This window comes from Ambystoma mexicanum, chromosome 14 (assembly GCF_040938575.1).
Source record: "Ambystoma mexicanum isolate Mex_15411 chromosome 14, UKY_AmexF1_1, whole genome shotgun sequence".
Taxonomy (NCBI): domain Eukaryota; kingdom Metazoa; phylum Chordata; class Amphibia; order Caudata; family Ambystomatidae; genus Ambystoma; species Ambystoma mexicanum.
This window is the reverse complement of record NC_090940.1, coordinates 186,358,613-186,646,970: the sequence shown is the minus strand read 5'-3', so window position 1 is coordinate 186,646,970 and position 288,358 is coordinate 186,358,613. Positions and strand designations below refer to the sequence as shown.

Here is a 288,358-nt window from a genome sequence, read left to right as displayed (position 1 = left end):
AATGAATTGACTGCCCCGGTCAGAGACCAAGACGGACGGAAATCCATGTATGCGAACAATGTTTTCGAGGAATTCTTTGGCCAGGATTGCGGCTGAAGGTAGTCCTTTTAAAGGAATGAAGTGGGCCATATTGGAAAAAAGATCCACAATAACTAGAATGGTGTTAAACCCATTACAAGGAGGTAGATCGGTAATAAAGTCTAACGATAAGGTGTGCCATGGTGTAGGCGGAATGTCTAAAGGTTGTAAGAGTCCAGCTGGTTTTTTCTTTTAACTTTTGTTTTGGGCGCAAATGCCACAAGACATCACAAATGATTTAATATCCTTTCGCCAGGTGGGCCACCAGAATTGTCTTTTAATTTTAGCTTCAGTTTTTGCAATACCTAGGTGCCCCTCCATTAGGGTATCATGATAACGGGAAATGACTAGCTCTTGTAGTTCCTTGTGTGGCAGAAATAGCCGCCCTTGGTAATAAGGCAGATCATTGGTGACACAGTAGTCCGGGCCTTTCTTTACCCGGTCCTGCAGGGCTGTAGGATCAAAGAGTTGCTGGATCTTTACCTGAATGTCCTCTAATGTCTGTAGAGTAGTCATGCCAAGAACCCTTTGTTTGGAAATTATAGGTACTGGTTCTGAGTTCACTTCTGCCTCTCCCATCCCTATTCGGGATAAGGCGTCTGCTTTACCATTCTTACAACCTGGTCGATAGGTTATCACGAAATCGAACTCGGCAAAGAACAATGCCCATCGGAGTTGACGTGACGATTGGGCCTTAGCTGTTTTTAAATACTGTAAGTTTCGGTGATCACAGTAATGGTATGCCTGGCACCGAGAAGATAGTGCCGCCAAGCCTTGAAGGTGGATTTAATGGCTAATAACTCCTTGTCGGTAACCGGATAGTTTAACTCGGGTGCCAAGAACTTTCTGGACCAAAATGCTACTGGGTGAAGCTGGCCAGTTTCATGGGCCTTTTGAAACAGGACAGCTCCCATGGCTAGGCTGGATGCATCAGTTTCCACTATGTATGGAAGTTCAGGGCGCGAGTGCTTTAACACAGGTGCAGACGTGAATTTTGCTTTCAGCTCTTGGAAGGCATTTTCAGCTTCTTCAGTCCACATAAAGCGTTTATTTTTTCGCAAGAGTGCTGTGATGGGATGTACGACATGTGAAAAATCTGGGATGAATCTGCGGTAGAAATTGGCAAAGCCAAGCATGCTCTGTACTACTTTAACTGAACTTGGTGATGGCCACTTAAGGATTGCGTCCACCTTTCGTGAGTCCATTCGCATTCCCTTTGAGGTCCGGATAAACCCAAGGAATTCAACTTCTGTGGCATGAAAAACGCATTTTTCTAGTTTTGCATATAGTTTGTGCTGGCACAATTTCTCAAGGAGTGCTCGGACGTGCTTCACATGGTCAGATTCTGAATAGAAGTATACTAGAATATCATCGATATACACGACAACACAAACGTCAATGAGTTCACGAAGGACATCGTTCATGAAGTATTGTAAGGCTGCTGGTGCATTGCACAACCCGAAAGGCATCACCTGGTATTCGAATAACCCATACTTAGTGCGGAAAGCAGTCTTCCATTCGTCGCCCTCTTTTACACGTACCAGATGGTATGCCCCCCGCAGATCTAATTTAGTGTATACACAAGCGTCCTTCACTTGGTCTAGTAGTTCAGGGATTAGAGGCAACGGGTATCGGTTCTTAACAGTTATCTGGTTCAATGCGCGGTAGTCTATTCACGTTCTGAGGTCACCTTCCTTTTTGGGCACGAAGAACAAAGCTGAAGATGCAGGGGACTTGGATGGGCTAATAAAGCCACTGGCAAGGTACTGGTCTAAGTATTGTCGTAGGTGAAGGTTCTCAGGTTCCGTAAGGGCATAGATCCTGCTACAAGGGGGTTGTGCACCGGGTATGAGATCGATTTGACAATCGTACGATCTGTGAGGAGGTAAGGTGTTTGCCTGTTCCTTTTGGAAGACATCCTGGAATTCTTGGTATTCTGGAGGTAGTTGCATGACTGCTGTGGTTACTTTTGCCAGGCCTGCATTCTGATTTTTCTTTGGGTAACAGGTTTGTGCACAATCCGGGAAGGTTATTCCCTTCTCACGCCAATCAATACAAGGATTATGTGTTTCCAACCAAGGTATCCCCAGTATTATTTGGAACTGTGGGGCTTTGATTAGATCAAACACAATAGTCTCTCGATGCCCATCCTGACCCAATAGTGTCATCTCTGCGGTGGAATGGGTTACAGGCCCAGAGGCAATTTCAGTTCCATCGACTGTGGTGATAACATCTGAGGTGGTTTTTCGGCAGAGAGGGAGATTCATCCTGGAAGCCAATTCATAGTCCACAGAGTTTCCTATGGCCCTGCTATCAATGTATGCCCTTACTGCGTGCATACGCGATGGCTGCCCTGGATCTACGAGGACCATTGGTATGATGAAATGCAAGGTCTGAGTATCCTTCTTCAAGCTCGACAAGCAGACCTCTACGCTTGTCGGGGGTGGTCGTTTCCCCGAGTCTGACTCCATATGGCTTTTATCAGCAGCTCCTACCACCTTCTTGGGTGGTTTTACAGGGCGATCCTGTAGAAAATGTCCAGAAGTTCCACAATATAGACACAATTGCATTTGTCGTTTCCTTTCTCTTTCCTTCTGGGTTAAGGGTCCTTTAACCCCTCCGATTTGCATGGGTTCTGAAGCATCTGCTCCTTTGGGGTTAGCGTGGGTTTTGACCAACACCCGATTCTCAAACTTGGCTTGATCAGCCTTTCTGTTCTGAAGTATGTGATCTAACTGGACCACTAATTATATATATTCAGCGCAGTCTTGAGGTGGGTTCACGACTTGAGCCAAGACATCCTTGAGTTCTCCTCAAAGCCCTCGATGAAATAACGTGATTCGTTTTACCTCAGGCCATCCAGTTTCCCCTATTAACCTATTAAAGGTCGCGATGTAGGATAGAAGGTCCTGGTTACCTTGTTGTAGGGACAAAAGTTCGTTATCCAGGGCCTGTCCTTGGGAGTGCCGGGCAAATAGTCTTTCCATGCTAGTTTGAAAGCCCTGAAAATCCCGAAGAATTGGGTCATCCTGAGTAACTAGTGGAATTGACCAATCAGCTGCACTGCCGCTGAGATATGACAATACAAAGGCTACCTTGGCTTGATCGTTTGGGAAGGCTCCAGGTCTGCATAAAAAGTGCAAGCAGCATTGGTTCATAAACACGGCAAACCTTTTGGGATCTCCGGCAATGCGTTCGGGTGGGGCTAATGGAATATTTCCTGGTAGGTTTATTTGCACAGGGTTACTCGATAACACAGGAGCTGGATTTCCCCCGGAACCAGGTAGGGGTGCTTGTCCAGCCTGGCTTTGCAATAGTTGCCTAGCAAGGTCATCAGTTCGCTCCTTTGACAAAATCATTTCTCTCCTAAGAGCATTGATTTCTTGACGGGTGGAATGCACTTCAGCCCTCAGTTCCCCTAGTGTTTGGGCCATTTGGTCAGTCTCTGCGGTATCTATAACGCCCGGGTGAGAATTTGTGGGTAGGCTTTGCGTTCTGTTACGCTCACCTGGCTCCCACAGAGGCGTCGATCTGAACTGGACAGCTGCGGTCTCCACCAATGTGACGCGTAGGGCCGAGATGACGGACTGGACTGGCCCACCTAGCTTCGTTTGCTTGGCCCGTAGGAATATTCTTCTGTAAATGGAGAAAGGGAATTAACCACCCGTGGGGTTGAGCGTAAATCCCCACAGCCCCGCTGTTCTCCCCACAGATCACCTTTGATGTCCCCTCTTATAGTCTCACCTGATGGTTTGAAAAGATGAGCTCTCCATCCTGCATTGAGCGCAGGGGCGCGTTGATAACCAGTTGCTTCACTGGCTCGAAGGAATTGGTGAGTTCCAGAACAATATTGACTGCGAAAAGTATGTAGTTCGTAAGAGTTCACATGTCTGATTTTCACTCTTGTCCGATTCCTTGCCGTTTGCAGCTTGACCGCAGCGAAGAGTTCCTCGTGGTAGCTGACGAAGTTCAGGTAAGGATTTGGCTTATCCTACACAGTTCAATAAAATAAGGCCAGAATGTAACCTGTGACTTGCTCGCTTATTCAGGTGTGGAGAGAAAATATGAAGTTCGGGGGAATAATGCTTCCAGCGGTAAAATTAGGTAAGTCTATTGTGGTGAGAAGAGTTCCCCTTGTTTGTCCCTTCGTCTCACCTTGTTGTCCTTTTGTTCCCCTTAGGGGCCGGGGTACGGCGAGGATGCAATGGAGACTGCGCCTACCCGTGAAGAGGAATAGTACCTCCGGCGGTAATCAGGTAAGTCTATGGGTGTAGTTACTATTGCCTCTGTTTATTCCCTTGGCTCACCTTTGCTGTTCTTGTGTTCCCCTTAGGTGCCAGAGTGCGGGGGGAACGTGCAGAAGGATACGGTGGATCGTGAGGATGCTGCGAAGGCCAGTGAATTCAGCGCAGCGCTGCAGCAGGCGAGGCGGCGCGCATAAAAAGCTTCTTTCTTCCTGCTTGAAGGCGCAGTAAATCCGGAATTCAGGTAAGGATCGAAGGTTTAGCTCTTATTCTAACTTCTTCTCCTTCTGTTCTTCCCTTTTTCTGGGAGCTGCAGACTTGAGGCGGGCGTGGCAGAAGACTGGATGCAGGCTTGCAGACACGGTGAGCGTTACGCTGCTGGATACAGAATAACGCGAAGCGTGTGCTGCTCTTCGGGCGTGGTTTAAATAGCATACCTAAGTGGTCCCAGGTAAGTATTCCTCCCCAGCCCCACCTGAGTAAAAAATAGTCCCTAGGTAAAATAGTCCCTTCCAAGCCTCATTTGGCTTGGAGCTTGCAGCATGGTCTGCATCAGGTAAGTTCTACTGTATGAGCCTGGTGCCTATGGCGCCAGGACTGACTCTCCATATGAGACTGGCGCCATAGGCGCCAGGACCGCACCCAAACAGCCCCTAGACGGGATTGTTGGGCTTGCTCAAAATAACTTGATGCCTGCTTCCGGGGTTGCTGGACCTGGTCTGGTCCCCGGGGGTAGGCATCATGACAATGGCTGAGAAGTGAATCACGAATCATTCAGATTGAAGTTGAGTTTGTGTAGGCACAGATGGACTCAGTGTCTTGGAAGCATACATAATGCCAAAATTTCATGCGGCAGAACCTGCAATAATGGACATTATTTAGGGTCCAAGTTGATCAACCATGTCCATAAGGGTAGCATATAAATATAAACAATTATGTGGCATACTGGGTCTGTGTGGTTAAAAGTCATGGGGCCTCATTACGAGTCCGGCGTTAACCGAGGCGGTAAAACCGCCTGGTTAACGCCGGACTCGTATTACCATTCCGCCTCCGTGATTCCCGGAATTACCGGGGCATCACAACCCCGGTTTACCGGGAATCACGGAGGCGGAATGGTGTAAATCCCCATTCCCATTGAGTCCTATGGGACTCAATGGGAATCAGGATCATGGAAACACCGGCAGCATCTTGTAATGCTGCCGGTGTTTCCTCGTCCGCCTGCAGGCTGGCGGTGTTAAACCCGCCAGGTCAGACCTGGCGGGAACATCACCTCCCGCCTGCAGGGGTCGGGATCAGGCGGTCCGGAAACAACGGTGGCGGCGGGTTTACCGCCACCGTTATTTCCGGACCGCCACGGTCGTAATGAGGCCCATGGTATTAGGTCACACTGTTAGTGTCGTTGTCATGGTGACCGAACGGACAAGCCGGCACGTCTTATGACGGTTTAAAATGTATGAAACCCTTAACTGGGATACTCGATCTCTACAGATCGTATATACCACTCTTATACATATCCTAAGGACAATATACGGAATGGAAGGTTTGCATTGGGCGTGGCCCCATGTCTATGCACACTTTCACAGTTCTCATATGTTGGACGTGGACTGTTTATATTGCAGTAACAACACATCTTGGCAGAGTTAGTCCACCTTATAGAGTGGATGCCACGTTGGCAGTCCCAAAATGGCCACCGCTATTTAAAGAGTGGTGGCCATAGAAACTGCATCTTTTTTTCCGAGATGCTTGGGTGCAGATTCATATCCAGGTAAGGTTGCGGATCGTATTAATATGTGCCGTCTCTTATCCAATTCACCCGTCCCCGACATGGTTTCTAATCACGCGTCATTTTATACATTCTATAGCACGGATCACCGTCCGGGGATTCACTGTTTTCATTCAAGCCCGATCCACTGAACACCTAGACGTCACAGTCTTTTTGTCCTGACGAAGGCCCACATAAGAACAGAGCTATATTCCAGCCCCAGAAGGGCCAAAACACTGTGGTGTAGACATTGATATTGACCTTTTGGTCACAGTGTTATAATATATTCACTGTTGTTTTGCAATTTTGTTCATTCTGTGAAACCACTGTATTTAGTTATGTGTTATGACCCCTGTTGTGCTTGATTTCGACAGTAGGATTTGTATTCTGTTAACTCTATGTACTCCACTGCAAGTAATTTAACTTGTCGATATATGTGCTGCAATCTCTTTTGCCTTATGTGTTGAAAATTGGTGTTCCGTGTTGTATCGCTCAGCAAACATGTATATGTTTTTTAATCAAAATGAAATTTGTTGAAATAACTAAAGGGGCGAGACCAGATTTTATTCATTTGATCTGTTGTCTTATACGTGTTACATGCTACAGGGGGCCGTTTTTGTTTCATTGACCCTTTTAATTGTATGTGATGATAATATGATTACAGACAGATTTTTATGTTGAACTTACTGACATTGACGTTCCTTCATTTCTTTATGTAGGGAAATCCCACCTTAGCATAGGGAAAGTTAGGCCTTACTCCATCCTGACATTTTCTTTGATAAAAGATTGTTCAACTTTGAATCTGTTGTCTGTTTCTCCTCTACTCTCGGGGTCTGGGGTGGCCTTGCTAAGCCGGAATGGAAGGGACTTACACACTAGTGTAACTAGATTCCTAGCATAAATTAAAAATGAGGCAAAGTATCCATTAGCTCCTCAGAGCTTACCAATGAACATCTGGACCTTGTTAGTTATGTGGGTTTCCTGTAGGCAGAGGATATTTGCCCCATAGCGATGTGCAAATGCTAAAATATTGCATGCCTGCTTATAGGAATTTAACTCTCTCAAATTCCATGTCATAAGCTTAATTAGCTCCAACATTTTGTCAAATAACTAACCTAAGTACCGACCAGAGATGTTGCAATCTGCTCTAAAATAGCCAGGCTGAGACATATTATAATAATAATAATTTAGCATTTATATAGCGCTACAAACCTTTATCGACCTCGGAAGGATGAAAGGCTGAGCGTTAGCACAGATGTCAAATCGAGCGAGCGCTCTACTCGCTGTGCCACTTGACCGGCATATTTCCTCAAGGATCCATTAATTTTGCTGTAGATGTCATCTTCTGCTGATGCAGCAAAGGAGTCCCTTGCTGCTGTACTGTGCACCTTTAGCTGTTGCAAAAGGCCTCCCTTGCTGCTGTATTGTGCTCCTCTTGCTGTTGTAAAAGCTCCCCCCCCTTGCTGCTGTACTGTGTTCCGCTAGCTGCTGTAGAAGGCATCCCTTGCTGCTGTACTATGCTCCTTTTTCTGTTGTAGAAGGCTTCATTTGCTGCAGTACCGTGCTCATCTTACTGCTGTAGAAGGCATATTGTGCTGCTGTAGGAGGCATCCTTTTATGCTGTACTATGCTCCTCCTGCTGTTGTAGAAGGCACCCCTTACTGCTGTACTGTGATCCTTTTCCTGCTCTAGAAGGCTTCATTTGCTGCAGTACCGTGCTCCTCTTACTGCTGTAGAAGGCATATTGTGCTGCTGAAGGAGGCATCATTTTATGCTGTGCTATGCTCCTCCTGCTGTTGTAGAAGGCACCCCTTGCTTCTGTACTGTCATCATTGTCCTGCTCTAGAAGGCATTCCCTTGCTGCTGTACTGTGCTCCATTTACCACTGTTGAAGGCATCCCTTTATGCAGTACTGTTCTCATTTTACAGCTGTAGGAGGCACCCCTTGTTGTTGTACTGTGCTCACCTTGCTGCTGTAGCAGGCACCCCTTGCTGCTGTACTGTGCTCCTCTTACTGCTGTAAAAGGCATCACTTGCTACTGCACTATACTCCTTTTGCTGCTGCAGAAGGCATATTTCCGTGCTTTTAGGGGCATTCTTTTTATGCTGTACTATGCTCTTCCTGCTTTTGTAGACTGTCTTCCTTGTTACTGTACTTGCTACTGTATAAGGCATCACTTGCTGCTGTAGAAGGCATCCTTTTCTGTTGTACTGTGCTCCTCTTGCTGCTCCACAGTGCACCGCGTGCTTATGTAGAAGGCATCCCTTGCTGTTGAAGAAGGCATTCCTTCCTGCTGTAGAAGGTATCCAATTTCTGCTGCAAAAGGCATCATTTTCTTGTAATGTGCTCCAACTGCTCCTGTAGAAGGCATCACTTGCTGATGTACTGTGCTCCTCTTAATGCTGTACTGTGTTCTTTTGCTTCTGTGACAGGCATATTTTGCTACTGTAGAAGGCATCACTTGCTGCCGTACTGTGCTCCACTTGCTGCAGTAGAGGGCATCACTTGCTGCTCTAGAAGGCATCCGTTGCTGCTGTATAAGGCATCATTTTCCGATGTGGCATCCCTGGCTGTTGGAGAAGGCATCCCTTGTTGCTGTACTGTGCTCCTTTTTCTGCATAGAAGACATCCCTTGCTTCAGTACTGAGCCACTCTTACTGCTGTAGAATGCATCACTTGCTGCTGCACTATGCTCCTTTTACTGCTGTAAAAGGCATATTGTACTGCTGTAGGAGGCATCCTTTTATGCTGTACTATGTTCCTCCTGCTGTTGTAGAAGGCACCCCTTGCTGCTGTACTGTGCTCCTTTTACTGCTGTACTGTGCTCTTATTACTGCTGTAGGAGGCATCCATTGTTGCTGTACTGTGCTCACCATGCTGTTGTAGCAGGCATCCCATGCTGCTGTAGTGTAATCCTCTTGCTGCTGTAGAAGGCATCACTTGCTGCTGCACTATGCTCCTTTCGTTGAGGTAGAAGGCATAGTGTACTGCTGCAGGAGTTATCCTTTTATGCTGTACTATGCTCCTTCTGCAGTTGTAGAAGGCACCCCTTGCTGCTGTACTGTGCTCTTCTTACTGCTGTAGGAGGCATCTCTTGTTGCTGTACTGTGCCCACCTTGCTGTTGTAGCAGGCATCCCATGATGCTGTACTGTAATCCTCTTGCTGCTGTAGAAGGCATCACTTGCTGCTGCAATATGCTCCTTTTATTGCGGTAGAAGGCATATTGTACTGTTGGAGGAGGCATCCTTTTATGATGTACTTTGCTCTTCCTGCTATAGTAGGCGGTTTTCCTTGTTACTGTAGAAGGCATTCCTTGTGGCTGGAGAAAGCATCCCTTACTGCTGTAGAAGGTGTCCCTTGCTGTTGTACTATCCATCTCTTTCTGCTGTTGAAGGCATTCATTCCTGCTGTAGAAGACATTCCTTGCTGCTTTAATGTCCTCTTACTGCTGTGGCAGGTGCTCCTTGCTGCTTTAGGAGGCATCCCTTGCTGCTGTACTGTGCACCCCTTGCTACCATAAAAGATATGATATGATATGATATGATAATGTATTTATATAGCACCTATACACAATGGGCCTCATTATGAGTTTGGCGGTAGTCGTGCCGGTAAATACCGGCACCGCTGCCACCGGAGTCATTTCGTTTCTGGCACCCGGCAATGAGGACCTACCGGGGCATTACAGCCCCAGTGGTCCCGGTAATTCCCTATTGCTGGGCGCCAGAAATAATTACTCTCATTCACATTCGAGTCCCATTGGACTCAATGGAAATGGGGAGGACGGATCCACCGGCACCATTTATAAATGGCCCCGGGAGGATAGCTCAGTGGCAACGTGCTCGCTTTGGAAGCAAGATGACACGAAGCTACACAGGTTCGATCCCTGGGTCCGCGCTTAGAAACCTCTGGGTATTTAAGCGCGTTATAAATACGCAACTAAGACAAGAAAAACAATTATGCAACTAAACAATTCCTGTAACAGCGCCTCGATGCCCGCGGGCTGTGTGGGCGCTTTAAACATGCAACAATAAAATTAAAATAAGGTCTACGAGCGGGTGCTGTTACGCCCGGCAGGTCAGACCTGGTGGGCGGATAGGCACCCAGACCTCGTAGTTTGCCAGCCGGTAACAGCAGTGCCAGTAGCTTACCGGAACCACTGTTATCGGACCAGCAAACTTGTAATGGCCCAATGTGTTTCAAAGCGCTTCAAGGCAAGGGAGGGAACAAGGGAAAATACAATCACATTCTTAAAGGCCATGAACAACAAGAATGTGAAATGAACTATCGTACTCGGCCTGGCGACATTTCAGATAGTGCAAGAGCTAAAACACAGATAAGGAGGGGAGGGGGTGAAAGGGAAATGGAAACAGACAGGCGACTACCGTACTAGGCCTGACGACATTTCTGGTAGAGCGGAGATTTATAAGAGATGAATGAGAGTGGGAGGAGAAAGGAGGGAGAGGAAAAAAACAAGCGACTATCGTACTAAGCCTGATGACATTTCAGATGTGCTGGTGCGGTCTGGGGGACACGTAAGGGAAGGGGGAGGAGACAAACATGTGTTGCTATCATACTAGGTCCAGGGACAATTCTGATAGAGTAAGTGCACAGAGAAAAGTAGGGTAGGGCGTGAGGAGAAAGGGAGAAGGGACAGGAGGGGAATAAGACAATGGCCCTCATTACGACCCTGGCGGATTTCGCGGTGCTAAATGCACCGCGGAGCACGGCGGAAAGCCGTCGATAGCGCCATGGGGGTTGGCGGATTTACCACCCCATGCCTTGGCGGAGCGGTAAATCCCCAATCCCCATTCTGCCCTTCCCCATTCCCATTCTTGCCCCATAGGGTATAATGGGAGTGGGGAAGGAGTTAATTACGCCACCGTAAAATACGGTGGCGTAATTAACAACGAGGTCCCGTAGCGCCATGGTTTTCTCCGCCTGGTAAAACCAGGCGGAAAACGGCGCCATGGCGCTACGGGAACTCGTAGTAGGGCGGACGGGTCCGCCGCGAATACCGCTGGCGTAGACCCACTCCGCCAGGGTCGTAATGAGGCCCAATGAAAGGAGTGGAGAAGCGGAGGGGAAAGGCAATGCAATTGCAGAGGTCAGTAAAAACACATAGGCCCTCATTACGACCCTGGCGGAAATCGAAAAACGATGGCGGAAATGCAATACCGCCATCGAATACCGCTCGGTGCGATTATGACCCGTCACCGTAAAGTACGAGGCCATTAGCGACACCGTAGTGAACGCCAACGCTAACTGCACCAAGTACGCGCACGCGCGCACTGCGAAACCGCAATTACCACCATGGCGCAACGGTACGGGAATTCTGACCCTAGCGGACATGTACCTAACGCCATCAAGCATGGCGGAAAGTACCATTCCGCCATGGTGAGAAGTACGGCATCGCAAACCAACCGTAAAAGGCCCTACTGAGTGCCTGTACACCACTCCCTGCCAAATTGCACAACTCCTCGTAGGTGCAATGAAGTCACACAATGCAACCAGTGAAATGTACAAGTCACCCATGCATGCCAACGAACAAATGAATGTAGGGGCTCCAAGTGCCTTGTGAGTGGCCAACCATATTAGCCATGGCACCATTGCCGTACTGATGCAGCACAGGCATGTGAAGCTTCAAGTACAGCAACATGAACTGAAAACTGAGACAAACAAAAACAGGCCCCCCATCGCTTGACACCAGTGTAAGGCAACATACAAAGCAGTATCCTGAGTGAGACTGCACCAGCCCTGTACTCCTGCCAGTAAACAAACCAACCATCAGCATAAGCATGTACCACACAAGTTGGCAGAGTGACTGAGCAGCCAGGCACATCTCAAGAGGGGCCAATGGGAGCAGCAGGGCACAGATGGCACGAATACAGAAGCTATTCCAATGGACATGACCTCAGTCTCCCTCCAAGAAACGCACGCAAACACAGGCACCATTGACCAGCCATATTTTGAAAATCACATCATTCCACCAATCCACCTGGCTGACCGGCATCTGTTACACAAAAGCTAATCCCCCTCCCATGAGCATGACATCATCAAAACAGACATAATTGCATCCCCTATCCCTGACCTTACTGGCCTTCGTAGGCAAACGCGCCCAGTACAGTACCACGCAACTATACTCAGAAAGCCGAACCCAAAGCAGATCTCCTCACAATACATCCCTCCACAAATAGGAATATGCTACATTACTTGCAAAGAATAACGCTACACGGTCAATAGCATAATCAAAATTTAATGCACAACAAAATCACCCGGGCCATACAGCTATTAGGTCATGAACTCCAAATCACATCTCATAATTGTGGGCTGCATCCGCAATAAATGACGAGCTTCTTCTTGTGTGACGCCCTGTTCCTCCATGGTACACAGGGGCTACATTCACGTTCAAAAAGGCAACATGGAAGCGCCTAGAACCGCAGGGCCGTCCCATTAGGTAGGCACTAGTCCAGCTGAAAGCTCGAAATGTTGCTCCTAGCCACTAGTACTGCGTCAGGGCATGTGGCCCATTGGCGATCGTCCCATAAAATCGTAATGGTGCTCCACTGATTAACACGAAGCAGCAGGTGTTGGGAGTAAAAGCCATCTGCAGGAGTGGCATACAGATGGCAGCGGCAAAAGGGGAGAAGATACCTGTCACCCAAATGAAATGAAAAAGAATAGTATGGGCATCTGAACTCCATTTGAATTACTCACTTCAAAGATCACACTAAATCCACAGCCATATGCATGCTAGCCCACTCAAAAGGATTATTCGCACCCAAAAATCACTTGCGAATCATAACTATATAAATCGAGGTGAAAACACTATTACTAACGAGTGTTTGTGTGCATGCGTCTGTTAAAACAGAATCCATTAGATGGGATTAGTAACGTGCATAGACACAAGTGTTTGAAGGCGCGTCGAGACAGGGAGGGTTCAACAAGGGCAGATAGACGATGGTCCCACTATGGCAGCCCTGCATCACATGGCGCAGAGGAAGTTGATAGATTCCAAAAAGCCATGTACATGGCAGACTCTCTATTAAATCATCTGTCCATGCATCCATACATCATTCCCTCATCCCGGTATAAAAACGCCTGATTATTTACTCACATAACATTTGAAATTTCCATTGAGTCTGTGCTTAATGCAGTCTGCAAAATCCACTGTGCTCCAGGCCGGAATTCTAGTGTTGTGAAGTAACATGTATTTGGGAACGTCCTGCCTAATCCTCCACTACGCTATTGCGCATCCCATACTATTCATATCAATCATTGCATTCTCGGCATGGCCCCTGTCCCAAGGACATTAAACAATAGAACTTTCTATCTGCAGTCAGACCTGTGGGCGTCTCCTCGCCGCTAGCTGGAAACCGAAAGCGCTGTCCTTCGAATTCCTCATTTGCAACATCACGTCGAAAAGGCATCTGTGACCGCTTGAAATCACAAATCCATCCATTTAGTGCGGCAGTGTGTGAAAATGGCAACTGGCTTCACTCACAAATGGGACGCCCCGCCCGTCGGTGAACCGCGGTACAGCGCTGCATGAGGGTCCACCGTTAATCGAGTACTACATTCCACTGACCCTTCACAAGTTTGTTCCCGACTGCAAAGATAGTATGTGAAACAATGGGACCATAGCAGAATCAACATATGAAGCAATATCTCACTGCCATCGGGATGAAATACATGATTGCAATAGCAAGATGCCATGCGTCGATTTGCAGCGTTGTGTGCGGGACGTGCTCGCCCAAAGGGGATTGCAGCTTGCACAGGTGGAATGAATCACCACAGGTGGAGGCTATACAGCTTGAAAACACATAAATTGCACACCCAACCCCCTCCCACAACCACACCCACTCCAAAATGCTACCGGCAGGACTAGCGATGTTGGCCCTGGGGGACCTGATAGCACTGCAAGTACTCCAACTTCAAGAAGAAGACGAACACCAACTACTACAACAACCGGCCGCACAGAGGAGATGCAGGAGGAGGAGGAGGGCAAGGCAGGGCCAGCAAGGCCCACCAGCACAGCCACTGCCACCACGCAGGCAGCCCGCAATCCCACGCCTCCGAGCACATCCGTTCAACCTCACTGATGAGCAGATCCACACCCTCTACCGTTTGGACCGGGACACCATAACCGCCATTGTGGACATGACACACGCTGACCTTGTGAGCATGATAGATAGCCCAACCGCCATCCCATCCCTACTGAAGGTGGTGTCTGTACTCCACTTCCTGGCCACAGGCACCTACCAGCAAACAGTCGGACAGTTGCATGGCATTTTACAGCCACTGTTGTCACGGACACTATTGCAAGTGCTCGATGCCCTCCTGAAGCACGCAGACGACTACATCTCTCTACGACGCTCGGAGCAGGAAATTACGAACACAAAAGTGGGATTCCATGCACTTGCCGGCATACCGGGTTGCATTGGTGCCATCGACTGCACCCATGTGGAAATGGTAGTCCGACATGCCATGGAGGCCCAGTACCGCAACCGAAAACAATATCATTCTCTTAATGTACAAATGGTGTGTGATCATTACACATTGTTGTGCCCGATTTCCTGGATCAACCCATGATTCCATGGTCTTATGGAACTCTACAATACCACGCTACATGGAGCGACATGCAGGGAACAGATCCTGGCTACTCGGTGAGTCTCATTTCATGCATGATAATGTGGGGTATGTGATGCGGCAATGACCTGGCAGGAAGGGGGGGGGTGCTTAAGTAGCAATGTCATCCCTCAAACATCCTTTATTGTCCACATACAGGTGATGCCGGGTATCCACTGAAGAGGTGGCTCCTTACACCACTCCGGAACCCACAGAACCAGCATGAGGAGGACTACAACCATGCCCACTCACGTACCCGTGTAGTCATAGAACAGGCATTCGGCCTACTGAAGGGTCGTTTCCGCTGCCTCAGCAGGTCTGGCGGGGCACTCCTGTACCGCCATGAGAAGGTTGCAAAGATGGTCATGGCATGTATCATGCTACACAACATGTGCATACGTAGAAATGTGCCCATGCCCCCTGACGCAGAACTGCAAGCACCTGAATATGGTCATGATGTGGGTGGGGATGTGGCAGCACCTCAAGGAGTCCGCGAGGCACAGGAGGGCCGTTAAATTCATCAGATTATCATAGATTCATGCTTCTAGCACTCACGCCTGGTGGCTGATACATGGACACGGGACTTGTGGCACTGTGTGTGTCTGGAACATGCACAATATGGACTGTACGCCTATAATGGCCTCGTACACAAAGATCAATGTCCACACATCTCATTGGATGATTGTGAAATGTTTATAGCATATGTGAATTTGTGTTACACACCCCATCGACCCGCCACCCAAGTAAGCCCAACACACCCCCTCCACCCTCCTACCTCCCCCCCGAACACCAGTGTCCAAGGATGCTCATTGTCAGTGGGCAGACGCTATTGCAAGCCCCCTCTCCGGGTATCAGGGGCACCCCTGCCTGTGGAGCGCAGGTTCCTCCCAGATCTACGTTGGGGGCTGCCCTGGACGGAACTTGCAACGGATGATGTCTCTGCCTGCTCACGTCCATGCATGTCCCTAAGGGTTTGTGAGAGCTCAGTGAGCACACGGCGCACAGCGGCAAGTTCAGCACATACGTCTTTGGACGTCGCATGCAGTTCCCCCCTCAGGCTCTCGGTGCTTCTCTCCATTTGTACTCTCAGGCTCTCGGTGCTTCTCTCCATTTGTACTCTCAGGCTCTCGGTGTTTCTCTCCATTTGTACTCTCAGGCTCTCGGTGCTTCTCTCCATTTCTGCCCTTAGTGTCTTTGTACATGTTTCTATGGCTGCCTTGGTACCCCCACATTCATCAGCATGGTCCTTGAGGAGCGTGGCCAGTTGCTGCTGTTGCACGATCACCTGGTCGAGGGACTGTTGCCTCTGCTGGGCCATGGCCATTTGCGGTGGTGTCACAGAGGGGCTGATCACCTCATGTTGCCTTGACACAGGGCTTGTGGGGGATGGCCAGTCGTCGTCTTGTGAGTGCCCCTGCGTGGTATCCTCATGGTGTACGGGATGAAACAAACAGGGGGATTGAGACAGGTCATGGATGGATCGTACATCGACATCACTGTTTTCTGTGTCGGAGCATGCTGCCATTAATGCAGTGTCACCTATGGTGCTGCTGCCACCAGAAGCAGTGCCTTCTGTGGCATCCATTGGGGGGGCCTGTGGTGGTGGTGGTGTTGTGGCCATGCTGGCTGCTGGGGTGCCTGTTGAAGTCCCCTCCTGTGTGCTGCCACTTGATTTGTGCTGCTGCCGTGTCTTGATCCGTGCAGCTGAGGTGGAGGGTCTTTGGCCGTTGGTCTTGGCCCTCTTTGCAGGTGTGCTGGTAGGGGTGTCCTGGAGCTCGTCGTTGGAATCGGACCCTGTGGTGGAGTAAAGGAGGGCGAGCGTTATTTATGGGTCTGTGGAAATTGGAATGGCAATGTATCACATGCATTGGGGTGGTACCTGAGGGTGATTTGGGTCAGGGCCTTGGAGGTGGTTTCATTTTTGTGTGGATTGAGGGTGCAGTTGTATTGCAGCCTGCAGTTAGGGGGTGCCTGCTGCACGTGTAGAGGGTGTTTTTAGGAATTTTAATTATTTATTTATTTAATTTGACTTTTAATGTGCGCTATCAGGCCAATGTAAGTGGACGTTCTCCTGGACATGTGTTTCTGTTGCACTATGTGGACACATGGTACTTCACATGATTGGACATTGTGGTTTTAGCATAGTTTTATTTGGGACACCTACCTGATTCTTCGGATGTCTGCACTCCTTTCTCCATCCCTCCGACTCTGTTACACTCACGAAGCGCTGGTCCCTTTGGTCTAGAAGCCGGCTCTGCGGTTCCGTTCGGAATGGTACCTCCAAGATGGTGGATCGCAGTACGAACGGTTCCGCTATTGCCGTTCCAGTCCTCTCACGTTCGCCAGAGGTACGGCGTACCGCTCACGTGACTCTTCATAGGCCATGGAGACTTCCAGCTCTTCGCGTCGCTACTGTGCTAGCGGATGCTCCGTGAGTTCGCAACTAGGCAATCTCAATCCTTCGTAAAGCCTCTACCTCTACCATTACTAACCCCTCTTCTCTTGACCTTCCAGATCCTCTATCCAGCATTCTTGGCAGATACATATTCCCCGGATTCATCTAGCGTCTCATTCTGAAACGCTGCCTCAGAGTTCTCGAGTTACTGCATTCTGGGTATTAACAAAAACTCTCGTCCAAGTCCCTTCCTTCTTCGAGTATTTTAGGATCTGATTCTACTTACCTTTACTTTCTTATTACAGACTAGTGTTCCAGTTACCACTCTCTGTGTCCCGTATTCTCGGCTTCTCTCCTGGTATTTCTAATCCGGCTGGTTAAGAGGTCAGGGAAATCAGTCTCCTGCCTGTTTTTACCCATTTCCCTTCCTGTACTGCTACTATTCATCTCTTCGCTTCTCATCTCTCCCCTCTCCAGAAGCAGTCTTCCGATACTCAACGCCATGATCGAATAGGAGTCATCAGCCTGCGAACCACACTCAAACCACACTCCAATCTTCGGATCCTGCGCTCGACCAGGGTTTTCTTCCCCAGAGGGTTTCCCTGACTGGTGCGTACCTCTCACGCTGAGTTTCCCTACCGGTTGAGAGGTTGACGCATTGGTCGGGGAGATTCTTGAGCTCAGCATTTGCTTTCCCGTTGAACATATCAGTCTGCTCAGGTAAGACCTCCAAACCTATTCAATCGGGAGTTATTGTAACTAGCCTAAGGTTCTAGTATTGCATAACAGACTCCCTCTATGGTCTCCATTCCAATGGTGGAGGCACAGATTTCTTCCCAGGGGGTCAACTTGATGGGTGATTCCGATCCTCCCCCGGTAGCTGTGGCAATGTTACGGTTGGCGGATAGTATGCTCCGTACGCGGATCCGCAAGTCGTCCCATCGCTTTCTGCATTGCTGTGGGTTGCGTGGTGCGGTCCCCACCGCACTTACCCGCTGTGCCACCAGGGCCCATATGGCCTTCTTGTTCGCAAGTGCCGTCCTGGTCATTTGCGTCGAGAAGACGACGGCAGCATTCTCCTGGAGGGTCTCTGTGAGCACCGTGAGTTCCTCACGTGAGAAGTGGACCTGCCGCTTGCGGTCGCACGCTTTTTTCGCTACTTTTCCCATTGTTTTGGTTTCACTAGGGTGGATGACGGGTTGGGATGTCTCTCAGGGTAGTATTTTTAATGGTTGTGTGAAAATTCTGCTTTTATAGGTGTACGGCGTGCTGTTTCCCGTTCCGGGACCATGTTTGTGCTTCCGTTTCCGTATATTTACGGTCACCGTATTTTCCAATTGTCGCTCATTACAGTGACCGCTATGTCCGGTGGCGGAATTGCACCTAGGTCGCCATACGACGGCGGTGAGGGGCGTTTTGGGGACATTTCCGCCATTGCGGACTTTGCACTTCCGCCAAGGCGTAGTGCTCGTGCCCGATGGGTCAGAATTAGCCGCACTTTACTCCGTCGTGCAATGGCGGAAACGCTATTTACGCTATGGCGGTTAGGTCAGTTGCTTTCCGCCAGGGTCGTAATGAGGGCCATAATGTTGCAGAGAACAGAGAATGTAAGCAAGGTTTCAAGATGACGATTGGGCACAGCATGGTACAGGGCCATCATGAATACGAGATGCAGGGGAGGTCCAGCAAGAAGGTTGAGAAGATGAAGCACCAAGAGTCAGTCTCCATAAAGTCAAATCCAAGCATTGGCAACAGGTCGGTGATGGTGAGGCCAAGGTGAATCAAGACAACTCCTGCAGTTATTAGGTGTAAGGAGGGGGGTGGAAGAAGGGAAAAGGGAAGGGGAGAGCAGGAAGAAGAGAACAGGCAAGCAGGGAGGGGGGCACAACGGACATCACAGGGGACCAGGGAGGTAAGGGGGGCACAACAGACATCACAGGGGACCAGGGAGGGGAAGGGGGGCACAACGGACATCAAAGGGGACAAGGGAGGGGAAGGGGGCACAACGGAATCAAAGAGGACAAGGGAGGGGAAGGGGGGCAGAACGGACATCATAGGGGACCAGGGAGGGGAAGGGGGGCACAACGGACATCACAAGGGACTAGGGAGGGCAGGGGTGCACAACGGACATCAAGGGGACAAGGATGGGGAAGGGGCCACAACGAACACCATGGGGGACCAGGCAGGGGGAAGGGGTGCCCAAGGACATCAAAGGGGATCAGGGAGGGGAAGGGGGCACAACAGACATCACAGGGGACAAGGGAGGGGAGGTGGGGGTACAACGGACAGCACAGGTGACCAGGGAGGGGGCGGGGGGCACAAAGGACATCATGGAGGACCAGGGAGGGGGTGAGGGCACAACAGACGGATTGCGAGCAGCCATCATGGAAGGTGTCATACAGCAAAGGCAAAGGTATGTCCAAGCATGCAAGGTCGTGCGTGTGGCGCGCACTCGCCATGCAGGGTGATCTCGTGCAGGCGGAAGATTGGCCAGTGTGCGCGCTGCATTATGGCTTGGGGAGTCATCAGCGGGCATCGTGCTCCAAGTGGAGTCTACCTTTGTCCCAGGTGTAGGCTGCAATCCCCACTGATCGTTGGCATCCTCGTGCTGTCGTTGGAGGTCCCACAGAGAAAAAGGAAGACAAGCAAGGTCCGGAGAAGAGTGAAGCAGGAAGGAAGTCCAAAAGGCATTCCTTCCAAAAGGCCAAAATGCCTCTCATGCTGCTGTAGAAGGCTTTCCTTGCTGCTGTACTGTGCTTCTCTTGCTGCTGTAGAAGACATCTGTTTCTGGCGAGAATGTCTCCCTTGCTGTGTAGAAGGCATCACTTTCTGGTGTACTGTGCTCCTCTCTGTTGCTTTAACATGCATCCCTTGTTGCTGTTCTGTTTTTCTCTAGCTGCTGTAGAAAGGATCCGTTGCTTCTACACTCTGCTTTTTTACTGCTGTAGAATTTAAATTGTGCTGTTGTAGAAGGTATACTTTTCTGCTGTAGTGTGCTCCTCCTGCCATTGTAGAAGGCAGTCCTTGTCGCTGTACTGTGCTCCTCTTGCTGCTGTTGAAGATATCCCTTGCTGCTGTACTGTGCTCCTCTTGCTGCTGTACTGTGGTCCTCCTGCTGCTTTAAAAGGCATCTCTCTTGCTGCTGTAGAAGACATTGTTTGTTTCTATACTGTTATCCTTTTACTGCTGTAGAAGGTATCTCTTGCTGCTGTAGGAGACATTGTTTGCTGTTGTACTGTGCTCCTTTTGCTTTAGTAGGAGGCGCCACTTGCTGCTGTAGAAGGCATCCCTTGCTCCTGTACTGTGCTCTTCTTGCTATTGTAAAATGTCTCTCTTGCTTCTGTAGAACGCTTCCCTTGCTGCTGTAGAAGACATCCATTGCTGAATAGAAGACATTCCTTGCTGCTGCTTTTCTAGGCACATCTTGGTGTTGTACAGGGCATCCGTTGCTGATGGACTGGCCACTGCTTGCTGCTGCTGGAGGGCATCCTTTGCTGCTGTACTGTGCTCTACTTGCTGCTGTCAAAGGCATCCCTTGCTGCTGAACTGTGCTCCACTTGCTGATATAGAAGACACTCCTTGGTGCTGTTGTTCTTGGCACATCTTGCTGTTGTACAGGGCATCCCTTGCTGATGTACTTGACACTGCTTGCTGCTGTCGAGGGCATCCCTTGCTGCTGTACTCTGCTCTACTTGCTGCTGTACTCTGCTCTACTTGCTGCTGTACTGTGCTCTACATACTGACATAGGGCAAAACTTGCTGTTGCACGAACCATTGTGCCCTTCTTTACCATACATGCAGCCCTACAGAAAAGGGGTGTATCGGCCACTTTTACTCTGTAAAATGAGGCAAATATTGATATTGATATTTTATTTCTATTGTGCTCGTACACAAGTGCTTCAGAGCACCACAAGGCAAGGGAGGGGAACAGGGGAGAACAAAACAGCGATCTTACTAGGCCCAGTGACATTTCGAACACGCAAGTGCATGGGAAAGGGGGAGGGGAAAAGTGCATGGAAGGGGGAGAAGTGGAAAGTGTGAAGCAGAGGAGAAACAGATAAATAACAATAAATAAATAATAACGGCAACAAACAGTTTTAGTGCAGCCAGCAATTTGCAAGTGCTAGGTTTAAGGCAGCAGACAGGGTAGGTCTGATAAGTGCAGGAAGAAAAAGGGGGAGGGCTATATGGGTACAGATACAGAACCCAGTGCAAGGGGTGGCCCGGAGGCAGTGCGGGAGGGTGGCAGGGTGAGCAGGTATTTGGGCCCAGAGGACAGAGGGTGGCCAGGTGCACGGTGCCAAGAGAGAACAGATCAGCAGGGGAGAGGGGGAGCTAAGGCAGAAGAAAGGAGGAAGGTCTTGAGGTGCTTCCGGAACCGGGGATGGTTCTCCTCAAGTTTTAGAGTGGCAGGGATGCTGGTCCAGAGGGATGCCCCAGCCGAAGACAGATCTACCCCCAGCTCGTTTCTTTGAAAAACGACTGACCCTGAGGGAGTTGGAGGTAGAGGAGTGAAGAGCCCGCGAGGGGAGGTATTTGCGGAGGGATAGCTGAAGGTATTTTGGACCCAGGCCCCAGAAAGCCTTGTGGACAATGCAAGGGTTTTGAATTTAATCTTTGCATCCACTGGGAGCCAATGGAGAGATTGCAGAGCTGGAGAGATATGATCCCAGGGCTTGAGGCCAAGGACAAGTCTCGCAGTCCTGTTCTGGATTAGTTGCCAAGGGCGTAGAGGCAGATAGATTTAGAAAGAGGCTGTTACAATAGTCCAAGCTAGAGAGAACCAGAGCTTGGGATAACATGAGCTTCTGGGGGAAGGAGAGGAAAGGCAGAGTACCTCTGAGGAGGTGCAGTCGGAAATTTGACTTTTTAGAGACCTCAGAGATGTGGGCGGAGAAGGAAAGGGTGGAGTCAAAGATGACCCAGAGGTTCTTAGCCTTGCAGATGGGGGTAGGAGGAGGGCCAACGGAGGCCAGCCAGTGAGTGGGGGGAAATGATGGTGAAGGTGTGCCGATTAGGAGGATCTCCATCTTGCTGGCATTCAGACAAAGATCATTGGCGGCACACCAATCTTGAATGGCAGTTAGGCAATCAGAGATGAGAGAGGGAGAGGAGGTTGCAGAGGGCAGCCTGAAAATGAGTTGTGTCGTCGGCTTAGCACAGGATATTTGAGCCGAAAGTGGCAATACAGTGGGCGAGAGTTGCCAGGTATTGGTTGAAAAGCCAGGAAGAGAGGTTAGACCCCTGGGGAACACCACAGGTAGAGAGGAAGATAGATGAAAGGAAGCAACCAAGTTGGACCTGGGAGGGTCGATCTGAGAGGAAAGAGGTCAGTCAGGCCAGAGCCTGATCAGTGATACCCAGGTTTTCACGGAGACGTTTGAGCAGGATGGTATGGTTGACCGTGTCGAAGGCAGAAGAGAGATCGAGGAGGATGAGGACAGAGGGAATGTTAGAGTCAAGGTTGGAGAGCAGATCTTCACGGATGTTCAGGAGAGCAGTTTCCGTGCTTCTGGCAGCTCTGAAGCCAGACTGGTGGTCATGGAGACAGCCAACAGTATTGGAATGAAGGTTAAGCTGAGAGATGGCCAACTTTTCCCGGTGTATGCCAAGAAAGGGAGTAATGGAAATTGGGCGATAGTTCGCTGGACAAGAAGGATCAGCTGTGGGTTTCTTGAGAAGAGGATATGATATGATATGGTATTTGTAACTCGCCTATACACAGGTGTTTCAAGGCGCAACGAGGCAGGGAGGGGAGGAACAAGGGGAGACAAAACAACGATCCTACTAGGCCAGTTGTCATTCAGATCGCGCAAGTGCAGGGGTGGGGGAGGGGGAAAAGTGCAAGGGGAAGGGGAGGGGGGAAGTGCAGTAAAGGTAAGTGGCGTAAAGTAATAAATAAAAAAGGGCCAGCTAGTGGCAAGTGCAAGGTAAGTGCAGAACAAGTGCTGGGGAAGGGGGGGGCTGTAGGGATACAGAGACAGTCCCGTAGTGCAGAGGGGCTCCAGGGGATCAGTGACTGGGACCAGGACCGAAGGCAGTTTAGAGTGGTCCAGTTGCAGGATCAGTGCAGTTTAGTGAAGAATTAATTAGCTGTTGCACAAAGGAGTGCTTCAGAGGGGAGGGGAAGGATCCAGAGGCAAAGGAGTTGTTGCAAAAATCAGCAAGGGTCGGAGCGAGGATGTCAATGTGGTCCTTGATGGTTTTAGAGGTACAGGGATGAACCTGTTTTGACGATGCTTTCATAGATCGGATTTGTCTAGCGACCTCGTCAGGGGAGAAAAGAGGAAAGGATGAGAAGGATGGTGGGGGGGTGGCTAAAGGAGGGTCAGCAAGCACAGATGGGGAGGGGAGAGGAGGGGTGTGGGTGGAGAGGGTGGACAGGATGTCCTTTTTTTTAAATGAAGTGAGAGGCAAGGGCATTGCAAAGAGCGTGGGAGGCAACAGGAGGGGTAGAGAGTGCAGTAGGGTTGGCCAGCTCCTTGCAGATTTTAAAGAGTTCGGCCGAGTTGTTAGATGCCGCAGGGATACAAGCTTGAATGTGGACTCTCGTCTTGGTGAGGACAGAGAGTCGGTATTGCTTTTGTAGCAGGCGACAGGCCAGTTTGTCAGAGGATGAACAGGACGTCCTCCATTTCCTCTCAGCCGCCCTACACTTACGTTTAAGTGTAGCTAGGTCAGAGTCATACCAGGAATTGCACTTGGCTTTGGACGTCAAACGGATCCCCATGACAGGGGCAAGAGTATCAAGCGTATCAGAAATTGAAGAGTAGAGCAGAGACAGGGCTGTGTCAGGATGTGAGACAGCCAAAGGTGGAGGGGGGGAGAGAAAGTGGCAGTAAAAGCCTCAACTAACACGCTTCATGGGTCAGATGTCTGAGAAGGTTGGTGGCAGTGTTGGGGTAGGCTTGGCTTGGCTTGGGGGGAAGGAGGGAGTGATTGCTCCAGGAGAGAGGAGTGGTCAGAGGGATGGAGAGGGGGAGGTCAGAGGAGATCAAGACATCGAGTGTGTGCCCTGGAGAGTGAGTCGGGCCAGAGGGGAGGATGGACAGGGAGAGGGAGTCGCAGAGGTCACAAAAGAGTACAGAGGAGGAGCAAGGAGAGTCTAAATGTATATTGAGGTCACCGAGGAGGAGGAGTTGAGTGGTAGAGGCCAGGAGGGAGGAGGAGAGGTCTGCCCACTCAGAGAGAAATTAGGTGATCTGACCAGGAGGCCGGTAGATGGTAACCACAGTAAGAGAATGGGTAGGCAAGAGAGAAAGACTACAGACAAGGCATGCAAAAGAGGAGTAGGTCTGAGTGGGAATGATAGAGGAAGGAATCCACTCAGGAAAGATCAGGGCTACCCCCCCACCGGACCGGGAGGATCTGGGTGCTGAGAGGATCTTGTAGCCATCAGGGAGGAGAGTGTCAAAGCTCGTGACAGAGCTGGCCGTGAACCATGTCTCAGTAAGACCAATGACATCAAGGCCTTGTTCTTCAAGGAGGTGGCAGATGCCAGAGGAGTGTTTGACAGCAGAATGACATTATGTCGAAAGTCATAATGTCGAAAAAAAAAAAAGTCGAAAAAAAAGTCAAAAATAAAATGTAGAATGTCTATTTTTGTTTGTTTTTTGTTTGAAATGGGGGGGTTCCCCCCAACCCCCCTTTTTTGTAATTTTTTTTGTTTTACCCCTTTTTTTTACTTACAAAACCCAAAATAAACATGTAAATAAAAAAGAAAACATTCCAAAAAAATGTTTAGACATTTTTTCATTGACATTATGACTTTCGACATAATGTTTTTGACTTTTTCACTGCACACCGCGAGAGTTGAGAGTGGCAATATGAAGAAGGTTGCCAGCCTTAAAGACCTTCCGGGGCGGGGTAGAGATCAGAGGTACACCCTGCGGAGGAGAAAGAGACCTAGGAGGGGCAGAGGAGGAGGAGGAGGGAGAGGGCAAGGTAGCCAAGGGACTCACAAAATCCAAATTGGGAGTAAAAATACTTTTTTTAAAAAATAGGACATAGGACAATAGCCTGCAGCCCTGCTTTCATACACACAACCAGTGCTTTAAGTGGGCCGGGGCCTGCCAGGTCTCCAAAAAAAGAGGCTGAGCCAGGGTCCTGCCGAGGCCCTCCGGTCCCACCACTTGACGGCGGGTCATTGTCCCGCCATGGCCGCAGCTGTGACAGGAGATGAGCCCGCCATCATCAAGGCAGGCAGCTGTGACTGACAGAAGTGCAGGGCAGTCACGGCTTCGCTCAAACGAGTTTGTGCGAAGCTGGGGCTGGCTGGCGCTTGTGTTAGTCACAGCTCAGCGTCCCCACCCACCGTTAACACCCCTTTGTCTTCACTTCCTCTTGTGCCATTTACAGCATAAGGCTGAGAGTAACAGGCACAACATGAGTGGAGACAAAAGGGTGTTAATGTTGGACCTATTAACCCCATGACGGGTCTCACAAGGTTTGGACAGACGCCAGGGGAACCGGGACAACCAGGGGGCGGCAGCGCTCGGCAGGAGAGTGACACAACGCGGGGGGGCGGCAGTGACAGAGACAAATGTCAGAATAAGTACAGACGGGAGGGACAGGTGAGGGAATGTGAGGAGATGGGAGGCCTTATGAGGGGACAGAGGAGGAGTTCACAGGAAGGAAGGAAGGAAGGAAGGAAGGAAGGAAGGAAGGAAGGAAGGAAGGAAGGAAGGAAGGAAGGAAGGAAGGAAGGAAGGAAGGAAGGAAGGAAGGAAGGAAGGAAGGAAGGCTGGGAAATTATTATAGGGGCCATTATAGCATTTGCATAAACAGAACAGAGGTGAGAACGTAGAGAACAACTTTGGCCTATCAGTGAAATCCAAACACACACACACCGCCTCTGCCCCACTTCTCCCCTGCTCCCACTCTCTCTTCATAACCGTCTCTTATTTCTTACACAACAATCCCTGCGGCATCGCGGCCTTCATGCCAGAGGACACCCCAGTGCATTTAAAGAGAGAACCATTTGTAAACTTTTCTGTTTGCTTGTTGGGGTGGCGTATAAGAGAGTCCCCGGTAGTGCGCTTTGGTAGCCAACATCTTCCACCTGTCACCTTACCCTGTCGTCAACACACCCACGTTCAGGCGCTGGGCTCTGCACCCATGCCATGGCTGCATTGGGCAATGGCATTGGTATACAAACTTTTTTATGTCGAGCCCCCTGAGAAAAAAGTTGTTGGTAGGCCCCCCTCCCCGAAGGCAAGGACTGCTTGTATTTTATATTAAAAGCAGTCCACTTTCTCTCTTTTTAAAAAGCCTTACCCTCAACAGTGCAATTAAATGATTTGCCCAGGAACACATGTTTGGTTGTACCAGCATTGTTTCAGTGTGAAAACAAGGAAATAATATGAGGCAGGGTAACCAAAAAGGAAACACACCAAACACAGGTTACAAAGGAACATACAAAGCACTTTATTTTATACTGAATCCAGTTACAAAAGAACAGAACAAAATTCAGATAGCTATCGACCCTCAGTACAACACAGCGAACTCCGGCGTGGTTCGGTGTGCTCAGTGAGTGCAAATATTCATTGAAACAGTCAGGCTTTTATACATTTCTCCAGCCTGTTGTCCACCCTTTCTTCAGGTTAACCATTCCATAAATAAGTTACTGCTCTTTGGTCCCTTGCCAGGTCAAATCTAGTTCATCTTAGGTGTATACATTAACAAGAAGAAATGGTAATAATGTATGCTCTAGGCCTAACATTACAATGCAGGACTTAGTTTATACAATGTAGTTAAGCAGGTGTTCTCATTCAATTATAGATCAGTTTCGGTGATACAGGTAATCCATTGCACACAGGTCAGCAGAAGGACAAGGTCTCTGCTCATGACCCTAACAAGTGGCCTGCAGGCAAGTTATACATTAGCTGTACAGAGGTCATGACAATCGAGTTCTGTTCTGCATAACATAGGCTACCATTTTAGCTCACATGGTGACTTTATAGAGCAAGAAAACCTAAAATGGCGGCTTGACCCAAAATGACAATTTACATGGTGTCTAAGGTCAGGACCTTGCAATACGAGTTTATTCACATGTAGTTTATAAGCAGCTTGTTAGCAGCTTGGCATAGGCCAATATACATATATTCATAGCAACAGGAGGCACGATATAATTTCTAGTTTGACAAACCCTCCTTTTGGCCTATGCCAAGTGCTAAGCTACTTCTGATCTCCCTGCAAATAACTCCATGTGTCATCGTCCATACACCCTGAATAGCTGTCAGAAATATCGATCGCTATTAGATCTTTTACTAAGATCTCTTTCAGTACATACTCCTTAGAGGTTTTATCCGGGGCATACACTTTATGTCCTATTGTACCTATCGCCTGAGCGCAACATCCCCCTAGCATTGAACATATACTTGGTAGACATTGGATACAACAACAAAGAAATAGCAGAATTCCCAAAATAATCAGCAAGACTGAAAGCACTTTCCAACCCCAAGACCGCAAGAAGTCCCAGAACCAAGCGCTAAGATCCCAATTTCCCTCGGGAAAATGCACTTCTGAACTAAGAATGTGCAGATTCTGTATTGCCTTAAAAATAGTTGGGGAGGAATCCGGTACGAAAACACAGCAAGCGGACCCCACTAGTTTACATACTCCACCACGTTCAGCCAGAATGACATCTAATGCCATCCGGTTCTGAAGTGCTACCAATCTGATCGCTTTCTGCTCTAAAGTCATATCATAGAGTATATCTGTGGTCCGGTTGATGGTTCTCTCCAGTACTCTCGCTAGTTTCCTGATATCCTCGGAATTCGCTATCTGCCCAAAGAATGGAAGGAATGATACCGCTACATCTCCTAAAACCTGTGCTGGAGTGTCGCCATTCTCGTCTCGCCGTGGACGAGCCTTCGAAACCTCTACAGTACTTGCTATAAACACCCCAGGTAACAGGATTCCTAGATAACAAGTTTCCTGCCAATCCCTGGGCAACCATGGAAATGCTACATTACCGCAAACAAAATAGATAGGTTTGCCTACATACAAAGGTCTGTCTTCCCCAGTCAAAATTGCAACGTTGGCACAACCTTTAAAATCTCCCATTGACTGGGTGACATTCCTCTGAATGCAGAAAGAAACTGAATCGGGGCTATGATTAACAGTATAAGAAGGAGGCACGGCATCCTTATTGCCTATCGGAGCCATTTTAAAGGAAATCAAAGATTGGAAAGGACGAGACAGTCTATCAGAAGGCCTAATAGAAGCAATATTGAGCTTACTCCTATTTGCGAAAAGCGAGCATCCCAGGGAAGTCGGAACACGTTTCTCAAAACTATTCAAATTAGTGCCATCAAAGTTCCCCGAGATGCTATCGTTCCATCGGCTAAAGAACAGTGCTCTAAGTGAAGCATAACAAGCAGTTGTCAAAGGTAAAGGGTGAATATACCAACCTAGCCCCTTATCCCCATGTTGCGGTAAATGTGAGCAGATCCAACAATTGGTTCTGTTAAAGATTGCATGGGGGGCATTCATAATTAGAAGTAAAGTGTTATTTTGATAATTCTGTCTATGAAAAAGATCTCTAGGTGACAAGGTATGTAGTTGCACAGAAGGAGTGGGAACAACAGTTATATTTTCAACAGGTAGGAAATCATTCAAAGGGTACATTCTCTCCAAATACCAAAACCCACAACCAACAGTTACTAAAAGTTCCGTGATTATCACCAGTAGACAACAAAACATTTTCGGGGCCCCCATACATATCTGCTCATTGTCTCTCCTAGTCACATTTTTGTCCAAAAGTTCAGTACGAACGGTAGCGGATGCGGGCATTGTCGTCTTCAATCGAGAAACACCAATTGTTCGTTTGCTGGCGACTCCGGTTGCGCGTCTTCTTAATGTCTTTTCCCACAACCCTTAGCCAGCAGAACCCTTTATGCAATTGGGCCAAAAAAAGGCAAGTCCTCAAATTCTTTCAATTGTACAGCAAGAGCCGTATTGCAAACCTATCTCCTTGGGCGGAGATTATACTTCACAGTTTCCGGTGAAAAAGAATCAGCAGACAGGATGTCATCACTTCCCACAGGAGGTGGCGAGTGAACGGAAGTTGGATCAGAAGATGGATGATCCACAAATGATGCACTGGCAGAGCAAGGAGGCAAGATGGCCGTTTTGTCAGGCCTTACAACTTCCGGAACGGCCTCCGATACTCTCTCTCCACAGTCTGCCGTTTTGGGTACGTTGGTTTCAATGTCGGAAAGGGGTTCTGCGTCTTCTGTATCGTATGGCACTGGGTGTGGGATCCATTTGGTGTGGCTGCCGTGGATCCAGTGGCGACGTCCTCCTACCCGCACCGCAGTCTGAGTGACCAGGAGCACCTGGTAGGGGCCCCTCCAACGTGGTGCGAGTGTCATGATCTCTGCTTCCAAAAGGTCAGGGTTTTCCCAACTCCCTTGGAAGCAGATCCATAACCCAGGTTCCGAGTGCCAACCAGTCCCAATTGGGACCTTTTGGACCCACTCCTGGCGCCAGTGGCACCAGGCTCATAAATATGCCCAGTCCCAGCGCTGGAAGCGCCGGGCTCATAATGCTTGGGTGGACTTACCTGCAGCAGACCATGCTGCTTACTTGCCTGCCAGTTGAGTCTCTGATCCTCTTCTGTTTGGAACTACTTTTCCTGTTGGGTGGGGCAGGAGCCACTCCCTAGATTCAGAACACTGGAACTCTTCTGGAAAGCAGGAACTCTTTTCTTACCTAGCCGTGGCTGTGGAAGGAGACACCTAAGCACTACAGGAGGCTATTTAAACCACACCCGATGGATGAATCTTGCTTTGCGTTATTCTGCATCCTCAGCAGCAGAACCCTCATCGTGTCTTCTGCATCTGATCCTGGGCCTAAGGAAAAAGGCTTACCATTCTGAATCCAGTCTTCAGCAACACCTATAAAGACAAGAAAGAACAGGTTAGCATTACGGTCTTCAGTGACAGCTCTTCACTAACCTGGTCCATCGGCTGTCACCAACGCCTCGCGCTGCATTCCGGCATCTGAAAGACAAAACAAGGTGCATTTAAAGACATTGGGGAACTTTAATACTCACGTGCCATTACTCCTTTCCACATCTAACCCAGTGGGTATTCCGGCACCCTGCAGCCGCCCCGAACTTGTACCTGCAAAATAAAAAGACAGTTAGAGCGCATCGTGAAGCAGGCAACAAGCGCTTACTTACGTGCTTCCAGGCGCTTCTATTCATCACACGGGCTCCATCTTCAACTCACTTCAGCCCGCCATCCGCCATCGCCGGAACCCTGCAAAACAAGAGACATCATTACTAAAGACTTTAAAGACATTAGAATTACTCGAAACTTACCGTTCGTGCAGTAAACGACGGACAGCAGTCCTCTGAAGTCAAGAGGCCTGCTCCCCTTATCCAGTGAAGAAACTGGTTACAGCACCCTGCCTCGAGGCAGATGGAGAGCACGGCGTTCACTTACCTAAGGTGAGAGCGTTAACCTTTGGGGTTCTACAGGAGAAGAGAAAGGGAAGAAGAGAGAGACATTCAATAACCCAGTTCATTAATCCCACATTTTCTATCTGCAGACATCTTACCCTTCGAGCCAGACATACAGTGCACAGAGGTCCAGCCCAAAGAGCCAGCCGTGTGTTACACATCACCTTTGAAGATACGGTATACGCCCAGTCAAGACCGGCGCCTCTACGGGAATCAGGTGAGCGTTACAGAACGCAAAGCCTACCACAAAACTCCCGTCCAGGCGCTATGGAAACCTCGGATACCGACCAGCTAGCCCAGTTACTTGGGGAACTAAGGGCAGAAGTGCATGCAGCCCGTCAGGAAACAAACGCTCTAAGAAGGGAACTGATTATTTCCAAGGAGCGAAGAGATGATCTCGCTAGACAATTGCTACAGTCACAAGCTGGACAGACCCCGTTACCCGCATCTGGGGGAAATCTTCCTTCTACATCCTCTATGAATCCAGTGCAGATCAACCTACCTGGGAATGTACCTCTGGCTCCGCCCGAACGATTTTCTGGTGACCCAAAGAGGTTTGCAGTATTTATCAATCAGTGCCGGTTGCATTTCTTATGCCGGCCAGCAGCCTTTCCAACTGATCAAGCTAAAGTAGCTTTTGTGCTTTCGTACCTTAGTGTCAATGCGGCAGACTGGTCGATCCCTCTAGTAAATCAAGATGATCCGGGCCTCCATGATTTTCAAGCTTTTCAGCTCAGTATGGAAAAACTATTCGCAAGACATTCACAGGGGCAGGCCTTGGACAATGTGCTTCTTTCGTTGCGACAAGGTAATCAAGACCTTTTGGCTTATATTGCGTCTTTCAACAGACTGATAGTGGAAACTCACTGGCCTGAGGACAAAAGGATTACGCTGTTTTATAGAGGTCTACGCGGAGAGCTCAAAGATGTGTTAGCCCAAGTAGTGAATCCCCCACAAGATTGTTCGGACTATATAGACTTAGTCGTTCAAATAGATCACAGACTGCAGAACAGGAAGGCCGATCGTTCCAAGTTTGATGCTCGAGTATTTTCCAAACCGCCAACTCCTTCCAAAGTAGTAGACTCCGGGGAACCCATGCAAATAGGGGGTCTGAAAGGTCCTCTAACACAAAAGGAGCGGGAAAGGAGAAAACAGTTGCAATTATGCCTCTATTGCGGAAACTCAGGGCACTTTCTTCGGACTGTCTGGTGAAACCTGCCAAGAAGGCAGTAGGAGCTGCAGTTACCAAAGTTACAAACTCTGAGCAGGGAAACGACCTCGCCCGACAAGAATAGAGGTCCTCTTGCCGAGCGTGAAAACCAGTTCCGTGACCTCGCATTTCGTGATACCTATGGTCCTCATTAGCCCTGATAATCCGGATCGATTACATGCAATTGAAGCTTACGTCGACAGCGGTGCCATCGGCAATTATGTGGATCATGAAATGGTTTTGAGGATGAATCTAACTCTTTGTCCCAAGGCTGTAAAGGACGTCATTACTACGGTGGATGGTACGGAGATAGCCTCCGGGCCAGTAACGCATACCACTCAAGAAGTGACGCTAGTAAGTCAAGATGGACACCATGAGAAGATCGTGTTCGATGTGATCAAGGCCCCTCAGTTTCAGATTATTCTAGGAATACCTTGGTTAGAGAAACACAATCCTCTGATCGATTGGCGAGCAAGAACGGTCCAGTTTCCAGAATGTGTCTCTACTTGTCGCCCTCCACCTGGTGTTGCACTGGCAGCAATTTCTTCAGAGACTCCCCAGTTACCTCCCGAATACCTAGAATACCAAGATGTTTTCCGGAAGGATCAGGCTAACTCTCTACCTCCTCATAGGTCTTATGACTGCCAGATCGACCTGATACCTGGATCTACTCCTCCTTGTAGTAGAATTTATGCCCTCACCGAGCCTGAGAACCTTCACCTTCGACAATACCTGGATCAATACCTGGCAAATGGGTTTATTCGTCCTTCCAAGTCCCCTGCTTCTTCAGCTTTGTTCTTCGTTCCAAAAAAGGAAGGAGACCTTAGAACTTGTATAGATTATCGCTCCCTGAACCAGATCACCGTTAAGAATAAATATCCGTTACCTTTGATCCCTGAACTCCTGGACCAAGTCAGAAAAGCATGCATATATACAAAGCTGGATCTTAGAGGAGCTTACCACTTGGTACGAGTAAAAGAGGGCGATGAATGGAAGACGGCCTTCCGCACCAAGTATGGGCTATTTGAATATCAGGTCATGCCCTTCGGACTTTGTAATGCCCCGGCCGCCTTTCAATATTTTATGAACGATGTCCTCAGAGAGCTCATAGATGTGTGTGTTGTTGTTTACATTGACGACATCCTCGTTTATTCTTCATCGGAATCTGAACATCGGAAACACGTGAAAATGGTCCTCGAAAGATTGCGTCAACACAAACTTTTCGCTAAGTTGGAAAAATGTGTTTTCAACGTGACTGAAGTTGAATTCTTGGGATTCATATTATCACCTGGAGGAGTGCGTATGGATTCAAAGAAGGTTGATGCAGTTCTCAAATGGCCATCACCATCCTCCGTAAAAGGTGTGCAAAGCATGTTAGGCTTTGCTAACTTTTACCGCAGGTTTATCCCCGAATTCTCTCGAATAGTCCAGCCCATCACTGCCTTGTTAAAGAAAAACAAACGTTTTGAATGGTCTACCGAGGCGGAACAAGCTTTCCAGGATTTGAAGACTAAATTTATCTCTGCACCAATCTTAAAACACCCTCGCCCCGAACTCCCCTACATCGTGGAAACTGATGCTTCAAGCCTTGCCATGGGGGCAGTTCTATCACAAAAGGACCCGGTAATCAATCAGTTGCATCCCGTGGCATTTTGGTCTCGCAAATTCTCGCCTCCTGAAATCAATTACATGATTACTGACAAGGAACTTCTGGCTATCAAGTCTGCCTTTAAGGCTTGGCGGCATTATCTGCTGGGGGCCCGACACACCGTTACTGTGATTACGGATCACCGAAACCTGCAATATTTGAAAACCGCAAAAGCCCAATCCTCTAGACAACTCCGTTGGGCATTATTCTTTGCCGAGTTTGACTTCATAATTACCTATCGACCTGGTACAAAAAACGGTAAAGCTGATGCCCTTTCTCGGATGGGAGTGGAAGAACACTTGATCAACCCTAAACCTGTACCAATCATTCCCGAACAAAGAATTCTGGGTGTAATCGCCACAGAATCCATAGAGGAAGTTAAGGATAAAGCCAGGCAACTTGTAACTCCAGCAGACATACAGAATTGGCATCTGCAGGGAAAGGACTTTGCAGTAAAGGACAACTTATTGTATTTCCAAGAACGATTATACCTACCCAGCACAGATTTACAGAAAAAAGTAATCTCTTGTTATCACGATTCTTTAATGGAAGGACATCCCGGTATGGCCAAGACCTCAGAAAAGATCAAGCGCTACTTCTGGTGGCCGTCTTGGAAAAAAGATATCAGAGACTTTATAATGTCCTGTGGAGTATGCGCCCAAAACAAGAGTCAAAAGGAAAGACCTGCAGGCCTCTTACGCCCTATTGACATCCCACCTCGCCCTTGGCATACGCTTTCTATGGACTTTATCACCGATCTACCTCCATGCTCCGGATACAATACGATTCTAGTAATCGTGGACTTATTCTCCAAGATGGCGCATTTCATTCCGCTCAAAGGCTTGCCAACAGCAGCAACTCTGGCCCGAGAATTTCTCGAAAACATCGTCCGACTGCACGGCTTTCCTTCGGTTCTAATTTCGGATCGAGGTAGTCAATTTATTTCTCATTTTTGGCGAAGTTGCTGTCGGGCGGCTCAAATTGATGTGAGACTATCGACCAGTCACCACCCTCAGACCGACGGACAAACCGAGAGGACCAATCAAACTCTGGAACAGTATTTACGCTGCATGCTGCAACAAACTGAAAAAACTTGGAAAGACATCCTTTGGATAGCGGAATATGCCTACAATAACTCTGTCCATTCAGGAACTGGGAAAACCCCGTTTTTTCTTTTGTACGGCAGTCACCCTCGAACCTCGGAGTTGGATCCCCTCCAAGATCTTGAAACACCAGCAGTAGACTACCTGCATTCTACAATCACCCAAGCCTTTAAGGAAGCTGTTTCTCACCTTCAAAGGGCTAAAGAACAATACAAGAAAGGAGCAGATCAACATCGGAAGGAAGCCCCTCCAGCTCCTCAATATCAAGTAGGGGATCAAGTCTGGTTATCCACCAAATATCTACCTCTAAAAGGGCCACACACATTCAACCCAAGATACCTTGGTCCCTATTCCATCACTACCATAGTAAACCCAGTAGCGTTCAAGTTGGACTTGCCCCCGCACATGAAGATACATCCGGTCTTCCACGTCTCTCTATTAAAACCCGTGCAACCTCAAACCCGACTAACCAAATCTCCAAAACCTATCCTAGTTGATGGAGAACTCGAGTTTGAAGTCAAAAGCATTCTGGACGCCAAGATCTCCAAATCTAAACTATTCTACCTAATTGACTGGAAAGGCTACGGCCCCCAAGAGAGATCCTGGGAACCTGCTGAATATGTCCACGCTCCTCGCCTAATCAAAAGATTTCACCGAACATTTCCTGACAAGCCAAAACCCCCAGAGAAGCCCGGTTTGGGAGGGGCCTTGAGGGGGGGGTACTGTCATGATCTCTGCTTCCAAAAGGTCAGGGTTTTCCCAACTCCCTTGGAAGCAGATCCATAACCCAGGTTCCGAGTGCCAACCAGTCCCAATTGGGACCTTTTGGACCCAGTCCTGGCGCCAGTGGCACCAGGCTCATAAATATGCCCAGTCCCAGCGCTGGAAGCGCCGGGCTCATAATGCTTGGGTGGACTTACCTGCAGCAGACCATGCTGCTTACTTGCCTGCCAGTTGAGTCTCTGATCCTCTTCTGTTTGGAACTACTTTTCCTGTTGGGTGGGGCAGGAGCCACTCCCTAGATTCAGAACACTGGAACTCTTCTGGAAAGCAGGAACTCTTTTCTTACCTAGGCGTGGCTGTGGAAGGAGACACCTAAGCACTACAGGAGGCTATTTAAACCACACCCGATGGATGAATCTTGCTTTGCGTTATTCTGCATCCTCAGCAGCAGAACGCTCATCGTGTCTTCTGCATCTGATCCTGGGCCTAAGGAAAAAGGCTTACCATTCTGAATCCAGTCTTCAGCAACACCTATAAAGACAAGAAAGAACAGGTTAGAATTATGGTCTTCAGTGACAGCTCTTCACTTACCTGGTCCATCGGCTGTCACCAACGCCTCGCGCTGCATTCCGGCATCTGAAAGACAAAACAAGGTGCGTTTAAAGACATTGGGGAACTTTAATACTCACGTGCCATTACTCCTTTCCACATCTAACCCAGTGGGTATTCCGGCACCCTGCAGCCGCCCCGAACTTGTACCTGCAAAATAAAAAGACAGAGCGCATCGTGAAGCAGGCAACAAGCGCTTACTTACGTGCTTCCAGGCGCTTCTATTCATCACACGGGCTCCATCTTCAACTCACTTCAGCCCGCCATACGCCATCGCCGGAACCCTGCAAAACAAGAGACATCATTACTAAAGACTTTAAAGACATTAGAATTACTGGAAACTTACCGTTCGTGCAGTAAACGACGGACAGCAGTCCTCTGAAGTCAAGAGGCCTGCTCCCCTTATCCAGTGAAGAAACTGGTTACAGCACCCTGCCTCGAGGCAGATGGAGAGCACGGCGTTCACTTACCTAAGGTGAGAGTGTTAACCTTTGGGGTTCTACAGGAGAAGAGAAAGGGAAGAAGAGAGAGACATTCAATAACCCAGTTCATTAATCCCACATTTTCTATCTGCAGACATCTTACCCTTCGAGCCAGACATACAGTGCACAGAGGTCCAGCCCAAAGAGCCAGCCGTGTGTTACACATTACCTTTGAAGATACGGTATACGCCCAGTCAAGACCGGCGCCTCTATGGGAATCAGGTGAGCGTTACAGCGAGGCAAGACGCTCTATCGAAGGATTTAACGAGGATCCAATCCCCTGGTCGTAGACTGTGAGCGGGGCCCTCGTACCTCACCGGCAATGCCTCTCGCACCTGGTGATAAATTGAAAACAGGTTTTTAGTCAATTGGTTACAATAGTCGGAGAGAAGTACATTTTCTACATCGCGCAATGTGCAGCTTTTAGGCAAACCTCAAATATTAGCAGGTCTCCCCATTACCACCTCAAAGGGAGAGAGCCCAGTCTTAGTTTGAGGGGTTGTCCGCATTGAAAGTAACACGATTGGTAAGGCGTCCAGCCATTTTAGGTTGGTGCTGGCGCACGTCTTAGCGAGCTTGTTTTTTATGATACCATTGTGTCTTTCCACTAATCCGGCGCTCTGAGCATGTCTGGCCGAATGGAATCGTTTGTCAATTTGCAATGCCGTACATATCTGTAGAATTACAGCAGCGATAAAATGCGGACCATTATCCGACCAGATAACTCTCGGCAAACCGAACCGTGGGAAGAATTCCTTTAACATGGTCTTTGCAGTGGTCATGGCTGTAGCGTCTTTAACAGGGAAAGCCTTGACCCACTTACTAAAGGCGCAAATGACCACAAGGACATATTTTAGATTGTTACATCGCTCCATTTCAATAAAGTCAAAGTGAATCACTTCAAACGGGACAGAAGGAGGCCCAAAGCTACCTCTTGGAGTTGCTGTCCCCTTTCCCACATTGTGTTGTAGGCAAATCATGCAATTTTGGACATAATGCTGGGCAATTTTTGAAATCTTATCATTTACCCAGACTTTCTCTAACATTCTCGTGATCTGTTGAGCGCACACATGTGTGGGACCGTGTGCCATGGTAACCATCATTACTATATAGGCATTATGAAGCAACCATTTCCCTTCAACCATGTCCACCCAACACCCATCATCATCAAGTTTCCCCAAGCCCTCAGCCCACCTCTTGGATTCTTCTAATGTGGCATCGGCTTGGATATCCCGTACAGACCCAACACCCTCACCCATTGCATAGGCATCTACAGTCTCCCTTGAAACATACATCTCCGTGAAGAGATCAGAGGCAGTTTGTCTAGCTATTTGAACAGCGAAAGCATTCCCTTTCCCTACATCATCTATAATCTTGCGATGTGCTGCGCACTTAATGATTGCTAACTGACTAGGGAGCGCAAGCGCTGAAAGCAATTGTACTATCAGGGAGCCATGTTGGATCTTGGTGCCATGCGAAGTTAAAAACCCTCTCTCTGACCAAAGTCTCCGAAAGTTGTGAGCCACCCCAAAGGCATACTGGCTATCAGTATATATGTTTACTGTTAGCCCTTCGGAAAGCTCACAAGCTCGAGTCAATGCTATAATCTCTGCGGCCTGCGCAGAGTTATGCGTAATTCTCTTGGTCTCCACAACCGTACTTAATGTAGTGACTGCATAAGCAGCTGTGGATGTACCATCCAGTAGTTTGAAGCAGGAGCCATCACAAAACAGCTCCCCTTGTGGGTTATCCAAAGGATGGTCCCTCAAATCAACTCTGCCTTTTGTATCTTGTTCAGTAGTATACAGGCAGTCATGTGACTCTTCGTCTTCGTCACCGCAAACAGTATTTTGCGGGAAAGGTAGGAGTTCAGCCGGATTAAGAATGCAGCACCTCCTAATTTGAATGTGGGGAGCAAACAAGATTAATTCATATCTTGTCAGTCGTGCGGAAGTGAGGTGTTGCGTTTGGGTTTTGTTCAATAGAATATCTACAGAGTGAGGCACCATCAGGGTTAAATCATGGCCTAGGACCATTCCCTCACTCTGTTTTACAGACGCAGCAGCAGCAGCGACAGCGCGCAAACATCTTGGCAAAGCGCATGCAACAGGATCAAGGGCGGAAGAGTAGTAACCGCACGGCCTATTCTTCCCTCCATGTTCCTGCGTTAATACTGCCAAAGCACATCCATCACATTCATGCACAAACAACACAAAGGCCTTCTCATAGTTCGGTGTGCCCAAAACTGGCGCCGAACATAATGCAGTCTTGAGCAACTCGAATGAATGTTGATGCTCCGTATTCCATGGCAATGGCGAAGAAATACCCTTCTTCGTCAAGGCCAACATCGGTTTTATCACTAGTGAGAAGTTTGGGATCCATAACCTATAGTAAGAAGCCATACCTATCAAGGCTCTAACTTTCTTTTGTGTATTTGGGACAGACATGCCAGAAATGTGTTTTATTCTTTCAGGTGTCAATCTTCTTCCCTCCTTTGACAGGAGATAGCCTAAATAGGCGACCTCCTGGCAACAATATTGAAACTTTTTGAGCGAAGCTTTGTTACCATGCTTAGTTAGATGGATGAGCAACAACACAGTGCCCTCTTTACAAGAGCTCTCAGAGTCAGCGGCTAAAAGCAAATCATCAACATATTGAAGCAACGTACAAGTAGGGGGCAATCCAAGGGTATCAAGCTGCTCTTTCAAAGCCCTACTATAAATACTAGGACTCTCAGTATAACCTTGAGGTGCACGAGTAAATGTGAATGAGCGTCCCCCTAAGGTGAACGCGAACAAGTAACTACTATCCTCATGTATAGGAATACTGAAGAAAGCATTCTTTAGGTCCACAACACTGAAGTGAGTAGCCGTAGCTGAAATCATGGTTAATATTGTCGTCACATCAGGCACAATTGGAAATTGCGGAGCGACGACTTTATTAATGGCACGTAAATCAATTATAAAATGAAATGGAATTGCATTATCACTTTTTTGTACACGGGTAAAATCGGACTATTGCACAAACTTCCTGCAATCTCCTCAATCACCCAACGATGCACAAAATCGGAAACAATGCTCTTCAAAGCTCGCTCGCCTTCAACTGAGATCTTATACTGTGGAATACGGGGCAGCTTAATTCTATGTTTCAAAACTATTTTAACAGGCTCAATCTGCAAAACACCGACATCATTGTCATCAACTGCCCACAAACACTCTGGTACATTACTGAATTCTGGCGGCAAAGGTCTAGTCAAAAATTGCGAAAAAGAACATTGCTGTGGTGAAATCGTCAAACACACTCCATCAGAAGAACAATGAATTACTGCATTTAATTCCTTCAACAGATTCAACCCCAGCAAATTCTCTCCACAATTCGAAGTCAAGAGAAATGGACAGTGGTCCGTAAAGGGACCCAAAGAAATAGGTACCGGTGAAGAAACCGGACAAACAACTGGTGTGCCAGAAAACCCTACAGAAACATTGGTTTGCCCTGACAGTGGAATGTTTAGAACCCGAGAATGATCAATGGAGCACTTCTGTGCTCCAGTGTCTATCAAAAATTGATGTTTCCTATTTCCCACTACCATTTCAACATAGGGACCTTTCTGATTAACGGGAATAGGTGTAGGTTCCAAACCCTGCTTCGGGCAATCCTAACGAAACAAAATATCATCAAAAGGAAGCTCTTCAGATAGATATGCAGCAGAAGGATGATCAAATATGTTTCTAGTATCCACACTCGAAGTCTGATTATCCTGTGAAAAAGGTTGTTGGGATCCTGCAAAAACTGGCCTCTACCAGGGCCCCCTACACCCGGGCGACCTCTGGATCGTCTACCCATATTTCCAAATGTGTTATTCGACCTCTGTCGAAGGACGGGGCATTGTGCACGCCAATGACCCTCCTGGCGACAATAGGCACACTGGTTAATATTCACAGGACCCAAAGGCACATTCCCTTGTGGAACATACTGACCTCCAATCTGCGAACTACCCCCTCTGGGGCCTCTAACAATTTGCTGTAACAATACTTTAGTCTTCAAATCACCTTTTCTGTTCTCGACTCTATCTTTTTCATTATTGACACGGTTCTCGTAGTACTGAGCCATGTGCAGTACTTCTGATTGGGATTTCGCCTGCCAAGCGCTCTCAGAAGACATAATTTGTGACTGGATGTCAGGCAGCAATCCACGTACAAATTTGTCCACAAATAATCTTTTCCCAGACTCTGTGCCTAAGTCTTGTCCACTGAAATCCGAGAATACCTGTTCGAACCGATTAAAGAACTCGGTAGCACCCTCAGATTTTCCTTGGACACAGGCGTACGCTTGTCCCAAATAATTCTCTTTTCGGGGATTATAGTTTTCAGTTTTGCAATGATTCTGTCAGGCAAAGTTAGTATCACCTGAGGTGGTCTCTCACCAGCTGGCCTTTCCCCATCAAGCCTAACTATGTTAGCCCATTTATCTCCCAACCCTGGTACATTGTCTATAGTTCTAACTTGTTTCCACAAATCTAAAGGCAGGAGTACAGGGAATAGCAAATCAATGTCGCCTAGGGTAAACACTGAGGACTGCAAAACAGACTCTATCTCTTTATAGAACCCTGTCGGATTTTTCCTAATGTCAGGAATAGTTTGTCTAATAGTATTCACTTCCTGTCGTGAAAACGGGACGTGAACAAACTGCGATACATAATGTGCAGGAATGTCCACAGCAGGTGTACCTGCTGCAGCATTAGCAGGAATCTCAACCTTTGGGACAAATGTCGGAGGAACCTCTCTCATAGGCAACTGAGATGTAGGCAACTCTGAACGCTTACTAAGCAACAGAGCTAAGTCGAGCGCTAAAGCAGTTGAAGAAGTGTCAAGTGAAAAAGCTCTCTTATAAATGCTCAATAACTCTGTGGGACAACTAACCTTTCTCTTTAAACATTCATCCTGCAGGTACTCTACCATTACCTGTATCACTTTCCTCTGCATTTCTAGCGTATATTGACTGCATGTGTCATATACCTCAACTGGAGTTATCGATATGTCTGAAATCCAACTAATCGCATCTTTTGTACAAATCCGCGCCTCCTCAGATGTTGATTTACGACACGGAAGAAATCGTTTCTGTACATACATACTTTCTTCTTCGTCATCCTCATTCCGTAACCTTTCCAACTCCTTTCTATACTCCAATATCCTCATGTACTTTCTCCACAGTGTCTCTTGAAAACGCTAAAGTATTCAGGTCCCTCAACCCGTGTGGGAGGTCTGCATTATTTAATTTACCCCACATTACACATAAATGAATCCCTAAACCTTCAATGAAAACATTTTTCTCAGGAAAATCATCCATATTAGAAAGTGTGGCAAGAACATTAGCTCGATCATCTCTCTCCATACAATGCTTAGCCCATGCAAACAAATCCTGTTTCTTTTCTGTAGGAACAGTATTACGAGTAACAATCCTCGACCCCGCACCCTGATCATCTACAAGCGGTACAGAACTACTTGGGAGTGAGGGTGCAGGCAAATTCAATGGAGGTACTATTACTGGTGCAATGGGAAGAGGCAGAGGAGCAGGTGGAGGAACAACAACCGGAGGAATAGGAACAACAGGTTGAGCAGGAATAACAGCAGGAAGAGGTACAGCAGGAGGAAGAGGAACATACGGAGGTGGTGCAGAGGCACCAGGCCTTCAATCATTTAACAATTTGTCGATAAACTCATCAAAAACATGAAGATCTTTAGAAGGATAGATTTTCTGAATACCGAGTGAGAAAGCCCTGTCCATATTCCTAACCGACTCAGACTGTTTGTCCTGATCATATAACAACGCCTTTTCCCCATTTGTTTTATGACGGCGCACATGTTTTTCCTTACTTTTAAGCTGCTGCAACGCTTCTCTTTTCCAATTTTGCAAAACATCAAATGCTGCAGGTCTGGCCTTCTTTTTTAACAAGACTGACTCTAAATATTCAATACCAGGGATCTCAAAACTACCATTGACTGGCCACTGAAGTTCGGAGGCATGTCTGGTTTGTCTGTGCCAAATTTTATTAAATACTACACTTCCAATGCCATGCTTACAGTACATAGTACATGCCGGCGACCCCTCCTGTGGTGCCGGACGGCTAAATTCCAAAGATTGTCTATCGCTGCGGAATAATGCCCTAAAGCAGCTAGACAATTTCCCAGGCATTTCTCAAATACTCTGTGTTACCTGGTCAATAATTGTGTATGCAGATACAATGCGCCAAATTCAAATTGTCAGGGTTGAATTAAGAGTCGGGTAACGACTCACCTGACCAAACCTAAGGAGGACCGATCGGTTTACAAAGGACTTACCTAACGAATTTTACCTTGTGTATGGTTATTTCTGTAAATCTGCCCGCCTCAAAAAATCGACCCTCGTCAAGATGCCGTCTCAGACCACACGGCTCTCGTCCAGGGAACGGATCGTGCAGCGCTGTGAGGTGTCGCTTCTCGTTCAGTCGGGCCCGTTATGTCACACCGTCCGATCCCGGTCTGATAGCGTGCATCAACCTTCAATAATCCGGCATCAATCTTGAGGGTCCCTATTCCGGGCGCCAACTGTGAAAATAAGGAAATAATATGAGGCAGGGTAACCAAAAAGGAAACACACCAAACACAAGTTACAAAGGAACATACAAAGTACTTTATTTTATACTGAATCCAGTTACAAAAGAACAGAACAAAATTCAGATGGCTATCGAACCTCAGTACAACACAGCGAACTACGGCGTGGTTCGGTGTGCTCAGTGAGTGCAAATATTCATTGAAACAGTCAGGCTTTTATACATTTCTCCAGCCTGTTGTCCAGCCTTTCTTCAAGTTAACCATTCCATAAATAAGTTACTGCTCTAGGGTCCCTTGCCAGGTCAAATCTAGTTCATCTTAGGTTTATACATTAACAAGAAGAAATAGTAATAATGTATGCTCTAGGCCTAACATTACCATGCAGGACTTAGTTTATACAATGTAGTTAAGCAGGTGTTCTCATTCAATTATAGATCAGTTTCGGTGATACAGGTAATTGTAACGCTCACCTGGTTCCCTCGGAGGCGCTGGTCTTGGGCTGGGCGCTGCAAACGTCTTCAAGGTTAGGCGTAGGGTTCGTTTGGCTCCCGGATTTGGCCCCTTACTCACCGAAAGCTTGACCTGCAGAGTGAGGTGTCTGCAAGTGGAAAATCAAGGTATTAGTGGCTGGAAGGATGGGAGAAGTTCCTAGCCCCTCTCTCCCTTTCTCCCCGTGGTACTCAGATGATTGTTGTGCTCACCTTAAATAAGTGAATGTTGAGCTCTCCATCCTGCGTCTTGTGCAGGGGCGCTGGGTCCAGTTACTTCACTGGATGTGAGTTCCGCCTCTTGATTGCAGAGGGAAGGTGAGAGCGATGCCGCCGTTTTGCTGCACGAGCGTGACTTGTAAGTATTAAAGTTCTCTTTGGATTGCTCTCTTTAAATGTCTTTTTCCTTATGTCTATGTCCTTTGCTTTTAGGATGCTGTCGATGCCAAAGAAGATGCTCTCCCAGATTCGTGGCAGAGAGCGTAACAAGAAGATGGTGAATTCGAAGGCACGTAAGTAGGAAGACTGCTTTAGGGCCGTAGAATGCACCTTAATGTCCCCTTTTGTTTTTACAGGTGCCGGAATGCAGCGCGAACAAAGTTGGAGCAAGCGCAACACAGGTAAGCAGTATTGTAACTGAACGTTACTAACCAATGTTCTTTGTCTTTGCAGGCCCGATGCCGGACGCGGAATGCAGAAAAGAAAACGACTTGGATGCTGCCGATGGCTCGGGTGAGTTGAAGCGCTAACTTTGCCTTTATCTAACCTGTGCCTTTTGTTTTGCAGGAGCTGCTGAAGATTGAAGATTGGTTCCCAGCAGGTAATTTTCGTAACTACAGGATCCGGAGCTGAAGATTCGCTGGAGCTGACACGGTGAGCGTCCTGCTGCAGATGCAGAATAACGCGAAGCATGTGGTACCAATCGGGTGTGGTTTAAATAGCCCATAGGAGTACTTAGGTGTCTTCTTCCACCGCAGCCGCGCCCAGGTAAAAGAGTTCCTGCTTCCAGAAGAGTTCCAGCATCAGTGATCCAGGGAGTGGTGCCTGCCCCACCCAGAAAGAAAAGTAGTCCCTGTTAGAAGAGAGTAAAGCATCATCTGGCTGGTAAGTAAGCAGCATGGTCTGCTTCAGGTAGGTTCACCCAAGCATTTTTACACTTGATATGAGCCCGGCGCTTCCTGTGCCGGGACGGGTCCTTACTATGAGCCTGGCACCACCGGTGCCAGGACAAGGTCCAAAAGGTCCCTATTGGGACTTGCTGGTGCCGATAAGGCATGTTATGAGCCTGTTTCCAAGGGTGTTGGGTAGGTCCTGACTCCTTGAAAGCAGTGGTCATGACAGCACCCCCCCTCAAGGCCCCTCCCAAATTTGTTCCTTCCGGGGGTCTTGGTTTATCAGGAAAAGTTCGATGAAATTTCTTAACCAGACGGGGTGCATGAACATGTTCCGACGGTTCCCAAGATCGTTCCTGGGGGCCATAACCTTTCCAGTCAATCAAATAGTATAATTTAGATTTGGAAATCTTGGAGTCTAATATGTCTTGTATTTCGAATTCTAGTTCTCCGTCCACGAGAATAGGGTCTGGAGATTTTGTCAAACGGGTTCCAGGTTGGATGGGTTTCAGTAGTGAAACGTGGAAAACTGGATGTATTTTCATATGAGCAGGTAGGCCCAATTTTACCGCCACTGGATTGATTATAGCAGTGATTGGGTAAGGCCCCAGGTATCGTGGATTGAAAGTACGCGGTCCTTTTAGGGGTAAATGTTTGGTGGACAGCCAGACCTGATCTCCCACAAGATATTGAGGAGCTTCCTTTCGATGTAGATCCGCACTCTTTTTATATTGTTCCTTGGCCTGCTTAAGGTGAGATGTGGCCTCCTTAAAGGCTTGAGTGATTGTCGAATGCAGATGATCTACAGCGGGTGTTCCAAGAGTCTGAGGTGGGTCAAGATTTGAGGTGCGAGGGTGGATTCCATATGAAAGAAAAAACGGAGTTTTTCCTGTTCCGGCGTGGACTGAGTTATTATAAGCGTACTCCGCAATCCAGAGAATGTCTTTCCAAGTGCCCTCTGATTGTTGTAACATGCAGCGTAGATACTGTTCCAAGGTTTGATTGGTCCTCTCGGTCTGCCCGTCGGTCTGGGGGTGGTGGCTGGTCGAAAGCCTTATGTCAATTTGGGCTAGACGACAACAACTCCGCCAGAAGTGAGAAATAAATTGACTCCCTCTATCTGAGATTAAAATTGAAGGAAAGCCGTGCAACCGAACAATGTTTTCGAGGAATTCTCGGGCCAAAATTGGAGCTGTAGGTAACCCTTTCAATGGGATGAAATGAGCCATTTTCGAGAATAGGTCCACAATCACTAAGATTGTATTAAATCCGGAGCATGGTGGTAAATCCGTGATGAAGTCCATGGAGAGAGTATGCCATGGATGTGGAGGAATGTCTATTGGATGTAGGAGACCTGCTGGTTTCTCCTTCTGGCTTTTGCTTTGAGCGCACACGCCACAAGAATTAATGAAGTCCTTAATGTCCTTTCTCCAAGATGGCCACCAAAAATGTCTCTTTATCTTTTCCAACGTTTTGGTAATGCCGGGATGTCCTTCCATTAAGGAGTCATGGTAACAAGAGATCACCTGTCTTTGTAAATCGGTACATGGTAGATATAATCTTCCTCGAAAGTATAATAGGTTCTTATCCATTGTGAAATCATTTCCCTTGAGCTGCCAGTCTTGCACTTCTGCTGGAGTCAGAAGATCTTTAACTTTAGTTTCAATGTCTTCAATGGATTGTGCATCTATTAAACCCAGGATTCTCTGTTCCGGAATTATAGGTACGGGTTCAAGATTGGTCGTGAGTTCATTTACTCCAATTCGGGAGAGAGCGTCTGCTTTACCATTCTTGTTGCCTGGTCGGTAAGTTATTACAAAGTCGAATTCGGCGAAAAACAATGCCCAGCGAAGTTGTCTAGAGGATTGAGCTTTGGCTGATTTAAGGTACTGTAAATTACGATGATCCGTGATGACGGTGACTGTGTGTCGGGCTCCCAAGAGATAATGCCGCCAAGCTTTAAAGGCGGACTTAATCGCCAAAAGTTCCTTATCTGTAATGGTATAGTTGATTTCAGGGGCTGAAAATTTGCGGGACCAAAATGCCACTGGGTGTAACTGATTTGTTTCCGGGTCTCTTTGCGAAAGCACTGCTCCCATTGCGAGACTGGAAGCATCAGTCTCTACGATATAGGGAAGTTCCGGGCGAGGATGTTTTAGAACTGGAGCCGAGGTGAATTTTGTTTTTAGTTCCAGAAAGGCTTGTTCAGCCTCTGTAGACCACTCGAAACGTTTATTCTTTCTGAGGAGGGCTGTAATGGGTTGGACAACTCGAGAAAAATCTGGGATAAATCTTCGATAAAAGTTAGCAAAGCCCAACATGCTTTGAACTCCTTTCACTGACGTTGGTGAGGGCCACTTAATGATAGCGTCCACTTTTCTTGAGTCCATGTGGACTCCATTTGGTGACAAAATGAATCCCAAAAATTCGACCTCCGTGACGTGAAAAACGCATTTTTCCAATTTTGCAAAGAGTCTGTGTTTTCGGAGCCGCTCCAGTACTGCGGTGACATGTTTTCGATGTTCCGCCTCAGAGGACGAGTAGACCAGAATGTCATCAATATAGACAACTACACATACATCAATGAGCTCTCTGAGGACGTCATTCATAAAATACTGAAAGGCTGCCGGAGCGTTGCAAAGCCCAAAGGGCATTACTTGATACTCGAACAGTCCATATTTAGTACGAAAGGCCGTCTTCCATTCATCGCCCTCCTTTATTCGTACTAAATGGTAAGCTCCTCTGAGGTCCAGCTTTGTGTAGATACAGGCACTTTTAACTTGGTCAAGAAGTTCAGGGATCAATGGTAACGGATATCTGTTCTTAATCGTAATCTGGTTCAAGGCACGGTAATCTATGCATGTTCTTAGGTCTCCCTCTTTTTTTGGCACGAAGAACAAAGCTGAAGAGGCTGGGGACTTCGAGGGACGGATAAATCCATTAGCCAGGTACTGATCCAAATACTGCCTTAGGTGAAGATTTTCAGGTTCTGTGAGGGCATAAATTCGACTGCATGGAGGAGTGGATCCTGGAACCAAGTCTATTTGGCAGTCGTATGATCTGTGAGGAGGCAGTGAATTAGCTTGATCTTTTCGAAAGACATCCTGAAATTCCCGGTATTCAGGAGGCAGGTGAGGACTCTCAGAAGCAGTTGCAGCTAGTTTCGTGAGGGGCTGCGGATAGCAGGTAGGTGCGCATTCTGGAAACCGGATTGTCTTTGCTCGCCAATCAATTTGAGGATTGTGTTTTTCCAGCCAAGGGATTCCCAGGATGACTTGAAACTGTGGAGCCTTGATCACGTCAAACACGATTTTCTCTTGATGTCCATCTTGGCTTACCAACGTCACTTCCATGGTGGTGTGAGTAACTGGTCCGGAAGCTATTTCCGTACCATCCACGGTGGTGATGACGTCTTTCACCGACTTAGGACAAAGAGACAGATTCATCCTGGCGGCCAATTCACAGTCCACGTAATTGCCGATTGCGCCACTATCAATGTATGCTTTAATGGCATGCATGCGATTGGGTTGTTCCGGACTCACGAGGACCATGGGCATGGTAAAATGCAAGGTCAAAGAACTGGTTTTTACGCTCGGCAAGCGGACCTCTACACTTGTCGGGCGAGGTCGTTTTCCGACTCTGAACCTTTGGCACCCTTATCGGAAGCTCCTACTGTCTTCTTCTTTGGTTTCACTGGGCAATCTTGGAGGAAGTGCCCTGAGTTCCCGCAATAGAGGCACAATTGTAGTTGTCTTCTCCTTTCTCTTTCCTTTTGGGTTAGAGGTCCTTTCACCACCCCAATCTGCATGGGTTCCACGGTATCATTTCCTTTAACGGAGCTCTGTGGTCTTGAAAAAACTCGATTTTCAAACCTGGAACGATCGGCTTTTCGATTTTGTATCCTATGATCTAATTGCACCACCAGATCAATGTATTCGGAACAGTCTTGTGGTGGATTCACCACCTGGGCCAGAACGTCTTTAAGTTCTCCACGAAGGCCTCTATAGAAAAGGGTGATTCTCTAATCCTCAGGCCATCCGGTTTCAACCACTAGTCTGTTAAATGATGCAATGTAGGCCAGAAGATCTTGATTGCCCTGTCGTAGTGAAGGAAGTTCATTGTCCAGAGCCTGTCCCTGAGAATGCCTTGCGAACAATCTTTCCATACTAGCTTGGAAGTCCTGGAAATTATAAAGGATAGGGTTATCCTGAGTCACTAAAGGAATAGACCAATCTGCGGCGCTGCCACTAAGATATGAGAGCACAAAGGCTACCTTAGCCTGGTCTGTTGGAAAAGCGGCAGGTCTACACAGAAAGTGCAAACGACACTGATTGATGAACACAGCAAACCTTTTCGGATCACCTGAAAAGCGTTCGGGCGGAGCCAAAGGTACATTTCCTGGTAGATTAATTTGCACCGGATTAGAGGAAGCCGTTGGGGCATGGCTTCCACCAGGGGTAGGCAGAGGAGTCTGTCCCGCTTGGGCTTGTAACAATTGTCTAGCCAAGTCGTCTGTTCGCTCCTTAGAAATCACTAGCTCTCTCCTTAGGGCATTTGTTTCCTGGCGTGCTGCGTGTACTTCTGCTCTCAACTCCCCGAGCAACTGGGCCAATTGGTCTGTGTCTGAAGTCTCCATTGCGCCTGGGCGGGAAATGTTTGGGAGGCTTCGCGTTCTGTAACGCTCACCTGGTTCCCTCGGAGGCGCTGGTCTTGGGCTGGGCGCTGCAAACGTCTTCAAGGTTAGGCGTAGGGTTCGTTTGGCTCCCGGATTTGGCCCCTTACTCACCGAAAGCTTGACCTGCAGAGTGAGGTGTCTGCAAGTGGAAAATCAAGGTATTAGTGGCTGGAAGGATGGGAGAAGTTCCTAGCCCCTCTCTCCCTTTCTCCCCGTGGTACACAGATGATTGTTGTGCTCACCTTAAATAAGTGAATGTTGAGCTCTCTATCCTGCGTCTTGTGCAGGGGCGCTGGGTCCAGTTACTTCACTGGATGTGAGTTCCGCCTCTTGATTGCAGAGGGAAGGTGAGAGCGATGCCGCCGTTTTGCTGCACGAGCGTGACTTGTAAGTATTAAAGTTCTCTTTGGATTGCTCTCTTTAAATGTCTTTTTCCTTATGTCTATGTCCTTTGCTTTTAGGATGCTGTCGATGCCAAAGAAGATGCTCTCCCAGATTCGTGGCAGAGAGCGTAACAAGAAGATGGTGAATTCGAAGGCACGTAAGTAGGAAGACTGCTTTAGGGCCGTAGAATGCACCTTAATGTCCCCTTTTGTTTTTACAGGTGCCGGAATGCAGCGCGAACAAAGTTGGAGCAAGCGCAACACAGGTAAGCAGTATTGTAACTGAACGTTACTAACCAATGTTCTTTGTCTTTGCAGGCCCGATGCCGGACGCGGAATGCAGAAAAGAAAACGACTTGGATGCTGCCGATGGCTCGGGTGAGTTGAAGCGCTAACTTTGCCTTTGTCTAACCTGTGCCTTTTGTTTTGCAGGAGCTGCTGAAGATTGAAGATTGGTTCCCAGCAGGTAATTTTCGTAACTACAGGATCCGGAGCTGAAGATTCGCTGGAGCTGACACGGTGAGCGTCCTGCTGCAGATGCAGAATAACGCGAAGCATGTGGTACCAATCGGGTGTGGTTTAAATAGCCCATAGGAGTACTTAGGTGTCTTCTTCCACCGCAGCCGCGCCCAGGTAAAAGAGTTCCTGCTTCCAGAAGAGTTCCAGCATCAGTGATCCAGGGAGTGGTGCCTGCCCCACCCAGAAAGAAAAGTAGTCCCTGTTAGAAGAGAGTAAAGCATCATCTGGCTGGTAAGTAAGCAGCATGGTCTGCTTCAGGTAGGTTCACCCAAGCATTTTTACACTTGATATGAGCCCGGCGCTTCCTGTGCCGGGACGGGTCCTTACTATGAGCCTGGCACCACCGGTGCCAGGACAAGGTCCAAAAGGTCCCTATTGGGACTTGCTGGTGCCGATAAGGCATGTTATGAGCCTGTTTCCAAGGGTGTTGGGTAGGTCCTGACTCCTTGAAAGCAGTGGTCATGACAGTAATCCATTGCACACAGGTCAGCAGAAGGACAAGGCCTCAGCTCATGACCCTAACAAGTGGCCTGCAGGCAAGTTATACATTAACTGTACAGAGGTCATGACAATCGAGTTCTGTTCTGAATAACATAGGCTACCATTTTAGCTCACATGGTGACTTTATAGAGCAAGAAAACCTAAAATGGCGGCTTGACCCAAAATGACAGTTTACATGGTTTCTAAGGTCAGGACCTTGCAATGCGAGTTTATTCACATGTAGTTTATAAGCAGCTTGTTAGCAGCTTGGCGTAGGCCAATATACATATATTCATAGCAATAGGAGGCACAATATAATTTCTAGTTTGACATTAGTATGCGCTTAGTTGTCTAGACAAGACCACCCCTGTTCATTTTTACATGCTCTTCTTTAGGCCAAACCCCCAAATTTCTTACCCGACTTAAAGCACTGCACACAACTCTTTGGATATGCGCGGACTGGAAGTACACATAGTGGCACAACAAGAACCTCTACTATTATTACTCCCTTATCTGAAGAGGTGCACATTACACAACCACGGTATGGCTGTGTAGTTATGGTTAAATTGCTAATCCCATAGGAAGAGCACTTTTTGGGTGGCTTATAACTTCACTCCCCCTGGACGAATCTTCAACAAACTTTGCAAAATAAGTATATGGCCCACTCTGAAAGTTTGGTGAGGTTTGGTCAAGGGGGGGCAAAGTTATGGTGGGGTCCCAAAATTTTGTTTTTTCCCATAGACATAATGGGAAAAAACTTTGCTCACGCCTACAACCCAAACCGCTGGATGGATTTTCACCAAATGTGCGGCAGGAGCGGCGGCTTGGTCCCGAAAGCGTGCTTTTGTTAATTTGGTGTAAATCCGTCCAGTAGTTTTTTAAAAAATGACAAAAATGTAAGTCAAAAAAATTTGTGATATCTATGTCCGCTCCGCGGACTCACTTCCCTGTTTGGTCCGCGCACTGGCCTCTGATTGGCTGTGCTGTCCGCAGACAGGCCTCTGATTGGCCGAGAAATTCACGGACTTTTGCGTGGTCTGCGGACATTGGGACATGGCTGCTGATTGGCCAGTGGGTAAACGTGAAATGTGTCGGTTTTCCTGAAACACCCGCCATCTTGGATTCGCTGACTTTTTTGGGGTCCGCGGACAGCGCAGTGATAAAAAAAAATTTAAAAGCAGCATTTCACTTGTCAAACTTAACAAACAATCTCTGGGGAGGTGGGGGGGATGAGGATGGAATGGAATATTACCATAAGAAGCCAAAAAATGGTTTGTTTCACCCCCCGAAAGTCCGCGAACACTCCAGATGTCATGGGGCAGTCCTGTGGTGTTCACGGACACTTCAGATGTCCTAGGACATCTGTACCTATTTTTGCTTTACAGGGTTGCGGAAAAGCAGTTTTTGGATGGCTTATAACTTTTGTGCCACTCAGTGAAGCTGCATGTAATTTTGGAATTTTATTCTAGGACCAATCCTGAATGGTTTTGCAAAGTTTTGTGGGATTCTGTCAAGAGGGGGCAAAATTAGAGGGGGGGGTCCCAAAATATTGTAAAGGCATATAAATGTGGTGTCATTTGACGAATCTGCACAACATTTGGCAAAATGATTTTGGATCTAGATACAAATGGTTTTCTAAAGTTTGGTGGTATTTTCTCAAGAGGGGGCTAAATTAGAGGGGGGTCTCAACATTTTTAGATGGCTTATAACTTTGTTGCTATTGACGAATGTGGACAAAAGTTTTGAGAGATTATAGACCCATCCTTCAATGTTTGTGTAAAGACTGGATGGATTTTGTCAAGTGGGGGCTAAGTTATATGACCATTGTATGTACATATATTTTGACACTTTTAAAAAAATAAAACATGGGCGGGTTTCGAGCAAACTCGTGAGGAGCATTGGCAAGGACATTAAAGCATGGTTTTGCAAATGTGACCGTGTTTTATTTTTTGACAAGTGTAATAATGTAGGTACAAAAAATAGTCATATACCTTTGGTGACTGAGGTATAGCCTGTGGCCGTGGGCAGTTGCCAGATTGTCTGGGTCATGGCATAAGGTCACGACGCGGACAATCTGGCTACTGGCCATGAGCGCTAGGGACGAAAAATGCTGTTAAAGTGGCTATGTCTACCTGGGACCGGCTATGTGGTAAAGTTATTCGAAGTTAGGATAGGTTTGAAAGAGAAAAAAAGTGCTTGTGGTAATATGTTCATAGGGTTTTGCAGGCTGCTATGGCAAGGGAAGAGGGACTGTGTACGGAGCCCTGCCTTTCCTTTCCATGTTGGCTGTCTTGGAAAAGGATTTTCCTTCCTACCAGCTATAGGAAGAAAAACCTATGTTTTAGCACCCTGGGTTCCTTCTTTGGGAACCAGGGGTGCTAATGGCCTTTATCCCCCATTTCAGGGGGTGCAATGGACGATAATGGTCTGTAGACCTCCCTATTTATTTATTTATTTATAACGCACCAATGCCCGCAGACATCAGGCTGTCTGGTTACAGTATTTGTTAAAGAAGATGAGGTGGAGGAAGACAACTTACTACTTGCTGAGAAAGGAACAACCTTTCTGAGAGCATTGCGGTCATTGGATTTGGTGTGGCGGCGCATGCAGGTGGTCCCGTAGGAGTACTGTCCAGGTAGTCTGCGACTTTGCACTCAGTGCATTTCACTTTGGTAGCTTTAAACATCAATGATATTTGTGATGTCATCTTTGATGTCCTGGGTGTTTGTCTTAGCAGTGCACGGTGGTGGCGTGGGTTATGGTTGCTTAGCTTACCATAACTGACGAATTTCAGTTTTTTTTTTTCGATTTTACTTGTAACCATAACGTCCTTTTAACAACATTTTTTTATGGAATTTCATAGGTTTTTATTAGTGCAACTTAACCATAACGTCCCCCTTAACAACGTTTTTCATTTCATATATGTATATTTGTATGTGCATAAATACAAAACATCCCTTGCTTTACAGTGTCAACATTTTTACTAGCTCATTACATAGCTCTCAACCATTTGTGTTGCAAAGGGGGGTGAAATCACCCGATTTTGTTTTTGGCGGGTGAGACGCCCATTAGAATGAATGGGCGTGCAGGAGGCTTGGCGGGTGAGTCAGCCCTTTACAGGGCGGGTGACACCTGCCAAAAGCGGGTGAGTTGAGAGCTATGTCATTAAATATATTGGGAATGGGACTTACTTTTTTTACTCCCCACACAATCATTTTATTCCCAACTTTAAAAATGAGGTCGTAAAATACTCTCACTTCAAATTCTTATCTGCCTACCCAGAGCCTGTGTTCTTAATTTTCTGTGGGGTTGTCTTGGTAAAACTTCTACAATTTTTAAAGACATTAAAAAGAATGTCTCACACCGTTTTGCAGCCCCAGCCTGCTTCATCTGCAAATAGTGTAAACTCTTTCGTCGCAGGTTTGTGGTCCTCGCAAAGTTCCGCGTTAGCCTCACTGACTCAACGACCATGGGCAACTTGGCCGACCTCTGGCCAGCCTTATCTCAGCAGGGACATCTGGAGGGAGAGCCGCGGGCTGGGCCCTGTCACTCCGGGTTCCCGCCCTCCCCTCGGCGCGCTCCACTTTCACCCAGCCTGCCCCTCTGGGAGCAGCCGCGGTCGGCAGCTCGCCGCTCGTGGCCTTTCCCAGGGCTGCGCGCGCTCTGGGTCCCAGGCTGCTGCGCTGTTCCCACGCGCAAGTGGCGCGCGGCTTTTCCTGCGCGTCGCCATCAGCTGAGGTGCCGCTCTGCTGCCGTGTGGTACGCACGCAGAGCCCGCTCTCGGGTTCCTCACACACAAAAACGCCATGGCCGTGTGCGGCGCCAAGCTGCGCACCTCCGTCCTGCTGGCCGTCAGCTACCTGGGCTACCTGCTGGCGGGGGCGGCCGTGTTCCAGGCTCTGGAAGAGGGCGCAGAGCAGGAGGCCAAGGACAAGGCTATCCGCCACAAGCTGGGCTTCCTGCGCAACTTCACCTGCCTGGCCCGGGAGGACCTTGAGCTCTTGGTGGAGGTAAGCCATTCTGCGAGGGGCAGTGCCAGGAGACAGATATGCGGTGACCCAGCTCAAACTGATGTTTGGAGGAGGGGCTTTACTGCAGCTGGCATAGGTTAATAACACAAATGCATTGAGGTGGTATGGTGTCAGGTTTTAAAATACAAAAGGGCAGTGGAGAAATTGTAACTATGTTTTTGGGGGGCTTGCAGTTTCAGTTGTAGTTTTCTTTTTTTAATCTCAGGGTCGCAATCATAATGGAGATAGTGAATTTACTGCAACATATGTAAAAACTTTGGTCGACTGGGAAGCTGTGTGGCAAAGGCATTTAATCAGTGGTAGAAGTGTACCGAAAAAAAGTAGTGGAATTGTGCTCTCGGCAGGGGAGAGGGTAGGTGGAAGCATATTGTGACAAGGTTTTGAGGCCGGGGCATTGTAATAGCTAAGTGACTGGTAACCAAGGCTCACTATTACAACTTTACACTTGCACAAGGACATGAATGGACAAATCCTCTGTATAGAATGGTGGTAAAAGGTTGAGGAATGGTAAACAGAATTGGAACAGTGCTCCCCATAACTTGAACCCTGTATTTAACTTCAGTAACCCCCAACGATATTCACTGCTGCACACCAAAGAGCTGGAAGCAGGGCAAAACATGTCTGTGATTAGTGAGCACCTTTAGAGATGGTCTTTCTTAGGCCAGCAAATGCTCGTTTAAAGTGATACAGCCTTTGTTTTGCAAACACTTAGACATCCTTTGAGAATGTGTGCATGCCATCAGAACAACAACATGGAGGCTTATTCTGTGGCAAAAGCATTGGAGGGAGGGAGAGGGCCACATGCTGACAAAGGGCAGGTTTAATGACCTGCCCACAGCAGAACATAGAAAGCCATCAAGCGAGGAAGCCGGGAAGCAGAACACCTAAATGAATACTTAAAAGCTAAGAAGCTTCCTTTGTCCGAGTCACAAGCCCTCCTCGAGAGTGTGGGGGTTCAATTCCACTGACGCCGGGCCTGGTGAGGGCAGTTGCAGCGTGTCACATGAAATGGCAAATTACAGAAAGCGCTGCCCTGATGCTTTCTCCATCTGTGTAAAGGCGCCCACTGCAAACAGAATCTCTCCCTGGCCCTTCTCCAGGACTTTTAACCAGGTGGACCCTGCATGGTCCAGTGGTGAAATGCAGAGGGGGCCATTTCCATTTAGTGTGGGGCCTGGGTAGCTTGAACCCCAGGGAGATACAGCAAATAGGATCCCAAGTATTTGCCACAATACACAGGATGGATTCTGTTTGCATAAAGACACTGTGCATAGTTAAACAGTATGTGTGATGGGGGTTACTAGTTACCAGGTCAAACCTCGACAACTTCTGGCAGGGCCGGCTTACACACAAAGCTACATGCTGTTTAGGCGGGAAACCCACAGGTAGGTACCCACACCAGGAAGATCTGAAAGCGGTCCAGCATGGCCACCAGAAACTTGACATTTTCAGGCACAATCTTGGTGAACTTATTCATTGGGGAGCAACTTGGTTCCATAAGCGTTTGAAGCAAGGCACCTTTGCCTCTGCATATCCTTCATCACTGAAGGACAAACTCAAAAGGGATGGATGGAAGGCTTGGAATCAATCATAACCACTGGCATTGCTCGCAGAAGACTTAAGCTCCATGGCATGCAAATCATTCTTGGTCTGGTACCTAATGTGAGCAGCCTGCCCCGAACTGCTAGGTCACAGGGCCAACATATTTGCGATTGCTTGTGTATCCATGCAGAGGAGTAGCCTTGCAGTTCAGACTGGACCTCTAAATTTGGGTACATGAACAAGCACGTGGCTGGTCACCTTCTGTAATGGCACAGGCAGACTAAAATATGATGGCATGGAAGTCTACCCAAAGCAGTGACACTGGTAATTTTAAGTCACACACTTGCACACAACACTTTTTTTCATTTGTTTTGCTCTCCCCTAAAGAATTGCATTTCTCTTATTTTTCACACATTCATTCAGCAGCTCAGCTAAGGCCAGAAAGGGTACCTCAGTTGGTTGATGCGCCTGCTTCAGCGATCTTCATGTAAACCGAAGTTGTATCTTGTATGAGATGGTAGAGCGTTTCATTCTTCTGAGACAAATAATAGGAGGACCAGTGAGATGGGTCATGCCTTCCTGGCTGGACATGGAAGTGGCAAACAACAAGCAAGCTTGGCATCTTATGAAGATTTGCCCAGGCACCAGTAAGCAAAACTGGAAGCAGCAGGGGCACCCACATGTCCTGGATGGTGGAAGGAAGATGAGAACCATGTGTGACAGGTGGCAAGCATCCCCGGTGGCCAGTGCACCCCAATCACCCCACTCCACTCACAAGTTGGAAAACTGGTGGAGACCCCATGAGAACAGACCCCAGGGAAGAGAGAGGAAAAGACTTTGTGCTGGTGAACTTTCATCACAGCCAGGGATTATGCCCCTGGGGAGCCCCTCACCCAACATAGTATCATTCATGTCAGGTCTCTGTTAGGCGAGAGCATGTTACATCACACACACAAGTGTCAGGTAATTTATGAATCACAATTTATATTTTTTATCGTTACCAAATATGTAACCCCTGCCTAACCCGCCCTCCAACCAAACTAAGCTAAACCCTCATGTAATTTCTACCCCTGGGTTGCGCTGATGGTCCGCTTATCTAGGGTGAGGGGCTAGTTTAAGAATACTTGCCCTATCACTGGTCTTCTTCAAACATGCATTGTAATTACTTCAGTTATATTAAAAGGGACATGTCAGGAGCATACAAACATGTGCCATCTGCTTCACAAACGAAATCACTACAAATGTATTCATTTTCTTTGTTTGGCAGGTATTAAAAATAACCTAACATCGCTATCAATCTGTGTATGGTCTTTTATAAGGACACAGAAACAAGAGCAGAAACAAAAATCCGAGAACTCGGTATTTTACTCCTCACACTACAACTGACTCTTCATTCTTTTAGAAGACTGTATAAAGTACCCGAAACAGTCCAATACGTGTGTGTTTTTTCACAAGTGATGGTGCCATGAGCAAGCAAAGGGGGAATTCAGTAGGTGGTCTGAGCTATATGCATTATCGATAACTATCGATAACATTAAAACAAGGGGCCAACGTTTATTAAACCATGCATGAGCGAGGCATTTTTTGTAGTACCCCCTTAATAGAATCACTTCTTTGTGACCTCGATGTTGGCAGCCAAAGAAAATGCAACCTCTTTAGGCAGAGTCCCGGGAGGATAGCTCAGCGGCAACGTGCTAGCCTTGGAAACAAGATGACACGAAGCAACAGAAGTTCGATCCCCAGTCCGCGCTTAGAAACCTCTGGGTATTAAGTGCGTTATGTTTATATTTATTGAATTTATATAGCGCGTTAAGCCAAAGCGCTTTACGATATAACAGGTACAAAAGTGAGAGAAGCATATTTACAAACATGAACGGGTCATTAGAACAATAAGTAGAATTATTCACAAGAGAGGGTGCGGGGAGGGTAGAGAAGGGGGTAGGTAAAGGGAGTTACGGTGTAGGAAAATACGCAACTAAGAGACTTATTCCTGTAACAGCGCCTCGATGCACCCGGGCTCTGTGAGCGCTTTAAAAATGAAAATAAATAAATAGTGACTTTTCCAGTGGTCAAGTTGGGGTACCCGGCTACGGGCCCAGGTCTTTTGGTTGCACAGATTTCCGTTAGCTCTTTAGGTTTGCATCCACGTCCGAGTTCTGGAAAGAGTTAAACTTGCAGTCTGTGCATGGATGCCAACTTCTAGACTTTCCATGTTGGGTGGGGAGGAAGGGGTTAATCCTGAAGCACAATCTTTCACTGAGCCGTGGAGACACACAGGAGTAAGCATAGTAGTAAATGCGGGCGGTGGGAAACAACTATGGGGGGGTGCCCTAAGTTCCAAATGAGGTCTCTTTTAGACTTGTGCATCTCCACTCTGCCAGTTCCAGACATCCCAATTCCCAGGAACAGAAACTAAGGCATAACCCACTGTAAGTGCTTCACAATGAAGCCAAATTAACAAATATATGTAGAAACAAAGCCATCAAGGTGTTCTGGGTAAGGTTTAAGACGTTTTGAAAACACCGACTTTTTATCCCAGGTCATTCTATATGCTTGTACACTATTTGTAGTTTTATTTTTCCCAATATAAATTCAGTACTACAAGTACCAGAATGCAATTTGACTGGAGAGTAAAAGACTGAAGTCCCTGTGCATGAACTGAAGTGTGCAAACTCTCGGTGTCTTTAATTGCTCGCATGGTGTTTGCATATGTGAAAATATCACATGCTCTTAGTCATTGTTTGACACTGTTGTGCATCCTGCTGTAATGCTTGCTGTGAATACAAGTGCCATGCCCCAAAAAACGAAAAATACATTTGGTTATGCAATCTAACTGGTGGTGTTCATTTTCAGAAAGTTGGTTTACTTTGTAATTCAGTTCCGAGAAGTTGAAATGGTTATCAAGGTAGTGCAGCAATAGTTAAAAACAATATTTAAAAAATAAATAAAAGCAATGAACACTTGTAAGAAGACTGTTGGAGCAGCAGAGTGCTAGCCCAAATGGGAATTTTACTTTGAGGTGTCAGTCTATTTCTAATGGTATGCTTTGTCTGCTGTGGGGCATAATTCACTGTCAAGAATAACACAAGCATTGGCCAAGCTAATAGTTCTGGCGTTTGAAGTTGTTCATTGCATTTTACATTTAGAATTAAGAATGCACGATAACGCCTGCAGGAGACGGGGCTCCCTCGGCTAAGCCAAACATGCCATTCCATCCATGCGACTCTGCTGCAGGCGGCGTGCCTACAGGCAGAGTGTTGGTCCCGTTTCCAGCCTTGAAGGGATTCAGGCAGCTCGCCCAGAGCAGCCTGCACACTGGCATTGACCTAGAACAGGCACATCTGTTCAACGGACCGCGCTCCTGGCACTCGCGACTGCCATGCTCAAGCAGCAGCTCTGCCATTGGGGAGGGGGCAGACACTGTGTATAAATGTTACCCGCGAGCACCCAGCACCTAAAAGGGAAGACAAGTCTGCTCTCTCTTTCAGTCTGATGGGCTGAGTTGTGAGATATAGAAAAGGGACTACAAAACGACAATGCTCATACTAGTGACAGCCCCCACTTAAACCTTCCGTGGCCCCAATGTCACTGGTAATTGTGCCAGCACTGGAGCACAAGAATATACCCGCACCCTGTTTATTCCCCGGCTCTCCAACCGGCTGCAGGGACATCAAAGGCCCCTCATGTATCGTAGTGGGTAGGCTGCAGCTGCTTTATTAAGCAGGAGTTCTCTTACATGCGATCCCTGCACAATAACGTCACAGCTTCAGGTTTTCTATGCTAAGCTGCAGTACTAGCTACACCTAGAGTAACGACTAAGTTTATATTACTCACACGGGGTCTCCCCGATCTAAATCTCCATGGGCAACCCTCTCTATGCATCACTTTATTTACGTCACTTAACATCCCTTTTCCATTTCAACTTTCAAGGGACTTGTGTCCCTTCTTTACTTGGACACTTCTGCTTAAATGTCCCATCCAGGCATCCGGGGCTGGAAGTAGTCCCAGGCTCCCCTGGCCCCACCCTCAACATTCCACTGCCGCTCCCGGTCTTGTAGCCTTGAGTGCTGTTGACTAACCCTTGTGGATCTCTCCAGCACTTCCTTATACGATGGACCCTGCAACACTGCCAAGACTCCCTGGGGCCCCTCTCCTGGTCTTTGTCTCATGCAGTCCGTAATTTCCGGTTCCATGTGATAATGTCCCTGCAAAAATGTCGTCTGACAAAAATGTCACCAAAAAATGGCCATGGTTTGCAGGGATATTTTCCCCTTAACATGCGGGGGACACCCCTGCAAACCCCAAACTTTTTTTTTTTCAAGGGGAGCGTGGGACCGCTCCACTCCCCTTGACCTCATATGTATGGTCACCATATATAAAGTTGCCACAGCCTGTTCCCGGCAACCTTATCTATGGCGTCCATATATATGGGGATAACGTTACCGAACACCTCATTTCTCTGGTGCTTGGTGCCTGGTGCTTGGCATAGGACGTGTGGCAAGCTCTGCCAGCTGCTAGGCGATGGTGTAGGCCCAGCTCCATTGTGCCATACACCTGTGTAAGACTAAGTGGTGCTACAGGTGGAGTGTCTTTGAGGAGTCAGTGGCTGTCAGGAGGGAGGTCCCTGGAAACCCATTAGAACCTGTGGGCCCTGCATTGTTGCCATGGTAGCATAGCATCACATAATATGGTAAAGGAGGGAATAAAAGCTTGATAAATAATGCTTCGCATTGATAAACGCAAAAACGTGTGAACTACTGTGATGCTTCTAAAGGGCAAAGGGATGGGCCCAGTTAATGTAGGCGGTCCTTTGAGCAAGAAATGATATAGTAACCACCTGAAAATCATTGTCTGGCCCATCCTAACCGATACACCCCTAAACACAAATCCCTCACTGAAACAACACTGGCTACACAATGGAACTTACACCACCTCAACACAAATGCGTACATTACATTTGCCTAAAATGCACACTAACCCATCACAACTCTCCACACTGCTTAAACACTACTCTGACAAACACCACAATCATGCAAACAATGTATGCTATAGACCCGAAGTGCGCATTAACAGGGCATAGCAAGGAGTTTCACACATTCTCATGTGGGGTAGTACTCGGGACGGCCCACACGACATTGGAGACTGGAAGCAATAGGGGAGGAAATTAATATTGGCCGGGCTCAGATATATATCCCCTGTACTTGCCCAGGATCACACACTTTGGTTAAACAGTTAGGCTGCTATTTTAACCCAGGTTACGGTTTTACCACTTTAACACAAACCTTCCAAACCCCACTTGGTACATGTGCTAACATTTTGGATTTTAAGGCCTACAATAATGTCGTATAGAGCAGTGAATGGACGGTGATTCTCCTGTCATGTGTGTATTCACTTTGTGAATTAAGCAGGGCCGACTGGGAACGTTCATTCTGTTTAACAGCAATAAAGCCCAACCTACTCTACAAGTCCTGTCGCAAACATTGAAGCCCTGAATAGGCTCCTGGTTTTTGCTTTAGAAACGTTCTTCTTTGATGCTGCGGCTTTCAGTACAATTGTTTTCCACCGACCACGTGCTTCGACTTTATGCTCTAACTGTTCCCTTTAAACCACGTTCACACGAGGCTGAAATGCTTCAAGGGTCACGCGGCAGGTGGAGGGAGAGCCGGCCCCAGGTCTGCCGCCAGCGCACTGTTTGAGATTTTTCGGTGAGTCCCCCCTTCACCCGCCCCACCCTCCCCAACATTCTGACAGGAGTGGTGGGGACAGGTGTCCCCATGCATGACTTGTCACACACACATGGGGAGCCGAGGGGTGGGGGTGCGACGAAGCACGGGCTCCTTGGCAGAGCCGGCATTAGGACATGGCAGGCTGGGCGACCGCCTAGGCGCCAAAGTCCCCCAGATCCTCTCCGTGCCCAGGCCCAACCGTGTTGGGGGTGTGTGGCCCTTATCTTCCCTGAGTGGATTCCTACCACTGTTACTCCAACGCAGACCTACTCCTCTTTTGAATGCCTTGTCTGCCGTCTCTCTCTCTCTCTCTCTCTCTCCTAGCCATTCCCTTACCGTGGCTACTATCTATCGGCCACCTGGTCAAATTTCCTCCTTCCTCTCCGAGTGGGCCGACCTCTCCTCCTCACTCCTGTCCTCTACCACTCAACTCCTCTTTCTTGTAGACTTCAACATCCACCTGGATGCCTCCTGTCCTCCCTCTGGACTCTTTCGCGATCTCTGCGACTCTCTCTCACTCTCTACTCTCCCGTCTGGGCCAACTCATTCTGCAGGGCACACTCTTGATGCCCTGATCTCCTCTGTCCTTCCCCTCTCTGTCCCTCTCTCCACTCTCTCCTGGAGTGATCACTTTCTCGTATCCTCCCACCTCACCTTCCCTACCCCACAGGCAAAGCCACCCTTATCACTGCCACCCTCCTTCTCGGTCATCCGACCCATGAAGCGCGTGTCAGTTGAGGCTTTCGCTGCCACCTTCTCGCCCCACCCTCCCCCTTTGGCTGACTCCCACCCTGCCACAGCCCTCTTGACTTTACACTCTGCTATAACTGATACTCTTGATATCCTTGCCCCTATTATGAGAATCCGCCTGAAGCCCAAAGCCAAATGTAACTCCTGGTATGACTCGGATCTCGTCAGCCTTAAACGCAAGTGCAGGGTGGCAGAGAGGAAATGGCGTGCTTCACGTTCATCCTCTGACAAACTGGCCTGCCGCCTGCTCCAAAGGCAATACCGGCTCTCCATTCTCACCAAGAAGAGAGCCCTTGTCCAAGCCCGCATCTCTGCGGCATCTAACAATTCGGCCAAACTCTTTAAAATCTGCAAGGAGCTGGCCAACCCTGCTGCAGTCTCTACCTCTCCTGTCCCCTCCCAGGCCCTCTGCACAGCACTGGCCTCTCACTTCATCTCAAAAACTCAGGACATCCTGTCCTCACTCTCCTCCTATCACCTCCCCCGCTCTGTTCCCTGCTCTTCCTCTGGCCCTTCTGCAGCCACCCCTCCTCCCTCCTTCTCTGCCTTTCCCCTTTTTTCTGCTGACAAGATTTCGAGACAAGTCCGATCTATGAAAGTCTCGTCAAAACAGGTCCACCCCTGTTCCTCTAAAACTATCAAGGACCACATCGACTCTGTGGATCCTGCCCTGGCTGACTCCTGCAATCACTCCTTCGCCTCGCGAGTCTTCCCCTCCCCCCCCTCAAGCACTCCCTTGTGCACCCCCTTCTTAAGAAACCCTCTTCCGACCCCTCCTGCTCGGCTAACTATTGCTCAATTTCTATCACTCCCTTCCTGGGCAAGCTCCTGGAGAAACTGGCCATCTCCCAGCTTAATCTACATGCTGAATCTGTTGGTAGTCTTCATGACCATCAGTCTGGCTTCAGAGCTGCCAGAAGCACAGAAACTGCTCTCCTGAACATCCGTGAGGACCTGCTCTCGAACCTTGACTCTAACACCCCACGTGTTCTCATTCTGCTTGATCTCTCCTCTGCCTTTGATACTGTCAACCATACCATCCTGCTCAACCATCTCCATGATAACCTGGGTATCACTGGTCAGGCTCTGGCGTGGCTGACCTCTTTCCTCTCCAATCGACCCTCCCAGGTCCAATTGGGGTCCTTCCTCTCTGACATCTTTTTCATGGTGTCCCACCAGGGATCTAACCTCTCCCCCTGGCTTTTCAACCAGTATCTGGCACTTCTTGCCCACCGCATCGCCGCTCTCTGCCCCAACTTTCAGTGCTATGCAGATGATACCCAGCTCACCTTCAGGCTACCCCCGGCCTCCTCTTCCCCTTCCCTCATCTCTGACTGTCTTTCTGCTATCCACGAATGGTGTGCTGCCAACGACCTCTGCCTTAATGCCAGTAAGACTTAGATTCTACTCATCGGCACACCCACTCCCTCCTTCCCTGCAGCTCTCTGGCCGGCCTCTCTTGGCCCTCTTCCTGCTCCTACCTGCAAGGCAAAAAACCTTCGGGTTATCTTCGGCTCCACACTCTTTCTCTCCTCACATATCTGACATCTCTAAGAAGGCACCCTACCAGCTTCACCTCCTCAGAGGTATCCTTCCTTTCCTCTCCTTCTCCCAGAAGCTCACCGTCTCTAGAGTCCTGGTTCTCTCGAAGCTGGACTACTGCAACACCCTCTATCTAAATCTGCCTGTTTCTACTCTCCGCCCTCTGCAACTCATCCAGAACAGGACTGCGAGACTTGTCCTTTGCCTCAAGCCCATGGACGTATCTCTCCAGGACTGAAATCGCTACACTGGCTCTCAGTGGCTGCGAGGGTTAAGTTAAAAACCCTCTGCATTGTCCACAAGGCCTTCTAGGGACATGGGCCAAAATACCTTCAACTCTATCTTCCTAAATATCTTCCTTCTCGAGCTCTTCGCTCATCTGCCTCCAACTCCCTCAGGGTCAGCCGCTTCTCCAAGCAACAAGTTGGGGGTAGATCTCTCGCTGCAGCAGGGGCCTCCCTCTGAAACAGCCTTCCTGCCTCCCTGAAACTTGAGGAGAACCATCTCTGGTTCCGGAAGCACCTCAAAACCTTCCTTTTGCCGATCTCCCCCGCTAAAATCCACTGAAACTGCACTGAATCTGCAACTGGGCCACTCACCGATCTACGTCCTTGGCCCAGCCACTCTCCCCTGCAATGCGGGACTGTTCTCTGTATCTCTACAGCCCCTCCTCCCAGCACTTGTCTGCACTTACCTTGCACTTGCCACCAGCTGGCCCATATTATTTATCTTGTATTCTACTAACACTGTTCTGAACTTTCCCCTCTCCCCCTGCACTTTTCCCTTCCCCTCTACCCTTGCACTTGCGCGATCTGAATAACACCTGGCCTAGTAGGATCCTTGTCTGTCTCCCCCTGTTCCCCAGCCCTGCCTCGTCGCGCCTTGAAACACTTGTGTATAGGCGCGTTACAAATGCCATATCATATCTCATATCATAAATGTGCCGGCTCATGCAAGCGCCTTTAATTTTAAAATGACACTTCTCCCACTAAAAAAGAAACATTTTGCGCCTCCAATCCCCCCCTCCCTCCCCCAAATTGACCAAGGGGAAGGCGGCAGGGGTGCCAAATTGTTATTGTTCTGCCTGGGATGCTGCTGCCACTAAGGCCGGCAGTGCTCCTTGGTTATAATCATGCCGCATGCCCGGGGTGATTATAAAACGAGCAGTGCTAGCTGGGTGCTGCATGTTAACCTTCCTCCTCCTGCATGGCCAACTTGCTTGGGTTTTAGGTGATGGCAAACCCTGCCTGAGATTCCTCTCTGACTCAAAGCGCCCACCTCTGTCATTGCTAATGCTTTTCACTGTTTTTTTTTTGAGCGATTAGTGACGCATCAGGAACTCCTAGGAGTCCTGGGTCTGCCAACACACCACAAATGCAGCACAGCAGGGGACTTGGTGCTGAACAACAGAACTGAGCCCCCAGCTATTTTTGTAAAGTGTGTTTAAGGGTCACGCCCAGCGCGCCGTGCTTTTTTAATAGGCACTGAAGCAGATCGATACTTAAGTTTACAATGACACTGAGCTGGAGCCTTCAGCTCAGTGTCATGTGAACTGGAAACAAAGTGCCATTTATTTGCTGCGCCAGTGTGGGCGGCTGCAATGAGCACACCTTGTGCCAGCGCGGGGTCGCACATCCAGGGCTGCAACTGAGGTGAGTGAAGTGTAACGAAAAGGAAAATTGCTCACACTCACCAGCTTAACAGGTGACCCGAAAACCGTTCCGAATCGGCTTCCAGTTTCTAATGTTACCCAGCTCCCTCCGTGACATCCCTCTCTACACCCCCACACCTTCCACAATATACAGCAATTGAACTGGCTGTGAAAGACCCCGTGAATGCCGTGATGGAGTCTGGGGGGTTTGGCAGAGCAGAGGGGCGGGTTGACCAGCCAGCAGAGGAAGGATCACTACACTGCTTGAATAGGGTAGAAACTCAGGATTTTGAATGGGGCACCCGATTGGCACACTTACTGTAAAATGTTTACTCACTGGTTGAAATGGCCCCATGGTCCCAGGAATTAACACTCTGTGATTTGGTGAATTCATTCCTTGTTACCATGGCAACCAAATACACTCAGATCCCGCTTTTTTCTGTTTTGTGTTAGCATTGCTTTGGCCACATAGGTGGCCACCAAATGTGCCAAAACCACAAATACACGCAGACTGTGCCACCCGGAGTGCAGCTCCCCTCGTGGTGTTCATGGTTCTATCATTGCAGTGTGGACACCCTTAATCCACATGGAGTGGTCGCCACTAGGTCGGGGCCTCCTTTTAATGGGGGGTCAGAGGGGTCTCCTCTTGGCATGCTTGGCTGGCCAGCCTGCCCACTATCCCTGAATCTGATCTAGGAAAATCCGAACAGGAAACATCTGGGCAACAACACAAAAATACCCCCACCCAAAAAAAATGGCCCTAGATTTGTGCCTTTTCACAACACACCAGTGTAAAAATGGAGGGCTGCAACGTACATTCATTTTGTTCTCTGTAACAGTGACAAAGACATCGTCACAACCCTATATTTGTTATTTCAATAACACACATCAGCCAAGTCTTGTTTCATGTTATTGACACAGATGTACCCATTTACAAACTGTGACACTGGAAAATTAACTGACCGGAATTTCAACTCAAACATTACTTAAGCTCATAAAATAGAAGAGTGCATGGAAAGTAAACTTCGGAAGGTGAGGCACAGTAAGATTAATTGAGACACACATGATCACACTTTGTTTGAGAGTTGAAGATTGGATTTCAGCCAAGTCTGCAATTTAGGCATTTGACCACGTTGTTTCACAGCTGGATTTGCACAGCAACGTACAACTAGGAGCCTCAATACAAGTGTGCCGGTCCGAAAAAATGCTGGTAATTCCGGCCTTTTTTCCAGACCAGTACACTTCAAGTTTTCAGTGTGTGGTCCTGACTTGCCAGTAGGCCCCGACTGGCAACGAAATGCCTGAATCACTGGCACCAGTAGTTCCAGTGCCGGTGATTCAGGAAATGCCATCCCATAGGACTCCATGGGAATGTGACCTTACCGGCTCTCTGCCGCATGTAATACCAGGATATCAGGTGGCCGAGACGGTAAGGGCAGTTTGCTAGTATTTCTCGGGTATTACTGGCGGGATACCGGCAAACTCTTAATCAGATTGTATGGCTTAATATTTTGGTTTCAAGAACTAAAATAGAGCTCTGTTTATAGAGTTGACTTGCAAAATAGACAAATCATGATAATCAAGCCTGATAATATATTTTTTCAGATGCCTTTTATGGAAACAAGTTATCAAAAAGGAGTATGCTTGTAGCTTTGTTTTCCCATTGTAAGAGGAAGATTGCAATAATGTTATGTTATCATGATTTATACAGGGTCGGACTGGGACAAGAAATAGGCCTGGCCACCCAAAAAGAAGTGGCCCACCCCTCGCCTCAAAAAAGTGGCCCACCCCTCGCCTCACGACCCTTGACCCCTGATGACATCACCGGAAGTGATGCCATTTGGCCCCACCCCAAAGTGACATCCCGGGAAGCGATGAAACGCAACCTTTCACCCCTTGACAAAACAGGAAGTGACATCAAATGGCATTGTTCTAAAGTACACTACGAAAAATATGGTTATGATTTCACTAATGTGATCTACATTTCATACAATAATTGATCACCATATGCATCATTAATATCTGTGTGTATAGATCCATATTGTCAAATGAATGAGAATCCAAGCAGACCTCCAAGGCCAAATAATAACATTTTATTGTATAGCAGTTACGCTTAAACTCTTTTTTAGAACAAATATGCATATAATATCACCCAACCTGCGTTGGTACTCATTTATCAACCTAAGAAGGATGAAAGGCTTTTTGAAAAAAAAAGAAAAACAAATAAAAAAAAAAAAGAAACAGCCCGACATCTCAGGGACGATTTCGGCCCGGCCACGGGCCAAAAGGCCGAGGGGCCAATTCGACCCTGGATTTATACCATGCACTGCTGCCATTTTCATGGTCTCCAGGCGCACTGGCAGATCTGAAAAGGGATGAGGGTTTGTAACGGTTAGTGGAATCGAGAGGGAGAACGCAGGAGGGCTTTGATGTGCTGTTAATAGCTTCAGTTCTGAAAAACCGGTCACGGTGTGCTGTTTTTATTTTGGTAGGTGTTGGTTTGGCGATGTTTTGTGTATGAGAGTGTAAGGGGTGGGTTGCGTGTTTGTAGTTTGTTTTTTTGTAGTGCTACAGGTTTAGAGGGGGATTGCAGATTGTATGCAGTTTGTGGCAGCTTCAGGTCCCTGCTCCTGTGGAGGTATGTGTGTTTTATTTTGATGAATAAGGATGAGTATTTAGGATATTGGAAAGTTCTTAGTGATGAGGGTGGTCTGTGCCCTTCTCTTCAAGGGCTAATTTAAACCAAACGGTGAGAGCCTAAAACATCTCTGAAGTTTGCCACTCTCATGTTAACATTCAATAGGCATGTAACAAAAGGAACAGTGGTAATGCCGCTTGCTTTTGTTTTTTCAATGTCATGCAAACAAGGGGGCGCCTTACGGCGACTGTGACTTGAATCACGCAGCTGTGCATGCTCTGCCGCACAGGGCGAGTATAGTTTTCGTGTGAGTGGTTTGGTTTTCAAAATGTACTAAACAGAGCTTTTGCTCTGTGAGAATTAATAACACCTGACTGATTTGTGTTTCCTTTACCATGCCAGTGTTTCATCTCTTATTACTGTAGGGTATTTTATGGAGATTTGGGGCCTGACAGTATTTTCTTACCGCCGAAAAATAACTTAGCAACAATCACTCCTTGTATTCAGATTGGGCCATGTACAATAACAATACAGTGGACATGCATTATTTCAGCACACAGACATGCGTATTTGGTATGCACGGTTGGTATGCGTGGTTGGTGGTATTTTGGTGAGCATAATTCCCTTGTTTTATTTGTGGCCCCAATATCCAGAACCCCTTATTTTTGTTTAGATTTTGCGTGTAATCACTAGAGAGACCTCAGGCTTGCATTTCAGGAACACCACATTTTCATTTTTAGTGTGCCACCATGGGCAATTTCTCTCTGTCTTATCTACGGCAGCGAGCTATCATGTGGTATTTTCGCTATCTTATATACGGTAGTGAACTATGTCCCGGGCCTCCCTTTTTGCCGACTCATAGACCTGAGACAAACTACAACACACACAGTTAGTTATAATTGCTCATACTGAATTACATTGTGCACACGGCTGCAGCCAAATTTGATGTTTAGCTACCTTGAAAATGACAATTGCACTCTCTAAACATCTCCCCACATCATCAGCGCTGTATTGGTAAATATAAAACACACCACCCGTCTGCTTTCAAATATTTTTGTGTATTATAAAAGTTGCATTTAAACACGATCTCACTCTTTACAGAAATAAATAAAATAGCACAGTAACAGCATTGTCTGTGATACACTGAAAAGAGAGTGGCGGAGACAAGAACTCAATTTGCAACATTAAACATGTGAGTAAAGCACAGGAATCTCCTTTCCTACACTGACTGAATATTCTCGTACACACTCAGCCCCCACACTTCTGTAATTACCTTATCTGTTCAGCACAAGTTTTCTCCAGCTGTTCTCTTTCTGAATTTGGCTCCCTTGAAGATTAACCCCAGTGAAAACAAGTGTCATTCGTTCTCAAACCGGGGTTATTGCCTGGAATTCTCAGCATTTGCAGCAGGAATGCTTCAGCCAGGAAACATGTCCTTCTCCCAGCTCTGCCAAATCTCGAATGTCCTCCCCCTCTCCTCAAGCTCCCCCAGCAAAACTCTAATCACTGCCTCTATCATGGTACTTGCTATGACGCTGATCCAATCAGAATCAATCATGCCATCTTCTCCCTCACTACACAATGGCTCATTTCTACAGTAACCATTTGTAACCAACTGATTTCCTGTTCCTTCGAGCCCTTTGCTTCCTGTAGTTATGTGGACAGAGCAGCAGAGAAAAAGAAAAAAAATGAATGTGCGTTTAAAAGTTCACTTTCAGAGTAGGCCTAATTCTGCAGTGGAGACACATTTTTATTAGTGGGTTATGTTAAATGCAGTTTTATTAGTCAGGTTAGTTATTAATAAGGTTAGTTATTAATTTTCAAATGTGTCTCTTGCACCATAGGCATTTCAGGTGAAAAATAGTGTGCATTTTTGAATGTGCACGTGTGCTTTTAACTGTAAAAATAGATTTGCATGTTATATGTTAAAATCGTTTTTGACTGAATAGCCTGTCTTTACTTATATGTCCATGTTAATCTGGCAACATATATAGCAATGCACCACACCCATGTGGTGGTGCTGCATCAAAAAAATTGCTACCTGTGCAGTAGTGCTGTACTCTGTGCTGTAACACGCCAAATATCCTTACATACCCTCCTTTTGTTTTTAGAACTTGGCTACGATCCAAGCCAATTCCTAAAAACAACTTGTTCTTTTTTTTTTTTTTTAAATGCATGTGTATTGGGATATCTTTCTCTTCCTGACGTAGCTAGTAAAATCAGTAAAATTTTCATTTTTACCTATAGCACAATCAACCATCCACCCATGATTAGCACCAGGACAGCCAAGCCCACTATTGAGCGTTCCCCAATTAAATCTTTCCACTTCTATTATCCCCAGATTACTAATTGTAATATTATTTTTTCTCAAATTCATTTTTATAACATGTCTTTCTTTGTGATTCAATAAATATTCCACATCTATTGGAAAAGTATCCCTTTGAAAAAAATCGATATTTTCCACTTGGCTTTCCCAAACATCATTTGTTACATGAAACAATGTTAACCCCCCAATTGACACAATTGCATCCTTTGGAACCTGTAAATAAAAAACATTATATTTCACCTATTTAACCACGTATGTTCCATGGTTTAAATGTACTACCGTCATGTTCTTTAAACAGGTGCTGACCAACCATTTACCTCTGACCATCTTAGCCTGTGCCATTTCTTCACTCCCCATATTGCTAATAATCACTTCACATCCTTCTGATATACTTGGGTCAGATTTCAAACCACAAATAGCATCTGTGGCATCAGGAACAAACGGTTTACCTGGACACACATACTTTTGTTCTTTAAATTTTACACATGTTTCCAGGTTTGGTATTAAATAAACTTCAGGTTCCCATGACTGAAATGCCACCACTTCTGGAGTCTTAATCTTAATAAATTTGTCCTCTTGCCAAAATCCCACGTTGTGTACCCACTTCGTTTGATAAATAAGTTCAGGGGCTACATGTGGGATGCATAGCAAAAATCCGATCTCTAGTCTTTCCAAGTCCACATATAACGGCATTGCATTACCCATTTCGAATGCAATTTTTACCTGTATTATATCAATTTCCCTCCTGGTAAATCTTTCTATCATTTGACGAATAATATCCTGCGAAATAAAATACAAGGGGATATGTCCTTGAATCAATTGTGAAACTGCAGTTTGAACTTCTCTCATATAATTCGTTAATAGTCTATCAACAGGACTCATTATGTTCAATATTTCATTTAAAGTTCTGTCATGCTTAAGTATTATTTTAGTCGCCCGTTGCATTACATCCGCTTGTTCATTTAGAATGATTGCAGTTTCATTTATGAATCTTACTTGTTCATCCAGTCCCCCTCTAATTCCATCTAATGTTTTTTGTATTATTTCTAGGTCAATACTCAGTTGTTACGCTTTAGTACTCAGTGTTCCTACCGAAATAGAATTGTCTGTTGATATTGTGGTACCTATTATGGCTCCAACTATAGACATTACCAATGATATCGCGAGCATCACCGCACCTCTCTTTCCTCTCCTCTTCTTAATGTCTGCTGAATTCACGAATGTTTTTTCCAATTGCATATCTCTTATTGACTGCTTAGTGTCCTCTTTTCTTATTTCCAGCCACTCTTTAGTCTGTTCAATCTTAATTCCGGTATTGTTCAAGTGTTTTTCAACCAAAATCTCAGGATTCAATGGTATGTATATATTTTGGAAAATCATCCTTCTATCACTCATGATGAATCCTGGTGCCTCTTCCACCGCGATACCAGATGCTGGTCCAGGTTCAATGACAACCTGTGCTTCTGAATTCTTGAAGATCCCTCCAAATATCATCATCATTAACCATATCATCGGTATCATCTTCAATGCTGATCGCTTTGCAGCCTTGGTCTTCACCCCTCTTTGGGGCTTTCCCGGAATCCGTCCACGTGGGCTCTGATCCCGGAACCTCCGACCAAATAATGTTAATTTTCTAAATCAAATAGAAAATAAACAAATTAAGTACATAGCACAATACTAACTTCACCCTTTTGCCAAAAATAAAACATGCTTGGTAAAAATATTTCGTTTTTTTCTCTTTTTTTTCCTGAAATTAAACACAAGTTAAAAAGAAAACAAGCACATAGAAAACAGCATTCAATATTTAATACATTTTCTCTCTGCACACCAACCATGAGCTTCCATTATATATATTTATTTATTTATTTTATATTATATATTTTTACATATATTACAGTGTTTATGTGCCATTATAACAATCAACTTTTTAACTTCTTTGTCACTGCCTCCTGATTGTACCCATTTATTTTCTCTTTTTGTGTTCAAGGGACTTTATCTGTTTCTAAATGCTCAAGCTGCCTGATCTCATGTCTGGGATGGCATGGTTTGATTTGATTTACATGGACAAACTGCGCTATTGCCATTTCACCTTCATTTTTCAAAATTTTATAAACTACAGGAGAGACCTTATCTATAATTCGAAATGACCCCTGCCAGGCTGCTAGAAATTTAGAATTTTTCTGTTTACTTTTTCCAAAATGAAACTTGTACACCTGATCCCCTACACTGTATTCCTTTACTGATGTCTTTTTGTCATAATAAGACTTTGCACTGTCAGCAGCTCTTTCCAGATTTCTCTGCACAAAAGCAAATGCATGTTGCAAATGCCTCCTCAGTTCATCAATATATTCATGAACTGTGGATGCACTCACAAGTGTCTGCTCATGTGTTCTGTATAGTAGGTGTTGTGGTAACACCATTTTCCTACCTGTCAAGACCTCATGGGGGCTAACACCTGTTGCTTTGGCAGGAGTTGATCTGATTGCCATCAAAACCAACGGTAAACGTAAATCCCAGCTGGAACCTGCTTCTGCCACGAATTTCTTTAAATTATCCACAACAGACCTATTGCTTCTTTCAACTGTACCTGAAGACGCTGCCCGATATGCGATATGTAGTTTCCTTTTCACACCTAGTATTTGCCATACCTTACTCATTAGAGTACTTGTGAAATGACTTCCTCTGTCTGACTCAATTCTTTGTGGCAACCCAAACCTTGAGAACACATGGTTCACCAGCAATGTGGCTGCTGTTTGCGCACTACAATCTGGTGCAGGAATGCATTCAATCCACTTCGACATCAAACATACCACACTCAAAATATAACGTTTTCCCCTGCTCGACCTTTTTAAAGGACCTACATAGTCTATTTGCAAATCTGACCATGGGAGAGTTAGGCCTCTTTTCATCAATGGTGCTCTATGCATTGGTGAAGCAGGCTTAAATTGGGCGCATACTAGACATCCTCTAGTACATAATTCCACATCTTGGGACATATGTGGCCAGTAAGCATAATCTTTTAGTATTTCTAATGTTTTTTGTGAACCTCTATGGCCTGCAGTTATGGCATCATGTGCATGGTGTAGCATTAGCCCTCTGAATGAAAGGGGTACTACCCACTGTATTTGTCCTGTTATGGACTCTCTAATCATGAGTCCATCCTGTAATCTAATTCGTGTTTTGTTCTTTAATAGCACCCTCAACTCTTGTTTTCCCATACAATCATTTTCTGTTAAAGAATTTTGTTCGGGATCTATCAAATGATTATAATAGATTCCCAAAATTCGATCATTCTTTTGTGCCTCAATCAAATCTTGGTCTGGCGTGTCATGACTCCACTGCACCACCGGTTGATCTACCTCCTTTGGTGCTTTAGAACGTGTGACTGCATCAATTTGTATTTCACCCATTAAATAATCAATAGGTAGCAATTCTCCCATCACAGCCCCAATCTTAGCCAGGTGGTCTGCCTTATCATTTCCCTCCTTATCCTCTCCTGGTGTTTTTAAATGCCCACGAATTTTTCTCCAGCATATTGTTAAATTATTCTCTGACACCAATTTGTCTATGACTTGTATAATTTTTCCATGTTTAAGTGGCTTTTTGTTGTATGTAACCATGCCTCTTGCTTTCCAACCAGGCAAATACTCCACAAAGCTATTCCGTGCATAGTCAGAATCAGTCACCAGGACAATTTCACTGAACTTTTTATCAACTGCAGTAGCAATTGCTTTATAAATGGCTGTCAATTCCGCCACCTGACTGCTCCTATCTCCAATCCTCATCCCTATACTGGGGACGCCTTCACATTTCAACCAGACATTTCCTATTCCTGCCACTAACTGTTTATTACTGTCATTTTCAATGTGAAAAGCACAACCATCCACATATACAGTTGGCAAATCCTTGCATGTTTTTTCATCAAAAGCTTTGTGTGGTGATTGTTCAAATTCCTGCAAACTAGTTTCCACTTCCATTTCATTTGGTATTTGTTCAGCTGCACAGTCATGTAAGTCAGCTAACCCTTGAGCAATTGGGTTCTTTTTATTTTGTCCATATCTCACTTCTACGGGAAAACCTTGTAATGCCAGAGTCCATGAAGTGATTCTGGATTGCGCTAGATTACCTGATCTAATTCTTTTACTCTCTAAAAATTGCAAAGGTTGATGATTTGTTTCAATAATCACCTTTTCTCCCTGAACAATGGGGCGGAAATGTTGTAGCGCCCACACAGTGGTTAATAGGGCCGTTTCATATTCATTAAATTTCATTTCAACTTGGGAAAATGCCTTACTGCATAGGCAATGGTTTTGTGATTCAAATCGTGTTTTTGTGATAACACTGCTCACATACAATGTTCAGAAAAACCTATTTCTATAAAGAAATCCCTGTCCTTTATGGGGTATGCTAAACATGGTGCCTTTACAAGACATTCCTTTAATTTAGCCACTGCATCAGACTGCTCTTTTTCCCATTTCCAGGGAGTATTCAGTTTAAGCAGTTTAGTCAATGGTTGAGTGATTTCTGCAAAATTTTCAATGAACTTTCTGTTATAGCCTGTCATCCCTAATAAACTTTTTACTCCTTTCACATTTTTAGGATCTTTTAATCTTTGTATGGCCTCTATTTTCTTCTTTTGTGGATTTAGCCCATGTTCAGTCACTTCATGCCCTAGAAAGTTCACTTTTTTCTTGCACCATTGTGCTTTTTGCAAAGATACTTTGGCGCCTTCTTTCTGCAATTGGCCAAGTACATGTCTTATTTCATCAAAATGGCTTTTCAGGCTTTCATTTTTTATCAGGACATCGTCCACATAAACTATTGTTCCTCTTTCCGCTGCATCCGGCATGGCCTTTCTCAAAAATATGCCAAATTCACTCCCACTATTGATGTACCCAAACGGAGCTCTAAGCCAGGCATATTGAGTCCTGTCAAATGTAAAGGAAAATAAATGTTGTATCTCCTCTGCCAATGGCACGCACCAATATCCAGAGGTGATATCTAATGTGGTAAATACATTTGAAACATGTACCTGAGCTAGGCCCTGATCAATGAATGGCAGTGGCCATCTAGATACTGGTACTCTTTTATTTAACTCTCTCAAGTCTGCACATAGCCGCCATTGACCATTTGGCTTTAACACACCTAAAATAGGTGTATTGGATGTGCTATGAATGGGCCTGATGATTCCCTGCGATTTCAAATTTTTAATAATCTCTGCCAATGATTCTAAACATGCCAGCGGTAGTCTATACTGGCGTACAAACACTCGATTTCTGCTACACCCTTCTGGTAGTGTGGCCACATGTAAATCAGTTAAACCACAATCATAAGCATCTTTTGAAAATACATCCTTAAACTCCATAAATATCTCCCTCAGATTGTCCCTATCCTCATTGCTTTCACACGCATCCGCTAAGGAGATCTGCTCTTCTACCATTTTGGAAAATCTTCTGGTAAGGGAATCTCGGCGATTTCCTCTAACTGTGTGGCTGTGTCTTTTTGTAAAGCTGCCACTTTTAAATATTTTGGCATATCAGCTTCCACTTCAATGGGCTGATTTTCTGTTTCATTTTCATTTAAATTAAATATTATGCAATCCTCTTGATGGCAGCACACTGTCTCATTTGAATCATAAGGGTACACAGAATGAATTTTAAATATTCCTTTGGGCTGAGAGTCCAGGTGTTCTGGCAACTCACCCTTGGCATCTACATACTTTTCAGGAATATTTCCAATCACCATGTTATTTAAATCTGCCGTATAATGTGATTTTTGTATGGCCATTCCTAATGGGGAGTTTTCCTCTAAATGAATATCCTGACAACCTTTATTATTTACCATAATTTTTGCAGATCCTTCACCAATATCTACCAATGGAATGCATTCATAATCCAGGCCTTGCTGTTTTATGGATTCATTCAGGCATACAAATGCATCAGAAACTTTCATCTGCTGTCCATTTTTGCATTTCAGTGTTATTGCAAACTGTTTTGTAAATGCAGGAATAATAGTATCTTTCCTCATTTGTAATTCAGTTGCATAAGGAACCAGTTGTGCACAATGATAAGCCCTTCTTTTGTCTTCAAATTCAGGTGCCGGACCACCTAGGCGTGACCATATTTTTTGATTAAGGAAATCTAACACCATACACATTCTGTGCATGATGTCATTGCCCATGTAAAATTCATTTTGTGCTCTACTCACTATCCATACATTATGGTAAATTGTTTTCTGCCCAATGCTAATTTTAAGCATGCATCTGCCTGCAATTCGGTTTTCAAAGTCTGGACTGTCCAACCCAGAAACATATTGGTTTTTAATCCTAAATCTCGGGATTTCTTCCCTCTCCATTATTTTTTGCAACAATTTCTCATTAATGAAACTCCTTTCATGTCCAAGCGCTTATTGTTTTAAAATAGTCAATTATACCAACATGAACCCATGGTTGCTCATCTTCCATGTGTATTTCTGCCAGAGTGGTGATGTGTTTTTCTGAATCTGTTTTAGGAGCAATATTCTGTTTGCATGTTTTCTCTTTTAAATAAAAACGTATTGTGTGCTCATCTATGGCAGTCTGCCAATTTTTCCTTGGGTCCAAGTATATTTGTACAGGTAGTTTTTCATTGTCGCTCTGCATTTTGTCTTGACACATTAATATAACAGTGACACTAGGTATGCAGCTATTCTGGAGATATACCTCCACAGCATCATTTGTTTTGGCAACGGCGTGACATTCATTTATATTGCTGTTTTGTGATTTTAGTTTCTTAGGCCTCAATGGTTTTTTGGTTAAGGACCACAGCACTCCATTCACCCCATCTATGAGAGGAGACAATCTTTTCAGGCAATCTGTCCCCATTAGAAATGGAATTTCACAAATAGATGTGATCAATACCTCTTGTTTCATTCTGTGCTTTCCTATTTTTATGTCAACCTCAGTTACACCTATGATGGGCACCTCCTCCCCATTAAAGTTATGCACTGGGCCTTGATTTTCCTTCACTGTGATCTGACTCTGTGGGGGTCTCCCTTCATTGATACTCTTTACCAGCTCCTTGGACATAATTGTGGCCTGTGCGCCAGTGTCAATCATAGCAAAGGTGTGGCATTTTTCTTCTACAGTGATGGGTGCATAATATCTGTCCTCAACTTCCTCTAATACACATAAGAAATGTGAATTCTTACTGATTTCAGGGCTCACCTTTCTCAGGTCTTTTTCACTTTTGGCTAAACACATTGGTAAATGGAAAGACATTTTCCCCTCCTTTTTACCCATTTCTGCGCGAGAGACTTTATTCATTTCTCCATGATCAGAGGTTTTTTGGAGTGTGGCCACTGTTCGCCCATCCATCTGGGTAACATCAGAGACCACATTACAACCTTCCAACTGAACATGTGTAACAACATCATTCAGCAATTTGTCATTTTTTAATTCTGTGCATTTGTGATCATTTAGTGTGATATCAGCCCTTTCAGCCTCTTCAAAAATATGTGGCTCAAAGAATTCTTCAGGTGATTGACTTGTACCCTCCTTTTGAGTATTTCCTTTTTCTGTCTGTGTTTGGTCATTGTTTTGCTTGCCCAGGGAAGGAGCTATAGCATCCCCACTTACTCCCTGTTCACTGGTATTCCCCATGCATGAGTCATTTTTCTTAAATCTGTCCCTTTGTTCTTTTGGAATTCCTAATGTTTCTTTTTCATTTGTACAAATCTTTACTGTTTTATTTAGCTCTAGGTTAAACCGTACCTCTTTTTTAGAAGTATTTGCACTTTCTGTCACAAGTTCATTTACTGGCACTTTCACATTTAATCTATTAGGCATCTCAGAGTCGTTATGCAAAATTATATCAGAGCAATCTGTAATTTTGGCACTGCAGTTATCATGAGTACTTAGTCACTTTTCGGAAGCCCCCCGGTCATTGCTATGGCCATCAGCCCCCTCTTTGGAAGGTTGTTTTTGCGCTGTACAGAGCTTTCCTATTTGCTCAGCTAACATTTTCACTTGGGCCTCAAGGCACTGTAACCTTTCCATCTTTCTAGGATCCTCTTTCTGTGGCCTAGGTCGATATTGGTTGTTTTCCCCCTGATTGGATCTATTCTGATACTTTTCAGGTGATTGATGTCGGTTGGGATGGTTTCTGAACTCTTGATTCATTTGTGGAGGGGAGCGGGTTGCACCCATCCTTTTGATTATAGTCCCCTGGTGGGGAATCATTGTACTGACGTGGATTGTAGTTCACGTTTTGCCTCATGTCCTGTCTCTCAGATTGTGGGTACTGGCCCCTAGGTTGATTTCCATTATCACTAAATCGATCCACATATCGGGGCCTATCCTGATTACCATATATCATGGTGTTGGGATCAAATCTGCTCTGTGTCCACAATGACTGGTAGGGACCATCATTTCTTTGATCTTGATTTTGTCTCTGGTTATTGTTCATACCTGCCATATCAGGCCGATATCCTACCAGAGGTCTGTCCCCTAAATACTAGGGCTGATGTAGCTCTCTCTATTACTAGGATCATGTGATTGGAACATTGGTACAGGAAATGGCGATCTTTGTTGATTACCCCTTTGTTCAGGTGTCACATTATTTTTACCTTGGCTTTGAGCAGACTCAAGGGACATTTTGGCTGACCTGATTTCCATTACTGTGGCTGAGGGTTCTTTAGATTTAGGTCTAGTATCTTTCATTTTATCACTTTCTCTACCCTGACAATAGAGTACCTCATATAGTTTTGTGCTTTGATGTACAATCCATTCAAGGGACTTGTCACGGTCAAATTCACGGACCAATTGGGATATGATGTCTTTCTGTAGCCCATAGAAGTATGCAGTTTTAAACTCATTGGAATTTGAGTCAAAAGATACATCAAAGCGAGAAAATGCTCTTTTTAAGTCTTGTAAAAATTGGCGAGGGGATGTATTAGGTCCAGCAGTAATTGTGTAAGCGACTTTCTTTGCCTCCTGCAATGACTGAAAAGGAGAAAAATGACGCCTAATTTCTTTTTCAAACTCCAACCCGGTCATATTATGCTGTTCATTTAATCCCCTTATGATGCTGGCCGTCGGGGCATCTAAAGTTAAATGAAAATATTGTCTGTACTGTTCCTTAGGTATCTGGAGTGCTTTAAAAATGTCATGCACCGCTTCTAAGTGATCCTCAATGCAGCATTCACCTCCCTTTTTAAATGGTTTGATCAGGGCTTTAATGGATTTCATTAATTGTATGGGGCTACTTGTTGCAATGCATGGAATTGCACTATTTTGTGATTCAATCCTGTTTTCAGGTGTATGAGATTGGTGGCTGCCCCCAATGGGAGTATCAAATCCCCCAAGGGCGCTGCAACCAAGTTCAGTCACCGGCCCAGTCACTGGAGCACTAGCTCTTTGGGCAGAGCTAGAATTCACCTCCACTCCATTGAATGTGTTACCCTGCCGTGGGACCTGGGAATGCACATTTGCTGTTCTAAGTCCTTACACTTTTTAAGGAGTCTGTTTGCTTCATTTTGCAAATAGTTGTTTTCATCACTCATCTTCTTAATCACCTCCTGCATGTCACACATTTGCATTTGGCATTCATTGAACTCTTTATTTCTCTTGTCTCTTTCTTGAATCATTTTAATCATTTCTTGTTCTGCACTCTGGAGATCATTCTTTTTCACAATGTTCTTTTTGTAAAATCTGCATTTCTGAAACAACCTCATCTTTATCTTGTCTAATGTGGTCCACTAAGGCTTTTAAGTGTACCAATTCTTGCTCACTATCCTCAAATCGTTTCTTGCTTTTGGTTAACTGAGCATCAAAGTCTCTGCATTTTAATTGCATGTCTTTATGGCATACATCCAATTCTGCTCTTAACATTTCCTGATTTTTACTTGCCCCATCTAATTCAGTCTTTAACCTGTTAATTAGCTGAGTATCATTCTCCTGCATTCGCAGGGACTTATTCAAAATAAACCATATTTTGCCGCATAGCCGTATTAAACAGTCTTTCTCTGCACTTTTATCGGCTGCATTCAATAATCTTGTAAGGCAGACCTGAATTATGCTGCCTTCTGCAAAAATATTGTCTAGTTTTTCTTTCTGCACCTCGTCCTGAATGTGTTCACGCCATTCTAACGTGCTGTTCGAAGACCAAGTCCCATGTGCAAACAACTTTGCCTCTAAATATTGCACTAGGTCTGAGAATGTGGTTTCCCTTTGTGACATTCTGAAATTCGTTTTTAGTGGCACACTGCTATTATAAAATGGGTTCCCTTTACTGTGCAAATGGCAGTGTGAGACACGCTTGCCACGCCCAGTAGGTACTCTATGATCACTTTCCCGGCCTGCAACGCACCATAAATATGTAGGGTATTTTGTGGAGATTTGGGGCCTGACGGTATTTTCTTACCGCCGAAAAATAACTTAGCAACAATCACTCCTTGTATTCAGATTGGGCCATGTACAATAACAATACAGTGGACATGCATTATTTCAGCACACAGACATGCGTATTTGGTATGCGTGGTTGGTATGCGTGGTTGGTATGCGTGGTTGGTGGTATTTTGGTGAGCATAATTCCCTTGTTTTATTTGTGGCCCCAATATCCAGAACCCCTTATTTTTGTTTAGAGTTTTCGTGTAATCACTAGAGAGACCTCAGGCTTGCATTTCAGGAACACCACATTTTCATTTTTAGTGTGCCACCATGGGCAATTTCTCTCTGTCTTATCTACGGCAGCGAGCTATCATGTGGTATTTTCACTATCTTATATACGGTAGTGAACTATGTCCCGGGCCTCCCTTTTTGCCGACTCATAGACCTCCGACAAACTACAACACACACAGTTAGTTATAATTGTTCATACTGAATTATATTGTGCACACGGCTGCAGCCAAATTTGATGTTTAGCTACCTTGAAAATGACAATTGCACTGTCTAAACATCTCCCCACATCATCAGCGCTGTATTGGTAAATATAAAACACACCACCCGTCTGCTTTCAAATATTTTTGTGTATTATAAAAGTTGCATTTAAACACGATCTCACTCTTTACAGAAATATATAAAATAGCACAGTAACAGCATTGTCTGTGATACACTGAAAAGAGAGTGGCGGAGACAAGAACTCAATTTGCAACATTAAACATGTGAGTAAAGCACAGAAATCTCCTTTCCTACACTGACTGAATATTCTCGTACACACTCAGCCCCCACACTTCTGTAATTACCTTATCTGTTCAGCATGAGTTTTCTCCAGCTGTTCTCTTTCTGAATTTGGCTCCCTTGAAGATTAACCCCAGTGAAAACAAGCGTCTTTCGTTCTCAAACCGGGGTTATTGCCTGGAATTCTCAGCTTTTGCAGCAGGAATGCTTCAGCCAGGAAACATGTCCTTCTCCCAGCTCTGCCAAATCTCGAATGTCCTCCCCCTCTCCTCAAGCTCCCCCAGCAAAACTCTAATCACTGCCTCTAGCATGGTACTTGCTATGACGCTGCTCCAATCAGAATCAATCATGCCATCTCCTCCCTCACTACACAATGGCTCATTTCTACAGTAACCATTTGTAACCAACTGATTTCCTGTTCCTTCGAGCCCTTTGCTTCCTGTAGTTATGTGGACAGAGCAGCAGAGAAAAAGAAAAAAAATGAATGTGCGTTTAAAAGTTCACTTTCAGAGTAGGCCTAATTCTGCAGTGGAGACACATTTTTATTAGTGGGTTATGTTAAATGCAGTTTTATTAGTCAGGTTAGTTATTAATAAGGTTATTTAATTTTCAAATGTGTCTCTTGCACCATAGGCATTTCAGGTGAAAAATAGTATGCATTTTTGAATGTGCACGTGTGCTTTTAACTGTAAAAATAGATTTACATCTTATATGTTAAAATCGTTTTTGACTGAATAGCCGGTCTTTACTTATATGTCCATGTTAATCTGGCAACACATATAGCAATGCACCACACCCATGTGGTGGTGCTGCATCAAAAAAAAATTGCTATCTGTGCAGTAGTGCTGTACTCTGTGCTGTAACACGCCAAATATCCTTACGGCGACTGTGACTTGAATCACGCAGCTGTGCATGCTCTGCCGCACAGGGCGAGTATAGTTTTCGTGTGAGTGGTTTGGTTTTCAAAATTTACTAAACAGAGCTTTTGCTCTGTGAGAATTAATAACACCTGACTGATTTGTGTTTCCTTTACCATGCCAGTGTTTCATCTCTTATTACACAGGAGGGAGAATAGGGGTAATTCAACCTATCACTTCCTAGGAAAATGAAAGGCATTGCCATAGCCAAGCGTAATAAATAAAACCATTATTTAGCCTGACAAGCCCCATGACACGCTCTGTGAGACTGCCCTTCTGCCGCCTTTACGTAATTTCTCCACTTGTAACGTGCTAAGTTATTGTTGTGCTGTAACACGTCAAAATATATGTGTCACAAGAGTGCCCACGGCATATGTGTACATGGGTGCTACCTTTTTGGGCACTTCTCTCTCAGCTGCACCTTTGCACTCACCCAGCACAGAACACAGCCATAATGACACAGAGGCTCAGGGGCTACCAATCGCGGCTTGAGGGTGAAGTGCCACAGACCACGGAAGGAGGGGGCAGGCAGTATTACCAGACAAAATTGTAAAGTGCATATCATCGCCAAGTGCAAGCATGTACCACAGCAAAGGATGAAGATCACATCTCTTTCCTCATTGAATTCCATGCTGTAGAAAGCACTCCCAGCCCACACGTGCCCCAACAAAAATGATGATGTAGGAGCACTCCGAGCTGTGCTTGTGCATATCAATGAGCCGGGCTTGCTCCTGACAATATGTTCACCAAAGTGCTTGGATGTCTCATCATCCAGACATTGAATTAAAGCAAGCCCTATTGCTCTACAATTATGATTAGCAGAACCAAAAAGGCTTGCACATTTGCTTCGCATTTTTGTAATCTTTTATTCGGAATTGGGCCGAATGCCCAACAGGCTAGTCCAAACCTTGATCTCAAGTGGTCCCATCAGAAAAGTCATACACACTGAGGGCCAGATCTGTCCAACCTCTCTGTTTCTGCCAGATGCTCAGGGATTTCATGCATTTCTCCAGTGTATTTAGGATGATGCCTGCACTACCCTTATTTTTGGAGGGAGGTTGTGCAGCTCAAATGAGATGCTGCGAGAATGCTCCTTTCATCAGAGCTGATCAATTCTGCTCCTTTTGTAAACAGAGGTCCCTCAGCTGAGAGAGTGGGTGGTAGGCTCACATGTGTACCACCCAAGAGATATCCATACTTCTAAAAGTTTAACCTAGGGCCCAATCTCAAAATACAAAGATTTGCAAGTAAAGAATAGACAAGAAAATACATATGAGCATCCGACACGTTTATGAAAACCGAAAAAGCAGGCAAAGATGCCCAAGGAGGGCTGGAAAGGGTTGAAGCCATGCAAAGTAGCAGAATCATATGCTCAAGCAGAGCCGTCATGCAATTAGCTCATAAATATGAGAAACACTCACCTGGCTGTACAAGGCCGGAAAAAAAGAATACTCACTATAAATGAGCAAATATGTTTCCAGAAGAATGCTAGTCAGAATTTGCGCCAGCATGGAAATGGAGCAGGTATCCCTGAAACGTAAGCAAGCAATATGCCCAGAATCTAACCTGAAACAAAACAAATTATTAAAGGCAAGCCAGGCACACCCTACACGTACATGCTTCAACAAAGGTGGATTCGGCCAGCGCCATTATGCCCTATCAACTCATGAAGAGGAGGGTCAGGGAAGTAATTACAGATGGAACTCCTTCTATGAGCTTGGGGATGTCAATTTCCTCCTGAGGAAGCACTCCCCTTCTATGGAATACTTGAAATGCTGGCACACTAGGAGAGGGGCCTGACAGCACCTATCATGTTCAAATGCCGTAGCTCTGCAAGGAAGCTTATAGCAGGCCTGAATTTCTTCCACTGGCAACTTCTAGAGAAACCTTTGTAATCACAGTGAGCATATTACAGGCCTCAGAGTCACCAAAGGCATTGCTCCATTTCCTTATTGTGATTGTGACATCTGCCAGCCAACACATCACCACGCCCCATGGTGACCCTGTAATGGCAAGAATTGTGAAGGCATTCAAACATTATGGGTTTGTTTGTACAGATGTTCATTGTTAGCCAGCTCAATGGTACTTCTTTTATTAACCTCACACGGATGAAAGGCTGAGTCTACCTGCTGGGGTCCAAACCTGTGAAGTGACCATGAAGTCAAACACAGTTCCATGTAGTGGATGCATTAGTCAGCTCTGCCACGGGCTTGGTATTGGCATTGCTCGGTATCCTGGTGTCTTTCGCTATTGCTTGTACCCATGTGCTTCTACGTCAACCCAAGGGTATCGGCAGCTTTCAGGAATTCCTTTAAACATCCAGATGGTGTGTGATGCTGTGAACATTATCTTGATGTCCATGCCAACTACCTTGCATGCACCAACGACAGTTATATGCACTGCCACTCCAACAGCAAGCACTAACCTGGCTGTCAGTGGGCTGATGAAATTGGGATTGGGCATCAGGAAGGTACTTCACCATAGCTGCCTTAACACGTTGCACAGTTTTTATAAATGATGGGACTAGCAAACGCCAAAAGAGTTGGTGCCAAACCTTGACATACGATTACTGTGCCACACTGGTGCCCACATTTGACACCAAGATATTGTCCACACTCAAATGTTAAGTTGAAGAGCAAACACTACACATGGAAGATGCAAACGTAGTGATGTTGAATTTGCGTTTTGTTCAACTACAAATATGCTCAGAGTGCATATAACTACCTACACCCCAAAAAGCTAATAATAATACCTTGACAAACCTATCAATGAACCTCACTGCATTGCCCACAGACACATGTCAAGTGTCTGATATCAGTTCCTAGCATTAAGCCTCTCCCTGTGTATTAGGCCAGGCATCCTCATTGAGGCACACTTTTATGCCATTTGGGAATTAGCAGGTTTTGTTAGTGAGTGTATTCCACCATCAATGTTCGGTGGGCCTGCTCCGTGGACAGGGATCAGGCTGGATGGGGAGCACCGGCTTTAAGGAGCAATTGGGGAAGCCAAATATATCTCCAGGCTGGAGGCGATACAACTGGTGTCCCTGATCTCCTGGGTTTATCTTTGAACCTCTTTGTAGGCAGTCAGGGCCAACCTATCTATCTTATCTATCTTATCTATCTTATCTATCTTATCTATCTTATCTATCTTATCTATCTTATCTATCTATCTATCTATCTATCTATCTATCTATCTATCTACCGTTTTCTCTATCCCACAGGATGCACTACCCTCCTCTCTATCTTCCCCCTTTCCCTCGAATGGTGGCACCTCTCCATTAAGGTCAACAGCCATATCTCACTGGGGTTCAGCATCGTGAAAATATTGAGGAATATGTCATTGTTCCACAGATGTGAAGGTGTTTCCACACATTTTACATGCCAACACCCCTTATGCACGTTATGCCATTTTGTGTCAGCTGTCCATTTTAACAGAAAACTCACTTTTTCTATCACCACCCGTCCACCCCGCCCCAGACCTACACACGCGGCACTAGACACAAGGCCAAGCACACGGTCCTGCTCATGGTGACCTGGCTGAGGTCCGCACCAGCTGCCATGCACTCCTTTTCGGCATCCTCTGCATCGTTGCCTCTTTCCCGGGCATTGCTGTTGCCACAGAAGTCTTCTCTGGCCCACTTCCTCAGTTTGGTGCCCATTCAGAGGGCAATTTCATAGCGTGCTGCGTCACTTATCTCGACATGCCTGTTTTGTGCGTGCTTGCGCAGATAAATCCGTTTTTCACGCATCGAGTGGGTTCGGACGTAGTTTGTGCGGTTTATTAGCTCACATTTTCAATTTGCATTCATGAACAGATGCAAGCCGCAATGTTACAGTGGTCTTCATTGTGAATTTGCACATCATAATGGGATTCTTGATCAGACAAGCATATCCTTGCATTCTTGAGCATCTAATGAGATTTTTAGAACCAGGCAGTCATTTTCTAGAGATATGTTTGTGTTCAAAACACTGGGGGGTTCTGGGAGTCCCTCTACCTGCACAAACACAGCCCATTGGCCTGTTCTTGGGTGGACGGCCCCCAGGAGAGTCTCAACCAAGTCTTTAGCTCACTGTCCCTTTCACAGAGGATAACTATCGCTGCATATCAGACTTTATCCTGGCGAAGCGAAGTCCAGCACTGAAATGCTAGGCATTTCTCCTCTGAACAAGATTACCAACAACAACCCCAGACACGTGTTTCGGCCTAGTCGGGCCTCATCAGTCAGGTGGAGGTGTGCCTCTCTAAAAACAGTGAACAAGGGGACCACATCTGGATTCCCCTGGTAGCTTATGATGAAACCCAAAGTTACTTACTGTGGCCCCTGGGAGAGTCTGAACCAAGTCTTTAGCTCACTGTCCCTTCACAGAGGAGAAATATTGCTGCATATCAGTCTTTGCCCTGCCCAAGCGAAGTCCACCACCGAAATGCTAGGCATTTCTCCTCTGAACAAGATTACCATCAGCAACACCAGACACGTGTTTCAGCCTAGTTGGGCCTCATCAGTGAGGTGGAGCTATGCCTCTCTAAGAACAGTGAGCAAGGGGTCCACGTATGGATTCCCCATGTAATTTAGGGTGAAACCCAAAGTTACTTAATATGCAAAACAAGGGTGGTTCTGGTAGTGTTTGTATTCAAGACATGGAAAAGCAGAAATGTCATATCTGGAATTACATGCTTTATCATTAGGCTCCCTAGAATTGGATGTTTTCGTTAATCCACTCACCTAAAGATTATTAAAGCACAATTACATTATATCGAGCCTAATGATGGACACCAGCCTCAAAGCGCTGGACTGGCTTTCAAAACAAACGTATTGCTGCTGAGCTATCATCCTGGCACAATCACAATGTAGAAAAGCTTTTTACTGTCTGAGGTCAGGCCACAAGCATAAAGAAGACAAACATGTTACGAGCGCAACAATTATATAATTTATGGAAATATCGGTATCCCCTTTACTTCACCAAATACACTTACTTTACCATACATTCACTTTGCCAAGCCCTTACGTTACCATGCCTTTACGTTACCATGCCTTTACGTTACCATGCCTTTACGTTACCATGCCTTTACGTTACCATGCCTTTACGTTACCATGCCTTTACTTTGTCATGCCTTTACTTTGCCTGCATCTTCACATTGTGAAGATGGTAATAGATGTGATTAGGGATAGCGTAAGGTTAGGTTTGGGGTCAAGAGGGAGGAGGGGGAAGAATATGGAGTAGACAAGTAGGGGGGTGCAGAGGGACTCCCCCTGCAATGATAAAGTAAATGTCTGACAAAGAGAGTGCAGACAAAGAAAATGTCTGGCGAAGTAAATTGATGGCAAAGTGAATGCTAGCAAAGTAAACACATACATCCGGTAACATCATCATAACACTATCAAAGTTAATTATATTATTTTCTCTATGGAAGGTTAATATGGGTATTTTAGGTGCTTGAAACTGTCCTTCAATGTACATATAATGACACTAGGCCACAGAATGTGCACTTGCCATTAGCGATTGGTAATGCACTCTTGGTGTGTTTGAAATGGTGTGCTGAGTGCATATGGAGAACTGCCATTGATGCCTGAGCATAAGTGTTGTGACAAAATCCCCAGCTTTATTCTGGGGACATCTAGTGGGGGGGATCAAGGGGTCCAGGGCCCCCTGCAAGTTAATGAATGATAGACCCGGGGGTGGTATGAGGAGGATCCACTGGCCAATCTCACTCCGCTCCTGCCACTGGGCAGGAGGCAGTCACATGCTAGATACAAATACTACTGGATCTTTGAAGGTCTTACAAAATGACCCTATGCCTCACCTAAAAGATGCACTTCTCCCCAAGATGAGCTACTGAGATAGGGCCCGATCTTCCTGCAAAATAGGGTAACAACTCTGCAACACTTACTACACTGTCTCTGGGTCCACCGGCAACCTCTGCCCTGCTATGGTGAATGGGACCTCTGGCAGGCATGTGTAGGCTCCCACAAACAAGGACTCGAAGATGAAGGATCAGCTTTTAAAAGCCCTGGTTCAGCAGGTCCACTTTCTGGTGCGCACGTGGGATCTTCTTTTCTCATTCTTTGCTGACGCACCAGTCCTTGATCTCCTATTTTTATATCACACTCTTTTGCTCTTCGCCGGGAGTCTGCTTGGTCTTTCATCTTTCTTTTCGTCTTTTGATCTCAGGTCCTGGCTTGTTGTTCTGATGGCCCTGTGGGACACTGTGTGGTGCCTTCTTGTAATTGTGTTCACACGGTTCTTTGGAACTTGTGGTCATATGGGCAAACTCCTATGGTGCTGTGAGGAGTGTGTCAGTATTCACTCAGGAGTTGATATAGGGATTGCTTGAATGGCTTTGTGAGGACGTTGGCTACTTGTAGTGCTCTTTTGACCATAAACCTTTCGACAATGCAATGGGCTTGAGGACATTGTGGTGTTATTTTCCTGTGCTGGTAGCCCATATATCGTGCAAAGTTTGCAAAGTCCGGGCTGGTAAAGGGTGTGCCGTTGTCTTACTTAATGACCTTTAGTATCCCATATGTTGACCGCATGTGGTCTAGAACAAGTATGACGCAGGTGGCTGATGTGGCTTCTATTAATTGAGCATCTGGGAAGCGTGAGTCCTCATCCATCAGTACAAGCACATACGCTCCATTTTGTGATGGGCCCAAGAAGTCCACCGCCAGTTCTTCCCATACCACTTTCGACAGAGGTGACATTTGCAGTGGGCTGGGGTGAGGGTTTGGGCCACTTGGGAGCAAACGGTGCATCGACGTATGACGTCTTCTACAATGGCGTCCAGTTTGGGAAACCATACTTTCTGCCTCAGGAGACATTTTGTGGAAACTATCCCTGTTGGCCTTCATGCGCGAGCATGGCAGTCCTCTTTCTGAGCGCTCTTGGCAGCACCACTTTGCATCCATTCATGATGAGGTGGTCGTCAACAAGCGTTAACTAGTCCTTGACTAGCTCTAGGCACCTTATTTTGTCTTTCACCTGCTCTGTCTCCCCATTAGCTTGATTCTTTCGGCTTCATCTTCCCGGCTTTGATGCAGCGGGCCACGATGCAGAGGGTGTGGTCTCATTCTGGTTCTTTCACAGGGGGGGTCCAGTCTAAGGGTAGGGGCTGCAGGTGATGGCTCACGTAGCTAATGTGCGCATCTGCGATGGAAGGGCCCACCTGCGCTGGCCCCGTGGGGTGTTTCGACAGGTAGTCGGCTTGGTTCTCTTCCTTGCCCGCGCGATGTATATGATGTCATATTTGTAGTCCTGCAGTCCTAGACATCAATCATGCTATTCTCGGTGGCATTCGTGTTTTGGGTCGCCGAAGATCGTCAAGAGGGCCTGGTGGTCCGGGATGACCGTGAAGGCCTTGCCGTATAGAAAAAGATGGAAATATTCACAGGCCCAGATGATGGCCAGGCTTTCCATTTCTGCCTGCGAGTAGGCCTGTTCCATATGTGTAAGACTCCTACTTGTGTATGCAATGATGAACATGTTGCTTGAGTCCGTGGTGTCCTGTTGTGTCAGTATGGCCCCTAGACCCACTGGGCTGGTGTCGACTATCCCTTCTGTTTTCCTCCCCGCATTGAAATATGCCATGTGTTCGGCCTTATTGCGAGGGTCTCGAAGGGGTGCTGACTGTCGCGTAATCTTGGAGGTACCTTGAGCAGTAACTCGCGACCCCTAAGAACGAGCGGAGTTCAGACATGGTCTGCGGTGGCTGAGCGGTATTAAGTGCTGCCAGGGACTGGTTGCATCCCCTTCTCTGAGAATATATGCCCGAATAATCTGAGTGAACCTTTCTGGAACCCGCATTTGCTTTTGTTAAGCGTCAAGCCAGCTACTTCGGGTGCCACACATACTCGGTGGAGTGCAGAGTCATGTTTTTCTTTGGACTTGACGAATACTAGAACATCGTCCGAATAGTTGAGGCAGTTGGGGACGTGCCATATGACTTTGTGGATCTCATCTTGGAAGATTTCTGCGGCGGTCGAGATGCCGAAGCTGGACTGCTTGTTTTGGAAAAGACCCATGTGGGTCATGAATGTCGTGATGTAACGTAGGTGGCGATCTCGAGCTGATGGTACCCTTTTGTGAGGTCTAGCTTGGAGAAAGATTTTGTGCCATGCAATAGGTGGATCATATTGGTTATTCTGGGTGCTTGGTGTCTTTCACTCCCAATTGCTTCATTCGCCCTCCTCATGTCCACGCATAGCCTGATCCGCGATGGGGATGGGGACTATTGGCAATACCCAGGGAGTGGGTCCACTCGCTGTTTCGATGACTGGTTGCTTCAGCAGCTTTTCGATCTTCTCTTCAACCTCTTATTGTATATTGACTAGCATGCCCCTGTAGTGTTGGGCGATGGGCTTGACGTCCAGGTTGATGTGTAATTTTTTGGTTTTTTAGTTGTCCCAGTCCTCGAAATAATTTTGGGAATGCTGTCTCAATATCTTGCACCCTCACGAAGTATTTGTGGGCTATCACTTGATATCAAATGTGCACAAGGCAAAATCTCTACATCACTCTTAAAACTGAGGATGCAGCCACTGTCTACTTCAGTCTTGAGCATGTGCAGTTGGATTTTCGCTATATGAGATTTGTGAGTGCACGTGGCAGTGATGACTCTGTTACATGGTAATGGCGATGTTGAACCGTACTGGGATACGTCGATGGTGGAGCACCTGAGTTTCGGGTGCTGAGGGAGCTACTTGTACGCTTCTTTGCTTATGATGTTAACCATCACCCCTGTGTCTATGAGAAATACCAGGGGGGTGTCATTGATGCGGAGCATGAGGATCGGGCTGTGTTGTTTAGCCCTGTTGTTGTTCAGTGCACAGACGTATCCTTTTTTGCTTTGGTCATCCCCTGACGATGGTGAGTCACTACTGGAGGATGACCACATCTCCATGTAACAGACATAACGTCTGCAGACCCCATGTCTGGATCCTTTGGACTGCCTATGGTCCTCCCGTGCGTGGGATCGGCTGTATTCTCACTCATCCCGCCTGTGTATTCTTGACTCGCTATCAGGCCTGGCGTTGTGTGGGCTCGCCTGTGTCGTCTTCCGCTGCTGCCTGTGTGATCCCCTGCCGACTGGGGGCAGGGGTGCATTTTTACTGACAGTGCGAAAATGGTCATCGCCTCCACATGCGGCTCATTTCAGTCCCAGTGCCGGGCATTCCCCAGTATGAGGTACTCTTAACCGCATTTGAAACACGTGGTGTCGGAGCGCCTGGATGAGGAGTTCGAGGTGGTGTGTAGTTTGTTGACGGTATTGGTCTCGGTTGCTTTCGGCTGTATCGAGACTTTGCTTAGGTTATCCAGCTGTGAGTCTACCGCTGCTTCCATGCATGTCAGCGCCAGGAACTCCTCCAGTGACCTCTGCTTTTGTCGCAGCTTCTTCCTCAACACTTGGGAGTCGCATCCAGCGATGACTTGTGATCGCCTAGCCTCCTCGCTGGAGTACCAATGGTATTCACAGTGTTTCAGCTTTATCCGTAGTCTCATGATGAAGTTGTCCAGGGATTCTCCTTTGTCTTGGCGAGGCGTATGAAAGATGTGTCTTTTGTAGTAGACGTTGATATGAAGCGCAAAGTATTCTGACAGTTTCGTGTGTAGGTCCTGGAAGGATGCTGTCTCGAGGTTGAGTAAATCACCCGCGATGTCCCTGACTGCGGGTCTGATAGCCATGGATAAGATGTTCTTCAGCCTCTCGTCGTCAGTGAGCTCTATGGCTCCCACATAGAAGTTGAGGTCTTTCAGCCATATTGCCCACTGTGGTCCTCAGTTGTTTGTGTCACACAGGTGAAATGTATGCGGTAGATGCAGTATCTGCGTTCCGCCACCTGAGGGGAGGATGGTCCAGAGGCACCACGACCTGATATGGAGGCAACTCCTGACATGATGTGAGTGCTTGCTCACATTCTCTGCTAGAGGGGGGATCTTCTTGTACAGGGGTGTGCTTATCCCTCTGAGGGTGCTGATCCTCCTGTGCTCACCTTCACTTTTCTTTGTTGAAGGTTGAGTGCGTCCCATTATGCCCTCATGCTCCGCAGTGCTCTGTGGGTTTGCGGGCTCTTCGTGAGAGCATCTTCTTCGAGGGCTCACAAAGTGCCCATCGTATCTTATGTCTGTGGGCTCGGGCCGTGTTCTCCAGGCAGTGACTGTTGCGGCAGGTGCACCACTGCACGTATGCCGTGTCCGACGGCCCCCTCACCTTCAGCACCTCCTAGGCGTCCTCTGGCGCACATTAGTTCCGGGTTCGCCTCCCCAGCTTGGGTGCAGTGACTGTTGGGGCATGAGTCCTGGATGGAACCCGTTCGTCGCCAGTAGGAGCAGTGTTGAGCATGTGGTGGGGCATCAAGGGGGATCAGGACCAGAGGAGGGGTAGAAAGGTTGTGCCCAAGGAAAGGGAAATTATTAGGCCCTCTCATGCTCCTTTGTGGAAACTGGGGCTGTCAAACTCAGTTGGCTGTGTCTTAAAGTGGGAGAAGAACTCCAGCTGCATCTGCAGCTCATGGTGGAGACCAAGCAATACCATAGGATTTTGTGGACCTATCAGAGTTGGCCAAATACCACCATCTGCCGGCAACAAACTGGCTGAATTTTGGAGAGAGAACCATAGAAACATTAAGTGCTGAGGATGTGCCCCAAGATCCTGGAAACATTATAAGGACATTCTTGATCTGGTGGAAATGTTGACCAGTGACTGCCCTACCCTTTATTTAGTTGGACCCAGACGAGGTGCCTGTTGTGTTAAATACAATATCTTTTTATCTGAGATTGTGTTTGACTCTTTGTGGACCTCTCTCGGCTATATAGTAGAGTATTGTGTGCCTGGCTAGTAGTTTGCAACTGAAGTATTTCCCTTTGATACTGACACACCATGTGAATTCAGGCTAGTCACTTTATGCGTCTGTGCTTAAAGGCATGGTCTAGTAAAATTTCTATTGTCCCTATGGGTCGGCCATGTTTTTTTAAGCCTAAGTGGCTCGATTTTAGAAAACTTTCCTATGGACCTTACCCGAGTTTTCGTCCATTAAACGCACGCGAAAACAAGCACCAGGGAGCCGCCATTTTCTGATAATCCTATCATTTCCCCCATCGCCCTGGCTGACCTGCTTTTGCGGCACTAAATCAAATCCCCCGCCCCTGAGCCTGTCATCAGCAGACTTGTACCGCCCATTTCCCAACGCCAAAGCACGTCTTGTGTCAACATTCGCTGCGCTTCAGCTAATGACATGTCGCCATGGAAATGGCAGGATGCCTCTTTCCTCAATAAGTATAAACAGACCGTTTCACAACACACAGCAGCAGATTTTCGATTCCATTCCTCTCTCTGTGTTACTTTGAGTATTCTGTGACTCGTTTCAGTGCTCTGGTCAGCTACCTTCGCCGCTTGTAACCCGTGTGAACAGATACCAGTACCACCGCTATAAATTATTTTAGTTTGTTTAACACACAATGGCTACAATAATGCCCTACATGTACGAGCCCGAGTATACCGAGGAGGAACTACTGGAAAGGGAAGCACGCGAAAACGATGGGGATTCGGACGGCAGTTGGCAGGACGAATCAACAGATGAAGAGCCTGGGCCTAGACGCATGGACGGCGTCTCCACCTGGTGCACATGCAATCGGTGCAAGCTAATGCCAACTGAGGACGAGAACTGCTGCTGCCGAGAAAACTCGGGATGCCTGGCCTACATTTCGGAAGGCGAGCCACGACCGCAATGCATCACCGAGCTGCCAGACTTCAGGGCAGCCTGCCTCACACGGGCCGTGTTGAGAATAATGATGGCGCTTATGCACGAACTTCGCAACTGTTCGTCCTCGTAATCTGAGTAACGAGTAAGTATACTCTGCTTGTCATGCCACTCCTATTTCATGTTCTTCTACTATATCCAAAATTACATCTACATATCATTGTAACGCATGTAAGTCATTCAATAGTGTGCATTGTCTAGATAGCATTTGTCCGTGCAGAATGCCATTAGTTACAAGAATTGTCATTGACAACAAACGTTTATTAAACTTATCTTGGTCATTTAAAAACAGTTTGTTTCATTCCTTTTCACAGGTGGTACAGGCTGGTGGCCTATCGTTCCTTTACATGGTGGCTCCACGGGAGGCTTGGACACCGCGTTCGAAGAGAGATACCCGCCTGTTCCGTTCGTGCAATTAGAGAAACGTTCCCGAGTGACAGCGGTCAGTACAGGGGATTTTCTCTCGCTGTGCTGCAACCTGACCTGTATAATCTTTAAAGTCTTGTATTTTTGTGTCATGAAAATAAGATACAAAATAAAACACCACATATATTTTAACAACGGTTGTTTCGATTTTTTTAAATGAATCAAGTGTGTCTCCATTCAAGGATGAACGTCAGACATCTGTGCTCCAAATGGGTGAAGGTCTGGTCGCTGTGAAGCAGGGTGGTCACTATCTATCTAAGCTAACATAACATATTCTCGATAATGCATGCACTAAATAACACTTGTTCAAAGTCTTTCAGTGGGTTATGTCTCTATAAAAGTCACAAATATATCTATGCTAACAATTACCATTGGATTATACAGGCCTTAGGGTCTTGACCACTATAATACACCGGTTGAAGTGTGGGTCTGTGCTCACAAGAATCCCCGGTATGTGGCATTTGTTATTGATAAGCAACGATATACTATCATTGATATAAAGACGATATACTATATATTGATATAAAGGCGGTTCGCGCCAGTGGATGAGCGCTGGCATGGGGGGCTGTCAGGGGCGCGAAAGGCCAAGGTGCCAAACTACATGTACACTTCAAAAGGTATCCCACGCTAAGGGGCCATCGGTCACATGGCCTCCTCAGACCCCGTGTCTCCAGCCAGGCTTCCCCTTGAAGCAGGCCGCCCCCCTAAGACCACGACATACATACGTCATTCATTCACAAACACACCCCTGTTACTTATCCTTTATAAACCACTTGATATGTCTCATGAGAACATCTTTGTGCTTTGCAAGTCAACTCCTGAACGTGTTACCTGGCAACCACTGAGATCTACGCTAATCTGCTCGTCGTCGTGCTATCCGTGAACTTCTGTGACCGCTTAGAGCAAACCCATCAGTGTGCTACCTGTAGCCACCCACCTATTCTCCTGCAACATACTGCTCTGCTTGCTGAATCCAACTGTTTGTTGGTCAAGGTAAGGCCATGTATCCTAGTCATATTTCGCAGATTTTAAAATTTCTATCTATTTGCGAGTTGAGTACACAATAGTGCTAGGTTCATTGGTCTCATTGCTATTTACTTGAGTTTCCATTGCTATGCTATCAATAGATCTATTTATTTTCATTTGTGTCTATTGTCATCGAATTGCATCGTTCGGGGGTCCAGTCTATAATGTAAGCATGTTTCCTTCTCGTGCAATACAGAACATCCAAGGGATGAGTCACATGTTCAGATTTTAGTCACATCATTTATACATTTCTGCAACTTATGCAAATACTAAGCCGCACATAATGAACTGGTATAGTTCCTGCGTCCAAAACAAAACTTGCATTGATCATTGTATGATTCATTTACTTTTGTATCAAATCTTTATTCTTGAAGATTGTATAATAATGTCGATATTTACTTTTCAGATTTATCAACAATGCCTGCCTGTTCGATTAGCGGTTGCCCTTCGAAGACCCATGCGAAATCTGAAGGCACTGAAATGCATGTATTCCCGAAAACTGTTGATCGAATAAGAGAATGGGTCAGACATTGCAGATATCCACTTGATGAGCTGGAAAGTAGAGTCCAACAAGTCTTACAGGACAAGAGGGGTGATCGATACCGCATCTGCAGCCGGCACTTTTCCTTGGACATGTACACAACATCTTGGTTAACAAAGAAGAATGAACGGCGAACGACACGGAAATTGCTCAAACGCTATTCCCACTCTATTCGTCCACATTCCGCCACCGGTGAGTCAAGTGTCCGGATTTAGCTTTAGGCCTTGCGGTAGTGTGTAGGTATCCGAACGGATTAATTGATATTGTAGGTGTTCTATCCCTTGTAATAATTTCGATATTGATATGAGTGTATAGTTTTTTGAATAATGACATTTATCAATATATTCTTTTTCGATTTCATAACCCACAAACGCAATGTATATATATGAGAACAGGGAACTGTGCTGTATTGAGCATTTTTCAAGTATTCTGTCGCCTTACATGGCTATTTTTAATATTGGCATTTCATTATCAATCATTAATTTACCTTTACAACTTCTTGACTATCCCTTGAATCTGAAGCAAGAACATTCTACATCCTTGACGTGGACGCAGTTATCAACCACTTCTAGCGCGTATCAGGTAATCTTACTAGGCTAATCCGCTACAGACTTGTTTTATGCATGTCAAGTAATAGTTTTATTTTATCGTGTAATTATTTTACCCAATGTTTGGTTAGTGCTTTCCAATTGATATACACCTTAGTTATCGTCCACTGGTGTTTGTTTTCAGTTATAATTAGTGTTATCCATACTAATGCAAGTACTGTCTTTCAGGGAGATGCTGAAGCGTCCGCCACATCTACAACATTTCTAGATGTTCTTCACCAGCAGGAGGTATGGATACTGACCGCTCCATCGAGCGTCCTCATCAGAGCTGGAATTCTTGTCGTTTGATTGTTCTACACAATGTTTCATTCGTGGTTAGCCGTTGATATGCACCTGTGCTGTCGACCCCAGGTGTGTGTTATGTTTTCACTATTGTAATCCTCACTAATGCAAGTATTATGTTTCAGGCAGTTGATGGAGCGTCAACCCCTGCACTTGATGCAGAGCCTGACATTCAAGTAATTCCAGGGGAAGTGGAAGCGGGACCATGCGTATACGAATCGGCGCAACAGCTTTCGGAAGTGCGCACTACATTTGCAACATCCATAGATATTCTTCAGCAGCACGAGGTATGGATAATGACAGCTCCATCATGCGTGATCATATAACGTGATTCCATTTGCTATACTTTCTTTCCTATTAACGCAAGTGCTGTGTTTCAGGGAGACGATGAAGCTTCCACTACAATCACAACATCCAATTTAGATGATGCAGATGTAAATAAATCGGAGAAATAAGTCGATGAAATGTGATCATATTTAGATTTTCCTTGATTCTTTTGGACAATGCATCATTTGCGGTTATCTCTTTATATGTACCTGTGCGTTCGACCCCAAGTGTGTGTTATGTTTCCAATATTGAAAACCATACTAATCCAAGTACTGTGTTTCAGGGAGACGACAGAGCTTTCACCACAATCACAACATCTCATTTAGATGATGCAGATGTAAAGGAATCGGAGAAATAAGTCGATGAAATGTGATCATATTTAGATTTTCCTTGATTCTTTTGGACAATGCATCATTTGTGGTTATCTCTTTATATGTACCTGTGCCGTCGACCCCAAGTGTGTGTTGTGTTTCCAATATTGAAAAGCATTCTAATGCAAGTACTGTGTTTCAGGGAGATGCGGATGCCTCCTCTCCAATACAACCATTCATGGCAGTCCATGTAGAGCCAGAGGTATGGATACTGACAGCTCCATCGAAATAGATCATCACTGGTCGAATACTTGTCGTTTGATTGTTGCACACAATGTTTAAATCGTGTTTGGCTATTGAGATGTACCCGTGTGTTCGTCCTCACGTGTGTTTTATGCTAACAATATTTTGATACATAGTAATGAAAGTACTATGTTTCAGGGAGACGATGGAGCCTCATTCCGTGCTGTCTATGCGGATACAGAAAATATAGTCGTTGCAGTGCAAGAGGAAGGGAGGACATGCGGAAACGAATCGGAGCTACAGCGTGCAGATGTTGAAGGTTGAGTCAAAAAAGTTGCAAAGAAAAAAACAAAAAAAGGTTAGTTACAAACAGTTCATAACTTTAAAAAAATGTTTGTGCTGGGGACTATTTTATGTTTTCTTCCAGTCAATTCTACTACACTTCATCTTGTGTTTAAACTGAACATCCCTTTTCCAATCTCTCCTCCAGTTACCCGTGGGTGTCAGAACTATACATACACAGGCAGTGAAGCGAATGAGAGATGTGGCTTGCCAGACCGTGTACACTATGGAGGAACTATTAATTGAGGCGAGGCGTGTTCAGGCTCGAGATGCTCATGTCCAATGGCCAGAAAATGAATTAACTGTGTTTGGAGACTACAGAAAAGTTGCATTGGACCATAGCTACAGTGCGACCGCACCACCACAAGAAGATGTTATTGAATGTATTGAAGATAGCTCTGAAGTAGTTGCAGATCAATTCACACAATCTACACCCGCCAAAAATTTGCCACCAAAAAACCTGTCGACATTGTTGTGTTCTCCCATCAATGTTGAAGTAATAGATGTCGAAATGACAGAGAATGAACCAGCCGCAGCATCCATAGACGCATCAGAACTTGATATCAGCGATAATACTTTCCAATGTGCTGAAATCTCCACAACGTCACAGGCCGAAACAACGTTGACGCAGGATGACAGTCTAATGAAAGAGAGCAAATACATTGTATTCGACAGTTGTTTGATGGAAATTATAAGCATGCTGAAATGTGTGCATTCCATTAGAGGGAAAGTATGTGGGAAGCCATTGATTAATGTGACTCGTCAAATAAAAGGCAGTAACGTCAAAATAAATGCCCCCTGTAGATTAAATCATAGGTTCTCATGGTCTGCACAACCGATGCTGGGGAAACTGCCAGCAGGCAATCTACTGTGTGCAGCTGCATCACTTTTTAGTGGCTCCAGTTTTAGAAAGTTAGAGGCTTTCTTTCAGTTTGTAGGACTCCATTTTATTTCTAAAGCGCTGTACTACATATACCAGCGTGATTATCTGTTTCCGGCCATTAGTGATGCTTGGAAAATTGAACAATTGTCTCTAGCAAGTACATGCGAAGGCAAATGATTCAGGCTAGCCGGCGATGGACAGTGCGGCAGCCCTGGATTTTCTGTCAAGTACTGCACCTACCACTTTCAGGACATGGATAGTAAGAAAATTGTGAGTTCGGTGGTCGTGCAGGTAACACAATGTACATCGTCAGTGGCCATGGAGAAACTAGGATTCATAAAATCTGTGGAATATCTACAATCAAGGGGATTCACATCGACCTCATAGCCACGGATAGACACGTTTCAATTGCCAAGACAATGAGAGAGCAGTTCTCAAATATTAAACATCAATTTGACGCATGGCATCTTGCTAAATCAATCAATAAGAAAATCTCGGCTGCAGGGAAAAAAAAAGGTTTTGAAAGTATTTTGCAGTGAACCCATTCTATCACCAACCGTCTTTGGTGGAGCTCAAAAACTTGTGAAGGGTCAGTGGAAATACTACTTGAAAAATGGCGGTCACTGATACCATCGTTCACCACTGGACAGCAAATCAACATTTCCACTAATGTGAACATGGCCCTTTGTTACCAGAGGAGGCACGGAAGAAGAAGTGGTTGATTCCATCTTCACCGACACACAAAGCCATTGAGAAGATTGTTTTCGACAAAACTCTATCAAGAGATTTGAGAGGACTGACAGAATTCTGTCACACAGGAGATTTGGAGGTGTTCCACAATATGTGCCTAAAGTACAGGCCAAAGCGCTTGCATTTTAGCTTTCGGGGCATGAAACATCGCACTCTACTAGCGGTCTTGGCCCATAACAGCCATGTCGGACGTGAACAATCTAGGACTAGGGGTAAAGTAAGGATGCCTCACTACACTAAGGTGTTTTCAAAACGAAGTAAGCAATGGGTGATCAAACCAGTCTATGATGAAATGCAGTTCGACTTTATGAAAGGCCTTATTGTTGCTGTGTTAGAGAAGCACAGATATGGAATTTTGGAAGTTTCTGTGCAGAGCAGTGATCCATTGCCACCGAACATTGCGACTGTGCCATGCCCACCCGAAGCACAGCTGATTGTGAAGTACAAATCCCGGTTTAAATAATTGCAATACGATTGTCTTTTTGTAAATAAATGTTATTGTATAGTGTACCTGTAACCCTAACCCCTACCTTCACCATCATGGGTGGCGAACAAGCTGGGTGTCATCTTTGAATTCTCTCTATTCACCTCATATATGTGTATGTATATATTTTTCTCATGTCTCATCTCATGTAAATGTAAATGCTGCGCACTGTTAACGGAGGGGAGGCTTGCGTATTGCAAATAATAAAACAAACAAACAAACAATAAATCTCACTTTTAACTCAACTCCTGTGGTACTTTATACTTTCCCTGACCTTCCGCCAAAAATTAAATGTCTCAATTTGGGCTGCAAAGCTCGCAGACAACGGGGACAAAATTGGGGCACTTAGAACGCGCCAGCCAAGCGGCCCGTGGCATTTGGGAGAGAAGCCAGTTTGCATTTGCACATTGAGGCGCATTACATAGACGGATTCTAAACTTCAAGTTCTCACAGATGCCTATACTACGTGATGTTGCAAATAAAGAATGTGAAGGACAGCGGCTTTGATTTTTAGCTCGCACCCAGATGAGTCCCACAAGTCGCACTGGAAGTATAAGGGTCTATTGTTTTCTGACCTTGAGACAGGGACCATGCCAAAAGAACTACATTTGAAGGGGGTGCGCAATAACGTAAGAGACGATAAGGCAGAAAATTCAGAAACTAGACCGAGTTTCATTTTAGTTCAGTATACGAAAAATCATTGTCAAGAGCACGGTCCGTTTTACAGACTGCATTACGAAGAGACACAATGGAAATTTCAAATATAATGTAAGTAAATCTTTACACGCTTTTATACCGGAATGAAGATTTAATGAATGGATGCATTAATAAATTGTAAGAGATATTCAATCAACACTACAGCTAAGTCAATGCCTAGTCTGGGATGCTGAGGAAAACCCTTATTGATGTATTTTTATGTCCAGTTCAGTACTCTGGATGACAACCCTTGTATAACACCCCTCTCTTAGAATCCCCCTGACCCCACTGAGCCAAGAAGTAGGTTTGTTTTGTAAATTAAAAGGTTTCTTTGAAAATTTAAACAATATATATATATATATATCACACTTTATAAATAAATTGATAACTGATATCACACTTCAGAATATGACCGTGATCAACAATGGAGAATGTTACAGGGGTACACTGATTTGGTTACTTAGGAGTAGTGTAGAGGATGAGGTAGCTGAAAATGCTTGATGGTTTCAAGGAAATGCAAGGTGGAATAAAATGCAGTACAGAAAATAACTTGATATGGCTTCAACAAACGACAATGTAATCACTTTTCCTTGACAATTCACTCCCCCCCCCCCCCATGCAATGTAAGAAATGGAAGGAGAGTACACAGTCTTCAAGAATCCCAACAAATCGCACTTTATAATGCAATACACAGTTCCAGTTCCCCCAGCAAGCTTAGAGAAAACAGGTATGAGTTTTAAACACAGGCGAATTACTTTGAAATGTGGTGGCAATGAAGTGAAAATGCTAAAATTTATTTTAATTCCGTGCAGGAGGTTCAGGGTGAGGGAGAGATACTTTATATTAGTTCTGGCTCACTTTAGCAATGCTCTATGCGTAACTACCAGGTTGCAAACTGATTTTAACAAAGGAAAGAATGGAGCTGCTATTAAGTGGAGAAATTGAGCCAAAATCGCAAATCGCGGTAAATTTCGCGAGTGCGTAAATCGCGATTGCGGAAACAGTATAGGGAGTAGGAAGTCGGTTCTAGGTTCGTTGGAAAGCCTAGAATCACAGCTTTAAAATGAAAGTACCAATAATGGTAGATTTTCGGATTTAAAGTAAAACTCAAAATGACAGGTGACAGCTTGCAGCTGCAGAATTGACAGGTGACCGTTGTGCAGCTTTAAAAATGACAGATGACACGATTTCTAGGAGGCTGTTCTAATTAGGTTAAAATAGTTTGGATTAGATTATTTTAACTAAGAGATTGGGTTCTGCACAGTTCTGGCGGATACTCGCTCCTAATTTTGAAATGAATGGGCCTCGTCACAGATCTGGTCGACTGGACTGGGCGGTTCTGCTCACAGCGTCTGGGTCAGCTCTGCTCTGCTGGTCTAGCCTCTCTGGATACGACGGGTCAATCAGGCACCGGTTCTGCTCTCAGCACTGCACAGTTCTGGTCTCTCTGGATCTATGGTCTCTGTCTGGATGGGATGTCGGCCATCAAAATGCTCCGCAGAAATGAAAAATGAATCTCTCTACCTGTCCCAGCAGTCTCTTTTTATGTGTTTTGAAAATGGGTGTGTGCCTGGGCCTAGCTAAGCCTGCCCCTCTCTACTTGTCATTGGCCCAATTCTCCCCTCTCCCATGATTGGGGGAAGGAAATGGATTGTCATCATGATGAGGTCTGTTTATGGGTCAGAGGATCCTCCCCTGGTCAATTTGCCCACAAATCTATATTTGATTCAAATACATATTTCCAGATACACAATTTGTTGAAATTACATGTACACATTATATATTCCTTATGGTCCATGCTTGTCCGCCTCTGATCTTCCTGGGGGCTTGCATTAAAAAATGACAACATTTTGCGCTTTTTGACTGGTTTACCAATGTCGGACATTTACCAAAAATTACACACATGTGCGCAAGGAGTATGGACATTAATTGATGAAGTGTCAGATTTTTAACATGCAGACATTTGGAGTAAGACCCTATTTTCCGCTAGCAAACCCCCAGAATACACCACAGGGTCCTAACACCTCTTCAAACGTGCACAGAAAAATCACAAAAGTAATGATATTACTTATATAATTCTGACAAGTCCGCATTATGAGTTATCTATCTTTTTAAAATTATGCCCTGGTCAGTCAAACAGGGGTGTGGCTTCCCACATCACATGGTGGAATAACTGGTTTATCCACTTCCCCCAAGCTCAGCTGGCTCTCACAGGCACTTCTCCTCCCACTTCTCCCAAGAGGAAGCCAGTTTACGGCCCCCCAATATAACATTTGCCTGAGTCCATTGTTCAGTTTCCTGCAGTCCCCAGGTAATTCAATCAGAGAGGTGTCACCTCCTTTTTGTGGGGGCAGCAGAATGCAGCCAGGCCTGGGAACACAGCTGTTGATCCAGTTTCAACTCCTTTCGGGGGTAGTTGTCAGGCAGAATCCAGTTTCATTAAGCCAGGTTTCAGCTAAATGACACTTTTTGTTCCCAGTTTTCTACATTCAAATCAAACTGACAATTTTTACACATGCAGCTAGAATGCTGATTCTAAGTTCAAAACTATGACATTTCAACAGTTACAAACTATGTGACACTCAAAAGTAGGTCCCTCATTTAATTTAAACATTTCGATTTTAGTGGTTTTCAGTTCAGTTTAACTTAAGCTGTTGACCTCCACAGCTCAGCCAGTTTTGTTATGAACATTGTTTTGGGCTCTTTTTCTTTCCAGATTTTGTATGCACACAAAACTTCATTCTGCCAAATGTCTGCTGGTGTTCAGTGAGATTTTGGAATATCCTGCAATGTTTAACATAGGCATTTTTAGCTTGCATTCAGGAAACCAAGGTGATTTCAAAGGGCTTTTTAAGCTAACAGGCACTGCTCTTTTTTCTTTGGCACACATTCCACTCATGGCACCCCTGGCCCATCACGCTCGCACTGGTGGGTGGAAGGTTAGGCGACCATTTTGGTGTGCGCACAAACTGCGCGGTTCTCCTGGATTCTGGCGCACATGTGGGCTTTTTGGCCATCTTGGATTTTCTAAGCCCACAGCACCAAATGTTGCAGCTTAATGACTCAAACGTGGGTCAATACACCTGACAAAATGAATGAATGAAGAGCTAGGAAAAGCAAGGAAAACGTGTTCGTAGTGGGCACATGGGCATGCAGGTCCACTGGTCTCACCGATCTCAGTCCTTGGCCCAGCCACTTTTCCCTGCACTGCCTACCTGCACTACGGGACTGTCTCTGTATCCTTCAGCCCCTTCTCCCGGCATTTACCTTGCTTTTGCCACTAGCTGGCCCTATTATTTAATTTGTATTCAACTAACCATGTACAGCACTTTCCCCCTCTCCCTCCTTCCCTATGCGCGATCAGAAAGACACCTGGCCTAGTAGGATCGTTGTCTGTCTGCCCTTGTTCCCCACCTGCCTCGTCGCGCCTAGAAACACTTGAGTATAGGCGCGTTACAAATGCCATATCATATATCATATTCCTCACGCATGTAGACTAACTGTCGTTTATCATTGTGTGTTGGCCTCGATTTATTTCGCTACTTTTCGCATTGATTTTAGAGCCGAACATAATCCATTGAACTATCCTTGCAAGCAAATAGTTTCAGATCGGCTGTAATAAATAAAATAAGTAATATTAATGAAGTTCGGCTGGCGAGACTAATTATAATTTTTTTGTTTTCATAACAGGTATTTGCTCCCCTTCTGCTACTGCCATCGGTTTGAGACACCAGCAGATGGCTTTTACAGTAGACACCTGCAGCTTCGTGTGAACAACTGGAGCACACTGACAATTTTATGGGACGATCGCCAAGGGGCCACATGCCCTTACGCTGTACTAGTGGCTAGAAGCAACATATCAACCTTTACGATGGACTAGGGCCTAGTTGATGGAACAGCCTTGCGGTTCACCGTGCTTCCAAAGTGCTTCTTTTAACGAAAAGCAACACCCTGTGTACCATGGCGGATACAGATAAAAGAAAATAAATGGCTTTTGGAGTTCATATGGCACTTTACCAAATGTAAAGTGTTGCTGTTTGATTTTAAAGTACAGTTTCATATTCCGAATTGTGGCGCGCTGTGTTGTGAGATGGTCTGTGTTGGTTTCCGGGTTCTGTGTGGAGTCGCGTAGAAGACGACTGGGCGCGTTTGCCTACGCAGCACAATAACGTCACGGAGAGAGGCGGAGAATATGAATGTTTTGATAATGTCAGGCTCAGGGGCGGGGGAATTGATTTAGTGCCGCAAAAGCAGGTCAGCCAGGGCGATAGGGGAAATGATGGGATTATCAGAAAATGGCGGCGCCCTGGTGCTTGTTTTCGCGTGCGTTTAATGGACGAAAACTCGGGTAATGTCCATAGGAAAGTTTTCTAAAATCGAGCCACTTAGGTTTAAAAAAACATGGCCGACCCGTAGGGACAATAACATTTTTTACTAGACCATGCCTTTAATTCATACCCACCCTGATTGGTTAAAGTTTGGAGGCTGGCCATGATCACATGCACAGTAATGCTAGTTATTGGGCAATTTATTTCATTGATAAGTTTCCCACCTTTTATTGGACCAAATACAATCGACAACACACGGTATAGAGAAAGCCTTTGGATACAAAGGGTGTTCCAGAAACCACAATAAATAGCCTTTACCATTCACAGCAATTTCGTATGTTTCCAAGGCACAAAAGATACAGAAACCAAGCTGAGATACATGCTTGAACCATCATCAGACTTGGCGCTTAGAATACCACTCGCTGGTATTAAACGCGTTATAAATGGACAATAAATAAATAAATACATGCTAAGTCAAGTTGAACTAGAGCCTGCAGGCGCATATTTAAAGTAAACATACAGAATTGTCCATAACACTTGCTTTAGATGAATGGTGTGGTCAGGTTACCAAGAAGCACCCATCAGTACCAACTCCTTTCTCCCTCACCAGTGAATAGTAGAATCTTGACATCAGGCACCAAATAGGACCCAATGTTGCCAGGCATTTAAATATGCCGGATAACCAAGTGCCAGTTATCTGGATGACGGAGAGCTGTTAAACAGAGCAAATGGGAAGAAAACTCAGCTTTGCTGGCCTTCTGTTCTTTTTCATTAACCAGAATTGTATTAATTGGAACTCCATTAACCATAATGGTCCAATTGGAATAGCGGGTTCTGGTTAATAGAGCATTCCAATTAATAAAGTGCATGATTACAAATCTTGTTTTCACCTTTCTGTAAACAACACAAAACAGGACATGACATAGGAAAACTTGACATTTTTAGGAATGATGTTGGTGGGTGGGGTATTATTCCAAGTGCCCCTCCCCAAACACACTTTGGGTACCCCTTCCCTATTCTTCAGCGACCCTTCCCCTAGTGCATGGTGCTGTCAGCCATCCCTTTACCCGTTTTCCCACTGATTATTTCCAGGTTTTCTGGTATCCACCGGGGCCACCGTAGGTGGGATCAAGCCTGATTTCCAAATGGTCTTTCCCCTTCCGTAGTGGCTTGGCAGCCTGAGAAACAATGGCCTGGGGGTTGCCCAGAGCTGTGCCCATGGTTAAGATTAATTCTAAACCTTCCAGCCATCACCTTTTGGTTTTGCCTATGTCACCCCGAGTGGGACTGGTATGCCCAGACGTGGGTCCCGAGCCTGCTGGGCCTAGAGACCCGAGCTGCTCCTCACTGATGAGGACCAATGATTCTGAACGAGCGGCTGGGGATGCTTGTGGTCTTGTGCAGAAGAGATGTGAGCTATCAGTTCGGGCTGGGCTGCCCCTTTTGGGGTGGGACCAAGCCTGATTTGCATATGGTCTTTTTTATTCTGCAGTGGCTTGGCAGGCTGAAAAACAATGATCTGGAGGGTTGCCCAGAGCTGTGCCCATGGTTAAGATTAATCATAAACCTTTCTGCCATCACCTTTTGGTTCTGCTCCCTGCTATGACGTTGCTCAGAACAAGTATAAGTGAGGCAGGCAAGGCATAGGCAGATGTAAGTAGCAATTCGGGTGTGGGGCGGCAGGATCTAGGGGTATAAGAGGTAACCCCCCCATTGACTGAGAGTTAGGAGTGAGACTGCAGATTTGTGGAATAGGGACCCTTTTTAAACTAGGGTATGTTGGGTCGGCTGGTAGGGGGACATCCAGTGAGTCAGAGTCAGCTCATCACAGATTGTGTTGGAATGTCATCTGGGGATGCATACTATCCTGAGCAATGTTTGTTTTTTCAATAAAAAATGATGTTGGTGATTCAGTTTCAGAAAGTGAGATCTTCTAATCACACCTCACTTTCATAATGCATAGTGCAAACATATATCTCTGGTGAGACTGTCTACTGATGACCCCAGCCACTGCCTTGTAGTCTGGCAATATATCAGTTACAGAGTAATATGCTCATTCGTGTAAACAGCCTGCTGGAACCCCAAAATTCCAAAAGTGAGGTACTGACTTTAGCCAAGGGCAACCCTGATCCAAATTACATATAAAATGGTGTATCCCCAGGTCCTGGTGGCAGTTTAATAAATAATAATAAACCAAAAGTGATTTGATATGGTGGTCTATAGAATTATACAATTATAAAGGCCCACACCCCTTGGTGTTATTTTATTATCAGCTTAGTTTCTAGTGACTAATTTCCCTTGCCAGAGTTTGTGTATCCCACTGTCTGGGACTGAGTTTCACCAAGAAGGCTCCATTTGGGTTGATCACAAGATCGGCCCATAGAAGCCAGGGATGGGACTCGTATTTCAAAAGACATTCACATCAGTTTGGTAATTACTCGAGACTCTGAAAATAGGCAGACATGGGAGACAGCAGAGTTAGAGGGGCAAAGGAGGAAAGTTGCAGTCAAGAGAAGAGTCCTACCACCATCCTGTGCAATCACTCCTAAAGTTGAATAATCTTTGGACATCAAAATATATTTCACCTGGAACTTTATGGGGGTAGGGTATGTCCAAAGTCCTGTGCCATAGAGAAAGTGAGATATAGACTCAGTGGAGGGAGAAACACCCTACTTTCACCCATCTCAGAGGGCATTGGTGGTGAACTGCTTTTTGAATAAGACGTGCCTGCTGCCTGAACACTGATAACGAGGATGTCGCTTACTCCAGGTGACAGCCCTCGAAATGCTCTCTGGCAACCTTCCTTTCTGTCTGTGAAAAGTAACATAAGGCCTCGCAATTATCCTTTGAGACCCGGGAATATGTCTCAAAGCAACCCATGGATAAAGGAAGAGCTCTGGGCTGTGGATCCCACCTCAAACCGCTTGTGAGCTACGCTGACCCGGACATCGCCTGCCTGTGTTGGACACAATCAACCTGCTCATCAACCCAATTCCGAATTGTCACCCCAGAACAGCTCTCAGATTCTGGGATGGACATTGTAGAGCCCAAAAAACAAGACTGAAAGGCATCTGTAGTGGTTCTGATCCCTGGTCTGGTTGTAAGGGCCCTAGTGATAGCTAAGAACCCGCTGCCGAAACTATTCACTGTCTATCTCTGTCTTCAGACCAAGTGTGCCCCTATTTAGACATGATTCTGCATATGCTGTGTCTTACTTTAGGGATGGGTAATTAGTGTTTTTATTTGCATGTTTGTATTAATTATGGAACTGAGTGGACACTTTCTTTATTTTGGTACCACACAGCATTATTTTCAGGATGCGTGGTTGCTAGATCAGACCCATTTTGAAGAGCGCAGCCTTCCCTCGGCCCGTAATAACCTTGGAGGTGAAGAAGGAGGAATACCACTCAGGGTGTGCATGTTTCACCTATATGATGGAGATCACTGTTTGCTTACTAGTAGGATGGGGCAGAGTGGGAGTTTAGAAAGCAACCTACTCATCACTGCACTCCCGCAAAGCAATAGTCCTTTCCCCACATTTTGCCACGCAAATCCTATTTACCACCCATGGAAATTGTCACTATGCTTGCTGTCTTGAAACAGCATTATACAAACATATATCCGCCCCCCCCCTTCGAATCAACCCCTATGCTATCAACAAAACTGTTTAGGAAGTGTGCTGGTCATGAGGCAGGGAAGGGGGTGCCTGATGGGGGGAGCAGAGCCGATGGAATCACATGACAGATCTGTACGTGAAAAATGTTTGAGATTGTATAAGGTGCTGGTCCATGTGATTTTCCTGTCTGCAAAAAATAGCCTGGGTAGCATCTTTGTGTTTCATCATATGCCAGAAAACAGCTGACAGTGCCTGAGGTTGTCAGTGACCCTACTTTTAAAAGTCTCACTCTCACAGACACTGCCTCATTCTGAGAACTTTGCCAACTGAACAGATTCACTTCTGCTGTGTGCAGCTTCCTGATTTTTAATTTTAGAAAAGGCTACTTTTATTACCACAACTATAAACCAGGGGAATGAGAGAACTGGTACTTTTTTCTAGAACTCAGATTTAATTTAAGATTTATGCGCTGGCTCCGCCACCACGCATCGATTTCCTTACTGAGACTTTTGATGCGGTCGAAAAAATAAACAGTACAATAAACACCGAATCACTGTGAAGAGTAGAGACCTGAAGTGTCGTCGCTCTTCAGGCAAGTCCCACTGGAACCAAAGATGAGGCAGGAGACAGAAGGTAGACAAGGACACTTGGTGTATTTACTTACATGGGTGTATACATAGGAGGGGGGGGGCAGGAGAGCAGTAGATTAGCATCCACCCAGGTCTAGCTCCCATCCTGCAAGTCCCTTGAACTGCCAAACCTAGAAACTACATTAAGGTTCCATGTCACATGTAACATTACGCTAGAACGGATAGTAGCTGCAGTAAGAAGTGAGGATATTAAAAGAACACAGTGAAATCAGATTGTTTCAAATTCTTTTGCTGACTTTTTTGTGTTCATACTCCTGAATCTGACTGCAAATAAAGGTGAACGCTGCATCTGCAGGGCTGCGAAAGAAGGATGCTGAGCATGGCAGGAGCAGAGAAGCTTTGCTCCAATTTCCAAAGAGACCAGAGGGCGCCCTGAGAGTTCCCAAGGGTAGGAAAAGGGCCGGACCAGTTAGGGAGGCAATAAGGAAGCTAAGGAAGCTAATGAGAACAACCCGAAAGACCCAGGGGGAGTGAAAGGAATCTCTCGCAATATAATACGAACTTTGAAAACTTTAAAAAAAAACACCCTGAAGATTACAAGGGGGTGAGAAAGGAAGCAAACATACAGGCACAAACATTATAAGCCCAATTGGAACATCCCAAAGAGCACAAGGCGGGGAAAGGGATCTTGTGTAATAATACGAACTTGGCAAAGTTTATAAAAACACCCCGAAGATTACAAGGGGATGAAAACAGAAGCATACAAATAGTAACATACTTTATAAGCCCAGCGAGAACGACAAGGGGGTGATAAAGCGAACATACAAAACATTATGAACTGTGTGATGTGGATTAACACGTCCCAAGGGACACAAGGAAATAGAAAACAAAGCAGACAGTCAGATAAGAACATTGGCAGTACACCTGGTGTGGGATTATACCAGGTCTATCAAAGTGGAAACTAGGGTACCAAGGGACAGGGATCCCGTCAAGCCAAAAGAACAGGGTCTGGGACCCAGATGAAAGCGATGCAAAGCCTACCAGTGGAGTGCATAAGGGTCGAGGACCCACCAAAACAGCAGAAGAATTATAACCAGTGGGCTGCAGTCAAAAACATAAATAGCAAGGTAAGTGAAGCTTGTGGAAATCAAGTCTGGCAGGCGAGTACACTAGACTTGATACCCTATTGGAAAGGTCTACAGTGAGATCTGGCAGGTTACTGAACCAGGCCTGACAAAAGACTGGGAAGGATAATTATTTTGTGCTACGCACTGAGGAAGAGGAATACCCCAGAGGATTGTAAGGAACATTGTTTTTGCAAACAGGAGGAACTAAGAACCCAGGAAGAGGTTCCTCCCAGGAGAGCGGGTAACCGGGTTATCTTTAAGTTGGCTGAATTTGTGGATGACAGTGAACATTGAACTATTTATATTCTTTTGGCATATAATTGCACTTTGGTGTCCTGATCCAGAATGGGAGAGACCCCCTTCTGGAATAAATAAGACACCCATTTTCCTTTATTTAGAAAGCAAGTGTAAGGGACGGAAATAGGTTTTGACACAGGAAGGTGGACATTTTTGTTTGACGGACATCCTGACCGGGTCCATAGTATTCTTTTGTTGAGGCAGGTCAACCCCTCTTGGTAGTTAGCGATAGTTAGGTCTTTCCCCAACCCCTTTTCCATTTTATTAATAAATAAGTCTTTCACCCAAAGGAAACATGCCACCTGCCACCTGGTCTCGTCTCTCTCCTTCTGTATCCCTACACTTTACGAGAAGTTCTAAGCCAACTACTTGGTGCAAGCATATGGCTCCCCTTCTGTGTTGCCAGAGAACCAACTCTGAATGGCAGCCAGAAAGATCCAAAGCAGCTAAGTGGTGAGCACCATTTCTATTGTAATGTGATATAATTTAAGTGGTCTTGTAGAGAGCCAGTCTGCCACTATTGATGGCCTCGCTGTGCTCAGAGGAAAAAGTATTTTGCAGACAAAATCTACAGTCTTGAGACTCATATATCAACTGACTTACGAGACCAATGCAACAAAACCGAGGCCGCATGAAGCCCTGCATTTAGTGACATTGAACCGGTATCCAGTCATTGCATCGAATACAAAGCATTGAATGCCAAAAGCATCGAAGAAAATACATTGAATGCATTTTTTTCAAAGGTAAAGGTTTTATTTTAATTATAATGGGTTTTAAGGGGTAAAAAACAGGGTTTGGGGGAGGGCCCCCACTAAAAAAAAACGAACAAAAAATGCATTTGATGCTTTTTTCTTCCGTTGCTTTTTTTTTTAGATGCTAAGGCATTCAATGCTTTGGCATTCGATACAATCACTATAAACTCCTTGAACCACCTCACAAGAAGGAAGCATCTGTCCATCAGGATGGTTTGAGAAACATGTGACCACCTTGAGTGTTTCATGATCCCAGAATGCCCCACCCAATACGGTATCAGTATAAAAGCCTGAAAAAGGAATGTAAGCAAGGAAGACGGGAAAACACGCTTCCATATGCAGGCAGACCCCCACAGTCAGTGACTAAAACCAAGGCTAACACCTCGAGGGCTGAGCGGGGAGGAAGAGGGGAATTAGCATCAGTTGTCGGGAAACCGTTGCTGGGAACACCCGGCAGTAATCACTGGGGAGGAGGGGCACCGGGGTTAAAAGCATCACCAAACCACTCAGAGGGGGTCTTGTCTTGCAGGAGTGGAAGGAGGCTGACGGAGCTGCCCCGGAGTGGAGAGAGACCAAACGCCTTCATAAGTAGGAAACTCCTTCCCCATGAGATCCCGTACTCCACCCTGGAGAAGGAATGCCTAGCAATCAAGTGGGCGGTTGAGTCCCTAAGATATTATCTACTGGGGAGGCGTTTTACTCTCTTTACTGATCATGCCCCTCTGAAATGGTTGGCTACCCAGAAAGACTCCATCCATCGAGTCCTAAAATGGTTTTTGACGCTACTACCATACAACTTCACAACAGTACACAAGCCGGGAAAAGATCAGTTGGTGGCTGATTACTTATCCCGAGCCATGGACCTGCCCGAACGGCACAGGTCTTTGGGGGGGAGTATGTGATGGTGAAGAAGTGGCAGCCACCCGAGATACTGTGCGAAAGCAGGGTACGGAACAGAACACCAGGGAGGGGTGTAAGCCAACGGATCAAATAATGCTGCCCTTGAGTGAAGCAAGTGAAATAAAACACATACAGACTACATATCCCAGAATGCCCCACACAATACGGCATCAGTATAAAAGCCTGAATAGGGGAAAGCAATGTAAGCAAGGAAGACGGGAAAACACCTTCCATATTCAGGCAGACCCCCACAGTCAGTGACTAAAACCAAGGCTAGAGCTAAGCGGGGAGGAGGAGGGGAATTAGCATCAGGTGTGTGGAAACCGTTGCTGGGAACACCCGGCAGTAATCGCTGGGGAGGCGGGGCACTTGGGTTAAAAGCATCACCAAACCACTCAGAGGGGGTCTTGTCTTGCAGGAGTGGAAGGGGGCTGACGGAGCTGCCCCGGAGTGGAGAGAGACCAGTCCCGAGTACCAGTGGGTGTACTAAGGCGGAGAGAAAGAACCGCCGGAGAACGCCCTACCAGACCAGCGGTCCAAGTCGGCTGCGCAGCGGAGGAAGGGCCTGACGGGAAACGAGCCTTAAGCAGCGTGAGGACGGACAAGGGAAGGTGTCTGTTTGTTTGATGTTTCTTCGATTTCTGGGGCCAGGCGGACCAGTGGGCTGAGTCTCGGAAAGCCTACAGCCGCAGGCCTGGTGAAAGCACTGCAGGTAGTGGGGGACATTTACTTAAAAGAAACGACCTGGCTAAGACCACGCTCGAGCCGATACGAACTGTAAAGCTGCATTTACTTGAAGAGAGGAAGTCCCGTAATTTTTGTTTTCCTTACAATAACGTGCAGACTGGTGAGCCAAATAATAAAACCGTTGTTGAACACTTTGTCTCTGGCTCACTACTTAACAAACGTACAGTAGTTAAATAGGAACAAGGAATCCCATGTAGCTTTTTTTTTATGTCTGGTGAGTGCTCTGTTTGGTTACCCATTGTCATTTGTTCGATTTTGATTACGCCTCTGTAATTGGTCGCATCACACTTTTTCCCCATTAATTTTAATCATGGGGTTGTTCAATATTCGAGATATGAGCAATAGGTTGTAGGTGATATCTCAATCTTTTAGAATTTCCTTGAGCAGCCTATCCTTATCGGTGATGGAATTTTGAGGTGTCAAATGGCCCTGAGGGAATTTATTAATAAAACACACGTGCGTTGGTATCTTTCCTAGTGCTGCTTTTTCTAATGCCATCCATTTTGGGAGTCTCATTTTTCGGGTTGTCTAGCAGTCATCCTACTTGGTGCAATTGTGCTATGATTTGGAAGGATTGTGGTATGGTTTGAAGCATGGAAAACCAAAAACCACCCATCGTCCACGTAATTTAAATTTTTTTATCTGGGAATATGGACTTTGTATATGGGTGCCAGAAGGGTATGATGATCATTTTTTGACAAAAAAGTTTTGCCGAAAAGAAACCTTGAAAAATATGGGAGTGGGTGGCATGTAAGTGGTAGGGTGGGGTGGTGTATAGGGAATAAATAATAGGATAGCAGGGTGTTGGGGTAGACCCCCAATACAAAAAATCGGGATGAATAAACATAGAACCTCCAGAAGAACCTTGTTAGTTTGCTTCGCGTTTCACTCACTCTAGATGTTGATTTTGTCCATGCCACTCATGTTTTGAAGAACGTATTGAATTTGTAACACCAAGTTCCTCATGATGGAGTTCTTTCAAGATCTAGTTCTATTTGGGATATCACATCATTCATGTTTTTTTTGTAGGACTTCCTTGCCATTTCATCGTATTTCAATCCCCAAATATTTGGGTATATAATGATATCTTGGAGGGCTTGGAGATTGGTTGCATGCTTCTTTTCCACCAGTTTACTTTGTAAACAGACATGATATCACAATTTTCGATGGTGTCTTCTAAAGACGATCGTTTAGAGCGGGTCATCTTTAAACATTAGTTAGCTTGAGGTTCCCTACTATGATTCTTTTTATATTCTCGTTGACCTAATGAAAATTGACAGGGTTTCTCGCATCAGGTTGTCCTTTTTTTATTTCTGTTGGGGGCTATGACATTCTAACCAAGACCTGGTTGTCTAGAATAAACTCGGTTGCTGAGACATTGAGTCAGGCGGACAATACAGGATTTATTAAAAGGCATGAATGGCTCAAGCAATATCCAGGACACTATTCACATGACACAGGAGAAGAAAAAGGAAAGTCTCTTATTGAGTTCAGACGCATACACTGCTTTTGACATGCTCTACTGGACATATTTGTTTTAAGTACCTCTGCAAATTAACTTTAGTGAATCCTTTGCAACACCATTTAAATCCTCCATGAGGATTAATACTAGCTGCAGAGCAATTCTAGACACCGGCTGAGGCTGGCACCAGCAGAAGGATGCTAACATCTGTTAAAGTGGCCCTACTAACAAAAGATACAGTCCCATTGCAATGGGACTGTTTCTTTGAATCCTGATCTGAATGGTCTGTAAATGCCTTCAAGGCACACCTTTCAAATACGTTCAAGACAAGATCCAAATATATTGCCTAGCAAAAGACATGTGATCTGCTGACCAATTAAATCTTATGATATAAGTCATTTATAACGCGCCTGTACACAAGTGTTTCTAGGCGCAACAAGACAAGGGAGGACAAGACAAACTATTTTACTACATCTTGTGTCATTCAGATTGTGCGAGAACGAGAAGTGCAAGGGGAAGGGGAGGGGGGAAGTGCAAGGGAGAGGGGAGGGGAAAACAGGGCAGTTATGCTCTGAGTAAGTGGAGCCATGGCAGTGCGGCTCTAGGTAGTGCAAGGAGAACAAGGGACTGTATGGTTACAGTTACAGCCCCTAAGTAAATGGTAGGCCCGGAGGCAGTGCAAGGGTGACTGATCAAGAAAGAACCTGGTACCCAGTGAGACTCTGAGGGTAGCCAAGCAACCAGTCGGTGCAGCAGACAGGTAGGTCAGCAGGGGAGGGAGAGAGAGAGAAAGCAGAGGAGAAGAGGAAAGTGTTGAGCTGTTTCAACTCTTCACGTGGTCCGGCTCAAGTTTGAGAGGGCCAGGGAGGCCATTAAAGAGGGAGGCACCTGCAGAGCAGAGAGATCTACCCCCCCATTCTGAGCCTGGAGAAGCGTCTAACCATTAGATAGGTGGAGGTAGCTGAGCGAAGGGCTCGAGAAGGAAGGTATTTTGGAAGAGAGTGTTGGATGTAGAGCGGGCTCCGGTCCCAGAAAGCCTTGTGGACAATGCAAAGGGTCTTGAACTTGATCTTTGCAGCCACCAGGAGCCAGTGGAGAGATTTCAGGGAAGAGAGATATGTTCCCTGGGCTCGAGGACAAGGGTTAGTATTGCAGTCCTGTCCTGGATTAGTTGCAGAGGGCGGAGAGTAGAAGAAAGCAGATTGAGAAAGAGGCTGTTGCAGTAGTCCAGCCTAGAGAGAACGAGGGCTCTGGAGACAGTGAGCTTCTGGACCCTGTCTCCTGATACAGTAGCAGAGGAGATACCGTTTGCCATCTAGAGAGTGCAGCCGAAAGCTTGTGGGCAGAAAATGTTGCACACAAAACTGTCCTGTGCCATGCCCCAGGCTTCCAGCCATGCACTGTAGATGGCAGACGGGAACGGACAGCCAGAGGCCGGAGCCCGCAGCAGGTAAGTGGGGCAGGGGGCAGGACAGGTGGAGAGGGTAGCGTACAAAAGGTTGCACCTCAGAACGCAGCCTTTTGTGCTGTAAAGGTGGGTGAGACCTTTTGTGCACAGCCTTCATAAATAGATTCAAAGATCTTCGGCAGTTGCTTCCACTTTATGGAACATTCCACTAATTCACATTCAAAAATCTGTCTCCGGGCTCTAGTAGCACCCCAAAGGCTTGGCTATACCTCTGAGCTTGTTGATCTTTCAATATCCAGTTTGTAACTTCTCACATGTCTTCACAACTTCCTCCTTTGCCTCCTCCTCTTCTCTGTTGCGCTTCCTCTTTCCTCTTTCTCTACCCCTTCCTACATGTGACACACCCTTCCGGTTTCCAGCTATGATGATCTCTCTTGTTCTCCATGAAATCCTAGGGCCCCATTGACAGTTTGGCAGTATTTCCTCTGGAAGTACTGCCAGACTCAAAAACTAGTACTGCATGTCGTAAACATGTGGTAACAGAAATGGTCTGCATGATTTAGGGTTATACAGACCCTTCAGTTATTCCCCATTCTGGAGTCACATTGGACTCCATTGGGCTTTGCCATATTATTTCATGCAGTGTTTACAACATGCAGTAATATCGCATGTCAGTGGTTTTGTGTGGAGGAAATTTCCTCCACACTAAATAGGGCGGTTTTAGCTAGTTAAGATTTTGGCACTCTAAATTTGGTGCTGCAGTAAAACTAGCAGTAATTCAATTGCAACGTTTTGTTTTACTGCACCTCCAAATTCTAACTGTATTTACTGCTGTATGCTTTATAAGCAAATAAACATAAATATAGTGAGTCATTTACCTTCAGTACATTCTCATTGATGTAAATGTACAATGTGTATTCCTACCATAGTTAAGGAACCCTTTGGCTGCTGGCTCATCTAAGGGCCGAATCTGCTCTTTTCAAAAAATTGTTTGGCCCACACCCAGCTGTCGTAAGTCATGTTGAACCCTGGCTGTTACTCCAGGTAAGCCCTCCTCGAACACAACCCTTCCCATCTGGCCCTGTGGAGGGCGAATGCCTGGCAGGCCCCTTGGAGGCTCACTCGGGCCCATGCTTTCCCTGCAGCCTCCGAGGTACTTGATCTTCACCGCCTGTCCTGTCTGGCCAAGGGGCAAGCAGGCTTACCCCTTACGCCCATGATTTCTTTGCCCAGGCCACCACGTGCCAAGCAGCCCAAGGGGTTCCACTTCCTCCGGTCCACCCAGACTGGTACCCAGGTGGATTGTAGCCCTCAGGTTGCTCCACAGTTCAGGTTGCTCTGACACGCAGCCAGGACTGGGGCATTTGGTTCACCCGGGCCACCGTGCGCCATGCAACCCAGGGCTTCGTTGATTTCCGGCTAGCCTGGCCTGGCCCCCAGACGGGCTGGTGCTTCCCAGGCCACGCTCTCATCTCTGGATAGCCCGCACATGCTGTTTCTTCACCCAGGCTGCAGTCCACACGCGGCCTGGGCCTCAATTCACACTGGGCTACAGTTGACAGATGCGGCCCAGCTCAACACCCAGGATGCTCTGTTGTGCCACTCGAGGCTGAGCTCCCCCACCCCACTTCCCCCAGGTAACTCTGATTTCCTTTCTTCTTTTTCGAGTGTTTCTGCATGTTTTCTGTTGTTCTCTACTTGTCTCCTTATCTCTTGTCTCCCAATTTTGAGCCGACCGTTCAAAATGTTCAGCTGGGGGATGAAGCTGCTGAAGTCCTGGGAGGAGATTCCCAACCTTCCAAGAGAGTTAAGGATGATGGACTAGTTGCCTGCCGGGCTGAAGGCCAGTCTGCTGAAGATTATCTGACCGAGATTATGGATGGTGTAGTGGTGTCTATAGGCAAAATTAAGCAGACAGTTTTAGAAATTAAGTATTTCCAGGCTCTGGTCAAGAAGCGGACAGAGAAACTGGAGTCTAGGGTCTCTGACTCTGAAGATCAGCTCCGGGCCCTGGAGGATAAAGTTTCACATTTGCTGGAGGATGCCCATAAGAAAATCTCTGAGCAGGAAAATTACTCCAGACGCTCCAATATTAGGATCATCGGCTTTCCCGAGTGGGTTGAGAACGGACGCCCTGTTGATGTCCTACAGAAGGTTTTTCCTAAACTGTTGAATCTCCCTCAAGGTGATTTACTTGAGACTGAGAGGGCCCAATAGTACTCTGGCCCCTAAACCTGCTCTTGGCCAGCACCCTGCCCCGGGGCCTTTCTGGTGATATTGGTGAGGTTTCCAGAGTAAGAACAGGGTGTTGGGTGAGCTGAATTGGGGTGAAAAGCATAAAATGATGCTCTTTAATGACTACCGTAGAGAGATAGCTGCCCAGAGGAAGCTGTCTGTGGATTCAACATGGGTGGCAAGGGAAAAACACCTTTCTTTACCCTGCCATTTTTAAAGTCGTGAATTTCTCCATTAACTATCACGGATCCTTTAAAGCCTTGGATTCTCTTGCTGGTTTTTACTCAAAGGGGGCCATGAAATCTCCTCACAGAAAATCTAAACATTGATACTCTCATTTTCTTTATAAAGACTTCTTTTGAGATGGGAAAATCGTTTACTCAAATGCGCCAACTTGTTAATGTACAAAGCTTGGTTGGTGAGTCAAGTATGCTTTGTGCAAGATTATCTTTTTCTTAGAAAAAATATAGTAAAAAGGATTTCATTCAAAGTAAAAGATCAAAAATATGTTTTAAGTATTTTTTCATATCATATCTTGCTTGGTGTTAACATCACACCATTGATGATAATTACGTTCTTCTTCATACAGAAGTTTGGCATCTAGGGGTGTCACGGTATTAGTTTTATGACGGTACGATAACTTTCTTGCCAAATGACGGTATATCATGGTTATCGCGATATAGCAGGTGGAGTTAACCAATCTTAAATATTTTCTAAAAGGTCATAAATTGTCAGATTTATCATCACAAACAAAACCAGGCACCCAGGGCCAGAATTGGGCTTTTCAACATACTTTCCACTGAAATGCCACCCCTTGCTTCCACCAAACACAAACACATGTGTAGAGAGGAGGAGGGGGGAGAGCCCTGCTGTGACTGGCAAAGCAAACTGAATTGCTTTTCTTAAGTGGTCATTTAGGCTTTTAGCTCCCCCACTGGCTACTGGTGAAGATTAACATGTTGCCATATTTATAACCTGCATGCCACAGATCAATGGAGGCTGATGGTAGAATAAGCTTGTGCGCATACTCGCACACGCACACTCTCTTTACGTTACAGCCTTTAGTTTACTTGTGGGCCAAAAGGTGTTCAGTAATCACGGACATTACCCTTTGGTATGACAGCAGGGAATACCCACAGATATGATTGAATTTCGCAGTGTGACTTATTATATGTTAATTCAATGATAGAACCAGGGAAATCTCCCTTTGTCATATGTTTAGCACACATTATACATTATAAATATATAAACCCAAAAGCCGCCAACCCAAAGTAAACCCTTTTCCTTCTTGGCACTGTATTTATTCTTCCTATTGCTAACATATTGATTTTGTGTCAGGCACGTGTGGTTTATGGAATGGCATTAAAAACTGCTCCAACTGAAACTACTCGACAGATGGCACATCCAACAGTGCAAGACCAAGACTGCGCAGCACTTGCTTACTGCAGCTTTCCAAATCAGATTGAAAAGCACACTTAACGGTATAAACGGTATACCGGTATGAACAATGTGACGGTTATTATTGTTCAATTGAGTGGTTCACGGTATCTTTAACGGTATACCGTTATACCGTTACATCCCTATTAGCATCACACCTGGTGTTTGGCATCACATCTGATCATTCGCATAGTCTCATTCTTCGCATCCAAAGATGTTATTCATTAATTTGAAAGAAAAATGTTATTTAAATGTAAATGATCTGTGTCTCATGTTTGATTTTTCATATACACAAGATTTTAGCGACATAGCTGGATTTAGATATTGATTATTATGTGATACAACTAATGTTCATCTATAATTAGGTCCTCTTTAACTATTATTTCTTCCTTTTTACTCTTTCTATTTTCTATCTGTAATTTCTCTATACATGACACATTTCCATGAGTAAACACATCCTTGTGCTTAATACAGAATTTAAACATCAATAGTGATCCAACAGGAACCAGTCCCTGGATAACTGGTTATTACTTTCATAATATAAATCAATGTGACTAAGAAAGAAAGTTACACTTAAATAATACCAACTATTGAAGTCTCCATCTCATGGTTAGATAGTCAACATCTGGCATAGCAACACAAATATGAAACACAACTATCCAATAACATTAAAACGCCGTCTCAGGAGCACCCCGCTCCAAAATGGCTGCTGCACGCACCAGAAATGCGATGACGTCATCACGCGGCACTTTAGCACGTTACGTGTGCCGCGATGACATCATCGCGTAACGTTAGGACTGTATAAAGCCTGATAACAAAACCAAATGCAGCGCAACCTGGCTTTCCGGACCGCTGCTTATCAAGGCATTAAGGATACCATTTAGGATGTTGCCAAATACATAAGGTAAGAAATGACCAGATACTATGAGGAATTTTCCACCTTGACGGCTCCTATCTCCAAGCTAATCTTAAAACTACCATATATACTGGTCTCACTTAGTCTCCTCTTTCCATTTAGCTACACAAACCTTGGTTTTGAACAAACAGGAAAATCCATATTGAAGTTAACCTGTGATAAATATCCTATTGAAGTTGCTGTAAGGATACACCAGGGATTACCTAATTTAAACATTAAGAGAAAGTTGCAAGCAAAAACAGAGTGAGTCAGAATTTTTTCATACACTATATGATGGTTTGCTATCAAAGATCCTGTCAAAACTGTTAGGATAAAATGATCTATGGCTACACACACAGACGTTTTTTTAACTTCTTTTTCTATCTTTCTCTACTTTCTTCCTATTAGAAACCACTCTTTCTCCTGATGAACCATTGTAACACTCAATGGGGAAACACGTGTCGAGTATAATTTGAAAGCAGAGTATAATTTGAAAGAGTTTTATTTGAGAGCAATGAATATTTTTTGAAAGTGATGCGAATGATCAGGTGTGATGCCAAACACCAGGTGTGATGCTAAACACCAGAAACTAACTAAATCTGTATGAAGAAGAACTAAATTATCATCAATGGTGTGATGTTAACACCAAGCAAGATATGATATGATGAAATACTTAATTAAAACATATTTTTCATCATTTACTTGGAATGAAGTCCTTTTTACTATATTTTTCTAAGAAAAAGATAACCTTGCACAAAGCATACTTGACTCACCAACCAAGCTTTGTACATTAATAAGTTGGCGCATGTGAGTAAACGATTTTCCCATCTCAAAAGAAGTCTTTATATATTGATATTTGTGTAGCAGCCACACAAAGATTTGGGATATACTCATGCAGACAACTATGCCACGCTAAAAAGGAGCAGGCGCCAAGGGAAATCTTTGCTGGTTGCAACACCTCATTTACTGATTTCGTTGCATGTGTTATGTCCCATCACTTTTAATTGAGTATTTTTTTAAATTATAGTTTGGATGCCTGGAAGGTGTTTTTTCCTTTAATTTGTATTTGAATTCCGCGTTTTGATAGTTTGCGGTGCTTTAGCGCTTACCTCCACTGTGTTCTGTGCTTCTGACAGGTCTTTTCCTCTATCCAATTTCCGCACTGACGTTGCAACCAGATGTAGAGGTTGTGGACCGTCGGAACTCCGGGGGATCGCTCACTGGGCCTTCTGCATGGTTCATGAGTGCGGGGTCTTACGCCTCTGCTGCGGCCCAGCATGGAAACTCAGAGCATGACTCCACAAAGCGGTATTCGTCAATTTCCTTCTTCGGTTCGTGGAACAATCTCTGCATGAGCTTGGGGGCACGGAAGTCCTGTGCCTTTTCTGCGGGTCTAGGCCAGAGCTTTCCGTCTTCAAGAGAGCCTTCATTCTTGACGCAGTAACTCGTCACATGACTTTTCTTGTTGTTGCTGACTGTCTCCTGTGGTCACACAGCAGCCCTAGAGCTGTTTTGACTTTCTTTTACCACGTTATGTATGGATATTCATGTGTCTTAGCTTTATTTGTGACTGCACTGCCTCTACAGTTAATACGGTAAAGTTTTGTGTATGAGAGCACCTTTTTCTGGATCACCCTTGATCTTGGATCCAGCTTTATTTGTGTGCGGATTGAATGGTTTAAATTGTGGGTTACGGAAGAATTTGATGTTGCTGCCCATATTCTGATTGCCCCTGAGAGATGCAAATATCCACATTTATTATTATGGGGATGACATTGAAGATATCAATGGCAAATTCTAGCATGATGCAGCTAATGCAAGGCTTTTACAGTTTGTAGTGTCTCTTCAAGCCTAGCTCCGCATTCTCAAATTCTCCATCAGGTATTTGTGGATGAACTGGGTTCTTATGCTGTTTATGGGTGCTGTTTGGGGTTGGGGAAGTTGAGGGTTGGTTGGACTGTTTGTGTGGTGGGTACTTTTGAGATCTCTATTTCTGCTCTGACGAGCCGATGTATTTGTGGGGCAGCTGCCAGCTACTTGCTAGCCATTCATATGCCATGTTCTGGTTTTGGAGAAGGTTTTCTTTTCATTTTTTCCCCTTTTTGTTTCTACTTTTGTTTGTCCCTGCTTGTTTCCTTTTTCTCCTTCTCTTGCTTGTTTGGGGGGTTAGCTCCTTAGTGTTTTTCCTAATTGACATTGGTATACAGGTTGGGAAGGAATGCTGTTTTGCTGGATGTGTGCATGGCCTTGCGGGGGAGTTATTGGCTGTTGTATGTGTGCTTGGAAGAGATGAAGGAGTTCTATGATTAGCGTGATGCCAAACTGCGTGCATTTTATATGTTGGAATGTGAAAGGTGTGAATAGCCCAGTTAAGAGAAGGAAGGTACTTAACGTTCTGAGTAAGAAGTCTTGCTTCATGACACGCATTTGCAATTTGAGAAGGCAGATTATATTTTGAATAGGTATTATGTGCAGGAATACTCCAGCACTTTTGCCAGCAATTCAAGGAAGGGTGGCTATTCTGCTGAAAAAAGATTTGCAGTTCACTCTGGACAGAATAGAACTTGATCCGGGTGGCAGGTATGTTGTGGTCAAATTACAGGTTGAGAATAGGGATCTGATTCTCGCGAATGTTTATGCCCCTGATGTGGTGCAGGCAGAATTTTTCAGATATCTGTAGAGTGCCTTGAAAAGCATAGGTGATGGGGAGATTGTGATTGGCAGTGATTTTAATACTATATTGGATGAGAATATGGATAAGCCAGAGTTGTCTCGTTCTTACGCGGAGGCCAGGGCCATGAAAGGTTTTCTGAGACTTATGCGTGTGTGGGACCTGCATGATGTCTGGAGCCACCTGAACCCGAAGAAGAGGCAGTATACTTTTTACTCGACTCCTCATGGCACTTCTTCTCAAATAGATTTTTCCTGCTGAGTAGCAGTCTTTGTGGTGATGTGTGTGCTGCTAGTGTGGGCAGAGTTGTGATTTTGGATCATGCTTGCGTGGAGTTGGCTATAGATAGGTCGATGGGGGTATGGAGGAGTGATGGACAGTGGAGGTTCAGCACCTATTTGTTGCCAGACCCTGACTTCGTGAAGCATACTGCGTGTGAGATTTCACTGTTTCTCTGTGAGAACCTGGATTCAGTTGACAAGTTATCCATTGTCTGAGATGATTTGAAAGCATTTTTAAGGGATCAAATTATTAGTTTTGCATTCCATAAAAGGAAAGCAGGTGAGGCTGATATTGTGCAATTGGAATCTGCTTGCAAGCTGTAGAGGAGCAGGTGGACGCATTTTCCCTGGCTCCCTCCCTTACACCACTGTCCTACTGGAACAGCAGGAGAAGGGCTGTATGTGGATCCCCATGTGTTATGCACATACCTCATCGAGTGTATGAGAGATAATATGCACTCAGACAACCATATCAAATGTACCCTTGCACTGAACGTGAAGAAGGATGCTGTATGGAAAGATGTCAGCACATGCCATTGGACATCATGGTGCACTGAGTGAAATCTGACAAGGTACAAGGGTAAAGTGATGTCATAAAAAGATATATGAAGCCATGCTGAAACAATATGAAAATACTTATGCAGTGACAATATAACTAAAGTAAAAAGAGAAACATGTACGAGACAATAAAGCAATCATGAACGCAAAAGAAGATCCTTTAATTTACTGGCCAATAAGTGTAAATACACAGTAACGCAAGGCAGAAAAGGTACATAGAAGATTACTATAGAAGAATATATATCGTAGCAAGGACGGCTGTTATTGGAAAATGGACACCGGCTCATGTAAATATTCAATTCAACTACCTCAGAAGCCGACCAGGGTTGGAAAGACGGGAGAAGCTGGCTGAACAGCTTTGTGTGCAAGACAAAGAGGCGTTCATGTTGGCTGGGGATCAGGGATGCTATTTCAAGTAATAGCTGTAAAGCACAAAGGGAGGTAAGCGGACGAGTCATGGACATGAGACATATTTCTCTAAGATTAAGGAAGAAGAAAACATCTGCAAGAGCCAAGTATTGGACAATTAAAAGTGTATAAAGTATATGCAAGGTAGAGTGAGCAAGTCTCTAGACGCCAAAAGGAGCAACACCCAGTATAATTAAATAAAATAGCTGTAAACAAGAGTCTGAAATGGACACATTCGTGGTCTCTTCACATGTGACTCAGAAGTTGAAAACAAGGGCTATTCATTAAGCCTCGAATGAAGATAGTGATGTGCTTCCACTCCTGTGGATATCCTAGAACGGAGAACAGGCTACAAGGCAACTACAAACGGAAGACTTTGGCACACAGACGATCTGATGAGAGATGATGGACTAATTGGGAAGATGGGGAGTAATCTGACGTGATCCAAGCACGTGGTGTTAGGCAGAATTATATGCAGTACCCTTAGGGAACACCACACACAATTAGGACTACAAGTGACAGTACAAATTCACCTTTGGTACAAGCCTGTACTACACAGTAAAGTAGTAGCGATGGCTGAGCAGCCAGACCTATCTCAAGAGTAAGTGAGCAATATCAATAGTTACACAAAGGACAGCAATTACTATGATTCAAAGAAACACTGACTTAAGGTTTCTGAGTAAAAGAATATACATTTATTTACACATCAGTTGTAAAACATTTCACTAAAGTCAAGCAGTTGAAAAATCACACTCTCAAAACACTACACCACACCCAATAGATTCTAGACAAGTTAGGCTCAAAATGAAGTGTGAGCAAAATGGCACTCCACCAATTTAAAAGGGAGGGAAAGACAAAGTTAGACAAGAATTGAACAGCACCAACAAGTAAGTAAGCAGGGCAATCTAGAAAAATGAACTACAGTGAGGAGATCAAATTAAAGGGGCCTGGCCCAAAGTCAATGGACCGAAGTCTTTGCTCAACATCACACAGTTCAGGGTAGTTCACGGTTAAGTCTTTGCCAAGAGTTCAGAACGAAGTTGGTTGGCAGAAAAGTTAGTTTAAAGAATGGAGAAGGACAAGCCCTCGGATTGGCGAAAGGTTTCACACACTTTCACCGCGGCTGGACGAAACGAACAACCGCATTTGAACAGTACCTTAAATGGAGAAGAAGGCTATAGCTGATGCGGACGTTCCTGTCAGGTCCTGTAGGCTCACGGCTCCTGTAGCGACTGTCGGACTGACACGAGGTAGGAAGACTGGAGGGTCCTGCACTGCCCAGGGAAGAAACCAGCAGCAGAGCAAAGCAACAAATAAAAGGTGCGCTCCTTAAAACTCAAGCAGGGTCCGTTCCTCCTGGCTATCTGGTTCACTGTAGCTCTGTATAGCAAATTCGACCAGAGAAGGGCGGCCTAGCGAGCAGTTTGATAAACTGGTTGTTCCCACCAGCTCAAGGGGAGAAGATTCCTTGCAGATCTTCCCTGTCGTTGGAGTATGAAGATTCGGACCTACAGCAGAGCTTTACCGGGAGGTTCAGTCGTGGTAGGCGTCCTTTTCTGTCAGCTCTTCTTCGGTTCTCTCGTTCCAGTGTCAATCACACGCAGTGTCAATCCCCGCCGGGACAGTCACCACAGCCAATCAGATCAGAGGGCAACATGGGTCTCCAAGGAGACCCTGTGCAGGGAGTCCCAAACCCCTCCCCCACATCCTGTCCCCCCCCCCCCAGACATACAGGCGCCTAAGGAGGGCTTCTGTGTAGAAGCCAGCGAAAGGACGGCGAACAAAGGAACAAAACCTGGTTTGACGCGCAGAGTAAAACACGAGAAAGACATTTACGAAAAGAAATGGCGCCTAAACCCAGCTAGAACCATAAAGAAAGGTATATGGTTTAGCCGGTTTAAGTTTGAGGCTATCAACAATACCAAGGCTATGTAAGATAACCACAGTAGGAAAAATAGGGTAGTTACCACTGCCACCAGCCAAGTCTTAATGAAAAGGGAGCGAAACAACGCTCCAAGAGAAACAGACAAAAAGGGATAAGTATTAGCCCTTTCCAGAACTCTATGGAAGATAATTTGTACAGGGTCTGTGAGTTTTTAAAAGAGACTAATAAAGTCAATGGCAACTTTAAATGTTTTGGGAGACGGTAGTCAGTCCCAGAAAATGGAGTTGGAGTTGGGAAGTCAAAAGACTACCCTGTGAAGTATTAACCCATAGGCATTCCCTAATTGGATATGTTCACCTTGTCTCGAGAGGATAGCTTAGGGGCAACGTGCTTGCCTTGGAAGCAAGACGACACAGAGCAACACAGGTTCGATCCCTGGGTCCTCACTTAGGAACCTCTGGGTATTAAGTGCGTTATAAATAACCAATCAAATATCATATCATATGTCATATCATAATCCAATCCCTCCCACTAATACGTTTTATGGTCTGCTACATAGGATGCGTACGTCAGCAATGACATATATTGGGGTATAAGACCCCTGTGTAATCAAATTTATGTGTGAGTGTACAAGCATCTGTTTGATGATTGTCAGTTGACCCTGCTTTATTTGCTTGAGAATAAAGTAGTATGTTGCCATATTCCCTGAGTCTGTCTGGTTATTTTGGTCTGAGACCTTTATTGGTAATTCCATTTAGCACAAGAGACGCTTCCAGGTGCTAGAGCACAACGCTATCAGAGGGCGAATATAATAGTTCCTGTCTATATCTACCATGTCTGCAATGATGAGTGCTTAGCGCTCGCTTGATGGTGTACTGCACTCTAGGGCAGAGAGGGATTTGTTTAACACCCAACAACCTTCCTGGGAGCTTGGCAAGTGATCTGGTGCACTGGTCGGAGGAAGGAAGGAAGGAAGGAAGGAAGGAAGGAAGGAAGGAAGGAAGGAAGGAAGGAAGGAAGGAAGGAAGGAAGGAAGGAAGGAAGGAAGGAAGGAAGGAAGGAAGGAAGGAAGGAAGGAAGGAAGGAAGGAAGGAAGGAAGGAAGGAAGGAAGGAAGGAAGGAAGGAAGGAAGGAAGGAAGGAAGGAAGGAAGGAAGGAAGGAAGGAAGGAAGGAAGGAAGGAAGGAAGGAAGGAAGGAAGGAAGGAAGGAAGGAAGGAAGGAAGGAAGGAAGGAAGGAAGGAAGGAAGGAAGGAAGGAAGGAAGGAAGGAACTTTCTACAGCAGATAATGATGGATCACTTTTGAGGAGAAATTAGGATATTTGTGGCGCATTTTGTAGGTTTTAATGCGTCCAGGTGTGGATCAAGGTGAATTGTGGCCTGCGATTTTAGCAGCTTTTTAGTGCTCTATATAATGGTGCTGAAGCTGTGATTAGGTTTAATGTCTGAACGATTTACTATTCAAAGGGGCACACGTCAGGGTTGCCCCTTATCGCCTTTGTTGTTTGATATTTTCATAGAGCCCTTGGCCATTGTGATCAGGGACAATGCAGGCATTAAAGGAATTTCCCTTGGGGAGTGTATTTCCAAGGTGCTTTTATATGCGGATGATCTCCTGGTTTTACTTTCAGACCCAGAGTGTTCATTTAGGGAACTGCTCTTGACTTTGCAATCATTTGTTCAGGTTTCTGATTATAAGGTCATGGTTTCCAATACATCTGTCTTCATGATCTCGACTTCGTGTCATAGGGGGCTTCTTGGTGTCGGATGGGAATTTTTGGGCAGATGGTGGGTCCGAGTAACTTGGCATTCAAATCACCAGACAGGTTGTCTTGTTGCTTGCCTTGAATGTTCGGCTTAAAATTGCAGAGATTGCAGTGTTGTGTCTTAAATGGGAATGGTTGAACTTGAGGATTTGGGGTAGAGTTAATGTGATTGAGATGTCCTTGCTTCCAAAGTTGCTGTATGTCTTTAGTATGCTTCCTCTTCTACTCGCGGGCGAGCTGCTTCGGTATGTGAAAAAAGTTTTTCGTACATTCCTTTGGAGAGAGGGTGGGAAGTCCAAGATCCTGAAAGACATCCTTATGAAGCCAGTTCGCCTAGGTTCTTTTTGCTTTCCCAATATTAGTCTGTATTATACCGCTTTCTCGCTGAGTACCTTAAATTACTGGATCAGCAGTGACTGCGCAGACTGTCCGAACTGGGTTGTTATTGAAAGAGAATCTGTCCGCCTACCCCCTGAATTGTTTGCTTTGTATGGAGAAGAAACTGGCTGTTTGTCTAACAGCACCATTTGTTAAGCATGTCTTGAAGGAGTGGAAGAAAAGCTGTGAGGGTTGTGGGGTGAGATACCTACTAATATTAGACTCCTCTTTGTGGAAGAATCCGGCGTTGTAGATCGATGATCTCACTCTCATGGGTTTCATGCCAAACGACAGGCATCTGGAGACTGGGGCAAGTTTATGATGGCGTTTTCATGCTTGACGTTGTGTTTTTACGGTTTAAATATAAGCTGCCGTCTTCAGAGGCTCCCCCGCTATCGGGCATTGTGTGACCTTTATGGAATTTTGTTTTCATCCCTGAATGCCTCCTTGCATGGTGTGCCTGCGGTTCTGCATTTAGCTAAGAGCATGCACTTTCCTCTTCCTTCCTGTACAAGCTCCTCGGACCAAAAGATCTTAGGACTGCACCTGAGCATACTAGAGCTACTTGGGTGCTCAGATTTAGGATATAGGCTTTCTGATGATGAATGGGGCCGTATATGTGAAGGTCCTTCCAGGTTTGAGATTGATTTGGACTTGAGATACACCCAACAGAGGATCTCTCATTGTATTTCTTGGTCCCGCTGGACGATGAAACATTGTCAGTTTAGCTAGGATGACACTTGTTAGAACTACAAGAGGGAGGTGGGTACCTTTCTGCATATGTTTTGCTTGTGTCCGAAGGTCCAGTCTTTTTGGGGTGATGTCCCTCAACGTGTGGATCTTGTGTTGGGCCTTTCCCTCCTGCGAACCACCATGATATGTGTGCTGGCTTTGTTCCTAGCTGGCATTAAGCTGCCCGTTGGTCTACTCTTTTGGGCTTACAGAGCCCTCTTAGGGGCCAAAAAACACATTTTCGAAAAGTGATCCCAAGCCCTCTATGGACGACTGGTTGCATGATTTGTCATTCTTTCGAGTAGGGAGAAGGTGTATATTCAGGTTAAGAAAAAGCTTGATGAATATTCTGATATTTGGGACTTGTTTTAATGAACTGTATGTTTAATGTCATGTCTTTCCCCTTGTAGATGGAGGTTGGTTACTGTTGATGATATGTTGTAATTATACTTGTACTTACTTGCTTGTTGTTCCTATTTCACTGGTTATATCTTCTTGAAAATCTAATAAACAAAGTTAAAAAAAACAAATACTGTCCCAGAGGAAAGTAATGATGGTCTCCTAAGAAGAATACAATCACTGGCGAAGCACCGCCACGGAGGAGATGAGGGCTTAGAGGGCCCATAATTACAGCATAACACTGCCACGGAGGAAAGTGAGCTTTTCTAGCACATATGGTCATCCTACTCACTGCTACGAAGGAAAGGGGGTTGCTTTAGCCCCCAGTATTAGTGGAAGATCCTTTGTAAAGGGGAGTTATTCCATGGCAGCCGTCCCGGTAGAGCGGGGCCAATACAGAGAATGCAAAGAGGCAAGGACCGACATGAAAACAACAGGACAACAAGGCACTGTTTTTCAGAGACATTTAAATCTGACTAACAAGAGGGGAATTTACCACGAAGGGCAGAGTGCAGCTGCCAAGCTTGTTTAACGATAAGCCATAGAAAAGTGTTTGTGGAAAGTGGGAAGTTGGGACTGAGAGCATGGCGCCCAGAGAAGGTATGGATAGGAACTTGCTTAAAGTTCACAAAGAGAGGGGTTTGTGCAAGGGGAATGTCCTACTCTCAATGCATTATCAAACACAGAAGGGGGAATATGAATTAGGGCATGCGCTGATCTGAAGAAAGTGGATATGCGTGCCTGTTTAATACGTTTACAAATGTTTATATAAAACCCAGTAAGGGTAACAAAACTCCCCCTATGGTGTACTGTGCCTTATTTAAGTTCAGGAACACAGGATTGTGGCACATCGCCTGTACTAACACTTTTAATTGCAGGTTGATCAGTCCCTCGCCGGAACAACTGTTCTTGGATGGTGGGGTGGGTTCCAGTGTGATCCATTACTGGCCTGGGGTAATTATATTACTATGTGCCCCTGGGCCAGGGCCATGAAACCTGGCGCTACATATATTTCTTGTGGCAGGGATTTACTTGTGGCCCAGAGCGCGCTTCAAATTCTCAATCACAAAACAGCAAAATATAATCCAATCCAATGCAAAGGCTGTGTCCGATGAGATTCTTATTACCGTTAGTGATCATAATTTAAGTTCAGTGAGCCTGACTGTGGTATTAAGCATGACGTGGCAGCTCTTACTACTCCCTGGCAAATAGGGCCTCATTAACATTTCGGCTGTAAATCTGCTTAACTCAGTTATTGTTACTGACACACGGTCTGGTGGATTTACTGTCGGATTCCAAGTGTCATATGGTGGTGTTAATCCCCTTTTTTGGAGTCCGTAGTGCTCCACACGTTTGTTGGTGGAGTTACTCCAGATGGTGACAGTATTTGGGCCAATTTGTGGCATTAAACTTTTAAGGTCACACTCAAAAGTTTGTGATGTGGTTAGAATGGAGGTATTTTTTTTACTACATTGCTAAATCACAATGTCCCTCATTGTCCTCTAAGAAGGGCTCAGTTAAGATTCTGAGATTAGCCTCTTGTACTCACTACTTTTAAAGGTTGGTTGTCGAATGTCTTTTTATTCATTCGTTTTCCTTTTTCCAGACTAACATCTGTAAAATGACGAGGGTCCATGTCCAACACCATTGTCAACAATAAAGAACCTTGGAGCAACAATCAGTGGTAGTCTCACGCTGGAACCGCAAGGGAGAGTGATTGTGACAAAATGGTTCCACAAACTTTGCATGCTTTGACAAATACTACCATGCCTTTCCTCCCCCCACAAGACAATGAATATTATTTGTATTGTTCTAACAAGACTAGATTATGCAAAGAGCCTTTATCTAGGTCTCCTGGATTACCTCATGGGAAACTACAAAGGGAACAAAATGCGGTAGTGGGACTACTCATCGGGATGAAAAGGTCTGAATACATTACCCCTGTTCTTAGCATGATGAGGTTGGCTCGCCATCGGAAAAAAGATACATTTCAAATCCCACATGTTGCCCATGACGATTACTATGGAAAGGGGCCAGCTTGCTTCACGAGGATGTTTCAGAACTACACACCTAGAGGGTCTTGCAGATCAAGTAGCGCTGCTTTAGTACATATTCCCGACTTCCAGAAGAAAAGAGCTTCTCATTGTTAGCTGCCAAACTTTGATATTCACTACCACAATGACTCTCCCTTGAAGCCAATCACCAGACATTCAGGAAACAACTAAAAACATGTCTTTTGAGCTAAAATAAATCGGATATACAGCCCGTAAGACTTATCGAATGGTTGACCTGGCTTAATGCTCAAATCGAGAAAACACATGATAATGGCGTAAAGGTCTGCTGAAACAGCAAATATTCCACACACACGCCTCAGAAATCACTATACATGGACCCCATTCCTTCTGACCACCTATCCATCCCTCACTAATTTCTTGCTGCTAAAACGACCACATTTTATAACAGTCACCTCCTGGCAGATGGCCCTGAAAGACTTGCACACTATACACATAACCTTGCCTTCCATGTCATCACCGCAAACTCCAATCCATCCGTTGCTATCACCTTAACTTTGTGCCAAGGTTTGGCGAACACACCAGAGGACAGCTCTTTAAATATGACCACAATAATACTGTCAAAGCACCCTTTGTATGTAGGACAGCCTGTGTCTTTGTTCCTACCTAGCGGCTGGCGGGTATGTGGGATGTATTTGAAGGTGTGATGACGATCCATCATTATTCGTGGTAGGACTTTCGGAAATATCGTCCTAGAATGCTCCAAGCCCAACTGACCCAATGGAATGTGGATATAAAATGGCTGCCAGGTATCCAGAAAATCTGCTGTCTAAACAGCACATGCTCAAAATCCCGAGAAATCGAGAAATTACCTATTTTTTGGGTCGAAAAACCAAAATTATTTTTGGGTTTTTGCCCTTTTTTTGATAATGCAGGAGAAACCCCAAGCAGGCCCCCCACCACCTTATGTTATAGCCTTACCCCACCCCCATCTATTAAGTCCAATGCGAGAGACAGAGCCAATCGAGGAAGAAAACATCCAGAAATAAAAGTCAGAAATCCAGAGTAACGCTCAAAACATTAAAAAAATACAGGTGGAAAGGGCTGGATATCTAGCATTCCTCTCTCAAGATGGCTGTCGGGAGATCACGTGTGGGGCGAGTACAATTCTTTTTTTTTTTTTTTGTAATGGTTTTTATTACACATTTTTCTTCTAACGACAATTTACATCAACCATCACAATCTTATATGGTTTAACATTTTTATATTTATCAACTAACATCTAAACTACCACAACCCCCACCCAACTCCGCCAGTATGCAACTGGTCATACTACACATTCCTGATCACATAGCATCTCTTTCCCCCAAAGCATCCTGGGTGGCATTCTCATGCCTGTAGCATGTAAACAAAGTCACTGTTAGTTCTATCCATCTTTGAATATCCGTTCCCAAATCAGCTCTTTGTTCCGGGCCAATGACAATTCTTTGTCAAGACCGGAGGCTCGGATTAAGCGCTCTTCTTCCTTTACTTCACTAGAGCAGCATTATCAAATCACAATAAAATCATAAACCATTACAAACAAAATACATTTCCCAATAAAACAGTCTTTTTTGTAGTCCGTTTATGATAGGTTATGTATTTGAACATGTGATTATTTTATCCAATCTCCTTTCTCTGAGTCCATAACCCTTACTTCCTTTCCTTGTCCTTCCTCTTTCTTTGCTCCTCGGGCAGCATTTAAGTACTCCGCTATTTTTACTAACATTTGTGTGGTGCGCGAGTTGTATTTTAAACTGTACCTTTATAGTATTCATTTGGTGGGGCACGCGCGATCCTAACAACGGAGCATCTATGTGTAGCCCGCATATTTACAGGCGTGGCGGGCCGTGGAGGGGAGGGGTCGGGCGCTGCAGTACTAGAGGCTTGAGAGGGCGCTCTCTCACAGACAAAACAGTGCAACAGGATCACAATTATGGCGCATTATCAGTGTCACTTCCGTGAGAGACGCGTTAAGTTTGTGAGTAGGTGGCAAATAGTTTCAGCACTACGTTACCATCAAGTTAACAGATATCAACACCGGAGGCCCCACGCTTCATGGCGGAGGCATACCTGCCTACATTTGAAAATCAAAATTCCTGAGATTTATGCCCCGCCCACAGCCACACACGACTCCACCCATTTGCACACAGCCCCGCCCACACGCTCCGCCCATGTGTCAAAAATGTAAACTCGGTTGTTTTAGCTGTCATTAGAAACATTTTTTGCAGTTTGCCCTTAACAGTGGAATGCAATAAATGTGAATGTCCAAAGACATGCAATATCAAATTTATTGTAGCACTAAGTTTATGCTTCTTGGCAACATTTCCATCAATTAACAATTAATTGCTTATCATTATTGAAGGCTATTGTAAGCAAAATGAACGCGGCACCACCGGTAATAATACTGCTTTCAATCCAATGACACGGATTGAAAGCAGTATCCGCCAGCGATCGCCCGTCACATACTCGCATTGGGAAAGGAAAATAAAAATGAACGCAGGCAGCACTGAGGTAGACACAAAATGAACAAAAAATGAAATCCTGGCAGTGGCACTTACTTCAATTTGTGGATCCCGATCCTCGCTCACACAGTCAGGCAGTTGGCACGGCACAGCACATGGATGTCAGGCTGCGGAACTGCATGCAGGCTCGGTGTGCTCGCGGCAGCTCCCTCTGCTCTTCTGCTGGGTTGCTGACAGTGATGGACGGTCTGGAACCACTTAGGCCGGGTCACATTGAGGTCGGGAGCAATCCTGCAAGGAAGAAAAAAAAAGCCAATGAAAGCTGCCCGCCAGCAGCGGCCTCATATAGTGGTGTAGGCACGAACATTTTGCACTGTTTCCGGGTCCCGCCCACACCTCCACCTGATTGGCTATGGGCAGCAGTCTTTGGCAGCCAATCGGGTGGAGGATATGACAGGACCCGGAAAAAACAACAAAATTCCTGAGATTCCAGGGTCTTTCCCGGAGGCCCAGAGAAATAGTTAAAATTCCTGAGTCTCCGGGAAAAATCTGGAGGTTAGGCAGGTATGAGCGGAGGCACAGTGATCCAGCCAGAAAACTGCAGTGAGGTGAGGCAAGCTCCACCTTTGCAAGAGAGCGAGCGCCATCTAGTGGTGCAAGTCAATAAGGCACGTTGTGTGTCAGGAAACAGGTCACCTGCAGTGAAAGCAGCAGTCAGTTAGAACTACAGTGAGTGTGCACAACACTGCAGATGGGCGCAGACGCAGGATAACCTGTAGCACAGTGAATCAACTCCAAACCTACATAAGCTGCTTACTGATGTGGGCAGGCCCAAGACTCCTGCAGAGACCCACCAGAGTGTCAGGATGCTGTTGCGCACCACGGATCAGGCCAGGGTGGTGACCAGAAATCTTCAAGGCAACCAAATGGAACCAGGAGGTGGCTTCCTTGGACTTTGACTCCTACCCAGGGTTCTCCCAGAACCCTGGCTTCCTCAACTTGAGGGAACTGTTCTTTATGATATAGCCCTCTGCTGTTATAGGCTAGACAGGCAGATGGATCGATCACAACAAAGAGCGCGGAACACGCGCACCGCCAACCAATGCTGAAAAAAGGTAATAAACAGACACGGGTAGGTGCACTGTACAGCAAAGCGTTCGTGAGTGCACATGCTGTACTCCTGGAGGTCTTGGTATGAGTTCTCTGCAGGGTAGAAGATGGCCGTAGCATAAGCAGTGAACTTAATAGTATGAGACAATTATAAGTGGTGCCCAGCAATGGTAGAGAGTAGGATATGTATCACAAACAGTGCGCTTTGAAAGTAGACGTTGCTTCCGTCCGTGGAGATAAATAGGTAACAGAAGAGTAACGCTTACCAAACAGAACGTGTTGACTGCAGTTGGAATGAGGCGCTCAGAAGACCAGTGGATGACAAGCCAGTGAGAGCCCTTCAGTCACCATGAAGTATCTACACAGAAGGAAGGGTTTTGGAACAGCAGGACGGGGAACGGAACTCAGAAGGATGCCGGTGCAGTCCGAGATCAACAAAGCAAAGAATTAGGCAAAAGCAGGTCAGAGTAATCTGAGGTCTAATACCCTAGAATCAATGTTATAGGAATTCCAAAGTGGTGAAGTAACGCTGCAAATAGAAGCAGCGAGTCAATGTAGGAACAGGGTTTAAATGCAAAGCAAGAAGGTGGAGTCACTGGGACAGCGTCGCAGTAAGAGTCAGCTGATGTCTTACATGACCCAGTCTGCGCGATCCCAACACAGAGCGCAGAGCTGAGTAACGTCTCCCCGGCTAACGCTGCCAGACCGAAGCAGCAAGATTACGGGCTGAATGGAGCAGATGCCAGCTGGGAGCAAAAAATCCCCAGGTGTGACAGAATCTGCCCCCAAAGGCAGGGGCAACCCACTGGAGACGTGAGAGGCACACAGGAGAGCCGGGGAATGGCTATGTGCCAAAGGCTCCTAGGTCCTCCCCTCAGGGCCATAACCCTTCCAATTAACTAGGTAGTAGGGCGTACCCCGCGAGAGCTTGTAGTCCAGGAAATGAGAGACATCAAACTCCTCCTCACCGTCCACCAAAACAGGAGCAGTGTGCGAGGGGAATCGGGAGGCAGGGAGGCAGGGCTTCACCAAGGACACATGAAAAACCAGATGCACATACCAGGAAACAGGTAGAGAGAGCCTAACGGCTGCCGGATTTACCACCGACTCGATCTCGTAAGGACCCACAAAGCAGGGCAACAGGTATTTCTTGCCGGGCATCCGTAGGTGACGAGTGGACAACCACACCTTCATCCCAACTCTATAAACGGGAGCCGGTGCACGGTGGGAATCTGCGTATTTCTTCACCTGCATTAGGGCACACAGAAGATCGAGACGGATGTCCCGATGCAGCGGACCCATGTCACGCACACAGGAGACGCAGGGTTACCGGTAGGCAGAACAGGGTCCAAGGGTAACAACTGAGGATGGTAACCAAAAAGAGCATAGAAAGGTGATACACCCATAGCCGTGTGCATGGAATTGTTGTAAGCAAATTCCGCCTGGAAGAAGGCCGAAAACCATGATTGTTGGAACTGGAGACACAAACACCGCAAATGCTGTTCCAGAGTGGCGTTAGCCCGTTCCGTCTGATCATCCGTTTGGGGATGGTATGAAGACAAGTAACAATCATCAATGAGAAGAGAGGCAGTGAGAGCCTTCCAGAACCGAGAGGTGAACTGGGAACCCCGATCAGAGACTATGATGGATGGTAAACCAAAGTGTCGGAAGACGGATGCAAGGAACAGTCTAGCCAACAAAGGTGCTGACGGTAGACCCGAACAAGGAATAAACACTGCGTATTTCGTGAAGTAGTCCACAACCACTAGGATGGTGTCAGAGCCTTTCACCATGGGGAGTTCTACCACAAAATCCATTGACAGCATTTGCCATGCCTTGTAAGGGACAGGAAGTGGTTGGAGAAGACCCATCGGTTTAGTCCTGGGCGTTTTGCATTGAGCACATATTGAACAGGTCATGACATAGTCCGCGACATCCCGAGACATGGACAGCCACCAAGACCAACGATGCAAGGATTCTAAAGTTTTTTGTTGACCAGGATGTGCCGCGATAACAGAATCATGAGCCCACTGAAGAGCATAAGACCGAGCCTGTCCAGGAGGAAAGAACACCCGGCCTTGTATAAACAGTAGACCTTGGACAATGTCCAGGTTTAGATCCGTGAGCTCAGTCGGGTGTGTGGATGCCCATTTCTCAAAAATAGACCACAAAGAAGGCTGGACGGGACACCTACAAACCATCCTGTTGGGTAGTAGAGGAAGTGGTTCCTTGCAAGACGGATGTTCTTCAGTATGCAGGCGGGAAAGAGCATCTGCAGTTTTATGCAAGTGCGCAGGGCGATTCGTGATGATAAACTGAAACTGTGAAAAGAAAAGATGCCAACGCGCATGCTGAGCAGTGAGGAAGGCCAGGAGACTTCGATGGTCTGAATAAACCATAACACGATGACGGGCATCCAACAGGTGGTGTCTCCACTCAGCGAATGCGTCCCTGATGGCCAGTAACTCGCGCTCAGTAATAGTATAGTTCTTCTCATAGACGGATAACTTCCTTGAGAAATAAGCAACTGGGTGGACCTCCCCGGATTAGGGACACGGCTGCGATAATATCGCCCCAACCACGAAACCGGAGGCATCAGCTTCCACGAAGAAAGGTAGGTCAGGATTTGGATGCGGCAGACCTGGGGACGATGTAAAAGCCGCCTTCAATTGGTTAAAAGCACCCTGTGCCTCCGGAGACCAATCAAAGGGAACTTTTGCGCTGGTGAGAGCCGTGAGAGGTGCCGCGATAGAGGAAAATGGATGGATGAAGCGCTTGTAAAAATTAGCAAAACCAAGAAATGATTGCAAGGCCTTAACTGATTTAGGTGTTGGCCACTCCATTACCGCTTTGACCTTGGATGGACTCATATGGATGACTCGGTTGGTGAGAACATAACCAAGGAATTCCACCTCGGTTGCATGAAACACACATTTCTCTGCTTTTACGAATAGGTGGCTCTCGCGAAGACGTTGTAATACAGAGCATACGTGTTGGATGTGAGTACTCAAGGTTGGAGAGTAAATCAAGATGTTGTCTAAATAGACCACTACATATTGATCCAAGATGTCATGGAACAGGTCATTCATAAAAGCCTGGAAGGTGGCGGGAGCATTACAAAGCACGAAAGGCATGACCAGATATTCGTAGAGTCCAAACCGTGTTTTGAAAGCAGTTTTCCAATCGCCACTGTCTTTTATGCATACTAAATTGTACGATCCTCTAAGGTCTAGTTTGGTGAACACCTGGGACTGACCCAGATGGTCAAGAAGCACCAAGATTATTGTAAGCGGGTACTTGTTCTTCACAGTCACAGCTTCCAATGCCTTGTAGTCGATGCATGGTCTTAGATCGCCTTCTTTCTTTGGCACAAAAAAAGCAGAGATGCGGCAGGAGAACTGGAAGGATGAATGAACCCCCTGGCTAAAGCTTTGTCAATGTACTCCTTAAGCACCTTATCCTCCTTTAGTGTCAGGGAATACACTCTCCCTGACAGAATCTTTGCTCCTGGTACCAGGTCTATGGGGCAGTCATAAATCCAGTGAGGTGGAAGCATCGCTGCCATACCTTTGTGGAATACATCCCGGTATTCAGCATATTCAGAAGGGATGATAGTTGTGGGAGCGGCAGAGACAGCCCCAATGTGAGATGAAGGAGCAGCTAAGGCCTGACAGGGTGTCTCCGTGGTGCTGCCATTTGAGAGCATGCATTGGGTGTTGCACATTGCAGACAGGAACTGGACCAGCCTCAAAGCCCAGTCGATCACAGGGTTGTGCTGTTGTAGCCAAGGGATTCCAAATATGACTTTGTAAGCCAATGGGCCTCATTACGAGCATGGTGGTAGCCGTGCCTGTATGGCAGGCATGGCTACCGGCATGCTCGCTACCGGCACCGCCTCCCGTGAATGGGCAATAACCGGCCCATTACGAGATGAAGGGGCCGGTAATTGCCCATTCACGGGAGGCAGTAATGCCGGCCTCCCGATCCCCATTCTGCCCCATAGGGCACAATGGGGGTCGGGAGCATGGTTGCACCAGCACCGTTTATAACGGTGCCGGTGCAATCACAGGTTCTGCTTGCGGGTGCTGCACTGCCCGCCAGGTAAGACCTGACTGGCTGTCAGGAACCCGTGAGGGAAACTCGGAATAAGGCACTACGGTATGGACGGTATCCATACCGGCACTGTCAATACCGTACCACCAGGGTCGTAATGAGGCCCAATGTTTTGATCACGTCAAAGGTGATCTCCTCTGAATGGCCATCTGCCATGCACATGATGATAGGAACTATTTTTTGGATGACTAAACCCGAGACAAGAGCGGAGATGTCCGCTGCGCTAACAGTCTCAGGTTGGTCTTTTCTTTACCAACGGAATGCCAGCTGAACAGGCAAATTGTTGATCAATGCATTTGCCAGTGGCCCTGGAGTCTATAAGAGCTGAGGCAGGAAAAGGCAGACCAACAGCCACCGTAAAAGTGACTGAAAGATGGAACAATACCGCTTGGCCAACAACAGGCGAGTCCAAAACAGGCCTTCCTGACGTAGGGACTCTATCTACTGCCGGGATTTGGCGTTTCCCGCTTTTTTCTTGGGTCTTTTTGGACACTCCGGGAGGAGATGATCCACCGAACCACAATGCATGCATAGATTATCGGTTCTTCGATATTGTCTCTGGGCTGGTGACAAGAGACCCCGAATGGCCACAATCTGCATAGGTTCAGGAACAGATACCACTAGAACAGGTGTTTCTGAAGTCATTGGAATGACAACAGATTTCTTCTCTCTCTGTCTCTCCGCCTTTCAGGCATCAATTTGTAACACCAAATTGAGTAAATCCCCAAAAGCGGTGGGAACGACACGGACAGTGGAAAGGGTGTCTTTTAACTCCTCTGACAGTCCTTGATAAAAGACTGCTGACTTCTCCTCTGGCCAGTCTGTTTCTGCAGCTAATAGGTTGAAACGGGCCAAATAGCTTAGGAGAGAAGGTTTGCCTTGTCTATGCTTCAGGAGTTCCAGGTCAGTTGCCTGGGTTGTGTAACGCGTATCAAATACTCTGTTCATAGCTGATATAAGGGCATCACAGTTGTACAAGACGTGACTGTTTGACTCCAAAAGCGGGTTGGCCTTAGCTGCTGCGTACCCCCTAAGTGTGACAAGACAAAAGCAGCCTCGGTTGTTGATGTAGCAAGGAAGAAGGGCGGCAGAGGAAATGTAATTTACATTGATTGATGAAAGTCCTGTACTGCTTGGGATCGCCCATAAATCGTTCTGGAGGAGCCAAAGGGAATTGTGGAGACACAACTACCGGAGTGGGGTCCTGCCGAGTGGAAGGAAAGCCAGAGCCGGAGGCGGTGCCTCCAGAAGTAACTGCTGCCTGAGGAGCAGGTGTAGTGACCAAAGACTGAAGTCTATCGAGGCATTGACGCAATGCGTCATGTTCAGTGGTCAAGTCAACCCGCAGATCTGTTACCATCGGCACTCTCTGAGCGAGGGCCTCAGAGTGTTCCATTGGTGCTATAGGCTTCTATTTCTGTTACTCACCACGGATCAGGCCGGAGTGGTGACCAGAAATCTTCAAGGCAACCGAACGGAACCAGGAGGTGGCTTCCTTGGACTTCGACTCCTACCCAGGGTTCTCCCAGAACCCTGGCTTCCTCAACTTGAGGGGATTCTTCTTTATGGTATATCCCTCTGCTGTTGTAGGCTAGACAGGTTAGATGGATCAATCACATAAAAGAGCTGGAAACACGCGCACCGCCAACCAACGCTCAAAAAAGGTAATAAACAGATTAGTAACAAGCATTGAACCTTCAACCAAACTGACACAAAAGGCTGTCAGTATTACCTCTAACTGTTGGCGTAATAAGCATGTGTTCAGTAACCTGAGGGAACCAAGAGGACCTAATTAACCCCCTAATACTAATGTAAACAAGGCTGATGGTGCTGGAGGTAAAGGTGAGAAAGGTGAGAAGCTTACCACAGAGGGCTCTAGAATATTCTTGAATAAGGACTGTCCAAGGTGAAACAACGGAATGGATAAAATAACAAAAGGGAATGTTGGTAGAGGGAACTCTCCTGGGCGGCACGAGGGATGCACTAGTCACGGGTAGGTGCACTGTACAGCAAAGCTTTCGTGAGTGCACATGCTGTACTCCTGGAGGTCTTGGTATGAGTTCTCTGCAGGGCAAAGGATAGCCGTAACATAAGCAGTGAACATAATAGTATGAGACAATGTATCACAAACAGTGCGCTTTGAAAGTAGACATTGCTTCCATCCGTGGAGATAAACAGGTAACAGAAGGAGTAATGCTTAGCGAACAGAAAGTGTTGACTGCAGATGGGACGAGGCGCTCTGAGGACCTGTGGATGGCGAGCCTCTGAGAGCCCTTCAGTCGCTGGGAAGTAGCTACACAGTAGGAAGGGATTTGTAACTGCAGGACGGGGAACGGAACTCAGAAGGCTGCCGGTGCAGTCCGTAATGCTAACCAGGAAGCGAATAGCCGAGATCAACGAAGCAAAGGATTAGGCAAAAGCATGTCAGAGTAATCCGAGGTCGAATACCGTAGGATCAATTTTATAGGAATTCCAAAGTGGGGAAGTAACTCTGCAAATAGAAGCAGCGAGTCAATGAAGGAACAGGGTGTAAATGCGAAGTGAGAAGGCGGAGTCACTGGGACAGCGTCGTGGGAAGAGTCAGCTGACGTCTTACATGACCCAGTCTGCACGATCGCAACACAGAGCGCAGAGCCGAGTAACATCTTCACAGCAACCGCCAACGCTGCCAGACCAAAGCAGCCAGATTATGGGCTGAATGGAGCAGATGCCCGCTGGTGTTAGGGGAGCAAAAACCCCTATGTGTGACAGATGCACAGCTCCAGCGCTGACTATGATGAGCCCCATACCAGCAGAAGGTGGGCAGAGCCCAACAGGGGCAAGCAGTACAAAGAGTACTGAGCGTAGGCTTGGGACCATTATCCCAAGGCAGCAGCTTGGTGGAAGACCTGAACACGTTCTTCCAAGGGATGCAAGCCTTGAGAGGAGAGGCCCAAGATAGATGTCATACGGGACAAGGAAGAAGGAAAAAAGCCTGTAAGGACCGCAGCAGCCAGACCCTTCCCCCACCACTCCCGGGCACACCCCGAAGAAAGAGAAAGTGGTGATAAATGAGTGAGGTCTTGGGGAGGACGGGCAGGTACTAGACCGATGAGGAGTCTGCTTCAGAGGAGCTGGACGATGGGGATTGGGACAGAACTTCTGAGGAAAGCTCTGAGGAGTGAGAGGTATCATCCGCAAGCCCTTCTAAGAAGAATAAGACTGCCAAGAAAAGGAAAAGGCAAAGGGAGGAAGAAGAGCTGGGCGAGGTATTTGACCTAGACTCTCATCCATCCAAGGTCGGCAGAGTCGGAACCCCACGCCAACATTGCCAACTACATTAAAAAGAGAATTCGAAACCCTCTGTCAAATGAGGCCAGGGACAAACTCCGGGCAGAGTGCCCCAGGCCCCATGTTCCAGACAGGGTGGCAGAAACACCGGACATTGACAAAAAGATGCAATCCTTCATGGGAAGATATGGGAGAAATATCAAGAAGGTCATAGACGGATCATGGCGGTAATGCCAGGATAAGGTCTTGTGTATTTTAGGCCCTTTGTCCAAGATCTGGCAGATGGCCGAAGAGGCGAAACATCTAGATCAAAAAGTGGACCCCGAGATTCTGGCTGGATGGGCGCAGAGGGCAATATGCTTACTTGGCAGTGCCAATAGCACGCTCACAACTGAGAGCAGGAGGTCTATTCTGGTGAAGATAGACCCCAAGATGGGGGAGTTGGCTACCTTGGAGTCAGGGTTGGATGCAAAAGGTAAGCACTGTGGTGATGCCTTCATTAAAGAGATGGCGAAATTCAGTTAAACATACGCCGCAATTGACAATACTCAGAACTCATTGAAAAGGGTATTTGGGCATAAGGTTTTTGGAAAGGCTGGCAGAGGGCGGCCCGTTCGGCCAGCCGCTATTTGTCATACAGGCCCATTTACAATAGCAGAAACAAATGGAGAGAACAGGAGGAACGCAGATCCTACCCCTTCTTTCAATCAAGAGCAAGGCATAGAGGAAGAGGCTGGAGTGGCAGTAACAGATGCCAGCAAACAAATACAGGTGATACTGGGCCTGAGGGCGCTGATGTGGCGGGCGAGACCAGGGACCACGGAGGTAATGGGGAGGACAGCACTGTTCTTGGAGAAATGGGAAGAGTTGTCAGGAGATGCATGGGTCAAACAGACTTTACAGGTTTTCCAGCTAGAGTTCTGTCAGGACCCAATACAATCAGGCTGTCCAAGAACTATAGTGCTCCGTGAAGAAGACAAAGTTATGTTAGATAAAGAGATCCTAGATCTAGAATGAAAGAAGGCCATCACACAGGCGTCAAACTCATTGGCTGGTTTTTATAAGCAATATGTTTTTGGTAAAAGGCAGATGAAAAACAACACCAGTGATAAACTTGAGAAACTAAAATGCATTCATTATTTACAGACATTTCAAGATGGAAGAAATCCATCTTTTAAGAGACATGTTACAAACAGGAGATTGGCTGTTGAGGATGGACCTCAAAGATGCCTATTTGATGATCCCAATCACGAGGGAACATTGGAGATTCCTTCAATTCTGATGAAGAGGTCCGAAGTGGGAGTTCACAGGCTCCTGTTCGGACTGGCATCAGCACCTAGGTGTTTTACGAAACTAATGAGAACAGTGGTCAGTCACCTGAGAGAACAGGGCATCAGGCTGATGGTATATTTTGATTACTTCTGTCTGGTGGGGCAGTACAAAGTAATGTTAGAGCAACAGGTGAAGATAACAACCGATCTGTTGCAGAGCTTGCGATTCCTGATAAACTGGGAAAAGTCCAAATAGGTGCCTGCTCAGTCGCTAGAGTTCCTAGGTTTTGTGATAGACATGAGGGCGGCAACGCTCAGCTTGCCGATAGCAAAGGTAATCCTATCGAGGGAAGACGTGTCGTTGAGGGAGTTTGTCAGGTTAGTAGGGAGACTGGCCTCAGCCATTCAGGTAATCTTTCCTGGGCCTCTGCATTATAGGGTACTGCAATGCCTGAAGATTCAACACCACCGGAGAGACTTATCTTATGAACAGAGAGTACCAATCTCCACAGAGACAAGGACAGAGCTATGGTGGTGGTTCAGGCACCTGGAGGCCTGGAACGGTAGAGCGATATTTGGCTCATCCCTGGACCTCATCATAGAATCAGGTGTGAGCCGATGGGGCTGGGAAACCCGTTGTGGGGCGACAACAGGAGGCAGGTAGTCAGAGAAGGAGCTAGAGCTCCACATCAACTGCTTAGAGCTCATGGCGGGGTCCTTTGCAGTGAGGTGTTGGGCGCAAGACAGAGCGAACCTTTGGGTGGGACGAAGTCCAAGATGCTAGCAGAGCTAGCAAAAGATTTTTGGCACATGTGCCTACAGAACAGGATCAGCGTTATGGCAGAATATCTCCCAGATCTGCAGAATGAACTGGCAGACTAGAACTCGAGACACTTGAGGGACGCCAGAGATTGGCAACTAGACAGGACAGTATTTCAGACCCTAACGAATCTGAAGGGTCCATGCAGGATGCATCTGTTTGCTTCCAGGCCGAACTCTCCGTTGTCTTGCTTTTTCAGCTGGAGACCAGACCCAGCAGTGGAAGCGACAGTCGCTTTTCTATAGAGATAGCTTCCGGAGAGAGAGTGCGCATTTCCGCTGTTTGCAATTGAAGACACAAGGCAAAGGATTAACCCACCCAGTCAATCGCTGTATGAGTTCTCCATCCTTGATACTTTCCTCACACATCCTCCTTCACTGCCAACATCGGCATTCACCCATCCACTTGCAGCCTTAACGCCATTGTCAAGTGACTTCACCAAACACACTCTCTCTATATTCCATATCCTCCCATCTTCTGTTCTAACAGCGTGTTTGAACACTTCAACTACTTTTGCAGGTTTTAACCATTTAACTAGTCCTCTTCTCAAAGCAGGTGGAAGTTTAATTCTTACCAAATTCCTTACCACTGGGGTGATGTCTCTTCTACCTACAGATAGATGTTTATTGTAAGCAAATGTGTTCTTTAACTGGACTTTCCTAATGCTCTCACACACAGACCCAAAATCCTTCCGTACATCAGTTTCTCTACCCATCCACGATGGTACCAATTTAGTGCTTGCCTTCCTCCCCCTGTTCAATTCAAATGGAGACAAACCTGTTGTGGAATGTGGAGTGAAACAATGTGCAACAATATTCTTTCTCACAGCTTTCTCCCAGTCTAACCCATTCGACCACGCCCACCGAATGGTCTCCATGAGCACTTTATTAAACCGTTCTACTACTCCATTTGTCTGCGGGTGATAAATGGCACTCCTTTTATGCTCAATTGAATTCCTGCCACAAAAATCCTCCATTTCTTTGGAGCGGAATTGAGCTCCATTATCAGTCATGATGCTTTTCGGAAACCCCTCTCTCTCACAGATCTCCAAAAGAAAATCGGTGACAGTTTTGGGAGTGATACAAGGCTTAATCAGTACCTCTACCCACCTGGTTAATAGGTCAATCATGACCAGACAAAACTGTTGTGTTCCATTACTGCACACAGGGCCTAGTACATCCATACCTAATTCATCCCATGCTTTCTCTGGAATTTCTGTTACAACCATTAGATGTTTTGCACTCACACAAACTTTCTCACTTTCATTGCTAAGGATACAATTGTGGATTGATCTTTCAATTTGAAGGTCACAGCCAGGCCACCATAAGTAATTTCGCATTCTCTCGTTGGTTTTCAATATCCCTTGGTGACCTTCATGACCTGAATCGATCAGTCTTTGACATTCTCTCGATGGTGGAATTATTAAGTCACCTCTCAGGATCATGTTTCCACACACATAGAGTTCATCTACAACCCTGCAGTAGTCTACAAGACCAAGTTCTTCAAATTTCGCTTTCATCAAAGGACCTTGACCTTTTGATGAGTCGTTTTAGATGTGTTATTGAACAGTCTTCTGCTTCGTCCCATTCATTCCGTGGAATGGATGTTGCCTCTATACTTAATACTACTTCCGTATCATTTTCACTGTCATCTTCGACTTCAGATACACTGGTGAGATGGGACAAACAATCAGCAGCAGTGTTTTTGACTCCTGGAACATAACGTACAGTGCAATTAAATTCTTGTAAAAGTATCACCCATCTCCTAATGCGATTAGAAACTTTGTCTAATCCTTTATTCATGATAACGTGAACTAGTGGTTTATGATATGTCCGAAATTCAACTTTGACACCCCAGATGAAACTTCTAAATTTTTCTGATGTCTCCTTTTCTATGGCAGCATATGATCTTTCAGCTCCCAGGTAGTCCACGAGCTGGAAGATTATAGCAATGGTGGAAATACTACAGTACTACAAACGCCGGTTTTACCATGAGGAAAAGACTGCATCCTGGGCTCTCTATTTGGCTCTGGTGCTGCCCTGCCTGGCCCTCCCTGATTGGCTGGAGGCCACCTCCCATCTCTACCCAGGATGCTAATGGTATGTAAAACTTTTTGGGTGCATCTCAATACTTCATTGTATCAATTTACTTAGTAGAAAAAATGCATACATGTCATTACCTTAGCTGACGCTCACAAATATAATCCACAAGGCGATTGATCAGTCGTAAACAAGTCTGTGGTCAAGCTTGTTGGCCTCGGGCCAGCCCCGGAGAAGGTGCACAGAGCAAGCTATAATGTACAGAGCTAACCTGTGGCAGCGTGATGGGATGGCATCCAGTAGCGGGTGCATACAGTTATAGATTGCAAGCTTAAAAGAAGCCACTGGTGAATCTGGTCAATGACTGCTCCGATGGGAAGAATATGTTTAATGTCAAACAGAGATGGATCGAAAAGGCAATTGAAGTCGGAAAGGGGATAGTGGTGAGATAGTGGAGGTTGAACAACGCATAGTGGAAATTGCTCATCTGGCAACTTTGAGGGTTTGGAGGTGTCAATGTAGGAGCCGGGAGTCCAGCAGGACACGATCACATGTGATGTATGATTTCAGTGTAGTGTAAGGACATCTACTACTGACTTTTGGTTGAGGGAGTCTTTTGTGGACTCCTCTTTGAGATCAGTATTCATATGTTTTTACATTATTAGTTAATTATCCGTTTTGATGCCTCCATTCAATAATTTGAATGTAAATGATGTCAAACAATATTAAAATCAGTTTTTTTTAAATACAGAAAAGTCAGTCAGCATATATTGATTCCTCTGGTTACACTGAAGTACCTATTTGCAGAGAAATTAACAGCATCAATAATATTAAGTGCACAGATAAAAACTAAAAACGTTCCAATTTCAGAATGGTACAAATTTCAGTATCACATCAAATCTAAGAAAACGTGGCCTGATAATATTTCTGTCAAACCACTGTGTCTTCTCCCCTCTGTGGCACAAATAGAGGTGAGGCGGCACCCAAAAGGATGCCTTTCTATAGGAGTGAAAGTGACCTATGACACCTCCGAGTTCTCCCCCTGTTGAAGCCATGGGAGTTTTCTGGCCGTTTTGGTAAAAAACATTTGGCCCGGCCAGAACACTCTCATTGCCGCGGTTTATGATCCTCCGGGGGGGGGTGGAAACCTCGGTGTGCCCTACATTCCGTGGGCCCAATCATACTGACAGGAGATTTTATCCTGGACCTTAGGGATCACATTGAGGGGACGATAATCAGGGAATTTGGTGTTGGGGACAGGGCACTGGAGGGATTCTCTAGCTGAGTTTGAGCTAGTACCATTCGGTATCACGGAAACACAAAACCAATATACTTGGTCAAATGGTCTGTACTCCAGCTATAAAGATTTTATTATTACCAACCCTAAGTTAGCCCCTTATGCCCCTAAATCTTTACTGAAACACTTGTTGGTGAGTGATCATGTGATGCTCGTTATGAGCTGTGACGCTGCCTTGTGCTTCCCTGTGGCTAGATCAATATATATTCCGGCTGTGAATTTACAAGGCAGCAGGTTGCGGTGGACAGCCAGCAGTATAGAAAGATTCAACGAGGCACTGATACACTCTGGCTTGCACCATGACAAGATACTATCGGCTTGTAAGGGTGAACTTGAGGACCTTCACCCCCTGTTCTGCCCAGGTGATTTTAGACATATATTTCAGCATAACAATAGGGGCAGAACTGGTAGGGTTTTTGATTGAAACATTTAGAAGAAAAAAAGAGAACTAAATGAGATTCTACGTTGGACAGCTAGAAACCACACCCTTAAGGGAAGCGAGAAAGCTCAGTGCATATCCCGGGCACGGTCTAAGAACAATCACTGGCTCAATGGACATAGACTGACCAAGTCCAATGCGGAATGGAAACTTATAGACCGTCTCCTAAAGACCCATGATCCCAAAAAATGTTGGCATCTAATTCGGAATCATGAGACGGGTGCAGTGGCTAATGAAGTGGTGGGAATCGCAGAGGACCAGTTGACCTCATATGTAATAAAGTTATATGTGGGGACGCTATAGACACAGAGGGAGAAATGAGTGAACCAATGGTTGACTACTTAGTTAGTAGTCACATTGGGCGATGGGCCTATTTCCCCTCATCATGAAGGCGAAGACCTCTGGATGGACTCGATATTAAAGGGAGATTACAAATGGTGGGTACAGTGTTTATCTGCCTTATTTAAGCAGGTCTCCGACGACGGGGTTATTCCCACTTCATGGAAAATTCCATTATAATTCCAGTACACAAAAAGGGAAACTGCAATAGCCCTTTCAATTTTAGGTTACTAGCGATGTTGGACTGTAGTTCCAAACTATTTACCAGTCTCCTGTTAGAGCTTCTTACAGCCTGGGTTCAGGAGAGGGGCCTGCTTAGTTACCTTCAGACCGGTTTTAGGAATGGAAGTGGGACTACTTACTCAATATAGTCTTTACTTACGCTTATTTCAGACACTAAATATAATCCGGAAGTGCCTTTATACCTGTGCTTCATCGATTTTACAGCAGCCTTCGATATCGTAAATAGAAGTAAACTTTGTGGAAAGTTGGAAGCCTGGGGTATAGACCCATCACTTCTATATTTCATCAGGTCTCTTTATGGGGATATGAAGGTCCAGATTAGACTCTCTCAGGAGGGGCTTCTTTCAAAGTCTATTAATACATCACAGGGTCTGAAACAGGAGTGCCCGCTGGCCCCCCTAATATATAATTTATACACTTCTGAATTGCCCACCTTTCTGAATAAAATCAGGAACCACCCCCGAGATATGGGAAGACCACCATACCCTGTATACTTTACACTGATGACAGAGTGGTCTTAGATCGCACCCCCTTGGAATTACAACAATCCCTTAATGCCCTCCACATTTTTGCCTCAGATCATGGTCTGGTTTCTAACACGGCAAAAACTCAAATAATATGCTGCGGCAATGGAGCATATGGTGCTCCCTTGTTTGTGTGGAGATTGGGGGGAGTGAAGCTTGAACAGGTCACGGAATACCGATATTTGGGAGTATCCATTATCCCAGAAGATCTTGGCAGAGGGGTAGCACATAGGGCTTTGGCTAAATGGTTGTCCCTCAAAAGAGTTATTGATGCACAGGGAGGGGGCTCCCTGGAGGCCAAGATCATGGCCTACAGGGTCTCGGTTGCCCTGAGTATCCCTTATGCCCTTGAGGCATTCCATTTAAGGTTATTAGCATGGCTCCCCAGTCTAGAGGTTAAAATTCTTCGCTCTCTACCCAGAGTGCCTGGGTGTGTTCCGGTGGATGCGATTCGGCTGGACTTAGGTCTTTCTTCACTGCTTATGTTGTGGAAGTCCGGAGCCATTAAGTTCTGGGCAAAGATGCGTTATAACAACTCAGAGACTCCCTATGTCAAGTGGTGATACATGCAGAGAGGTGCTCTAAAAGCATCTGGTTCAGAGACCTGGATCTGTTGGCCAAACACTGCCTGATGGAGGTAGGCTGCACTATTGTCCCAGAGACGTGGTTGGAATGTTATCTTGGTAGGGTGGAGGTGAAACTAAGCCATCTGGACATGGGTGCAATGGGTGTATCTATTGATCATCTAGCTGGGCTTCAAAAGTATGAGGCCTATTCCCAACAGGCCTTTAAAATTGGAACTATTAAATCTTACCTGACAAAGATGCGCACCCCTAGACTGGTGAGATTTACTGTGGCCATGCGCTTGCAGAGTCTTCCTGTTTTTGAAAACACAGGAGCTTGGGTGGGTGTCCCTAGAACTGAAAGAATATTCAGAATATATGGTAAACAAATAGAGTCCACTTGCCACATTTTAACTCAATGTGGGGCCGTGAGCCTGGGGTATAGTAAGGCATACAATGATATTTGCTCACACACTTCAGATCAGTTTTGGGCCACAATCTTTGGAGCTGAAGCCTTATTGTCTGTAGCACCATCCTTCCATGTTTGGCAGAGGGCAATTAAGAAGCTTTACCTGGCCTCATAGGCCTTAGTGAAAGAGGCCATACAAATAGGACCATGATAAACCAGATCTATCAGTTTTGAGGGGAGACCTTGAGGTGCTCTGTAAATGTATAATGTTTTAATGTTTGTATAGCTTGTTATGTTATTCATCAAAGTATCGTACAATGAATTGTACATGTTTTTTCTTGTAATTATCATGTTTTAATGTTTTCTTGTTTTTAATGTATGATCAATGTTGTAGTGTAAAATGGTTTTAAATGTAACCAGAGGCACTTAATAAATGAAAAAAAAAGAAAAAAAAGTGGCACATATATGTCAAAGTTAACATTTACATTTGCATTTCATCCGCTCTATCCATTCCATCCACTCTATTCATTTCATCCATTCCATCTCTCTATTCATTTCATCCTTTCCATCCACTTTATCCATTCGGTCCACTCCATCCATTCCGTCCATTCCATCCATTGCATCCATTCCGTCCACTCTATCCCTTTCGTCCACTCCATCAATTCCATCTGCTCTATTCATTCCATCCGCTCTATTCGTTTAATTCATTCCATCCACTCCATCCATTCTGTCCACTCTATCCGTTCCGTCTGCTCTATCCGTTCCGTCTACACTATCCACTCTTCCCACAATGGGAAGAAACATTATAACTGTGCATCTTGTGTAATCTGTCAGGGGTCTAGTACCACTGATATAGTATTTTATATATGTTCTCCATAATGGTAGTGCATATCGAGGATTTAGATGCCGTTTTGCATGTATTTTCCTAGGATGCCTGGGTGATTGTGCAGCCAAGTTCCTCCTCCCATCGCTACATACGAGTAAAGGATTCTTCAGTGTTGTCTTCATTAAAAATCTTATATATATTGGATACTTTAAACATTGACAAATTAAAATAAACTAATTTCTCAAAAGGCCTTAATTCTCTATTCGCTCCCTCCTTAATCTGCGCTTGGGTCTCTGTGGGAATCAGGACAGTAGCCTAGGTTGATGTTGATAGACCTTTATTAACCACTGGTTAAATGTTTTGTATTAACCACGAAACTTAGATTCCTGGTTGTCCCACAGTTGCTTCACGGTGGGAAAAGAACCAGGACTTGCTCTCCTTTTGAAGTGTCTCATATACACTACGACCCGGATAGGCCCACCAGTTGCTCCCACTCTCCTCTCCTCTCCTTCTCCCTGCAAAAAGCAACAACACTGCTATTAGGCCAGTTCCCTTTATACCCGGTGCTAGGGGGGAAAAAGGGCCAATCAGGGACACTTCCCCCCCTCCCCTTCTGATTGGTACAGCCTCTAGGCACCCACCTTCCAAAAGTACAGCTGCCCTCTCCCTTCCTCCTCCTTTCCCTTGGTTGCCAGGTCCCAGCTCCCCTTCCACACCTTCAGCCCCTCCCTGGTTGCTACAGCACCTGGGTCATGCCTGATGCACGTTTTCCCCACAGGCCCCGCCCCCCCAACATGGTGCTCCACTGGAGGTCTGTCCCGCTTGAGGCCCCGCGCTGGCAGCCTTGTCAGGTAAGGAGGGGGTTCTATCTTGCCCCCACTTGCTCTCCTCTCTGTATTGCTTACCTCCGACGCCGAGCGGTCGGCACAAGCCTGGCTCTTGGCTTCCCAAGCCCCGCCGCCGCTCGACGTCAGATGCTGTTGAGTCAGGCTATGTCCCCGGGCTGCTCCGCCGCAGCCCCAGCGACCCGGGCCTCTGTGGGAGAACCCGGCGCTGCAGCAGCAAAGAGCAAAGGCGGCTCAGCTGCGGAACGCCGGCAAGGCATCCCTGTTGTCAGGGACCCCTCCCCGGCGCTCCCCGTCAGCGCAGCTCGTGGCAGCATCTCCCCCCTGTGCATTGATCGTGCCGACTGAGGCACAGCATGCTCCGCCATTTGGGCGTCCTGCATCAGGCCCGCTCCGGCTCCCATGCTCCCATCCTCACATACCCCCAGCACAGATCCAGGCCGGTTGGGCCGGATCGAGCATCTGGACAAGTACTCCGCCACCAGCTGGAAGCTTGCAGGCCTATGTAAGGTGACAAAGTCGAAGGGCTGGAGGGACAGGAACCAACACAGCACCCGCTGGTTAGTGTCTTTGTGTCTCGCCCACCACTGCAAGGGAGCATGGTCGGTATACAGCGTAAACCTCCTACCCAGCAGGTAATAGCGCAAGGTGTCCACCGCCCACTTTATGGCAAAACATTCCATTTCTATCATGGAATACGCCAATTCATGCTGAAGAAGCTTCCGGCTCAAAAAACAAACTGGTTGTAGGAAATCATCCACCTCCTGTGTCAAGACCGCCCCCAGGCCCAAGGCGTCCGTCTGCAGGAAGAAATGCTTCTGGAAGTCAGGGCACAACAACACTGGGTGTGTGAATGTACTGCACTTCAACTCCTCCACCGCCAGGACGGCTGCCTGATTGGTCGATAGGTCCAGGGAACCTCCGTTCTTCAGTGCCTCTGTGAGCGGTGCGGCCAGGGATGAGAAACCGGGGAAAAAAGCGTCTGTAGTAACCTATAATCCCCAAGAATGCCCTAATCTGCTTCCTGTTGGTTGGAACTGGAATCATCTGGATCGCTTCGATCTTAGACACCTGGGGTTTGATCACACCACCCCCACGACGTGTCCCAGGTACTTGGTTTCATGGGCCCCGAGAACCGTTTTCCTTGGATTGATGTGGAGCCCAGCCCGGGTTAGGGCGCAGACCACCTCCTGTAGATGGATCAGGTGTTCACTCCATGACGCACTGTACATAACGATGTCATCAAGGTAGGCTGCGGCGTACTGGTCGTGTGGTTGCAAAAGAACGTCCATTAGTCTCTGGAAGGTGGCCGGCGCCCCATGTAACCCAAAGGGTAGAACCTTATACTGAAAGAGCCCCTGAGGTGTAGCAAAGGCCGTCTTTTCCTTGTCTGATATCCGTAGCGAGATCTGCCAGTACCCCTTGGTGAGGTCCAAGGTACTGAGGTAACAGGCAGTACCTAGCCTTTCCAGCAGTTCATCCATTCTAGCCATGGGATAGGCCTCATACCGTGAGATCGTATTGAGTTGTCTAAAATCCATACAAAACCGGAGAGCCCCGTCTGGCTTGGGCACGAGTACGATGGGGGAACAGCACGCACTGGTCGAGGGTTCAATGATGTCCAGTTTGATCATTTCTTCGATCTCCCTCTTAATGATCAACCTCTGGGGCTCCGGGATCCTGTAAGGTCGCAGACGGACTATGTGTCCGGGTTGGGTTTCAATTCGATGCTCTATGAGGTTGGTCCTTCCAGGTAAATGGGAGAAGGCGTCACGGTGGAGTTTGAGCGTCTCCTGGATCTCGTTCTTCATGTGTTCTGTTAGTGATTCACCCCATTGTACCGTATGCAAATGGTTGGTTGTGTAATCCACCCCAGTCTCATGGGTGGTCAGAAGATTGATCGGGGCAGGTTCGGTCCATTTCTTCAGGAGATTGATATGGTATATTTTGTGCGAGGGGGTCCGGTCGGGCTGGTGTATTCGATAGTTCACCGGCCCTACTACGTCCTTTACCATATACGGGCCCCTCCACCGGGCTAACATTTTGTTGGTACTGGTGGGTAACAACACTAGTACCCTCTCCCCTGGTTCTAGCTTCCTTAGACGACTCCCCTTATTGTATGCCCTCTCCTGCTGGTCTTGTGCTATACCTAGATGGGTTTCTGCTGAACCTGTTAAGGTAGATAGATGTTCCCGAAGGTCCTCGGCATACTCGGTTAGAGACGTTTCCTTAGTGTTTTCCCAGTCTTCTTTGACCAGATCTAGAATGGTTCTGGGTTGTCTCCCAAATAGCAGCTCGAATGGTGAGATCCCAGTCGATGATTGGGGGGTGTCCCTCAGTACCATTAGGATCACAGGTATGATCCTATCCCAGTCCTTCCCCTCCGGACCTGTCACTCTTTTCATCATCTTCTTTATAGTTTGATTATACCTCTCCACCAAGCCATCCGTCTGGGGGTGGTATACGGAGGTGCGCAACTGTCTGATCTGTAGTCTTTCACAGACTTGTCGCATGACAGCCGACATGAAGTTCGTACCCTGATCGGTAAGGATTTTGGTGGGTAGGCCTACCCGTGAGAAAAAAGGGATGAGTTGGTCGCATATTTGGTTGGCTGACGTCCCCTTTAGGAGGAAGGCCTCGGGATACCTGGTGGCATAATCCACAATAACCAACAGGTATCAGTACCCACAACTGGCTGGCTGTAGTGGGCCTATCAGATCCATACCTATCCTTTGGAAGGGTATGGTGATCAAGGGCATCCGTCGTAAAGGTGCTTTGGCTGGCTTCTCCCCACTCGTCAGCTGGCAGGTCCTGCACTCTTTACAGAATTTTGCCACCTCCCCATAGATCCCTGGCCAGTAGAAACGTTTTAGGATATTCTGCTGTGTTTTTAGGGAGGCCATATGGCCCCCGCATGGGTGATTGTGTGCCAGTTGGAGGACAATACCCCGGTGTGGTTTGGGTAGGAGTAGCTGCTCCCGTCGTATTCCTCCTTCCGCTTGGTAGACCCGATAGAGTAGACCCTGTCTAGAGGTAAGGTCAGGGTCCCCGTCTATGGTATCTCTTTCGCGGGCAAATTTGAAGGTAGGGTCCGTCGGGGTTTCTCCCCGGATGGATTCCTCATGATCTTCGGGGTTCCATGCTATCCGTTGGGTGGCATACATGGATGCGCATTTAGCAAGACGGGTTTCCCTTCTTTTCGTACTGATTCTCTCACGGCCCTGGGCGTTCGGGAGGATGGGCTCCCTGGCAAAGGGTGCTTTGTCCCACCATCCCTGGTCTATGGCTTTTAGGGCTTGGTGGAAGTGGGGCAGATTGGTTCCAATTACCACCAGGGAGGGTAAGGAAGGGAGGACGGCAGCTCTCATCTCTGCAATGTTAGGGCCCACCTCTACTGTTATGGTTTTCATGGGGTATGCCCTCACGTCCCCGTGTATACATCGTATCGGAATACTAACATTAGTGAGGTAAGGAGAATCACTTACGGTTGGTAGCACCGCCGTCTGCCGGCTTCCACTGTCGATTAGGGCCCTGGTCGGGATCCCATCCACCCGGATGTCCATGTCGTAGAGACCTTGGCATCGTGGCCCCTGTTCCACCTTCATAAATCCGATCTCCATCGGCTCGGTGCCTCTCTTTCGGGGACAAAACCAGGCTATATGGCCCCACTCGCCACAGTCATAACATTGTGGTTGCTGGAATCTTGTGGGTGATGGGGTGGGTCGGCCATCGGGACTGCTCTTTTTCTCTTCTGCTCTGGAAGGACGTTCTTCCATCAATCTCCATCTAGGTGGAGCCACTCTAGGACTCTTGGTTGTGAAGGGTTCCAACAGGGGCATCGGACTACGGTTGGAAGAGCCAGCCTCAAATGGTTTACCTCCCTCCCCCGGCCTTTTGGTAGGCGGATCCTATGTCCACAGCTTCAGATAAGGTGGGTCGGTGATGTTGTCGGACCCACCTTTGCATCGGAGGGGGTAGGGCCTCGATGAACTGCTCAAGGGTAACTTTATCCAATACATCCTATAAGCCTGCTCCCGGTGCTTGCAGCCATTTCTCTCTGAGGTCCTTAACCTGGTAGAAGAGCTGCCGGGGGTTCTCGCCAGGTTTGAGCCTAGTGTCCCGTAGCCTCATTCTATAGGCTTCCTCGTCTAGCCCCAACCGGTCTAACACTGCCTTCTTAATTTCAGCGTACGGGGTGGTTCCGTTTGGGTTAACGGCCTGGTATTCTCCTTGCATGATGCTTGATAACAGGGGTGCAACATACTGGCCCCAGCGGTCCACCGGCCATTGTGCGTTTTGGGCGATCCTCTCAAACGTGGTGAAAAAGAAAGCTGGGCCTTCGCCTTCCTTAAATTTCTGTAACACTGCAGAGGGGACCATAGGCTGGTTTCGGGTGCCGGTCACGGCTTCCGTCAGGTGTCTGATAGTCTCTTGATGTTTGTCCTGAGATGTGGACTGAAGGGTACTCTGCATCTGTATTGCCTGTTGGAAGGCTTGACAGTCAGCAGCCGCCTGCTGGGCCTGTAGTTGGAGGAGCTGTTGTAGTTGCTGTTGCCCCTCCGACAGAGTTTGGATAATTTTCTCCATGGCGTTCTCAATCCTGCCGACTACGCCACTTGTGGGAATCAGGACAGTAGCTGAGGTTGATGTTGATAGACCTTTACTAAACACTGGTTAAATGTTTTGTATTAACCACGATACTTGGATTCCTGGTTGTCCCACAGTTGCTTCACGGTGGGAAAAGAACCAGGACTTGCTCTCCTTTTGAAGTGTCTCCTATACACTCGGACCCGGATAGGCCCACCAGTTGCTCTCACTCTCCTTCTCCCTGCAAAAAGCAACAACACTGCTATTAGGCCAGTCCCCTTTATACCCAGTGCTAGGAGGGAAAAAGGGCCAGTCAGGGACACTTTCCCTCCCCCCCTTCTGATTGGTAGAGCCTCTAGGCACCCACCCTCCATAAGTAGAGCTGCCCTCTCCCTTCCTCCTCCTTTCCCTTGGTTGCCAGGTCCCAGCTCCCCTTCCACGCCTTCAGCCCCTCCCTGTTTGCTACAGCACCTGGGTCGTGCCTGATGCATGTTTTCCCCACAGGCCCCGCCCCCCCAACATGGTACCGGGTAGCAAATCCTCCACTCCAGGCCCAAATTTGTAATCTGGCATAGTGGTAAATTTGGCGGTAACAATAATCATTTGCATAACTATCTAAAAAAAAGTGGAAATTGCTTCAATTCCTCTACAACCTGCCAAGTATATTCAAGACTAATTTAAAAGATTATTTTGAACTATAGCTGGAAAATATACTGCAGCTTTTGATTTGAATACCAATTTGTGAGCATCTGGCATTACTGGGTAGTTTCACCTGTTTTTTTTTCTTGTCAGTTAAGTACCATCGTGCCATCCCTTTGTAGGCCATCTCTTTCATTTGCAACACAATAGACGCTTTCGTAATTCTGAGCCATATGCCCTCCCATTCCTTTTCGGTGATATGTCTACTAAAATCCTATTCCCAAGGCTTCATATAAGCCCACTGCTTTCTTTCTTTAGCATTGGCTATTATGCAGTATATATTTCAAATGAGTCCCCACATTGCGTTGGGACCACCTTGAATTTTTCAAATAGGTGTGAATTGCCCCATCGCAGCCTCTCTGTTTTGTGTTATGTTATCACCCAATGCCGTAGATGGTAATATAGGAAGCGATCTTAACCAATATTCTTGTTTACACTCTGCAAAGGACTTGATCTCTCCCTTCTTAAACATTTCGAACATGCACCAGCCCCTATTTACTCTCTAGCCCTGAAACGAACTTCTTTGCAGGGCCGGCTCAATGACCGGATTACGGTGTATCGCGGTAAGGACGATGGGAACGTAGTAGAGTTCTTACGAACCGCCACTCCATCCCACCTTTCAAGTGTTGTCGTGGTCATCATATTTCTTTGTAGTGATTGGGGTCTCCGGTGCTTGGGTAGCCAGAGGGCTCTCCACAAAGGTGCGCCTCCCACCTCTGTGTCCATTACACGCCACTGCTTGGTGGAGTCTATCTGGCACCATTCTCTCAATATCTGCAGCTGTGCTGCTTTGTAATGAGCCTGGAAGTCTGGAGCTTGCAGGCTGCCTTTCCCTGCCTCTCCTACTAGTGCTGCCTTCACTAACCTACTTCTTTTACCTCTCCTTATGAACGCTGCAATCTCTTTCAGTGTCTGTAATGTACCTTTAGGGACCCTCACCAGGGGAGCCTGGAAAAGGTATAATAGGTGCAGTGGTATATTAATTTTTATTACGTTAATCTGTCCAAACCACGAGATAGTGACTTTGCCCCATCTCTTCAGGTCTTCCTTTATCTGCGTCAACAGCTTTGGATAATTGATGGTGTACAGTTTGCCTAGTATGGCCGACAACTGAAACCCAGAATATTTAATGCTATCCTTAGACAATTTAAACGGGAGCTCTGATTGGAGCTGTGCTCGGACCACCGGTGACGTGGTCAAGTTCAACATTTCCGACTTCTCTAAGTTGACCTTTAAACCCGATACCTCTCCATGTTTCCCCAATTCATCCTGCAGGGAGGTAAGCAGCTCTTTAATAGAGAGTATGACGTTGTACGCAAACAACTCCAAATGGTACTCCCCCCCCCCCCCCAAATTGAATCCCTTTAATGTTCTGATGCTCCCTAACCCTTCTCGCAAATGGCTCCTTCGACATCAAAAAGTGAAGGGGTTACAGGGGGCAGCCCCCTCTGGTCCCTCACCCTAAGGTTTAAAGCATTCAAAATAACGCTGTTGGCTCTAATCCTGGCAGTTGGTTTATTGTATATGGCTGAAATTCATCTGATCAGGTTTGGGCCCATACGCATACATCACAGCACCTCTTTGAGGAAGGTCCAGTTGACCCTGTCGAAAGCCTTTTAGGCATCCAGGGCCAACAGTAGAGTTTGGTCGCTCGCAAAATATGTGTCTTTGTCTTTTAGAGGGGACAGCTTTCTGATATCAAACGTTTGGCACCCCAAGACAAACCCTGTCTGATCCGAGGAGACCAAGTCGGGTAGCAACATTTCCAGTCGCATCATCAGAGTGTTTGCAAAGATTTGTTCATCTATATTTAGGTGGGCTATGGGGCGATAAGATACGCAATGCAAGGGATCTTTGCCTGTTTTAGGAATCATGCTAATGATGGCTTAGTTCATCATATCGGATACTGGCCCTGACGTTAAAAAATAATTAAATAGATCTGCCAATGGTTTTAGTAAATATTGTATAAAATTGGCCCATCACGCAATCAGCACCCGAGGCTTTATTCGTCTTTAAGAATTTGATTGCCCAAAGCATGTCCTCAACTGTAATAGGGCAGTCCTGCAACTGTCTTTGATCCTCTGTGATTTGCCTCAGACCCACCCCTTGGGCATATTCCAAACACATACTTTCTCCAAATCTGTCCTCACTGTAAAGATTCTCACAGAACTGGCGGAATGCCTCCAATTTACTCCCATTGACATAGGTCCACCTCCGCTCCTCTAATCTCACTAATCTGCGCCTCAGATCTTCTGGATTTCAGTACTTGGCAAGAAACCTGTCCATTTTATTGGCCTTTTCATAAAATGTATGCTTCATGTTTAGTAAAGTTCACTCCGTCCTGTTGGCATCTATGGTGTTTGACACCTAAGCGCTGACAACTTTTTAATGAGTATGGGGAAGCCATTCTGTCTATATTTTGTTGCTATTTCTTTCAATTCAATAAGAAGTTTTTCACTCTCACCCTTTTTGAGTTTGGCTAAATGAGGCCCATCGACAGGAACCTGCCTCTTGCCTTAAAGGAATCGCATATATTATCATGCAAAGTCACTTCCAATTTACTAACAGAACTAGTACAAACCATCTTATTGTGGGCGTACTAGTAGGGGTAATTCGATTACTCCTGGATCTGTTACTCGAGGGGGCACTGTCCCGTCCCCCCTCGTCGAGTTTTGGCTGGTGGCAGTGGAAACTACTTGTTATGTTCGACCCCGAACCTAACCCTATGGGATTCGTCCCATTGTTGGAGATTGATACTTTTCCTCGTTAATCTCTAACGTACCACCGGTCTACTTATCGTAAATAAGTTTATCGGATGGTATTTTCTGCCAGAACTCGGTTTGAAAAATGGCGTCTGTGTTCGTCTCTTTGACTCCTAAACCAAAGGTTGAGCCCTTTGTTCCACTTTTGGCGGGCTCTGTACAGAGACCCTCCAAAGTGGTGTCATTCTGTCTGGGTTACCACAGGGGTGTGGGAGGGGGTTTAGGCACCCTGGACCGAGTTGCCTTGCCAACTCCGGTCGCACTCTGGAGTGATTGGCCCAAGTGGTGAGCCTTCCCGCTCACCACTTAGCATGTGTTGATTGACAGCTAGGGTGAATGAATGGAGGTTTTCTGCATAAAAGCAGGGCTTTTGGGACTGGATCTTCAGAAGTCGCCACAGGACCTAAGAATCCGACGAGGGTAACGCTGAGCCGACCTGCAACGACGACACCTCCGGTGGAGCCCTGCTGAGCCGACTTACCACTTCCCGACGTCAGAGGAGATCTCCCTGCCGGAGAGTCTCTTCCCCTGACTGGTGGGAACAACCAGTCCCCTTTGCTTTTTATTCGCCTCAGGACGCAGTGGTCGAATTGCCCGTGCAGCGCACCTCGGCAACCGGATAGCCACTACCCCTGTACCGCGACCAAAAGGTGGTGCCTTGTGACAGAGCACTCCGCGGCTGGTCTCTTCCCTGGTGGTGCACCGGACTTCACTTTTCTTCGACGACGAAAACATCTCTACTCTTGGCAAAGACCCGACGTGCATCCACCACCAGGAACAACTGCCCCCGCCGGAGCTGCCCTCCACAACAAGGTACCGTGTCCGCCTGGCTTCCCTTTCGATCGGTTCGAGTGAGGTGTCTTAATCCTCTCCTTTCCGTTGGGTCACCTCCAAGCTTTTCTCATTTATTGTTCTGAACTGGTTCAATCTGCCGATAACAATTTGCTACAAAGACTTGAATGCATCTCCACTAGAGACTTTTTGGGACATATCGCCTTGCCTCTCTCCGAGTGGGCCTGGCCTCTGAACTTTATGATCTATTGTGGTTCTTGCCTTCTTACCGTACATTTTGCCCGTGAAGTATTGAACTGTGTTGATTTCGTAACCTGCCTATCTTTTTCTGTCCCGTCCTAACTAATATTAGAGTGCCATCTAGGTTGAGGTATACACCTCTGTCTGTAAATAAGTGGTGCCGGTAGAACCTAGACTTGTCGAAATATTGCTAGGGGGATTGATCGTTTCTTCTTCGTAGAGTAATTGTGTTGGATTTGTTTGCCGTGAAAGTGCCATAGTGTTTTTAATAGACGTTTCGTTATAAATAAATACCTTAATATCTTTACACTAAGCCTTGTTGCGTGTTTGCTTGTCTTGCTGGGAAGAATTGCCCTATTTTGTATACTCCACATACTGCTCAACTCTTCTTGAGGGAAGGCTGACTGCTCAGCCACAGCTACCAAGTGAATCTGTGTTGTACAGACTGCTACCAAGTGGGTTCACCGCCAAACACCTGTAGTCCTAAATCTTTTGCAGTGGTCCCAGAGGGAACTGCACAGGTTTCCGCCTAACAGTCTGTGCCAGTAGTATATAGTCAATTCTTGTATATACACTGTGGACATGTGAAAAGAAGGAGTAATATTTCTCACCACCATGCATGTCCTTCCATACGTCAGTGATACAAAGGTTTTCTAACTCCCTTTTCAACTTCAACGAGGACTGCACTCACTGCGCTCCCTCCCCTTCAGAGTGATCAAATAACTTGCCCATAATCCTATTCAGGTCCCCACCTATAAGTAGTAGTCCCTAGCCCAACAAGAGATTTTTCGGGATAGCTGCAGCATAAATTCAACCTGATCTGATTTAGGAGCATAAATCAACATCAGAGTGACCGATCTTAGACCTAACTTACCGTTTACCAACACGCATCTACCCTTGGGTCACTCAGGGAGTCTTCTCCCATGAGGCCTAGGTCACTTCTACATATTCTGCCACCCCCGACTTCTTCGTTGGTGCTCAGGCCAACACTTGCAATCCAAATGTCCGATTGTGCAGACAGCCCTAGTCATTCTGTAGAAGATGTGTTTCCTGCACAAGGGCCACATCAATGTTCTGATCCTTCAGTAGCTGGAATAATCACACTGTTTTGTTTGGGGAGTTTAGACCTCTGACATTTAAAGATATAATTCAAAACATTTCTGGTATTGACAACACGCTGAATCCCTTCTCAGAAAGCCACTATTCCAAAACGCTAGATTCTCCCCCTTCTAACTTCCCAAAGTATAATACATAAACATATGACCGCGGTGCCCATTGCCTGGATCGTTCCATAGCAACTCCAACACAATGGTCTCCCAGGTGGGAGCCCCCGCTGTCACTTTCATGACAATTTGTAATAAACTATTCTTAACCCCGTACAGTATTCTGCCATCACTATTCAGCCATCATGAACCAGTTCGACTCCACCCCATCCTTGTCATCATCCTGCTGCTTTTCCTCTATTCCACATTCAGAGTTGACTTGGTGCCTCTCGAGTGCTTGGAGTTTGTCTGGGATCTAGTGCCTGCGACATTTCACATGATCTCGTCACTTCTCCCCAGAGGGGAGCCCTTCCCTGTGAGGCTAGAGAGGTGAGCCCGCTATGCAACAATCCACCCAGCAGTGGCGGTTAGCGGGACCTCACAGGGAGTTATTGCCCTCTTGGGGACAAGGACTGCTGTTTTGTCCAGGAACTCCCTATAACCTCCCCTAAAGAGGTACCTATAACATCAAAGAAATAAACCAAAACATTCCCTCCAAACCAATGTCTTGACTTGCCTTTCCCGATCCCAGTGGCAAGCCTGGGGGCTCCGTTCACGGCGGACATTTTTCCTACCAATATGGCTGTTGCTAATGTTCCCAGCCAGCAAAGAATGCGGTCTTGAGTAATCTCTGACCGCTTTCATATGCGCCCAAACCACAATTCAGCCTCTCGTCTCAACGCTCGGCTAGTGCTTGCTTGCATCCGTCTGGCTCATACATCCCTGCTCAGCGCGCTCCTGGTTTCCTCGTGTCTCTCCTTTCCTGCGTTTCCCTGGATCCTACTGCTTACCTTCTGTTGTGCTCTTTCGCATCCTGCTGCTCCTATGCTTCCTTTTGCCTGATACCTTCCAGTTTCCTTTTCCTGACTGTTCTTCAATCTTCTTCCTGGTTACCTCAGCTGTTACCTCTTCGACATCTCTGTTCTCCGTGTCGCACACGGACCATCTATAGGTTTTTTCCCCTCTTTGAGTTTTTTTTTCTGGCTTGTGGGTTGTCTCCCTGGGGTCAGTCTGCTTGGTGGTTTATATACTAGGCAGGGTGGCATCAGGGAAGGCTCGCAAAAGACTCCACAGGTGAGCCCTGTCCAAAAATCCAAGAGTTCTATCAACTAGCGACTATTTTCTATTGTAATGTTATCAGTAATCAACCTTCACCAACCACTCATACTAAGAAGGAGAAGAAGAATGGAACAACCATGAAGAGTAATCACTGTTTGGCAGCCAACCCCACTGAGATGATGAAGATAGGGCAAAGAAGTACAAATGCACCATGAAAAGAAACAAAGGACTGTGGGCCTACCCTGGGGAGGGCCAAACACTTCCTCATAAAAACTAAGGAAGGACCAATGGAAAGGGATCTCCTCTCCGGAGCCCGGGTGATTCAAATCTGAGCTGAGGAAGCAGTCGGCAAATGCAAAGCTGCCTGTTGTGGAGCGGGTGGCCCAGATCGAGGGAAGAGAGAAGCATTCAGGAAGCACAAGCCCAAACTGAAGAACCAAGGAAGGCCAGGAGGCAGTGGCATGGCTCAGACGGGGTAGACCAAGCAGTCCATGAACAATGCCAATAACGTACCAGGAGCGGCTCTGCAGAGCAACGTTAGGAAGAAGGAAGAAGGGTAAGTCCATGCAGGATATATCAGACGGGCAAACCTGACCCGCGGGAAGAACCGATGATGACTATCCTGCATGACAGAGGTAACAGGAACAGCGGGAGACCCGGGTGGGGGAAGTGGCATGAATTGAATGAAGATTACCAAGGGACCAATCATACTCGTCCCAGTACCAGTGAATGGTGTGAAATTAGCAGAGATTATCAGGGGACCAATCGTACTTGTTCCAGTACCAGTGAATGGTGTGAAGTTAGCAGAGATTATCAGGGGACCAATCATACTCATTCCAGTACCAGTGAATGTTTGAAAAGTAATAGAGTTTACCAAGGGACAACTCATACTCACCCAAGCACAAGTGAATGCTTTAAAGATAACAAAGGCTACCAAGGGATTGACCAAACTCAGCCCAGTACCAGTCAATGTTGGGAAGAGAAAGGAAACTATCAATAGGGCATTGTTACAAGGTATAAAATGCATAAAATGCTGAGAGAGAAAAAGAGAGAGAAGTGGACAGGGATCAATTATCCACTGATACTGGAAGTATTGTACGTGAAACTAAACCCACAGGACAGGGGAAGATCCCAAGTATTTCATAAGCTGACAAGGAACATAGCGACATTTACCGGTTTGGAGGATAGCCAAGACCAGGATCAGTGAAAAGCTTGGACTTGAATAATAAACTGTGCTAGTAGTAGCTCAGGGGAAGAGCCCCTTTGAAGAATTAAAGGAACTTGTTAAAATAATCACCAAAAGCTATCACAAGAAAGACTTGTTGATGCTGTAAAAGCTGTCCAGGATAAGGGAGTCATTCTTCTGGACCACTCTTTTCTTTGAGCCTTTTTGAACAGTGCTAGGGGCAGAATGGGGTAGCTTGGGATGGAGGACAGTTTATTACTTTGGACACTCTCACTGATGACAAACACCCTAGTTAGATTTGTATTTGTATTTATTAAATTTTATATAGCGCCTTACTCCAAAGCGATTCACTTGAAACAACAAGAAAACAATAGAAGCAATAAATACAATGAGTCAAATCATCAAGAACAGTAAATAGAACAATTTGCCGAGATCATTAGATTAAGAACCAGGTGAGGGGGAGCAAGGAAGGAAGTGGTAAAGAACTTTTAGCTGGGAGGATGAGCGATTTTAAGGAAGAGCGAAAGGAGGAGTAGGAAGAGCTAGATCGGATAGAGAGGGGTGAGGACTACCAATGGAGAGGGGCAAGAAGATGGAAAGAACGGAAGCGGGAAGGGGCGCAAGGGGAGGGGGTGGGACAGTGAGTAGGAAGCAGTCAGCAGAACGGAGGGGGCGAGAGGAAGAGTAGAAAGAGAGGAGGGAGGAGATGTAAGCAGGGGTCAGATCGTGAAGTGATTTAAAGACAAGACAGAGGAAGTTGAATTTGAGTTGGGAGTGGAAGGAAAGCCAGCCAAGAGAAGAACGCGAAGAGGAGATGGAATCAAGAGGAGAAAGGGAGCAGAGAGAGCGGATTGCAGAATAGTAGAAGGATTTGAGGGGGGTCAGATGAGAGGTGGGAAGGTCAAAGAAGAGAGCTGAGCAGTAGAAGTGACGAGAAAAGATACGGGAAGAAATTAAGAGTTTGGTGGCGTGGAAGGTGAAGGAGGAACGGATTTTGTGGACATTGTAGAGATGGAAGCGACAGGCGCCGGAGGTAAGAGAGATATAGTGAGTGAAGGAGAGGTTGGAGTCAAAGTGGAGGCCTAATTTCCAAGCAGAGGTAGAGAAGGGGAGAGGAGCAGGAGGAAAGAGGATATAAGGAGGAGGAGAAGGGAGAGGAAGGGTGTTGGCAGGAACGAATAAAACGCTGCATTAGGTAAGGCAAACACCATACTATTCGGGATGAATAGGCCTTTATTATTTATATAAAACTGATCGCTAATATGGCAGTAGTGTCCGTCTCCTTTTTCTAACCTACCACTGACCCTTAGATTTCCAACCCCCTCCTTCTAATGTTGAGCTGAGGCCAGGGCTCTTCTCTAGCTGCTGTTCGGGCACTATCATGTTGAGAATCTTATACCCATCTTCCAGGTCTTTGACGAGGTGCTATTGGTTGTTCCACTCAAATTGAATACCTCTTGGGTACGCCCATCTGTATCTGACATTCTCACACAGTAGCTCTCTGTAATCGGCTTGAATACACTTCTCCTCTGCAACGTTATGTTAGAGACGTCTTGAAACAGCTGGATCTGTGAGCCTCTAAAGATAATTCTCCCTCTTGCTCTGTCCTCTCGCAACATTTTCTCTTTTAGCATATACAAATGTGGTTTGAAAAGAATAGCTCTTGGTTTTGATTTGTGCTGTGCAGTTCTAGAAGGGCCCACGCTGTGTGCTCTGTCCAATTTCAGACCATCTGGGGTGTCTTCTGAACATAATAAGGCAAAGAGGTCCCACAGAAAGTCATCCAGACCCTCTCCTTCAACTCCCTCCCGCAGGAATTTCAGCCTAATATTATCCCACCTTGACCTGTTTTCAAGATCTTCACATTTGTCTTCGAAGAGCGCCACCTTCTGATGGTGCTCCTCAAGTTCATACGAGGCTTTGGGCATCTATGTTGATTTTTCTGTGACCACTTGCTCCACCTCATGGACCCTTTCATCCAACATCGTTTTTAGCCCAGTGTGAGACAGGGATGGTATCAAGAGATGATACAGACAAATAGATTTGGAAAACCTTTTTTTAGTGGACAGGATGGAAAAATACCCATCTTGCCCTAATTCTAGGGTGGTAATACTCCCTAATGAAAAGAAAACTAAGGGAAGTCTAAATCTGTTAGTCAAAAGTTAACTTCTGTCTGTGTCAAAACATGCGCTTGCTGTCGATTCTACAAATAGAGGTTGTGGGATTTGGCTAACTTAACAGTGTTCAAAGCAAAGTCAATGTGATCATGGAGCTCCTCCACAGCTCCCTTCCCCAAGTTAAAGGCACTCAGGGTAAGAAAGTTCCACAAGTTCTTATGATTCACTTGGCAAAATTCGCAGTACCTTTCCTTATCTGGATTCACTTCTTCACATGGTATCCCAGGCTCCCCTTGTCTTGCGCGAAGACCCTCCTAGTTATCCTTCAAAGTGTCAATGTTCAAGGTTACGTTATTTTCAAACACAAAAGTTCCAAATATCACTCTTCACATGTTGCTTCTGGGACTCCCTTGCCCATGCAAAACCAAGTCCTTCTTATAATTGGGCCTCCCCTGAATGTGGCGCAGTTTTCAGACCACACGGTCCACCCAATACAGGTTGCGCAACCAGGTGCTTAACTTTACTCACAGTTGATTAGGATGGGGTCTGTTCGGCCCTCCTGGATCCCCCAACCTGCCTGGGGGCCACCCAAATGCTTCTCAATGCTTTTGGTTCACTCACAATGTCTGTTTGTATTTCACAGTTTTGCGCTTACTTCTATTTTGCTTTGTACTTACGTTTTCTTCCAGCTCCCTTTCCGACGAGGAGCTTCTATAAGGGTTTCTATTTTGCTCAGTTTTCAACCACGCACAGCTCCCCTGCTGTTTCAGTGCTTCTCTTTACTTTCACAGAGACTTGCCAATGAATATATTATTACCACTCTGTGATACTGTTTCCTTCCAGAACACTTTTACCATTGTCCTCTTGTTAACAGTATCCTTTTCCCATTACACATTTGTTCAACTGGCTACCGGAGACTTTCAATAAAGTGTGCTTTCACTCGCAGTCACTCTGCTATAGTGTATATAGTCTTTTCTTTACCTGCAAAGGAGTTAACCGCTTCCTTCAGCTTTCCTTCTGTTACAGTCTTCGCGTCTGAAGTTAGGGTCTCCATGCCGGCCCCTCAGACCCTTCTGGGCTCTTATTCTTACCCAGGGGAACGAGCATGGACTGGGCAGTTTACACCACAGGGTACGCACACCCCTCTGCTTCCTCCTGCTCCCTAGAGACACGGCACCCTTGCCAGGCTTCTCTCGGGTCCACCTGACAGCCCCTCAGCGTTTCAGTGTCCCGTTCTCCTTGGCTCGGTTCCTGGTTCTGTTGTGATCTGCCCACCAGCTCGTTCTCCAACTCGCGTTCCAACTTGTTCCCCAACTCATTTTTCTTGCCAAGCATGCATGTTCCTTTTATATTCATCTAAATAGTTAACAGGCTGCAGGTGGGCATAGTTGAAGTCAATTGCCTGGCCTCACTAATGGGAAATGTCCATTGGGTAAGTTGGTGTGCTTTGATCTTCATCTTCCTCGTCCCAGTACTGTAGTTTTGTTTCTCAAGGGAAATCTGTACTCCTCTTGATTTCCTCTTCTTCGTCTCAGTAGTTGACTAGTGTTTAGGGAAAGGCGGAATGTGTGTTTGAATATACCCTATAAAGGCTGAGGGGGATTGGAAAGGTCATTATCAAGAAGGGGGGCTACCATGCCTCACCCTCAGGTATTCCCTACCCAATCCATGAGGACCCTCTACCCAGATAATTCTCCCTCTCTTGTCCACCCCGAGGGTTGAGATCGAAAAGCAATGGTCCACCCCTGGCCATCTGCATAGAAGATCCCTGGGGAGTAGGTTGGGAAAGATCTTTAGGTTTTTCACACCAGCCACACTATTCACAACTTCCTCTTTAAGGACCGCCCTTTCGCAGGCAAAGCTGCCCTGTAGATCTTGCAGACATGCTTTCAGGTTTTCTTTCGGGAAGGCCACAGGGGTCCCCACGCTTTAAGTGTCTTCCCATGCTTCTCGGTGCACCGCCAACGCTGGTGGGCAAACTTCTGAGGCTCCGCACATATAACTGTCAATGCCTCCTCTGTGACTTAAGCAAAGGTTTAGTTGCTTTTTTCATTTGTACACCCCAGCTTGTGGCCATGCACAATTCTGTGCAGCCATCGCCAGTGGGAGAGGATGACACCCAGGGAGCCCTCAAAATGTACTTGTGTGGTTCTCTCCAATCCTCACTTGCCTCAGCAGCCTCCACGCACCACACGGTGCAATCCCGTGCAGTCATCGTTTGTGGTACAGGATCGCATGCATTGACCCTCCGCCTTGAGCCTGATATTCTTAAGTTCCGGAAACTCCTCAAGACCTTCCTCTTCTCCTCTTCCTTCTCTCTCACCCTGCTAACCTAGTCTCTGCTCTTCCCTCTCCCCCTCCTTTCCATACAGCCCATTGACTGGTCACCTGGTGTACCCCAGAGTCTCACAGGCCCCAGGTACCCCTGCCAATCCTTCTGCACTTGCTTCAGGGCCCTGTACCGCACCCACTCACTGCACTTGCAATAATTCCTGAGAGCTTCTCTCTCCACACTTCCCCAGTCTCTACCGACTGGGTGCACTTGGTAACCTGCCCCTCCCTTGTCTTGCCTGCACTTGCACTACAGCTCTGCTTGTAGATAGTTATGTCCTTCCTTGCCTCACCCCTTAATGGGCACTTGAAAAAACCTGCAGAATCGCTGTCAGGCCTATGTGCTGTATCTTAACTGTTAAATGTACCATATTCACTTAATCTGCCTGTGCAGACCGTTATCGCTTCAGAAATTCAAGGGCTCTGAGCGACTGTTGTTTTATTCCCTGTTTTCCCACCCTCCTTGAGCGCTTTGAAACACTTGCCTGTGTATAGGGGCTTTATAAATAAACAGTACAATACAACACTCGCCTGTTTTGGCAACCCTGACTTGCTTCAGAGGGACCTTCCTACCGCCCAGCATCCGATTCCACCACTTCGTTATGGCATGATGTTGACACTCAGGGTTTCCTGCTCCAAGATATAAGGCTCCCTTTCACCCGTTCGGGTTCAAGCTTAATCCAGAGCGACTGGCCGCAGTTAAATACTCGGGCTGACGTGTACCCCAAGCCTCCTGTCTCACCAACCCCAAAACTCAGTCGCCACTATATACACCACCAAGTCTGGCCACTCCACGTGTATTTGACAGGAGGCCTCTGCTTAAATGACGACAAGACGGAACTTCTGATAGTTGGGTCACAGGCACGTCTCAATAAACCTGACCCCAGATACTGATCTTTCGTCATCGATGGCAACATTATAAAAGTATCTAAAGAAGTCAAAACACTGGGTGTGTTTCTTGACTTAACTCTCTCCCTCAAAAAACAAATCAACACCACCATCTCCTCCACAGCCTATTCAAATAAACTCATCAATGGAGAAATCAATGGTTTTGTGAGTTTGTCTGCCGATTGAATTGAAAGAAATCCATCACTTTCCTTTGAGGGGGCAAGGAAAGAGTCACAGTAGGCCATTAAGGTAGTCTGTATTGGAGATTCATCCTTTAAGGGGAAAGGGGGATACCGTGTCTCATTCTCGGATACCACCACTCCCTACCAAAGAGCTACGAGAAGGACGTTGGAGCTGACCAGCTCAGATAGCGACAAGAGGAAGGCTGCGCGAAGAAGATTCCACACAGGAACGCCAGAAGCAAGTGCATGGCTCCTGGGGGCGTTCGCCGGTGGAAAGAAGCAGCAAGATACTCACCGGAGACTGGCGAGGAAAAGAGAAGCCCAGCTGGAACCATGGGAAGCAGGGAATCCAAAAACCGAGTAGAGGCTGTCATCGGCGGGCTGCAAGCAGAATGGGATATGCCAGTGAGTCCACACTGGAGCAAAGGGAAATCCGGGCATATTGGCAGGCACGCAGCATGTTAAAAGTTAAAACAACCCAAAACGGATTAAGAAAACAAGCCGTTTGTGTATGTTGAAAATGAGCCGGTGCAAGTACAGTTACCAAAGGGAGTCTTTGAAGCTTACTCCTTTGTATGAAGGATAAGAAACAGTAACAAAATAAAAATATTTGCTGGTCAATGTGAATTAGCAAAAAGGGCTAATGTAATAAATTATCAAAAGTGGACTTGCACAAACAGACAAACACAGGTGTGTTGGAAGTGTGAGCAAAACACTAACCAGGTAAGTGTCAGTGGCATACGCAAGTGGAGCGTCTGGAGAAGGTGGAAGTTCCTCCATTAACGCTCCATCACGTTTTGCTCTCCTGTCTGTTACCGGTATAGTCTTTTCCCGCTTGCCTGGCTTAAAGGCAGCCTCCACCCCCTTTTCAACACATTGCAACCTTTCACGCTGGTTTACCTCTTGGTTAGCACGCTAGTTTGTATTCCTGTCCCTTGGATTTTCGCCCGCTCCTTTTGCCTTCTTTGGCGCTCCTTGCCATCCCTCTTTCTGCACAGCCCCTCCTCGTGTGGTTTCTGCCTTTCACTCTGCAGCGTGGCTTATCTGGGTTGCAGATGGCGGCGTTCCTTCCCGCCTGCTACTATTGATCCACCTGTGTGTGTCCCCGCACGACTCCATTGATCATACGGCAGCCACATTCATACCTCTGCTATCAAGGCTTTTTTATCCCTCACAGTCTAGCCGCCACTTGCACTGGGCTGTTCTCCCCTCGCGGCTCCTCCACTCCCAGCAGTCTGGAAGACCCATCCCTCTTTATAATTCCCCAGGTGGTGATTACCTCACGGCTCCTCCACTTCCAACTGTCAGATATATTTCACTTATATTTCCCGGTCTGGAATTCCATGCGGCTCTGCTGCTTACTGCAGGTGTTGGAATCTTCATTTTCCATCACTCCACAGTCCCCCACCTGGTTTTGCCAATTCCACGTCCTCACAGCATTCTGTTGCTTTTTTTACTTCCTTTGATCTGTAACCTGCTCTGAATTCTGGAACCATCATTCTGCTATCTGTGGCTGGATTCTAAGAAGTAAGGACATCAATCTCCATCAAGAAGGGTTTTTTGTGCTTCTGGCTTTTTCCCTCCACCTCTGGCGACACCTGGGAGGTTGGTCTCGTGCCAACCTCTATCTCTACAAGGAGAGAAAGACTTTGAGGAAGAAGGGGTCTACGGTACCGTCAGACAAAGAGGCACTTTCCCCAGAAGAATCAGGTGAGGAGGGGGAATTGAACACTGCTGGTGTCAGTAAGATATTATGAATACAAGTAATTAGCCAAAAGAGTTAAAGTGATACATTATCAAAAGTGGACTTGCAGAGGCAGACAATTACAAGTGTGTGAATATAAGAAGCCCCGGCAGGAGAGTACACAACTCAATCACAGGTGTGTGACCATAAAGGAACATAAAGAAACCCTGGAAGGAGGGTATGCCAGGTATCCTGACGATCCAAAGGCCAAAGATAATTGTATATGACTTTGGTACTGAACAAGGAGAAAGACAAGAACAGTTATTTTCAAGAACTGTGTAGAAGAATCCAGGGGAAGGGAGACATCTTCTGGATTAAAGAACAATAACCTTGAAATACTTTTTGTTGGAGTTATTGATTCCTTTTCCCACTTTTGAAACACTCAAGGCCAAAGACATTATCCTTTTCACTCTAAAATGTATTTCCTTAGAATGTGAGGGTCAGAATAGTGCTTTGGACATGTTTTGTTTTGGTCATTCTGACAATGTGTCAGACAGGCTCTCCTCCTCCCCTGACTCCTCCTCACCTGTATGCTCAGGTACTTCCTCTACCTTGACTGAGCTCTTCTTCTTGGTCTTTCTCTCCGTCCCTTGTCCAGGCTTCTCCTTTTTTTGACGTAAGTAGGGCCGCGCTCCCTCGGCCGCCTCCGTGGTCTGAATCTAGTATAGATCCGGAGGTAACCCGAGGAGCACGCCCTAAAAATGGGGAAAAAGCCGTTTGGCAGAAAAAAACCCGATGGATTCCAAGACTGTAGTAAAGGGAAGGTCCGATGATAAACCAGAAGACTTGCAGAAGTGGGGAAATCTGGTCAGCTGACACCACAGACACGAAGCTCCGATTTAAACAGAAGGGGCTGGTTGCTGGAGCCTTCTGGACCCGGTGTAGGGGGTCCGTAGGATTAAACGGTATAGCGGACTACCGTGAAAGATACTGCACAGAGGTAATGATGCAGGGTAGGACTGAACAGAAAAGGTCACAATAGAAGGAACGCGAAAATTAGGATAGAACAGAGTAAAGACAGAAGTCTCCCGACACTAGAGAGGGATATGACGGCGGAGACTAAGTGGGTTGCAGAGAGAGACAAGTACACAGAATATGCGTGGAGAAATGGAACGCGTAGGGAAAGCTAAAGTAGCTAGAAAAGTCCCCGATCACCTTACCTGAAAACCATTAGACACCGCGAGTGGCAAGGGACATGAAAGGCAAAGCAAAGTAATACGGGAGACGAAGTAATGCTAGTCGCTGAAAGAGACTGGCAGCGCAGGTAACACATACAATACAACGCGCCGTGCGCTAGTTTGATCAGCCAGTTATAGGTTCTGTCGGCCATCTTGGAATAAGCTACACCGTTGGTCTTGCTAATGGAATCCATGTTAGTTTACTGTTGGAAGTACTACTATCTTCCAGGGCTGGTGCATGACAGTATGCCCCCTCCTATACTTGCTTCCTCCTGGTTTCCCCGGATACAGTGGGCCTCATTCCGAGTATGGCGCTAACCAATGGCGCTATTAACGCCTTGGTTGACGCCGTACCCGGACCGGCAGCGCCTTGGTGGATGGTGGAATTACCGCCCCATTCCAAGGTTGGCGGGGCGGTAATTCCCCATTCACCAAGGCTCTTCCCCATTCCCAAATGAGCCCCCATAGGGCTCAATGGGAATGGGGAAGATGCAAATAACGGTGACCGTTCATTACGGTCACCGTTATTGGCTTGGAGGCCCCTTTGCGCCCTCGACTTTAACACCTGCTCAAAGCAGGCGTTAAGGGCGAGAGCGCAAAGGGGACTCGGAGTATGGCGGTAAGGGATCACCGCCACCGGTCTCGTTACCGGTGGCCGCTATCCCTTACCGCCATACTCGGAATGAGGCCCAGTCTATGGAAACGCTGTACAAGTCTGGGGGCATTCACATGGGTTGTTGGTTCCCATGTTCTTTCGGCTATAGGATAGCCCTTCCAGTGGATCAAATATTGTAATGTTCCTTTCCTGTAATGGGAATCCACTATTCTGTCCACTTCATATTCTTCCGGTTCCTCCTGAGGTGTGACAATGGGTCTTCTCCTAGATCTCTTAAAAGGATCTTCCTTATGTGTCTTGAGTAGGGAGGAATGGAGGACAGGATGTATCCGCCGCAAGGCGTGAGGTAGCTTTAATCGGAAGGCCACTGGATTGATTTGAGACTGAATCTGATAGGGACCTATATATCTGGCTGCAAACTTTCCCATATGCGCCCACTGGGGAAGATATCTTGTAGAGAGCCAGACCAGATCCCCCGGCTTCCAAAGAGGAACGGCACTGTGTTTGGCATCAGCATAGGTCTTATATGTCTTGCGACTGTCCTCTAGTGTTTGTAAGGATTCCTTGTGGGTATGGTGGAGATCAGTTAGCATACTTTCCAAAGCGGGAGTGGTGGTCTGACCTCTGAGAACGGAAGTTCCTGGTAGGTGGTGAGGATGATATCCATACATGCACCTGAAAGGACTCATTCTGATTGCAGTGTGGTAGGTGTTATTATAAGCGAATTCCGCCATAGGCAGCAGAACCGCCCAATAATCTTGTTCCTTGTTACAAAAACAGCGAAGATACTGTTCTAGGTTGGCATTTAACCTCTCTGTCTGCCCGTTGGTTTGCGGGGAAACCCAGAAGACAGGGCTTTTTGGATACCCAGTTGGGTGCATAATGAGTTCCAAAACTTTGAGGTAAATTGCGTCCCTCTGTCAGATATGATGGAACGTGGTAACCCATCTAATCTAACCACCTCACGAAGGAAGACGGTAGCTGTCTCTGAGGCAGAAGGAACCCCTGAAAGGGATATGAAATGTGCCAGTTTAGTGGACAAATCTACTATCACTAGAATAGCGGTCTTCTCCTTAGAGATGGGAAGTTCCACTATAAAGTCCAGTGAGAGATCCTCCCAGGGACGTGTAGGTGCCTTAGCTTGGTGCAAGAGACCATGTGGTCTATGACGGGAGGACTTGTTGATCGCGCAGGTGGGACACGAAGAAACATAAGACGTTATGTCTCTTCGCATAGCCGGCCACCAAAAACTCCTGGAGACCAGCTCAAACGTTGCCTTTTCTCCCTTATGTCCGGCTAGGGGTAGGTCATGACAAAACCCAATTGCTTGTTTTCTCAGAGAGGGTGTGGGAAGAAACAAAGCCGATTGATGGAACCACAATCCCCCACATTCCTGCAACTGGCAGGAGTTCTACTCTTCCTGGGAGCTATGAAGTTGTTTCTCTCTGACCTCTTGAAGGAAAAGATTGGCAATCATAAGGAAGTGGTGACTTGGCAGGATCTTCTCCGTCTTCACCTCAGATAGTTCCTCGTTAGCCCAACTTCGGGATAAGGCGTCAGCGACACTGTTTTGAGATCCCGGTATGTGGGTGATCTGGAAGTCGAAGTTAGAGAAGTAGTATGCCCAACGAGCATGTCTTGAGTTTCTTCACTCCATCTGTTGAAGAACCTTCAGATTTCGATGATCCGTACGGATTATGAACTGATGTAAGGCTCCCTGTAGAAGATTTCTCCATTCTTGGCAGGCACTTCGTATAGACAACAGTTCTCTCTCGAGTACCGAGTAGTTCCTTTCGCTTCCTGTCAAGGCACGAGAGTAGTAAGCTATTGGGTGTTCCAACTCATCAGTTCCCTTCTGTAACAAGACGGCTCCCAAGGCACCCCCAGAGGCATCTGTCTCCAGAACAAAGTGTTTACTCTGATCAGGCTGGACCAGAACAGGAGCAGAGGTAAAAAATCCTTTTAGGTTCCTGAAGGCTTCCTGAGCGGAGGGTCCCCAATGGAAAGCTACTCCCTTCTTGAGGAGATTGGTGATGGGCAATACGAGGTCAGAGAACCTTGGTATGAACCTGCGATAGAAATTCGCCAGACCTAAGAAACGTTGAATCTCCTTGACTGAGGAGGGTTCTGGCCACCGGTCTATAGGTTGAACCTTGGCCGGGTCCATGCGGATTCCCTTGGCGGATAGTATGAATCCCAGATAATGTACCTCCGAGGCCTCGAATTGACACTTCTCCGGCTTTGCAAACAGGTTGTTCTCTAACAGTCTGCGGAGAACCTCACTTACATGGGCACGATGTTCAGCTAAGGAAGGAGAGAAAATCAGTATATCGTCGAGGTATACGACAACTGATATGTATAACATATCCGCGAAAATCCTGTCAACAAAACGCTGGAACACAGCAGGGGCATTCACCAGGCCGAATGGCATAACGCAATATTCGAACAACCCCAACGGTGTTCTGAATGCCGTCTTCCACTCGTCCCCATTCTTGATCCTTAACAAGTATATGCTCCTCGGAGGTCGAGTTTGGTAAACACCTTGGAGTCTCTGACCGCCTCGAGAATGTCTCTGATAAGTGGCATCGGGTATCTGTCTCGGATGGTTATACTGTTCAGACCCCTGTAATCAATACAGGGGCGTAATTCCTTCGAGTCCTTCTTAGAAATGAAAAACAATGATGCTCCTCCTGAAGATCTCGATGGTCTGATAAGCCCGTTTTCCAAGTTGGCAGCTAGGTATTCCTTCAAGGCTTCCTTTTCAGCCAAGGATAGCGGATACATGCGTCCGAATGGAAGTGAAGCTTCTTCCTTGAGGTCTATGCTGCAGTCCTCGTTGCGATGAGGCGGGAGGAGTCTAGGGTTAAGATCTTCGAATACTCTAGCAAAAGACTGGTAGTGCTTAGGTAAGAAGGATACCAAGAGGATTCCTTGAACATTGGCCAGACAGGATCGAACTTCTGTCGAGGAGTTCCTCGGATTCAAGCAGTGTTCTTGACAAAAGTCTGAGTCGAAATTGATCTTGTTCCTTGTCCAGTCGATTCTGGGATTATGTCTTCTCAGCCATGGGATTTCCAGGATCAACGGGAAATGGGCTGCTCTGATTACATCAAATTGAAGAGTCTCGACATGATACTCCATTCCGATCGTAATGGGAATGGTCTCCATAGTAATAGGTCCAGAAGTTAGAGGACGCCGTCCACCCCCTCTACTGGTACGGGTCTGTCCTTTTCTCTTAGTGGGATCTTGTTCTCCTGGGCCCAGGTCACATCAATGAAGTTTCCTGCCGCTCCGCAGTCCAGCATGGCCAATACCGAGAGTTCTTGCCCTGGTCTGCAAGTAAACGTAACTTGGTACACCATCAATCGGTTATCTTCTACTCCTTCTGGGGTAGTTCGGGTAAGATTGCAAGGGTTTGGGCTGTTTTACCCATGGTCTCCCTTGCAATCACCTGGGGTCTGGCATTTCCCTGTCGCTTAGAGGGTATGTCAGGACAGTCCTTGAGAGTATGTTTCGCTGAACCACAGTACATACAGAGATTCAGGTCCTGTCTTCGCCTCCTTTCGGCCTTGGTAAGAGGTGCTCGGGTAGAACCTATCTGCATGGGTTCCTCCAAGGTAGGACATTCTCTTCTTCCCTGAGGGGGGCTATACTAAGAGGTCGTTCCCCTTCCTCTTCTCCTTTCTTTCCGCCTTTCCTGAAGACGGAAATCAATCTGGAGTACTAGGGTAACTAGTTCTTGAAAGCTGTTAGGCCGAATCACTCGAGCCAGCTCATCCTTAAGTTCTTCATTTAAGCCTCGTCTGAATAAGGCCTGTCTTGCGGTGTCTGGCCATTCAGTTAACACGGCCAGGGCCTGGAATTGTGCAATATAACCTTGAAAATCTTGATTCCCCTGTTTGACCTCGAGGAAGGCGTCGTACTTAGAATACTGTACGTCAGAGCGCTTAAATCTGTTCTTGAATCCTTGTACGAACAGGGCATAGTCATTCACCATTGGGTCTTGGCCGGTAACTAAAGGGGTTGCCCATGCCAGGGCACTTCCAGCCAGATTGGCTATGAGGAATCCAACTGGAGCCCTTCCGGACTCAAATGCTCGAGGTCTAAAAGAGAAATAAACCGAGCAGACATCTAGAAATTCCTTAATGTATTTAGGATTTCTGTCGTATTTACCATAGGTAAAGGGCATTGGAGGTAGGTCATCTCTGCTGGCTTCCCGAGCCGCAGCTTGCTGTCGAAGAAGGAGGTTTTCAGCTTGGAGGGATTGCATATCAGCTCGAAGGCCTTGTATGGCATTACACATCTCTTGGATTTGTTCCGGAGATGCCATTTCCTTCTTTTGGCGTTGTATACTGTCAGACGGGCTCTCCTCTTCCCCTGACTCCTCCTCACCTGTATGCTCAGGTACTTCCTCTACCTTGACTGAGCTCTTCTTCTTGGTCTTTCTCTTCGTCCCTTGTCCAGGTTTCTTCTCCTTTTTTTGATGTAAGAAGGGCCGCGCTCCCTCGGCCGCCTCCGTGGTCTGAATCTAGTACAGGTCCAGAGGTAACCCAAGGAGCACGCCCTAAAAATGGGGAAAAAGCCGTTTGGCAGAAAAAACCCTGATGGATTCCAAGACTGTAGTAAAGGGAAGGTCCGATGATAAACCAGAAGACTTGCAGAAGTGGGGAAATCTGGTCAGCTGACACCACAGACGCGAAGCTCCGATTTAAACAGAAGCGGCTGGTTGCTGGAGCCTTCTGGACCCGGTGTAGGGGGTCCGTAGGATTAAACGGTATAGCGGACTACCGTGAAAGATACTGCACAGAGGTAATGATGCAGGGTAGGACTGAACAGAAAAGGTCACAATAGAAGGAACGCGAAAATTAGGATGGAACAGAGTAAAGATAGAAGTCACCCGACACTAGAGAGGGATATGACGGCGGAGAATAAGTGGGTTGCAGAGAGAGACAAGTACACGGAATACGCGTGGAGAAATGGAACGCGTAGTGAAAGCTAAAGTAGCTAGAAAAGTCCCTGATCACCTTACCTGAAAACCATTAGACACCGCGCGTGGCAAGGGACAGGAAAGGTAAAGCAAAGTAATAAGGGAGACGGAGTAATGCTAGTCGCTGAAAGAGACTGGCAGCGCAGGTAACACATACGATACAACGCACCGTGCGCTAGTTTGATCAGCCAGTTATAGGTTCCGTCGGCCATCTTGGAATAAGCTAGACCGTTGGTCTTGCTAATGGAATCCATGTTAGTAGTACTTCCAACAGTAAGCTATCGTCCAGGGCTGGTGCATGACACAATGACAAATCCTTTTTTTGAGTTAAGGTAGGGAACCACCTCTAGTGCAGGGACAGTGAGGCATTTTCCCAACGCCTTTTATTTTATCAATAAAAGTGTTTAGCCAAAACTATTTCTAACTTGTGTCTGAGTTTCCTTCCTGACGCCTCACAGCATCAACAGTAGAGCAAACATGATAAGTGTTATTATGTGTCTAGAATGATCAACATTGGGGTATTATATCTGGACATGTTTTCTTTTGCTTGGTATTTCATACTGGTCTTTAATTGTACATCAGACATAAGTGTTATGCATGACTACACTGGCCTATTTTTTCATAGCCAGTATAGCTTTATTTTCTTACTGTGGCATTGCATTTGTACTGGGCATCATGAGAAAAGCAAACCTAAGTGTTATTACATGGCTCGACTGGCCTACTTTGGTGCAGCCATTCTGGCTTTGTTTTCTTACTATGGCATAGCATTCTTTAGTGGGCATCAAAAGTAAAGCCAACACAAGTGCTATTACTTGTCTATACTGGCCTACATTAGGCCATTGCGTGTGAACATGTTTTCTTACGGTGGTCTAGGAGTTTCTCTTGCCTATTAATGGTAAAGCAAACATGGTAAGGGTTGTTGTGTGACTAGACTGGCCCACATTGGGGCATCCAGTCTGAACATGTTTTTTTGCTGTTACACAGAATTTGTATTTTGTATTTGTTTATTTTGTTTGTATTTTGCTTCTTGGCATCATTGATATAGCACAAATGCAAGAGTTATTACATGGCCATACTGCCCTACATTGGTGCAGCCATGCTGAATATATTTTCTTATTGTGGCGTGGCATGTTAACTGGCAAAGTTAAATGGAGTATGGTCTTAACTGGCAATACTGGCATGTACTGACAGAGTTTTCTTACATTATCATTACTGGCTTTATGCGCAAATCAGAGGGGTGTGTTCTTATGGCAATACTGGCATATATTGGTGCAAACAGAATCAACATGTATGAGCACAGCTAGCATGAACATGTATTTTATTGTACACTATTCTCAAACAGCATGTTACCATGCTATGGGGATCATACACTTCTTACAACATGGATAAGATCTATATTTTACAAAAAGAAGATGTATTAACAGGTGTCTAAACCACAACAGAAAAGAAGACAGATGGTATATCTAATACCCAATAATTCATACATGAACATTAAAACCTTTTTTATTAAACATCTAGAAATTGACACTTAAAATGATCACATTACATAAAACTCGATAAAACACATATAAAACATATATCTCTTCCAATACAAGAAATACAAACAATGTGGGTTGGTTCTTCTAATAACTAGATCACCACTGTGTGTGATACTGTGCACTGGAGTAGTTTTCCTTATTTTTGAAATGCTATTATTGTTTTCTTGTGTTCCAAGAGATATGTTTTATATGTTTTCTATCAAATTTTATGTAATGTGATCATTTTAAGAGTGTCAATTTCTAGATGTTTAATAAAAATGTTATAATGTTCATGTATGAATTGTTGGGTATTCCATATACCATCTGTCTTCTTTTCTGTTGTGGTTTGGACACCTGTTAATACATCTTCTTTTTGTATAATATAGATACATGTATTTTATTGTGGCATATATTGTGGGAAAAGGCATCATGAAAATGCCTTTGAAAAGGCTCCTGCTCACTTTTGATAACTTGCATCTATTGGATCTTTTAACAAGTTACTCTATAAAACTGATTGCAAACCGTGTGACATTTTACCCAATTCTTCGCTCAATCCCTTCTACAGATCATTATCCCAAGTGATAGAGTGTTCCCAAGGTCTATAAGGCTATTAGCACATACTGATATTTGTAATACATGTTTTGGAGCTTTGGTGCTGAAGTAAAAAACAATAGTTTAATAATGGGAAAGTAAATCAGCAAAGCGAGTTCATAAATTATTGTGGTTTTTGTTTAGTATTTAAATAACAAGCGTGCCTTCATATGTTAAGAGGTTCAATTGCAAAATTGGTTAAACTGTAGCAGATTTAACATGAGAATGCATGAGAGGCTGTGTAAAAATAAACTGTTTCTCTATAGAAAAGTGAAATGTGTTTCCTGTGCTTTAGCTTTTTGGTGTGCTAAATACTATTTTGCAGTGAAAAAAGGTAATCTTAGAGAGGAAGTGGCATGTTGAAAATCATCTTACCTGGACATTACATTACTATTTCCCTGTCTGCTTCTGGAGTCAGAATGTAGTCAATACCAGTAGTTATTGACTGTACTCTGAACATTCTGATTGGCTGAGATGAGGTCAAAAACCATGTCAAGCCTTTTTCCAACAAAACACCTTCCAGTATGACTCAAAAAAGGGCATAAAACCTGGCTATTATCATTAGAACCATGTTTCTGTATCACATAGATAGCTTGGAAAAAAATGTTTTTAACATCCTCAAATATACAAAAAACGAGAATCTGTGGTTATGCCCTTTTAAAATATAAAACTGTTGATGTTTAACAGTTTGTAAAAACTAAAGGGAGCAACAGAATAAAAATCTTTTACAGGTGCTAAAGGAAAGCGTCAAATGGGGGATATTGACCTTAGGGAAAACTCTTGGGCTATTCGTTTATCTGGCCACTCAACTTTGCCAATAATAGCTGTTGTTACATTTGTAAAAGCCTTAAGAATATAGGATGAGATCACCAAATAATTATGAAAGAGTACATATTTGCACTTTTGTAGGTGGTATTTATTTCTGCGGGTATGATTTCAAGTGTAAGCAGCCAGTTTTAGCTTTTTGATTATGATGAATAGATCTTATTTTTATTTGATTTTTTTTTAGAGTATTAATAATTGAATATAGTCTTTTGTCCTTTTTTGTGGGCATGTGTTTCTTTGTTGTCTAATCTAATTCTATGTTTATTTATTTTTCTTGTTTCTTTTTTCTTTTATTATATTTTATTGTAATATGGACAATCAATTATTGTAATATCATGTAATGTATCCTTTTATGAATTTTGTTAAAGGTTAACTAGTTTAACCAACTAGCAATAAAAAGAAAAAAGAGAAAGGTCACATGAAGAAGGGCTTTCCCACACAAAAGTTAGGAAAAGTGAACCTTTGACAATTAAGTGGGCAAATAGGAGTTGATCCCAATCGAAAAACAAGACTGGAGAAAAAAACATGCATAATGCAATAACAGAATAATACAAAATATTTTCCCCAACTACAGTTTTGAAAGTTTGTCTTTTTTTTATAACAACTGCTTTCCTAAAGGGAATATTACATCAAATGCCTCAATGGTGTAGCCTCAACAACGCATAATCAAATTTCTTAAGTATGCAGGAAAGAAAGCCAGGTCTTAACAATGCCTTTGTATCTTGGATGGTTGTCATCAATTCCTCCAAGAGACATGGCATGGCATTACCAGGGTCAAAACAGACTCCTGTAGAAGGGCCCATACATAAAGTGCGGGTCTACATATAACAAGCACAGTGTGAGCGTTGGGCAGTAGATTATCCCCAGACAGAACCTTAAGGTAGTAACATTTCAGGACTTTCTCTCAAAAGAGCAAAGCATTTGACTTCCTGTGTAGATCTTATGGGAAGGGGTTTCAGCATGAAGAGCCATTTAATAGCCCTTCATCACTGAAGGAATCTTTATGAAATCCCACCAAGAGTATCCTTGTTCACTTACAGGATTTAAACATGCCTTCATCATCTTAAATTCTATGATGGAGAAATACCCATCTGCATTTCAGGCTCCTGTGCACCCTGTATTTGCATTTTTAATTGGGGTTTTGTATAGCAGGAACCTGAACAGAGCACCTTACGTTGATGCTGCCATTTGAATTATGGAAGCGTAGCAGCCTTTTAGGGAATAACCATTTGATTTTGACAGTTTCTCTTCTGTGTGAAATTGAGGTATTAACAACAAATCCTTAATAATTTATGTACATTCTGTGAAGTTGTTTTTCTGGACCATTACCACCACCGAACAAAGAGAAATGAAGATCCAAGATTAAAACCCTCCCGTCCCCTGCACACTATGGTATACCGTCAGCAGACAGTTAAGGATTAAATTCAAGATATAACGATTTTGGTACTTAATTCTATTAAATGTTTACACACACAATGCTCTTCAAAACAGTTTTTGTATAAAAATAGTGATATTTCATCAGTATACAATGTCATCAGAAAAATTGTTCAGGTGTTCTATATCTACGGCTGACACATTTCGAGGCACCTCTTCTTCTCGAGCCTAATTGGACTGTGAAAAAATATCACATAAGGAGATCCTATAAATTTGCTCCCAATGTAAATGTTTAAACAAGTCTTTCAAGTCATCTAACAATCATGTTTAACATGGGTTACGACAGAGTTGTACAACAGATTTATATTCCCCAAATTCATGTTAATGGCTGCCGAGATGTGGCTCCACCCCTCATAAGGACTGGTTTAACAGGTATTTTCTATAGATACACGGCTCACTACCATGAGACTAAAAGTTTTATAATGAGTCTGGGAATTCCCATTACCTCAAGGGTATAGCCCTTATGTTAGTCACCTTCAAACGTCCCATTCTGTGTAGGGATGTATCCCTTTTCTTAGTCACATAGGACTTCCCCATAATATGTAGCCATGAAACATTGCTAAACTGTTGCCAACTGAGCCGGAAGGTGTGCCCCGCCACCTAAAAAGAAAAGTAAAAGGAGCAAGCCTGTTATCTAAGGCCTCTACTGCAAATGAAGATCACAATACTATAGCGAGAATATAGAGCTCGACATTCGGTAACTATACTCACTGCCAGCGCGGAGCTCTGATCACACTTCTGGTGTTTACAAATATTTCTTCTATTCTCCAGCTAGGGGTCATGGGCCAATAGTAATCTCAGCATACAATCCTGGGTGCTGATCTATTTAAACATCAGCCACTGCTCACTGTAAGGTACAGTATTCTATCAGGACTAGACCTCAAATCGCAACAACATATCAATGACTATGTCACTAATAGTTACCAAATGATACCATCACTTACCCCCATGGGTAATGGGATCCGTCACGGGTTTAAATCTTCTTTCTAGCACAAACCGAAATCTGTGGAGAATCTTCGTGTACCCAGCGTTGTTTGTATGCGCAGTAAAGCGCGTTTTCGAGCTGTAATAAATATATCAAAGAAACCGCGTTCAAAAACCAGTCCATACAGACCTGTATGCCGCTAAGTACTCTCTCACTATGTAAAAGGAATCCTACCTGGGGACAGGTGGGCTCCAGTATCCCCTCAGTGGTGTCCCGATGCAAGTGTTGGTTGCCACAGTGATGGCTGCTAACGCTGAAAATTGAGTCTGCGCCCTCTTGTGTGAGTATATGGACTTTCTGGCAGTAACTATCAGCAACAAAGGACTGTTGTCAACTGTGTTCCTTGGCGTCCATCTTAGAATGGACCCAGGTAGACATGATACCAGTGTATAAGGTTGGTGCATACTTATTCTAGTTCGAAATTGGTGAGCCCCTGGGGAGAATCTAGATGAGATTAAAGTCAAATCTATACCAGTTGGTTATGGGTAAAAATGAGATGTTCACCAGTGGATTATATGAGACCTCGATCCACATCCTTATTAGTCCATCCTATTCACAGTTAAATTAACTAATGAAATGCATTCATAAATTGAACTTAGATACATTCGAATTTGTCAACTTTTGTAACAATAAATAAAGAACAGGCTAATGGCTTCAGAAATGGATAAATGAAGTGAATCATTGGTGTCTGTAGGCTTGTGATAAATGGTGGTGGCCAATATTGCTTTGGAAGATTCACCCTTATCACCACCATTTATCACACGCCTACAGACGCCAACAATCTCTACACTTCACAAGTTTTCACCCTAAAGCCATCCTCAGAATTCTACCATATAGTCAGATCTTAAGATTAAAGAGAATCATTTCAGACCCAGCAGGACTTGACATGGAGTATTCTAAATTGGTGGAAAGATTTGAGTCAAGGGGATACCCAGAAGAAGTACTTGATGAGGCCAAACTAAGATCCAGTTTAATTAGTAAGGACCATATACTGACAACCAAAGTAAAAAACAAGGATACTCCACTCCTCTATATATCAACATTTTCCCACCAGAGCTTCCAAATAGATACAACTATCAGAAAACACTGGGGAATACTTAAAAATTATCCCATTCTACATAAGTTGTTTCCAAAAGCACCAATGATGGCATTCAAAAGAGGGCGTAATTTGAGAGAAACACTAGTAAGGGCTGAGTGACCACCCAAGGAGAAGACTAGAAAGAAGGGGACATTCCCGTGTTGTTTAAGCTGTACACATTGCAATAATGTGGCTAAAGGGGACACACTCTCTCATCCCCACACAGGCAAAAAAATTAAGTTGAGAGACTTTGCAACCTGCCTTACCTCAGGAGTCATTTATTCTATTAAATGCCCCTGTGGGAAAATATATGTAGGGCAGACCACAAGACCCGTCAAAGACAGATGGATGGAGCATAAGTCCAATATCAGATGTAAGAGTGTGAAATCACCACTAGCAAGGCACTTTGTAGAGAACCACCACACGATAGCCCAACTTAAATTTCAACTCATAGAGGTTGTGAAACGTCCACACAGCGTAGGAGACTGTTAGTCTCTCCTATCGCGAAGAGAAAAGTACTGGATCCACCCCCTTGATACACTGTACCCTAGGGGTTTTAATGATGAGTTTTCGCTCAAGTGTTTTATTTGATGTCTGTTTTGGGATATGATTTGCTTTATTGATTATTTTTTATTTTTGATCGAGAGAATTAAGCCACAATGCTAAATTACCATTTGTTCAGCCATGAAGTAATGTGTACAACAAATCAACGCTTGCAAACAGATATATAATGCCCAGGGGGAGATTCAACAGAGTACACCCGCAATGGGTTCATATTTTGCATGTTGGAAATACCTGTGTTAATGGTGAAGAACTACTTGCATACTCCAGTAAGGCATTTGTACAAACAGTATGAGTTTTCAGCCCCAAGAGAATCCGTGGGGTTTAATAGAGATAACTGTATCAACCTTGTCTTGAATTCATACTAACATTTGAGGATAGGTTAGTGGTTGGAATCAATCGGAAGAGTGAGAACTAATAGTGTGAGTAAGCCTAGCTCTACAAATATTTAACTAGGTTTTGAGCAAGTAATCAGGGCACTAATATGATGTGTATCTCTATTATATGATTAAATGATTAACGCCATCAATGGTTCTTTGTTGAATGTTGTATACATTGTGGGACTGCCTCTTATGTAATAGGGTTGTAAGGCAATTAGACATCCGTAATAGAATATCTATATTGAAGGGAAAAGATATTTTTGCTGCTACTGTTTTCACATTCACTTCATTAATCCATTTCTGAAGCTATTAGCCCGTCCTTTATTTATTGTTACAAGAGTTGACAAATTCAAATGTATCTAAATTCAATTTATGAATGCATTTCATTAGTTAGGTTAACTGTGATAGGATGGACTAATAGCGATGTGGATCGATGTCTCATATAATCCACTGGTGAACATCACATTTTTACCCATAACCAACTGGTATAGATTTGACTTTAATCTCATGTAGATTCTCCCCAGGGGCTCCAACCAACCTTATACACTGGTATTGTGTCTAACTGGGTCCACTCTAAGATGGACGCTAAGGAGCCCAGTTGACAACTGAGTCCTTTATTGCTGATAGTTACCAGATAGCTACCAGAAAGTCCACATACTCACACAAGAGGGCACAGTCTCTGTTTTCAGCGTTAGCAGCCATCACCGTGGCAACCAATGCTTGAATCGGGACATCACTGAGGGGATACTGGAGCCCACCTGTCCACAGGTAGGATTCTTTCTATATAGTGAGAGAGTTCCTAGCGGCATGCAGGTCCATACCAGTTTTTGAATGCATTTTCTTTGATATATTTATTACAGCTCGAACACGCGCTTTACCGCGCATACAAACAACGCTGCGTACACGTAGATTCTCCACAGATTTCGGTTTGTGCTGCAAAGAAGATTTAAACCCGTGATGGATCCCATTACCCATGGGGTTATATGATGGTATTATTTGGTAACTAATAGTGACATAGTCATTGATTTGTCGTTGCGATTTGAGATCTAGTCCTGATAGAATACTGTTACCGTTCAATGACTGGTGGCTGATGTTTAAATACATCAACATCCATGATTGTATGCTGAGATTGCCATTGCCCCAGGACCCCTAACTGGAGAATACAAGAGATATTTGTAAACACCACAAGTGTGATCAGAGCCGCGCGCTGGCAGTGAGTATAGTTACCGATTGTCAAGCTCTATATTCTCGCTATAGTATTGTGATCTTCATTTGCAGTAGAGGTCTTAGATGACAGGCTGGCTTCTTTTACTTTTCTTTTTAGGTGGCAGGGGACACCTTCCGGCTCAGTTGGCAACAGTTTAGCAATGTTTCATGGCTACATATTATGGGGAAGTCCTATGTGACTAAGAAAAGAGGTACATCCCTACATAGAATGGGACGTTTCAAGGTGACTAACATAAGGGCTATACCCTTGAGGTAATGGGAATTCCCAGACTCGTTATAAAACTTGTGGTCTCACAGTAGTGAGCCGTGTATCTATAGAAGATACCCGCTAAACCAGTCCATATGAGGGGTGGATCCACATCCCGGCAGCCATTTACATGCATATGGGGAGTATCAATCTGTTTTACAACTCTGTCGTAACCCATGTTAAACATGATTATTAGATGACTTGAAAGACTTGTTTCAAACATTTACATTGGCGAGCAAACTTATAGTATCTCCTTATGTGATATTTTTTTAACAGTTCAATTAGGCTCAAGAAGAAGAGGAAACTGCCTCAAAACACATCAGCTGTAGATATTGGACACCAGGACAACTTTTTTGATGACACAGTATACTGATTAAATATCACTATTTTTATACAAAAACAGTTTTGAAGAGCATTGTGTGTGTAAACATTCAATAGAATTAAGTTCCAAAATCGTTATATCTTGAATTTAATCCTTAACTGTCTACTGACGGTATACCATAGTGCGCACGGGACGGGAGGGTTCCAATCTTGTATCCTCATTTTTCTTTGTTTGTATAATATCGGTTCAGTGCCAGGAACATTTCTCCTCCCCTGCACCTTAAAATTGTTATATGATTAAAACTAACTTTTTATTTTGAGAATGTTCTTAAATAATTGGTGTGCACCAATAATTTGCCCCTTTTTCCATTAACACCACCGCCCGATTGTGCCCTGATTCTGGAGTACATTTATTTGCTGAGCACTTTATGGTCAATCACAAAGCTAGTGCTAGAAATGCAGGAGTGAAAGTAATTTTCAATGCTCGCTTTCTTGCAATGCCACAACCTGCTTTGAATAGATTTATGCAGCTTTTTGCACTACTAACATGATGCAAAGTGCCATCAATACACGTCTTAGATAGGCAAAATGGAATATGTCCAGTTTGATGGTTAAACCCCCTTTCCATAATCAACACAGGCGCAGTCCGAAAGACAATCTTAAAAACAGATCTAGCAGCTAAAACAATAAAACACATTTTTTATAAACCTCAAAATCACCTTCAAAATCCAAAACAATTGTTCAGCTATTTTACAACATATCAAAGAATGTAGACAATTTAAAGACCATCCTGTCAGCCAACAGGAATATATTCCCCTCTTTCTATAGTCTAGGTAGGTGAATACCCAGAGCTACATTGGAAACAGTGCACTTCAGATCTTTTCTGGTAATGTATCTGTCTGAAGGACTTTGTGTGAAGGACAGTGTTGTAAGTAATCAGTGTTCAGTATCTTAATCTTGTTGATGGTGCAACTTTTGTCATTTATAAGACCGGCATCTTTCATTATTTTAGATCTTCATTGAAAGTCCATCCCCTTAAGGGGGAATCTTCCAACCAGATATTGGCACCATGTATGCAAATTTTAATATTTCCAATTGCATTGAATTTCGTTTTTTGAAAAAAACCTTTTTTGGCATTACAGGTAATTGAGGAAGCTGTTAATCAAGGCATCCATCCCTTGGGCAATGATTCAGTATTGCAGCACAGCAATTGGGATTTTAGCAGCTCTTTCTTCTTTGTGGGCTCAGTGGTCACTACTATAGGTAGGTACCCTTTGGGCACTGGGTGTTTTCTGCCCTCCTGTACAAAATGAAATGTAGTGTATGTGGTTTGACACCTCTTGATGTACAATCAGTGAATGTGAAGGGGGTCGCCTGGCACAAATAGCCACACTGACCCTGTTAGTTTGTTTGTTTGTTTATTTTATTTAGTATAGCGCTCCAGACCCAGGGGTAAATGGGCGCTTGAGGACAAGTTGCAAAGTTACAGTATACAAGCAGTTACAATTGTGGCGGAAATATGCCATATATGGTATGTACAGGCAGGTAGTAAGGAGCATTTAATTTTTTCTTTTTTTTTTGCTTTCAGACTTAGTAAGTCCAAGGGTGTTTATTTGGGACTTTACAAACACTTTGGGCCAAGGGTTCCTGGGTAGTTCTCAGGCCTGATCTGGTTGTTGAATTGGTGCTATGGCCGTGTGCCCCTCTCTCTCTCTCTCTCTCTCTCTCTCTCTCTCTCTCTCTCTCTCTCTCTCTCTATCTCTCTCTCTCACCTACCCCAGCCGTTACCCATCTCCCTAACTCAGGTGCCTTAACAGGTGTTAGTACTAGTGATCGGTTCCACCTGTGGTCTTCTGACTGCGGCTAATGATAACTTTCCCTAAGACTATGGCTACCCGTCTCTCTAGGGATCTTCTAGCTGTCCCTAACGTAGCCTGGTTAGTACACTAGGGGTGTTATGAGATGGTGCCTCCTCCGACCTTGCTCCACCCATTTTTCTTGCACACAGTCTCATCTGCCCCTTCTCTACACTAGGTGCCACGGTACTACTGTCTCGCCATACTCACACTCTGCCCTCCTACCTCCACCTTTAGGTGTCACCACTCTCCTTATTCCTCTATCTCCAACCACCACTCTACTACTAATACCTCTGCTACAATCTCATTCTTTCCTCCTCACTACGCCCACTATATCTACGCTACCTCAACTACCTCGCCGCTGTTCTCCTAGTATCCTCACTAACTCTCTCTCTCCTGCGACTGTCACTTCCAATACTGTCGCTACCTCTCACTACTGTCCACTTCTACCAACTAACACTTCCTGCTACTATCACCCCTCCTAACTACTACTACCTTCTACTCTATCTCTAGTTAACACACTCCTTACTCTCACACGCGAACACTCCACAGATCCCTTCTCACCAATAGCTTCCGCACTCCGGTCACACAGTCCTCTGGTCTCTTGGACATCCTCATCCACGTCCTGTCATCAAGCAACTAATCCACACCAAACCACTCACACACAATCGGACTTAAATACCACACCCCCTCCCAGGACTGGCCACTTACCTTATCCAATAGCTTACCTCGCTGAAGGGGTGTGATGGGGAAGGCTATGGGAAGGGCTTAAAAGGGCTTGTAAGTTCCACCCCTTCTTCTTTTGCAGGCCCTGATTTAATCTTGCTGGTGGGCTAGGAGAGTTGTTATCAGAGCCTCTAGTAGAAGCCCATGCTGGTGGGGGTTCCCTGAGGGCAGACTCCAGTAGGCTCTGTTTGCTAGAGCCGCGCTGCCACTGTGTTGTTTGATGGCAGTCCTTCCAGTGCCAACTCTGCCTCTCTCTCTGCTTCAGTGCTTTCTGGGCCACTGTTGTGCTGGGTCAACTGGCCTGGACCTGGCTGCCCTGCATTCTGTAGTAGCACTGGGCCTGCCCGCCTCCTTCCGGCATCTATTTGTGGCACTGTCATCCTGACTGCTGCAGATGAAGGTAAGGAGAGGCTGGGGAGGGGAGGTCTGTTCGCAGACATTCCGGCACCTGCTGGAGTGTAGGGAATCGGGCTCACTCCCTCCCCTGACAGAGCCTGTTTCTCGGCTCTGTCACAGTAATTTGCCCAGAACCAGAGCTGCGTCGCCTCTCTGCTCAGGAGGAGTGACCCTACACCACCCCTCTACTTGATGGTCACTGTGTTGTCCGTCATGATCAGGACAGTCTTCCACTGTATGGAGAGCAAAAGGGCCACCAGCGCCAGTCTGATCCCCCTCAGCTTCAACAGGTTTATGTGAAGCTTTGCCTCCACTAGGGACCACAACCCGCTCAACATCAGCTTGTTTAAGCTAATACCCCTGACTTTCAAAAATGCATCCGTCACCAGGATCGTCTCTGGCCACGTTTTCCCAAATGGTTCTCTAGCCATCACGTTCTCTGTGCAAGTCCACCACAAGAAATCCTGAGTGACTCTGTTCGGCCCATTGGAGTGAACTCATTCTGTGTCGAGACTCCGGGAACCAGGAAAATGCAGGATGCCATGAGTCAGAGCAACCATAGGAAGTCTAGGGCTGGCAGGTATTGGGCATTCTGGAATTGCAGGGTTCGAAATTGAGGCGAGCTGGGAGCTATTTGGCTCCAGCTTGCAGCCTAGAAGAGCCTGGTTAGCTTGACATTAACAGCTGCCAGGAGCTACATTTAGCTCCCCAGGCCAACTGTTTCCTAACAAACACACCTATCGGAATTTAACTGTGCATTTGGGACACTCTATAAATAAGCATTAGGAGACATCTATATTATATCTAAAGCATAAGGGGTCATAAAAATAAGCAAAATGTAATTTGCTGAAGGTTGATTTACGGAGTTTCATGTACTAGCTCCTGGTTCCCCATGACTAGCTCCTGTCACTGGTTAATGCTGGATACCTAGAAGCTGCTGTTAGCTCCTGCTTATCTAACCTTCATTTTGATCCTTGAATTGGTGACCATCTGCAGGATGTGTAGAGCCCTCTGCTCGGGAGGGGAAAGCCTTGCCCGAGGGCGAATCCAGGAATGCTCAGATGAATTGGAGCGTTTGCGAAGGTGTCAGCTGAGGCTTCTTTAAATTGAGGGAGAAGACCAGCTTGTGAAGGAGATGACCGGCGCAATTGAGTTGATCTAGGGCTTGATCCGGAGAGCGTGCTATCATTAACCAAGCCTCCAGTAAGTGAAAGATGTGAGTCCCCCCTTTCCTGAGACTGGCTGCCACCACTGCCAACAGCTTGGTTAAGACCCTCGGGCGGAGGTAAGCCCGAAAGGCAGAACTCCAAACTTATAGTGAATGTTGCCTATTCATTAATTAATTCATTTTGTCATTTGTATGGTGCCTTCCATCAGAATTATGGTCCCGACGTGTTGGTTTGTTGAATGCCCTCGGAGGAACCAGAGTCCACATTTGGGAGAAGTTGGGAGGTGCTATTATGCGTGTGTGCATTTCAGCCATTAAAGGATAGTTCCGGGACTTTTTTTTTATTGTTCCTACGGTTCGGCCATGTGTTTTTAAGCATAAATCGGTAGATCGTAGAAAACTTTCCTATGGACCTTACCCGACTTTTCGTCCATTAACGCACTCGAAATCAGCCGCCATTTTGTGATAATCCTATCATTTCCCCCCATCGACCTGGCTCACCTGCGTTTGCGGCACTAAATCATATCCCCGCCCCTGAAACAGACTTTATCAAAACATTCATATTCCCCGCCTCTATCCGTGACGTGACTGTGCTGCGTAGGCAAACGCGCCCAGGCGTCTTCTACGCGACTCCACACAGAACCCGGAAACCAACACAGATCAGCTCACAACACAGCGCGCCCCAATTCGGAATATGAAACTGTACTTTTAAATCAAACCGCAAGATTGTAAATTTGGTAAAGTACATTTATTTGACATCAAATGTTTAGAGAATATTCAGCGATTTGCATTTTTCTTTGCTCTCGATCCAAAATAGTTTGTCTTGAGGCAAGCGATGTTCGTGTGCAGTACACAGGGTGTTGGTTTACGATAAAATAAGCTCTTCGGTCGCACTGATAATCGCATGGCTGTTCCAACAACGAGGCACTAGGCCACCACAACGGTATGTATGTTGCATCTAGCCATTAGTACCGCGTTAGGGCATACTTGTACTTGGCGATCGTCCAATAAAATGGTCAGGGTGGTAACGTTGTTCACGCGGAGAAGCAACTGGCGGTTGTAAAAGCCATCCGCCGGTGTCTGGTACTTGTGACACATACAATAATGAAGGATGTACCTGTTTTAAAAAATGAAATTAGTCTCACCATCAGATCTTTATTAAAATTATTCATTTTATATATTAGGCCGGGAAATTATTTCATAGCTAGGACAGTGCAACTGGGTATTATACGTCATTTCCAGTAACCCACCCCCTCTCCTCCGCCTTTTTCAGAGCCGCCTGAGCGCCAGTGGACCACTTCATCATTGATATGATATAATATGGCATTTGCAATGCGCCTATACACAAGTGTTTCAAGGCGTGGCGAGGCAGGGAGGGGGGGGAACAAGGAGAAGACAGACCACGATCCTACTAGGCCAGGTGTCATTCAGATCGCGCAAGTGCAGGGGTAGGGGGAAGGTAAAAGTGCAAGGGGAAGGGGAGGGGGAATGGAGTACAAGGTAAGTAGCATAAAATAATAAATACATAGGGCCAGCTGGTGGCGAGTGCAAGGTAAGTGCAGAACAAGTGCTGGGAAGGGGGGGCTGTAGGATACTGAGACAGTCCCCCAGTGCAGGGGTTGACAGGGAGGCAGTGCAGGTGGAGAGTGGAAGGGCCCAGGACCGAGGTCGCAGACAGTGGACCAGTTGTAACAGGGGAGAGGGAGAGAGAAAGCAGAAGCAAAGTGGAAGGTTTTGAGGTGCTTCCGTAAAAGGAGATGGTTCTCCTCAAGATAGTGCGCGGTACAAAACAATATGCCACATAGAACGAACAAGTACAACTTAACCCGTCTTTAAAGCTACTGTATAGTAATTAAATTGCGGTATAAACTCATCTAAAGAGTTACTTACATTATATTTGCATTTTCCATTGTGTCTGTGCGTAGGGCAGCCCCGAAATACCACTCCTTCTATGCCGACGTTATTTCTTCTAATGAACGAACATTAAATGGCTTTCGTTTCTGAAATTATATTCATTATCGTTTACGTTATTGCACCACACCCCCAAAAAGAAGTCTTTCGGGATGTTCCCGGCCTGTCAAGGTCAAATAACAATAGAACCTTATACTGAGTCGTGGGCCATTCCGACACCCGAGCAAAAAATCAAAGCAGCTGACCTTCACTTTGAACGAGCACACATTCCTAGTTAGCTACATTCAGTGTAAGGCCATCTCACAGGACTTGAAATTTACACTCCATCTTTGCATTTTGTCTGCGTGCATTTGCAGCCCCAGAGAACCATAAATACGGAGACATTCTATATTTTTTGAAAAATGATTTATATTACTGTTTGGTTTAATTTAATGCGCAAATGAAGAAGGTTGGATAGACACATTGCATGTACACTGAGCAATCACTTTTATTTACACAATACATAGCTACACATATTCAATGGGCCTGCGACATGAGGAGACACCAGAGAAAAGTCACAGGTGACACCCGGGTGGTTCGCACAACTGCACGGTGAAGGGAGGGGCAACGGTGGAGAGACACATTGCATGTACACTGAGCAATCACTTTTATTTACACATTACATAGATACACATATTCAGTGGGCCTGCAACATGAGGAGACTCGAGGGAACAGACAATCAAATTACAATCATTTAAACCGTGATGTGTATTTCTCAATGAGCTCTGCTTTAGGTGGACATGGAACAGAGGCAATGTTGGGTGGCAATGCAGTTGTCCCCCGCACAGGTTCGTTCACAACTCCATGTATGTGCCTATCTAGGACATCAACAATAAGTCTCTCAATAAACTCATATTGCATATCCTGAAACACTGGTTTGATCACCCATTGTTTACTTCTGTTAGTGAAGGCCTTATTGTAGCGAAGCGTCCCTAAAGTTCCGGTCGTCCTACTTTGTTGACGGCCAACATTATGGTTATGAGCCAAGACCGCTAGAAGAGTCCGATTTATCATGCCCTCCATGCCAAAATGCAATCGTTTTGGCCTGTACTTTAGGCATTGTGGAACACCTCCAAATCTTCTGTGTGGCAGAATTCCGTGAGTCCCCTCAAATCTCTTGTTATAGTTTTATCAAATACAATCTTTTCAATGGCTTTGTGAGTGGGTGATGAAGGAATCAACCACTTCTTCTTCCGTGCCTCCTCTGTGGACAAATGGCCATGTTCACAATTGTGGAAATGTTGGTTTGTGGTCCAGCGGTGAACGTTGCTACAGTGTAGCATTACTGACCGCCATTTTTCCAGTAGAATTTCCAACGACCCTTCACATGTTTTTGAGCTCCACCAAAGATGGTTGCTGATTGACTTGGACCACTGTGAAATACCTTGCATATCTTTTTTTTTACCTGCAGCCGACATTTTTTTATTGATTGTTTTTGCAAGATGCCATACGTCAAATTGGTGATTTATATTTTTGTACTCTTCTCTCATTGTCTTGGCAATTGAAACGTGTCTGTCCGTGGCTATCAGGTCGATCACCATTCCCCGCGATTGTAGTTCTTGCAATGATGCTACAAAGCCAACTTTCTCCATGGCCACTGAGGATGTACTTTGTGACACCTGCACGACCACCGAACTCACAATTTTCTTACTTTCCATGTCCTGAAAGTGGTAGGTGCAGTACTTGGCTGAAAATCCTGGGCTGTCGCACTGTCCATCACCGGCTAGCCTGAACCGTTTGCCCGCGAATGTACTATCAATAGACATTTTTTCCATTCTCCAAGCTTCGCTAATGGCTGGAAATAGATAATCGATTTGGTATTTGTAGAACTGAGTTTTCGCAATGAAATGGATTCCCACAAACTGAAAGAAATACTCTAACTTTTTAAAACTTGAACCACTAAAAAGTGCGGCCGCTGCACAAAGTAGATTGCCTGCTGGCAGTTGCCCCAGCATGGGTTGTGCAGACCATGAGAAAGGATGATATTTTGTACAAGTGGCATGTATTTTAAGGTTAGTGCCTCGAATTGCACGAGTCACATTAATCAATGGCTCCCCACATACTTCCCCACCAACCGAATGCCCACATTTCATCCTAATAATAATATCAATCAAACAACTATTGAATACAATGAATTTGGCCTCTTTCCTTATACTGTCACTCTGCATACCAGCTGGTTCGGCCTGTAACGTTGAGGACATGTCACTCACATGAAAGGTAGAATCTCTGATATCGTCTTCCGCTATGTTCAGTGATATTGATGGTGTTTCATTGTCGTCCACTTCATTCTCTTCCATTGCAACATCTGTTCCTTCTCCGGCGATGGGTGAATAAAACAATTTCTTCAACTTTCTCGCGGTCTTAGTTTTTGCGGGTGTGGATTCTGTGAATTGATCTCCGACTGCATCCGAACTACCAGGAGGACATTCACTATCAATGGCTGGTGGTGGTATAGCTCTGTTGTCAATCACTTCATATTCTTCCCATTGGCACGATGCAACTCCAGTCTCAAGTCCCTGCCAAAAGGTTTGACAAGCAACATCTCTCGTTCGCTTCACTGTCTGTGTAGATCTAGTTCGTACACCCACTCGCAACTAGAGGACAGATTGGAAAGCGATGTTCAGTTTAAACACAACTTACAGTATTGAACTATTAACAGTGAAAAACAACATAATATAGTGACCAGGACACTAACCTTCTTTTGCTTTCTTGTCTTTGAAACCTTCTTGCCTCGAACTTCAACATCAGGACGCTGTTGCTCCGACTCGTGTGTGCATGTCTCCACTTCCTCTTGCGCTGCAACGACTATATTTTCATGATAAGCACATCCATCACGCACTGACGCTCCATCGACTCCCTGAAACATAGAACTTTCATTAGTATGTATAATAATATTGAAAACACAAAATGTACTTGGGGACCAATACCCACGTACATCTCAATAGCAAAACACGATTGAACGCATTGTGTAGAACATTCAAACGACAATTATTCACGCATTGTTGATCTAGTTAGATGGAACTGTCAAGATCCATACTTCGGGCTCCGCATAGACTTCCATTGATGATATTATTGAAGATGACGCTTCAGCAACTCCCTGAAACACAGTAATTGCATTAGTATGGTTTTCTATTTTGTTAAAAAGAACATAAACTTTGTGCAGGCGTCAACGGCTCATCTAAATAGACCTGCACAAATGATCAGTTGTCTAAAATAAGTAATGGATATCTAAATATGATTCGATTTGCTCGATCGTTGGAAGTGTCACCACCCAGAGATCTGCATCAACTACTAGGGGTGATGTTCTTTTAGAACATTGCGCCGACCCGTAACTGCATGCTCCCCCTTCTTCTTGGACTAATGCTCCATCGACTCCCTGAAACATAGGACTTTCATTAGTAATGAACACAATATTGAAAAAAGAAGACACATAGGAGGGCGAAGACAGAAGGACATAACAATGGCTAAAAACGAAAGAAACATTGTGTGTAACAATCACGCTACAAGAATGCAAGATCTGATGATCTCCATCGATGGAACTGTCCGGAAACGTACCTCGAGCATCTGAGTGACATCAACGGTTGTCGTCAATGCGTTGGACTCCTCAGCATCTCCCTGAAAGACAGTTCCTGCATTTTTTTGGATAACAATAATTATAACTGAAAACAAAGACTAGAGGACGAGTACTAGGGTGTACCATTAGGTAAAATAATTACACGATAAATTAAAACTATTGATTTACATGCCTAAAACAAGTCAGTGGCAGAATAGCTAAGTAAGATTACCCGATAGGCGCTTGAAGTGGCTGATGACTGCAATAACGACACGGATGGAGAATCTTCCGCCTTCATATTGAGTGGATACATAAATGGGGAAATTATTGTTAGCTAATGCTACACACTACCGCAAGGCCGAGAGCTAAATTCGTAAACTTGACTCACCAGTGGAGGGATGTGGACGAATAGAGTGGGAATAGCGGTTGAGAGCAATTTTCGCTTCGCTCGCGGTGTGTTCTTCTTTATTAGCAATGATGTGGAGTACATGTCTGAGCTAAAGTGCCTGCTGCAGATGCGGTATCGATCAACCCCCTTGTCCGCAAAGACTTCTAGGAATCTACTTTCAAGCTCAGACGGTGGATATCCGCAATATCGGACCCATTCTCTTATCTGATCTATTGCCTTAGGGAAAATATGCATTATAGTACCTTCAGATTTTTTATGGGTCTTCGAAGGGCAACCGCCAATGGAACAGGCAGGCATTGTGGAAAGTTCTGAAAAGTAAAGATCAACAATTCTCTATGAATACCAATGTGTTAAAAAATTAAATGACACAGAAAAGGTTCAATGCAAGGTTCTGGTTCTTGGAACTATACACGTTATTCACATGCGGATAAGTATTTGAATAACTTTAAAAAAATAGAAAAATAATTTGACTAAACTCAGAACATGTGACTAGTTCCTTGCATGTACTGTCTTGAATGAAAAGAAAACATAGATGCAATTTGATGACTACTAGCAAATAGATATAAATTAAAAAATTGGACGCAAAATGATTATGGTACATGGCCTTACCTTGACGAACAAACAGTTAGATGCAGGGATCAGAGTAGTTTCTTGTCGTAGAACAGGGAGCAGTTCACAGGTTGCAAACTGACGAGTTTGCTCGAAGTGGTCACGGAAGTTCACAGAGACGAAGAGCAGATAACCAGCACCTTCACGGGTTGACTAGCAAAGCGCAAAGAAGTTCTCATTAGAAATATGAAGTGGGTTATAAAGAATTCGAAACAGGGGTGTGTTTGTGAATGAATGACGTGAATATGTTGTGGCATTATCCGGATTGCAGGGGGGCGTCCAGCGTGAGGGGGGATGCTTGGCAGGAGACAAGGGGTCTGGAGGTAGACATGGGAACAACAACCCATGCTCTATAGACCACTTTGAAGTGTACATGGTCTTTGGCACCTCTTGGCCTTTATTGCTCCCTGACAGCTCCACTTGCCAGCGCAAGTACCCGGTGCGAACTGCCTTTGATAGGGCGGGGGGGTTGATTGGGGCGGTGGTCATGCAGAAAAGACACAGGAAGACTCGTGAATGGAGACACACTTATGTGGATTGCAGGGGGGCGTCCAGCGTGAGGGGGGATGCTTGGCAGGAGACACGGGGTCTGGAGGTAGACATGGGAACAACAACCCATGCTCTATAGACCACTTTGAAGTGTACATGGTCTTTGGCACCTCTTGGCCTTTATCGCTCCCTGACAGCTCCACTTGCCAGCGCAAGTACCCCGGTGCGAACTGCCTTTGATAGGGCGGGGGGTGGATTGGGGCGGTGGTCGTGCAGACAAGACACAGGAAGACTCGTGAATGGAGACACACTTATGTGGATTGCAGGGGGGCGTCCAGCGTGAGGGGGGATGCTTGGCAGGAGACACGGGGTCTGGAGGTAGACATGGGAACAACAACCCATGCTCTATAGACCACTTTGAAGTGTACATGGTCTTTGGCACCTCTTGGCCTTTATCGCTCCCTGACAGCTCCACTTGCCAGCGCAAGTACCCCGGTGCGAACTGCCTTTGATAGGGCGGGGGGTGGATTGGGGCGGTGGTCGTGCAGACAAGACTCGTTTGCCGCAGGGCCTCACCAAGGAGAGGCCATCTAACTGCATGTAAGAGGCAGGCTGCAGGATCTAGTACATGGAAGGCAGGGGGGTGAGTTTATAAATACCTCACCCTCCCAGGAGAATATATGGGTGCAGTTCACCCTGGAGACCCTGGATGCCTAGGCAGTTAGTCAGCAGCAGGTTGGCCTGTGGTGGCAAGGCGGCACGGGCCAGAGGGGGTCATCTCTGTACCCGGTGCCCAAAAGGATGATTTATTATGATCAACCATATTGATTATTTACCTATAACCATGTTTTGTATCAATAAAATCCAACGGCCTTTTATTGCCAACGCTTGAACAAAGTGGTGTGGTAAGTATTTTTGGGGGAGGAGGCAAAGCCGGGAGGCTTGATGCCAACCTGCAAAATAACATATGTATGTCTGCTGCATATGGGTTCAACGGTTATGTGGATTGAAGGTGGGCGGCCAGCGTGAGGGAGGATGCTGGCCGGAGACATGTGGTGTGACAAGACAAGGCACAGGAAGACTATTCAATGGAGACACACTAGATTCATTTAAAAAATCAAAACAACCATTGTTAAAATATATGTCGGGTTTTATTTTAGATCTTAATTTCAATTGAACATAAATAATAAACATTACACATTGTAAAGTTCCGGTTGCAGCACATCCAGGGAAAATCCGCGGTATTGTCCACTGTCGCTGGGGAAATGTTGTCTAATGGCAAGTACCGCACAGGCAGGTATTACTCTCCGAACGCGGTGTCCGAGCCTCCCGTGAAGCCACCAAGTGAAGCAACGATAGGCCACCAGCCTGTACCACCTGTGAAAAAGAAAGATGCAAACTGTATTGAAATGACAAAACTTTCTTATCAATGTCGATTCAGGTAAAAAATGTCATTCTGCTTTGAAAAAAATTCTATCTAGAAAATGCACAATATGGAACCAATTTACATGCGTTCAAATGATATGTAGATGTAATTTTATATGTGGGAGACGACCATGAAATAGTAGTGGCATCACTGACATCACAACCAGAGTATTCTTACTCCTTACTCGGATTACGCGGACGAACAGTGCCGCGAAGTTCGTGCATAAGCACCATCATCATCCTCAACACGGTCCGTGAGAGGCAGGCTTCCCTGAACTCTGGCAGCTCGGTGATGCATTGCGGACTTGGCTCGCCTTCCGAAATGTAGGCCAAGCACCCGGAATTTTCACGGCAGCAGCAGTTCTCCTCCTCAGTTGGCATTAGCTTGCACCGATTGCACGTGCACCAGGTGGAGACGCCGTCCATGCGACATGGTCCAGGCTCTTCATCCGTTGACTGGTTCTCCCAACTGCCGTCCGAATCCCCATCGTTTTCGCGTGCTTGCCTTTCCAGTAGTTCCTCCTCGGTGTACTCGGGCTCGTACATATACGGCATTATTGTAGCCATTGTGTGGTAAAGAAAGTAAAATAATTTACAGAGATGGTACAGGTGTTCACAAGGCCTAGAAGCGGCGAAGGTAGCTGACCAGAGCACAGAAAGAGTCACAGAATACTCAAAGTAACACAGAGAGAGTAATGGAATCGAAAATCTGCTGCTGTGTGTTGTGAAACGGTGCGTTTATACTTATTGAGGAAAGAGGCGTCCTGCCATTTCCATGGCGACACTTCATTAGATGAGGCGCAGCGATTGTTGACACGAAACGTGCTTTGGCGTTGGGAAATGGGCGGTACGCGTCTGCTGATGTCAGGCTCAGGGGCGGGGGATTTGATTTAGTGCCGCAAACGCAGGTGAGCCAGGTCGATGGGGGGAAATGATAGGATTATCACAAAATGGCGGCTGATTTCGAGTGCGTTAATGGACGAAAAGTCGGGTAAGGTCCATAGGAAAGTTTTCTACGATCTACCGATTTATGCTTAAAAACACATGGCCGAACCGTAGGAACAATAAAAAAAAAGTCCCAGAACTATCCTTTAAAGTTCTGTGAGCGTTGCCAAAACCCTGCTAGTCGCCCATGTCTGAATGGTTTGTGGATGGGCACAGCGGAGGTAAACTATGAACTAGACAGGGGTGGGTTGTGTTTAAGGAGAAAGAGAATTAAGCTACAGTTCAAATGTTTGTTTTTAAAGGTAGCTTCATTCTAATGGCAGAGGTGCTTTGCAGTAGTTTTTGTGTTAGGTCTGTGAGGCGGTGTGGAATTAGCCTGTGCCTTCCTCTAAGTTACCAAGGTGCGGTGTGCGAGGGGAGAAAATGGGTTAGTTGTGCAGGAATATGGCTACCTTACACAATTAAGCTAAATGCAAAATGTGGTTACTTTACACAGTTAGGCTAAATGCTGAATGTGACTACCGTACAGTTAGGCTAAATACAAAATATGGCTGACTAACACAGTTGGGCTAAAAGCAAGGTATGGCTGCCTTACACAATTAGGCTAAATGCATGTAGGTATATGCTATTAGGTATTAAGAGTGGTGGGGTTTTACTGCAGTACAGTAATGGCTCTAATCCCCACCATGTGAAAACACTTGCAACTTGCATATGCCTGGTATAGTTTCCTGTCTGTGCTTTTTCTATATATATGCTCTTGCAGCTTTATCCTGCCTGTTATATTCCCCTACCAGGGCTTTTCTCATAGATATATTCTTGTGACTAAAATCTGCCCGGTATACTTTCGCTCCAGGCCTTTCCTTTGATGAACCTCAGCTACTCTGCATGGTATACGTTCCTGCCAGGTCTTTCTTTTGATGAACTTCAGGTACTTCCTGTGCTTTTGATGGATCGGCATATGGAAGTAAGCATCTTGTAGGTCGAGTGACACCAATCCTGAATTCTTAGGGCCTGGAGGATCTGTGAGTGTTACTATCTTGAATGTGTCTTTCCTGAGGAACTTGTTGAAGCACCTCATGCCCAAGATGGGTCACAGACCTCTGTCCTTCCTTGGGACCAAAAAATAGTGGGACTTTCCACCCCTGTATCTTTCCTGTCTAGGTAGCAACTCTGTCGCCCCTCTCCAGCAGAAAGAAAACATCATGTAGGAGCAGTGGGGCTGGAACAGGAGGTTGTCCGGCCAGAGGGCACTTTAAAGACAGGAGGCAGTAAACCTGGGAGACTATCTGAAGCACCCACGTGTCCAAATCGATGGTGCACCATTCTTGCGAATGGTGTGCCAGATACCCCCTACCAGTGTCGTGTCGTGGAAGTCCTTAGAGGTTTTTATTTATTTATTAGTAATATGTTCATAACCATATCAGGTTTTACATATGTTACACAATCATCTTTCAATTTCTAACATCATTTCTAAGATTTAAAAACAGAGTATCATACACAAATCCCATCAGATAACTCTTTTAAAATAGTTAAAATCAGATCATAAAATTTCATCATGTGAAAGATCAAGTTCATATCGTTCCCTTCTATCAATCTTTGCCATATATTCTCTATCCTTTCCTCTCAGCAACAGTTCTTGTATCTTCTCAGATATGTTTCTCGTAGCTGGTTGAGGCTTTCACAGTAACATATCAAATGTTTAGCGGTCTCTATATCTGACAATCTGCATAATCTACATAGTCTCAGGTTTTTCTTAATACTAATTGTAGCTCCTAATATCTACATTGTCTCGCATCTGTTAAATTTAAACATTAGATAATCTCTTACTGTTGCCTGGTGGGGGGACGCATATTGATATCTTGGCCTCTTTGTCTCTAATGACGACTGTTCTAAAAACAGGCCGCTATTTGACTTGGTAGCCAAATATGTCATATCTCTTTCTTTGGCAACTCCATATTTATCACGTTGTAGTAGCTTTTTGACTTTCATGAGAATATATCTACATTGCCTTTGGCCCATTTAACACATAATTGATACAATACATTGAATGTTTTAAAATTACTAAAATTCATTCCTTCCTTAAAACAATTCATCAGATTCACTTCTAAAGTATTGATATTCAGGGTACTCAATTTCACATATGACTTAGCAGCCTTGTACTCTAAAATATCTCTCGCATATCTAAAATCACATTCTAGTAAAGTATATTCACATGTAACTGCAGTTGGTAGTCTAAAGAGCCATTTTAACATTTTCCCTTCCAGCTTACTTATTTCGTTTACAAACTTGATTCCCCATATCTCTGCTGCCTATAGCAAGCTCGATATTATTTTACTGGAATAGAGTAATAGTATGGTGTTCACCGAGAACCCACCTTGTCTTCCAATAAAAAGACTCGGGGCCTCTGTCATTTTTAAACATTTAAGTTTGCTCTCATTCCAGTGCGGTTTGCAGGATAGCTTATAATCCACTAAGACTCCTAGTTATCTATAGCATTCGACTCCTTCAATCTCAGCATTCTTTATCATCCACTTGAATTTATTATACAGTGATTGGATTGTAGTGCCTAGAAATCTCATCACCTTTGTTTTAGAAATATTGAGTACCAGCCCATTGTTGTCAGGAAATTGGATCAGACTATTTAGCCTATTTTGTAGGCCTACTGGTGTGTAATCTAACAGGACTAAATCATCCGCATATCCTAACCAGGATACCTGGAAATTGCCGACCTTTACCGTGTCAGCAGCCACTCCTAGCTCATTCAGACAGTCGGTTAAATACAAGTTAAATAACGTGGCTGCTAGGTTGCAGCCTTGTTTCACACACATACTGCGGAGAGCGCCCCGGATAGACGCCTTCACCATCTAGTCGAATTTTCACTGTTGTGTCAGAGTACAGCAGCTGGATCATGTAAAGTAGCCCCGATGGAATCCCCCATTTAGTTAGTTTTAACCATAATTTCTCTCTCACGATAGTGTCAAACGCTGCTGTGAAATCAATAAATATCGCATACACTGGAAGTTTACGCGCCGTCCATGAATATTCCACTGCAGACACAAGGTGTAAGATATTGTGTATCGTGAAGGATTTAGCACAAAAGCCTTCTTGGTTGCTCGGGAGGATCTTTTTTTCGGTTATCCACTCATTCAGGTCTTCCAGCAAAACCTTTGCAAAAATGTTTGCTGGAATATCCAGCATAGTGAGCATTCTATAGTTTTTGGGATCTTTCCACTCTCCCTTTTTATGTACGGGGAGAATTATACTATTTCGCCAGGATTCGGGGATTATCCCATTTTTGCCTATCCATCGGAACAGAATAAATAATGCTCTTGCCCATTCCGCAGGTGCTCGACGCAATAGGGCATTGCAGGTCCCGTCGGGGCCAGTTGCCCTGGATAAATGTAATTGGTCAATCATTCTTTTTAAGGAGGCCTCAGTAAAATTCCCATGCCAAGTAGACTGTGTTACTCTGTATCCTTCACCTTCAACTATATTCGCTCCAATTGTATTTTTTACATGATTTACACTATTTATGGGTAAACTTCTGGTTTTGGATTCATTTATTGCCTTCCACATACCCTGATGATTGTTGTTCAGGGCATGCTTGGCAATATTGTGCCATACTTCCCTCGCTTGATCTCTTTTATGTCTACGCAGCCATTTCCCATATTGTTTTTTTGCCCATCTTATCTGTGTTGTGGCGTCACCCTTTTGCAGCTTTACTATCGATTTTATGAGTTGTCTAAGGGCCTCATTACACGGAAGGTAGTGGTCCAGGGTGCTATTAGCACCCTGGACCATGCCGGTAAATTACCGGCACCGCCTTGACGGAAAGGGGATTTACCGCCCCATTCCAAGGTTGGTGGGGCAGTAAATCCCCCTTCCGCCATTGCCCTTCCCCATTCCCATTTCTGCCCCACAGGGCTCTATGGGAATGGGGAAGCCGCTAATTACGGCACCGCAATTTTGCGGTGCCGTAATTAGCTCCGAGGTCCCTTAGCGGGTTGGTTTTTAACGCTTGCAAAAAGCAGGCGTTAAAACACCAACCCGCTAAGGGACCTCGTAGTAAGGCGGTAATGGTTAACGGCCATCGTTACCATTAACGGTGGCCGTTAACCATTACCGCCTTCCGTGTAATGAGTGATCTTTTGGCTTTATTTATTTCACAGTCATAGGTATTGTGATTCCCACGAGACGCATTCCATCTTTCAATATTACTGCAATACTTCCGCTTACAGGTAGAGACTTCTTTGATTTTGTTCACTAAATGCTCACATTTATCAATGGTGACTTTTACGACTTCTTCTGATTTATTCTCTAATTGGTCAACAAATGCTTTCAATTCCATTACTGCAATGGCATTAGCTTTTTCTAATTTAGTGGGGTTCCAAATTATCTGATTCGCTGCATTATTAACTGCAATATTGCCGCTCTGGTGATAAGTAGTCTCTATCTTGGGATATTCCAGCATCACATATAGTGGTAGATGGTCACTTTCTTCTCGATAACCACTCGTCATGTCCAGCACCAGTTTATTTGCTTTTTCATTCACTAAAATGTAATCTATAGTGGATAGGCTGCCTCCCCCCACGCGGGTCGCACTTCGTTTGGCATCCCCTTTGGTTTTCCCATTTAGCATGATCAGGTGATGATTTAATATCAAATTCCCCCATGATCTACTATATCTATTAGAGGGTCCATGTTCAATAGGCCCAGAGCTTCTATCTTGTGATTCATTTTCTTCAGGCAGAGTGAGCCTGACATTAAAGTCCCCAGCTATAATAACCGGTAACTCAGGCTCGCATTCCTTTAATATTTTTTCTATTCTATTCCGGTTGGCTTTATTGTGTGTTCCATTTGGTGGGTTATATATGTTAATCACCAATATGTGCGGAAATTGTGGAAGGGCGGTGCTAACCTTTACCACTAACACCATGTCAGTTGACCAGCTGGATTTCTCTCCAGACCATGAATGTTTCGTGGCTGTTAATAATCCTCCTTTTGGGCGTCCTCTCTTTCCTTTCAACGCTAAGCTTTGTAAACAACACCAACCATCTATATCACACGGCTCATAGAGCCATGTTTCCTGTAATGCTAAAATGCAAAAGCTATGTAGATTCGCCAGCAGTCCATCACCACTTTCATAATCCGAATTACCACGGGTGTTCCAAGAGATCATCATATTCAATTCATCAGGGACGCTGGTCAAAGTGAGTTTTAATAGCCACTGCCAGTACCCTTCAATCTTGCCTTCACTTCTTGGCTCAGTTGTCTGACCAGGCTTAGAATTTCTTATAGTTCTTAGGTTTTCACTGGCACATGATCTTTCCTTTAGCCCCGGGCTTCCATTAGTCCATGCTAGATGTGCATTTCTACTAGGCTCGCTCTCAGTTTTAGCTATACTAATATTATGATTTTGTTTCACCTCAATGGCCAACCTCTGATTTTTCACCCTGCGCATTGAAGTTTCAGTGCATGTGTACCCAATCTTAATAAATAGCTCACGGTCATTTAATATAAACTCCAATAGCGTACTGTCTATACACCACACATTAGTCGTCACTAGCATCGGCGTCACCGATTGATCTACAATTTTAAAATCACTCGATCTTATCATCCATAATGCCACCAGGCTAGCGCATAGCTCAACAATACGCTGTCGATTCAGAATCCCAATGGAATTAATTTCTTGGAACTGTGGTGCCCTCAAAAAGTTCTTCAGATCTTTCTTATGGGTGGGTTCATTTTCACCAGTCGCGTCATTATCTAGGAAATGCACCGATTTATTTGCAGGTATCTCATCTGTAGTACCAACTATTGGCACTTCTGGCCCACTCATACTGGCCTGCTCTTCTGTGTCTACTGCGGCTTCTTCAGAAAATAAGCTTTTTATCCCTTTAAGCACTTTTGTGGCGATTCCATCTGGTTTATTCATTTTTTTGGGGTTCTTCACGTTATTATCTTTTCTTGCATCACCCAGTCATCTAATGTGGGGTTCAGGGGCTTACATGTCAATTCTCTAAACAAGGCCGGTTTGTGCAGTTTCGCCAATTTCTTACCTAGTCTTTTTCTTCTAGGCTTCGCAGTCTCAGCAGAAGAATGAATGGTAACTGTATGTGTGCCTAGGAAGTCCGGTTCCTTGTGAGGTGGATGGGTTTAGGTCTGCTATCCTTCAATTTGGCATCTATGGGAGGGAGGGGAACTGGTTCTGCCACAATATTAGATGTTCTGGGGGCCTAAGTATATACTATTAGACCCGATACTGGATCAATAACCACCCTCTCTAATTTAGCATTTCTAACAATATCACTCAACGGAAGCTCAGGGAAAGCAGACTCTAATATAGCCCTACTCTCGGTATCTTGAGTGTCTCTGCTCTTCATGGGCTCACTTAATTCATTCTCACACCAACTCTGCATATGATTCTCAATCTCCATCAGTTTACCTCCCATGGCATTCTTCTCCCCTTTACACGGTGGACAATATATTTCAATGTTAACATCATATTTTCTTCCCCATTTCACAATCTCTCGACACTCATTTTTAGTACATATAGTACTAGTTATCTTCACTTCATTCTCTAGAGTATTGTTTTTGGGCTCATGCAGCATTCGCCCTAGTAACTTGGTCCCTATGCAAGGCAGTCTCATCGTTAGATCTTCTACCAATTCAGATCTGACTGCAATCATTTATTTCTGTGCCAGTGAGAGGAGTGCAAGTCACCTGAGATAGGGTTTCTATCTTGTTAAAAAACGTAGTAATTTTTGCCAATTTACTCTCAGGTAACAATCCTTGCTTGCCTATTACCTTGCGTTTACATGGTCTATTGCGCCTCATCAATTTCTCATTCTGCGTCACCTCTGATTTTACTTTCATATTAATGGATCGTAATTCCATTCCTATACAAATCCCAAACTGTTATAGACAAGGTTATTAATTGAGGGCCGTACGCCACCTTGTGGCCTATGCATTTAATTTACAGTAAATTTAAACAGTTTGGACCGAGTTGTGGCTCTCTCTCTTATCTTTACCTTATGCGCCGCTCAGGTACAAGGTGTTCACTCCCACCTCTCTTTAGGGCTAATAACTTGCAGCCTCGCGCCTCGTGCTGCAGTCAACAGTACTTCACAGTGTGCACGCAAGGTGCGCTAGCTGCTGGGTAAATGTAGTGTCTCAGAGTATCCTAGTGGGCGGAGTCTATTCCTTCTGGCAGGCTGATTTAAAGGGCCAGTGGCAAGATGGTGTTGCAATGAATGCGCTCGCGCCGACATCGTTCTGAATTCAATTTCCAGTCCAAATGGGTCAGCAAGCGAGCATAGCATCCTGACAGTCAACAGTACTTCACGTACTTCCACTTAAAGAGGTTTTGCGGCTGGGGCCGCAATGGAGGGTAAAATGTCGGAGGTGGTCTGTGTCTTACCCCCTCTACCTCTAGTAGGTCAAGAGAAGTGTCTCTGACCTTGACAGGCAGCAGACTTTTTACCTTTTTGTCCATAGTAATAGTAATGAAAATACTTCTATTGAGTGGAGTGTTGAACAGGCTGCCTTATTGCTGCACCTAAGGACTTTGCCTCAGCCTTGGATACCTGCAGTTTCTCAAAGCTGTTGCCTCCCTTTTGGCCAAAGAGGTGAGGGCCGTCAAAAGGCATGTCAAGCAGTTTAGCTTGGACATCTTGCGCAAAACCCTGACTTGCTGAGCCAGGCGAATCTTCACATGACAGAACTCGCTGCCATGGATCTCCCCACACAATCGGCTGTGTCGAGACCTCTACTGGAGGGATTGGCGAATGTCTTCCTTTCCATCTTCAAATATATTAAGGAAACCTTTCTTCATTTCACCCTCTGGGATGTGTTCAGCTTCCTCAGCAATCACATACCATATTGTACACATATATTTTGATAATGCACATGAAGCATTCGCTGCTTTTTGTGCCATACTGAAGCATCATAACGCTTATCATCCCTGTCAGGGAGTAAAGATGGATAGGTGCTAGCCTTGTTACCCACAGCCTGTACTACCAGACTGTCATGTGCCGGATCTCTGGTCAGGAATTATGGGTCAGACAAGGCTGGTCTGTACTTTTGGTCAAATCCTTATTGACTGCTGGCCCTGAGCAGGGAGTCTTCCGTAGCTCCATGAGTGAATTTTGTATGGCATTATGCAGAGGAAGATCGGGTTCCACGTAATGCCCTTGTTTACAATGTCAGTCAAGTCACATTTCGTGATTTCACCAGCTGGGAGGCCCCAACCTAAGCATCTGTTATTTTAGCCATCATTCTCCTATGAACTAGATTAGAATGGGCTGTAGGGTCTCCCTGTGGGAATTGCACTGCTGGATTGGTGTCCAAGGCACTTGCATTATGCAGGGAGAGGCTAAATCGGAAAACCTTTTCTCCTTGTCCTGAAATTCCTCAAGATGTCGAGGCAGGCCCATGGGTTCAACCCTGACTGGACCAGGACAACATCCTCATCAAGAATGTCTGAAGAGAGACCATGAAATCTTTAGGAATTATTCTACTGGAGGGATGCTCGACTGTCTTCGATGGTTTGACGACAGTCGGATCGAGGGTTTCACCAGTCTCGGGCTCTTAGGCGTGCAAGATGATTGGTGAGTGGAGTCCCTGCCGGTCTTGTCTGGGGCAGTGGACTCAGAGGTCTTCTTCCCAGACGAAGAGAGAATGGACGGACCTGCTTTCTCGAAGACCTGCATCGTTTTGATGCAAAACTCTTCCCACTTCTTCGCCGAGGTGGATTTAGACATGACACGTACCGTTCTCACTGGGGTTAAGTCTGTCGGCGAATGCCTTCTCCTTCTTTTCTTCTTCTTGGATGAGGAAGAAAAAGAATGACGGGTGTCACTTCTCAAGTGGGATCTCTAACAGCTTTTTTTTAATTGTTTCTTTTCCTTCTCGACCGCATAGGATCTTCGATGGTGTCGTACTTGTAGACTTCGAAGACAAGCAACCTGGGACCAGTTTGGAGACTCTCTCCTTTAAGGACTTTGGTGTTATAACCTGGAGTGAGCCGCAATCCGCCACAACGTGGTCGGTACTGAGGCCTCACAGACACTCTGTGAGGATGAGGGAGGGTTTCGAAGTAGACATGATGACAAAGTCTACTGAAATTTGATACAATTTTAAAGAAAATAACTCTGTCAGAGGATGTCTGTGAAGCAAGGTTCCTGAGTAGCATGCTGGGCATGCAGAAAAAAGCAACTGAGGTCACGGGCAGTGAGCACGTTGGTTGTACCCGCCTGAACGTAACATCTGGTCACGAAGATGACCACTTGATGGCCATTGATGCCAGCGTGCACAGCAGCCCCTTCTGGGAAAAGGTGTTTCCAAGAGCTGAAAAGCAGGAGAATAAATATCTAAGGTGAGGAATCTGTGGGATGACGCAATCCATTACCAGTGGTGCAACTGTTCTGTGGTTTTTCCTGTGGACTGGGACATGGGAATGCAATTACCTTGCAAAAGCCAATTGGTAATTCTGACTTCTTCATTCTTAATCTCTACTCTCTGTTGGCCTGCATAGGTGTGGGCCACTGTGTCTGTCTTCGTTTCATATAGCAAAGGATTTAAAGGGCCAGTAGTAGAGCAGCAGAACTACTGTCGCGATCCCCTGCCCCAGGCACCAGGTGTTGTGGAAAGACCAGGAATCCTTCTCAAAGCACCTTCAATGCACATCATGAAGCGGGTGGTGGGGTCTGGCCCCCTGAGTCGCCCCAACATACACCCATGGGACATGAAGGAAATTTCATCAGATTGGTCTTCCCATCTGAAAACTACTTTTTGAGATGCTTGAAACATTGGTCCCATTGGATACATATGCACAGTTTACATATAAATGCACTCACCTTTGATTTCTTTTGTGGAGAAATGTGCACATATTTTTGAAGGGTGATTGAAGTGAGATGTGGTTATAAGTACGATGGATTTATTTGCAAAGTAGCCTAACACGTGTTTCAAGTCTAAAGCGACTCTTCATCCAAGGCTGTAAATGGGAGATGGGACCTAAGATAAATTGAATGAAGGACAGTACCAGAAAACTCTCTCATGGCTTCGCAATTGCGGTAATTTCAGCACAGCAGGAAAAGCCAAAGTGATGTGAAAGGAAGCTGTCCTTCATTCAATTTATCTTAGGTCCCATCTCCCATTTACAGCCTCGGATGAAGAGTCGGTTTAGACTCGAAACACGTGTCAGGCTACCTTGCAAATAAATCCATCGGACTTATAACCGCATCTCTCTTCAATGACTTGCAACACATGCCTATATTGCACTCTTGGGCGCAGTGCGACTGAGAATTGCTCGTGCTCTAATTGTTCCCGCAACAGTGGGTTGTACTTGGCAGTACTCCCACACCTCTCAGGCACCTGCAGCCTATGTGCACTCTTAATATTTATTCATACAAGCGCTGTGGTTTTGTGACTTTTTCTGCCAAACCTGTGTTTTTCTTATGTGAATATTAGGTGGCACTTCACATAACACACCCCTGTTTGGGAACAGTCGCATCGATATATTCCTGAGAACTTTGTGCACCTTTTTTCACATTTTTTAAAAGCCATTTAACTGACCTATACTAAACAAAAACATATTTCAAGTTGGAGCCAGCTCTAACCAATAAACCATGCCTGATGTCAATCTGTTCAGTGTTGTTTGCTGTAGCATAGAGTAAAACTATTTCTATAAGAGTTTGAATGTGGAATGCTATTTTGAGATGGTATACACCCACTCCGGAACTTTTTCCACCCTGAGAATTGCCCGTGCTCTAATATTCACATAGGGTGGGCTGACACTTCGTGGAGAAAATCAGAGTCGCAACAGGATGTATCAAAAATCAGTGTGTGCATTAGGAGCTGAGCTATGCACATTTTCAGTCACTTAAGGTGGGTCAGTACCTTACTAGAAGATTGCATTGATTGGTGACTGGAGAATCAATCCTAAAGTCTAGACAGGTTCAGAAGCCACACTGAGTTTAAGAACCTGAACAATTAGAGGAAATGGTGCCCTGTGGCAATGGGGGCATTGTGCTTGGGGAATGGATCCAGTGGCTGAAGGGCATAGCCTGAGGCCATGATCCGTGGCCGTGGGGTAGGGAAACTGGACTCCAGCATGGTCGCTGGCCGTGCCCTGTAGGCACTGTAGCTGGATCCCTGCAGCTTATCAATGTCTGCAGATTATAGCCCATGCTCGGTGGGCATTGCAAAAAGGTCCATTATGTTGGCGTGAGCATATGTTCCAGGTCAGTGCCTGCAAGGCCATGCTCCGTGGGAATTTAGGGTAGAGACCATGTGCGAGATCATTGTGGCACGCCATTCCATGATTTCTGGCAGTCGTGCCCTGCTAGAAGAGGCACTACTAAATGGACATAACCACAGGACATGTGCTCTTGGCACTGTGGGTTTTGTTATTGTGCTGGGGCATTGCCGCAGGCAGTGTCCTGGGCACAGTGCCCACAGAATCCTGTGGACAGTGTGCCCAGGACACTCGCAGGACTGCAACCAGATGCACTGTGACTTGAGCATTTGGTAAGTGAGTCGTAAAGCTGGAGTCCGTAGTCAAAGTGCCCTAGGAGACAAAGCTTTGAATTTAGTCACAGGAATTTGATGGGTGAATCCCAGGCTCAAAGCTTTGAGTTGGGCATGGGTGATATGTTGCGGGTCTATGGACCTCATGTTGTAAACCTCTTTATTGGAGGGCATATTTCAGCCCCCTTCCCCACAACCCCCAAGGCATATCCCAGAGGTGTGTAATATGCTTTTTTCCTTAGAAAAAAGCCTCACTTTCACCATATTTTCTGAGGGTAAAATTGTTGGTTCACAGACACTGATGTCTGTCTCATTGTGCCTACTTTTGGGTGCCTCTTCAGCATTATGGTGTCAACAAGTGCACCTCAGCCCCCAATTCCACACGTCACAACGGAAGTCCACTCACCCAGGAGGCCAATTGCCAATCAATATGCTTAGGGTCACTGTGCCGTTGAAAGCCACATCCCAAGCATATTTCTCATAGGCCTGATGGCCATGCCCAGTGACCATTGCAGACAAGTTCAATGTGCCTTAAGTACAGAACCAGAACGTGCCCACATTATTCTCTGTGGGCATTGTAAGAATATGTCCTGTGCCACGGTCATAGCTGAAGGCCATACTTTAGGCACAGTGCCCAGTGTTGGACAGTCATGGCTATAAGCTATGCCCTCTTGGCATTGCAGCCATGGCCTGTGCCCATGCATGGCCAAAGACCAGGCCCGGCAAGGTGCCTGCAGGGCATGTATTTGTTCCATGGTCTGCAGGCACTTCAGGCAGGGTCAATATATTGAGGGTTTGAAAAAAGGTCATTCCCTGGTCACAGTGCCCACAGATCATGGCCACTGGCCTTGCAATTTAGGCACTGATGCTGGGATATTCGGCTTGAGACAAGACCGCATGTATAATATCCCTGAGGCACTAGTGTCACTGTGCCGGGCCATGGACAAGCACAGGTGGCATGACCAGAGGCCATGGCTTACCAGCACTGCAGGACTGTGGAATGGGCTAAGGGCATAGCGGCATGTCAGGCTTTGTTTATATTGCAGCCTGGGCACTTATCTCTGGGTATGGGCCATCCTTTGTGAATACAGAGTCGACTGGCCAAGGCCTACAGACATTGCCTTCATGGTCATTCACTATGTCCGAGAAATAGCACAAGGCCATGTCTCTGGCACAGACCCTGCAGGGCATAGTCATCTCGCATGGCCTTCAGACATTGAAGATAGGGTCACTGCACCAGGGCCATGTCTGCAGATTATGCCCAGTGGAAATTGAGTTGTAGGGCACTGTGTCATGGAACTGGCTCCATGCCATGCATTGCAATCTCTGCAGCCACGTTTGCATGGACAAAGTATATGATTACACAACGCTGAATAAACGTTGTTAAAGGGAAGTTATGGCTGTTGTGACAATCCTTCGGATTATGTCACTTTTCCCGAGGGGGAAGACCCTTCTCATGAGGCTAGGGCGGTGCAGTCATTATCCAAAAGTCCTCCTAAGGGTGGTAAAATGCAGGAGGACCTCATGGGGAGGGTCTCTACTTCTGGGGAGAGGGACGCTAGTTGGAGACGCATCTCCTTTAATTCCCAATCCCATAGATTAGTGGTAGCGGCTAAATCTCCATTATTTGGAATTCCATCTGAAACTATGTGTTTATTGTATTAACTCTAATACTCTCAAACCCGAATGAAAATGCCACTCGCTCAGCTGAGGCTAATCAAACGGGTGTTACGTTAACACTGGCCCCGCTATATGAGGCTAGTAAAAACAAATTATGGGGCTTGAGGGTGAGAGCGAGAAAGAGAAGGATAGATCCCTGGAGAGACAGAGGCAGAGGCCTATCTCGAGAAGGTTCCATGTAATAATGTCCCTGTGAAAAAGTCGTCAGGTTCTGGTGGCTTTTTCCTGGCTTTCAAAATTCTTTCCCCAAATATTCTAGGAGGGGTATAGTTATATATTATTACCTCCAGTCCTAGAATATTTGGGGAAAGTGTTTGATAGCCTGGAGGGTGCATCATTAGTGCGTTTTCTTTTAAAAGTCACCAACCTGACGACTTTTTTCATGGGGATTACCTGATACCCTCGAGAATGGGACAGAGAGGTGGAGAGACTTGGAAGGCCAGTCCAAGTGTTTCACCAAAGGAAGAAACCCAGCATAGAGAGTGTGGTGCAGGTGAGTGCACAGTGGTTTCTGAAGCACGGGCCAGACGAGGACCGTAAGAGAAGTAGGAGCAGAAACCGAAGTTGGTGTTCTGCATGGAGGCAGAGCGCCAAAGGGTATTGAACAAGGCTTGGTGGCCCAAGGATAAGTATATTGCCAAGACTGCAAAAGAATGGCCCGACAACCTATTATCAGTGAGACGCCTGGAAAGTGTCCTGTCATTTGTGTGGCAGTCAGCATAACGAAGGAGGAGAGAGTGCACAGTGGTGGCAGGACCTGTAGTGGGTAGTCCGGGTGATCCGATAACTAGGCCAAAACTGCTACCCCAGGCCTGCTATGAAGAATCAGCAGCAAGCCGGGAGTGTATGCAGAATCCTGTTGACGTATCAAGACATAAGACAAAGACTGTCAAGTTGATGACCAGTCCAGGTGAAACTGATATCGTGGCTCACATCCCCAGCAGAACCAGTGAAGTTTTCCCGACTCCAAGAAATGGGTAACGGGAGTTGGCAAACTCCAGGAGGAAGCTGAAGTGGATCTGAAAAAATAAGTCTTTGTTACATCAGGCTAACGGACTGTAAATTAAACAAGAAATCCACACTTTGGCAAGAGAGAATACATCTAGCAGAAGTTCCTGCAAGAAAAACCTCCAACTCCCGAAACCGTATTAACAGGGTGAGCTACTCGAGAGCTAAAAGACGCTGCAAAGTTCTCGGAAGTGCCCTTTGACGAGAACAGAATTTACGCTCTCCTTTTGTGGGCAATCTTTGGCACGTGCGAAATACTGAAAACGCTGAAGTCAAGGAAAGATCTTTTTAGGCACACCCTAATATTCTATATAGTGAACCCAAAAGTTAATACCAATTAGAGTCTTTTGAGAAGCATCTCTATACCACCGTTGGTCAACAACCAATCCTACCAATCAGTGTTACTGGCTGTTGCAGTCCCTGGGTCAACTAAAAGAAGGTAAAGACTGCCCTTTTCATGGTTCATCCGTCTTTACCTGGTATGTCAATATTTAGACTGAATAGAAAAGGGAATAAGAAAGTTGTTTACTGCTTTGTTGCACCAATCCCTGGGCAGTGCCACAATAGTGTGATACTGACAAGTCAAAAGGAACGTAGGGAACATCTTCCTCATCCCAGTGGGGACCCACCAAGAGAAATAAGAAAAGTAAACGGTTTGGAACATAGTCTAGAAAAATAACAGCCGAGTTAAAGACTTCACCGATCTTTTTGGGAGCCCCCTGCTGCCTACAACTATTTTCTCAAACCTAAAATCACTGTTTTGCTTTCCGTAATTTAAAGCATGTTTATCTTTTGTGGGAATATAGCGGTTTTTCGCATCATGCTTAATAAAGTGGTTAACTATATCAAACAATAAATAACAGATGATGTTGCTTGAATACAGATTTCTGAAGAAGGTGCATCATCTGACTGGGGAACTTACAAATTACATTCAAAGTATTTATTCTGCTGCATTAACTACTTGAGTATAAGTAAAAACATAAGGTTGATAGTAACACAAATGTAATTCTGGAGTGTAGTAAAATAGAATGTGATGGATGCAAGGCTTTGAATTAAACATTACCATTACCTTTGCTGTGCGCAACATTCCATGCCATAATTCTGTAGTATGCCTGTGCCATTACAGAAGGGGACAAGCCATTAGCAAATGACTCTTGCTGCTGCCACCAAAAGGTGCAGTCCAATCTCAATTGCTAGGCCATGACCCCTCTGCACTGGAACACAGCAACCACATGCATTTTTAGACCTTGTGGTCTGGCAGTTTGGGAAGGGCTTCTCGCATTGGTGAATGGACCAAGGCTGATTTGCAGACAATGGTAAAGAAGGCTGGCCAGTGCAATGCCATTGGTTATATTTGATTCAGACTTTTTCCTATTAGGTTCAAGCCAGAACTCATGCAGTAGAACACAGATAGGATGGAGATAAAATGTAAGGAGAAACACACATCCTATGATTGCATTTGGTCATTTATCCACCCAATGACTAGCCATGGCTATGTTAAAGCCCATGGCATCACCACCAACTACCTGCTTCTCGCCACCAAAACGTAACCTTTCTGGAACTCTTTGAGCAAGAATTGCAAACAGGAGTGGTCCCTTCCTGTGCAATTTAGGATTCAAAACAAAATGCCCCTCTTACTCTTCATCAACACATTTCTACAATGATGAATACATTGTTAGGTTGGTTTATCATTTGATTTGTGCATTTTTAAAGTAATCTGTATAACATTAAGTATTATTGTAGACATTCAAAACGAAACTTCAACACATAATTGTAACAAGAGGAGCTTAGAAGATGCATGATCAAGTATCTAAATTTCAGGTTAGGCTCAAATTCTGGCTTTACCACTTAACCAAAGTGTGTGATCCTGTACAAATCATTTAATTTCACTATGTCGTACCTGCTAAAATTAGATGCCCCTAGAAGTGATTAATTTTGCATTATAAGCTATTCCAAATGCCCCACTCATGGTTTAATAGATGGGCAGCACAAGCATTGGAACCCGCCAAGAACACAGACACACATCTTTCTTTGAAAATATCAGGCTGCATTTACTGAACAAAATTGTGTTATTCAATAGCAATTCAAAGTAAAGACATCAAACAAAAAGTCCTCAAGGACAATTGCATATTATAACCAGTATGTACCAAGCAATGATGTACAGGGCCATGGCAGGGGAGTAGGGCCCACTCCTCCCTGCCACACCTCACCAGGAGTGATACCAGGAGGCCGGAAACCCCTCAACCTGCAGAGTCTGACTCCTCATGCAGCTCTCCCAGCCCTAGCACTCTCTCCTACATGCTAGCATTCCCTTACACCCTCAACTCAATTAAAATGTGCTGCAAAAATGCAACATAATTTTCTGAGAAACAAAATCTCCTATTCCTTACTTCAGTATTCTGTGGGGGGGGGTCTATCTTTCACATAAGATGGAGGTGCTACAAGCACCTCCTCTGGGGCCTCTTGGGAGTAGCTACAGTGTTCAGGAAGGCATTGTTGGGCGAACACCATCTGAGATGGTATAAAGACTGGGGGCCTCACCGCTCAGCCCTCTCAGAGGAGGTGGAGGATGCATCACCCTCGATGTTCCCCAGCCAGGCTAAGAAAGACATGCTGGGGGCTGATCGGAGTGGGTGGGAGTGGAGGTGAAAGGGAATGGTGATTAGGGGAGCTGGAGATAGGTGACTGGGGGTGGAGGAGGATAGGATATAATAGCAAGGGAAGAGCAGATGAGTAGGGAAGATGGGTAGATTGATGTTGCAACACGATTTTCCTTGCTTCTCCTTTTGCACTGTACTGTTTTTTTTTATAGAAGGGTGCAAATGTATTTTTCCAGATCTGGGAAGAGATTTGTGCTGGATCACGGATCTGGGAAATCTGGATTGACACCAACGCTTTCGTTAGGGTGATCCAAGACCCATACCCGATGTAATTTGGGTCCCCCTTATCACAAACCTGGCCCACCCAGATGAATATTCCTGGAGCCGGGCCTGCGTGCTACTGCTCACGTGGTCCACTCTCTCTATTAATTAACCACCCGCTGTGTGCGTCTGATTTAAAGGTACAGACCACCTAGGACAAGAGAGTCATTCGTCTAGCCCCTTATAGACTTTTGTGTGCCAACATTTTTGGTTGAAATGTTATCAACTCTCAGTTTGTCAAAAGACTTTGCATCCAGGGGAAGGGAGTAATTCTCCTGGATTGCAAGAAGACGGTGCTCTTTTTGGACTTTGATTATTGTAGCGATAGGAATAGAGTTGGGGCCCTGACAAGAACAGTGCCTTTTTGTTTGACTTTCCCCGGACTTCCTGACACTTGCCTGAGTTTTCTTTAGTTTAGCTAGGGAAACCCCATTAGAGTTAGGGTTAGGTAGGGGATAATGTAAATGCAATAAAAGTTTATAGCAATCAGCATGGCACCACTTGGTCAGTCTCATCATTCCTGATCGCCACACTGTCTATGAACAGATAAGTAACCAATGTTAATTAAAAAAGCACACTGAAATTCATCAGTTATGGTTAGCTGGGCAACCATTATTTGTGTTGCTTATCATGCACAGCTCATGTTATGTGACGCAACAGATGACACCACAAGTGACATCATTATACATGACCAGAAATGTTTATTGATTGTTTATGCCTGCAAGCAAGGATTCCTTGTGTTTCTCTGTTTTTTCCTAGGTTATGGTAGGTTGGCTCCCAGAACAGCCGGTGGGCAGATCTTCTGTGTTATCTACGCTCTGTTCGGCATTCCCTTGAATTTGATTGTTCTGAGTGATATTGGGAAAAGGCTTTCACGCGTCTGTCAAAGACTTGGAGAATGCTTAGCTCACAAGGGAATGGAAAAGGTAATATGTATTTTTGAAGAAGAAAACAAAATAATATATGAAGCAGCAGCATACTTGTATTACTTTTTGTAATTACATATCTTTCTGCAATTTATTTTTTATTTAGTTAATGTGATACAGTCTATTTAATAAACTTTACACATATGATTGCTAAATACATAGATAACAAATATTTGACAAAGAAGATAAAAATGATATATCAATATAATAAGAACAAACCATTTACAAAAGAAACCAATCTAAGAGCTCAAGTAGCATATAGGCAAGAAGAAACGAAGCAGTACACAATGTCCCGTATACCCCACACTAACATACGGACAGCAATTCAAAGGAGAAAGCAGGGCTTAAACCATTTCTAACAACTAGTGGTGAGCACAGTGAATATTTAGAGTGTGAGTACTGGGTTCAAATCTGTATCTCCAATATTTCTTCTATCCTGGACCATATATTGAAGAGAGCTAACATCACTCGCATACTCTCAGAGTTCATGCAGTGATGCCAGAATAATAATGTTCCAATTGATGCCAGATTGTGGGCGAACATCCCCAAGTAATATTGGATTACATGGATCATAGTACCACATTCAGTCAGTACATGTCTTGCTGACTCTAGAACATTGTATCCTTTACACAACCGACAGGTGCGTTGTTCCACTGGTAACTGTAGTCTTCTACCCGTAACCAATAGGATAGGAAGTTGGTCCAACCTTAATAGTAGAATAAATCGCCGCAGTTTTTTGGAGGGGCAGAGATTGAGGTACCCTTGTGGTTGCATAAATGAATACAATCTATATTGTACAAATGCATAACTTTTCAGCGAGCTAAGGTGAGCAAAATTCTCCAGCCAATCCCACATTTCCACCCGCTTGTCAAGTGCATTTTGAGCTTGTTTAGAGTATGGCCCTTCTCGCCAGGTCCAGCCAATAGTGGCAAGATGTTTTAGCATCATCGTATATGGAGACGGAGAATTTTGTTTCTTGCATAATTCTTGGAGGATAGTGGTCAGAAGAGGGTTAGCTGTTACACTACGCATTTTCAAGAAGTGCCCCAGTCTCCTTTTCCAGACAATAGCCTTCATAGAGGGAAGTCCCAGTTCCAATCGAATAATTGCCATCGGAACTCCCGGACCCAGGCCCAGTATACGACGCCAGAATTTCCCCTCGATGACTTGTAGCCAACTAAGATCTAGGTCTAATAGTGATTCTAGGCCATATGTCATCATAGGGATAAATACCTGCGTATACAATTTGCGCGTGCCCCACAGGGTGAATCCTCCTTGATTATTTGAGAAGTTGGCTATAAGAGATGTTACTTGCGCCGCTCGCGTTGTACGTGAGAGCTTAAGTGCCACATAATCCCCGTTGGGCTCAAAGTCAATACCTAGGTAACGATAGAGTGGAGCGTATGGAATCAGATTATGGTTTACCATAAGATTCACACGGGACACTCTTTTACTGGAAAATCTCAATACCTTAGTTTTGTCTAAGTTAATGATGAGGCCATTGGATTCGGCATACTCCCATAATGATATGGCTGATCTACGTAACCCACCAATAGTATGATCGAAGATGACCAAATCGTCTGCATATGCCATAACGGTACACACAGATTCCCCGATTTTAGGGGGGCAATTGCGGGCAGACGCTAGAGCAAGAGGAATATCATGTACATAGAGATTATAAACTAGGGGGGCAGTCACGCAACCCTGTTTGACCCCCCTGTTTTGATGTACTTTACTAGTCAGATGTCCCTCCTGGTCTAGTTTCAGCCTGACCGACGTATTATGGTGTAGCAATCTGAGGAAATACAGTATGCCGGCAGGGCAGCCTAGAGTAGCAAGTTTAGACCAGAGACGTTCTCTAGGAACCAGGTCAAAAGCTGCTTTAAAATCGATATAGAGTGCATACAGTGGTGGCTCGTTTCTTTTACGGGCTCTAGATCTCAGCAGGTTCATTACCATCAGATTATGCCCAGTGGAGTAGCCTTTTCTAAAGCCACATTGGAATTTGGATAATATATTGGCCTCGTCTACCCATGTCTGAAGGTCCTTGAGCAACAGGGAGGCAAACAGTTTGCCTGTCGTATCCAGCATCGAAAGGAGTCTATAATTGTTCGGATCTAGCCGATTCCCCTTTTTAAATATCGGAATCAAGACGGCTGTTTGCCATGATTTAGGTATCACCCCCTGGTTCAAAATTTTCTCAAACATAATTGCCAACAACCCTGCCCAAAACTCAGGTTGGGCTTTAATAACTGTATTGGCAAGGCCATTCGGGCCTGGAGCTCTAGATGATTTTAGGGTTTTTATCTTAGATAATATCGCCGTGTATGACATATCAGATGGTACGCTAGCTCTCGGAGGTGGCGACGGGGACCTTTCCTCTGTCTGTAAGATGGCATTACGTTTCTGCAGGAAGTGCTCCCATTCCTTTGCACCGATGGGATTTACCAGTTGCCCCTTGACTGTTTCCCTGGCTTCACCCAAAAGTGCCCAGATGCTACGTGTGTTCTTAGAGCAAATTGTATGTATCAATTTCTGGTATGCCAGAGTTCTTTCGGCGAGCCGTAGTTTTTTAATATTGGCTCTATATTTGTTTTTGCTTTTTCTAATAGCCACCCTAAGATTTTCTATAGGTTCGCACCTTTGCTTGATCGTGCGGAGCTCCCTTCTCAATTCCCTCTTGGTGTCTCTGATCTTTTTATTAAACGGGAGTGTCCCACCCTCTGGTCTAATCATGCTCCACTTGGGAGCGGAGGCATGAGTAATAGAGAAAGTACTGATCCAAGTTTCTATGGCATCAATAGACATTACATTGAAATTGGGTATTTGGGACCAATTTTCAATGTTTAGTGCTTCCGATGCCAAGTGTATACTCTTAGCAGTCCATCTAATACCAGTGCCCGCTTTGTTTGCCCGAATTATACCCATATTGCTCTTATCTGGTGTAGTGTGGGATATATTTAATAGACACTGGAGGGCGGCGTGGTCACTCCATTCATTTAAAGAAACCTTCAGATCAGCAACACACAACAACATATTAGGGCACACAAATATGTAGTCAATTATGCTGGAGGAAGATCCGTTAGCCCACGTTTGTTTGCCTGGATGGTCACTAGTCGTGTAACCATTCAGCATCTCCAAATCCCAATCGTCGAATAGATGACGCCACTGAGGACCTTCAGTATCCTCTTTAGTGTGCGTGAGTAACCGCTTGTTTCTTAGCCTCGGATTTTGTGGATGTAGCCCTCCACCCCCCGGTATTCGGCAGTTGAAATCACCAGCTACCATTACCGCTCCGTTGCCCCGAGTGGCTAACCAGGATGCCAACAGCTCATGAAGGGCTGCTTGGAGTGGCTCACTTATCCGGGCATGATTAGGATTATATAAGTTTATCAACAAGACATTTCCTCCTTTGCCCTTGGGCCCATATTCAACTTCCACTGCCAACAGATTATTATCTTGGCTACAGGGAATCTGCTTCGAGGGGAGAAAACTGGCCACCACTGTGAGCATCCCACCAAATGGTCTTCCCTTCTCCCCCCTGTTCGCGAAGGATTGATAAATCCTATATCCATCCAATATTAATGGGTCCATGGCCCAGGTCTCTTGTAGACATATTAACTCATGCTTGGCGACAAAGTTTACAGATCCCGCTGAGGACAGCAGATGCGCAAAACCTCTGCAATTCCATGATAATAATGACCAGGTTCAATGGTTGGATAACGCTTCGGGGAGCGATTCAGCCAGCCATTTTAACACGTGCTGGATGTCAGTCACTTCCACTTTCTTTCCCTTAGGTACAATCGGACAAGCATCAAGATCAGTCGGCCCCCTTGTTTCACTGTTGTTGACGCAGGGGTCAAGTTCATCCAAGTCTGCATCTATCTCCACGTCCACAGCCCATAGTTCGTCTCGGTATTTCCTAATCAGCTGTGCTGTGGATAAAAACTTGCAATGTAGGGCAGATACATACGAATTCCGCCCCTTCAATGGCTCCACAAACTGGAAGTCATCAGATTGCAGCACACGCAGTTCAGGGACGGAGTATAGTCGAGTTAGAAACTCCGACCTGGACAACCATCTGCGATTGCCGTTTTTATACAGATTCTTAATCCGGCATATCCTACTGAGAGATTTGCCTGGTTCAACCTCTATAGATATGGTGGGAGGGTGGCCGATTTTAGCCATAGGGAGTGGAGGCTGGGGCGATTTCTCCGGGGATCCACATAGCCTCTCCTCCATCAACTGGTCGTCAATTTCAAGTTGTTCCCACTCTCCATCCTGCTCCTCCAATTCGCCCAAGGTCAGGGGGCCTTTAGCCTCAGCACCCTCCACCTCACTTGCCGGCGTTGATCGCTCCTTTGACTGTTCCTTGCTCTGATCTTGGTCCGTAATCAGCCAGCTGGTCAGACAGCCAACTCCCGTGTTGTTCTTTTTCTTAGCTCGGGCAGCCCTTTTTTTTGCTTTTTTTGAGCGGCCACCGATGTTCACACATTCTTCAACAGAGGAGCACGCTAACAATTTTTTCTTATTTTGTTGTGCCTTCTTGGCCAATTTGCGCTGTTTACGCGAGAAAAAGGCAGACTCACTCTGATCCACGATTGTGGGGGATTCCTTAGTTGACATAGCATTTATCTCCTCAGCTAAGTCAATGGCCTCCGCTAAGTTAATTTCTGCCTCAGCATCCACAGGATTTTCATAAATCTGGGGCATAGTCGGTGCGGAGGTGTTGGCTAAAATACGCCCGGTCATTTGGAGCAGAATTTTTAAGGCAAACTGAAGAGAAGCTACAGAGGATTGTATCTCAGCTAGTTCTTTTGCTCCGGGAAACGGAGTAGATAAGTCCAATTCCTCGTTGTCCGGAACGTCTTCCATAGAGACCATTACCAGATTAGGGGAGGCAGACAGTCTGCCCGTCGACTCCGAGTGGCCCGAGGTAATGACAGGAGGGGCCGCAGGATTCGTTCCCTGTGTCAGTTCTTTATCATCCTGCCTCCTAGGCATCAGGGGAGTCATCCCTCGTTGAATACTCAGGCATAGATCCAATAAAGAGTTGTTGTCAATGTCATCGAAGGTTGAAGTACTCAGACAGTTCCCCCCTCCCCCTCCAGTATATACTGGTTCCTCTATAGTAGTAGAATTAGTTTCAGGTATCGGGTTAGGTGGAAAGAAACCAGTAATCACTCCTTGACCTGGGAGGGTGGGCTTTTTGAGCTTCTTCATGATAATTTCCTTGGGACTTCCCGTCTCCTCGCTCTGCCGTGCCTCAGCTACTCGAGCTTTCTTCGTTTTACGTAGATTGTATTTATTTTGTGCTGGCTTTTGTCCCGGAGGCATTTTGAGTTGTTACACTGGGCAGATGATTCGAGGTAGGGTGGTATTTATGAAGCCACCTACCAATCTCACCCCCAGGTAAAATACAGGCTCAAAAGAGAAGAAGCAGGGAGGGGGGGGAGCAGAAGAAAGGAGGGGGGGGAGAAAAAGAAAGAAAGGAGGGGGGGTCCAATAAGCCACTTCCGCTAGCGATACTTCCAAAAAAGAGAAACCACCCCCAATAGAATGGTTATCAATGGCACATCAGCCGCACCTCAGCCGCAGTCCTGGGGCCTCACCTGCACCACCGGTGCAGCTTACTTTTGTGTACCACTGAAGGGCCAGGAACACCGTGGGGCACCCGACAGGAAGCCCACAGCACTTACTTGAGGTACTGCAGTCCCAGCGACTGCCTCCCGAGACGCCTTGCACACCTTGCACTCTGACAGGAACCCCAGGAGGAGACGGTCAATCTTTTCAGGCACAAGCAACAAAGCCGATCGTCCGCCGCAGCCCCCACGGGCCCCACGGACCCCCAGCAGCGGCGCACTCCCGCTACTTAGCCGGGGCCTCTCAGGTCCCGACAGCGCCCAGACAGCCCAAAACAGTGCCTCAGTATTCGCGCCTGGTCAGCGCACCGCACCGTACTCTGAGGGCTGGAGGACTGGAGGACTAGAGAAAAGGACCTTGCAGAGCGAACGGATAGACTGTCAAGCCGCACCGCAGTGACAAACTCTCCCAATCTGACTCGCGGATAGAGATTGAGCGGCCGCTTCCGACAGCAAGAGCCAATATATGACACAGAACAAAACATGGGTCTAGAGGGGCTGCCAGCAATGGTTTCCTAGGCATTGTCTAATCCTTTCACTTAGCAGTAAGCCCAACATAATATGATCTACCCTGTCATTTTATTATAGTGATGCAATAGAAATGTACAGTTAATTACATCTCTCATCTGAAGGGCACACAAAGTTGTTTACAGCCTTTTCGGGGTAGAGAAAGTAATCTCACAGTCCCATAGCTGCCTGAGAGTTTCTTATATTAAGAGTAAATACTTTCATTTTCACAATCCTTTCCCTGTGTGCCCGATTCCTATCTAGAGAAAGAGATCCGAGGCAAGCCCAAGCGGCCAAGAAAGGGGACCCTGCGTGCACTCATAACCATGTCTTTACAAAGGGCAACTGCCCTCAGCATGACCTTCCTGGGAGTTGCAGAGGATGAAAGTGTCATGTCTTAGTTCTGAAACAACAATATACCTGGTTCATATTGAGCAGAGCTATCAGCTGAGATCCCAAGAAACCCACTGGGAGGGTTATCAGCAGCACCCTAAGTGAAGACCCCTTATCCACCAGTGGTATCAGAGTTGGCAAAAATATACCAATATATTTAGTCATGATGGACACCAGTTGCAGCTGTGTGATAGTTTTCCCAGAAATACATCTGTCTAGCTGTTACAATCAGTTTCAGTCAATGACTAACAGCACACCTACCAGACTTGGTTTCTCAGTGCTTGTTCGATACAGAAAAGCAAGTGAGAATGTGATGAAGAGCTTCGCGGGTAGATTACCCGGGGAGATTATCAATCAAAATCAGAACAGGAGGATCTTCAGTCTCTTCTTAAACTGTAAAAGGTCGGAAATGATCCTAATGTCTTGAGGGAGATTGTTCCAAAGCTTACTACCAATAAATGTGCAGGATCTGCCGGAGGCTGTAGAACTGTTAAATCGGGGAACTGACCGAGAAAGGTGCATTGACGATCTGAGGGTTCTAGTAGAACTGTAGCAAGCAAAACACTGGCTCATATGTGTTGGGGCAGGGCCATACAGGGTTTTATGTATTATTGTCAAGAGTTTAAATTCTAGCCTGTACATGGAGCCAGTGTAACCTTTGCAGAACCGGGGTCATGTGGCCACGTTTGTTTCTATTTGTCACAAAATGGAGCGCAGCATTCCGGGCCGCAGCATTCTGGAGGATCTGTAGATGCTGGATAAGATATTTAGTCGCACCTGCATAGACGTAATTGCAGTAATCCGATTTATGACAATTGTCTTAGCTAGAGTAGCGTATTCAGACTTTGATAATAGTGATCAATGCGGTTTTAAGACCATAAAATGAAAATGTGTGGAGCTAACCAGGCTACAGAAATAAAAAATCACGTTGAGACATTTTGCCAGGTCTAGCACTTGAATAGAGCCATTTGGACCATAGAGGTCTACAAAACTCAGCATCTCTTTCCACTGTGTCCGCGTAGGAGGCCAACCCCTATTTCAATTTGGGCCTGATTCAAGCCTAAACAGTTTTATTGCATCCATTTTGAGATTTCAAGATGGGTGGATTGAATTAACAAAAAACAATCTGCAACTAAGCCTTGTGTAAGGCTACATGGCAAACTTGAGAGGAGTGCTAATAGAAGGATGAGCCAGCATCCCAGAGTAACCCCAGGTAGAGGAGATACCTAGAGCAACGTTCCCTTGTTCAAGTCCAATGTAATACCCCACAGGCACCCTGGTGGGAATCCTGGTACAAAGCCTGGGGGTTGCCCAAAGAAGAACACAATCACACTCAGAGATCCACTGCCTATCTCATTTGATAGTTCAGAATAGCTAATCTCCATGGAAGGGCGCCTGCAAGGACAACTGGTTCCCCACTTTAGCCTCAGATCACAGTAGAGACCTTTCTGGATATATGGATCTGGATGCAGAACTGCCAAATGTCAGCTGACCTCGCAGCCCGCCATCCCTGGAGGGGGCGAACCCATGACAGTTGAAAGATAACCTCAGTAAGGACGGAAAACCTTGGAGCCTGCCCACGTTGACCAGAGAAAGGGTATTAGAATTCTACAGGCTTCTGTAAAACAGCAATGGAGGAGCAGAGAAAATATGTTTTTTATGTGCAGTCAGGTAGAAAGCAATGTTTGGTAGTCACTGAGGAGGATGTATGTGGCAGGATCTTGAACTCTGTAACCAAACCTTTTATGGACAGAACCAAAATGCAAGATGGCGAATGCTTGGCTGACCCACAAAGAGCTGTCATCCTTGGCTTGTTATAGTAGGGCCTTTCTCTTACCATAGCCATTAGCTGGTAGAGCTGTCTATCCTGGCCTCACAGTGCCGGACCTGTTGCCTGTGATTACAGGCTCCAGTGCACCAGTGAGATCACAAGTGCTCTAGGTGAGGTAGGGCCATACAATATAAAGTTGGTCTTCATCACCTTTTTCAAATCGCTACTATCTACTTTCATTTTGCGTGCCACAGTGGATGCTCAGGTCGTGTCTAGTTTTTCCCCGGTGGATGCCACACCCTCGTGCAGAGACTGATGGTCTTGAGAGTCTAGCCTAAAGTGTGTGCGTGGCAATGTGCCAGCAGAGTTTGCATTGTTGGTGCCTTTGCATCTACCGGGTGCTGCCTCAATTGAGCAGCATAGAGTGATTAGTCCTGGTTGATGCCTTGGTGGGAGGCAGGTGGCGCACACCCTTAATTGAGTCTGAAGAACTGGCAATGTTGTGAAAGAAAGGAAGGACTAACACCCACTTAATCTCATTAATACAGGGAAACACGTAGTTCCTCAGGTCCAATGGACACAGAAAAAGACTTGAAATAAAGGGCAGCCATATTAGACTAATACCTTCATTCTTCAGTTACTAAAAATGCTGCCCAGTGTATTTATTCTGAAGTGCAACTCTCATGAAGAACAAACATTGAAAATATCATACAGGCTAAATTACTTTGGTGACTCCTGAAGCGGTTTAGTCATTACAGATTATAGGGAATCATTATGTGTTTGCAGGTTTTTGTGCAGAGGTAGTACTGGCAATAAATACCACCACCTTCGGTGGTATTTCTACAAGTCTGCTCAGCGCTGGTGGTAGTGGTCATTCTGGAATACTACAAGCTGAAGAAATGTCTCTAACATATATTTTTAGAATGTATTTTAAAGACTATTGCCACCTTTAATGTGATGGTGAAAGCAGAGATGCACAGTAGTGGTTTATGCCACTACTTTCCTTTGTAATGCAGAAGGGGGCCCCCACTTTGCCTTTTATCCATTGCATGGATAATGCATTGATATGCGCATCACAGGTGCCCACTTCTCACCTCTTTACCATGGCCCATTCTAAATTCTTTTTTGCTGTATTGAAGAGTAAAAACAAAGTCAGACATGTTTGGACAATTTGAAATGTTTAATTCCACTTCTAGGGTGTAGGTAAAAGGGGCGATTGGCTGAGGCAGAGAAGAGGACTATGTGAGTGTCACAAATGTAAAATATAAAATATTTTTGCTGAAAAGTAGTGCCCAAAGTCATTACTAGAAATATAAGAGGCAACTAGTACTGGTTGGGGAGGTGTGAGCAAAGCTTGGAGTGTAGATGAAAGTTTGTGGGGGTGATTGCAAAGGGGGGAGATTAGGTTTGTGAAGTAGGAGGATTTGTCAGAGTCCAGTGGAGAGGACAGCAAGGGAATTTTTGTAGGCTAGGAATAGAGTTGGGGTCCTGTATTTGCCCCACTATCTTAGGTCACAGCAAAGTTTGTTTTGAGTGTCTGGGTCTCAAAGGTGATCCATGGCTGAGGATGGGGATGCAAAGGTGTGAATATTAGTGGAGGATAGTGCTGGTTAAAGTGGGTTATAAGTGCACAGTGAAAGCCAGAAAAAGCATGGTCCGTATAAGAGGCATGAATACAGGAGAGAGATCGGAGAGAAGTCCTCACATCATCAAGGTAATCAATTCGTGAATGCGTGAAATTCCTCAAAGTCACTGAAGAGGTGCGAGGAGGAGTAGATGGAGGAACGACCAAAATGTTAAAGTAAACAATGGAGTGGCCAGAGGGAGAGTGGTTAATAGAGAGGTCAAAGGAGGAGAGCGAAGTAGAGAGAAAGACAAGATCAAGAGAGTTCCCACTAGAGTGGGTAGGCTGGTTGTTGTGGTCACGGTGTGGTCAGATAGGAGGGAGTTAAGTTCAAGGCGGTGCTGACACATTTACTTCTTTGTCTTATTGGGTCCTGATGCACGGCTGCAATACGTTGGATTGCCTCCCTATGGGTATGCAGCATCTAACCTTCCTGCAGTTTGATCTACCCTGCTAGTGCAGTCAGTCCCTTCCTGTGTATGCTGGAGCCTATCTCATCCCTATGTTGGTGTTAACGCACTATTTGTGCTGTGAACAAACTAGTTTTAGTTCCTACACTAATGTCATTTAAGCTAACTAATTATTTAAGGCAGTTGCATTTCCAGGAGTGTTTAGAGCTTGGTTTCAAATGTGACCCTCTTCACCTTATATTTTTGTGGGGGTGGGGCTTTGATGCGAGTGCTGGTTAACATTTGCATCACCACAGCCACTCGGGAAGTATTTGTTCCACTCATCCCTCACATATTCTCCCTGTTTTGTAAGTGATGTTCCCTGGCAGATCCCTTTAAAACTCTTCGGGAATCAGTTGATTTGATGGGTCTTTGTGATTATTCTGCATATTGGGTTTTATTAGTTATTTATTTGTTTAGTTGAAAGAACTTTACAAATACATAAAATACATTAAACATCAAAAAACAACAAATATTCCATATGGTTTTATTAAAATGTTTTTCAATTATATTCAATCCATAATTGCATTAATATATAAAAATCGCTGTCATTTTCTCTAAAACCCACTTACTAAAATCAGACAATAGCACAATCTTCAAATATTCGAGACCAATCATCAATAAATAATCACCCAATGCATCCTTCTTTCCATTCACCAACAGGAAAGCTTGGTTGTATGATCAAATGTCAAATGCAAATCTCAGTCTTTTACATTTTCTTAACAGTTGAGTATGTGTGTATGGTGCAGTTGTTTCTTTGTTAGGAACTTCCATCTTGCCTTTTTGAATTGGTTGCAGCAGTTTGTTTGTTCATGTCCCCATGACATCTGTTTCAGTAGGAGACCCTACTTTTCCCTTTCCACTTTCCCATCTTTTTTTTACCTGAAATGATTTTCTTTTCTTTCATTTTATAAAGTCTGGAGCCTGGATAACGCCCCTCTGAAGATTTTACTGGGCCTGCCACTTACTGTAGCAAGACACTCACTACAGTTGTCTCACATGCAGTTTGTGGATATAATACCATCCTCAGGGGATACCTACTCACCTAAGGTTGGGTAGTTAACACTTTAGGTGTCAGAAGCTCCCTGACCTCCCCTTTGTGCCATGCACCGCCTTTCAATAGAAACAAGGATAGAGAAGCTTTTTTGTTGTCCTAAATAAAATATCACGTGGGTCACAATGGACATCCACATCTTTCTTTGATTTTCACATCAGAAATTGAAGATTGTGTGAATGAAGATGTCAATGGGCCTCATTGCAAATTTAGCAGTGCAGTAAAAAAGTATCATCACTTTTCTGGCAGTAACAGAATTACTGCTGAATTTACCACGCTGCCGAACTACGAGTTTGGACTTTAATGCCAAAAAGGAAGATTTACTGTTCTGGAAATGCTGCTTGCGGGAAAATCTGCCAAAATCCCCAATATACTACTAGGGGCCCCAAAACAGGGACTAACGCCGCCGTACCACGAATCAGAATCCTGTGGTAAGTCCAGAGGACATAGCGGCAGTAACAGTAACCAATTCTGGCAGTAATTCTGCAGATTCAGTGCCAAATTACCGCCAAACGTGTAATGATGCAGAATGTGTCTCTCGTCTGAGGAGTACATCGTTGATTCTGAAGGCCAAACTAGAAGAGTCATTGCATCCCGAACCTATTTGTGTCATCGATGCTTTATAGGTGATACAGTACAGCAGACCTTTAAGATCATATAGACTTGTGAAACTGCAGGCCTATACATTTCCAATATTTGTTGTTTTTATAGTGCATTGTTTTATCTACTCCTTAGTTTTTATCAGGGTCAATAGTCACACATTAGTACTTCCTCAGATGTTAACAGTCTCCGCTCCTTTTATTTGAGTCCCTTTCGTGTAAGCGGGGGATGAAATAGCCTCCTATATCTATTGATGCCCCAACGAGGCACCATGTGAGCCACAAATAGACTAGAATATATATATTACACTTAGGGGGCAGACGGGCAGACACACTTACATACACTCTCCATCCCCTCATTGCCCTGCAGCACCATACAGCTTCCTGATCCCCCCCCTCCATCCGCCCCCCGCCCTCTGCCTTCAACCCCAAGCCCCCACAATGCTACCTTCAGGAGTTGCACTAAAAATAGAAAACTATTTTTTCTATTTCCGGTGCTATTGGTTACACACTGTAAAACCAATCTAGAGCTGTAAGGCCTGTACAAGGGTGTGTAGCAAGTTTTAGGGTCTTACAGAAAATGACAACTTCCCCATAGAGGCCCTGCCTGAAGGAAACGTAAAAGGAGACCTCGAACCGCCTTAAACTTGATTGCTGTGAGTTCTCCTTAAACTGCTTCCAGAAGGACTAGTTATGCCACCTCTGCTGTCCTTAACATTTTGTTGAAATGGACCCAGTCCAGTAGACAGCAGTTAACTTTTTTATTTGTGAGCTATCACAATAATCCAAGTTTTGATCCTTTTTGTTGGACTAGCTAAAACTAATATGCTAAGGTGGGATGATATACTATCTTTCGAAGACATGTAGGGGTATTCATCAGGTGGTAACCAGCATAGCCCATTTGTGATATGCAAATCACTCCTTTCTAGGCAAGAATTGTAGTTCTTGTGGCAACTAATGGTTTATGATTTAAAGTTAGGTTTTGAAGCAGTGATCTGCTGGGGATACATACTGACCGCTTTTCTAAATGATGCATATTGAAAAAGGAGCCGTCATGAACTGTAAAGTGCAATTATTTACAGTGCCTTTGTTTTTATGTCACAGCTTGAGGTAAAAATACTATGGGGCCCATTCCAAATTTGTCGGTGCAGTATAATGTGGCAGTAAAGTGGTGGTAGTTCTGCTGTTGGCACTTTGCTGGCACTTTCCACTTTTCCTCACTACCAAATTATAAGTTTACTTATAAGGAGGCGGGGATTCCTCTAGATCTGGCTTTACCAATAAATAAAAACGGGATTACTGCAGGCAAAATGACCCCTGGCAAAGATTATTTTCCATCTCCCATGAGGTTCTATGACGCCATGAATGGGGAGGAACCACGCATTCACGCCCTGCGTAATCGGTCATACTGAATGGCTGCAACTGTAAACATTTTTGGTGGTATTTCCGTGGGAAGTAAAGAAAAACCTGAAATCCGGCCTGGTGCTTTATACTGCAAGTTCATGCAAATTTCATGGTGAGAAAGGTATCTGTAGCATGTCCGAAGGCCTCTTTGTGGAATTATGAACCATTTCGTACAAGGGTGCAGAAGTGACACGTAAATCCTGGTGGACTCTGGTTTACGTGTCACTTGATATCCTTTTTGCGAAATTAATCGTAAATGCCTCCTGCATGTAGGTGCACAGTCCAGGGCATTTAGCTGTATTCCTAGGTAATCTGTCAGCTTCTGGCGAATTCCCTTAGAATCCAATCAATTTCCTTCCACATAAGTCAGATACTGTTTGGTTATTGGGTCACATAGGCTATCCTTTGTTAGGAAGACATTTTAAACAAAAGTTTGATCCTTGTGATTTAAACGGTAGTTTAAAAAATAAATTTAAATAAGTCAGATACTGGTGGAAAGGCATTCAGTTTTGTATGGCAGAGATGATGGGGTGGCAAAATCAGGAATTCTGTTCCTTGCCCCCATTATGTCACACAAAACATTGAAAAGAGGTTCTGGACCTATTTCTTCGCTCTAATCTTCATTTCCTTTGCCTCGCTGAAACACAGATTCTCCCAAACAACTCAACTGTTGCAACATCTCTCACCTCTTCCCTCTCATCTTTCTCTCATGTCCCCCGTCCTTCTGGACGCGGTGGCGGCATTGGTTTGCTGTTCCATCCTAAATGTCTATCTGTCCCTTTCTCTCTACCTTTACCTACCTATTCATTGTTCGAATACATGTTTAAATCATTTACCATCCCTCATGCTATCCCATTTCTGATCATCTATCGTCCCCCTGGCCCAATTGGGTCCCACTGTGAGGATATTGATATTCTTCTTAGTCATATCTCTCCTACTACCACTCCTCTCGTTTTGCTCGGAGACTTCAATCTCCACCTCACCTCTGACCATACAGCATGACCCCTTCGCTCTATATTAGACTCATACCTACTTTCTCCACTTTCGATTCCTCCAACTCACTCTTCTGGTTCTAACCTTGATCTGACCTTTGTCTCATCATTCACCTCATCCCTTGTTTCTACTCTCCCTACTTCTCAGAACATTTTCTGCTCTCCGTCTCTCTTTTCCCTTTGGTTTCTGTAACCCCGCCTTCCCCTTCGGCAAATACTTTCCTCAGACATGACTTACGCAATTTTAATTCTACACTATTCTATGACACTTGCATCAACTCACTTCCTTCTCTAACTCATTTCTCCACTCCTACTGCTGTCGAAGCCACGTCCACCCTCTCTTCTTCTCGTGCCTCTAGTCTGGACCAACTTTACCCTCTTTCCTCCTTTCATCATACTTGTAAACCTGCTCAACCTTGGCTTTCCCTACATCTCATATCTATGCGCCATCTCCTTGAAAGGCGCTGGCACAAAGATCGTTCTCAGACCAGTCTACCTACTTCTCATACCACACCTTTTATGACAACTGCCTCAAACCTGCAAAGCACAACTACTATTCTGACATTCTTAACAGCCAATCCACTCATCCCGCCATATTTTTCAAACTTTGACTCATCTACTTTCTCCTCCTACACCCGATCCTTCCATTATATCATCTCTAACTGCTTCAGATCTTGCAAACTCCTTCTCCTCTAAGGTTCACAGTCTGCACCAGGATATCTTGTCATCTCCTTCATTTAACCCTTCTTCTTTATCCTCTACTACTGTCTCTAAGTTCACTCTTGTATCTGATTCCGACATAGCCCTTCTTCTCGCTAGAACTCAACCTACTGCTGCCCCTAGCGATCCTCTTCCCTCACTACTTATTCCTAAAGTCTACCCACTTCTGGTACCTTTTTTCACCTCTTTCTTCAATATTTGTCTTGTCAACTCAACTTTTCCATCAGCTTTCAAACATGCTATCATTATACCTATTCTTAAAAAAACCCACAGCAAATTCTTCTCTTGCCTCCAATTTCCATCCCATCTCTCTCCTACCTTTTCTATCTAAGCTCTTGGAACGTATTGTTTACTCCCACATTTCCTCCTTTGTTTCTGATTTATCTCTTCTTCCTCCTACTCATTCTGGGTTTCGCCCACATCACTCCACAGAAATCGCCTTGACCTCAGTACTTTACTCTCTTCTTACTGCTCGCTACTCGAAACACTCTTCTGTACTTATTCTTCTTGACCTCTCTGCTGCTTTTGACACAGTGGACCATTCCTTGCTACTTTAGTCTCTTTCCTCATTTGGTTTTCATGGTTCTGTCCTATCCTGCTTCTCCTCTTATCTATCCAACCGCATTTGCCGTATCTTAGGGCGGCAATATTTCTCCTCCTCTTCCTCTCGACCACAGAGTTCCACAAGGGTCTGTGCTTGGTCCTTTCCTTTTATCTTTATACACCTAACATTCACGCCACTCTCTCTTCCTGTCTTACTGCCATTAAGTCATGGATGACTTCTCTCTTTCTCACCTTATACGCCAGAAAGATGGAAGTACTTTTCTTTCCTGCTACTACTCTTACACCTCCTCCTCCTCTTCCTTCTATTCTTTCCCCCACAACTCTGCTGATCTCTCCTACTGCCCATAACCACGGTCTCTATCTTGACTCCAACTTCTCCTTTAGCCATCATATTTCACTTACCTCTCGTGTTTGCCGTTATCATCTTTTTAATATTTGCAAAATTCGTCCCTTTCTCACTTTTCATGCTACCAAGCTCTTGGTTTCTTCTCTAATCTTTTCTCGACTCTTCTACTGCGCTGTTCTACTCTTTGGCCTTCCTCGCTCTCGCCTAGCCCTACTCAAATCAATTTATCATTCCTTCATTCGCTCGCTTTGTTCATTATCCTTTCGTGACTCCATCTCCACTTCTCTTGACTCTCTTGGATGGCTCTCCTTTCACTCTCAGCTGAAATTCTACTTTCCCTGTTTAGTATTCAAATCTTTATATGGTCTTGCCTCTGATTACCTTGCTTCTCTTCTTTCATGTTACTCCCCTTCTCGTCCTCTCCGTTCTGCTGGACTTTTTTTACTCACTGTTCCATGTGCCCCCTGTGCACAATCTCGTTTTTTAAATTTTTTTCAACTACCTGCCCCTCTCCACTGGAACCTTCTTCCACTATCCCTCTGATTTATAACCTCTTATTCTCTGTTTCTCTCCTCCTTAAAATGTCATCTACTTCAGTCTCCTGTTTGATTGCTATTGGCTGATTTCGAACACAATTGCTTTGCTGATTTTAATGTACTGTCGCCTGTTTCTCTGTGAAGCGCTTTGGTAAAAAGCGATATATAAAACCTAATAAAATACAAATAAATACAAAATACAAAAGAACCTGAATAATAAATAACATGCTTATAATTGCATGCATGTTTTTGTGCATGTTATTAATGATCTGGGTCCTTGAAAAGGACCCCCACCTATTTCTAGACATATTGAGCATCATCTGGAAACACTCATTTATACCATTTCTTTCAAATTGGGCCATTTGTGGTGTCCTTGTTGACCCAGGATATTAAACTGGAAATTGTATTAACTATCTCTTCTTTTTTTTCTAGAAAAAGGTGAAGTTTCTGACCATCATGTTTTTCTTGGTGACTGGAATAATCGCTTTTCTGTGTATGCCCCCCTTCGCTTTCTCGGACATGGAGGGCTGGAACTATAGAGAAGGGTTTTATTATGCCTTCATTTCCCTCAGCACCATTGGCTTTGGAGATTATGTAGTAGGTAAGCCTCAAGCCATCAATAATTCATTGTATTTACTCTGCTATTCTATTATTAGGTGCAGGATTGGCTTTTCTACAGCACAGGATGATCCATGGACCAGGGGCCTGACAGGCTCATTTTTTTAGAGGTTTGACCTATGCTAATAATTCCAGTATACCATAATACGGAACAACAGCAATCGGCTGAAACACACACGAGGAGTCGATGGTTTGGATTATATATACAAAATAATGCACCCCAACTGTAGATTATATATGAGATAACGTACTCTCTATTGTGCATTACAATGATACAGCATGTCACCAAGGAGCTTTGTGATCGATTAGAAGAACAAGACAGAAGGCAGAGTTTCTTTGTTAGGCCAGAGAATGCCTTGGTGACTGGCAGTATCCTTTTCACCTATGGCAGAGGGTATTTTGTTCTTCACAATATGTATTCCCACCATTACCCATGTCATACTGCCCTCTTTCTGCCATGATGCAAGAGATAGTCCATTTCTAAACATGTGAACTATTTGTAAAATCTGCTTGGTTGGAAAGCATATTGATATGAAGCTTGTAGTGGGCAGCAGAAAAATAGTTTAAGAACTTTAACCAAAAAGACTTCAAAAGATGGTATGGTGATTTAGAACAAGTGGTGTCACACATGTAGATGCCTGCTCTCCTGTTCTAAACTCCAACAGTACAGTAAATAAATATACCAATAATCACGTCTAATTTATCAAACAATGGCTGTGAATCGACTAAGAAAATTAGATTAAAAGGGAGGAACTAAAAAGCTAGTCAGCTTTAATTAGGCGTTTTAGTGACAGCTGGAATTCTACTGAGAGAGCTACAGACATCGTGACAATGCAACTCATCTGTGATAAGAGATGACAGTTCCAGAATGTCATATTTGGGATAAAGTACTTTGTGCAGTAAATGATCAGGCTATTGGTTGTTATGCTATGGTATGTTAAAGGTTCTTATACCGGAGAGTGGTACCATCTGCGTGGTTCCTTGGTATGTCATCAAGGCGTTCCATCACCAAACAGAGAAACACAGCTGAAGGCATTGTTCACTTATTGCTTTTCCGTCTCCAGGAACCACCTGCACCCTCTTCTCATCCATCCCTGAGCAGACCAACATCTCTCTTGCACCTGCTCCCTGCTGACTTTCCTCTTCAATGGCAAAGATGATTAAGTCATTGCCCAGAGAAGATTGGGGTGCAACCCCATCTGCAATGTCCTATGGCATTCTGGTAGCTAGGGCTGCCCCTGCCCACCACAGACGCCTCACCAGTTCCTTACTCCATCTTTGACAGACTGACTCCCTGATTTTCCCCTCCAAAATCACTGCTGCCTGCACCTCCTCTCTGCTGGCTACTCCTCCTCTGCCTTCGCTTGTGGCTGTGGCAAACCCTCCATCAACAGCCGTGCCTCCTACCGCTCCTGCCCCCATGGCAATGGCAAACCATTCATATTCATCCTTGACTCCTGTCTTCTTCCTGCGGCGTCCCCCAATGACACTCCCGCCTCAGGTACCACTTCCTGTGGCTGTGGACATCTAGCACATATAGGACTCACAAAAGGCACGCCATTCTCATCCAAGACCTCCACCTGGTAATTAACATCCTTGTAACTCTAGAAGTCTACCTTGTCTTTCTCCACCAGCTCCCACTCCCCAAATACAACTCCTTGCCCAGTTTCATGATTTAAATGTCTTCCTTAAGAAGGAATAATACTGGTAGACAAAAACAACACAAATAAGCGACTGACCAGGGCAAAGAAACTGATCCACAGAGGGTTCTCGAACACACACAGGAAGGTGACTAAATCACAGGAAGGAGTCTTTGGCTCACACACAGGATTTATTTAAGTTTCACAAACCAACTGGAATACAAAGGGAACACCTTTGTATTACATTTCTTTTGTTTTGTGCTAAAGGTTACGAAAACTAAAGAAGTCATACAAGGCCTACAAGGACAGACATACAGAGACAAATGGGATTACGAATACAAAAGGGCATGGACCACGAGAGGCTGCAGGTACGCAGAAACTGGCCAGAGAGGGGAGAACAGCTCGTCCCACAAAGAACAGCACTTGGAGAAGGCTTGCCAACCGGGAAGCAGACCTAAACAGTGGCAAGCAACCTACTGCGTAGCAGAGTCGCGAGAGTGCAGAGAGACAGACGCTGGGTAGTAGAAGCACAGGGAAGTCCGGTGAGGGTGCAGCAAAGCCCAGGAAGCCGCCTGCTGCAGAGTTGAGCTGCAAGAGTGCAGGCAGACAGACGCTGTGTAGTAGAAGAATACGGGGAAGTCGGCAAGGATGCCAGAAAGCCCAAGATACCACCTGCTGAAGAATTGAGCCGGGAGAGTGGAGGGAGATGGACGGTGGGCAGCACAAGAAGCACAGGGCAGCCCAGCGAGGATGCAGGAAAGCCCAGGAAGCTCCCAAACGTCCCGGGAGACCTGGGTGCAACCAGAGGGATGTCCCAGACCCTACAGGTAACAGGTTGGCTGATAGTAAGGTTGGGGGGACAAAGAGGGAGCAAGTGGCGAGGGGCAAGAGACATGGGAACCATGTGAAGGGGTCTGGAACACATTTTGGAACATTAAACAGCGAAATACAGAAAATACAAACTTTGCCTATTTAAACCCTAACACCCATAGACCTGGGAAGGAGAGTGAGATTTGTGGAAACATACAAGGGAAGGGGTCTGGATGGAACCCATACTGGGGGAACGTTTTCCCCTTGCACATTGTACTTAGTTTAGCTTGTGAGAGACAGTGTAGGGTTTGGACATAGGATGGAGAACTTTACTTTGAACATTCTGAGACAGACTGCTTCATTAGTTAGTTTTGTTGAGGCAGGGAAACCCCTCTTAGAGATAGGGCTAGTTAGGTTTTCCTCCAACTCCCCCATTTTACTTTTATTATAAAGTCTTTATCAATCAACATGCCCCCCTTGTGTCCGTCTCTTACTCCTAGAACCTCACAACACACAAACAGACAAAACTGGAGATGAGCCTTATGGAACGGGTGAGCCGGCTAAAGATTTTCTACTCCAAAAAAGCTCTCACCGCCAGCTGTTACCATCTTATGTCTCACAAGTGAGAAAGGAATGTCCTTACACTCCATAAGCAAAACAAATGAGACAGAAACATGTCCGGGGATCAGGGACATTGATTCACCAAAATGCCAAGGGTAGTAAAAGTGATATCACAGACCAGATCACATGACAGGCAGTGATGTTACGTGACCTTTGACCCAGATGGCATCAGTTCCTCTTTAACTCTAGTGACATTACCGAACATGACTTACGGTAGTAAAGTACGTAAACATTTTAAAATACCAAATACTTACTGAAGCAGACAAGGATATTTTAGAAACCCACCACATTTTAACAAAGGTGCTGCCTTGATATGCCTTGGATGGGGTTAGGGTTAGACCCAATTGTAGAACATAGGCCGGGGCAATATTGGTCCAACCATCAGGTTCGCTATTTGAAGATTTGAATATATCTTTAAGCAATAATTATGACAAAGCATTGAGCGGGGAGTGCTGTGACCAGATTCTTGCTGAAATAGACTTGGACAAGCTTACATTGATGCAAAGCCCGGTGAAGATGTACAACAAAATGAAAATTGTAAAATGGGGGAAAGATATACTGAGAATGTCATTGTATGAACTACAAAGGGAGCTAACCACACACCTGAGGACATATAAGGAGACACAGTCCTCCGTGATGAGATTTCCAGGACCGAAATAGCCTACATTTATATGCGCTTTCGTCTTAACTTACTAGGCTCCCTACAAAGGTGGGGTCCCATAGGAAGGATCCCTTGGAAAGAAAGAAATTGTTGGCTCTGTAAAAAGTCAGGGGAAGCAGAAATGCTAAAGCATTGGCTGGAGCGCAGCAATCGGGCTGAGCAAAATATGGATGGGAAAGTTCACAAGGAGTTTAAAGGATTTAAACAGTGAAGTCAAGTGGGCTAGGCTCTTGTATGGATACTCTATCTCAATAACCATTGCTTTCGTGAATATTTTAACAGTGATACACATACGGTTGGGGAGAAATGATTTTCTTGATTAGTCCACCATAATGAAGTTGGGAAGGGAGTAATTGTAAAAGTGTCTGAGAGGTGGAAAATGTAATCTTGGGGGTTAGAAACGAAAGCACTGATAAGTATTTAGTATATGATATTATATTGTATTATGTTTAATGAATTAATAGCTGTAATGTTGGTTTTAAAATGTTATGCCTGAAGTAATTTATTGCCATTTGTAATGAGCTAAGAGTTGTGAAGTATATTATTAAAAATGTGTTGTTTTCAATAAACTATAAACACAAGAAAAAAATAGGCAGAGGCACTGCCATATATTTGACACTTCAGCATTGTGTGGCCAGTTACTTCCATATTATGCCTTTTGTTTTAATTGTACGTCATTTATTTGAGTATTTAACACAATATAGACAGAAGTATTTAGTTACAAAAGTTATACCTACATCTAAGTCCCTATAAATGACTAGTTTGCCCTGTGTTGATTTCTACGTTTGGAGTTGTCTCATCAGCCCTGGTGTTCGCTGGTGAGACGCCTACAAATGGAGTGTAGAAGTCCTCTCCCTTTCCTCGCTCACTACTTTCCTATGCTTAAAAAAGTCAACTGCGCACTTATTTGTGGTCGGTTTTCTTCTTTAAAAAAAAACGCCTCCAATATGTGTGTCTTATCACTAGTAACTACTCGACCTGCTGGTCGTCAAATGTTTAAAAATGCAAGTAAAAATCCATCTAACAGTTGGTGTGTTTTTCAGTTAGATTGGCTCACTTGTGATGCTTTTTTAATCAAGCCCTTTCATCGAAGTATGACGGGTATCGGAATACGGGTCATCAGCCCAAAACTACTTGCTAACAGTCAACCGGTTTCAGCGGTTCTGATCATTGGCCGCTTTCTTAAGGACAGGTGGTGCAATACTGCATTCTACATAAGATATCTGATTTCTTTTCAGTTCTCCATTTCATGGGTGTCTGGAGGAAATCTTTGGGTTTCCAACGGGCGTGCTGGGTATGTTCTTGGGCCCTGTGTTTGTCTGTGTCTCCCTAATATTTCATTTGTCATGGATCAATTATGGAAGATGGATCCTGATATGGAGTATCTTCTATGTTTTCTCTCTAGTCAGATTCCTGTTGCAAATCGGGGTTCCTATTCATGGTCCATGCTAGTATGTTGGTGAGTTCTTCAGTAGCCTCCTGGTTGTCCTTCCTGTCAGCCGCTGCGTCTAGATTGCTGCGTTCGGTCGTTTATTTCAAACATGTGAAGAAAAAATCGGTAATGGCCCAAAATGTCGCCTTCAGAATTCCGACTCACGAAATGCCAACTTTTCTTTTGACCTCACCTACACTGTTAGTCCATATATGGAATAAAGGCACAATAACCATATACTAAATGACACGCCAGTCGTGAGGCTCGAATTCCAAACAGGTCTGGTTTATTAGTCAAAGTATCTCAGCTGGCCGACCGGGTCTCAGCGCCTCACGACATGTGTTCCCAGACACCGTGAGAAGAGAGAGAGAGCGAGCAGCGCTAAAGCAGTCATATATATATACATAATACATCATCCTTTACAATACCATTCGGCCAGCCCTTATACATGACGAACAAGCTAGGGTTCAGTAATTGACAGTTATGACAAGTCTTCATTCAGTCTAAACATTAGTATTCTAGCAGAGGCTGCAGAACCAGTTTTCTGTTATGGGGAACACGGGGCACTGGCGCAGGGGAGGATATCATATTCTCAGCAGGGGGACATTCCAACCAACGTTATGTTTGCTGCGGCTCATGGGCTAAGGGTGAGATAGTCCTGAGGCAGAGAAAAATACCATCCTCCATGAAGGAGCACCGTTAGTTGCATATAGTTCACATTTAACTGCCTTTTACAACGGCACTTGCAAGACAAACCGGCACCTGAGCTACTGAGTAGGCGCGGCTCGTTGCATAGCTTCAAGGCCTCCATGAGAGGAAAACAATGTATTTCTGCACGGCTCTACATTCCTGTCTACATTAGCATTTCAGAGTTCAAGCTGTGGCCTCGCACCGTGTGTGGATTTGAAGCATAGAATATATTTGCAAAGCGTTACAAAGAGAAGAAAAATGGCCGGCATTTACAAAATGGACTCCCAGTGGTCACATTCAGGTTTCACGGTTTGCAATGTTTGTCACTTATGCGATTTGCTTCTGGCCAACATACTATTCATCTCATTCAGGCTGTGTATTTGCATTTTCAGTATAACACCACCACATATATATGTGGAGGGTATGGAATATAATAGTAGTATGGGTTCCTGCGGGCAGTCTCCCCCTACATATGTATATGGTGTAAAGGGGGGGTAAAAAAAAAGTCTGCATTTTCAGTCGTCTGAATTCTGGGGTTCGTAGTAATCACAAAGATCCTAAAAAATCATCATCATTCCACTTGCAATATAAAACCATAAAAACATATCTCATCAGATCTACATTCATTCCACATCGATAAAATACACATAAGACACATTTCATCATTTGTATTCATAAAACCTCTCTACCCCCCACAGAACAGATCAAATGGGCTTTAGACAAACTCTATTTTATTCCCCCCACTTCTTTTAGGAATTGAATAACACTAATCAGAAGTGGGTTTGGACGTTCTAATAAAAGGTAGGACCAAAGGTTTACCGCATTAATTGACTTTGGGTCATGAACGAAGGGAGTCAAAAATTCCCCCCTAAACTTCTGCAGTTTTGTGCATGCAATCATTAGGCGTTTTAGGGTTTCTGTAGCAATTCCACAGTGCCAATAAGCTGCACTTTATTTATAGGCTCTGATGAATAATACTTCGCTAGTTTGAATCAAGTTGAAGCAAAATCTCATCACAGGTTCTCTATACGACTATCTGGACAATGGATCAAATATTTCAGCATAGAGCACCTTTTTTTAGCCTCAATATTTATTTCCCATTATATTTCCTTCTCTCCTCGTAGGTATTAATCCAGTCATATTCTCAATGTTTCCCTGGGTTTTCGAACAGAGCTGATGGGGAGATCTCATATCGGCCATTATTTCCTCAGTCTTTTTTGAAAGGAGAAAAAGACCCCCCTCGTCAACTCCCCCTTCCCCCACCCAAAACGCCCTGTCATTTTCCTCATCAGGGCATACAGTGTATTTGAGGTACTCGCAAGTAATTTTCGATATAGCAACAACTTCCTCAAATACACTAGGCTGTTTATTGAATTCAAGCCTAGTTCAAAGCGCAATATAGATACAGGCACACAGTTCGGAAGTGCCAAAACCTTCCTCCAAATTTGTCCAGCTTTATCCGATCCATTTTTCTACAACTTCCCCTGTTTCTAGACCATATAGTATAGCTGGCACTACACTAGATCTAAATAATTGCAGCAACAGTTTTATGGTAAAGCGACAAAACTTATTCTTAATATACACCATTTGGGCCGCATATTATGCCATTTATAGCTGCATGTCGGGTATTGTCATTATATGAAAAGTAGATCTCCTGCATTGACAGTTGCTACGATAATACAGTTTCCAAACATCCAATAGATGCAAGTCACTTTCATTGCACAGGAGCATTAATGCTTTAATGATAATGATTTGTTATTTATATAGCGCTTTTACCCAAACGCTGTACATAGCTCATATTTACATACAATTATCATCCCAACCAAATTTGGTACTCCTTTATCTACCTCCGAAGAATGAAAGGCTGAGTTGGCATTGCTAGGATTTGAACCTGTGACCTGCAGGTCACACACAGATCACAACAGCAAGCGCTCAACCTGCATGCTATCGTACCACTTTGCTATTAAAAATGCAATGCCATCATAAGAAAGCAAGTCAAAACTGGCTACACAATGCAGGTAAGACATTTAATTACACTTATCATGTTTGCTGTAGCCTTGATGATGCACATTAAAAAATGCCATGCCACAGTAACACATACCTAGACTGGCAGCGCCAAAATGCCAATCTAACCACATAATAACACTTATCATTCTTACCAGAAAATATACAATGTCACAGTAAGGACTGGCTGCACCCAAATGCCAGTCTAGCCAGGTAATTACACTTATTATTGCTTTATCAGAGATGCCCAGTACAAAATGTCAAGCCACAGTAAGAAATGGCTAATATAGCAGCAAAATGCTAGTGTAGGCACATAATAATACTTATGATGCTTACTACATTATAGATGGCCCGAAAAGTATGCCATGACTCAGTAAGACATGGCTAGACTGGCTGCACCCAAATGCATGTCTAGACAAGTAATAAACACTCGATATGATATGATATAGCATTTATAACATGCCTGTACACAAGTGTTTCTAGACGCAGCAAGACAAGGAGGGGGAGACAAAAAAGGGAGGACAAGACCATGATCTTACTAGGCCTTGTGTCATTCAGATTGCGCAGGGAAGGGGGAGGGGAGGGGAGAAGTGCCGAGGGTGGGGGGAGGATGGAGAAGTGCGGCACATATGAGAAACTAGAGTGCAGCCAACGGGTAGCAAGTGCGTGTACTCGTAAGTGAAGCCAGCGGGTGCCGAGTAAGTGCAAGAGAGGGGACTGTATGTAGGGTTACATATTTAGACCACAAGTGTTGGGAAGCCAAGAGACAGCATGCTTAGTTTATTAGAGATGCCATGTAAAAATGTCATGCCACAGTAAGGAAGGACTATACTGGGTGAACCCAAATGCCAGTCTAGACAGGAAATAAACACTTATCATGCTTACTTTATCATAGATGCCCTGTAAAAATGCCATGCCACATTATGAAATTACTAGACTCGCTATACCAAAATACATGTCTAGACACTAATAACACATATTATGCCTGCTTTATCATGGATGCCCATTGCGGGATAGCACACCCTCACCAGCACCACCATCCTGACACGTCCTCTAGCCCTCAAACACTCCTCCTCCAATGCTAAACTCAGCCCCTTGGTCAAGCTTTACCTTCAAGTCCCTTTCCTCGTCCCAGTACTTACTTATGAGGCAAGGCCCTTCATATGCAAGTACCGGGACACGGAAGAGTAGGACTAGGAGTAATGAATATTACAGGTAAGTAATCTAGGTATTGAAGACAAGCACACCATTCAAATGCTCATTTACACTGCACCCATCCACCATTCACTCACACATCCAGCCACCCATACATCACCCACTCACTTCCACACATTACATAATATACAATATACACACACCCTTTCATGCACACATGCACACACGCACACACATTTACAAAAAACAAATCCAAAGAACTCCTCTGCAGACAGGTCTTTCTCCCATGCTCCACGCATGCAAGGAACCAGCTCTGGTTCATATTATAATATTATGCACAGAGCAGGGGAGACAGAGCCTTCCATGTCCTGTGGGGGGGAAGGGACAGAGGGCTCTTTTTTGAAGTCAGTCTAACTTCAAAAAGAAATGATTTCCGTTATGGGTTTCTGTAACGGAAATAATTTCTGAGAGCCCTCTTTACTTTTGGTTTCTCTGTGCAGATCCCAGGGTCACAGAGGCCGAACCGGGGGTCACACAGGATTTGCCAGGGGTCGCAATTGCAACCCCAGACTACCCCAAATTGACGTCCCTGCTGGGGATGCTTGTGATCTTGTGCAGAAGGGATGTGATCAAGCAGTTCGGCTGGACTTCCCTTTTAGGCGTGGGACCAAGCATACATTTTCATATGGCCTTTCACCTTTCTTGAATGGCTTGGCAAGTGGAGAATGACAGTCTGGGGGTTGCCCAACGATGCCAGTGGTTAAGACTAATTCTAAACCATCCAGGTATCACCTCTTTGGTTTGGTCTTGCACTCCATAAGTGAAGACTACCCCATTCAAACCACCCTATGTGCCTCTGATAGGCAACGCTTTGTCAGGCTGAGCCACAGAACTAAAGCTTGGCTTGGGTGGGACCACCTGGAGCTAAACGGAGCAGTAGAGCAAATTTATACCAGGAACAGAACCAAGGAAGTGCATGCTAAATATGGCATATGAGAAGGAGCGAAACATGGTTTGAGGGGTTTGATGATGTGGTGGGTGCCCAATGATCTCTCTTCTTGAACACAATAAACATTTATGGTTATTGTTAGTCCAATGTGCTGGACGACGGATCTGGGAGTCGCTGTTCATGAAATGCTATACCAAGTTAGACATGACGTGCTGGCGAGGTGGTAGAAATGGATAAACACTCTAAAGAACATACAACTGTGTGCAAGAGACATAAAGATAAAATGGACAATGTAGCCCTCTCCAGTAATGCTCTACTGGACACCGTCGAGGAGATGTCGGAGGCGATTTGCATCCTCGGATACATGGTGGAGATGCTCCGTTGAACACATGTCCAGGTTCCATGACAAGTTGAGGCACTTTTGGGATGAGGTCTCGGGCAGAACACATGTTATGCTTGTGTCAAGATTATAATTGTGAGTCATTTGCAGAGGGAACTAGCTTTGCCCCCAGTATCTCTTCAGGAGCACTTTAATTAGGAGCTTGAAGCAGCAGTATGGCCAGTAACGGGTGACCATAGCATGATGTAAATGCGGGTTTCCCCACCTCGTCCTTTGCATTTGCAATCATAGAATATACACCATGCCAGGGGTAATTGTAAAGAGGGCTGATATACATTATGACCTCTCCATGGTGGGCACAATATGGAGGACGTGATAAGGGGATCAAATGGACCTTCTGGAGCCACACCTACTAGTTTGCTGGTGCAGGCATGGGTAAACTGTTCAGAAATACCCAGGTTTGGCCTGTGAGAGGGATCTTGAGTACCCCTGCAGCGTTGCGTGCATTCAAGGGGCTGAACCCTCTCCTACAAGACACTCATCAAAGTCAAAGGAAGTCAAGAAGGGGCTTGTCATCCCACCCCACTGTATTTTGTGCAGATGATCACCAATCACAATAGAGAAGTGCATGCTGGCTAATAGTGTGAGCAAAGCATGGATCTCCACACTATGTCCCTCCGTGCAATACCAATACCAATAGGGCCCCCTATGTCAAATAGGGCCATGCATGATGTGGCTTGATTACAATAAATTGATGGGAATCGTTTGGTTCCACAAGCATGGCTGGCGGGATACATGATAAACTGGAGGTTAACACGCGTCCCGCATACATTGGTATGTTTCTTTGAGATGTTTTCTTATTACATTAATTATATATCTAAATAATATTAGCTTGTACTCTTCCTTTAAGACCGAAATAGCTCTAAGTAAAGTTGCTATTCTATTAACATCCAATGGGGAAGCTCTCAGTAAACATGGCTAAGGAGATCACCCCCCCCAAGCCTATGAGGATAGAGGTGGGTCAAGTGGCACCTGTTCACCTTTTAATAGCTTATCATGTACCTGTCACGCCCCACAAACAAACAATCATTGAATGGTTGCCATGCAGATTAAGACATGGGAATTAAGACTCACTTGTCGTTGATAGCCACCAATGATCTCTGCAGAGTCAACATCTGCGATGTGACTTCTGCAAGCAGCTTCAATATATAAAGGATAAACGCCTGGTAAACAGTGCTCTGGTCTCCACCCGAGAAGAATCTGATTAACATACTCCAGCGAAGATGACACCACCTATTGAAGCCAAAATCAATGTCTTGCTCGAGCAAACAGTGATATTGATTTTAGAATGCGCGTTCCCACTGCAGATTGATTTTTTAAGAGTATTACAAACTATTAAACTTCATCTGTACTCTGTAATATATAATTTTTCTAAACCATGCCCATAAACCACAGCGCTTCTCACCATCATAAACGGATCTCTATAGCAGGTAGTTTAAAAAAGCCAATATCCCCATCTGTGCCACTACTAAGAACATGCAATGCTTCCTAGGTTTCCTTTAATCCCATTTCCTCCTAAAGTGGATCCTTGATTGCCACTGAATCTCATCCCATAATCCGCAGCTTTATTACGTTGGATAATCACATAGAATAGCCTTCAATTTGATTATTCTCAGATTGCCCGTGCTACAGATGTCCTATTGGGAAAATTGTCTCCAGTACTTAAAACTTTTTCTTTTTTTATTTATGTATGTAATGTTTTAAAATAAGATGCTCATGCAATCATGATCACGTAATCCAATTCACATAAAAAATAATGAATACATAACAAATATAGCTAATAAATACTATAAAGCCATCTTGGTCAAATTAATAAAATCAATATCATGATTTCTAGTTTAAGCAAATACATAAATAAAACATCAAAATAATAAAATCACAAAACAAAGCAACTCATGTGCGTGTACTTGATGGCCTATGCATCACACTTTCCCGAAGGGCCAATATTGCTGATGGGAAAGAAATCTCACTGCCTTCCAGACTCTGTATCCTGAAGGCTAGTTTCCCAGAAAGCCCCAAACTCATCACATCTTTTATCACTTCAGTATTCTATTCCAAATCATCTTCACATAATGGGTGCAAGTAATGAGTCCATGTGTTTTGCACAGTGTACTGCAAATTCAATAAAGTTAGGTTAGAAAATGTATCGTATAAATATTAATGATAGGTGACCTGACAATGCACCATGTTTCTGGCCTTCAAGTCCTGCAATTGGACATTCCCGTTTGCAACAACAAAACGTACTGGTGGTATTGGCCAATGGAGGTAGTTGAGAGTTTGTAGAATTTACTCTGAAAAATAAGTTCTGGTGTGTGCACAGATTTGAGCATGTCCATGCATAATAAACTTTCCTATATTTAGTGGATTTTCAGTTGTTTCTACATATCCATAGCCCTACTAATATCAAAGGCCATATCCTGGACCAAATGTTTGGCGTGGCTGATAGTGTTAAGATGCATACCGCCATTCCTTTGGTATGGTCAGACCATTTTCTCATACCTTTTACTATATTTGGCTCACAGCTACATAACAACGCAAGTTCAGTTGTCCACCCCCACCAACATTGGAGACAAGTTCATCTAACCATTTTACCTTCTAAGATCCTAGAATGTCTGGACCATTCCCTGTCCTCGCCTGGTTCCTGTGATCTTTTAACAGCATTTCAGGATGCATTTATTAAAGTTGCAGATTAGGTTCCAGCTTTAAAGTTTATTTATTAATGTATCACGTTTAAGGCGCTATACAGCAAGTCAATTCTGTTTCAAAGCACCCACAGGGCAACATGGACGGGACATGGGAATGAGACACATTAAAATACATAATAAATATTAAATACAGTGGAGGGGAAAAAGGGCCAACATACTATGCCTTGTGAGTATTTAGAACATGCAAGTGCAGAAGGGAGGGGGCAGTGGGGGGAGGTGCTGGGGTGCCTGTGCTCGTGGGTGAGCAACAGATGAAGTGCAAGGTATGGTAAGTGCGAGTCTCCAGGACAGATGGTCTGCAGAGGCAAGTGCTGAGGATAGACAGAAGCGGTGGCGATTCGGTGTGGGATGTCAGGACCCCAAGGGTGCATAAGGGCCCTGGACACCAATCAAGCAACTGTGAGATTAGCAGAGAGAAAGAGGGGAAGGAGGAGGTAAAAAGGAAAGTCTTGAGGAGCCTCCAGAAACTAAGCACGTCCTGCTCAAAACAAAGAGGGAGGCAGAGGTTGTTCTATAGAAGGGAACCAGCTGAGGAAAGTGATCAACCTCCTGCCCTCTGTTTAGCAAAATGCTTTACACACAAAGAGTTGGTACCAGAGGAACACAGAGGTCTAGAGGGGGAATTGAGAGGCAAGTGCTGAGGATAGACAGAAGCTGGGGCCAATTCCATGTGGGAGGTCAGGGCCCTAAGGATGCATTAGGGTCCTGGGCACCAATCAAGCAACTGTAAGATTAGCAGAGGAGAGAAGTTGGGGGGGGGGGGGGGTAAAAAGGAAAGACTTCAGGAGCTTCCGGAATTTAAGGAAGACCGGCTCAAGATGAAGTTGGAGAGGGAGGCTGTTCCATAGAAGGGAGCCAGCTGAGGAAAGTGATCGCCCTCCTGCCATCTGTTTAGCGAAATGCTTTACACACACAAAGTTGGTGCCAGATGAGTGCAGAGGTCTAGAAGGGGAATATTTAGCAAGAGAGAGGTGCAGATATTGTGGTCCCCAGCCCCAGACAGCCTTGTGGATGATACACAGGGATTTGAGTGTAATCCATGAAGCAACTGTTAGCCAGTGAAGACTTTTTAGGGCAGGAGAGATGCAGTTCCTGGTCTTCAGACCAAGGATAAGACTTGCTGCCCTATTCCGGATTAGCAGTAGGGGTCGCAGAGTGGAAGGCAGAAGATTCAGGCGGAGGCTATTGAAATAGTCAAGCCTAGAGAGAAACAGGGCTTGGGTAACATTTAGCTTCTGGGGAAAGGTGAGAAAATTCCTGTGAGAAAGGCGAGCTGGAAGTGGGACTTCTTCCTGTGAGAAAGGCGAGCTGGAAGTGGGACTTCTTGGCAATGTCCTGAGTGTGAGGGAGGAAGGGGAGAGAGGAGTCAAAGATGACTCCAAGGTTTCTGGCTTCAGAAGACAGAGCACGGGGAGAGCCCATGGAGGAAGGCCAGAGTGAAGGGAAGAAGGTGGGAGCAGGGGTCCCAATAGGAAGGATATCAGTTTTGCTGGCATTGAGGCAGATATCATTGGAAGTGCACCAGGCCTGGTTGGCAGATAGGTAGTCAGGGATGATTGGAGGTGCAAGAGGATCAGCAGGAAGTTTGGAAAATAGTTTTGTGTTGTCTGCATAACACTGGAATTTGGGGGGAAAGGAGGAGATGAGGAGTGCCAGTTGAGTAAGGTAGACGTTAAAGAGCCAAAGGGAGAGGATTGAACCCTGGGGGACACCACAGGTGGAGAGGGAAGTAGGAGAGGAGAAGGTGCCCAAGATGACTTGGGAAGAGCGGTCATTCAGGAAGGCGGTCAGCCAATCCAGCGCCTGATCCGAGATACCAAGGGTATTGTGGAGCCTTTGTATGAGGATGGAGTGGGTGACCATGGCAAAGGCAGAGGAGGGATCAAGTAGGACAAGGACAGCTGGTGGGGTGCTCGGAATCCAGATAGATGGTCGAGGAGAACACCAACAAGTTAAGTGTGAAAGTTAAGTTGGGGCAATGCCAACTTCACCAGCAGTTTTCCCAGACGGGTGATGCAAATAGGGCGGTAGTTAGCTGGACAGGTAGGGGCTGCTGGAGGTTTTTTCAGGGGGGGTGCACAAGGAAGTGCTTGAGGGGGGAAGGGAAAAAAACAGTGGCAAAAGAGTGGTTACAGTGATCAGCGAGTGAGGGGGCAAGAGAGCCAATGTTGTCCTTGATGGTTCTGGATGAGCAAGGGGAAACCTGTTTGGAAGAGACCTTCATGGAGCGGACAACTTTGTTGATTCCTTTAGGTGTGACAAGGGCAAAGGAGGAGGAGGGCGAGGGGCTAAGGGAGGCATGGGCGTGTGGGAGGGCATGGGGAGTGAGAAACAAGGCTGTCCAGGATGTCCTGAGTTTTGGTGGCGAAGTGAGAGGCCAGTGCATTGCAGAGGGCTTGGAATGGAAGAGGGGAGGAGGAGACTGCGGAAGTGTTGGCTAGTTCCCTGCAGATTTTGAAAAGTTCAGCCGTGTTGTTGGATGCACCAGATATCCGTACCTGAATGTGGGTCCTTTTCTTGGCATGGATGGATGGAGAGTATGTACTGCCTTTGGAGCAGGCGGCAGACCAGTTTGTCAGAGGGTGAGCCTGAAGTTTACCACTTCCGTTCTGCTGCTCTGCACTTTCGTTTCAGGGCTGCAAGTTCTGAGTCATACCAGGTGTTACGCTTAGAGGCAGATCCTCATGACTGCGGTAAGAACGTCAGGAGTGTTGGTGATGGACAAGTGGAAGTTGTTGAGAGCAGTGTCAATGGTAGAGTCTGAGTTAGGGAGAAAGGGGGCTAAAGGTGGAAATGAAGGCAGCAGATGACACTCGTTTCATCAGGCAGATGTTCGTGAACGAGGTTGGCAGGGATTTAGGGGGTGCAGTCAGAGGGCCAAAGGGACCGAGGTGCGAGGAGAGAAGAGAGTGGTCAGACCAAAAGAGAGGGGTTACCAGAGGAGAAGAGAGAGGGAGGTCGGAGTGGATGAGGGAATCCAGAGTGTGTCAAGCAGAGTGTGTTGGACCAGAAGGGCGAATAGAGAGGGATAAAGAGGTTCAGAGATCAGTGAAAAGAGTGCATGCTGTGCTAGGGGAGTCCAATTGGATGTTTAAATCACCCAAGAGGGGCAGATTGGAGGAGGTTGAAAGTATGGAGGACCTGAAATCAGCCCATTCAGAGAGGAACAGCGAGGTAGCACCTGGAGGCTGGTAGATGGTAGCAATGGTCAGGGTGGAGGAGGGTGAGATGACCAACTTGCATACCAGCTCTTAAGGAAGAGTAGAGCTGGGTGGGTAAAATGGTAGAAGGAACTGACTCAGGGAAGATTAAGGCAACCCCACCACCAGCATGTTGCGGTCGTAGCTTGGAAATTATCTTGAAGCCATCGGGTAGTGGGGAGTCAAAGTCGCGGCTACACTAGCATTGAACCATGTCTTGGTAAGAGCGAGAATGTCGAGGTCATTGATTTCAAGAAGGAGGCAGATATCTGCAGAGTGTTTGTTGGCTGAGCGGACGTTAAGATTTGCCAGGTGGAGACAGTCTCTGCCTTTGAAGGTTTTCTTGGGTGGAGTACAGGGCCGTGGTACTTGAGTCAGAGGGAGAGCAGAGAGAGTGGTAGGGGGAGAGGCAGGAGAAGAAAGAAAGTTAATGAGGGATGGCAGGATCCGGTCAAAGAAAAGGAGGTTGGCTTAAGGTTCCTGAATCAGGATAGTGCCAGTGTGGTAGGCATTGACGTTGCAGCGTGATGAGAAGAAGCCTGCCAAGAGGACATCCCACTTGGTGCCACCATTAATGGGAGGGGATAAGAAAGGGGAGAAAGTGGAGATGATATGAGAAGTCTATAGGTCTCGAGAGGGGACAGAGAAAAGGATAACAGTGAAGATCTCTCTGGAAGTGCTCTGACACAGGTGTCTGCAATGGGAAGGCCAGGATTTGCACAGAGAATGTCTCTTTCGAGGGGATTGGGTACTCCGACGTATTCCTTATCTATGACAGTAATCACCACAGCTGTGCTGATTACTGTCATAGATATGGAATACGTCGTCGGACCATCCCACCGAAAGTACGTTACCAGGTAAGAGAGTAACTTGTTCTTTTTGCTTTTTTGCGTCCAGACTTTGTGAAAGAGGGAGGATAGGTAATAGTGTAGTAGTTAGAGAAAATAGGAGAGATGGTGAGTGCCATTTCAGTGGAAGAGGATAGACGAGGCAAGGAAAGAAGAGTGGGGCTGCACTGCACAGTCCTGGCCCTTATTCCAAGGCGGACAGATGCCAAATGGACAGTATGTATTGCGTGCCGTCACCACACCCTACTCCCAGTATAGTCCCTGGGCTGCCCCACCTGCTCCCATCAGTCGCTGGGCTCCCTCATCCCACTCCTACCCAGTCCCTGGGCTCTCCCCACCCCAACACACACCCTGGGCTCTCCTGACACTGCTCCCACCACTATCCCATGGTTCCTGCCAATCCTGTTCCCAACACAGTCCGAGGGCCAGTGGCGGCTTGTGAATTTTTTAAGTGGAGGGGCATAACTATTTCCCTCAAAAATGCCATAGCGACCGAGTGCAGTGACTGAGCCTGAACCAATCGAGGGGGGTTTGTGGGGGTTTACCACCTGTGAATTGTTTTTAAATAATAAATTAAAATGTTACATTGTAGAGCATACCTTAAAAAAAAATGGGTAAATAGCCAAACCGTTTTCAAATGGTGCTGGGGGGGGCAGGGGGAGGCATGACATTTTTTACTGGACATTTATGACAGATGTCCATTAAAAAGATACCATCCCTGTCCCCTGGGCCCCACTGGGCCTAACACAATCAACATGATTATGTGTGTATGCAAGGCGCTGGGGTGCCGAGGGGGAAAGCATGGTCTATGATAGAAATCCAGTAAAAAAATACCATCCCTGTCCCCTGGGCTCCACAGCGCTCCAGAAGGAGAGCTGATTTTGGCAGGTGGGTAAGGGGGATGTGCAACAAAGGCATTCATTCACACAAGCGTTCATCACCATAAACTCACTCATAACACAAGCATAAACGCATCCATACACATGTTTAAAATGAACATAAACATACCTTCCTTCTTCATTGGCCTGCTTGTGGGTGCTGAAATGCCCTGCTCCTGGCTGCTCTGTCCGTATGTGCGAGGAGGCGCAGGTGCTCCCCCTCCCACATACAGACATGCAGTGCCCCAGCCAGCATTTCAAATGAGATTTTCAATGCTGGAGAAGCAAAACGCCCCAGCCTAGCATGGCTCAGTGAGCATATGCGGCTGGGGAACTGAACTGAACTGAACTGTCAAAGGGAAATAGTGTTTCCCTTTGACAGTTCAGCCAGCCAAGAGCACTCCCTCAGCTGGAAAAAGCAGCTGAGGGAGTGCTGATTGTTTCACTAGGCTGGCTCCTTATGTCCTCCATAATGGGTGAGGGGGCCACAGGGTGGGTGCCCCCTCACCATTATGGATGAGCCGCCAGGCTCAGACTGGCCTAATGGGCAATTGGGCAATGCCTGTAACAAAAATGCAAAATGCTAGCGTGGGCCAGTCAAATGGGCCACCTTTTTGGCCAATGTGGGCCAGTTTGGTTAGTTATTTAGTAATTTTGACCATTGTTGCTGAATAAATATTCTTTAAATATCACATTTACTTACTTTTTAACACAAAGCACCCCCTTGGGTACTATTCAAATAGTCTGTGACTAAAGGATTGAATATCCATTTACAACTGTGGGCCACTTTTTCACAGTTTCATGCTTCAGACCAACCACGTGAGCCGCCCCGCCCATTTCTTTCAATCGAAAAAAATATATATATATTCATTTCATGCTGGGCTCTCACAGTCCCCCAGGGATGCGTCTGCCCCACAGTTTGAATACAACTGGGTTAAAGAGAGGGAACAAATACACATGCAGAGCAATAGGTGGGGGTGCAGGATGCAATTACAAAAGGATCACAATGCAGTGAACAAAATGGATGCAAGATGAAAATCACAGCCACCTAGATACGATTTTTAAAAATGGATCACAAATGAATGCAGTGCACAAAATGGATGCAGGATGGAAAAGGAATCGGCACAACTAGGCATGAATGTACCTTTGTTACACAGAGTGCATTGAAGAAAATAAGGAGGTTGAGGGAGAAAGGACAGAATAGGATTGGCAGAGATTATGGTTAAGGAGATAGGTGGAGGAGGCAATAGAACAGGTCAACCATCAATCACAATTGAGCTGCAAGGAAGTCTGGAGGTTCTGGGGTCCAAGGTCTTGCAAGAGCAAGACATGCACAGGAGGCTGCAGCATTGTTTATGGAGGGGCACGAAGGTGGGGGCTCTCCCAAGCCCTTCCAGGCCCTGCCAGGTATAGACAGGGCCTTAGGAGGCAGGCCGGCTTCACCTGCCGGCTGGCCTGATTGGGCCTTAGTTGGCAGAGGGGGCCCAATCACTTAGTGGCATCACAGAGCAAAGCAGGCCCTCCTGGGCCTGCAGTCCAGCTGAGGCCATGTTGGAATAGATGGACCACTGCTGGAAATAATGGATGAAAAAAGCACACCGGCACACACCCCAGCGGTAGAACTCTGCAATAGGCATGACACTAATAAAAGTTTCTTGATGGAAAATGTATTTTTTAAAGATGAAATATCCAGCGCCTGAATCGTGCAGTGCATTGCTGCTGCAGGGGTGCTAAGATCAACGCAGACGCCCAAATGGGCTTACCATCTCTTCACTGCACCAAAAAAGTGTTGACAATATAGCCCTTTATCTTTTTGGATTAAACTATTGTTATATTGATGTATTGGTGAGAATCCGCTTTATTGAACAGAGAGCTCGTCTAGCTAAGCAGAAAATATTGTGTCATGTTGTTAATCTAAAGATGCAATTGGAGTAGATGTACTCCATTGCCTAATTTGGAAAACATAGAACCAGAAAACGTAATTTGGAATCTTGGCATCCAAATGTGCTTAAACTATGTGTTCCTGTGCAAATCACTTTACATCACTGTGCTTTATCTCCCTGACCTGCCAACACTGGGATCGCATAGAAGTGATTCCTTTAAGTGTGCACTCCACTAAGATTCACACATTCATGATTTGATAGTGTACAGTGTTGCCTGGGATGCATAATAATGATCATACTGGTCTTTTATCGAATGCATTAATATACTGCATGTCCCAGGTGGAATGTGTTTTATCTCCCTAATGACAATGGCAGTTGTGAGCCATGTTTCTTAAATTATTCTAATGCGTTTGTTGGGTCGGTGAGTGGGGGTGGGGATCGTCATATCACGATGTAGGTCCCCGGGAATGTGACCTTCCTCCAGAAGTGCAATGTCCATGCTTTAGGGTTCTAGAAGTGCAAGCATTCCTACAGAAATATGCTACCGGTGTCCAGGAGTCCCTACTGGGCCTTCTCTGCTCTATAGGGACACACACAACTCTTTGCTAGGGTATCCAGTTATTGCATCGAATACAAACCATTGAATACCAAAGCATCAAAAAAATGCATTAAAAAAGCATCAAATGCATTTTTTTCAAAGGTAAAGGTTAATTATAATGGGTTTTAAGAAGTAAAAAAACAGAGGTTGGGGGGATCCCCCATTAAAAAAAAAATGGAGAAAAAAATGCATTCAATGCTTTTTTTTCATTGTTTTTTTTTAGTTGCTAAGGCATTCAATGCTTTGGCATTCGATGCAAGCACTATAAACCCTTTGCTAGTGCTACAGGGCTCAACAATGTGAACCTCTCTCTGCATTTCCTAGTCAAGCCTTCAGGACCCCATCAATGTCAAATGTATACTACTATGTACTGCCTGTTCTAAACGACACCATATGCGACCCATCGGCGCTATAGTACCTTAACAGTGTGAGCTTTGTCCATTGCCAGTGTTATAGGCCTCCAGCAGTGTAAGCTTCACAGATGAGCCCTCCCAGTACTCTAGGCCCTAAACAGTACCATGTACATACTTGCCATAGCCACAGAACCACAGCTATTTGAGCTTCCTTTAGTGGGGTCTATCGATGTTTTGGCACTCTTGTCAAGTGTGTTTCCTCCAGAAGAACATTGCAAGTACTATAGGACTGCTGCAATGCACTGTGAGTATGCTATGGCTTTAGCAGTGTTCTCTTCCTGTACTAGTGCCCTGTGCTTAGTAAGTAAAGTGGCCATGTATGTTGTGCTTCTGGTAGTACTGTTGGCCTGGTTTATTGTAAAGGTCTGTCCCAGATTTAAGATTATATTTTGGATTCATTAGGATGGGGTGAAGAAGGTGTTGATAGGAGAGGGTACGGTGTGAATATCCGTTTAGTGTAGTAGACCTTGTGGTCCTCTATCTGGCCGCGTATGTGGTGTAAAATGTTGGTAGATTTAGCAGTGAATAATTAGTGAGGGAAGAGTAGGAAGGAACGAGTCAGTGGGGTCCCTGTTAGATGGTTGTTACGGGGTGGTTGGTTGTGGCTTGCTTACTTGGTTTCAAAAACGACGCATCCTCAATTGGCGAACACTCCCGTCCCCTGCACACCCAGGGGACGGGAGTGTCCGTCAGTTGAGGACACTTCGTTTTTGCAATTGTTCTGGCGACTTATGGTGTCAGTCGTTTGTTTTCTCCCCTGCACCCTAAATTTTAACTTAATCTACTTTACTTCCACAAGAAATGAGTACTGTTTCCAGTGCATCAGCCTATCTTTGTTGTTTTCTCACTTACTTGGTTTCCGCAGGTTTAAATGCCTTTGTCGAGGGTTATGTTTCTTTGGACATTTTGGCACTTGAAAGCTTTAAGGGCCGAGATCAGGCATGAACTAGCCCACCTGGACATAGGGAGTTTCCCCTGTAGGCCCGGGGACATAGGGCCTCCTTTCTTGGGGGAAGGATACATGGAGACTCATATCATACTAGCAGCACTCAGACACCCATTCAGGCCAGGCCAGTCTGAACCAGCCTGGGTGTGGTTTGCTGCATGATGTCTGCCCGCCTGTGAATTCTGGGGCTCACACCCTCTGCTCGCCTGCTCACTGAAACCGCAGGTGCCCTTCCCATTGTATCTTCTGCTGAGTGCAGTTGCACAAGGGGCAATGTAATGCCTCTGTCTGACCGCAGGCGTAATGCTGGGTCTATCCTCATATTAAGCTATGGATGTAGTGCAGCACGTTTCACTCAAGCACAGGCTACTAAAGAAAACCCTGAGAAATCTAAAACAATCCGAGGCAATTCGTCACAAAAGTGACGGAGCGTTAGGTTTCCTAAATCTGGGCGAGTGTAATTAAGGTTGAGAGTTCAAAGTAGAACCTCGCTGATGCCACGGATTGATACAAGACCTGTGGCACATCAAGAACATTTTAGACACAACCATCTCTCCACATGGAGGAAAGTCAAGTACTCGCACCCATCAGAAAAGAACCTATGAACACAAGTACAGTACATGCAATACCCAGACCACTTCCAATTAAAACAAACCTGAGCACGTCGGAAAAATAAGTGGATATGTGTCTGTTTTATACTAACTCGGGTCACAAGCATGCTGTTATTTGTGGTGACATGTTAATGAGCTTGAAATATGCATAATATCTGCTTATCTTGCTTCCACAGCTTTGTGGATCCACAACCTTAGGTCCAAGGGTTATTTTTCGTTTCTTGGCCAATTGACTGACACCAATCCGGATCGGGCCACCATTTGATTGAGTGGGGTGTCACGCCAAGTCAGATTGATCCTCGCATACATTCTTTGTTAAATTGAATTAGCCTTGTTCCCTCAGTTAGAATTGGGTGTACAACTTCTAAAACGGTAACTTATGGGTGCATTGTCTTGGGCAACTGCTATGTTATCCAATGTAAAAAAATAGTTAGAACTTACTTGTAGGTTAATTTATACTTGTTTGTGGTTTTTAATAATGTGTACATTTTGGGCGTATGGTTTCCTGACAATCGTTTTTTGACATAACATTATATTTTAATGGGTGTTGATCGAGCCGCAGACTATGGGCTATATGGAGCAACACCTTTTTAGCCCACTTGTGTAGTATATCCCACAAAGGAGACAGAGCCAATTGAAGGGGCAACCTTCTTTATTTCCCCTCTGCCTCCCGGGCTCTAGTAGGTGGGGCCACTGGAAGCTGAGGCTTTTTTTTTCCTACAGCCTGAAACTCTCGCTCATTCATGGGAGCTTCAGGCTTTAGTAGAAAAGGCCTGAGCCTTCAGGGTCCTCACCTTTTCAGCCGTAATGGTGCTGCTGTCCTCTACAACGAATGCTGATCTCTACAAAGGGCTGCCTGGCAGTGATGCCTGTAGCCCATTAAGCCGGCACTTGTCAAGGGGGCGTGCCCTAACAAGCCGGCAGGCGACCCCCCGCCATTAGGCCATGCACCCCTTGATGAGCTCTGGCTCATTTTCCAGTGCCATTTAAGGCACTGGTATACCCCATTGAAAACAGTTTTTGAATCCGGCCCAAATTCTTCTTGGCCCTTGAACATTGTATGCAGGGGATGCACTTTACACATTCGGTCACATGGCCTGGAATGATTACCTACTCTGTGTCCCTGCGTCTTTCCTTTCCACAGTGTGATCTCTTTGCCCAATCCTTGCAGTGTTGATTGCATAACTGCACATTAGTTTCCTTCCCATGTACTTTCCACTGTGTTTCCCGAGGCATTCCTTTGTGCACATTGTCTGCGGGTTCTTTGCACACTGTGCCCTGACCCCAAACTTTGCCTACTGTATTTCAACTCCAGGGATTTGTCTAATGCACATGTGTCCAGTGCCCTGCTTCTACAGTGCATCTACGAGGTCTGGTGCCCCCCCACCCCCAAACGCCTGCCTATGCACCAAGAATAAATCTGGCCCTGTGTGTTTCAGACCAGTTTCCTGCACATTGTGCACCATGGACTGTCCGTAATACAGGTGTGGCATTGGCAGGGCTATTGATAGGGCTCTCAAAGGCCTACATACAGCGCCCATCACCCTGCACAGACGGTGCTGTTGTGTGTGTGCTCTCAGGGGCCTGTACACAAAGCGCCTACCTCTGTGCACACATTGCGCTATTGATATCTCTCTTAGGGGGCTTTAAACATAGCTCCTTTCCCCTGCGCACGTTGATCCATTGAGAGGACCCTCAGAATCATGTACACATAGTTCCTATCTGTTTGCACACCCTGGGGCACAGAAAGGATGCACAGGCACACGCGCACAAAGCTTTCATCTCCCCTCACAAAACCAGTGTGAGAGCAAGAGCAACTAGCAGAACCAATGAAAACCTTCAAAGAATGCGACTAGTGACTATGCCACACACCCCGGTGTCCTACATCTGCCAGAGCCCAAGACTAGGCATGGAGAGGAGATTGGGGACAACTATGCCATGGTCAGGGGCCCCAGAGTGACTAAGTAGTTGGCATTCATCACCCAGTTTCCCTAAAAGCCTCAGCTGTAGGCCTGTGCTTTGGCCCATTAAGTGACCTAAGCTTCCAGGCACTTAACACAGAACCAGAGGAAGGTCCGGGGGAGGACGACTCCAGACGCATTCATGGCCTGGAACGGGGGATTGACCATAGCTGTTTTAAAGCACCTAGAAGTCCCCTTCAGTTGGCACCATCTCGGAAGGAGAGGAAGGCAGGTGCTCCTCCTTCTTCCTGTTAATTTCATCCACCTACCCTTAATAGCTGCTTGCCTACTGCCCTTTTCAAACTCAAGCCAAGTGGTAGCTATTTTGTGTGCTAGAACTTGCAGGGTGTGCCACAGTCATGTCCTCTGCTGCATGGTATGACCTGGCAATTGTGCGGGAGAGAGTGTCTGGTGGACTGCCTTATGCACAGTGTGTTGGGCTCACACGCTGTGCTCACTCGTTCAGTGAACTTTGAAAATAATTTCCTGGGCCTCTTTTGGTTCCCAGTCCAGCCCTGGGCGAGATGTAAGGATGCCAGCGAGAATCTTTCTGGTTGGACTGAGTCACTTCTGCTTCCGGTTTGCTTTGGCTGAAAAAACATGTTTTCAATTGTTTCCTGAATGTCTGGTGGTTTTCTTCCTCTTCTCATCTCGCTATTAGTTATATCATGGCCATGGACCAGTGGGTGAACAAAGGAATGGTAGCATGCATTGTAGTGTGCGAAAATGGCAGGAGGAGCTTCTAATCACTGCTCTGCTCTGAAGCTACCATCCTTGGTTCTTCAAAGGTACTATATTGTTGAGGATGTTGCTGAACATGGTCCTAACCCAAATGCCCTGGGGACTGATGATGTGGTTGATGAGGTTTCAAGCATGAGTTTGGTTTTTGAGGTGTTGAGCTTTATTCTAGATGTCGCCACCCATGCATCCACATGTGAAAGACATCCTCCAGCAGTACCACACCAGCGCTCTAAGACCCCAGGAATGTGATCCCCCTCCAGCAGTCTCTCGACAAGTCTACAGGGCCCCATTAGTGTGAGCTTCCCTCGGAAGTATGCTTTCAGTGCCATAGGCCATTAGCACTGTGAGCCTTGCCAGATGTACACTGACTGTTCCATAGGACTCTAGCAGTTTGAGATTTCCCCTTCCCCCATAGTTTATTTATTAAGTCCGGGCCGTAATACTGTCTAGAGTGGACTACTGTAATGCCCTTTTGGGAGCAGCAAAGAAAGTAGACCTACAAAGACTCCAAAAGATTCAAAATGCCGTGGTACGTATCGTCTTTCAGATGAAGCGACTAGAGCCCACATCTGTAGCGTGGAGGAGTCACCATTGGCTGCCAGTTTCAGCTAGAATACAATTCAAGCTTCTGACAACTTGTCATAAATGCGTCTATGGTGACGCACCTATATATCTTCAGAACAGGCTGAAGCTATATATGCCTAGTAGATCTCTTTGCTCAGCTAAGATTTGCTCTCTACAAGTAGATTGAGTGAAAAGAGCCTGTGGCAATGGCCATGCTTTTCATGTGCAGGCCGCACAGGCCTGGAATGCCCTTTCCAGTGCTTCTACGCAATACATCCGATCTTCTGAACTTCCGGAAACAGTTGAAGACCTTTCTATTCTCATAAAGCTCTGATCCAGCTACCTGGTTGTTCTTGATAGGACCCTACCTTCCTTCTTCATGGCGCCTGGATGCTTTTGGGCTTTGGCGCTTTACAAATAAAATAACATAACATAGTCCGTGTCTGTGTTTTGGACCATAGCAGTGTGATCTTGCTTCAGCACTGCTCTGTCACTGCTACAGTACCCAGAAGTGTACGCTTCATACAGAAGTCAATTGCCAGTGCTATACAGCGCACACAGTGCATTTCTTATTATGTAGGGCCTTAGTAGGACGTGCTCCCACCAGCAGTACCACTTGAAAGGCTACAGCTCCTCAGCAGTCACTTGCAGAAGTACACTTTCAGTGCAATAGGACTCTCGCAGTCTTAGTTTCCGCAACATACCACGATCATGAGACACCCTGACATACACACTAAATGCTATTTAGAATTAGAATCAGCATGGTTGAAAGTAATAGGGAATGTCAGGGAAAAAAGGAAAGATTTGTATGAATATTATTTGTGTTTCTTGCTTTGTTTGGTCTTTTGTTCTGTAAGTGGTTTTAATTATTGCCATGTTGTTTCTTCGATTCAATATTTAGCACTTTGCGCTTTATTTGCACTGTACTACACTCAGTTTTGGAAAAAAAAGAAAAAACTTTTTTTTTTAATACGTGGATTCTATTTCCTGGTGCTACCCTGTCAGACAACAAAGTCCTTTGTTGAAGCTATGTTTACATTGAACAAATTGTGTTTAATGAAGATAACAGGAACAGTTATGCCTTGTTCAGTCTCAGTGATGTAGCACCCATATCACTCCTGTTTCTCCAATGTCCAAGGATGTAGCACCCAGCTCACTATCATCCAGCGTCTCACACTATGCCTCTTAGACTCTGAAGTATTTCCAGAGTCACTAAGCTTTCAGAGATTTACTGAGCAACCAGTTGTCCAGAGTGTTCTTGGTAGGGATTCCTACCAGAAGTAGAAGTGAGCAATTCCCTGTATAGACCTTGGGCCTCATTACGAGTTTGGCGGTAGCCATGCCCTTATTAAGGGCACGGTTACCTCCAAACTCACTACCGGCACCCGCGAATGGTCCATTACCGGACCATTACGAGATGAATGGGCCGGTAATTGCCCATTCGCGGTTGCCAGCATGGCCGGGCTCCCGATCCCCATTCTGCCCCATAGGGCTGAATGGGGGTCAGGAGCTTGGTTGCACCGGCACCGTTAATAACGGTGCCGGTGCAATCACAAGGTCTGCTTGCGGGTGCCGGTCTGCACGCCTGGTCTGACCAGGCGTGCAGAGTGGCACTGGCAAGCAGAACTCGTAATGTGGCGGTATGTTAACAACAGCGCCGGTAGCACTACAGGTGCCGTTTTTGCCTTACCACCACATTCGTAATGAGGCCCCTTGTCTCCACTTCTGTCCTCAGATCTTTGACAACTTGCCCCAATAACTTTCAGGGAGAATGGAGATCTTCGAGTGCACTGTCCTTGCGAGAGATTATATACTCTACTGTACTTTGTAGATCACGGTCCACTGCTCTAGTGGGGTGTTTGATTTGTCAAGCATTCTTACTACTTTCAGTGGAGTTCCCATTGAGATATCAGTAGGCCTGGGTTGAACTTTATGGTCATGTTCTATTTTCCCCTTTTCTGACTTCTTGTGTGTCAACCAATAAAAAAAAACTTGACGTGACCACCTAAGAAATAGTAACGCAAAATGCTGATATTAATCAGAATGAAGAAAAACAAACAATAAGGCTGTTTCCCCATAAAGGCAAGGTCACTGGTCAGGACACTATCAAAACATTGGTTGAGTCTGCAGCCAATGCAATGAACTGAGAAGAGGCAGCAGGCAACAATATCTTGTGCCACTGACCCACGGGCACATGCCTCTTTTACCCATGCCTTGCGCCGTCTCTGGTTAAATGAACACACTTTCTCACTTCTAATGCCTTATTGGTTCCAAGGCAATGTGAGATTTGGTAACTAAAAATGTTCAAACATTCGCTACGTCATCACGAACAACCCTGTCCACTTCGATCACACATACAAATCTGGCTTAGTAACCATTTAATGTGTTTAATTCCTTGTCTTCTGGCAGTAAACTGCAAGATCTTAGCCATAGAATGTATCCTTCAGGCCCTTCCAATACTAATTGGTAACATGCACCACTGGCCCAACCTCCTCAATCCTCTTTTCGCTTACATGTAGGGCCAGACCCCACCCACCAGCCTCCCGTCTCCACCAGAAACGGCAGGCTTCCTTTCATATGGACATCCTCAGTTTACTCAACACATTCTCACTGTCAGCAAGCGGTCTATCTGGGCTCTCTATGAATGGAAATCCTATGCCAAGTAATTTTCAAGGATTCCAGGAACTCTGCATCTTCAGTCCCACAATACTCTCTTGGGCTGGCATGTCTACATTAGCTTGAACATAACTAATACACTGAGAACGAAGCCCAATTAATCCAATGATTAGCCACCTCAGCTTTCCAGCAGAAGAAACCTGGATGATATTCACTCTGACATTTGCACAGGCACTCTAGAGTCCAAAGCTGAGCCCTTCCACCACCCAAGAGAATGTTCTGTCTGATAGTCAATTCCCAGCCAGCAGTGCCATAGAGAGGTTGGCCCCCATCAAGGCCCAGAAACACACCTTCTACAAATGACTGGTTCTATGATGACCGCCACCTCACGCCTGCTTAGTGGGACTAAGGCCTGCTCTTTGCTCACAGGTGCAAGCTGAACCAGAGTGTTAAGCAAGGGCATTCCTGTAAAAGGTGTCCAGTGATAAAGTCGCCTGGGAAATGGCCGCCAGGAGGGACATTTCCACAAAAATGCACCCTCAGTAAAAAACCAAACACTTTCCACAAATACTCTGTGATTTATAGATTATAATCTAAAATGATACCCCTCATAAAATATTTGGGGAAAGTATTTTAGGGGTCCTAGCTACTTTTTCCAGGCGACATTATCACGTGGAACCCTGTAAAAGCCCCTATCAAGACTACACTCGTCAAACCTCTCACTAACCTCTGGGTACTTTGCCATTTGAAACTCAAACATGCCACGGTAATTGCCCACCTTAAAATGTCTATCACTGACTGGCAAACTACAGGCCTATTTTAGGCTAATTCTGTATTGGGAAAGCAATAAGAATAAAAGTAATGAGGCAACTCTCCTTTCACATAGTGACAAAGAGCCTCCATGTTGATTACCATGAAGCTTCTGAGCTTGTTGCACCAGGCGCAGCGATATATTGATTATCAGAAAGGAGGTACATACTACCCTCTGAGTGGCATGCATGTGCTCTTATACAGCTATTTCTCTGTTTGTCATTTCACTCTATTTATCCCAGGATGCTGCCCAGCTATCTAGCAAAATCGGCCACAGTGTTATGTTATATTGTTACTTTTTTTATAAAGCACTACTGCACTCAACAGAGGGACTTCTTGCTGCTGTGGTGGAAAATTAATTCCAGGTAAAGGAAAAAAAAAGAGTTAAGGAAAGTTGTCCTGCTGTTGAAACAAGGACTTTTCAAACGTATGGTGTGTCAATGGACAAAGGAACTCTGGTATGGCAATAGGGAAAGATTAGAGCTGTGAGAAAACTAGTAGCACAACCACAGAGAACTCTGCATAAATACAGAATATTAACACAAATGCGGTTCTAGATGTGTAAACAGTTCTGAGAGGAGAGGACAGGATAGGTGCAGCTCTTAGTTGTAGTGAGCATGAGAACTGCAACATTCTGCACTCTTTGGAGCAGTTGAAGGCTATGGTCCAAAAGAACACGATAGATCACATTGCTGTGGTCAAATCTACAATGGACAACAATAGTGATAAAAAAGAAGGACCTTTCAAGTGAATCCTGGTACCTTCCTAAATGGGGCCATTTCTTCGACAATTCCTTTCAATATGTACATGACCCACTTGGATTGATTAATCAAACACTTAATATTGGCTTTTACAGGTTGAAATTGAGCAGTTGCTGTTATGTTATGTTATGTTATGTTATTTTGCATTTATATAGCGCCTTATATACCATTGGTATGGTCTGAAGGCGCTGGTAGGTTGAACGCCCTCGGGAACCGAAGTTCGGGTCAGTAGAGAGAGAAGAGAGAGTCAAAAGTGCGTGTGTGCACCAGGTATGTGTGCAGCTGATGCGGAATTCAGGTGGTAGCTGCTTCTTAGCGGTAGGTGTGGTGGTTGAGAGATCAGGAGTATGTGTTCGCTCTGGCTGGCTTTATCCAGGACGAATGTGGCTGCGTTAGGCCTGAGGAGAACGCCTGGCTGGGGGGTGTGAAACCAGCAGTGTTTACTTAGAGTGTTGTGGAGTGAGCGGGAGATGTAGATATGAGAACAGTTATACCGAATGGTGTCATAGTATCTCTGTGTTCTAGTTGAGTGGTGATGTAAGGGAGAGAGTAGGCGTGAGGTGTGTTATGATAAGTACTCTTTCAAATGTTCACTGCATTCCAAAACATATTATGTATGTCACGCAGAGACATCTGGAAGAGAGTGCGGTATCTGTTCCATACTGATTTCTTGTTCGGATTTGCCCATGGTGTTATCCAATGACAACGTTTCAAGGATCATATTTGAAGTTTTTCTCTATGTGCTGCGCTCATATCCAGCGATTGTGGGGAGAACTTCTAATATCTGTGTATTTTTGCAAGATCCTAACAATGCCCCGATTGTAAGGAGACCTCACGTTCCTAAGGGACCACAGAAATACTGAAACTTTGACTGTGATCTTGGAGGGAATAATTATCCAAGTAAGCCTATATTCTGAGAGAACCCACAGGATGGTGGTGTGAAACTTTCCTTCGAGGGACAGATCAAGAAGGTTGCTGACAAAGACAGACATTTTGTTTCATACCGAAAGAAGTCATCATGTCGTCTGGCTTGACGCAAATTCGAGGAGTGGTCTGGGAGCTGGTATTTATTGTGGAACTGATCTAGACATATTGAGAGAAGGTTTCTTCTTACTGGGGACATTTCTATTTTGCATGGTTAATGACTGGTTCCAGAAGAATAAAGATTGAGAGTTAATTTTGTTATTCAGCAAGCAGACCAGTGGATCAAGAACGAAGGTGCCAAGGCAGGACATAAACTTCCAGGAGGAGTGTGTAATGCTAATGTATTAAATAATTACGTTTTCCTTCCTTATAAATAAACAATGGGTAGTACTAGTAGTACCTTTGTGATCCCAGATGCATAAAGACATTCACGTTGTCCACGGAATAGGTGTTGTACATCAATGTACCTTTGCCTTATTTAGGGATGTGTTCTGTTTATAATCATACTACTCTCACTCACAGCCCGCACATCCTACTACCTTGATATACATGGGGCTAAGACTCCAGTGAATCTTCCTGAGCAGAAGGAAGTAGCAATTGTTGCAACTACGACACACGGAAGGCCCTACGTAGTTATTCCTGTTACAAAGAAAGATGACCCACTATTTGAATCTGAGATAAGCACCATTAGCAATCATTCACACGCAAGAAAAGTTGTAGAAATTCTGTTTGGACACAAGAAGCAGGTCTGGCAAAATGGGCAAGATGAGAGTTTGCCAGACAATGTGCCTATACAAGTAATGCATGCAAATACACCTGCTCCTGTAATGAAGAACCCAAAGGTAACTCCTAAAAGACAAACATATGGAGTTTATGCGAGACATTTGTATGCCTCAATGGGCAGCTGAGCAAAGGGAACTCTCTGTACTTTCTCCTACCAGGAGAACATTAACAGGTGTACCTCGTCCATTGACAGATGTGCCTATGATCTATCCAGAAAGAAGGAGTTATGCTGGTACACTTCATGACATGATTCTGGAAGGTCACATGAGGAGAATGAGAACTAAAAGAAACACTCAAGAAGATGGTTTCGAGCTAAATGATTATCTGGACAGTACAGCACATTTGGGAAATAACATTTGGTACCAGCATATGAAAGAGGTAGGAAGAAGGACCTTGAATAAGGAATGTTTTGTGTGTGCACTCATTCCATACAGTATGGGAAAGTCTAAAATCTTCATAGCTATCAAAATAGATGTCCAGATAGCTCATTGTCTTTCGCACTGTCAGGGTTCCATTAGATGTCTCTTCGTCTGATCATAGATCGGTCCCGCACAGGAACAAACATTCCAGAATCCACAGTAGAGCGAACAGTTTTCATTCCAAAGCGGGACTCTCTTTAGCTCCTCGGAACCATGGTTCGTCTTTTTCCCCGCTCCCTTTCAGGGAACGCTATGGGTTGCCTTGGAGACGCTGGCGCCCTTTGCATTCACGTAGGTGTTTCAGGCCTACGACGCCGTGTTATGCATGTGGTCAGCTGACTGGTATTTAAGTCCCGAACCCGCGCACGGCGGTGCTTCTGAATTTGTAAATTTCCTAAGCTACGCATCTTGTTACCTTGTCTTCTGTCTCCTTGAATCCCTGTTCTTCGTTGTGACTTTCCTGCCTTGTTCTTGTCATTGCCTTCATCTTACCTGCTCATTGCTAGACCCGGAACGACCACGGACTGCATTCGCCTCATCCCTCATATCTTACCTGCTCATTGCTAGACCCGGAACGACCACGGACTGCATTCGCCTCATCCCTCATATCTTACCTGCTCATTGCTAGACCCGAATCTTAGACTGGCCTGTCCCAAATAATGTAAAGTCCCTTCAGTCCTTTATAGGGTTCGCAAATTTTTACAGATGGTTCATACACTCCTTCTCTGCTATCGCAGTTCCCTTGACTGCATTAACCAGCTCCAGATCTCGCTTTGTATGGTCTGATCAAGCCCAAGAAGCTTTTGACACACTTAAGGCCACGTTTACTTCAGCCCCGGTGCTACAGCATCCGGATCAAAAACGTCCATTTGTTGTTGAAGCTGATGCCTCTGATTTGGCTGTGAGGGCTGTTCTGTCCCAGAGATGTGAGGATACTGGTCTTCTACATCCCGTGGCCTATCATTCTAGAAAACGTACTAAGTACGAGATTAATTATACAATCACTGAGCGGGAACTACTGGCAATACGTGATGCATTCCTGGTGTGGAGGCACCATCTATTGGGTACTATTACACCAGTACAGGTCTTCACCGACCACCGTAATCTTCTTGCTCTTAAATCAGTATGTTGTACCACCGCACACCACACATGTTGGCATGAATTCTTTTCAATGTACAACTTTCAGATCACTTACCGTCCCGGCAGTTTACATTCTAAGGCAGATGCCTTATTCCGAATGAATGATGGTGGACAGACGCCTCTCCGGGAAGGGAAGGTTTTACAGCTGTCGTTTGTCATTTGTTCTTGTACTGTTGATTCTTCTTTGAAGGGTTTGATTAAATCCTGGATGGCGACTAGTCCTCCTGAACTCCATGACCATGAGATGGAAGTCATCAATTCCATGCTATATGTACAAGGATGGCTATACCTCCCTACATCTGAAAAACGTGTTTTGGTTCTCCAGTGGTGTCATAATGCTCTAATAGCTGCACATCCGGGGAGACGCAAGACTCTTAAACTATTAAAACAATGGGCGTTCTGGCCTTCGATGTCTAAAGAGGTTTCCGATTACATCAGGAATTGTGCTATTTGTGCTCAGTGCAAAGGTACGGTTTCCAAGCCAATGGGATTGATTCATCCTATGCCTATCCCGAAGAATCCTTGGCTAATGATCTCAATGGACTTTGTGGTAGAATTACCTCTTGCCGGAGGTTGTGATACCATATGGGTGGTCGTCGATTACTTTTCTAAGATGGCCTTGTTCGTACCTTGCCAGGGCATACCTTCTGCTCCGGTCCTAGCGGAATTGTTCTTGCAGAACGTTTTCCGTCGTTTTGGGCTACCAGAGATCATCATTACTGATCATGGTTCACAGTTTACCTCCCGTTTCTGGCGTCATCAAGTCACTGCTTTGGGTATAGATGGACGGTATTCCACGGCATATCATCCTGAAACAGACGGGCAAACAGAAAGGGCGAATGCCACCATGGAACAATTCTTATGCTGTCTAATCGCTCAGCATCAAGAGTCATGGTTGAACGTATTGGGAGCAGCAGAATATGTGTACAATAATTCAGTCCATTTGTCTACTGGAATCACTCCGTTCTTTGCCCTGTACGTCCTACATCCCAGGTCGTTTCCGGAGGATGTGATTCTTACCACTGGCAATCTGGCAGCCCAGGGTTGCATTTGTGGCTTCATCTCTGCGGGAAACGGTCTCAGACCACTTGGAGGCCGCTCAACGGCAAGCTTAACTCTATACTGATAAACACCGGACCCCTGCTCCCGATTATCAACTCGGAATGCTGGTCTGGTTGGCTTCTAAGAACCTCCATTTGCCTGGTCGTAGATGCCCGATACCTCGTTTTGTGGGTCCCTTTCCTATCAAAGGAGTGCTCAATCCATTGGTGGTTCGTTTAGAGTTGCCTTTCCAATGGAAGATACATCCAGTCTTTCATGTTCCCCTTTTGAAGCCATGCGCCGCAGGTACCCGCCTCCCTTCTCGTCCTGCACCAGTGATGGTCGGGGTGTGGAGCAGTACGAGGTTAAAGCTATTCTGGATATGAGGAAGATACATGGGGTTCGTCATTTCCTTATTGCTTGGGAAGTTTACGGTCCGGAAGAGCGTACATGGGAACCTGAGTCAAACGTTCATGCTCCTCTCCTCTTGTCCAGGTCCTTGGCCACTCGCTCCGGGATTCATCTTTGGGGGAGGAAACTGTCAGGGTTCCATTAGATGTCTCTTCGTCAGATCATAGATCGGTCCCGCACAGGAACAAACATTCCAGAATCCACAGTAGAGTGAAAAGTTTTCATTCCAAAGCGGTACTCTCTTTAGCTCCTCGGAACCATGGTTCGTCTTTTTCCCCGCTCCCTTTCAGGGAACGCTATGGGTTGCCTTCAAGACGCTGGCGCCCTTTGCATTCATGTAGGTGTTCAGGCCAATGACGCCGTGTTATGCCTGCGGTCAGCTGACTGGTATTTAAGTCCCGCCCCAGCGCACGGCAGTGGTTCTAAATTTGTAAATTTCCTAAACTACGCATCTTGTTACCTTGTCTTCTGGCTCCTTGAATCCCTAGTCTTTGACTTTCCTGCCTTGTTCTTGTCATTGCCTTCGTCTTACCTGCTCATTGTCGTATTGTATTGTATTTATTTGTAATGCGCACCTAACCCGAAGGTAGCCAGGCGCAAAGGCAGCAAGAGGGTTGCAAAGCTTCGTTACATACGTGTGGCGAGGTCCAGCTAGGGTTACATTGCCGGAAATATCACGCCAGGTAGGTAGAACATGTACATTAAAGACAGTACTATAAACATATTTACAATTAATGCGTAGGGGACGAACATAACATGTGCATTAGGGCAATACTATAAACAAATTTACATTCAGTGAGGCGCCACATGGTAGTGGCACATCTGGGTCTCTAAGAGTCATTGTGAGTCGAGAGATTTGAGCCAGTGGATGGTCCTAGCTCTGAACTGGTGGTAGGGTAGGTCCTCCCTGCACGACGGAGGGAGGGAGTTCCAGTATTGTGCTGCTTTTACTGGAAAGCTGTTTCCTCCAGATGTAGTACGTTTAAACCTGGGCACCAGAAGAAGGTTGGAATTGGCCGTTCTCACGGGGCGGGAGAGGGTGGGTCTGGTAAATCTGGCGATGAGGTATTGGGGGGCTGCTTGGTGGAGGCAGTTGTCCACCCCTGCAGAAGTGCAGGAAGGCTCAGGGGAGTTGGCACTGGTGCGGGATCCTTTACACATTCTGCTGCACTATCACTGCCAGGAAGCGTCCGAAATTTTCAGATGAAAAAGGAAACACGCGGGCACACCACTTTTAAGAGAGAGGCTAATTTCTTCTTGATAAACCATCACCTTTTGTGCTATCTGGAGCTTCCTCAGGACTGGAAACAAGAATACACCAACCTATGCTCTGAATGCAGTGTGTGGCTATCAGATGTTGCATGCATGCAATTTGTGTACAGTTCAGCCTCTACCGCATGATGGGCCTGAAGAACAACATCGAAAGGGCTATCTGCCTGCTTCATGTGCAGCACTGGCAGCACAAGCACTGACTTTACCTCAATGGTCTTTAGAGTAAGGGCTATCACTTGGACCCATTGGACCTATCACCACTCTTTCCTTACTGGCCTTATATCTGGGCCTTTCATCCATTCATGTTCAAACAATCTGCAACCAAAGCATCCTCTTCGAAATTGACCTCTGTCAGATCTCATGGTCATGTGGACCAATGAATTCACTTTCATGAAAAGACACCTCTTGACACACTTGGATTGTATATTTCCATAATGTAGAACATTTTCCTTCCTATCAGAGTCTTTTAGCCGTTGGACTTTTGGGCTTAATTCTCTACGATATAACCACTAGGATGATATGTTGTGTTGTCTTCCTTTTCAGGTGTGACAAAGAGAGGGCTCCAATTTATTAAGGGATGTTCTCTTCTGTAAGCACAAAGCTCTGCCTGTGTTGAAAAATCTAGGATTATGCATTATGTTTCATTAGACAACAACTGCACAATCAGGTCTCACTAGCAGTTTATAATCTTGGATAAATGTAACGAAATGGGACCGGCAAAACAAACCTACTAGAATCCTTAATTGCCACATAGCCTGGGGTGTTTCAATGCTAGAATGTTTGAAACCAGGACCTTGTGTAGTTGTACTATATGAATGAATGGGGCACCATCCAAATGTCAAGGTTCAAGATGTATTTAAGGTTGTTGTTGTTGTGATAGGGAAAAGCAGTCAGCAGTCTCAAAGCTGCCTTCATGCAGACTTGTGTATATATAAGGACACTGTTCACTAACAGGCTATTATGGAGAGGATCAGTGTTGTTCTATTAGGAGTTTCCCAGAAGGTTCTGATAGAATCTTCTACTGGGTTGACAACACCACCTCTCCGCTTTTTCATGCCCGACAACCCACATTCTTCTGGTTTGTTTGGACTGAATATCAAAGGATGAGTAAGAGACAGAGTCTGTCTGATTGACCACCAGCTGACTCCAAATAAACATCATAATAAATGTGAATTTTAAAATCTTAACCGTGGTGCGGGGGCTGAGAGGTGGGTTTAGGGGACGCCAAAAACTAACGACGAGTACAGTAGAGTCATGTCAATTGATTCCTTCCTGCACTAGAAGGAGGGATCAGTTGACCCAACTGCTACAACATCTACATTAGTGGTGGTCGTACAATGTTGAATTGGATTAATGGGGTTCGAATCAGCTTGAGATAGCGTTATTCACCAGACTCAACCTGCAATACAGGTGTTTCGAATAAATAACAGTAATTGTTGACCAGCCCATTTTGGCATCTTTTTCTGTTTTCATTTAATTTGTTTCAATTATTTTTGTTTACACTTTTTTATAATTTTAATTGAATTTATTCCAACATTTTACCTTTGTTCAGGGTTGAATTAATTTCATCTGAGTCAACCTAATAGGTGCCTATGATTCACATTGGATGGGACTGACAGAAATGAGGATAATTGACGATTTAAAGGTTTGGTTTGAATCCCCCACCAGTCAGCTCTATAGGGTAACATTCTTCACGATAGCACACAGGAACCAGCTTCTTCCAACCTGCACCCATCAACTCCACTGATTATGCATCTGCCTCTCCAACTGTCCCACCAATGACCCGCCCTGTTCTTCTTACAGAGCCACATCCAGCGAGGCCACCAATAGAGGCAGAAGGGTGCTATACAATACCACTTACATTACACCTACAGTAAGCCGGGAACCAAATTAGTGTAATTTGTAAGAAAGAACAAATGTTCTGATTTGAAGGCAGTGGGTATGGATAGACAGCCATGCCTTCAGCTAGAACCTGCCTACAAAATAATTAAGCTCTTCTGTGACATAGTTGAGAGTGAGAGTCCTTTAATTGTTGGTATGTACGTATGTGTTTATAACTCATGTATGTATGAAATGTGTTATGTCTTAATTTATGTCCCCCTCTCCCCTGCTAACCTCCTTTCTCCTATCTCCTGCTTCATCCTCCCCAACTCTGCTCAGTCTCGCTGGCTGGCGGCCTGGTGCACCCCAGAGCCTCACAAGTCCCAGGCTCCCCCGCCAGTCTTACACTTTTCTTTGGGCCTCTGCACTCTGCCGTTGCACTACTGAACTCGGTATACATTCTATGGTAGGGGCTTCCACTCTGCACTTAACCCAGGCCTCAGATGGACTGGGCGTATTTGTTCCCCCTCTCTCGCACTTCCTGTCTGCGCACTTGCACAACCTTGAATGCACTATGCCTAGCAAGATCGTTGTCCTGTACACCCTTGTCTCCCCTTCCTAGCTTGGTTACACCTGAAGCACTTGGGCATAGGTGCATTATTGATGATGACCTATCATCAATCAGTCTGAATGTCGGCAAGCCTAGTACGTTAGTTTATTGTTCCGTTTGTCCTTTTCCCCCTCCTCCCCTCTCCCTCTCTTCACATTCCTTGTCTTGCACTTGTATGCTCTTTCCTTCTCCCCCCTTCTCTCCTTCCCTCCTGTCATGCACTTGCAGTAGTAGAAATGCCTCAGGCCTAGTATGCTATTTTTATTTTGGTAGATTATTGGGAAACTTCAGGGCCTAAGAATGACTACTGTATTCACTATTTCCCTTCCCGCCTTTAAGCACTTTGAAGCACTTCACTTGTGTAGAAGCGCTCTACAAATAAACAATTACAATGTGTCCCTGTCCACCCTTTTCGGACATGTGGTGGCACTGTAGCATGTAACGTAAACCTCACAGAGCACTGGAAGAGGCAGATGGGGAGCATGTGCAAGTGGATCTATGTCACCTGGCCTAAGCACCACCTACCTTCTTAGCTCTGCCTCTTCCTTCCTGTTCTTAACTCTTAGATCAAGGGCGTCTCTCGCCCAGGTGTCCGAAGCAAAGGGCAGACAATGAAAAGGGCAATTCCTGTTTGGACCTGTACTGACCAGGAGGATCCAGGGCCCGAACCACTGCTCAGACAAGTAAGCATGCACCAACATGTGTTTACTCCCTCTGTCCACACAGGCCATCCCCACCCCTCTGGTCCCCCAGGATGTTCCCTTGTGCCCACCCCCCTTTCAGGCACACATGTGTTGCCTGTTTTGCTTGATTCTTCTACCCTGCTCCCTCCCACCCTCCAGCCTACATCTGCATATGTCTTTCCTGATACATTCTGGTTTCACCATCATTGTCTAGTGGCCAATGCTGGATTTCACTTTTATGGACTTCATTGATTCACGGTGCGTCACCCTTTGTCATGGTGGCCCTGAATCATGTTGTTCCCATCTTCGTCTTGTATCCAGGCCTGCAACATTATGTGATACTACTGACTTCTGCAATTGTATTCGCTCTCCCCTCTTGCTTCTCCACTCTTTTTGACTGCTTACTCTCTGTTCTCTCCTCCTCTCCCTTTCTCCCTTTTCCTATCTCCTCCGCTCCTCCCCTTACTTTCTTCTATGCACTTACTCTATCAGAATTGTCCCTGGATGTAGTATGATAACTTTTTTTTAAATTCTTGGTTTAACTGTTCTTTGCAGTTTTTACAAGTTTCATGTCATCTTTGGTTATCTGTCTTCGTTTCTTTTCTTTGATGAGGAGCCTCGTTATTTATGGTCCTGTTTTATTCTTGTTCACGTAAGTTCTCGATTAGTGTGGCGAGATGTAGGCTGTCGAAGAATTTTACTGCTGCAATGACCCGTTCTGTCGATTTACCAGACATCAAGTGGTCCCACCATCACTGTTCTTCTAAGATCAATGCGTTTTTAAACAGGTGGCCCATGTGGGTTTCTCTGTTTTGTGTTGTTCCCTTGCATGTTAACAGTAAGTGCCTTTATGGTTTCCACGTTTTCCTCGCTCTGGCAGAAGCAACATTTGTTGGTTGCTGATCTTCCTCAAATAGCAAGTATCTCATTTGTTTTCAAGAGATTTAGGCGGATTCTTAAGAAAGTTGATCGTGTTCTTTTGTTCGGAAATGTTTTCAGGTAGTCAATTGTCTCGTTGACTTTTTGTGAGTTCGGTGGCAGGTGTTGAGTGAGTTTATTTTTTGCTGCCTCCTCCAAGGTTTGAATCCAATCCCAGATTTTTAATCTCGATTTGGTTTTGTTTGGGTTTTCTTCTAATTCACTTGCCGAACTTCCTATCTCTACGAGCAGGTTGTTATTTTTTTTGCCCATGCTGTCAGCATCTTGTTTCTTTTGTTTTCCATTTCCTCTCTGATTAGTTCGAAAGTTTTGAAGTTAGAGATTTTGATTTTTCGGTACAGCATCAAGCCGTTTAGCAAGACTGTTGCTTTCATGGAGACCAGCGTGAGTTCTCTTCTTATTGACGCAGTGGAGTTGATTGCGGTAAATTTAGTGTTCTTTTCCATAGGAAACCTTCCAATCTGGCCCAGAGGGTGTCTGGAATCTCGGGCATCGCTTCTCTGCCGTATAGTATGGTCGGGATTGCTTTCGACTTGTAAAAGTTTATTGTTGCTTGTGTCGAGAACCTGCCGTATTTTATGTCCATTTTCTTTGTTTGTGCCATCACCAGTTTGGTTTTTGCCCACAGTGTTTCCTGCATTTGAGTTTCTTTTCTGCTGCAGTTGATAGTCACTCCTAAGTATGTAAAAGAGGTGACTTTTTCCAGCTTTTGTCCCGCGCTGCGTATGATAACAATCTCGTCTGTCTCCTTCCCCCTCCCCTTACTTGTTTCCCCCCTGCCCCCCACCCTCCAGCACTATCTGAAATGTCGTCAGGCCTAGTAAAATAGTCGCTTGTTTTGTTCCTCCTCTCCCTTTCACCCCTCTCCCTGACCTTTTGTTTTCTCTGGCTCTAACAGAAATGTTGCCAGGGCTAGTACGGTAGTCTCCTTTCTGTTTCCATTTCCTTCCCACTCCCTTTGTTATCTATGTCATAGCTCTTGCACTATCTGAAATAGCGTCAGGCCGAGTACAATAGTTAATTTCACATCCTTACTGTTCATGGCCTGTAAGAATGTCATTTTATTTTCTCTTGTTCCCTCCATTGCCTTGAAGCGCTTTGAAACACATTGTGTATAGGCACTATATAAATAAACTATCACATCATATCAATATCTACTAGGAATGGACTAGGGGGGTAGACAAGTCACTGTGCGAGTACATACACTCAGGACTGTTTTTAACTCTGCAAGCAGTTTCCCCTTAAAACCTCACAGGTACTGGAGAGAATAGCAACCTTTAGCTCTGCATATTTTGGCCTACAACTCCCATCTAGCCATCAAACTCAATGGTGAATTATCATGGGAGTCATCGTCAAAAACATCTGGAGAGTTGAAGCTTGCAGGCTCCTAACCTATAACCACTCAAACCGGAGTTGCATATGGGTGGAGTGAGGTGCGTGAAGATCCTCCACATACAATGAAGGCCTTTAGAAGGCAATTGGAGGCTTTTAGAGTTATGTACACTATACCAGTAGGTGGAAATTCAGATTGTAGATTACACACCGCAATTCTCAGAAACCTTAAAATCTTGCAATTGGATAGTTCCTTAGTTTCCTATCGTGTTAAATGCTGAGAACCATTTGTATTCCACTTGAAACATGCTCTACCATGAGCTTCAGGCTCCAGATTACGAAAAATAGAAGCGTACATGTATTTATCCTGGTTTGCAAGATTGACCAAAGAAATGTGTCCTGACGTGCCTCGGGGTTTGGGTGTACTTGACATTAAAACACCTATTTTATTAGATCCTTTGTATATAGCTGTGTTGTTCATATAGTGCATCATGCAAGACCACTCCTAATATCTAGTTAACTCAATTTATATTGTGTCAAGGTTCTTAATTTGATGAAATAGTTGAATGAATTGGTATGCTAAATTAATTAGGTTATAATGAATGTATGAATAAAGCAGAACTCTCATTTTCTTCGTTTCATGGTTTTGTATTTACTAACCAAATAAAGAACTTATGACTGTACATTAAGTAAAATGTGTTTTTTAATTATGCAATGCAATTTTATACTATATCATTTGTCTTCATTTACATAGGTCATCATCCTAAAAAGAAGTATTTTCCTTACTACCGATTATCGGTTGCCTTTTGGATTATATTTGGTCTTGCCTGGCTTTCTATTTTGTTCAATTTACTGACTGAATTGCTGGAAGACACTGAAAAGAAATTGGCAAAAGACTTCAAGAAGAAAGGGAAAGCGGGAAAAGAGAAGGGCGATGAAAGCATTAGTGCAACAAATCAGCAAGAAGCGTTTCCATTGAACTCTAGCTGCGACAAAAAAAAATCCTATTCCAAGAAGGAGAGTGCTGGCAGCACAAAGCATAAGGATGACGTATTCCTCTCACTGTAGCATAGTACAGCACGTTTCAATAATCTCTGCAGTTGGACTAGAACACCCACACACGGCTTAGAACACGCCAAAGACTCCTTGTCTGTGCACATTGAGTCAGTGCTTGGACGATGCACAGCTTTGTCAGCATCAATCTCAATTGTTAAACACTGGTTTGATTTTTGGAGTACGCAATGGAGCTATCTTTCTTTCGGTGCTAGCCAGGTTAGTGGGAAGAAGAATCTAGCAATAAGATGTGCATACATGTGAATAGTGACGGCGTGGCCGTGCCAGGTCTTAAACATTTTTAGAGCGTTCAAACCATTTTTCTTGCGGTGTCTGACTAGAATATTGAATACTACTGTAAATAACTGTTTTTGCTGTCTTTTTCTGTCTTTTGCTCTGCTTCTGTGACTGCCTGGTTTTCTTTTTGTATTTTGTTTTATTTTTTTTTGTCGACATTTTGCTACATCCTGTATTTCCTTGCCCGTGCCAATGACCGCATCAAGCTTCTCAACCATGCTGAGAAAGCAGATAGGGTGCTTGCAGTCATCCACAAGACTTCACGGAAACCTCACTCCTCAGTTTCATGGTGTTCCTAACACTCAGTCATCACCAAAGGAGAAAGTGACATTCTATTCAGAGTGGAAACATGGTTCTGAGGCGACGATGAAGGTGACGATGAAGTGATAGCACACAAAACAGTCTCAGAGAATTCAACTCTTCCAAGCCAACTTAGTAGGTAAAAGAGGAGGAGGGATAGCCACGGCACATAAGGAACACCTCAGACTTCCAACAATGCTACCTATGAACATTGTAGTCTGTGAAGAACTTCTCTTCCTTCTTGCTCTAAACCCGGGTTGTCCAGCTCCAGGCATCGAGGGCCGGAATCCTGACGGATTTTCAGGCTAACCCTTGTTACAAATGTCTGCAAATGCTTTCCCATGATAATTAATCATAGTATGCAAATGTATATCATGAATATTAATGAGAGGTATCCCGCAAATCCAACATGTTTCCAGCCCTGTAGCCTTGAGTTGGACAACCCTGTTCTAAACAATCTAGCCAACCCGTCCTTCCTGCTCAAATACAGACTGCCCTCGTGCAATGCCACCTTTGCTGAACATTTCTTGGATACAGCAGCAAGCCTTGTGGTGGAACACCCGCACCTAAACATTCTTGGGGATTTCAGTATCTGGTTTGAGGAGGAAAATGAATCCTCTACTAAATCATAGAGCTATAACATGCTGCATTTTCCCTTAAAAAAGTGGTCAAGGGAGCAACACATGCTGGTGGTACTTGATGCAATTTTATGTGAAGTTCTGTCATGTAGAGCTCCCCCATTCACCTTCTGTGGGGTGAATACCTCATGATACCTTTTGTTATCAACACATCCACTTGCAGGCTCCTGACTCCCAATGGACAAGCCACTACCAGCAGAAGAAAGTAGAAAACACACAATTGTAAAAAACCTGGAAAATGGATGGAGGACCCAAACCAAATGTACGAAAAACAGACCTCTCACTCCTGGAAGAAAATGTAGAGATGCTCCAAATTTCTATTTCTGAAGCACTAGGAATCTTTACACCACTAATACATATCACCCATTCAGAAAACTACGCTGGGGAAAGATGTGTTCAAGAACATTAAGGGAATTAGAAAACCTACATCATGCAGCAAATCATCCAGACCCTCCCAGAAATTGTATGGTGATATTACCAACTCCTTCCAAAATAAAGTGAAAAACATCCAGCAGTCCGTACAAACAAAGCAAAGAATGATGGCATTGATGGCATATCTCCTAATGGCATCCCAATCACACTCTCAGTGCTCAGCCTGTCTGAGCCAAGAACAGAGGAGGACTCAACAAACTAGTGAAAAAAGTAAGAGCACAGGCTCTTCAGTGGTCCGCTGACCACTGCCTAACCGGGCCCTGAAAAAGAGATACTTGTCAAAGAAAACCTGACACTCTTAAACTCTTCAACAGTCACCTGGATACCTATGAAATACTGACATGTGCTCTCTTAAATTTCACATCAGCCTTCGCTAAACCTACCCTCAAGCCACTCAAATTCTTCACTGAAACCTGGCACACACAAACCAACTAAGCTACTGACACACTGCTTCATAATGCCTATCTCACCAGACTGTGAACAAAGATTGACTAACATACCCGCCCCCAGGCCAAAGCATCCTAGCACTAGGGTCACACACACGTCCTGGACACAAGCGCTTCTTTGCTCTTAACACAAAGCGTTTAGAAACCCACACGCACGCAGAGCTTAGGAAACTTCTGGTCTTCACTCATCAACACTAGAGAATGAAGCAGTCCTTCATTTTCCTCTCATCCCAAATAAACAATCCCCACACACTCTCTCAGAGGTCCGCCATAGGACCTGGAGATCATTCAAATGACAGCTGTGCATGTTTCTGCCACACTATACTTCATCGGGGTGGTGTACCTCAAACATTTTCATGGCAATTTCAGGTGTTTAGAGTGTGCAAACATGGGCTCGATTACGATGATCAAAGCACAGCATCACAGCAAACAGGTAGAAGAAAATGTGTATTCCCAATCTACAGTCTCTCCTCAAGCATTACTACATTTACATGAGCAGGTTAAGAGAATTAAGAGCTGACACGCATCCTTACTTTTTGCTTCTTTATTCTGACTCTTACCCACAGGGCATTCTCATGATATGCGATTCCGTCCATCCTGATATCTGGCGCATACATTCATTGTTTTTCGTTGGCATTCCTTGATAGCTAGGGACGGATATAGGTGAACACCATAGTGTATTTTTTAATTGTTCAAGATATCTTATTCTTAATGTCCATCAAAGCAAAGTCATACAAAAATATTTTATGACAAATATTCTTCATACCATATAAAACACACACATAGTCTGAGACTAAAATAAGATATCATTTTAAGAAGGCCTTCCTGTCTTTACCTTTCATACTCCCCAATACACTGAGTGGCAGAGGAACCGACCTGCCGAATTGTATCCAACTACTTCCAATAACTTTGAAGAGTGCAGAATCGATCATTATTTTGCTTTGTTTTGTTCAGGATTCCGCTCAATAAATCACCAGCGATATAAAATCCAGTGTTTTTCAGAATCACCAACAGACATGTACCTCTTCATGTAAAATAATCATACATACATTTTTCATGTGTCTATTCATTGTAGACAGCCTGAAAACCTGACTGGATTCAAGAATTTGGTGGGTCGATTGGTCCAGTTCTAGTTGTACGTCCTTACTTGTATGTTTTCAGTACCACTAAAATGCAATTGGGATCACATTGGAGCAAATTTAAAGTGCTTTTGATTTAGTTCACAAAGCATTGAGGGTATGAAAATTAAAGTTTACAAAGCACCTTTCCAAATTGTGTTACTCTTACTTTAACCTTTCTGTCATACATAATTGTGGGCAAATAGCATTTAAAAATGTGTATGTGGATGAATAATTTTCACGCAAATAAAATGTATACTATTTTTGTTACTATTCAAATACAAGATATTGGTCTATATTAGGTGAGTTTGAGACAACAGTTTTGTTTTCATGTATAGAGAGCATGCTATGTATCTTTCCGTCCCTCGTGATAAAAATATTGTTTTTATTTTCTAGTGGTGTTTCCATTCACTTTGTTTGTTAGAGATATGGCATTAGTGGTAATATCTCACCTTTCATAGATATCCATTGGGTATAATGGACAAGGCAATTACATTCAGGGAACATGTGAGCTCCTGGACCCCATCGACTGTGCCAGTTTTGTATTTTCTTTGTGTTTCCAATAAAAGGTTTCACACCCTATAACATCTGCACTCTTTTTTTTTCATGGCATTCATGCACAACTTGCAAGTCTGTGACATGTCTATAACAATCCTAGTCACATTTTGATTCAAACCTGCAGGTTTTTTTTTACAATTGCTGATTTTTTGCTCTAGTAGTAGTAAAACACAGTTTTGTGGAGCTACACTAAACAATACAGTGGGATAGCAGAGAAATAACACAATCAATATAAACAATTCACCAACAACATTGACCAAATCCTCTCCCCAGATCAAATTATGAACAAAATAAAAACATAAGTTACTCGACCAGCCAGCAAACTACATTTCACCAAACATGTAACGCTGCTCAAAAGGTGGTGTGCCTTGTGTCTCATTTGCTGGACTCCTACATGAAATTCAAAATACAATTTTTGAATGTTTTTGTTTTAATTTATTTTATGTATTTATTTACTTCTATAGCACCGGAAAACCTGCAGGCATCAGGGCGCTTACAAAAACACAGAAAGAAACCATCATAGTCACGGGACACGAGCAATCAGTGCCCTAATACTTCAGTCTAAAGTCGGGGGAGCTATGATTAGCAGAAGAGCTATATCTTCATGGTTTTTATGAAGCAGTTCCAATCAGAAATCCCTCTGATGGACAGCGGGAGGAAGTTTCAGAAAACTGGAACCAGGGTATGGAAAGATCTACCTAGACCTCTGGCTCTTTTAATTCTGATTCCCTGCAACAGGGTCCGATCTGAAGATTGTAAAACTCTGACCGGTTTGTAGGGTACTATCATGTTTTTTAGGTACTTCAGGGCTTTTCCATAAAGGGAGCGGTGTATTAATAATCCCATTTTGAAATTAATACGTTGTTGTAGTGGTAACCAGTGTAAATCTCTCCTGGTATTAGTGATGTGAGTTCTCTTAGGGATGGTCATGGCTATGCGGATATCGTAGTTTTGGATAACTTGACATATTCGTATATATGAATTTAATGCCCCACACAATAAGATGTTACAATAGTCTAACCTTGATAGAATCATAGCCCAGGCAATTGTCACCACATTCTTGTTGTTAATGAAGGGACGTATGATACGAAGAAGCCTCAGATGGTAGTTGGATGTTTTGCAGAGGTTCTGTACATGATAATCTGAGTTCAGTGAAGCCTCTAGTATGGCCCCTGGGATTTTCACTTTTAACTTGAGTTTTGATCTTATCACATTGCAGCGGGAAGTGAGAGTACACATGGTGTAGTTTGGCCCTTGCCTGGGGTGAGCCTAAAATTAGAAGCTCAGTCTTATTGCCGTTCAGGCAGAGCCAGCTCGAGGAAATCCAATTTTCAATGGCATTATAGATGTTTTGTAATGTTAATAAATCTTGGTGGTAATCGCCACTTAGCGTGCCATCGGCATAGTTCTTAAAAAAGACTACCAGTTTCTCTAGTAGCGTACATAATGCGCAAATATAAAGATTGAAAAGGAGCAGCAATATTGATGCTCCTTGAGGGACGCCATATTTTATTGGAGAAACCGGGGAAGGGGCTGCCCCCCATTGTACATTGGGTGCCCGACTGGACAAGAATGATTTAATCCAATTAACCGCAGTCTCTGAGCAACTCCCCTGTTGTCGTTGACACTCTAACAGTTGCTCATAATCAACGAGATAGAATGCCGCCAATAGATCTAATAGGATCAACATCCCAGCTTTCCCACTGTCATAATGTCTAACATGTGATTCTGGAGGTCCAGGAGAGCGGTCTCGGTGCTATAGGCTGGGCGAAAACCAAACAGTCTGTTATGCAGATTGTTGTTGTTTTCTATAAAAGTCTGAAGTTGAATGTGGAGGCCTTGTCCAATATTTTTTAAGAGAAACTGCCTGTTTGTTATTGCTCTAAGATTACTAGGATCAGTAAGATCCAGGGTTAGTTTCTTTGGATTTGGCGTGATAGTCACTTTCTTAATGTCTAGTGGATTCTGTTGATCACGGAAGGAGGCATTAACAAATTGTGTTAAAAAAGGTTCAAACATGTCTCTGTGTTGTAGAATAATTTTAGATGGTAGGAGATTTAATGAACAGGTGTTGGGGTTCATGGAAGCTAACAGCAGATTAATTTATGTTGAGGGGAACGAAAAGCCTGGGGTTAAAGAGGGAGAGGAATTAATCCTCTGTATCTTTGGACTCTGTCTCATTATTGGGAGGCTCCAGTGGGATGTTACAGCTCTGAGTTGTTCATATTTTATCCCTTGCTTTGGTAATTTTCCCTTCAAAGGCTAGTGCTATTAGAGCACAGTCTTCGTCTGTGATTGAAACGGGAAGCTCCAAAGATTTCGGTTTTTCTGATGATTTTAGAATGCTAAATAGTTCCTTTGAAGAATTAGTTGATCCTCAACATGGGTATTATAGAGGGTTTTCTTGGTGTCCACTATTCAAGTTCTGTAGGATTTATCTAAATTCTTCCATTCTTGTCGTGTGGTATCCGATGGATGTTTATTCCAGATCAATTCTAAAGCCCTTTTTTTTCTTTTTAACTCATCTAGCTCTGGCGTGAACCAACTTTGGTGTCGAGGATTTTCTCTGACAATTTTTGTTTGAATAGGGGCTACCTTGTCATGCATTTTTGTTAATGTGTTATTCAATATAGTCATCATGACCACAGTTTGTTCAGTCTGCAATGATTTGGCCATAATGGCTTCAATTCTGTTCTTGATGTCCGAGGGGCTAACTTTCTTAAAATTATGATCTCCGACAGATTACATGGTATTTGTATTTGTAACTATTGGTGTTGGAAGGTACATTGTAAGACTAACCATGGAATGATGACCATATGCATGGTAAGGTATCAATATCCTTTGTTTCAAGGTCCTTAGTGACCACCCAGTCGAGTATATGAGAGTTCTCATGTGTCGGGTCCATATGTATGATGTTGAAGCCACTATCTGTTAGTGCTGCTTCGAGAAATATTACTTCATTAAGCTTTACATCTATTCATCGTTAAATTCAGGCGTATTGCGAGCGTGGTGGGCCAAAGATCAGTACTATATTGACACAGTGATGGTATGAGGGTGTCAATTTAAGATCCAGGATCTCACATTCCGAACATGTGATAGTGGCTGGGAATAGGCCTAAAGTCGATCTGGCAATTATGGCCACCCCTCCCCGTCCTTCTTTACAGTCTGCATTGTAAAAAGTGTAACCAGGGATAGATGCCTCTGATACATGGGGTCCACTGGTATCTTGTATCCATGTTTCGGTTACGGACAGTATATCCACTTTCCTATGAGCTATATAGTTGTGGATATCTTGCAAATGTTTAACCAGGCATCGCGTGTTGATAAGGGCGATTTTGATAGAAGTAGGACATGACTCAATTAAAGTTTGAGGAGGACCCATGTATTTCAGGATAATTTTATCTGGAGCTGGAAGCGCTTTGTTGCTCGTGCCTTCAATATTTGAGGCAAGTGTGAATTCCTCTTGTGTTGGCAAATTACTTTCGTCCCCAATGAGTGTATTTGTTGGCTCCTTCAGTACGGGACTAACTAGGGCAGGTTCGTCTAATGTTCTTCTCTCTTCTGTGTTTGCTGAATGACTATCTAATACAGTCCTTTTTAGTCGATCAATAAGGGACAAGCAATGTATGCATAGTGTCATTAAAGATAAAGGTTCTTGTTTAATGAATCCCATCTTATTGGACTTACTTTACTATTCAGGACAGAAGAGTTTGTGGTCCAGAAATACCTTGCTGCATAGTGACGACGAGGACCGGCGAAGACGGCTAGGCTCTGAAGCACCGGTGCTGAAGTGCCTGACGTTTCTATATGAGCCTGTCAAGGGTCTCTGGGCACCGTAGTTCTGTGTGCAGACTTTCCTCTGCAATTAATGGAAGGTGGTCAAATGCGAGAGATTTCTCCCGTTGTCACAGAGTCAAATATAGCAAATGTTACGTTCTTTGATAACTTTTACACTCAATTTTCGTTCTCTTAGTCAAGTCCAAAGCTGTAGGAGTATTGTGACCTAGACTTCTTTAAGAACATTGAGAAAACAGGTTAATATTCTACATTTTATTTATAGAATTAAACATATTGACTGAAGTGTTCTTTCTTTTAACCCGCAGACTACAAAAATGAATCATCAAATTGGGCCTAATCAGGAGGTTGGCGGTATCTCAGCAGTAATAGTGGCGGGATATCACCAAAGCAAAGAGCGTTACCGCTACTCGGTCCATTACTATTAGCGCCAGATCACGAGTAGCGGTAAGGCGGTTAAGCCCCTTTCCCCATTGGGTATACTGGACCCAATGGGGCAGGGAGCGCTATTAGCGGCGAAAATGCCCTCTCTGCCAGCGCATTCACCTCCAGCTCAGAGCTGGGGTGAATGCATCCTGGCAGGGCCCAACTCATGATTGGGCCAGCACTTAAATGCGGCAGTAATGGTATTACTGCCGCATTTAAGGGCTACCGCCCAACTCCTGATGATGCCCAATGTTAAAACCTAAAAGCAAAAGCAAATTATGTACATAAAAACAAGAGTGGACATACTTCTTTACAGAAAGTTTCAGACTATTCCATGGACTTTAATTGTATCACTGACACTGTATGGAC

The 288,358-nt window shown here is 45.3% G+C and overlaps 1 protein-coding gene across 1 annotated transcript; it reads left to right on the top strand.

Moving 5' to 3' along the window:
* Window positions 1-54,162: 54,162 nt before the first annotated feature.
* LOC138527595 (potassium channel subfamily K member 16-like) lies at window positions 54,163-283,795 on the top strand. Its single transcript, XM_069638888.1, has 5 exons — window positions 54,163-54,609; window positions 189,988-190,108; window positions 220,269-220,435; window positions 237,469-237,637; window positions 279,681-283,795. Exons 1-5 carry the CDS (start codon window positions 54,406-54,408, stop codon window positions 279,992-279,994), a joined length of 975 nt encoding a protein of 324 aa, XP_069494989.1. The 5' UTR covers window positions 54,163-54,405; the 3' UTR covers window positions 279,995-283,795.
* Window positions 283,796-288,358: the final 4,563 nt, after the last annotated feature.

Excerpts from the sequence above, each read along its gene's own strand:
- LOC138527595 (XM_069638888.1), top strand. The coding sequence starts at position 54,406 with ATGGCCGTGTGCGGCGCCAAGCTGCGCACCTCCGTCCTGCTGGCCGTC. Across the intron at positions 54,610-189,987 it reads ACCTTGAGCTCTTGGTGGAG|GTAATTGAGGAAGCTGTTAA; the intron begins GTAAGCCATTCT and ends TTGGCATTACAG. Across the intron at positions 220,436-237,468 it reads CTCACAAGGGAATGGAAAAG|AAAAAGGTGAAGTTTCTGAC; the intron begins GTAATATGTATT and ends TTTTTTTTCTAG.